General features: G+C 37.9%; 5 protein-coding genes across 12 annotated transcripts; 2 read left to right on the plus strand and 3 right to left on the minus strand.

The window, feature by feature from the left end:
* The first annotated feature begins 34,905 nt into the window (after positions 1-34,905).
* mIF3 (mitochondrial translation initiation factor 3) lies at positions 34,906-36,610 on the plus strand. Its single transcript, XM_067777506.1, has 3 exons — positions 34,906-35,304; positions 35,364-35,429; positions 35,493-36,610. The coding sequence occupies exons 1-3, from the start codon at positions 35,000-35,002 to the stop codon at positions 35,800-35,802; spliced, it is 681 nt and encodes a 226-aa protein (XP_067633607.1). The 5' UTR covers positions 34,906-34,999; the 3' UTR covers positions 35,803-36,610.
* A 1,088-nt stretch (positions 36,611-37,698) lies between these two features.
* Positions 37,699-47,441, minus strand: LOC137243839 (spondin-1). Its single transcript, XM_067772021.1, has 5 exons — positions 47,232-47,441; positions 40,084-40,475; positions 39,557-40,024; positions 39,326-39,497; positions 37,699-39,256 (listed from the first exon to the last, which is right to left on the minus strand). The coding sequence occupies exons 1-5, from the start codon at positions 47,407-47,409 to the stop codon at positions 37,839-37,841; spliced, it is 2,628 nt and encodes an 875-aa protein (XP_067628122.1). The 5' UTR covers positions 47,410-47,441; the 3' UTR covers positions 37,699-37,838.
* A 6,995-nt stretch (positions 47,442-54,436) lies between these two features.
* On the minus strand, positions 54,437-61,428 carry LOC137246412 (spondin-1). The gene is made up of 7 exons (XM_067777507.1): positions 60,978-61,428; positions 58,455-58,834; positions 58,114-58,314; positions 56,525-56,782; positions 56,303-56,468; positions 55,669-56,006; positions 54,437-55,599 (listed from the first exon to the last, which is right to left on the minus strand). The coding sequence occupies exons 1-7, from the start codon at positions 61,147-61,149 to the stop codon at positions 54,610-54,612; spliced, it is 2,505 nt and encodes an 834-aa protein (XP_067633608.1). The 5' UTR covers positions 61,150-61,428; the 3' UTR covers positions 54,437-54,609.
* Positions 61,429-65,667: 4,239 nt separating this feature from the next.
* On the plus strand, positions 65,668-160,168 carry salto. Of its 6 annotated transcripts, none has more exons than XM_067772025.1 (16): positions 65,668-65,808; positions 83,065-83,181; positions 83,319-83,545; positions 83,691-83,741; positions 83,890-84,127; positions 84,330-84,677; positions 84,749-84,909; positions 91,866-91,967; positions 92,025-92,168; positions 92,338-92,474; positions 98,073-98,355; positions 98,417-98,475; positions 98,589-98,655; positions 98,721-98,966; positions 99,037-99,254; positions 159,656-160,168. In XM_067772025.1, the coding sequence occupies exons 2-16, from the start codon at positions 83,133-83,135 to the stop codon at positions 159,816-159,818; spliced, it is 2,493 nt and encodes an 830-aa protein (XP_067628126.1). In that variant the 5' UTR covers positions 65,668-65,808; positions 83,065-83,132; the 3' UTR covers positions 159,819-160,168. The 6 variants fall into 6 exon arrangements, with proteins under 6 accessions (XP_067628126.1, XP_067628128.1, XP_067628127.1 ...); XM_067772027.1 differs by having other exon boundaries at positions 99,037-99,239; XM_067772026.1 differs by having other exon boundaries at positions 98,721-98,960.
* Positions 68,233-207,420, minus strand: LOC137243840 (spondin-1). 3 transcript variants are annotated; one of them, XM_067772023.1, is made up of 8 exons: positions 207,363-207,420; positions 73,293-73,579; positions 72,837-73,228; positions 72,560-72,766; positions 70,392-70,646; positions 70,164-70,335; positions 69,736-70,100; positions 68,233-69,668 (listed from the first exon to the last, which is right to left on the minus strand). In XM_067772023.1, exons 2-8 carry the CDS (start codon positions 73,459-73,461, stop codon positions 68,457-68,459), a joined length of 2,772 nt encoding a protein of 923 aa, XP_067628124.1. In that variant the 5' UTR covers positions 73,462-73,579; positions 207,363-207,420; the 3' UTR covers positions 68,233-68,456. The 3 variants fall into 3 exon arrangements, with proteins under 3 accessions (XP_067628124.1, XP_067628123.1, XP_067628125.1); XM_067772022.1 differs by lacking the exon at positions 207,363-207,420 and adding an exon at positions 80,425-80,558; XM_067772024.1 differs by lacking the exon at positions 207,363-207,420 and adding an exon at positions 80,489-80,536.
* Positions 207,421-207,872: the final 452 nt, after the last annotated feature.

A 207,872-nucleotide genomic window follows, 5' to 3' on the forward strand; every position in this document is an offset into this window, starting at 1 on the left:
ATGTATATGCATATATAAACATGAAGCATGTGGCGGTCGATCAGCTGTTGAGCATTGTATCATTGAATATATGTGTATGAAAATACAAACCAAAGTCACCAAAGCAAAAAGTACAAATGTACATACATATAATACTCCAAGTAAAGGCACACATGCATAAAAACTTTGGTCGCTTTGATACTGTGGCAGCGTCTTAAGATATTAATAAAACAACTTGCCACTTTCCGCGTTATGAAGCGACCAAATAATTTATGTAAATTCGCGTATACGGATGTGTATATGTAAATATCAATGCTCGTAGCAATTAGCCGACGAAATACAATATGCACGAGCCAAATTATGTGTCGTCGGTGGTTAAAAGTGTTGCCGTTTGTACCTTTAACAACTCACAGCTAACAGGGGAATTTATTATTAATACTAAAATAAACGAATTTATTGCTCTTTTGCGAAATAATGTTATATTTCTTCGCAAAATTACTTTAATTCATTTCGCCGCTCCCATTTATTAATTTTTATCTATGAAAATAATGTAAAATTCTTACTTTGTACTGACATGTGATAAACAAGTCAGCATATACAGTATGACGTCACAATGCGAATTCAGGGCCAGAAACGGGTAAAACACCACTCTTATGTAGCAACTGCAACACAGTTGCTGCAAATTTGGCTGCGTGACTGCGCGAACAATTTTTCGGCAGAATATGATAGGGGGTTTCAAATAGCAAATAAAAATGTCCATAAGCTGTGACAACTCGGCAATTCAGGATATGAGAAAATTATTTGCAATAATTTATATGAACAATGGATGGAAATTTTTAGATTATATTGCTAATATGTTAGTGGACATTTACTAGGCAATATCTGTGCATGTTTATTTGCATTTTTTACTACCATATTAGTACTTTCATACCGGCTTATAAATAGTTTGGTATTATTTCAAAGGAAAAGTGCGGGGTTATGAAAGTAGTTATGCTCGTCATAATGAATACCCCCAATATGCATCGAAGTTGGAATTTATAAAATCGCAAAAATTTGTCTTTTGACGATTTTATCAAATGCCATGTTGCCGAATTGCAAAATTCTATCATCAATTTGGACAACTTAAGAAGAAGCATTTATGAATGAAAAATCAAAAGGAAGCTAGTTTTCAGGATTTTGCGATTTACATACAAAACATGAGCATACATATGTACATATGTATGTGTGCTTGTGCGTATGGTTGGATGGTTGAAGTCAATTTTGTTTTGTTTGTCAACATGCGAATATAAAAATATTTCTTAGCTTACATATGAACATAGATTTGTACATATGCTTGTGCGTAAGAATAGTTTTTGTTGGAAGTGGTTGATTGCAACAGTTTGTCTTTTATTTGAAAATGTGAATGTACAAACATTTGTTAGCTTATGCATGGATATATTGGTATCAATTAAGTGGGTGGGAAATGGGGGTGTAGGCTGATCTTTAGTTTAGGAATATATGTGTGTACATATATACCAATCTAGGTTTGTTTATACCCACTCACCATTTAGGTGATTCAATTTTCAATTTCCCTACATATCAATATAATTTGATTACTCTTTCTGGCAAAATGAAAGATGTTAATGTGAATTATAAAAGGCATGGGCTTAGTTCTATAGGTGGACGCCTTTTCGAGATATCAGGAACCTACATAGGAAATTCCATTAAGATACCTCGAAATTTACTCAAGTTATCGTGTTAACGGACGGACGGACGGACATGGCTCAATCAACTCAGCTCTTCATCCTGATTATTCCGGTATACTTAATGGTGGGTCTATCTATTTTCCTTTGAGGACTTACAATTTTGGGTTTCGCGACGAAATTAATATACCATTTCATTTTCATTAAAGGGATAAAAATTTTAGCACTCCCATATGCCCTCACATATAATTTCGAATCGTGAAAATGCTTGAATTTCTTATGAGAGTGCCAAGAAAAAGCACTCCCGTATGAAGCTCAGGAACTTGTGTATGATAAAAAAATTACACTAATAATTTGACAACTATGTTGTATATTGTATATAGTTAGGAACTAGGAAAAAGTTAAAGCAGCGGGGACAATTTCCACCGCCTAGGGCAGCGCCATGTTAAATTCGCCAGTTGAGAACATGTAAAAGAGATAGACGGCGAACTATCAGTGGTTCAGAATGCAGTAGAAATACACTAATTTTGAACTAGAGGCTCTCCTTACGGGGTAGTTCTTTTGCTAATACATATATGTATTTAAATTTGAACATTTAAGTACTTCAAAAGTTTTCAAATTCAATTTCCAATGCAAAATTCGCGGAAATGTCTACATTCGCTTTTAGTATGATTATTGAAACCCAAATTCCGACGATATATGTACCTATATATAATATGTTCCCACAAAACTTGAGGCTAGAGGTCAATGTAATTTTTCGCTACTTTCAGAATTAAATTCTTGGCTGTTTTATGTTGGTGATATAACTATTGACATAATATTTTAAGCAAATATTTTGTAACATGAAACCAAATATTCTACTTTTTCCGACCTCAAACAATTAAAATTTTTTAAATACAAAAAAAGTTTCAGTGAACATACAATTTTGTACATGTATTGTGATTCGCACTTTCATATAAAAAATTTTGAGCAGCACTACTTTTCATTGAAAATCTTATTTTTTTTCACATACACATTTAGAAAAAATATATAAAAATTTTAATATTTATACAAAGATATTCTTCAAGACAAGAAATAATGTAAATTTCCCCAACCATTTTTCCACCTACGGCTTTCCAGAAAATTCATAATGGTTGGACAATACCTACAAAAGTTGTGCGCTATTTGAACCCCATTTGAACAGGTGTATATTGGTCAAGTTTGTTTGCGAATTACCTGTGGTTCATCAAATAGTTCACTTCCGCATGCTTTCTTTCCCTGATAAAATAACATTATTATGTAGTATCTTATTTTCAATGAGATATGAAAAACAAATGCATGATAATCGCATTCAAAAATGACTCAAAATTATCAACCAAAACGATTGAAATATGTTCATGAATATGATCATAAAATGCAGGCATGCTTAACCAACGAACCGATATCATTTCGTTACGATAATTAACGTTAATAAACGAAACAAAGTCATTTCGTTTCGTTTATTAACGTTAAGAACGACAAATTAACGAAATGATTTCGTTTCGTTTTCTGCCATATCAAAACGGAATCAAATCGTTTATGTTGATTATTAATTTCAAACTATGCTGGCAAAGCTGATTGATGGCGGAGTCATTAAAGGTGAAAGCAATAGCCAAGCTGATTGCAACTTTTCTCATGAATTTTGACAGTACGAACATTTCTCAGAGTGTTTTTGACATTACCACCAACGAATTACACAAACAAATTATATGGAGTTTGTGTGTGTATGTGCGCTTGTTGTTACCACCTTACGGCTTCACCATGGCTATAGCATTGCCAGCACAATTCAAACATAAAGTATCACGTTTTTGTTAACGTTAACGAAAGCTTTTCGTTTCGGTTAAAAACGAGATACAATTTATCTTGATAATTTCTTTATCGATAATATTTCGAAGTGTTTCAACGGAAACGGTGGAAATTTTTTGATAAACGATTAGCTTAACGTTAAGGTGCATCCCTGATAAAATGACTGAAAAGCAATCAAACATCACTCTAAAATGATAACAAATATTTCACTCTGAATGCTTTAACATTTTGCAGAAGTTGCAGTCACACTCAACTTCCACTCAGTCAATTTTTATTTCCCCACACCTGGCTGTCAAATTGAGGACAAGATGTGAAGGCAACTGGCCGACTATCTCTCGGTTAACATCGAGTAAAATTTCTTTCAGCGATCAAAAATTTCTGAAAAGAAACGAATAGCCGATTGACGTCTCTTATTATATCTATCCTCTTGGCTCTAACTATCAAAAAGTGTCATAAATGATAGTTTACTGTAGATATCAGGTTTGACTGTTATACCAAAGAGGATAGATATAATAAGAGACGTCAATCGGCTATTCGTTTCTTTTCAGAAATTTTTGATCGCTGAAAGAAATTTTACTCGATGTTAACCGAGAGATAGTCGGCCAGTTGCCTTCACATCTTGTCCTCAATTTGACAGCCAGGTGTGGGGAAATAAAAATTGACTGAGTGGAAGTTGAGTGTGACTGCAACTTCTGCAAAATGTCAAAGCATTCAGAGTGAAATATTTGTTATCATTTTAGAGTGATGTTTGATTGCTTTTCAGTCATTTTATGATCATATTCATGAACATATTTCAATCGTTTTGGTTGATAATTTTGAGTCATTTTTGAATGCGATTATCATGCATTTGTTTTTCATATCTCATTGAAAATAAGATACTACATAATAATGTTATTTTATCAGGGAAAGAAAGCATGCGGAAGTGAACTATTTGATGAACCACAGGTAATTCGCAAACAAACTTGACCGATATACACCTGTTCAAATGGGGTTCAAATAGCGCACAACTTTTGTAGGTATTGTCCAACCATTATGAATTTTCTGGAAAGCCGTAGGTGGAAAAATGGTTGGGGAAATTTACATTATTTCTTGTCTTGAAGAATATCTTTGTATAAATATTAAAATTTTTATATATTTTTTCTAAATGTGTATGTGAAAAAAAATAAGATTTTCAATGAAAAGTAGTGCTGCTCAAAATTTTTTATATGAAAGTGCGAATCACAATACATGTACAAAATTGTATGTTCACTGAAACTTTTTTTGTATTTAAAAAATTTTAATTGTTTGAGGTCGGAAAAAGTAGAATATTTGGTTTCATGTTACAAAATATTTGCTTAAAATATTATGTCAATAGTTATATCACCAACATAAAACAGCCAAAAATTTAATTCTGAAAGTAGCGAAAATTACATTGACCTCTAGCCTTAAGTTTTGTGGGAACATATTATATATAGGTACATATATCGTCGGAATTTGGGTTTCAATAATCATACTAAAAGCGACTGTAGACATTTCCGCGAATTTTGCATTGGAAATTGAATTTGAAAACTTTTGAAGTACTTAAATGTTCAAATTTAAATACATATATGTATTAGCAAAAGAACTACCCCGTAAGGAGAGCCTCTAGTTCAAAGTTAGTGTATTTCTACTGCATTCTGAACCACTGATAGTTCGCCGTCTATCTCTTTTACATGTTCTCAACTGGCGAATTTAACATGGCGCAGCCCTAGGCGGTGGAAATTGTCCCCGCTGCTTTAACTTTTTCCTAGTTCCTAACTATATACAATATACAACATAGTTGTCAAATTATTAGTGTAATTTTTTTATCATACACAAGTTCCTGAGCTTCATACGGGAGTGCTTTTTCTTGGCACTCTCATAAGAAATTCAAGCATTTTCACGATTCGAAATTATATGTGAGGGCATATGGGAGTGCTAAAATTTGTATCCCTTTAATGAAAATGAAATGGTATATTAATTTCGTCGCGAAACCCAAAATTGTAAGTCCTCAAAGGAAAATAGATAGATCCACCATTAAGTATACCGGAATAATCAGGATGAAGAGCTGAGTTGATTGAGCCATGTCCGTCCGTCCGTCCGTTAACACGATAACTTGAGTAAATTTTGAGGTATCTTAATGGAATTTCCTATGTAGGTTCCTGATATCTCGAAAAGGCGTCCACCTATAGAACTAAGCCCATGCCTTTTATAATTCACATTAACATCTTTCATTTTGCCAGAAAGATTAATCAAATTATATTGATATGTAGGGAAATTGAAAATTGAATCACCTAAATGGTGAGTGGGTATAAACAAACCTAGATTGGTATATATGTACACACATATATTCCTAAACTAAAGATCAGCCCACACCCCCATTTCCCACCCACTTAATTGATACCAATATATCCATGCATAAGCTAACAAATGTTTGTACATTCACATTTTCAAATAAAAGACAAACTGTTTCAATCAACCACTTCCAACAAAAACTATTCTTACGCACAAGCATATGTACAAATCTATGTTCATATGTAAGCTAAGAAATATTTTTATATTCGCATGTTGACAAACAAAACAAAATTGACTTCAACCATCCAACCATACGCACAAGCACACATACATATGTACATATGTATGCTCATGTTTTGTATGTAAATCGCAAAATCCTGAAAACTAGCTTCCTTTTGATTTTTCATTCATAAATGCTTCTTCTTAAGTTGTCCAAATTGATGATAGAATTTTGCAATTCGGCAACATGGCATTTGATAAAATCGTCAAAAGACAAATTTTTGCGATTTTATAAATTCCAACTTCGATGCATATTGGGGGTATTCATTATGACGAGCATAACTACTTTCATAACCCCGCACTTTTCCTTTGAAATAATACCAAACTATTTATAAGCCGGTATGAAAGTACTAATATGGTAGTAAAAAATGCAAATAAACATGCACAGATATTGCCTAGTAAATGTCCACTAACATATTAGCAATATAATCTAAAAATTTCCATCCATTGTTCATATAAATTATTGCAAATAATTTTCTCATATCCTGAATTGCCGAGTTGTCACAGCTTATGGACATTTTTATTTGCTATTTGAAACCCCCTATCATATTCTGCCGAAAAATTGTTCGCGCAGTCACGCAGCCAAATTTGCAGCAACTGTGTTGCAGTTGCTACATAAGAGTGGTGTTTTACCCGTTTCTGGCCCTGAATTCGCATTGTGACGTCATACTGTATATGCTGACTTGTTTATCACATGTCAGTACAAAGTAAGAATTTTACATTATTTTCATAGATAAAAATTAATAAATGGGAGCGGCGAAATGAATTAAAGTAATTTTGCGAAGAAATATAACATTATTTCGCAAAAGAGCAATAAATTCGTTTATTTTAGTATTAATAATAAATTCCCCTGTTAGCTGTGAGTTGTTAAAGGTACAAACGGCAACACTTTTAACCACCGACGACACATAATTTGGCTCGTGCATATTGTATTTCGTCGGCTAATTGCTACGAGCATTGATATTTACATATACACATCCGTATACGCGAATTTACATAAATTATTTGGTCGCTTCATAACGCGGAAAGTGGCAAGTTGTTTTATTAATATCTTAAGACGCTGCCACAGTATCAAAGCGACCAAAGTTTTTATGCATGTGTGCCTTTACTTGGAGTATTATATGTATGTACATTTGTACTTTTTGCTTTGGTGACTTTGGTTTGTATTTTCATACACATATATTCAATGATACAATGCTCAACAGCTGATCGACCGCCACATGCTTCATGTTTATATATGCATATACATACATATTTAAGGGTGGAATTGGTGCTGGTCAAGTGCATTTATCTTTCGACTTGGCTGATGAAACCAGGCTTTGAGTAATACTTACCCAACAACCATCCCACCCATAGTCCAGATAAAAACCCAATAAATCTTTAATTTCATTGAGAATTGGGCATATGCGTTTGCCGTCGGCAAAACGTTGTTAATATAAATACATTTTTACCAACAACCTTTAATAAATTCCAATTCAATCAATTGCCACTATGTGGCTCTTTGCTATGTGCCTATATATTTATAACTAATTCCTAACATTTTAATTATCTTCAAACATAAAAGTTTTTAATATACATAGATTTCTAGTGTGTATATGCCGTCGGCAAAACAGTACTTACATGCATTTTTGTACTTTTTAAATTATTAATACAAAGGGATGAGATAATTCATAAATGTATCATGGAAGTTATACATTTAGGCATATTAATTGGTTTTTGTTCGTACAGAAATTGCTCAGCAGAAATAAACAAAAATTTCTGCAATTTGCTGCAACTTCACAAACACTCAACTCTGCAAAGAGCTCATTTAATTTTGGCATATTTCCCCACATTCATAATGGCGCGAGGAGAATACACCACAAATGGGTAAAATAAATGCGAATATCAATGGGCAACAACTGGCCGACTATGTCTCAGTCAACATTCGTTACTTCGTTCCAGCGAGCAAATTCGCTACTTTTTGACGATTGACGTCTCTTAATATATCTATCCTCTTTGCCACAGCTGGAATATTGATATGCCCACATCGTCAAATCGAATTACCTAGAATGAAAAAGAAACGAATATCAGTAAGGATAGATAATAAGTTTTTAATATAACCGGAAGTGCTTAATAAATACAAGATACTCAAGGGTATTTCAGATAACCAGAATCAGGGCCTGTAAAGTAAATTCAAGTGAACCTCCACCATGCCAAGGCATCTTCCGGTAGCGGGGGTACCCGAAGATTATAAAAAGGGATAATTGATAGATGTTGGGGTAATAGATAGTAAATTAGGCGTGCTACAAAAACAAAAACGAATAAATGCACATGACTGTTTAATCGATTATGCGAAGTTCTTTGAATGGATGTGCAAACTGAAACGGGCAAAGTACTGCTAAAACTGCTTTCCCCGAGTAACCCGAGAACGAATTGATATGACTACGTCTATTCTTCTTTAGCAGCAGTGCCGAGCACCAATTTCCTTTTGGACAGGAAAGTAAACGTTTGGTTGTCTGCAAGTTTATCATATGCCAGTACAGAACATACTCGTTTGCTGGATCTGAGCAGTACATCTAATTTTCCCAGATTTTCTGGGCTCAGCGAGGGTATCCTCCTGAATGGTGCATGTGTACCCTGCTGCCTGGCCTGGCCGCTCACCCAACAACACCAGGCACGACGGAACTTGCCTTGCGACACCCAAAGTGCACTCACGCTTCTCATGGCTCCAGCGGGTTAGTGGGCTTAGAGTATACCCGTGGTAGCTATGCCTGTCGTAAGAGGCGACTAAAATACCAAATTGATTCAATGGGTTTTGTAGCGCAACCCTTTCAATGGGTTGCCAGCGCAATATATAGCCTCTCCAACCCAATTGTGAACTTCACCTACCCGTGGCGAATCCTGTTTCTTTAACAGCAGAGGCTCTGGCGACCTCATGTTCCTTATGGATCTACATTTGAAGGCGCTTAATTAGCTGACATCGCTTACTTAACCAGTAGATTCTAAAGTAAAAACCAAAACACAAAATATAGGTTAGGTTGAAGTGGCCGGTTCATGAGGATCTCACATAGACTGAATGAGTCCGTAGTGTTACCAGAAGTTTGTTTTAACGACCAAGCTTAAAACTCTTTCAAGAACCAGGACCTATGTTATAAAAAAACTCCGTCCTCTTGACAAATACTAGAAGCTTCCTAGGACTTAAGCCACTTGCTGCTTCTAGATCTGACAGCTTTATCACTCCTAATAGCTGGAGCCTTAGCCTGGCAAGCGCAGGGCACGATATTTCTCAGGGGGCCCGGTATTTCTCGGGGGGCCCGCGATTTAGAGGTACTAAGACATTTTTTTAATTCAGGAGAGTCTTTAGTTGTTCCATGTGGAAATTTTAAGCCGAATTTCAAAAGCAACGAATATTGATAATGATTTTTTACCTGGTCCCTCGAACAGTGATAAGACAATAAAAACATCAAACAAGAATATATGTTTACATGAATCCGAAATCGTAAAGTTTTCGTGGTAACACTGATGAAGGTTCATCTTCAAAAAGCCTTCCAACAATACCACCAACTCTGTATCAAAGTCTAGATTATTTAAACGACTTCGATATCGGTACCGTGAATAATGAGTTTTTGCGATCTGAAGAAGTCAACGAAATAATTCGTCGAGGTCATTATAGTGTTAACTACTTTGTATTCTTTACTTTAATTTTTAAAATAATTTTTAATTGAGTTTTCATGTTAACTTAAAATTTTTGAATAACTTAAAAAAAAAAGGAAATTCTAATTAGTTTGAAAATATTTAAACTCACAAGTAAATAAAATAATATTTCTAAAAATAAATATTTAAATATTTGGTTAACCACCAAATATATTGGCGATCTTGCGCGAATCTTTTATTGACAGCGCCAACGAACAACAATAACTTGAATCGGTCAATTAATTGTTAAGAATTTTACCATAAATTGAACACAAAAGAACTTTATCTATTTGTTATTCAAACTCACTAAAGATATACACCATTTAAGTGTGAACTTGTAAAATAAAATACATAATTAAACTTTGAAAACAAAACATCTACTTAACTTAATAACTGTGGCGAAATGTGAAATATCTGCGAAATAAAGTGAACAACAAAGAAATAAACTGAATTAGCAGATAGACGACAAATAGTCGAACAACATCAAACACCAGCGGCAACTATAAAATCATTGACGCATATTCAATGATAATACATAGAAGTTTTGATAGAAAATATATCATAAATTTACAAATTCATCCTATTTTAAAATTTGATTAGAATTACAATCTAATTAAGTGAAATTTTGTGTCCAAAATAGAAGACAAGAAATATCTACCAAAACTTAAACGTCAAATATCTAATTGAATGATTGCATATATGTACATATTTCATTATGTTCAGACATACATATAACATTTTTAAGTGCACGACTTGATTTGCAAAAGCAACAAAATTTACTGAAGAAAAATGATTTCAATTAAATAACATAGATTGCATTGAAAGAAATGGATTTGTAGATTAGGAGATTTTGACTTTCACTACAAACTTAATTAATATTCTGATCGCAGTTAAAGTCATATTGAGATTTTGTATAATTTGTGCATTCTACATGTATGAAAGCTATTTGCTCATCAGGGAAATCAATATACATAACTCAATAGACCTTCTCATCACCAGACTGGCCAGACTTCCAACTACAATCAAAACGAAAATATTTAACAATATCAACAATCAAAATTTCTCGAATAACGTAAATGCCATTGCAAATCATCAATCCATATTTCAACAATAAAAATTTCAATAAATATATATATATTTTTTTTAACTTTTTATGTTAATATATTCATGTGAATATATATATATATATATATATATATTTAAAATAATTATTTTATTAAAGAATTTATAATATAAAATTAATTAAATTTAATTATTATTTATTTTTTTTTTAATATTATTGATTTAAATATAAATATATATACAATTGTTAATATTATCTATCAACTATTATCTTATTAGTATCTTTTTGTTGTTAACTCCCTTTCCAAAAGAAAATTCTTAAATATTTTCTAATTTTCAAATTATTCATTTAATTTTTTTTTTTTTATATGGTTCTACGTTCACCAATACGAACCCGTAAGTTTACAAATTCGGAAAATCAAAACAACAATTATACAAATAACACAATGACTCACAATACAACTCAAAATTCTAACATTAATACAAAACAAAACAACATCTCTAATATAACACAAGATACTTCAACACAAGATAACTTTACAAATTTTCCTTCTACTAAATCTATTAAATTACCACAATTTTGGCAAGATTGTCCTGATGCCTGGTTTTTACTTATTGAAGGACAATTTGAAATTAATAATATCACTGATGATAATTTAAAATTTCAAAATGTTCTAGTTACCCTTCAACGCGATACTATTTCTAAAATTTTAGATGTTATTAACCCTCCTCCTCTTTTTAATAAATATGATACAATCAAAAAAATTCTATGTGAAAGATTTTCTCTTAGCGAAGAAAAACGATTAGAACAATTATTTTCAAAAGCTGAACTTGGTGATCGTTCACCATCTGAATTATTCAGATTTATGAAATCACTTATAGGTTCTGACTCCATAGTTAGCCAAGAATTACTCTTTAAATTGCGGATTCGTAAATTACCACAAGAAATACAAATTCATTTGACTTCCAATAATAATCAAAACAGAGACGAAATTATTATTTTAGCTGACAAACTTTTTGATTTAATCAATAATCCTCATTTTTCCAAATCTCCTGTAGTCTCAAGTATAAATAATAATATTTTAGAACAATGCGTTAAAAATTTAACTGAATTAACCACGGCTATTTTTCAAAATTTAAATAAAATTTCTAATGATATTAATCAATTACAAATCCGTTCAAGATCTAAAGATAGAAATAGATCTAAATCTCGAAATTTTTCAGGATCAAGAAATTTTTCAAACAATCGTAATTTTAATTCACAAACAACTATTTGTTGGTATCACAAAAAATTTAAGAATAACGCTCTCAAATGTATACCCCCATGCAATTTTAATCAAAATCATAATTCAAATTACGAACAAAATTTAAACTGAAACGATCCATTATGACGGTGACGGATAACGGAACTATTATTAAACCTACTCGTCGCCTATTCATATTTGATAAATTCAATAAACTTAATTTTCTCATCGATACCGGTGCAGTTGTATCAGTTATTCCCTTTTCTAAATTTAAAATTTATAAAAGAAATTCGGATCTTACTTTGACTGCAGCAAACGGTTCTTCAATTGAAACTTTCGGTACAAATATACTTAAAATTGATTTAGGTATAAGAAGAGATTTTGAATTTCCATTCATTATTGCGAATATTGATACACCAATTTTAGGAGCAAACTTTTTAGAAAAATTCGGAATTATTGTCAATATTAAGATGGATGTAGTCAGAGCGATATTTGAACAATCCAGTGTTGATATCATTTGTGTTTCCGAGACTTGGTTTAAACCTGAAATACTTGATGACCATTTTGGCATACGTACTCTATAGGATGGATAGAAAGGTAAAGAAAGGTGGTGGTGTTGCTATGTATTGTAAAAAACATCTCAAGTCGAGAATCATATCAAGTATAGCTGTTGGCGTCACTGAGAACTTGCTAGTTGAAGTGTCTAGTTCAATGTCCAAAGACCTTTTTTCGTGCGTCTATAACCCTAATAAATTGTGCAACGTGAAGGAATATTTTACAATGTTGTCCTCGGTCGCAGTTGATTACACTGATATAATTATCTGCGGAGATTTTACTGTTAATATCTTATGTAGTGACCCGTATACCTGCCGTTTGTTAGACGATGTTCAAGTCTTGGTCTTGAAGTGGTTAATGTGTGCGTACCAACAAGGTATGGACAGAACTGCTGCCCAGCCTTCTTGACTATTTCATTGTGTCCGATACGTCTAAAGTCTTAAAGTTTGATCAATTATCCTTTATCTCAGACCATGATCTAATTTTCTGTTCATTTGATGTAGTGCTCGATAACCACAGTGCAGTAGCTAGACCATCCATTTCACCAGATTATCGACGACTGGACGTAAATAACCTTCTTGGAGACATCTCCAGCATAAATTGGCCTGCTTGTTGGAGCTTGAGTTCGGTGCATGAAAAGCTGAGATTTTTAAATGAAATTATTTTATGCCTCTATACAACTCACGTTCCATCTCGGGTATATGGCAACAGATCTTCCTCTTGCCCTTGGTTTAATAGATCCGTCCGTGCTATGATTATCAAGCGCAATAAGCTTTATTCCCTTTGGAAGAAAAACCGAAGCGACGCAAATTGGCGTGCATACAAACTTACACGAAATGAGACCACAGCCTATATTAGGAGAGAAAAATGCAGATACTACAGTAAAATATTGAATATATCGTTGCCTAATCATATTTTGTGGCGTAATCTGAAAAAACTTCGTGTACATGTGAGTGAGAGTTCTGACTGTTCCCTTAATCCTGAAGATCTTAATGCAGCTTTTGTGAGCCAAGCTAACCCGTCTTGTCTTAATACCAGTCTCTCAACCCCTCCCTTATATGTGGTTCCTGTTTGTAAAGTATTTGAGTTTACAGCTGTTTCGGAACTTGATGTGGCGAGATGCATAAATAAAATAAGGTCCAACGCAATCGGTCAGGACAATATACCGCTCAAATTTGTTAAAATAATTGCCCCGTACATTCTTCCTACATTGACGCATATTATCAACCACAGTATTACTACCTCCTGCTTCCCTGATATGTGGAAGATTGCCACGGTTATACCCATTGCAAAAACTAAGTTTGCAGATTGTCCTAGTGACTTTCGGCCTATCAGCATTTTGCCAGCACTCTCGAAAGTCTTTGAGATATTGTTGTCGGAACAAATTCAAGACCATGTTTGCAAACATAGTCTGCTATCACCATTCCAGTCAGGCTTCCGATCAAAGCACAGTTGCTCCACGGCTATCATAAAAATTTAAGACGACATCAGGGCACCCTTTGACAAAAACCAGTTGCCTTTATTATGCCTGCTTGACTTCTCAAAAGCCTTCGACTCTGTGAACCATGACCTGCTGTGCTTAAAATTAAAAAATTATTTTGGTTTTGATGACTCCGCAGTGCGGCTCATGCGAAGTTATCTGACGGGTAGATCCCAGCTTGTCAAAGTCGGCTCCGAAACTTCAGGTCTAAAACCACTATTGGCAGGGGTACCCCAAGGCTCTATCTTGGGTCCACTACTTTTTAGTATTTTTATTAATGACATATTTAATGCATGCCAGCATGCTCATATGCATGCATATGCTGATGATGTCCAACTATATTTGTCGGGAAATCATGAGGGGACAAACGATTTATGCTCAAGATTGAATAATGACTTAATATCCATATTTGAATGGGCTAGGAAAAATGACTTATGCATGATCTCACTGTTCATACGTGTTGCCTATATCTAAAAAACGATTAAGTTTCTCAAGTATTCCGCCCATGCGTGTTGCCAGTAAATGTCTCAAACTCGTTTCAAAAGTGACTAATCTTGGTTTTGTTAACACGCCGCTGTCCTGTGATGATCATGTAAATTCGGTGGTTAAGAAAGTATACTATATCTTAAGAAACTTACGAATGTCTGCTATTTATACTCCGGTCAATGTTAGAAGAAAACTTGCAATTCAATTGATTATGCCGATCATTTGCTACTCTGAGCTAGTGTACAGTAAACTGAGCTCCCAGTCTGCTCATAAAGTTGATGTAGCATTTAATCATGTTACACGTTATGTATTCGGCTTAGCCAGATTTGATCATATATCCAGCTGGAGAGCGCGTCTACTGGGCTGTGAAATCTTCGAATATCTGAAAGCTAGGAACAGCATTTTCTTTGTCAACTTATCATGTATAAGGAGTCTAGTTACCTATATGATAAGCTAATATTCACCAGGTCTGCTCGAATCAACGACCTAATAGTACTAACTTATAATTATCTAACATCTGGACGGCTATTCTTTGTCAATGCCATTCGCCTATGGAACTCTATTCCAGTATCCGTACGTAGTAGTCTAAATAAAAGCAACTTTAAAAATGTTCTTTATGCTCATTTTAGTTGAAACCATTATACTTCTTGAGTTTTCGCCATCAATATGTATGAGTGTATACAATGTTTTGTTATTGAATTTAATTATTTGTTTATTTTAGATACTAGTAAATTACGATAATTCTCTATGTTTGATGTGATTATTTAACCTACATAACCCTCTGTTATGACTTTTGTTCTTTTTTACATTGCGATTTATCTTTTTGTTGTACTATAAAAGATCCTAGATCTTATTGTACTAATACTATTTTTGCAATAAATGATGAAATGATTAAAAATAAAGAAATAATGGATTCTACTACAAAAATTAAAGTTGCTGGATCTTCTGGATTTTCTGATATTTTCTCACTGAAAATTCCTATTGTCGAAAATAAGTTTTCAAAATTACTTAATGAATTTCTATCTATTACCTGCGAACCAGATTATACTAAAAAGTTAAACACCATACGGTTCACAGGATAGAAACAAAAGGTATTTTACAATTTTCGAAACCCAGACGTCTTGATCCAATCAAACTTAAAATTGCTAAAACTGAATTTGAATTTTTAATTAAAACTGGTATATGCAGACCCTCAAATTCTCCTATTGCATCTCCACTTCATCTCGTTCCTAAAAAAGAACCAAATGATTGGAGACCTTGCGGAGACTATCGAAGACTTAATTTTATTACTACACCAGATCGGTATCCTTTACCACATATTCACGATTTAACAATTGATTTAAAAAACAAACAATTTTTTTTCCAAAATTGATCTTGTGCGTGCCTACCACCAAATTCCAATGGCAGAAGAAGACATTCATAAAACTGCAATAACTACCCCTTTTGGAATGTTTGAATTCGTAGGAATGCCCTTCGGTTTACGGAACAGTGCTCAAACTTTCCAACGCTTTATTAATGAAGTATTTTCTGATTTCGATTTTGTATTTACATACATTGATGACATTCTTAATGCCAGTGATAATGAAGATCAACATATAAATCATTTAAAATCAGTTTTCAAAAGACTTGAAGAATATAATTTAAATATTAAACCTTCAAAATGTACTCTCGGTGTAAATAAATTAAATTTCTTAAGTTACGAAATTTCAGGCGAAGGTATTAAACCATCTTTAGATAGAATTGAAATCATAACAAATTTTGAAAAACCAATTTCTATAAATAAATTACAAAAATTTTTAGGTATGATAAATTACTATCACAGATATATTAAAATGTTAGCAACAGAACTTAGTCCTCTTCATGAAATGTTAACACATGCAATTAAAAACAAACTCAAACAATTAAATTGGACAAATGAAACCACAACAGCTTTCGAAAATGTTAAAAAACTTTTTGCTAAAAATACTTTACTTAGAAATTTCGACAAAAATGGTACTTTATCATTAGCAGTAGATGCATCAAATGTTGCTATTGGAGCAGTTCTTCAACAAACTAGCAATAATATACTAGAACCCTTAGCTTATTTTTCAAGAAAATTAACTACAACAGAAACTAAATATTCAACATTTGATCGTGAACTTTTGGCAATTTATAATTCAATTAAACATTTTAAACATTTTCTTGAAGGTAGAACTTTTACAATTTATACTGATCATAAACCTTTAATTCATGTTCTAAATTCTAAAGTAGATAGATCTCCTCGTCACTACGTCATCTTGAATATATTGCTCAATTTACAAATGATATTCAATATATACGTGGAAAAGACAACATAGTTGCCGACATACTTTCCCGTATTCCAGAAATAAATGCAATTTCAACTTAAGATATAAATTTAGAAACTTTATATAAAGAACAGCAAACTGATACATTTTTACAAAAAACCATTTCTGATCCAAATTCTAAAAATAATTTAAAAGAAATTCATATTCCAATTATTAATTTAAACATATGGTGTGATGTTTCTCTACAACCTTTTCGACCTTATGTTCCACATTCTATGAGAAGAATTATATTTGACAAAATTCACTCATTATCTCATCCAAGTATAAGAACAACTAGAAAATTAATTCAAAATAAATATTATTGGCCTAACATGCGTAAAGAAATTAACGATTTGACTTCATCTTGCATCAATTGTCAAAAATCCAAAATTTCAAGACATACTAAATCTCCTATCCAAAAAATTCAAATACCATCAGGCCGTTTTGAACATATTCATATGGATATTGTTGGACCTCTTCCAGTTTCAAATGAAAATTCTTATATTTTAACAATTATTGATAGATTTTCACGTTGGCCTGAAGATTATCCACTTAAAGATATTTCAACAAATACTAAGTAAAAACTTTTATTCAAAATTATATACCACGATTTGGTATACCATTGAATATTACAGTAGATCAAGGTTCACAATTCACCTCAAAATTTTTTACGGAATCAACTAAACTTTTAGGTTCTCATAAAATTCATACATCTCCTTACCATCCCCAAGCAAATGGCATGATAGAGAGATTTCATCGAACTTTAAAAGCAGCAATTATAGCATCAAACGACTCGGTTCATTGGTCTGACATTTTACCATTCATTCTACTTGGTTTACGAACTTCTATTAAAGAAGATTTAAAATGTTCATCTGCTGAACTTGTTTATGACCAAACACTTAGAATACCTGGTGAATTAATTATTTCAAATAGTAATAAAGAACATGATTTTTCTAATGACGCTCTTCATAAAAAAAGAGAATATTTTTCACTTGTTCGTTCTAAAGTTTTTCATCATAAGAAAATTTTTTCGTTCCTAAACAATTAGAAAATTGTGGTATATTTTTGTTAAAGTTCTTCGTAAATCTAATTTAGAATCACCTTATGAAGGACCTTTTAAAGTTATCTCTAAGAAACATAAAACATTTACAATTAAATACAAAAATACTATTAAATTTCAATTGATTTACTTAAACCAGCAAACATACTTATTAACACTAATTTAAATGCAAACATGCATTAAACAACAAAAAACAAAAAAAGGTTACATTTAATATTAATTAATAATTCGTTTGTTTCAAATTTTCTTGGAGGGAGAGTAAATATAGTGTTAACTACTTTGTATTCTTTACTTTAATTTTTAAAATAATTTTTAATTGAGTTTTCATGTTAACTTAAAATTTTTGAATAACTTCAAAAAAAGAAAATTCTAATTAGTTTGAAAATATTTAAACTCAAAAGTAAATAAAATAATATTTTTAAAAATAAATATTTAAATATTTGGTTAACCACCAAAGTCATCAAAAGTGCCCTGTTATTTTTCCACGTGATGGTCATGACGAGGCATCTCCAACCTCGTGTTAAACAGAATCTTGCCAAATGGAGAGAAAGTGGAGCGTCACTGGTTGGTGTGGAGTGCCATTAGCAATGCTTTTTATTGCCTACCATGTCGTCTGTTAAGCACCAATACTTTAAATCGACCTAAAATTTGTTGTCCTGGCGAATATTCGAAATTCCAGGTATGGAAGAAGCTATACGCTAAACTGCCATTATTTCGAAAAGCAACAAATTTACAATTCCAGAACAGATTTTGGCTTTCGTGAATTGTAACCAAAAAACTGCTCAGAAAATCTGATCTAATTTGCCATACATGATTGAAGATTGTCGTCCATAAGGGTACGATAACGGCGCCAATATGAAAGGAGCTTACAACGGAGCACTACGTCACATTCTCGACAAAAACTCGAATGCTGATTACTCGCCTTGTTCAACCCGCAGCTATGATAGCGTTTTCTTTTCTGGATAAAGTGGTACGCAAGCGTTGTTGTTCTATTCTAAAAACCAGGCAACGCCTTTACGGGGTATTTAGTTCTTTTGTGAAAATTCTTGCCTGCTCGCAACGCAAAAGCGTTACACTTTTACCCTGTATAAAATGGCGGTGTGGCAGTGCAACTTTGTGAAACTCTCAATTCGCTCTTAAGTTCCACATATACTCTGTTAATATGAGTGAATTTGGTGAGTTGAAATGTTCTTTGTATGCACTATAAATGTTGACCATTTTCTGGGGTAGGAGTAACTCTATTGTTGTTGTTGTTGTTGTAGCGATAAGGTTGCTCCCCGAAGGCTTTGAGGAGTATTATCGATGTGATGGTCCTTTGCCGGATACAGATCCGATACGCTCCGGTACCACAGCACCATTAAGGTGCTAGCCCGACCATCTCGGGAACGACTTATGTGACCACATTAAACCTTCAGGCCATCCCCTCCCTCCCCATCCCAAGTTCCATGAGGAGCTTGGGGTCGCCAGAGCCTCGTCTGTTAGTGAAACAGGATTCGCCGCGGATAGGTGAGGTTGACAATTAGGTTTGGGGAAGCTATATATTGCGCTGGCAACCTGCAGGGTTGCGCTACACAGCCCCTGGAATCTGATATTTTAGTCCCCTCTTACGCATACGACAGGCATACCTACCGCGGGTATATTCTGACCCCCTGACCCCCCCCCTACCATTTACTTAGGCAACAATTTATTTCAGAAAAGAAAACGCTATCAATTTATGTGGTGTTGATGCTGCAGAATGTTGTACGGCTGCAATTATTTTCTTCGGCAGCACTCCACAACGATGTGACATCCTCAAAAAAAATGTACCTAGCTCTCTTCATAGTCTTCCAGCCAAAAGCCAAATTTGACTGCGCAAGCATACGGCGATGTTACCGGCATTCTCAAGTACATCAACAAGTTCGAATGTATCTTGCTGTCCTCAATTTGGTTCAAAACCCTACCATTAATGAAAGAAGCGTGGTCCTCCAAGCGAGAGACGCCACCACAGATGTTGAGGTCCGACATCTAGATGCCTTATTAGCTGATTTGAAGTTGATCAGGAACCAATGAGAAACAATTTTAAACGAATGCAAAACAGTTGCTATTCAATTGAACATCTCGCCAAAGTTTCCGGACATTCGAAAGGGAAAACCCAAAAGGCGTTCTGAAGATAATTTAAATGAGATGATTACGGATGATTCAGAGTCTGATTTGAAAAACAATACATTCTTGGTGATCGTTGATTCGGTAATCACTGGCATTACTGAACGATTTGCAGCTATGAGAAATTTGAACAAAAAGTTTTCCTTTTTGTGGCAATTTAAGACATGGATGAAACTACGGTTCGGGCGAGCGCAGCAAAATTTGTCGCAAAATACAAGTCGGATATTTCTCAAAGCTTAGAATATGAAATAGTACACTTGAAACACATTTACGAAGCAAATTTTGATAAAGGTCTGTCACCATTGGAATTGCTAAATGCCGTCTATTTTCAAAATATGTATACAATTTTCCCCCAACTTTTGTATTGGTTTAAGTACCTTTTGCACTTTACCTATCACTGTATCTAGTGCAGAACGTTCCTTCAGCGTCCTTTCAAGAATGAAAGACTTTCATAGATCGTGTTCATCTAAAGAGCGAGTTTTAGGACTTGCCACGCTTTGTGTTGCATCCGTTTTGGCAAGACAGTTAAATTTTGATATTATTATAAAAAATTTTGCAGCGAAAAAGCAAGTAAAGCCAATCTTTGATATCCGAACATTCTATATTGAATAATTAAAATTTATAATCATCATTAAATTTATCAGAAATGTATGAAAATGTTACCAAATAACTAGAAAAGATTTATTGGATATAATATGTGGCTGTTAAAAGAGAATTTTATTTCTACGTTACATTAAAATAAAACAAATAGTACATATTCTGTGTTAATTTTATTGTCAGCTCTTAGCCAAAAATCATTTAGTTGATGTGGCAAAATTTTTTTTTGATGTAATCCATCAATAATGATTTATGAATGAAACGTCATTAATTCACGTTAATCAAATGTATTAGTGGATTTTTTATAGGGGGCCCGTAAATTTTTTTAGTCCCGGGCCCCGATTTTCTCTCTACGGCCCTGGTTCGAAGACGCCAGAGGGGATTGAAGCCAGAGTCTCCGGACCCAGAGCCAAAATATCAGTACCTCTAAAAGCACATACGAGCAGCTTTCGACCGGAAGTATTCGCCATATGTTGGTGCGCTAAGCTGAACCTTCAGCGCTGATACTCCAATGAAACAATTGCCATACTCAGTCAGACAGTCACACCCCACTAAAGGCAATTGTGGCGTTCGAAATAAAGTCAGCACTGGTCCTTGGGTGCACAACGTAGTACTGTTGCACTGGGTCCCAGGCCACAGGGGAGTACAGGGTAATGAGCAGGCGGACTCTAGTGTTTAGTTTGTTGCGTCCCTCCCACAAATTATCATCCTCCCAGCAGATCCATGCAGCGGGTCTGCGCCATACTCTCCTCCTCCGGGAAGGTATCGAACCCAGTCCGTGTTCTTCTCCTGACCCCGGTAATGAGAAATGGTTTTGCTGCGTTTGCCGGAAAAGAATCTTTTTAGGACAGTCATACTCTTGTCAGTGTGTCACGTGCAAGGGATTGTTGCATCGGACAGGTTGCTCTGGGCTTGATCCCAAACACCGACGTCTCGTAACTTTTACAAATCTTTTGTGGCTTCTTGTTGTTCACGCCCTCATTACATTATGAGAAAATACGGCACCTGAGAACACAGCCGTATGAAGCTGAAAAACACAAGCAGGTCCTGAGTGAACTCCAAAAACAGGTCTCGGACCTCTATGCCAGGAATTGCCCGGTGAATCCTGTACTCAAAGAAAAAAACTAGCAGAGTAGGAACGCACTCTCCCTAAGGAAACGGGAGTCACTCTAGCCCAACTTCGATCTGGATACTGTAACAGGTTAAACTCTTACCTATCCAGAATCAACCCCGACATACAAAACATATGTCCTGCTTATAATGTGTCCCCACATGACACCAACCATCTCTTTAGCTGTATTGTGGAATCAACGCCTCTAACACTCCTCTCATTATGGTCCACCCCTGTTGAAACTTTCTGTTTCCTTGAAATTGCACTGTTCTTATTTTCACTTGTTTGTAAAATTGTAGCTTTTTAATTTTTGACGTTAATTTAATAATCTACAAACATATTTTGTGAATAAATTTTCGATGTTTGCTTCGTTCAATTCTGATATGCAGATATTCAACTTATATATTCCAGTATCCGGACATACGGATATCCGGATTTTCCGTTTACGTATCCGGATAGCCAAACAGCGGATATCCGGATTTCCCATTTATGAATCCGGATATCCGGATAGCCGGATTTTTTGCTTAGCTATCCGGTTATTCGAATATCCGGTTTATCCGGATAGTTGAAAAATCCGGATGCATTTCACAGCCCTAATACATAGATTGATTGCTAAATAGCGAGGGAGATGACGAACCCGATATCACAATCAAAACGTTCCGTTACCAGACTACGAGTAAGTTGGATAGTAATATTTCGTTCTCAAAAATAAAATATTGTTGTTGTTGTTGTTGTTGTATTAATGACAAAGACACTCCCCGAAGATTTTGGGGAGTGTTATCGATGTTGATGATCCTTTGACTGATATATATAGATCCGGTACGTTCCGGTAAAAAAGCACCATTAAGGTACTAGCCCTACCATTTCGAGAACGATTAATATGACCACATTAAATCTTCTATGTCATCCCGCCCCGTCTCCTAGTTCCATGAGGAACTTGGGGTCGCCAGAGCCTCGCCTACTGTATAATACTGTAACGAATTTAGTGCAATTCGTCTTATTTGCAACCTTCTACTAACGTTCAAATCACTAAACTGTTGAATAAATAACTCCACTATTCAGTAAAGCAAAATGGCCTTTATTCAAGTACTACTTCTTCTCGACAGATAGCGTGCTTAAATCAAAATCATTCTGATTCTCGGCTTTACCTCCTTTTATATTCTGTGATTTCTCGTTCGCATACTTCTAGGCATTTCCATTTCTAGAAGTTACTTCTCGTTTACAATCTATAAATTTCTCAGCTATAACTACAGATACATGATTATATAGCTTCTCGCATAGCCCATGCGCGTGTATATGTGAGGGATACTTGCACAAATGATTGCATACTTTAGGGATTACCTCAGATATATGCATGTGTTTGTGCGTTACTCTCCGCTGCTTTTATGGACATATGGGTAGACATAATGATTGATTTGTTTATGTGCATACAAGTTACTGCTTAGTATCAGCTTAGAGATGATAGTATCCCTCAGTGTTGCTAATATTCGTCACACTGTCCTCCACCTAAGTCTGATCGTCCCGATCAGACAAATCTCTCGATCTAAACGCTGCCAGCCTTTCCAAATGAACCACTTTCATTTTGGTTCGTGGTTTGCCAATGGTTTGCATGCGGTACACTACATCGTTCATCCATTTATGAACTTTGTATGGGCCTTCCCAATTACACTGCAATTTCGGGGACTAACCTTTTTTTCGTTGTGGGTTGTATAACAGCATCAAATCTCCTTCCTAAAAACCTTCCGAATTATTGCTTTATCGCATCTGGCGTTCATCTTGTCATAGTCTTGTCATAATCTTTGTTCGTTGCCTTACAAGATGGTGTATCTCTCTCAGCTCTTCTTCCAAAACACCAGTGGATGTCTTGACGTTTCTCTCCGCATCGGCATCTATTCCATACTTCATACCAGCTGGCAGACGAAGGTCATTGCCAAAAATTACCTTTGCGGGAGTTTGGCCCGTTGTCTCATGCACTGCCGATCGGTAAGCCATCAAGAATAATGATATGTGTGTATCCCACTCCTTATGGTACTTGTCTACTACTCTCCTTAAATGCTCCTCCACGGTTCTATTAAAACGTTCGACAATACCATCGGACTGAGGATGCAATGCAGTTGTCCTTGTTTTTCGAATGCCCAACTTCTTACACATTTCTTGGAACACAGCTGATTCAAAATTCCTGCCTTGGTCAGAATGTAACTGCATTGGTACACCATACCTTGCAACCCAATCGTTTGTAACCACTTCTGCTAATAGGAAATGGACCTACGACATCCATGGTGATCTTTTCAAATGGTGCACCTGAGTTATATTGCTTCATCTGGCCATGACTTCGGGTTTAGGGCCCTTCCGCTCTGCTGCAAACCTCGCAGTTGGCAATCCAGTCGGTGACCGACTGTCGGCAACCAACCCAATAGAATCTCTGCTTAATTTTCTCGAGCGTCTTCGTGATTCCAAGATGACCCCTACTTGGACCGTTATGTAGTTCACTGAGAACATCGGGAATCCTTTTCCTTGGAACAACTAACAGTTTTCTTTTACTTTGACCATCCTCACTCTCCCATACTCGATGTAAGCAACCGGATATCAACTCTAATATGTTCCACTGTGCCCAATATGGCCTCGCAATGGGACTATCTGCTAACATCTCTCTATTTGGTCTTTCGTTTCTTTCGAGCCCTTGCATAACATGTGAAAGATCTGTATCTTGTAGCTGACACTTCCTTAGTTGTTCCTTGTTCCATTCATCCGTACACGTTATAGTCATTAGCCGGACATATATAATGTCTTCTTTAGCCTCGGCCTTTGAACAGTGCCTGCATTCCAAACTACATGGTCTTCGTCACATTGCATCAGCATTCCCATGGGTACTATCTTTCCGATGCTCAATGGAAAAGCCATAGCTTTGTAGCCGCTCGATCCACCGTGCCAATTGTCCTTCTGGATTGCGGAACTGCAGAAGCCATTTCAACGCTGCGTGATCTGTCCTGACGCGGAATCGCTGGCCCTAGAGGTATTTGTGAAAATGTTTAATGCACTCTACCCATGCCAACAGCTCTCTCCGTGTAACGCAATAGATCCTCTCTGGTTTTCCAATTGAACGGCTGTAATATGCAACTACCTTCTCCTGTCCATCGACCAGTTGTGATAAAACGCCTCCTATAGCATATCCACTCGCATCTGTATCTTGAATAAATGTTGCTCCTGGAATCGGATATGCCAACATTGGGGCAGTGCACAAACGCCCCTTCAATGTTTGGATGTTCTTGCTCCTTCTTCCATTCAAAAGATTTATGTTTTTCTTGTAAGCTCATGGAGACTATGGGCTACGCTGGAAAAGTTTGGTACAAATCGGCGGTAATATGTGCACAGCCCAAGGAAACTTCTCAATTCATGCAGGTTCTGTGGTCTTGGCCAATCCTTTACAGCCTCTATCTTTTCGTTCGCAGTGCAGATGCCCTCTGTCGTTATTTTCTGACCCAAATAATTTACTTCCTTTTTAAACAGCGCACACTTTTTGGGACTTAACTTCACACCAGCGCCAGCTATTCTCTGGAAAACTTCCTCCAAGTTCTTAAGATGTTCATCAAAGTTCTTGCCCAATACGGTGATGTCGTCCAGGTACACGAAGCATTTTTCCAATGTTGGCCTTTCAATACCTGATCCATGAGTCTCTCGAAAGTAGGTGGTGCATTACATAGTCCAAAGGGCATTACTGTAAATTGCCAAAGACCATCTCCGACGCTGAAGGCTGTTTTCTCGTTCTCTTCCTCCTTCACCTCCACTTGCCAGTAGCCACTTTTCAAGTCAAGTGTGGAAAACCATTTCGTACCAGAGAGCGAGTCCAGAGTGTCGTCAATTCTTGGCAATGGGTAGCTATCCTCTTTCGTAACGTCATTCAACTTCCGGTAGTCCACGCAAAACCTCCTTTTTTCAATCCAAGTACCACAGGTGAGCTCCATGGACTAGCTGATGGTTCGATGACGCCGCTGTCGCTCATTTCTTGTACGATTTGACTCACAACTTCCCGCCTAGCCAGTGGAACACTACGAGGAGCTTGACGTAACGGCCTCGCGTCTCCAGTGTCAACTTGATGTTTCACAACATTGGTGCGACCTGGTTTGGAACCATCCTGGTCAAATATGTTTACGTACTTTAGGAGCAGTTGCTTTGACTCACTCTGATAATCTTCCTCCAGCCCCTCCGTCCATGCCGTGATGTCATTTGAAAGATCAGTCTTGTTAGTTGAAACGTGTTTTTGGAGCTGTTCAAAGTTAATAACTACTTCAGCCTCTCGGCATCTTCCGAAAATAGCTCCTTTGGTCAGTTTGAGTGGTGACTTGAACTCATTGAGTACTCTTTCCGGAATACGTCCATCTTGTTTTGTCATAGCCAGGGTTTTTCCTACAAGTATGTTGGGTATTGATTTGTTTGCTGCTTCGACAACCCACAATTTGTTTGTTCCACAATCTCCATTAACCTTTGCTTCTGATTTTGGTGGTATTTGCTGACTCTCTTCCACCAGCACTCGCTTAGTGCTGTAGCCTCTCTCGTAGCCGTTAGAGGACATTGATGACAATTTGTGATCTGTCGCACCTACTGGATGGGGCGAAGCACTGCTACAACAAGAGCAGGCGGACAACCCGGAAAGAGAGGCAGGAACTGCATGACCCATCGATCCCGAGCCGTTCCTGTCAGTTGGGTCACAGGGGCATTTATTAGGAGAAGGAGGGGGGGGGGGGGGGGGGGAGAGAGAGAAGAACACTGGAGCAATACGCCAGGTTTGAGACAATCTAAGTTACTGTTAGGAAGTTATAGAACAAGTCGCTACAGGGCAATAATAGACCTATCGAAAGATAACCGAAGAATCCCAAGAGCTTTCTTACAGAGCATTATAGACTGAGCAGCCGTATGCAGAAAGTGGGCATATTATCGAATAACACATGCCGATTTTGTGATCGATCAGCAGACGGCGGACCATATCCTCCAAGAATACGAAGCAATCTTAAAACGTAGGACTAAGTTTATGGGCTGTTGTTGTTGTAGTAGCGATTAGGTTACTCCCCGAAGGCTTTGGGGAGTGTTATCGATGTGATGGTCCTTTGTCGGATACAGATCCGATACGCTCCGGTAACACAGCACCATTAAGGTGCTGGCCCGACCATCTTGGGAACGATTTATATGGCCACATTGAACCTTTAGGCCATCCCTCCCTCCCCACCCCCAAGTTCCATGAGGAGCTTGGGGTTGTTGTTGTTGTTGTAGCAATGCTCGCCCCACCTAATAGCCGCGACCGATCACAAATTGTCATCAATATCCTCTAACGGGAGTACAAGGAAACTTGCCGTTTCAACAGGGGTGGACCATAAGGAAAGGGGTGTTAGAGGCGTTGGTTCCACATTACAATTAAAGAGATGGTTGGTGTCATGTGGGGACACATTGCAAGCAGGGCATACATTTTGTATGTCGGGGTTGATTCTGGATAGGTAAGAGTTTAACCTGTTACAGTATCCAGAACGAAGTTGACCAAGAGTGACACGCGTTTCCCTGGGAAGTATGCGTTCCTCTTCTGCGAGTTCTGGATATTTTTCTTCAAGTACTGGATTCACCGGGCAATTCCCGACATAAAGGTCCGACGCCTGTCTATGGAGTTCACCAAGGACCTGTTTGTGTTTTTCCGCTTCATACGGCTGGGGTCGCCAGAGCCTCTTCTGTTAGTGAAACGGGATTCGCCGCTCGAAGGTGAGGTTGACAATTGGGTTGGAGAAGCTATGTATTGCGCTACACAACCCCTTGAATCCCAAGTTTATGGGCTCACCATGGCCAGTGCATTCCCACATTTAATCCCTCAAGTCAAGAACTCTGCTAGGGTTCATCAAAGAAGTCGGCTACGATGAGGTGCTGTGAAGTAGATGTGCAAGTCACTGTGCCATCCTCAATAAATTATCTATCTACGTTCCGGTAACAAGCACCATTGAGGTACTAACCCGACCATCTCCGGACCTATTGATATGACTACATTGAACCTTCTAGGGATTGAATATTAATAATGACCGACATGCGAAAGTCTGCTAAAATTTACCATTCTCCATGGAATGCTACATATATAACTTCCCACGTTTTGAATCAGTAATGAAAAGAGCAAAATTTACTAAAATTTTAACTGGTTGTGGGTAAGGTGTTGATGTCCTCTCTTAACGCAATGTAATGGCAACGGCGACGCAGGGAAAATAATAAAAATCCTATAAATCTACTGATCATTTTTATTTGTATTAATTAATCCCTCCCTTTCTATGCAGTTGTGTGCATACATACATATGGATTTTGTTCTCCAAACGCTGTTTAAAGAAATCAATTGGTATTTACATGAACTTCGAACTCTTTGGTATTTGCTTTCTTCAGTTGATTATCAACAAAAGCATGACAAATTATCACTAACAAATTCATACATGTTGTTTATATATGTAATATGGTAGGCAATTTACTTACCCTTTCTGGTGCGATGATCCTGGACAATCGGGTCTGACTACACGAGATTTATTTTGCTTTAACATAGCGTGCTTAACGCGAACCATATCATGTTAGGGCACAATTTCGATTATGCAACCAATCAAAGAAATGTCGTGCTTGTAATACTGCTATGATAGCAGCAGCAGCTCCCGGTGGCGGCACATAAACAACAGTTGCATGCGGATCAGTTGCATTTTTTGCTTCGGCTACCTATTCAATTTTAATTCACATTACATTATCTACTATTGCAATTTTTATTCAATACAAATCAATATAAATTACCGAAGCAAATACTGGCAAACCAAGATACGTAGTTCCACCCTTTTTTGGGAAAATACATCCAACCAATTTTGTACCGTATTCCAAAGCATGTTGGTTGTGGAAAGTACCTTGTTTACCAGTAAATCCTTGGCAAATGACACGTGAATATGCATTTAATTGTAGGTTTCTTATTGTTTTGGCATATCCTGAGCTGAATCGCACCCCGGCAGAGATGATATATATTAGAATATAAAATTTTTTTTATTATTTAAAAATACACATACGTATGACTGAAAAGCAGAGAGTAAATAATGTTGCTTTGGTTGTAGCGATAAGGACACTCCCCGGGAGCGATTTAGTATGACCACCTGAAAACTTCTAGGTCATCCCGTCGATTCTATAAAACTTTCAGATTCTAAAAACGGATCTCGACACGCGGGTTTTGATACCACCTTTATTTAGGTTGTGCACTGTCTTGAAATCGTTACCTTTTTTGGTTTTGGAAATCGAATCTTCCAATTCCAATTGGTGGCAAGAGGACTTGGCTGCCTCTAGTTGATGCGCCAGGTTAATTTAGAAGTGCCTAAACAGCTACACACGTCACACCTAAAAGCCCGTAGCCATTGTTTACTATATAGTTTGGCAGCTTAATTCGAGGTTATGTTGCGAATAGAGTGGAAGGCACCATAGATTAGATTGATACGAATCTTGTGTTTACGCTCTCATATTTTCGCTCTCACGAGGGATTTATCTTCTAGTTGATGCTGGCAACAATCACAGATAAATCCCTCGCGCCAGCTGAAGCGGGTGCCAGAACAAAAAATGTGCCAGCCAAAACGAAAAACGTGCCAAAAATTTTGGTAAACTTTAGTTTGACCTACAACTGTAGAATAGCGTTCAAAAATTATGGAAAAAAGGATTAAAATACTTGTTTTAGTGTAAGTATTATTAGTTCGAAGGCGGAGGGTAAATATTATTTTCCATTCAAAAGTTATCTCTAAAAATAGGTTTTGTAAATATGAACTTCCGATGCAACCAGTCCATTTTGATCACAGAACCTGGAACGCCAGACATGTAGGATAAGCCCTATCCATTAAATAATGTTAACTATTATATTATAGGTCCGATTTACTGCAATTTCAAAAGAATATATGGTTTTACTGCGAGTTAAATGCGTTACAATATTTGACTAATTAATTTAATCGAAATGTAAATTTTACTTAGATTTGTTTATATTTAAGGTAATAGTCTAGTTGAGGGGTCGACTGCTAATACGCTACCAAAACTATCGAGAGAGGTGTCAAACGACGCGTCTTGACATCAGTATTAATAATCCGAAGGCGGAAAAAAAAATTTTAACGCATTCAAAAGATATTAGCGAAAAACCGAAAAATGACCCGCGGGTACCTCCGAAACCGGGGGTCGGATCCATAGTATTTTTGTGCAGAACACTTTTTTGCGTTGGCGGCCTTCGGCCGCGATTATAAAAAATAACCCTGGGCTACGCCATGCCAAGTCCGGGTGTGTGGTATAACCGTGGCTACCGCCACGGTGATGCGCAATTTTTTTGGGGGTACAAACACAACAACAACCACATGGAAATCGCCAACTTTAAATGCAAATATCTCCGGACAGAGATAAAATTTTTCTTTTCCGCCATCGGATTATTGTTCTCGAGATTAATACGCGTCGTTTGACACCTCTCTCGATGTTTTTGGTAGCGTATTAGCAGTCGACCCCTCAACTAGACTATTACCATATTTAACTCTAACTAGTCGTATTATTGTAAAATAACTTTAAGGAAATAAATATTTTACAGCTATCATTTTATTAAATGATTGAAACTATAATCGCCGAAATGTATGTCAAAAATCCCATTTTCAGATCTATTAATTTTTGTTTGGAGTGGCATCATTGATAAATGTTATAAAAAATGTGCATTTTGACAGCGCTCTCTCGAAACAAAGAGTTGCAAATCCATTCATCTATGGAAGGCACTCGCAGGCCGTAAACAATGGTGTGGGTGAACTAGTTACCTCCGTCTTGTAGGGTTGTAATATTTATACCATTGCCGTCTTCCAGTGAGTTTTACAGCTCCGGCTCACGCTCAATTCTCACGGGAATGCTCTGGATCATTGAGAGTCTTGAGAAGCAGATGTCGTGATATTTTCGCACACGTGAAATGTGATAGGCAGATGTCGCCGCTGTTTTTCATTTAACTCATACGGCGAAAGGCTAAGCAGCGACATCAATTTTTGAAAAAGTAGGTTTATTTGTAATCCATCAGAAATGAAGGTACTGACACTCGTCGTTAGTAATAATTGTGTGCCAGCCCTAATAGTCACTGGATGGATTGCAGCCAACGCCATCTAACAGTCAGATCGGTTGTACGAGCAGAAGGTGTAATGTGAAAAATATAAGTATGGCAGCGCTGTCTTTTAGGCAAGAATTTGGCAATAAGCCAATCAGGTGCTCGCTTTGATTCTTGCTTAGCTGACGCAGCCCTCTGTAGGAAAACATCGGTAGCTTATTATAAGAAAGATGTTTAAAGAAAATGTGAAAATATGGCAATTAGGTAGACACGAGAAAAAAAAAAGAAGATTGATTGGGAATAGAGCACTGAATGCGAACGGATATACATAAAAAAACCCAACCTTGGCATTATTATTACAAATAAACCGGAGTTATAGCTCAGGTGTGAAAAAAGAACTTACGTACCACAGAAATAATTGAAAAATGAACATTCGTGAGGAAATGGCCAATATCTTGGCTGATGCTGGGGTGGAATTTCCACAAACAGCTACAACAACGCAGTTGCGGAAATTGTTAAAAAACGTGGTTGGGACTGGCCAAATCCCTTCCACCAATATTGCAGTACGCGTTCCTTCAGCTAATAATACAAATGATTCATTTGCCGCGGATAACCAAAACATTACCAATGATGTTATTATTTCTGGTGCTTCCGGCACTGCTGATGCTGCCGTAACCGATGCCGCTGTCACCGATGTCCCTGTCACTACAGACGCCATCACCACCGCCGCTGTCATCGCCATTCCCGACGCTGAAACCGCCGCCATTACTACCACCGCTGCCACTGCTACTACCACCGCTGCCACTGCCACTACCGACGCCATCACCACCGCCGCTGTCATTGCCAATAACGACGCCATCACCACCGCTGCCACTATGGCCAATACCACAACCGAGTTCACTGAAGAAGCTGCAGGCATATTATACGGGGAAATGCCTAACAGTCCACAACATATAAAAGATGAACTGAACAAAAGGATAGAAATCCTAAGAAAGGAAAAAGAAATCCTGACGTTGGAAAAATCCGTTGCGGACTTAAAACGTGAATTCCAAAACGCACGAAACGACACTCCCATTGGTAACGGTAGGCTACAAATCCCAAATCGTTTAACTTTTCGGGACATCGAAAATACCAACACAAAATTTGACGGTGAAAATAAAGCATATAGCGTGCACGACTTTCTTCGCAATTTTGATAGAGTCATGCAGATGGTAAATGCAAACGACATTTTTAAGCACACTTGCTTGTGCAATTCTCTTTGCGGTGACGCTAAACTTTTACTGTATAGAGACGTTCTAAATTACGAAGATTTAAAATCGCTTTTGGTTAGAGAATTTGGTCGGGTGGTTAGCCGTCACGAAGTATACAAAGCGTTGGCCACTCATAAATGGGATAAAAAAAGCAGCATTCGCCGATATGTGTTGGAAATGGAAAACATCGCTGCTCGTTGTGACTATGTCGACGAATTTGAACTGATCAACTTTATAGTTGATAGCCTCCAAGACAGGTCCCCGGAAATATATATTCTAATAAACGCAAGGACGATGAAAGAATTCAAACAATCGCTTGACCTATACGAGCGTCGTCGCTCATCTCGCCCATCTATATACGACAACGTTCAAAAACCGAAACCATCAAAATCAAATACGCCAAAGAACGAGAAACTGATGCAGCAGAAATACGCTGCTTCAATTGCACCCACATGGGACACTTTCAGAGCAAATGTCCATACGAAAAAAGGCCGGTGGGAAGTTGTTTCCGTTGCTGGAAGATGGGCCATGACCACCGCAGTTGTACTAACTCAAAAAAGGTACTAAACTTGAAGAAAACCGTTGCTGCAGTCGGGACCGACACTGAAGATGGGGATGAAGAACGTTGCTACCGAATGTTAGGATCTATGAATATGGTAAATGTCGCCTATGTAACAAAACAAGTTAAGTGCAAAAGATTTATGGATTGTTTATCTCTCTTTGATACTGGCAGTCCAACTAGCTTCGTTCGCCATTTGATGTGAGCGGAGTCGCCAAGCAGTCAAAATATCGGGGATTGGGAAATAACAAATTAATGATTTTTGGAAAAATTAAATGCGAAATAAAATTTAAAAATAAAATAGATGAATTTGTTTTAAATGTGGTGCCTGATGACACTATGGAGATTCCTTAGGCAGATATTTTTTAAAAAGATTTCATATTTGCTTATGCTTATTAGGTGATGCGACAATTAAACATACAAAACAAGAAAATAATAATATGCCAGATAACACTTCTTATTTCTGTGCGCTTAACTTGAATAATATACCTAGTCTTTAGGGTGAAAAGAGGCATTCAGAATTACAAATCTCTGTACCAAATAGCAGTATACGGGTAGAAGATGTTGAGCTCGAAGAAATAAACGTAGTGTCTCATGAGGCTTGCAGCGATGGGTTATGCCCACTTGATCAAAATTTTAGTGATAATATTTTTAATAAACAGGCCGCCTGCATATCTGAAATTAATATAAATCAAGAATTAGAAGAAAATAGTACTGATGTATTGAGAAAGACCTTAGAAGATAACTATTTGAGGCCAAGAAATATCGAATCTAAACCGTATGATTACGAGATGAAAATAAGGTTAGTTGAGGATAAACCATTCCATGCGTTGCCAAGGCGACTTTCTCATTATGAAAAAGCTGAACTTAGAAAGATAACGGATTAATTATTGGAAAATAGTATCATTAGGCCAAGCGATTCACCATATGCCTCTGCGGTTGTATTAGTAAAAAAAAAGAATGGCGAAATTCGTAAATGTGTTGATTACCGACCGCTGAATAAATTAACAGTTCGGGACAATTTCCCGCTCCCCTTGATCGAAGACTGCCTCGACTATCTAGGCGGAAAAAAATTTTTCTCAACACTAGACCTAAAAAACGGGTTCTTCCATGTTAAAATGGCCCCAGATTCCATTAAATATACATCTTTTGTAACGCCTTACGGTCAATTTGAATATATGCGTATGCCGCTTGGGTTAAAAAACGCCCCCGCTGTATTCCAGCGATATGTCCACAACATTTTCAAAGATTTGGTTGACGATGGATCGATAATGATATATATGGATGATTTAATTGTAGCCACGGTAGAATTCCAAACCCACGTTAAGATCCTCGGCAAAGTAAATTTTATAACATTTTTTGTCTGTTTAAAAATTTAACTTCAATTTGCCTAAGATTTCCGTAATATGGCCATTAGTGATGTTTGTGTGTGTGTGCAAATTTCGAGCGATCAGCTGTTAGTTGCGCTACTTGGTAAAGTTTACAATGATAACCTCGAATTAAGCTGCCAAACTATAGGGGGACTCATGAAAGCATAAACACTTAAAAGGTGTAAAATTATATCCATTTACACACGCTGTTATATGAACGCACTCTTGATAAACTTGATTGTTTATCAGATGTATTATTGCCAAACAAAAATTTTTAAATTGTTATACAAATTAAAAAATGCCAAGATTAAGTGAAAAATCAAAACTAAAACGTCTTTACTAAGACATTCTTGTAAATAACTTGCTAATGTTGGAGATTTCTGATGAAAATGCCTGCTGTAATGTCTGCAAGGTTGCATTCCTTTGAGTTTACCGCGTTTACACAATGAAATGTGCTCGTAAATTTATACAAATTGTGTAAATGATTTTTCATACAAAATTTGATAGTTCGTTTACGCACTAGATAAATTTATACGTTTACACACTTTATAAGGCATTTATACGGTTACATGAGTCCCCCTTATATAGTAAACAATGATTGATTGGGAATAGAGCACTGAATGCGAACGGATATACATAAAAAACCCAACCTTGGCATTATTATTACAAATAAAGCGGAATCATATATTAAAGGCAGCGTTGCCAAACTAAAAGCAAGTAAATAACAAATTTTCTGACTCACAAATTGACCAAACTTCTATCTGGATTTATCTGGCTCAAATCGTTGTTGTTGCATTTACATGCAAAATTATTTATCTGGCTCAGGCTTTTGCCACCGGATGATGGCTCATGGCTATAACAGCTGTTCGTTCCACCTAAACAGCTGTTAAAAGAAAAAAAAAAACGGTGATAACTTGAATAATTTACTTCTCTTGGTTTGTGCAACAGGATGAATTTACTTTTACAAAGAGCCTCCAGAACTGTGCTGTATTCCATTCTTCAAAACAGTGGGCTGGTATCAGCATGTGCACGTTCAAAGACTACCGACGTATGGGATACATCTTCTCCACAAGTGCCTACAAGTAAAGGTGGTGCTACGCGCATAGCTCAGTTTCCCAAAATAACGCTCATTCAACCAAATCAATCTATAACAGTGGTAACATTAAAGGAAGCACAGAAGATGGCGAAACGTCGTGAACTTCGTTTGGTTAAGCAACAGGATTTTGATACAAAAACACAGCGACCTGTTTACAGGTATGTACTTAAAGGCAAATAAAACGAAATTAAATAATTAAAACTAATTCTAATTGCAGACTAGTGACCGCCGCAGAAATGCTTTCCGAAGACGTTGATGAAAGCGCCAGAGATAATAAGAAAAGGTAGGCTATTTTTCACCTTACTCTTACTACGATCGAAATTATCTTGAATTCCGTTCTTGCTAGCGCTGAAAAGAAAAGTGAAAAATCACTATCCATTGGCTGTAGAATTAGCGATCATGATTTGTCATCACGTTTGAAACACATTTCCAAATGGTTAGCGAAAAATCATCATGTTTCCGTACTTATACAAGGAAATCCAGATGAAATGGGCAAATGTGACCGCATTACAAAAACTATTGAGCAGAGCATACGTGAACCAGCAGTTATTGGACGTATTATGCAAAAGCGTGTTAAAGGTTCTCATATCAAATTTAATATTGTACCCGCGCAGCAAGAGGAGCAAAACGAAACTGAGTCGAATCAGCAAACCTGACAAGACGCGCCCTTGCCTCGGAGTCAGAATAACTTAACCGGTGCTGTGAGACATTATTCAACACAGTTACTTACGCCAGCACCAGCACTAGATGAAGTTTATTGTAAAAAACTAAGCTCATATTTTAATGGGAACGATCGTAAACCAGCTATTGTGTTCGGTATAGTTGCTGTTATAATTTTAGTTTCCAAATATATCTACTGGTTTAAAGTAAGAAGAAGCAAAAAATAAGAATATATATTATATATACACAATTGCGAAACTGAATATCGAAACGCAATAAGTATATTCGAATTTTGGTCGCGTTTTGATGTCATCATATATTGCTCTTCTATACCTAATGCCCGGTTTTTCAGTGCGAGTTTAAAGTCCAGTTAAAGCCTTCTATAGTTTAACGCTGAACAAAGTGGCAAGGTTTAGCTATAGTTAACTTTAACTGAAGTTAAACTCGCACTGAAAAACCGGACATAAGTGATAGCTCTCAAAACCTTGTTAAAACTTTTAATAAAAATTTGGAAAATTTTAATCCGAATGCGCTCATGCGCTCTGACATGAAGCTGCACAGTTTACGTATCTAGGTCGCTTGCAAACGACATTTATGTAGGTTCAATACCTACCTTAATATAAAGAGCAGGTAACACATATAGTTTCCTTTTTTCCTATTGAAATTGCATATATACATAAATTTGTAAGCAAAAGCATAATATATATTTATTATTTAGCTTGTAGTGTTTAACTTATTGTTTAAATGAAGAAGATTAAATAAATTAGAAGTTACAATGTTGTGGGTATTACCATTTCAAACAAACTACTTATCCAAATTTAAGAAGAAGCAATTGAGATGTAATCAGACATCTGATTGATGAGCCAACGCCGCCTAGGGGCTTAAGGAGTCATCTCCGTAAGCATTATGAGGAAATACGGCACCTGAGAACTCAGCCGTATGAAGCCAAAAAACACAAGCAGGTCCTCAGTGAACTCTACAAACAGGCGTCGGATCTCTATGTCGGGAATTGACCTGTGAATTCTGTACTCAAAGAACAGTACCCAAAACTTGCGGAAGAGGAACGCATGCTACCCCAGCGGGTTAGGGGATCAGAATATACCCGCGGTAGGTATGCCTGTCGTGAGAGGCGACTAAAATACCAGATTCAAAGGGCTGTGTAGCGCAACCTTTTAGGTTGCCAGCGCAATATATAGCTTCTCCAAACCCAATTGTCAACCTCACCTATCCGCGGCGAATCCTGTTTCACTAACAGACGAGGCTCTGGCGACCCCAAGCTCCTCATGGAACTTGGGGGTAGGGAGGGAGGGAATGGCCTGAAGGTTCAATGTGGCCACATAAATCGTTCCCGAGATGGTCGGGCTAGCACCTTAATGGTGCTATGGTACCGGAGCGTACCGGATTTGTATCCGGCAAAGGACCATCACATCGATAACACTCCCCAAAGCCTTCGGGGAGCAACCTTATCGGTACAACAACAACAACAACAACAGGAACGCATGCTCCCCAGGGAAACGTGAGTCACTCTAGCTCAACTTCGATCTGGTAACAGGTTAAACTCTTACCTATCCAGAATCAACCTCGACATACAAAATGTACGCCCCGCTTGCAATGTGCCCCAACATGACACCAACCATCTCTTTAATTGTAATGTGGAACCAACGCCCCTAACCCCTGTCATTATGGTCCACCCCTGTTGAAACAGCAAGTTTCCTTGGACCCCCGTTAGAGGATATTGATGACAATTTGTGATCGGTCGCACCTATTAGGTGGGGCGAAGCACTGCTACAACAACAACAGCGAATTGAGATGTAAGGTCCCCTCTCGGCGGACAAAGATAAAGTGATTTAAGAAGCGACTGAAACGTTGTAAAGTAAATTATAAACTATAAAAGCTTTTTAAATTCTATTTAATTTTAAGAAATAAGCTCTTAACAATTAATAAAACAATAAATTACAACAAAACAAACAATACAAAACTAATCTCCTTAATAACCCTATTCGCATATACCAACTAAAGCCAGGATACATTATTAAATCCTTGAATACTTTCTACGTTGTTTCCTTCGATCCGTAGTTTTAAAACAGCCTCTCCCTTGTTTCCTTTGCAGCAACTCCTCGTACGCAGGTGGCCGACATGTCTCTTCGCACGTTTCCAGTGATGTGAATTTATTTTTATTTTTATCACAGCTATTGGCCGTGAAGAGCATACATTGATCTTCACAATAATTATAGAACCAGTAATTTCTTACCTCCCTTGCCTTAGAACACGTATAGCGCTTTGGAGTTTCAAAGCAGCATGCTGGAGTCTCTATCGGCTCACTACCAGTCTGCTCATCCTCCTTTACATCCATGCGAGAGTGCGGACGTCGATTTCCGTCACGCATATGTGGCGTGCGGAAGTCGTCTTCCTCCATCTCGTTATTACGCTTATCAGTACCAGGATATCGCTGGCTATTGTAACCAAATCCATCTGGCGAACGGTTACCGTAGACATTTTCATGGCGCGTTTCAAATTCATCATCCTCAAAGTTTTGTCTACCTGTTATATCGAAACGGTTGTTATAGCCATATCGATTCCGTAGATTGTTGTTGTCCTCATTGTCCTCATTGTTATCATCTTCTTCCCCTTCATTTTCATTTTCTTCAATTTCTGCTTCCGCCTCTTCTCCCTCTCCGTTTCTCTCCCGGCTTCGCTCGCGAAAACCGTTGGCTCCTATATAGCTATTATGATTTCTGCTATGACTTTGCTGCCAACTATTTAATCCAGGTAGCGTTGAGTTCTCCTGCGCAACATCTTCTTCATTTTCATTTGCATCTGCATTTTCGTCTTCGTTGTTTCCAATTTCTCCTTTTCTTCCATTTTCACTGGCATTATCGGCCACTTTTTCTTCTACATCAGTCTCCTCTTCCTCCTCCATCCCATCTGTTCGATTTTCATCATCTCCCACTGCTTGATTCTTGCGACTGCCTCGCGGGCCTTCCAAACATTCACGTCCCATACATCTTTGGTATTCTATAAGGCGCTCAAACTTCATGAGCTTACAACGTTCTTCCAAGCGTGGATTTAAATATTGACGTCTACGCATCATTCTTCCCTCGCCGCAAGTACGACTACAAGGAGACCAAGAGCTCCAACCGGTCAACTGACAATCTGCGAGCGATATTGATCTGCCTAGACCGTCTCTTTCCTCTACTTCTAGAAAATCATCTGCATCGTTCCTATTGCGATCTTGCTTGCTGCCAAACCGTCGCTCATCCCGTCCGCACTCCTCGCCCATACAGGCACGATCTTGTCTGGTATCAACCACACAATTAAATATGTTAGCCACATCCGGCTGCTTATAAACGCGAGTGCGGAATTGGCGTCCTTCACCGCACTGTGTGCTACACTCGCTCCAGGCTGACCAAGGGTGGGTAAAGCACTCCCGTGGTATGTCCACATTGTTGGCTTTAAGGATTATAAAAGATGTTATTAATATAAATTTGTGCATTCTGTTCAATTCATCCATAAGCTTACATTCTTCATCCTCGCACAGTCGCTCATAAAGCCTTTGACGTCTTATCTTAAGTATTGCTAAAGGTTTCATTGGAGCTCCACTCTCATCGAAAAATGGCGAGCGTGGATCGTTGGGAAAGTCGGAACGCATTCGCCGTATGACATCAGCTGGAATTTGTGGTTGATCTGGTGACTATATAAACCATGTACAACACGACACGTGATATATATAAAATGAAAAAAAAAACCTACCGTATAAGAAGGGCCCGCATCCGTACCAATGTCCCACGGATATAAAGTGATAGTTTTCCCATCGAGCCATGTGCAGTTGGGCATGCAAAGTTCCAAACCAGATACGCCTACAATCCAATCAGGTGATGGATCTATTTTTGAAGCTAGAGACAGCAAATGATGTTTTGGATCCACACGTATGGAAGCCAACGATTGTCCATTCAAATTGGGGAAAGCTGGGCCACGCGCCTTAATAATAGTGCGTATTTTGCCTTCTTGGAAATTATAATTGAATTCTCTTTCAAGACTGCGTGCCGAACCATGCTCCGCGAACTCTTTCATACCTTCGGTAGCCAATTGCCCATACTCCCAAAAGCGATAGTCTTCGCTATGCGATGCACCAATAATATCGCTGAAACGTGTTATCCAACCCTTTGCGGGGAAATCTTTGGGATGAAGATTGCGTGACCAAGTTCCCTCGAAAATGAGCTAAATTTGTAAAAATTAGCTACAACCGAGAGCTCAAGACGTAATCTTTGAATACATACCTCATAGCGCGCCTCATCACAAGCACAGCAACTATTTCTTTCCACTCCAGGGGATATACTTTCCACTTCATCGACGCTCTCTTCACAAATGCGCCGCGTTAATCCTCCATCGTCCATAAACCATACATCACGATGTTGCAGCAGCGTTGTTCGTATGAGCACACAACCGTTACCAGGTTCTTGTGGTGCTACCCAAATGACATCGATCCGTGTTTTGGGATTGGTATTTGTGCTTTCCACCATATTAATACATTTTGGACTGTAGCGCGTCTCTATGGGATCGAGTATTTCAAAATGTCCAAGATCCTCATTTAGGCTCGGATCTCCATTATCATTTTCTAGTGCTAGTTTGAAGCTAATAAAGCGAAGACCGTTGTATGCTTGAATTGTTACTGTAAGAGAAAGAGGGAGGGGTATGAGAGGAAATAGATTGAAGTGGGTGTTTTAGAGTTCAAAAACGGTTCAGGGTTTATATTTTTCAAATACTTCGAAGGGAGTAGACCATAACATTATATTTGCAGATTTGTTGTCGTAAAGTCTTCATCTTTTTAGGAAGTCTTAATGTAAGCCACAGTGGTAGTGAGCTAGCACGCTTGCCTACCACACTGAGGGTCTTAGATGAAAGACCCTCGCTGAGTAACATAACAAATACTTCAAAAATATATTTTTTAAACGAAGTTGTGTATCGGCATTGGTAAGCCTACGAGTGTATTTCTGCTAAGAAAAAAGAAAAAAACATATTTGCTTTGCAGATGCCGTTCGGAGACAGCATAAAATACACGTCTCCCTGATGGTGAGCTTCCCTACGGATTAAGTAAGTAATTGAATACGTGATCTATGGAAGAGGACTTAATTCGACGTAGAGGATCGTGCTCATAATTGTTCTGCTAGCCTCAGAGTAACTTACACTAGGACGACAAATGGAACAAGAGTTGTTGTTTGAAGGGAAGGTACGGGCAGATTCATGTGTTTGTAAAACTTTATGTCATAATCTTAAGTTAGGGCTAAACCTTCTGGACTATTTTCGCCGTCTCACATCAAAGCGTGCCAGTAATTTCTTCTCAGCGATAACTGAAGCGGCCGCCGTAGTGTGGCGTTAGCGTGCTCTGCCTACTGAAAATGCCATTCGAAGTCGGCGTAAAATATGTACGTCCATCCCGCCAAATTGTAGGAAAAATTAAAAGAAGCACGACGCAAATTGGAAGAGAAGCTCAGCCTAAATTCTCATTGGAGGTATGTCACGCCTAGCATTTTTTATAACTGAAACCATTTGTAAGCACCAATGGAGATCATTTCTTCCTCCACCGCTTAAGGTTAAGTCAATAACTCCACACATCACTTCATCCTGCAGTGCAAACCTGTGTTGGAGAGAATTCGCCTAGAGCGTACATCTATACTGGGCTAACGGACAAAAGAGGAGATAAGGTAACGAAAAGGCCGATGAATTGGCGCGGGAGGGTTCAGCACCCTATAAATACACGGTAACAGTCCCAAAGGCAGAAGAATTGAAAGAAAACAGGAGTTGCATAATCACGCAAAAAAGCATGGATTTAAGCGCGGAGCAGCAAAATCCCCGAGAACATGCGTAAATCTTAAGATATTGATCGACCAAAGTTGCTCCTATCTCTAAAGAAAGAACTTGAGATTTATGATTAGGGTACTGTCAGAGCACTGTCTTCTGGTGCACATGCTTATAAATTAGACTTCGTCAGTAACAGCTGTCTCGCCTGCTAGGGGCGGCAGAGTTGTCAGATCTCGATGCAGCAATTAAGCCCGTCAAAACAAATTCCGGTAACACTATGGGCACATTTAGTCTACGTGGTGTCTTTGTTGACTTACTCAACGTCAAGCCTTTGGCCGTCTTAGCGCGGAGGTAGTCCCGAAAAAAACAATATCAAAATACTTTAGAAACAAGTTTTTTTCGCGGTTACACCTCCTTAAGATTTATGGTGGTGGCAAGAGGTGTAATGATGTGCTGAATAAGTTTTACGCAGTTATAAAGATAGAGCAACAAATAAAAGACGAAGACGTAAAGAAAGTATACCCATCTACACCCATCTTTGGAAGCAGAGGGAGAAGAGGGGACCTCCACTGAGTTGGAGGCGGGTGGAAGAACACTTAATCTCAATTGGTGCTGCCAATTGGCATCAGTTATCGCGAAACAGGCATAGCGTTCGTGACTTGACACGAAACGGCCAAAATCACCTAGGCGGTTAAGATACGGTATTGGGGTCTCGAAAAATCTAAGATGTTGTAATTACGGCAACCGCTGACTCCCCACCGTTAAAGTCACCACTAGAACAATCTGGCTGTGGGAAACAAAAAAGCAGACCTATAATTGCTCAGTGATGGGCAGAATCCTCCTGCCTTTACAATGAAGAAGATTTCACACAAAGTGTTTTATGCCCAACCCTCCACAGAATTTCAATTGAACTTATTTTTGCTTAAGCCTTCGTTTAGAAATTTCTGTCAATATTTGGTATTGTTTGTGAATTACTTTGTAATCAATTAACACTGATTAAATTGATTGCCGAAGTGACTCAGAAACAACATAAACAATTATTTAATAGCTTCTAGTAAAGCGGTGGTCAGCTAAAGAGCGGGCTATGCCGCAGCAAATTTAATTTTAGAAAATGGTATTTACATACTTGCAAAATTTGTTTTGTGATTTAATCTTGCATCACTCGCTTCTAGTTTCCTATTCTCCTCCTTTTACTTCTACTTTCTCTGCTTGCTATCCCTTTCTTTATCCTCACACCCCCCGTTCTTCCTCGACCCTACTATCTTGCTCTGGCTTTCATTTTCCTTTTTATTCTTCCTTTCCATTTCCACTTCATACCATTGTTCTCCTCTATTTACCTCTATTTCTCCCTATCCCTACAGCTCTCCCTTCGATCTGGCATTTCTTCTGCCTCAGGCCTTTCCTGGCTCCTCTCTCGTACATTTCATTTTCTTTTTTTCAGTCCCCGTCCTGCTTCCTAAATCACTCCCTATTTTTATACTCAGTTGAGCAGAGCTCACAGAGTATAATAACTTTGATTGGATAACGGTTGGTTGTACAGGTATAAAGGAATCGAGATAGATATAGACTTCTATATATCAAAATCATCAGTATCGAAAAAAAATTTGATTGAGCCATGTCCGTCCGTCCGTCTGTCGGTTACACGATAATTTGAGTAAATTTTGAGATATCTTCATGAAATTTGGTATGTAGGTTCCTGGGCACTCATCTCAGATAGCTATTAAAAATTAACGATATCGGACTATAACCAAAAAAAAATTTCGAAATATCGAAAAAGTGCGATAATTCATTACCAAAGTGGGATAAACCAATGAAACTTGGTAGGTGGGTTGACTTATGACACAGAATCGAAAATTAGTAAAATTTTGGATAATGGGCGTGGCACCGCCCACTTTTAAAAGAAGGTAATTTCAAAGTTTTGCAAGCTGTAATTTGGCAGTTGTTGCAGATATCATGATGAAATTTGGCACAAACATTACTCCTATCACTATATGTATGCCTAATAAAAATTACCACAATCGGACGAAGAACACGCCCACTAGAAACATTTTTTTTTTTTTTAAGTCAAATTTTAAGAAAAAATTCAAAATCTTTACAGTATATAAGTAAATTATGTCAACATTCAACTCCAGTAATGATATAGTGCAACAAAATACAAAAATAAAAGAAAATTTCAAAATGGGCGTGTCTCCGCCCTTTTTCATTTAATTTGTCTAGAATAATTTTAATGCCATAAGTCGAACATGAATTCACCAATCCTTACGACATTTGGTAAGGGCAAAGCTTCTATGACGATAACAGTTTTCTGTGAAAATGGGCGAAATCGGTTGAAGCCACACCCAGTTTTTATACACAGTCGACCGTCTGTCCTTCCGCTCGGCCGTTAACACGATAACTTGAGCAAAAATCGATATATCTTTACTAAACTTAGTTCACGTACTTATCTGAGCTCACTTTATCTTGGTCTTAAAAGTGGGCGAAATCAAACTATAACCACGCCCACTTTTTCGATATCGAAAATTTCGAAAAATGAAAAAAATATCATAATTCTATACCAAATACGAAAAAAGGGTTGAAACATGGTATTTGGATTAGTTTATTGACGCCTTCAATATACAACTAAGGGCCACTCCCCTTCAAACCCTTCATTAATACCTTTAGTTTGATACCCATATCGTACAAACACATTCTACAGTCCGCCCTGGTCCACCTTTTGGGCGATATCCCGAAAAGGCATCCACCTAGTGAACTAAGGCCCACTCCCTTTTAAAATACTCCTTAATACCTTTCATTGATATCCTTATCGTACAAACAAATTGTAGTCACTTCTGGTCCACCTTTATGGCGATATCTCGAAAAGGCGTCCATCTGTAGAACTAAGGCCTACTTCCTTTTAAAATATTCATTAACAGCTTTCATTTGATTCCCATATCGTACAAACACATTCTAGAGCCACCCCTGGTACACCTTTATGGCGATATCTCGAAAAGGCGTCCACCTATAGAACTAAGGCCCACTCCCTTTTAAAATACTCATTAACACCTTTCATTTGATACCCATATTGTACAAACACATTCTAGAGTCGCCCCCGGTCGACCTTTATGGCGATATCTCGAAAAGGCGTCCACCTATAGAACTAAGGCACACTCCCTTTTAAAATGCTCATTAACACATTTCATTTGATTCCCATATCGTAAAAACACATTCTAGAGTCACCCCTGGTTTACCTTTATGGCGATATCCCAAATTGGCTTCCACCTATAGATCTATGGCCCACTCCCTTTTAAAATACTCGTTAATACCTTCCATTTGATACCCATGTCATTAAAACACATTCCAGGGTTACCTTAGGTTCATTTTCCTATATGGTGATTTTCCCTTATTTTGTCTCCAAAGCCCTCAGCTGAGTATGTAATGTTCGGTTACACCCGAACTTAACTTTCCTTACTTGTTCTTCCTTAATTTCACCCTTTTTAACCATAAATACAGCTTTGCGAATAGACTGGGCCTTTGCTTATTTCATTGAAATTAATAATATAATATTGTGATCCTAGAAGAATACGAATTCCCACAAACGGGCTTATATGTTTAATACCATCTCCGAACAGCATCTGCGAAGACATGAGTTTTGCTGAGAAGCTTTTCATGGTACAAATACAAGTCTTGCACAAACCCTTGCAAGGGGCGAACACGTTTTGGAAAAATTGTCTAAAGTTTTTTTGATTTAAATTTTCCCATCACTTGAGTCGGGATTCTGTGGTTAGTTCGGAAAGCACACTACTTCTGCAGCACGGTGGTGCTGCACTTCTCCTTTCCCCTCGGCTCTTCATCTCCCAATACTTGTTCGTTAATCTTATGTTTTTCGCTTCCTATCTTTCCCTCATTATCGAACCTTGTCTTAAAACATCTCGTTCTGCTTACTCTTAACCTCTCCTCCACCTCTCTATAGTAGGTGCCGGGTGGAGGCACATTCGTCCAAACAGATTACTACCTAGTGGTCTTTATGGAGCCACTTGCTTTCTCTGATGAACTTAAGCGAGAGTGCTGCCGGACTGTCGAAAAACTGTGCACACAGAAATCGGAGTCGTCTAGTTTACAGTCTTGAATATCGGCAGAGCTTGTTGGCATGCGCCACCGTCGGAGCATTAGCGCAATGACATGTGATAACACTCGCAATTACACTCACTTATATTCCTCTTTTTTCGCCAGGAGGTAAGTCGGAGATTTCCGCAACATTTCTGTCCATTTCCGAACCTTTCCTGGCCATCTCATCTGCAAATTCATTCCCTTCATTATACTTGTGCCGGATGCCAGCGAAGCTCGACACCTCCGCACGATATCCGACTTTATCATGTCGGATTCTTTAGCATGGCGTGGCTGTCGACAAGGGCCGTATAGTTGTTGTATTAGTGATAGAGACACTCCCGAAGGTTTTGGGGAGTGTTATTGATGTTGATGGTCCTTTACCGGATATGATTTCGGTACGTTTCGGCAACAAGCACCATTAAGGTATTAGCCCGACCATCTCGGCAACGACGATTAATAACCACATTAAACCTTCTAGGTCATATCGCCCCCCACCCCGTTACATTAATAACTGGGCCATACTATCCTAAAGCAGTCTGGCGGCTCTTTTTGTGGCAGAGACCTCCACCTGGAAGACACTGCATGAGTTAGAATATCAGTACGATTGATTTACCGTAGAAGTCTGACTACATTCCAACTCGTATTCCCTTTTCTACTGCTGTCTAGGCCTTCCTCCCATTCCCTCCTTGAGGGACAGCTTATGTTCTGCAGCAGGAAGTAATAACCGTCGTATCGACAGTTATGATTCCGTTTAATAGTCCCGTGTATATAATCGGTTGATTTCCACATGTTGGATTCTCTTAGTCGTAAAACCCCTTTCGCGGCCAACTCCTGAACAGAGTGTTTAGAGGTCTTGGCATTTAACATTGGACATCATATAAGTTCAAGGGACCGAGTCCCAGTTGAAGAAACGAATTAGTTGTAAATACCGTATAAACGTAAAAATGTGCTATAATTAGGTGACCATTACTGTATTCCACCGAATATTAAAATATTAACGCATACTGTAACCATGAATACGTTTATTGCAAAACCTTCTACCACACACATACATACGTATTATGAAATACACATCGTCCACATTGATAATCGTAAGCTTTTTGATAGGACAAGTTTCAAATATTTGTTATTCGCGCTTTCGTTCAAGTTCAATGTCTCAAAATGCCAAATTAATAACGTCGGGAAGATGTACGTGAGTAGGCAGTGCTAATCGCCATGCGAATAGTTTTGTGTATGTATCAAACTTGTCTGTGTGTTGGTGTCACACATCCATACGCATTGCGTTTTCTTAAATTTTCAAAACTTGGAAATCTTCTCTTCATGGCTCAATTATAAGGTTGGCTAATCTTATCAGCTGATGACAATCTGATCAGAGGTATGTTGTTGTTGTAGAGATGAGCCAACCATATAGTTTTGAACCATGCTTCTCTTCTTTAGAATTTTCCGGTTTTCAAGAACACTAAACACTGTGCTTTTAATTGAAGTACCCCACATGAATCGAGTAACCCTTTGTGCATAAATTCACTTCCCATATACTCACCGTTATATGCCTGTCCTAAAACATAAGTTTGTGGATTTCCATGAATGGTGACTATGAAGTTCTCATCTACCGGCGATTTCGGCATATTCGTATTTGTTGGATATCGGCTACATATTAGCGCATCTACTTGCTTCGATGCCAAAAGAAAAATTATGAAAACTATTTCGAGTAAAATCATTATTTAAATACAAAGCCAGTGTTTACGCTTTCAAATTGTCAAACGAACTAATCATTGAATGTTGCTAGGATGCTTGAATTGAGATTGCGAGTTACGGCAGCAGTTTGTATATTTGATGTACAGTGGTGAGCAAAAAACTGTGTACAGCGTTAAGTCTAAGCTGAGTTGAGCTCTGAGATTGAATGAGCTAACTGCCACAACAGAAAGCACAAAAAGTCACATACGTTGACGACTTAAGGCTCTTTTGGTAGAACGAAGATTGACGAAAAAATCGATACATGTAAACGAACTCTCAGTTAAACTGATCAGTAACTCCTTTCAACGGCGTGGGAGCTCATGGAAACGGCACTTTGGGGGAATAAGTGACTTGTCCTGTTCCCTAGAAAAACCAAAAGTCACTCCTTTAATTCCCCTAAACTGAATGGCACAACGATAAATCTATCTTTAGAAGCCAAACATCCCTTCAGAAAATGGTGTGCATTGTCCTAAAAGGGAAATAGAACTGGTTAAACAGTCCCACTACTAGAACGCCCCCTTGTGATGCATAAGGTGTGAATTGCCACTCCCGACATAACCAAGAGTCGTCCTAGTAGTGGGTTCGTATTCATCAGTTCAATTGCACTGAAGGGGGCAATCGTCATAGTTTATGTGAATTCTCGGCTGTCATTGGGTATGTTCTAGCATTCTGCCACCATAGTCTTGTTAAAAGACCAGTTACTTTAGTCCACCATAGACCTACCACTAAAGTGTTGTCAAAGGACCGGTTATAAATAACCCATCACAGGTCTGCTACTGAAGTCTTGTTAAGGAACCAGTTCTTTCAACCCGTCACCGGTCTGCCACTACAGTCTTGGTAAAGGACCAGTCCTCTCAATCCATCACAGCTCTGCCACCATAGTTTCTATACGGTGGCAATTGGTCACCTCCAGTGACAGCTCCATGTTAAAGTTGCCGCAATTTTTTATATCATAGAAACGGAACTGTGATGGGTGGCTTTTAGTTGTGATCGGCATAATTCTAAGCTGCAAAAGGAATGTGGAGTAGATATCAAAGCACGGTGCCAACGGTTGGAAAGGTACAAGGCTAGCATACCTGGGAGTATTGGGTGCAGTGAGCAGCGCTCTTGAAAATGTAGTTAAACTCATCCCGAACTACATTTTCATGTGCTATAACTGCATGTGGTGTTTTAAAGGCAGTAGAATTCAACTTGAATAAACTGGCATGCAGTTGAAATTGTGTCTAAAGTCCAGAGCCGTAACAAAATCCTCAAGTCTTTTGCCAGCAGCACCTGTGGCAAAGATAAAGAAACGCTCATTACCACTTATAAAGCAAATGACAGGCCGCTTGTATGATACGCGTCCCCAATATGGCTGCCGAGCTTAAAGAAGTACACCGGAGGAAACTGCATGTGTTTTCAGAATATCATCTAAACAATGAGTCGAGAATATCCATCATTAAGGAGTGAAATGAAATGATGAACAAACAGTTTCTGCTGAATACCCAGAAACCTGCACATACCAACAAATATTTGATTGAAGAGGCCTCGCCTCCTAGGAACTTAAGTAGTCAATTTCGTTAACGCTATGTAAAAATCCGGCACTTAATAATTGAGCCGCACGAAGAGAGGAGCATGAAAAGGTCGTCAGAAACATCCACAAAGGGTAATCAGACCATTATGTCAGATAGCCTCTAACATCCTTATCTCTTTGATTCAACCCTGTCGAAATAGCAGAGCTCGCTAAACCTTGTGGAAGACTGGACGAAGGACAGTGGTCTCAGAGTCAACCCTTCGAAAACCGAAATGGTTTTATTTACCAGGCGCTACAAAATACCACCTTTTAGACCGCCTTTGTTAAATAAAGTGAGTCTCAAACTTTCAACGGAGGTAAAATACCTCGGCGTCATCTTGGACAGTAAGCTTAACTGAAACAAATGCCGAGGACAGAACCAGGAAGGCGATAACCGCCCTCTATGCTTCTAAGGCAGCCGTGGGGAAGATGTGGGGTCTAAAGCCCAGTATATTACACTGGCTATACACCGCGGTCGTAAGACCTATTTTATTCTACGCCATCACGGTATGGTGGCCGGCACTTGAAAGGAAGTGCTTAATTTCGATGATGTCCATAGTGCAGCGGTCAGCAGCAATGCTCATTTCAGCGCCACTCCCGTCAACACCCACAAATGCCCTAGTAGTAATACTCAACCTCCTTCTGGTAGACCTATATGGCAAGCTCTAAGCTAGCTGCAACGCAGTGCGGCTGAACGCTATTCTACCCTGGAGGGACAGCAGATTAGGCCATGTCAGCATTTTGGGAACCATCCTCGAAAAATTACGTCAACTAGATTACACCACATCGATCCTCTCTATGGACAACAAGTTCCCAATCAGAATCCCAGAGAGGCACGTGTGGGATAGCACCACTAACCTAGACCCAGAGTGCACGACCATCTTCACGGATGACTCCAAGCTAAATGGTAACGTGGGCAGTGGAATTTATTCAGAGGATCTTTCACTTTCACTAAGCATAGGGCTGCCAAGCCAGTGTAGCGTCTTCGAGGTGGAATTAACTGCAATAATGGAGGCCGCCCATTGGCTGCTATCTAAGAACCCTAGATCAGTAACAATTTACTCTGACAGTTAAGCGGCAATAAAAGCCCTCCAAGGCAAGCACACTTCATCCAAATTAGCAGTAGAATGTAGACAGACCCTAAGCGAACTTGCATCGCGGTGCGAGACAGCTGTTTTGTGGGTCCCAGGTCATAGCGGTGTACCCGGGAACTGTGCTGCCGATGAAATAGCGAGGAAGGCTACTGAACAGACAGAGATAAGCCAGCTAAAGGACATTGTTCCCCCTCTTACTGCGTGCAAATACTGGCTCACGTCATTTTTCACCAAGAAGGCGAATTCCAGATGGACGCTGGAACCCACATGCGAGGTGTCCAAACAAACCAGGCCTCGCACAAATGAGAATCGAACTAGGTTCCTCATTAACTTCAACTGTCTCACCTTACGTTCACTGATCGGGATACTACACGGCGAAGGCATGGGAATTCCAACCAACGATTTCTGTCGGAGCTGCAGGGATGAAGAGGAGATAGAAAGCGTCGAGCACTTCATTGTAGATGCCTTGCTCTGGCCAGTATACGTATGGAATATCTGAATAACTATTTCATCGAGTGCTTAGCAGAACTTGACCTTGCGGAAATCGAAAATATTCTACGCTACATCAGAAGGTCAAATTCGTCAACTTCCTACACATCTAAAGGACGAAGGGCTATAGCCCACATAGTGGTATCACAATGGGCCAGCCGGCCTAAGTGTGCCCCTCACATTTCTGGGAGGCAGTCACTTTAACCTAACCTAACCTAACATCAAGGTTGGTTTGGCTTCCTATTAATGAAGGACACACTACACAACTTTTGTCCGTAAATAAATAAGGATATAACTCCTAGAAAGGGATCTCACACGCCTCTGTTTGATAGGCATTGGTTCCAGGTAAATTGTTGTGTCATTGTTCTGCTATAAGTAGAAACCGGTTACCTACTCTCTGTCAATCGTTTCGCAATAATTTTACTAAGGTATCCAAACTCGAAATATTTAGGGGCGTAAGCTAAATTTATCAACTCCTCGAGCAAGGGCTAGAGACCGTTTAGGCGATAACAATGGGCTATAAGTATCCAGCTGGAAAAGTCATCGCACAGTCGTTTCAACCTAACCAAACTTGTGTAAATAAAGCTCGTACATCTCTCACGGATAGGGCCACAAATCATGAGTAGAACATATCTCACGAATGGTAGGTCAGGTTGACCTGGCCGGTCTATGAGGACCGCCCTCTTGGCAAATATTATACGTTTTCTGGTCCTAGTTTAATTGCTGCCTTGATATCTGGCGACTCTGCCGCTCCCAGGTAGCTGGAGCATTGACTTCGCGCCCGTAGGATACGAACACTGAACGTACTCAACTGTTTCTTCATTAAGCTCGCACTTTCCACATACGGTGTTAATAACGAGGCCTAACTTATTAGCATGTGATCCAAAAGCCAGTGTCCAGTTTTTATGCACATCGTGAGCCTTAAGTCTTCTCTCTTCAGAGAAATGATCAATTTTGTGAGTCTAATGTCGTAGGTTTTGCACATAATCTTAGAAAATGTGCAACCTCGCGCTTCTGTCCGCGCCTTCCTGTTTGATGGATCATATGAAACTCCTTTTAATTCCTTCCAAATGGATTGGGCGTCTACCGTCGATTCAGCGAGTGCTGCACCCGCCCTTGCCAACTCACGGGCCTTTTCGTCACCTTCTATCCCTTTGTGACAGAGAACACAGTATAGATGTATGGTCCGGCCTGAGCGAAAGTCTCTTACGCATGGTAATGGGAAGCACAAATTATGTTGAGTTTGAAGTTTGAGCGTAGGTTTAGGCCATTAATTGATTATTTTGATATCGGTACGCTTTTTTAAGTATCACTGTCTTACGCTTACAGGCTGTTAATTTCGAAAAGAGAGCGACCAAATTGAACACAATAAGACAAAGGTCGAAATCTCGATGAAATTGTCAATAGGCAATTGAGATGTGAGTGAGTTTTTTATTTAAAAAAAAAACTCAATATTTATGTTGTGTTCGTGTAGATTTTTTTTCGCGAAAATGCTTATCAGGAAGTAAATAAAAAATAAACAAGAAAATAGGAATAAAAAACCAATGTTTTTTTATACTCAGTTGATTGGATAACGGTTGGTTGTACAGATATAAAGGAATCGAGATTGATATAGACTTCCATATATCAAAATCATCAGTATCGAAAAAAAAATTGATTGAGCCATCCGTTAACACGATAACTTGAGTAAATTTTGAGGTATCTTGATGAAATTTGGTATGTAGGTTCCTGAGCACTCATCTCAGATCGCTATTTAAAATGAACGAAATCGGACTATTTCGATATCGAAAATTTCGAAAAACACAAAAAAAGCGATAATTTATTACCAAAGACGGATAAAGCGATGAAACTTGGTAGGTGAGTTGAACTTATGACGCAGAATAGAAAATTAGTAAAATTTTGGACAATGGGCGTGGCACCGCCCACTTTTAAAAGAAGGTAATTAAAAAGTTTTGCAAGCTGTAATTTGGCAGTCGTTGAAGATATCATGATGAAATTTGGCAGGAACGCTACTCCTATTACTATATGTATGCCTAATAAAAATTAGTGTAATCGGAGAACGACCACGCCCACTTAAAAAAAATATTTTTAAGTCAAATTTTAACAAAAAATTTAATATCTTTACAGTATATAAGTAAATTATGTCAACATTCAACCCCAGTAATGATATGGTGCAACAAAATACAAAAATAAAAGAAAATTTCAAAATGGGCGTGGTTCCGCCCTTTTTCATTTAATTTGCCAAAGATACTTTTAATGCCATAAGTCGAACAAAAATTTACCAACCCTTGTGAAATTTGGTAAAGGTTTAGATTATAGGACGATAACTGTTTTCTGTGAAAAAGGGCGGAATCGGTCGAAGCTACGCCCAGTTTTTATACACAGTCGACCGTCTGTCCTTCCGCTCGGCCGTTAACACGATAACTTGAGCAAAACTCGATATATATTTACTAAACTCAGTTCACGTACTTATCTGAACTCACTTTGTATTGGTGTAAAAAATGGCCGAAATCCGACTATGACCACGCCAACTTTTTCGATTTCGAAAATTAGGGAAAATTAAAAAAATGCCATAATTCTATACCAAATAGGAAAAAAGGGATGAAACATGGTAATTGGATTGGATTATTGACGCAAAATATAACTTTAGAAAAAAACTTTGTGGGTGTGACACCTACCATATTAAGTAGAAGAAAATGAAAATGTTCTGCAGGGCGAAATCAAAAGCTCTTGGAATCGTGGTATTACATATATATAAATAAATTGGCGGTACCCGACAGATGATGTTCTGGGTCACCCTGGTCCACATTTTGGTCGATATCTCGAAAACGCCTTCACATATACAACTAAGGGCCACTCCCTTTTAAAACCCTCATTAATACCTTTAATTTGATACCCATATCGTACAATCACATTATAGAGTCACCCCTGGTCCACCTTTATGGCGATATCTGGAAAAGGCGTCCACCTATAGAACTAAGGCCCATTCCCTTTTAAAATACTCATTAACACCTTTCATTTGATACCCATATCGTACAAACAAATTCTAGAGTCACCCCTGGTCCACCTTTATGGCTATATCTCGAAAAGGCGTCCACCCATAGAACTAAGGCCCACTCCCTTTTAAAATACTCATTAGCAGCTTTAAGGCGATATCTCGAAAAGGCGTCCACCTATAGAACTAACGCCCGCTGCATTTTAAAATACTCATTAACACCTTTCATTTGATACCCATATCGTACAAACAAATTATAGAGTCACCCCTGGTCCACCTTTATGGCGATATCTCGAAAAGTCGTCCACCTATAGAAATAAGGCCCACGCGCTTTTAAAATACTCATTAACACCTTTCATTTGATACCCATATAGTACAAACAAATTCTAGAGTCACCCCTGGTCCACCTTTATGGCGATATCTCGAAAAGTCGTCCACCTATAGAACTAAGGCCCACGCGCTTTTAAAATACTCATTAGCACCTTTCATTTGATACCCATATAGTACAATCAAATTCTAGAGTCACCCCTGGTCCACCTTTATGGCGATATCTCGAAAAGCGTCCACCTATAGAACTAAGCCCACGCCTTTTAAAATTCTCATTAACATCTTTCATTTGATATCCATATCGTACAAACAAATTCTAAAGTCAGTCCTGGTCCACCTTTATGGCGATATCCCTAAATGGCGTCCACCTATAGAACTATGGCCCACTCCCTCTTAAAATACTCTTTAATACCTTCCATTTGATACACATGTCATAAACACACATTCCAGTGTTGCCCTAGGTTCATTTTCCTACATGGTGATTTTCCCTTATTTTGTCTCCATAGCTCTCAGCTGAGTATGTAATGTTCGGTTACACCCGAACTTAGCCTTCCTTACTTGTTATAAATTCGTTTTATTGTTTATTTCTTATTAAAATAAATTGATATGAAAAAGTATGTTTAAATCTACGGGAGAGACATACAGCACAAAAAACAGTAGCACTCTAGTTTTTAGTTTTATTCAAAATCGTATTTCTTTGTCGAAGCTATGAGAGAGAAGCAGATTCCTATGTGTAACTCCAAATATTACCAGAAATTGGTTCATTTGGCCTTTGTCTATGTTTCTTCGGCTTTTGCTGCCTTCTCTTCGGTTTCCTTACCAGTGATTCTGGTTGTCCAAATTGTCGACTCCACTGGTTAGCCTCACCTTCATCATCGCCATCATCAATGCCTTCTTGATTATTCAATGGCAGTAGGCAAGTACCCTCACACGCCTCCAATGAGCGAAATTTATTTTTATTATCATCACAATCATCGGTGGTAAATAATTTACATTGATGATCCTCTGCATCGTAGAACCAATAATTGCGCACACCCAAAATCCGACGATCACAACGAGATCTACGCATATATGGTTTCTTAAAGCAATAGTCCTGTACCACATTATAGTTGCTTGGATCGGTACCTTCGACAAATATCGCTCCATGTACATCCTCGTCGTATTCCTCACGCGACCCAACATCAGGATCTTCATTATTGTTGTTGTCAGGAAAATTATTGAATGCTGGTCGGTTGTAGGTACCATAGGGGGTTGCTCCACCACGATTGCGATTGCTGCTTGATTCACGTTCACGTCCGCGTCCAATGCCACGATTACCAAAAGGTCGATTATTGGTATTACGATTTAGCTCATCCTCATCCTCATTTTCTTCAACTTCTTGCTCTGGTAGCTCGTGGATAAGATCAGTTTGCACATTTCCGGTATCCTCTTGTTCATCTGGTTGCCGTTCACGATAACCGGTATAAGGTCGTCTATTAGACAGATCTGGCCGCTGACTTCCAAAACGTTCAGGTTGTGGCAGGTGATTCAAACCGTTCTTTTCATTTGCTTCTTCTTCATTTGGCTCAACATTTTCTTCAGTCGCACCAAACTCTACTATACCCAACTGTTCGTTAATGTTTTCATCTTCCTCCTCATCGCGATTTAGCGCTTGCATACCACCGCAATCTCTACCTTCACAATTTTTGCGCTGTTCTAGCTCAACCGGGTTATCGTTCTGCCAAAAATTATTATTGTATCAAGTAAAACCGAGAGATATATATTTATTCGTAAGAGCCAAACTCACCAAACACTTTTCGCGCTCGTAAGGATTCGTATAGTCACGCGTACGTGTCGCACTACCACGCCCACATTTGCGCGAGCATGGTGTCCATGCACTCCAAGTTGTTAGTTCGCATGTTTCAGCACCTTTGCCATCTTGGCCATACTCAACTTTGGCTGCTCCGCATTGTTTACCCACACATTTTTGCATTTGTTTCAGCTTAGCTTGACAATTAAAGCTCGATGCCAATACGGGATCTTTGTAGGCGCGTGTTCGATATTGCGTACCTGGCCCACAACGGGCTGTACACTCACTCCAAGTATTCCAGGGGTGTGTAGCACATTCCAATGGTATGATCTCGGCTTTAAATAATAAAGAGCGTTGAAAAAGCTTATAGTAACTAATAGCGTTTTATTTTCTGTAAAAAATGTTGCCCTCATGTTGCACTCTTAAATTCTAACTTTTGATCTAGTCACCTGCCGCGATGCAAAATGGCTCTTCTTCTTAGTTACTGAGACCCTTTTTTTATTCGGTGAAAATATTTTGTGAAAAGAACAAACAAACGCAAATGAGAGCTGGGGAAAACAAACAGGGCGACACTATTTTCAGAAAAGAAAACGCCATAAGTGCATGTTCTACAATGAGACAAAAATCCTACCCGATTCACACTCACGCGCATACAACTTCTTCCTCTTTACATAGAGTGTCGCCATTGGTTTCATCGGTGCTCCATTTTCTTCATAGAATGGCGAACGTTGATCATTTGGCGAGGTGGAGGTTATGCGTCGCACGACATCTGGCGGTTTTTGCGGTTGATCTGGAGACTGTAAACAAATTCAATTTGAATGTTTTTCTTGCGACAACCGAAGCTTCAACTTACCATATAAGATGGACCGGCATCAGTACCAATATCCCAAGGATAGAGGCTTAATACTTTCTCACTTATCCAAGTGCAGTTTTCCAGACACAGCTCCAAGCCGGCTACGCCCAATATCCAATCAGGTGAAGGTTCAATTTTTGACACCAACGAAATTACATGATGCTGTGGGTCGACGCGCACATTAGCCAAAGTGGAACTAACAATATTCTTGCGAAACATTATACCAGGTGCTTTGATGATGGTGCGAATATTTCCAGACTGTAAAATGGATTGAGAAAAAGAACTATTGTAGAGGATACTTTTGAAATGTTTCAATTGGTCGATTTACTTTTACAGTACAGCGGCGACTAAAGGCCGTCAAGGTAGGAATACTTCATCACAGTTAGAAATGGAAGCCAGTGATTAAAGGAATTCTGCTCACTGCACGACATAGGAACGATACGCGTCACAAGTCAGCGCAGTGTGCCTGGGAACTGTGCTTCCGCCTCCCTGAAGAGAAAGCGCGCTGAGCAGATGAAGCGGTGAACAAGTCGAAGAGCATTGTTCTTCTTCTTGCAACATGAAAGTACTGGTCTTGGTTGGAGTTCACGGAAGAAGTTTAATGAAGATGGAACCTGGAGCCCTCATGTGAGATGTCAAAGCAAAATTGCCTGTGCTTAATTGATATTGGATTAACTTTAATTGTCTCTCCTTAGGTGATTGGACTATTAATGGGTAAAGTCTGATGGTAATACATGGGAAATTCATGATAATCCTAAAGAATGACTTCTATGAGAGCTGTAGGCACGATGATACCACATCCTCCAAGTCTTGACGACTTGTTCGCAAATTCTATGCTCTGTTCATGCCAAGTACGGAAGGTTTTGTATGCCGAAGCTGGGATTAGCTTCTTGCGCATCTAAAGAGGAAGGACACTTTTCGAGACTGTGAAGGATTTCGTCTATCTAAGAACTACATTAACAGTGAAAGAAAATAAAAAGTAAAGACCTATCTCTACGAATGACGTAAAATCGCGCTCAATAAATCTCTCATCATACCGGTCCTGATTATGAACGGCGTAGAGAGACCCTGGGACAGCCCTTGAAGTGTTGGGGAGAAAAGTTCTCCTTAAGATTTATGGCCCTATCCGTAATGCCAAAGGCGAGTACCTAGGAGGTATAGCCCAAAAATGATGCACTGGTCAAGTAGTTAGAATGGAGAAAGGCGATCCAGCTCGAAAAGTATTCCTGTCGGCATCAGTAGGGAGGCATGGCCTCCACTCAGTTGGGAGGTGCAGGTGGAGCAAGGTTTAAATTTCTTTCGCGTCAGCTGTCGTGACAAGGCATAACTGGCATAACTGTAAACCATTTAAAGATCATGATGATGCTGATAACGTTATTAAACCTTGTGCAGTTGCTTTATTGTCAAAAAACGGACTATGCTGATTCTTACAAGAATCTTGAAGATCGAAAAAAGCTTCTTGAGCCTGGTAGAAGTATAGCTCTCCAGGAGTTAAAGATAGTCTGTAGTATGTGACTCTGACACAAGTGATTTTCTTAGAGTCTTAGCCCTTTAAACCCGGTACACTGTACCAACTTACAGATGCTTACCTTTATTTCCATTTCTAAAAGCTTTGATGCACCATGCTCTGCCATCTCTTGCAAGCCACGACTAGCCAATGAGCCATAACTCCAAAATCGATAATCTTGCGTATGTGATGCTCCAATTATTTGACCAAGCTGTGTACGCCATTTCTCAGCTGGAAAATCATGTGGATGTGTGTTTGGACCCCATTTACGCTCTACAATCAGCTATGAATAGACAAGAGATAATGAAGAGATAAATAATGTCAAGACAAATTTTGTTTACACTAATCGAATCTCAGAGATCGCAACGCATTATCTCCTTTATCCACCGGCTTATTTCTCTCCCTCTTCTTGCTTTGGCTCACCTCATACTTCGCTTCATCACAAGCACAGCACGGATCTACCGGCCTTGTTTGGCTATTCATTTCGTCGATTTCTTCCGGGCAAAAACGCTTTGTGAGAAATCCATCATCAATAAACCAAACACTGCGATGTTGCAGCACCGCTGCTCTGATTAACACACAACCGCCATCGGGCGCTACCCAACCAACACTTATTCGAATCTTTGTATTTGCATTTGTGCTTTCAATCATATTTTGACATTGTGAACTGAAACGCGTCTCAGCGGTATCGATGAGCTCGAAATTACCAATAGCTTCGGGATTCGAAACGGTACTATCATCTTCATTCTCCACGACGAGCGTAAAACCGATAAATTTAAGAGCGGCATCACAGCTGAGAGAGACTGAAATTGTGAATAAGAAAAATAGAGAGTAATCAGCAAGTCCAACGAAAAAAGTAACATTATTTATAACGGTTATTTGACCGATTTTAAGCTACGGAGCACGCGTGTGACGTGAGACAGTGCCGGTGAACAGCCTGCAGGTCGATCACAGGGGCGATCGAACCACTTATCAAGGACATGGTATCGCAAAGTGATCTAAGGATTCGGATGTTGGGAGTCTGAAAATAACTACGTTTTCTCTATGCCAGGTTTCGATACAAACTATAGGAGTTTCCTCCCTACAGACCAGTTTTGGACCGACAACTCTCAACTTCTCAACAACTTTCAGCACATTCCTATCAATGCGTATTTCGTACCCACTGCGCTTGTTTCAATCCGAGATCAGGTACAAAATTGGTTAGCCTGTCTAGAGGGTAGCTAAAAAACCTGTCGAATCCGCATAGCGGTTTTCTCTAATTTGGGCTTAATAACATACAGGAAAACGAGATTGGGCGACGACGGAGGCCTTGACACACCTAGAACTCAATGTATGGGAATGATACGGAACACATGAAGTTAGTGCTGCAATCCCTCGGATATGAAGGAAACTGTTAAGCACCTACTACGCGACTGTTCAGCGTACTTTTAAAGTAAAATGCAGATTCTTGGAAAATATTTTATGGAGAGCGTCCCAGAACTCAAGGATGCTAAGTTTGAAGGGCTTCCCAAATATTTAAACTCAGCGCTATGGATATAGCGGCACATGATTCCTACCTGCGCTTTCAAACGGTGTGGAGCCACAACAGAGCATTGTTGCTGATTGCAGTCAGAGGAGACTCGCTTCAGCAACCAACCAAAATTTAGTCTGACCTTCTTCTGATTTACGTACGGTTACTTTAAAATTGGTGGGCGCGACCTACTCGAAGTGTTTGCCAAACTTCTGTTGAGGAGGGACCGCACTTTTGCTTTATTAATCCAACTTTTTCCAAGTTTCCCATTATGCTTGAACCAAGGCAGAGCACCACCACACTACGGCGGCCGCCTCTGTTGGGGAAAGTTGGTTGTAAAAGCGTTATTCAGCTGTTCGATTCCATAACACAATGGCCTGTAATGACAACTATAAGTACCCTCGCTGAAGATTTGTTTAGTTAGAGACTCTAGCTTGTTCTTTTCCTATATAAGTTTGTTGTGAAGGAATCCGTTTATATGATATCAGCATTAGACGCAAAACCAATGTCAGCCTAGAAAGGAGAACAGGAAAGAGATAAACCCTTGTCAAAATATGCTACTTTGGACTGTGAAGACAATTAAAAAATAAGTAAGGTTGAACCGACCGGTCCGTGAGGACCTGCCATAGACTGTATGAGTTCGTAGCGTTACCAGAAGTTTGGTTAAGGACCAAACTGAGAAAACCCTAACAAAAACAAGGGCCTATGTTGTAAAATAACTCCGTCCTCTAAGGTTGTAAGACCGGCACTTGATATTCGACAACTTGCAGCCTCGCGCTTGAGTCCACGCTTGGTTGATGATAAGCACTTCTCGTCTTCTCCTCATGTTAAGCATTGACAGTCTGCATAACCCCTCTAATTTTTTGAGGTAGACTCTTTTTTGTATGTCTCTCCATCAAAAAAAGACTCCATGGTAGAGGATCGGCTTTACAAACGCTGTAAATAAAGATAGAGTGGGCAATAAACCCAACGTATACCGCAGTATCCTTTTTAGTGCTTAAGGTGCCGTCAAGACCTTCTTCACTATCTCCTCCACGTTAAACTTCAGTGAAAATTTACTGTCTACAATGATTCCCAGATATTTTGTGCAAATTTTCTCCTGCAGGTTCACACCTCCTAGGCCTTGCCCAATTTTAAAAAGTAAAGCCAAAAAAACCATGCTCTTTACGTCTCAAATGTGTATGGGTTAAGCCTTGGAATATTGGAGGTAGTAGTTCACCAGAATATTTATGGTCCTACGGCCAAAGTCTCCTAGGCCATTAGACGCCGATTATTCATCATGTATATGAGCATCGGCTGTCATTATGCGATTTGCTGAAGACTCGCGGACATTGTGAAACATTATTTCTTATCACACAATAATCACTTGATCTAGTAACTTAGAAACAGAAACTACATACGACATACTCTGAGACACTTCACACTTTTCTACTCACTATTATAGCGCTGTTTCGGTATGTAAGTCGTTGGATTGCCTTCGATTAACACTTGAAAACTTTCGTCGACCGGCGAGGGATCATCAACAGCGCCTAGCGGTCTACGGTTACAGATCTGCCAAGATCCGTGTATAATAATTAGAACTAAAAATAGATGTAACCACTTCAACATTTCACGCACAACACACTGTAACCCACGATGCACCGCCAATTAAATCGAAATCGAATATGTAATAGAGACACCGAAACATCCAGAAACGGAAGTAAATTATTCACGACGCACGCTTTTTTCAATTTCTTGGTCCGCTTGTTGTGATCGCTACACAATAAATGCTTAACTGAAATCTTCAGCTCGGCCCAAATTGTGTCTGTGATGCGATACTCTTAAGTCCGCATCACCATATCACGGCTACTCAGATCTTAGTTGGTTTTGTATATTGTCAAAATGCTTCTTTTTTTTGAAATTCAATTTGTTCGGTATGCCGAAATCGTGTCACCAGCTTATCATTAGCCATATGTAGAGCTGTGGGATTTTTGATGCCATAATGTTTACTTACAAAGATCTCTCTATCAGCCATTTATAACGAAAAATACGTATAAAAGCTGAGAAGCTGCAGATGCATGATGGTAATAAGAATATGCGCATATTTTGTTGTCTTGCGCTGTGTGTGAGGGTGCAGCTACTTGATGCTATGGCCCGTTGCGGGATATACGAAGGGGCGGCGGTGAAATTAGCTCTTACCAGTGGCAACGCAATGAGTCATCCCACCTTAGTGTGTATCGTTGTCTTAATGGGAAATAGCTATCCTACAGTAACCTAATGTGTTCGACATGATTTAGAAGTGCTGGTCAATGAAACCGGAACTTCAAAACGTTGGCACTTCTAACTTATGTCGAACACATTAGGTTACTGGTAGCATGACTCATTGCGATACCACTGGTAAGAGCTGTTCTAACTTTCCTTAAAGGTCCATGCAACTGAACCAGCATGTTAGTTTTGTATATATAAGAATGACATTACGAATCAAGGATATGACTCTGAAATCTGTAGACATGTGGTAAAAGAACTGTTCGACATCCACTATTCCGTCTTCAAAACATTCCTTCCCGTTTATCGGTATAAATGCCCCTTGTTGTTGTAGCGATAAAGACCTATCCCGAAGGTTTTGGGGAGTTTTATCGATGTTGATGGTCCTTTGACAGATATAAATCCGGAACATTCCGGTAACAAACACCATTAAGATACAACTCCGATCAACCCTAGAACAATCCAACATGACTACATTGAAACTTCTAGACGAGTTTTTATCATTAAAGCTGATCAAATATACGTTTTTACTCTTTATTTGAATTTAGCTGTGCAATGAAGTTCAATACGAGGCAAACAAAACACAGAAAAAAGTTTGAGGACCTTCTGGATTTACCGGCACAGTTGCCAGTTTTAGGCCTTGAACTCAGACGCGGTCGACCCCATGAATAAATATTTTTCCCTGCCATGCCCTTCATAAGAGGCGGATAAAACTCACGGGGGTCAAACAGATCATTCCCATTCATATCCGGAAAGGCTAGCCTCAGTGTTTTTGTGATTAAAACAATAAAAAATATTTTAAACAAAACTTATAGATAATATTGTAATGAATCTTGGGGAATTCCTGACTACTTTGCAGCTTCTGTTAACGTTCGATTCTTTATTTAGACTAGTTTGGGAGTAGTAAGTCACAATTATCGCGTACTTCACTGTTGTTTAAATCAAACTGATTACTGATTTCTCTGATTGCGCTGCTTTTATACTCTCTGTTGGCTCGTTCGCATATTTCTCCTAAGGTCTAGACTTTTCACGAACATGCCTTCTGGAACAGTTGTATCTCATACTTGGTTATTTAGCTATATGCGTGTGTATGTGTGGGTAAGCTCATGATAACGTGATGTGTGATTGTTTCTATTTCTTCTTCGCTCTTATCTGCTGACTACATATGTGCATGTGAAATAATCTCTCTGCTTCAAGCTGCTGGTTATGTTTGTGTGTAGCTGTTTGCTTTGATGTGTTCATGTACATAAGAGCGGCTGCTTGCTTTAATGCTTACATGTACATAAGTGTGGCTGCTTGCTTTATTGTTGTTGTTGATTTATTTAGTAGCAGCATAGTTATGTATAAAAAAAAATGTGAGGCGCGACAACCTCTGAAGAGATCTAAGGCCGAGCCTCTCTTCCAATTTGCGTCATGCTCCTCTTGATTTTCCCTACAAATTGCCGACTCTGAACGGCATCTGCAAGGCAGATGAGTTTTCACTGAGAGCTTTTCATGGCAGAAATACACTCGGAGCGCTTGCCAAACACTGCCGAGGGGCGACCCCGCTTAGAAAAATTGTCTTCTAATTGAAAAACCTCATTTCTAATATATTGATGTTGCTTTGCCCGTGGTGCGAACCCAGGGCATACGGTGTGGCAGGTGGAGCACGCTACCATCACACCACGGTGGCCGCCATAGTGATGTATATAACTGCTGATATTCGCCACAATATCTTAGCGTAAAATTGGCAATAGACGAAAGACGCGATACCAGTAAGTAGTGCTACAATAACAAACTCCAAAAAAACGTCATCTCTGCCTTCATGGGGAGGTTTCACTGAGTTGGAAGGACCAGGTGGAAAGCGATTTGTGCTCCCTTGGTGTTTCCAATTGTCGATTATTGTAAGGTCTTATTGACTATACGATAACATACAGGGTGTGAAGTGGCCGATGAGCAATTGCGGTAGAGATTGAGCCTAGCGGACGAAGATGCGTTCATAGGAGGTACGGTTTTTTGGGAAAATAGCACCTCAGTACGCCACGAGGATGATTTTTCTTTAAAGGTAACACCACTCAAAAGTGATTAAATCGGGCTAATTGCAGCTTTGTATGCTGGACTCTTTTTTTGTGCACTCAGTCGTTAGACGCAGCATTTCAGAACACCTAAGCGGCTAGTTCGACTCTAGGTATCACAATCAATGAGAAGGATACCAGACCATAGTAGGAATCAGACACATAGAGAGTCGCCTTTTTTGGAAGTTGTAGGCGAACCTTGATGTTACCCCTTAAGAATAAGAAGAAGAATGTTCATGCCTATTACTATGTAGAGAAATATGAAGTCTTGAAAATAATCTGTAGACCTATTTAGGATGTAATAGTTTCGAGTTTTCTAAAACTTCAAGACGACGGGAATTCATGCAAAGCAAGAAAATGAGCTATGTTTTCTTGAAATTATAAGGCTTGGTCTTTTATCTCCAAGCCGGAACGTACCGGATCTATAACCGGGAATGACCATCAACATCGATAACACTTCCCAAAACCATCGGGAAGTGTATTTATCATTAATATAACAACAACAACAGGAAAAGGTATATATCTATGCCCCTGCCATAATAGTTGAAACATTACCGACTATAGAATCACTGTCATTTGTAAGAATATGCATTAAAATTTAGTGATGTTTGGCCGCTGAAACCTCATATCGAATGCCTAATGGGCGTGAATACCCTCAGTGAGTGCCGGGTGGCGGAACATTTGTTCAACTAGATTACTTCTTAGTGGTCATCAATGAAGAACTTGCTTTCTCGGATAAACTTAAGTAGGAGCGAAAGATCCACCTTCCCTGCTAAACTGTCGGGAAACCGTGCGCCCAGAAATCTGAGTCGCCTTGTTTTCAGTCGTGCACACCGGCAGAGGAAGTGATGAATCGCCTCCTCTTTCTCTTCCTTTTGAGAGTTTCTGCAGAGGTAGCTGGTTGGTCGCCAGCGTTGAAGCATTGGTGCAATAGCGCAGCGACATGTGATGACACCCGTAAGTACTCTCACTGCAGATTTGTTTAGCTAGAAAAGGAAACTAGTTCTCTTCCTATCCAAAAGTGGCCATGAGGACTTTCAGGCCTCGAAATTATCGCGTTTGGTGCAAAGCAAGTCCGTTGTCCTAATATTTTTTTCCTCAGTTTTACTCTTGTGTCAATTTCGGAACCTTTCCTGGCCATATCATCTGGGACCCACCAAAGTGTGACATTTAGGTGACTTATGGAGGCTAGCGACGCTCGACACCTCCGCACAATATTCGATTTGGTCACGTTGGATTCTAAAACTTTTAAGGCGGCCTGGCTGTGGACAAAGATACTTTTATTGATGTTTGGAACCGCACAATGCTTTAGCAATTTGACTGCTCTCTTACATAGATCTTCGCCCCTGGAGGACACTGCATGGGTCAGGAGATCGGTGCGATTAATTTGCCCGCAGATGCTTTGAGTAAATTCCAGCTCCATGTCCTTTTTCCATTTTCCAGCCGTCTGTGTAGATTGTAGTGTCCCTACCACAGTTTAGGCTTACTCCCATTCCTTCCTTGAAGGATGTCTTATGTTATGCACCTGGTCTTATGTTCTATTAGGTCAGTTGTAATTCTACTTAATCGTGCCCTTGTCATGTAATATCATCGCGTACCTCTATCTATTTTATTTCCACATGTTGGATTCTCATAGTGGTAAGGCCCCTTTCGCGCTCAGTCCCTATCTATATAAAGCACCCAAACATTTACTATACTAAATACGCTCCTGATTGCTAGCCGATTAAGATTATTAATTCTCTCGGCTAGCTTTGTGTAGGAAATTATTTTGCGGCGCTTATTTTCAATTGAGGCGTTCGTTAATATTCAATTAATGTTCATGTAAACATTTGCTTTCTTCAAGTGATGGTTGTGTGTACAAATATTGTGACATCAAAGCTCCGACTCGTGTCTATATAAAAGTGACCAAAGTCGAATTAATGGTATTGAAATAAGTGAAAAAGGAGAAGAAATAGTGAAATTTTGAGAGGTGACTAAATTATTTGATTAAATTTTTACTATTTGAGTGAAAAATTAAATTTAAGAAAAGGAAGGTCATTATCTTATCACGGCTTCGCAAATTCCCACTTTGCAGGCCGGGCATCGTTTCGCCACATCTTTCTGCTTTTTATCGCGGAAAATAGAGATTAAAATTTTTGATGTTTAAACATCTTTGCTCTCGGTTTATGGTTATCCCAAATGTAAGGGTAAGGTGTAAAGTGTAAGAGTAAGCGTAAGCGTGGTCTTCGTTAGTGGTATGAAATATGGGGGATATATGTAAAATGGAAATGTATGCGTAGCGAGTGGGATTGATTGGTGTGTTGTATGGGAGAGTAGAGAATGTAAGCGTAAGTGTAGTCACTTCAATGTAACGTAATCTACGTGGTAAAGTTGATATGAGCGAAAAATACCGTAAGTCAAGGCAAGGCAAGTCACGGCAAAGGAAAGAAAGGAAAGGCAAGGAAATGAAAGGAACGGGACGGAACGGAAGGAAAAGGAAAGAAAAGAAACGAAAAGGAGAGGAATGGAAAGGAAAGAAAATAAAATAAAAGAAAGGAAACGAAAGTATAGGAAACGAAAAGATAGGAAAGGAAATAAAGGAAAGCATGGGAAAGGAAACACATGCGTGTTATCTATTTCATATCGAAGAGTTATCGAGTTTTTATTAGTGTGTTATCGACGAGTTATCGAATTGTTATTAGTGTGTTATCGGTGAGTTATCGAATTGTTAGTAGTATGTTATCGGCGAGGTATAGAGGAGCTGTCAATTTGTGTCAAATCGTTGTAAAATTTCCTTTTTATCCCATTTCTTGCGACAATTTATCGGTTTGTTATCGATTTACTATTGTAAAGTTGTTGCTTATGTATCGAAAATGTTATTAATATGTTATCAAGAAGTTATCGATTTGTTATCGGAGTGTTATTAGTTTGTTATCTGCGTATTATCGATTTTTTTAAAAATACTTTAGAGCTGTGATCGGAGAATTATCCACTTGATTTCGAAAGTTACCGATAAGTTATCGAAAAATACCGATAACCTGTCGAACAGTCACTATTTATCGAACAGTTATCGACGTGTGATCAAAAACTATCGTTTTCTATGGAAAATTTAACGATTTGTTTCATAAAAGTTGTCAATTTGTTAGAAATTTATCGATGTTTTCTCAAAAAGTTATCGCTTTTTTGTTAAAAACTTATCGTTTTGCTTACAGAGTGTTCCCAAACTGTTTAAGGCCACACTGGTGCTATGCCTGCCTTAGATCATGAAGTGATCAATTTGGTTTAATGTACTTTCACCAGGGGGCAGGCAAGTACATTCATATATCTTTTTGTGTTGAATTTTGTTATGACAGATTATCATTTCAAGCCACAGGGACTGTGTTCCCACACCTTACTTGCGCACCTTATCCTTAAAGTCGTCAAGCATGATTTTAATTACGAAGCTCACTTCGCCTCCTGAAGGAGTGACCATTGTATCCTACGCCGATGACTGCACGATAATGGCAACAGGTCTCGGCCCACCTAATGATGAGATATGCAATATAATAAACGACTAGCTCCCTAGTCTTTCTAGTTTCTTCATTGTCGCCAAACAAATCGTCGATGGATTTAGTCTACCGACTGTATTACATCCAAAAATACTAAGTGTGACGTTCGATCAGGATCTATAGTGTGGCTAGTATGCATCCGCAATTGTACCTGAAATCCAGAGCCGCAACAAAATCCTCAAATCCCTTGCGGGCAGCACTTGGGGTTAAGATAAAAACACTCATTACCACTTACGCGTCCCCAATATGGGGATACACTCTGGGAGAAACTACAGGCCTGTCAAAACACCGTTCCGAGCACTGCTACGGGTTGTCCTCTTATGTTTCCAGTACACTATATACACAGTTCGGCGGGAGTACTCCCCATTAGGGAGTAAAATGCCGAAGAAACAGTTTCTGCTGAGCACCCAGAAACCTGGGATCCCAACAGACAGCTGATTGAAGAGGCCCCACATCTCAAGGTCTAAAGAAGTAATCTCGGCATGTATTATGAGGAAATACGGAACTTTAGAGTTCAGGCGTTTGTAGAAGGAAAGCATAAAAATGTCCTCAATGTTAGCCATAAAAGGACGTCGGACCTCTATGCCAGGAATTGCGCGGTAAGCCCCGTTCTTAAAGTAAAATACCCTGAACTCGCAGTAGAGGAAAGCAACCTCTCCAGGGAGACGCACGTCACACAAGCTCAACTTCGATCTTGATACTGCAATAGTTTCAACTCCTACTTATACGGAATCAACCCCGACATACATATTCTCTGTCCTGCTTGTAATGTGTGCCAAACCTTTGGAGAATGTTTTTTGCGGCTATAAAAACAACAACTACAAACTTCCGTGGGCAAACCCCCACCCAAAGATGATCAATGTATATAATTTGTATCTAAATTTTTTATTCATTGATTGGATATATGGTTTTTATATTCGATTTGCGTCCTTTCTACGTGCATACATTTATCTAATACGTTTCACATACTACATACAAATATAAATAGCTGTAATACATATATTTGTCTAAATCATATATTTGTGAGTCCTACTGCAATAAAATATTTGGATAAAAAGTTTCAGTTGGGATCGTTGGCTGAAAATATACGTCACCACTGACTATCCTGATCGTTACTTTCCAAGAGGCATGGCATGGCAATGCATTTCTCCACACGCACACGATCCTTACACTTATAGCTCATGTCCGTATTGAGCAATGTTCTTGTCTGCTGTCGCATCGAGTTATCACCGCAGGTAGCCGTACATGGTGTCCAAGCCGACCACTCAGAGTAATGACACTCATCCTTCTTTGTTATCTGACGTGCGCTCACATAGCTGCCGCGTATACGATTGGCGGAGTCATAGTCGTCAACGCCATCACCAGTGCTGCCAGCAAAACTTATACCGCCAACTTCATCGTCGTCGTCAGCACCATCACCACCCCCACCACCACCACTTATGGTATACATTTCATCACAACTCTGATAGCATTTCTCCAAGCGTACCAAATGTCGCGGACAAGGGTTACCGCCGTATTTAGCGCGTCGCAGCACACGTCGCGTTTTTATTTGCATACCCTCACCACAAGTGACATTACATGGACGCGCCTCCCATTCAGAAACCATACAATCGACGGGTTGATGTTCCATGCGCAAGCTTTCACTTTGTAAATCGACCTTTTGACGTGGACGACGACATGTCTGCTCACACTCCTCTTTCGAACTGAATTTATTACGATTCTTATCGCATTTATCCGCCCAAAAGATCGCGCATTGATCGGTGGGATAATCGTAATACCAATAATTGGTTACATCGCCATCACGACACGGACTGGGTTGAAGACTGGCATAACAATAATTTGGTACAATGGTATCGCATGCTGGGTTGGTGCAATTAACCACCTCCTCACGCTTAACATGACGACATGGATCGCTACCATCTGATTTTGGGTTGCGCACGCCATAGACTTCATCGTTATTCCATATTTTGCGTTGTCTTTGACGATAGCCCACACTACCGCATTGGCCTATGCATGGCGAGAAGTCAGACCATGGCGACACGCCACATTCTGGTGGTATGTAGTCATCGCGTTTGTGACTGTAGCTCTGGAATTGGCGGAAACCATTATTGTTGTCGCCGTAGTAAGCGCGCGTGCTGTCGCCCAACTCACTGCCACCAACTGCGTTGTCTTCTTCACCTGCTGCTTCTTCATCTCCTTCAGCGGCATTAGCATCGGCGCCTTCAGCACCTTTCGCCAAATCACCGCCACATTCGGGACCTTCACATTTGCGTGTCTCCTGTAAACGTACTCTGCTAACTTTCTGTATGAGAGATGGTTGCGTTAGTGTTTTGATTTTCTACATTTTTACTCCTTACACTTCTACTAACCTGACATTTTTTCTTCGCTCTTGGATTAAGATAATGTCGCGTGCGTACTATGACACCCGCACCACATGTGGCCGAACACGAAGACCATTCACCAAATTCGGAAATTGCACATTCGGGATTTTCTTGTGTACCACCTTCAGAGTCTTGCGGATTTTCACCTTCTTCGCCTTGGTCTTCGTTTGCAGGTCCACATCTACGTCCATTGCATGGTCGTTCTTCGCGCATTGTGTTATGACATTTGGAACGACGCGCAACTTGCGGTTGTTTATAGTCGCGTGAACGTTGTTGTGTTCCGGGACCACATTTAGCGCTACATTCACTCCAACGACCCCAAGGATTGGTGGCGCAGCCAACGGACTCATCTTCTGTGGGGTTAGGGAGGGCTGCTTTGGTTCATAATTCTTTGTTATATCTGGATACAACCTCACCTTCTACTTTCTGACAAGTTTTCTCATATAATCTGCGCCGATTTATGTGCAGCGTCGCAAGCGGCTTCATTGGCGCGCCAGTCGGATCGTAGAATGGTGAGCGTGGGTCATTTGGAAAATTTGACTTAATGCGTCTTATAACATCTGGCGGTACTTGTGGCTGATCGGGGGACTGTAAGTTGCAAAGAGTTAATTTTGTTTGAAATGTCCTATACACTAGAAGTTTACCATATAGGAGGGCCCATTATCCGTGCCTACGTCCCACGGATAGAGATTGTGTACCTTGTTTTCAACCCATGAACAATTTGATAAACAAAGATCCAATGCAGAAACGCCCACAATCCAGTCCGGCGAGGGATCAATCTTCGACACCAGCGAAATAACATGATGCTTTGAGTCCACGCGGAACACCGCAAATGTTTTTCCCGTTACGTTGGGATAGGCTATGCCACGCGCTTTAATTATTGTTCTTATCTGATCACTCTGTCAAGAGAAAGTAGAGTAAAATTGCTTAAGAAATGTTGGCTTTCGGTAGTTAAATGGGCTTCTCGGGCAGACTTAAATTTGCTCTACGACCCTATTATTGCGAGCGACAGTAGAATATGTGTTGAATAAAACATTAAAGAGCAGCAAGATCATGATGGCAAGTTCCACAAAGAAAGTTACAATATCTCTCATATCAGAAATATTTTTGTGAGTTTATAATCGCAGTAGGTCTTGCAGAGTTTGGCTGATACAGACTGATACAGACAGGGTTCAAAATCTAGGGTCCCACACTCTAGATTTTTCAAGGGCGGCATTGAAGAGGATTTCGTGGTAGGCCCTGTTGCCTATATTGTAGGTATTGAAGAGATCGGGAATTTAGGCTGGCCTGAGTAGCATCTAATATTGTTATAAGATAACGGCGACTCTGGCTCCCAGGCAAATTGCTGTGTTGCATATTTATAGATCGAGACAAGGCATAAATAGGTCCTGATTAATTCCTACCGGGATACGATTTCGTCCATACTGTAGTATTTTCATTCTGGACATGCTGGGCTGCTGGGCTGACTTCGCTACCTTCCATAAAGCTAACACACTGACAGACTACCAACAGAGTTTGAAAGTCTCTATTTAAATCACGTCAGGTTCGCTTGCTGGGGGCCAAGAGAGCCAAGATAGCTAGCAGAGATATCGCAATCCAAGGTAATTCCTGACAAACCTTACATTTCAGGCCAAAGAAGAGATCAAAAACTCTGATTCATAGCAGAAAATAAGTTTCCTAATCATGTTGGTAACCTCATATCATCCACCGCCTCATACCAGCCACAGTTATTCTTCGTTCTGCTGTGCCAATTCCGTCATTCATTAGCTTATGAATGAAACATTGGCCGGAAAGAATGCTTTTCCGATGCTTAGAAAGGCGACCAACTTAAATTATTTGCGCTCGAGTCAAACCCCTATCGATTTTACATTCCAATGTGGAGCTCTTGCGAAGTATATGGTATATGAAGTGATCGTTCTTTTCCCGTTACCAGAACTGATACAGCACACAAAATGATCCCACAGAAAGTACACCACAGAAGTCGTCTTTCGTAGTTTCTGTGTCCTCTTGCCTTTCGAGGCAGTAAGTCTGCATAAAAAGTATTATATTTTACGATGGTGAGGATTCCAACAACAATTCCCAAGGCAACCGGTTCTATGTACCGGAATGACTAGGGATTTTTCCCCAGCAAGGGCTGTTATTTCAGTGTAACCCCATTTAATTTGTTGCGTCACACCCCCACGAGGGCTCCAGAATTTGTCTGACCCTACTAAGATCGCTGAATTGCTCTTATACATAGAGCTATTAAGAGTCGGAAGGCATTCCAAGTAGCAAAGGAATAAAAACAAACCAAAGATTTCAAGTCCATGAATCGTAACGTTTTCAAAATACACCTCATGCTAATCAAAGAATCAAACCTAATTTCCGATTGTTAGTCGGTAAAGACTCATACAGCACATTCTCGAGAAATTTAGATGAATGCAGCACGTCTCGTAGCAAAATATTCAGTTATTCTTTCATAGTGATAACGGCGCCATATAGGCGTACCAAGTCGGAACAAGTATTATTTCACCTGCTTCTCCCGAGGTCTTTCACTTTCTTTGCACTCAAATACGGGTGACTATGAGCCACCTGAGAGTCTTCGCTACTGAGAATGAATGAGGTAACTTCCGGACAGAAAATTTATAGAAAAATACCTTCCTGAGCTTATTAACTCTAGATGCTAGACAGCTAGGTCAGTGCTTGGTGGACTATCTAAAATGAGCACATTCAGCATGAGGGAAGACACGACATCGAGAAATTTCGCTACGCCAAAGAGCCGACACTACTAAACAATATTCTTTCAAAGTTTTCGCTTAAAATTTCACATTACCTTTTCTTTCAATTCACTTTCCAGCGTTCTAGTCGATCCATGCTCCGCCAGTTCACGCAATCCTTCACTCGCTAACTCGCCATAACTCCAAAAGCGATAATCGATGGTGTGTGAAGCGCCAATAATATCACTAAATCTAGTGCGCCAACTATTTGCAGGAAAGTCTTTAGGGTGCGTATGACGAGACCACTTGCCTTCAAAAGTGAGCTTGATTTTTTTGTACAAATATGAAATGGAGCGTCTCAAACAAAAAAAAGGCCTCTTTAAATTAACTCACCTCATATTTTGCTTCATCACATGCACAGCAAGGATCCGCAACAGGAGGTTGTGAGTCCACATCATCAACTTCTTCCTCGCATATGCGTTTCGTTAAAAAACCATCATCCATAAACCAAACATCACGATGTTGTATCACCGTAGCCTTAATTAGCACACAACCGCTGCCCGTCATTGGCGGTGCGACCCAAGTTACATCAACTCGTGTTTTTGCATTCGTATTCGTATTCTCAACAAGATTCGGGCAACGTGGACTGAAGCGTGTATTAGCAAAGTCAGAAATCTCGAAATAACCAAGTGCACCAAATTCTGCACGACCATCATTGTCTTCGACGCTCTCCAAAGCTAATAGAAAACCGATGAACGATAGATCATTGTAAGCGGTGAGTGAGACTGTAATGTGGATCAAAAGTATTATTGGAACAAATGTCTATATTAATTCGATATTGCTACTGACCATTGTACTTTTGTCCTGGTATGTATGTTTGCGGATTTCCGGCTATTGAAACCATATAACTTTCGTCCACTGGTGATTTGGGGCTCGTTGTGCCGGGTGGTATGCGATTGCAAGCGAGTGCAATATTTATTGTTGCTGCTATAGAAATTATTAGCGCTAGCCAATTCATTATTCCTCAATGTTTTTGCTGTAACTGAGTTGAAATGAGACTCGGATTTCAATTAAACTGCGTATGCTTCGTTGGATCTGTTTTGCTGCCTTCGATATTGCGGAACTTTGAGCTTTGTCTAGAATACAAGAAAAAAAAATGTGATGAAAGGTAGGTCATTTGAAAGTTTTCCGTATGCACAACTAATTTCATAATAGGGCTCTATTTTTTTCTGGATCATTTCCTCAAATCCTGAGAGTCGCAATGAGACGCGACTCCTTGAAAAATCGAGCTAAAAAAAAATTAATGCAAGGCGCGATAACATCCGAAAGGCTTTAGGGCGAGATTCTCTTCCAATTCGCGGTCCTTTTTTAATTTTTCCTACAAATTGGCGGAACGGGACCTACATGTTTTTACGCCGACTCCGAACGGCATTTTCACAGATAAGCTTTTCAAGGCAGAAATACACTCGCAGTCTCTGCCAAACACTTCCGAGGGGCGACCACCCCGATTAGAAAAAACTTTTTCTACTTGAAACAACTGTTTTCTAAATTTTTGATTTAACTTTGCCCAGAAGTTGAACCCAGAACCCTCGGTTTTGGCGGAACACGCTATCACCATACCAGAGCGACCGCCAATCGAGTTTTAGGGTTTCTTTTATATTTCGCAGCTTAGCGAAACTTATACTAAGGCTCTTATGCTAGGGTTCTTATGTTTATGATTATCTTATGATTATGGCTCTTATGTTTACGGTTATTGAACAGTTTACAGAGCACAGCTTAATGAGAGCCTATGCCTTGCAGCTATATGGACAATGACTAGGTGCAATCGTCAAGTCACTTCATGATCTGCTGCCACAAATTTCATGAGGATAAGACGTAAATATCATGGTCGGAAGGGTTCGATATCTCAAGTGGGCTGCGTCTTAACTGAAGCAGCGTTCACCCGAAGCAGCAATCACAATGATTTCTGTGAGGTTGGAAATTACATACGGAGAACGAAGCTCTCTCCAATGTTCCTACCCCCTTGGATTAGAAAAAGCGCACCATAAATATCAAATGGGATGATGATGGCACAATACGCTAACTAGAAAAAACGAAAGATGGCGGACTAAATGACGTCTTCCACTGAATCGAAGGCAGCGTAGAGCTAAAGTTTGCATTGTAGATGACGGCTGCCTTCCGAATGTTGTAGGGTTGAAGAGAAGTAAGTGGATCCCATGAAAACATTGCGAGCAGAGTCGACTGAATTGTATTGTAATTTGTAATTGCTTTGAGGCCTTTTGCAATAGGACGGGAAGTTGTATTGGTTAGGAAGGTCTTTGTCGTTTTATGGTGTCAATCGGAAGGATATGAGGTTTCTCGTCAAAGGTCGTATACCAGCTTTATGATATGGTAGTCAAGTCAATAATTTTATAACGGGTGCTTATCTAACGAAACGCGCTTAACATGCCGAGCAGATTCAAAATTCTGACATCACCGAACAGCGAAGTTTCAGGTTTCGGGTAATGCGTCAATCTTAACATCTTCGACTTTCCCCAGGGTAAGATGAATTACGGCGGCCGTGGTGTGGTGGCGGCGTGCTCCGCCTATCACACCCAATATCCAGGGTTCATGCCCCGGTCGAAGCAGCAACGAAAATTAAGAAGAAAGTCTTTTCAAATAGAAACAAGTTTTTTAAGCGAGGTCGCCCCTCTGCAGTGATTAGGCATACACTCCGAGTGGATTTCTGTCATGAAAAGCTTCTCAGTGAGTATCCAAATGCGTTGCAGATGCCATTCGGAGTCGGCATAAAACAGGACCTACATGTCTCACCAATTTATAGGAATACGGAGCACGATGCAAATTGGTAGAGAAGGTCGGCCCAAAGTCACTTCGGAGGTTATCGCGCCTTGCATTTATTTTCATTTATAAGATGTATTACTTTCTCCTGACTTTTTTGCTATCTGTGGTTAATGTACTGGTGAACTGGTTCACGGATAGATGGCAGGGAAGGCTGTAGGCCGATTCAGTTTTCTGAAATCGCCGAAATTAATGCGACGGTAGATGGGATGCTGTTGTTGTTGTGGCGATAAGGTTGCTCCCCGAAGGCTTTGGGGAGTGTTACCGATGTGATGGTCCTTTGCCGGATATAGATCCGGTACGCTCCGGCACACAGCACAGGTGCTAGCCCGACCATGTCGGGACCGATTTATGTGGCCACATTAAACCTTCAGGCCATTCCCTCCCTCCCCACCCCCAAGTCCCATGAGGAGCTTGGGGTCGCCAGAGCCTCGTCTGTTAGTGAAACAGGATTCGCCGCGGATAGGTGAGGTTGACAATTGGGTTTGGAGAAGCTATATATTGCGCTGGCAACCTGAAGGGTTGCGCTACACAGCCCCTTGAATCTGGTATTTTAGTCGCCTCTTACGACAGGCATACCTACTGCGGGTATATTCTGATCCCCTAACCCGCTGGGGTACGGTAGATGGGATGCCATCCGGTGTTGTTACATGATCTTCATCACTAATTGGCGCTTAACCGACTAAGCGGTTTATGCCATTTCGCAACAAGTAGCGCCAGCTAACCCTGTTTTGCGAAAACTGACGCAAATTGGAAGCACCAACGCAGGTCCAGTCTTTCTTTATTGCTTTCTACTGCTTTTCCAACTCAGTGGAGGTCACCTCTTTCTTTCCCTTTTAAATTGTGGTCTCGATTGAAGTACTTTCGGAGCGTCTTCATCTATTCGCATAGAACGACGTAGTGAAATCTTTGGGCTTTTATGACCATGGCTCTGCGGGTTATGCGTACCTAAATTATACTCCCGATAGGTATGCATGTCGTAAAAGGCGACTAAAATCCAAATCCCCTTCCTTGGTTCTGCGCTAGGCTTAGAATCTGTCACGTTACAACGCCAATGAATAATTAAAATAACAAGCCAGTGCCCTTAAATTTAGGGAATTTAACATTGACTCTGGTAGTCTGAACTCAGCACTGCTACGTTCGAGGAGAATCGCAGAATGTCAATATCCCGCAAAATTGCTGACCTCTAGGCCCGAATGGATGCTTGTGAGCAGCTCATTGTAGACTAAAGGAAATTCAAAGTTTCGCTCTTCATCTGTAGTCTGTTCTTTTAGAGATGGCTCTCGAGTCAGCCCCTCAAACTTTGCACAGTCATTACCACTTGCAGGATAGCACTATATTTCTGGTTCGAAGTGGTTGGCAGACACTATACCCAACTCATTTGGTTCATTTAGTATCGTTTATCACTGTTAATTTGTGTTTTGATGGGACACTGTTCATTGGGGATCCGAGCCTTCACGCAGTCCAAGGGAACTTTTAAATGACATAGCTGCCACTCGATATCACCTTATACAAGGGTTTTCCAACAACTGTTTATTCTTCTTGTGCCGTTGATAGTTGAGTTAAGCTAAGTGGGTCCTTGCCCTTCTTGCTGTCCAACTATCGTAATTGTATAAGACATTTATTTGATAGTTGATTTTACGAATTTTTATTCTCTGACCGATTTTGAAAATTTTATATATGTGAAATATCCACAATCAACCACCCTATGTACGTTATCAATTGGCTCGTCTTTAATTAAATACCGTCAATTAATTCGGATGCAGTTTGAAAACGTGCAACATTCCAAAATGAGCTTTTGGCGCAAATTTACTCCTTACATACATATATGTATGTATATATATGGTCCCGTGCCAAGAGATCTTGGGGCTACAATTGAGCCGTAGGGTCGGTGCCAGGGTGAAGAACATACTATGCACGTGTATACCGATGGTTCTCAATTAACGGAAGGGGTCGGATCTGCTTTTACTGTGTCGATCCAAGAATAAATAGATCTTACAGGCTGCGAGATTACTGCAGGATCTTTCAGGCGGAAGTTATAGTCGTGGAGAAAGCAGCAGAAATTCTGGAGGAAGCGTGCTTAACTGCAGTCGCGGCGATTAAGACAATAATCTCACATAGTACTTTATCAAGAAGTGTGCTGGAATGCAAAGAAGCATTGGAAAAACTTCGCTCACACCCGCCCATACATCTGTACTGGGTTCCCTGTCATAAAAGAATAAAAGGTAACGAAAAGGCCGATGAATTGGCAAAGGAAGGTGCAACACTCGCTGAATCGACGATAGACGTCCCAATCCGTTTGAAATGGAGGCAGGAGTTGCATATGATCCATCAAGCAGAAAAGGCGCGGAAAGAAGCGCGGAGCTTATTTCCCTCCATACCCCTATGAGCCGTATCACAGCTTATGGATATTTATTGAATATACGTTAGAGGAGTTAAGAAAAGATTGCTTACACCTACCAACTTTGAGGTAGTGTGCGGCTCATCTGATGTTTTTGAAGCTGACTTGCAGAATATTATGTTCCTGTTCACAGGCAAGCGTGCTAGTCAGCGAAGACTTCTGCTTGAAAAAACTTTGCAATATGAGGGAAGTTTAAACAGGTATATAGCAGATTCCCGGCCTCAGATCTGAGCTCATATTGGAGCTGCGATGCAGGTTTTTTCGTTGTTATCAACTGCCTATGTGACCGCTGGGGGCCTCATATCTACGCCAACTGCTTAAAGTTGAGATATGTTCCCACAACTTGGAATATGGCCAAAGCCACCTTCAATCCGAATCCTGGGAGGAGCTATCATGTATCTCTCAACGATTTTAGACTGATTAGTATGTTCTCATATCTGTTTAAAGTGCTGGAGCGACTGATTGATCTGTAGCTACGTAGTAAAATTCCTCGAGAGCGATTGTTGTCATCGCAACATGCTGATTGTAAAGGCTGAATAACTGCAACACCCTGAGTTCATTAGTGGTGTCTTTTTCGGCATCGAAGGGGATTTCATAATATTCAGCCGACTGCTATCGAGAAGGTTACAACAGGATTGGAAGTTGAATGTCTCTGATCCTTTTTATTAACAGGCTTTTAGAGAGCAGGATTGTCACAGCGGAGTGGCAAAGTCTAGTGACCCAGAGCAGTATAAGAAGAGGTATGGTATAGAAGAGTGTTCTGTCTCTCCTCCTCTGGGTCGTGGTCATAAACGAACTACTCCAAGATATCAACTGTAGATGGTGCCATCGTGAGGGACCTTCTAAAAGGATACTTGGGTATGGTGCCTTCGTGGTCTTTGTCCTGCGGGCTAGCTTTAAGCCACAATAAAACTTAACCTACTCTATTTACTTTGAGGTACATTAACCTTGCTTTCCGACCATCCACCATTGGCGGAGTGTCAGTGGTACTATCTAATAGAGTTAAATATATTGGTATTATACATGACAGCAATCTGTATTGGTATCTTAATATTGAAAATAAAGCTAGGGAAGCCTCAGTAGCCTTGTATTGTTGTCGTGGAGCCATTGGAAAACACTGGGGCTATCTCCAAAGGTCCTACACCGGTTATATGATGTGGTGGCTAACCCGGTCCTCATCCTGCATCCAAATTCAAAAGTTTATAAGGGCTAGGAAACCTTAGCACAACATCATTCGATGCAATGCTTTATATGTATAAAACCGGTGGACACTGTTCGCAGGGTCGCCGCAGCCCAGGTCGTAATTAGGCTTCGAGACGTAGAATTTAGATAAAGTACCAATGGTCACTCCAGCATTCTTCCTAACTTCGAATTCATTCCTGGTAAAACACTTGGGGCAGGAGTCTGGCGAACTTGTTTTCGGATGGGTCAAAGCTGAACGTATCGAAGATGCGGTTGACGGGATGCTGTCCAGTTCGTCATGTTTAGGGGAATTGACATCTACTCAGCCATTCAGGCGGCTAACAACGCGATGAACTATATATATATGGTCACCCAACCTTATAGGAAGTCGATTCCGCACATTGCAATGCTCTTGCTGCACTCTGACTTCTTGAGTCTCATGGTAGTTTCTGGCGATGTATGTAAAGTGCTAAAAAAAAGCCATCGGTAGCATGTTTCAAATAAGATCTAAAACTATCGTGGGGCACGTGAGACAAGCGCAGGTGGTATCAAATAATGCACTGTGCCGAAATTTCCGTTGGCTGGTAATAATGCAGTTCTTCGAAAAGCTTCAGACCATAGAGCCATATATCAGCACTAATGGCACTACTGCCTAGTATAACCACATCACCATCTTCGGCTTGAGAACAAACATCCCTAACATCCATTTACAAGCATAGAAGGCGATGCAGGCTTTCTGTATGCACTCATCGACACACGCTTTATAGTTCAGTTTGCAATCGTTTACTAGCCCCAGATACTATTGGATAAGACTGACTGCTGGCCAATCAGTCATGTCATTTCGAAGGTATCTACGTTACATGTGAGTCAACAAATCTCTCGAGTGTTTTTAAGACGAAAAATTCGAGACTCGGAGGTTTTGGGGAGTGTTATCGATGTTGATGGCCCTTTGCCGAATATAAATCCAATACGTTCTGGTAACAAAGCACCATTAAGGTACTAACCAGTGTTCTACTTCTCTTGTTTAGTGCATTCTCTTGAACTTAAATGCATTTTCAATTCGAACATTATAATTTCAACAAATTTTTTTCTAATGCATTTCTGAATCTGACTTTCGTGTTGTGCACGGAAGCAACGCCGCTGCAGAGAGAGATACACGTCAAAATTACTTGGCTGCTACAATTTTTCACACAAGAAATACGAAATTTTTCTTGAGCGTTTTCTGGGAAGAACGAAAACAATTATGTTTATAAAAAAAGGGACACCCTAATGTATATATGTGTGCTCATATGCATGTATGAGTGTTTGCTTATATGGCAAATGCAATACGCTTGTTGTTAGTACATTTGAATTGATTAAAAGTAATTCAATTTAATTTATAACGAAACAATTCACACACAAAGTTTTTTCACTCATTCACATGGACAACTTTTGGTGTCATTTCTATGCGCTTGACGCACCCTAACACTTTTACGGCTTCCTAGTATACTATTTTACGCATATAACCAAATTATTTAATTATTAGAATGCAGCCACTTTCCATACAAATTTAATACGCACATTTTATAAATTTAAATTAAGAACCAAATTATTATTAATTAAATCGGGATCTTAAAGTTGACACCTTTCGCTTTTCACCCTTCTTTAAATTTAAAAATTTCTCGCTTTTCCAACTCGTCTATTCACCAGTTGAACCGCAACTGAGGTGTTATTGCACTGTCAATGGGCTGTATTGCTTGCATTCCAGAACAGGGCGCACAGTGGGCGATTTAGAAAATGTTTGTTACAAAATAAAATGTCAGGTTAGGTTGGGCGGCCACCGTGGTGTGATGGTAGCGTGCTCCGCCTGCCACACCGTATGCCTTGGGTTCGCACCCCGGGTAAAGCAACATCAAAATTTTAGAAATAATGTTTTTCAATTAGAAGAGAATTTTTCTAAGCGGGGTCGCCCCCCGGCAGTGTTTGGCAAGCGCTTCGAGTGTATTTCTACCATGAAAAGCTCTCAGTGAAAACTCATCTGCCTTGCAGATGCCGGTCGGAGTCGGCATAAAATCATGTAGGTCCCGTCCGGCCAATTTTTAGGGAAAATCAAGAGGAGCACGACGCAAATTGGAAGAGAAGCTCGGCCTTAGATCTCTTCGGAGGTTATCGCGCCTTACATTTATTTTTAGTTTAGGTTGAACTGGCCGGTCAATAAAGACCTCACGTAGGCTGAGTATGTCCATAGTGTTACCAGAATTTGTGTGGCGACCAAACGGTTAAAATTGACTTAAAATTTAGTTTTAAGGAGAACTTCAGGGCAGTGGTAGAGAAAGCCTCTAGAGTTAGTGGAGACCTAGCGCAAATAATGCCCAACATCAGCGTCCCAAAAAGATATACTAACATAAACAAAAAATAAAATAAAAGTAAAGGGCGATAACCTCCAAGAGATTTTAGGCCGAGCTTCTCTTCCAATTCACGCCGTGCTCCTTTTAGTTTTTCCTACAAATTGGCGGGACGGGACCTACTGGTTTAATGCCGACTTCGAACGACATCTGCAAGGCAGATGAGTTTTCAAAGAAAAACTTTTCATGGAAAAAATACACTTGGAGAGCTTGCCAAACACTATCGAGGAGCGACCCCGCTTAGAGATTTTTCTTCTAATTGAAAAACCTTATTTCTAAAATTTTGATGTTGTTTTACCAGGGATCTTAGGTGTGGTAGGCGGAGCGACAATACCATCACACCACGGCGGTTGATATATACTAACTCTCAGTATTCATACAATATTACTGCTAAACGAATAGCATGCGCTTATTGGACGGTGTCCGACAACACTATCCTTGTTTTATCTCAAAAAGTCCCAGTAGATCTACTGTCGTGGGAGGTGTCAAAAGACGCGTATTAATCTGGAGAACAATAATCCGAAGGCGGGAAAGAAAAATTTTACCTCCGTCCGGAGATATTTGCAGTTGAAATTGGCGATTTTCATGTGGTTGTTGTTGTGTTGGATACCCACAAAAAAATTTTGAATATAAGTGTTTTGTGCGGATATAGTTTTGGTCTCCAAACCGGTGTTGGACCCACCCAGGGTAATTTTTTATAAGCGCGGCCGAAGGCCCCCAATGCAGAAAGGTGTTCTGCGCAAAAATACTATGGATCCCACCACCGATTTCGGAGGTACCCGCGGGTCTTTTTCGGTTTTTCGTTAATATCTCTTGAACGAGTTAAAATTTTTATTTTCCGCCTTCGGATTATTAATACTGATGTCAAGACGCGTCGTTTGATACCTCTCTCGATATTTTTGGACGTGTATTAGCAGTCGACCCCTCAACTAGATTATTACCAAAGCTTTTATTCTCTTCGGGGAGATAACATTGGAAGTGAAAGCTTCTATTGGGGTAAAAGCTGCTGATGTTAAGACTCCTAGTGTAGAACATTGTGTGCTTAATGCTTCTAAAATTGGTAAAAGTCTAGTTGAGGGGTCGACTGCTAATACGCTACCAAAAATATCGAGAGAGGTGTCAAAAGACGCGTATTAATCTCGAGAACAATAATACGAAGGCGGAAAAGAAAAATTGTATCTCTGCCCGGAGATATTTGCAGTTGAAGTTGGCGATTTTCATGTGGTTGTTGTTGTGTTGGTACCCACAAAAAAAATTGTGCATCACCGTGGCGGAAGCCACGGTTATACCACACACCCGGATTTGGCATGGCGTAGCCCAGGGTTATTTTTTATAAGCGCGGCCGAAGGCCACCAATGCAGAAAGGTGTTCTGCGCAAAAATACTATGGATCCCACCCCCAGTTTCGGAGGTACCCGCGGGTCTTTTTTCGGTTTTTCGTTAATATCTTTTGAACGAGTTAAATTTTTTATTTTCCGCCTTCGGATTATTAATACTGATGTCAAGACGCGTCGTTTGACACCTCTCTCGATATTTTTAGTAGCGTATTAGCAGTCGACCCCTCAACTAGACTATTACCCTAAAATTACCGCTAATATTGGATATCGTCATTTGTGTTATGTAACTTAAGTCTTTAAAATCACTTGCAATCTTTTATAAAAACATTCATATTTCATCTTCATACATAATTTTTAAGTTCAAGCATTCTTTTGAATAAAATTCACTTGAATGTCAGTGAAAAATTTTAATTATATTTTTTACAAAAAATTTTTTTCTTGCCAAGCGTTTATTTATTTTTAAATTAATTTCATCTCAAGCTAAATTGAAAGCAAAACTTAATTGAAAACGTAGAAAGTCTCAATAACACAAAATAAAATTTCCCAAAATGGATGTTTCGCCAAGCAGAAAAAGCGCTGGCAGTGGCACCAAACTCGGTAAGTACAAAGCAAGCACGGAGAATGCATGCAAGTAAGGGGCACGTGTGGGGATACTGTGGGGGCCCAAGAACATAAATTGGCGAGAGCGTTGCAGGTTTCGCAAAATGTTTGTGTATTGTGTTTTTTTTTTTTAGTATCTAGCTCATTATCCCCATCTCGAAAGGAGCAGTCCAAATCTGTGTCTAAATTAAATGGTGAACAAATTTTCAAACAAAAGATTGAGTCGAAACCACCAACCCAAGTGGAAACTGTAGTCGAGAGTGCCACTGTCACTAATCTAGCCATCCAACAAGTCGTTGTAGCGCCTACCAACATTAGCAATACTGTAGAAGCCAAACCGAACTTGACGCGTTCGAAAACTGTGAGTGCAACAAAAAAATTGATAAAACTGCTTTAACAAAGAATAATTTGTTATTTAAGTCAATCAAAGTAAAAATCAATTTTATTGGCTTTTAAAATTTGGGCTTGATAATTTTTTTTATCACTTTTTTCCCCACCACTTTTAGTTGGCGCCAACGCAAAATAACGCGCAAACAAAAATCCCAATGAAACGCACTGTGAGTATGAACGAAACAAACCAATCATACTGAGTCCAAACTACACGCATCCAACTAGATAAATCGAATTGCACCAAACCACACCCAAAAAATCCGTTGCGTGTCGCATGGAACTTAACTAAATTACCACTTACATTTTTCTTTTCAGCCGGCTACGAACGCAAACGCGAAAGCGCCCTCTACGCCACGTCAGAATCAACGTCAACAGATGCGTTCTGCCTCGAAGATTAGTTTAACCATTAAAGAGTTGGGCGCTTGCAAGAAACTTGAACCGAATGCATCTAGAATGAGTTTCAAAGCGAATACATCCGCGAATCTAAAGGTACCGCATATAAAATCGCAAACGATGCGTAGCGGCGCAGGAACGGGAATTTCAAAACGAAGCGGTAAGCGTAAACTAGAACTAGGGAGCTTTTGAGTCGAATAGGCTGTTCATGCTCAGCTTGCATTTCGGATTAGCCATACAAATTTTGATAGCCAAATGCGACTTATTGCGGCCGCATTTTAACATTTGCATAACAAATGCGGACAGCAATCACGAATTCATTCTTCGAAAAAACTGACGATAAGAAACTTCTCTACTTTCAGCCAGCACTATGTCATGCAGGAGCAATGCCAGTCGTACAAAGGGGGGTGACGACTCACTGCCACAACTCAGTAAAATCGGTTCTGCCGCTGGTGATCACGAGAGCAGCGGCGGTCAGGTATTGAGCGCACGCGAACGTGTCGCTGAAAATAATAAGCTGAAAGTGTTCGAAAGTTTACAGCGCAAGCTACAAGATATGCAAACAGATTTTATGCAAAAGTTCGAAACTTTGAAAATAACCTCACCCGATAAGTTAAAGCAAGATTTTAAATTTATTACTTTGGTCAAAAATGATGAATGTAAGTTGGTGCTAAAAGAGGATCATATGATGAGGATGCCAAAGAAGTTACGTAAGTATGGCATTTTGAGATGAAATGTGCAAGTGGTGTAATTTAAAATTTCCTTACTTGCGTATCCAAAGCTATGGATTCTGTTAACGATTTCAAGGAGAAAGTGCGTGCAACAGTCGAAAGCTGCCTCGTGTGCTTGATTGACAATTTAAAAGAAATACAATCGTCCAAGAATGAGGCGGATCGTATGCTGAATTTGGAAGAAACTCATAACAAGTTGGAAAAAGAACAGGTAAAAGTAAAAAGGAAGCTTGTGTGTGGGAAAACCTTTATGTTAGCTGCAAGCTTCTAGAGAGAGTACCTCTAGGTTAAACGGTTTTATTAGGTAATGTTGTAATCGTTGTAAAGTTTTATGTCGCATATTTCTTTAATGGTTTCCAATATACAGCTTTACTATTACTCCTATTCTATTCTATTTTGTGAATTCCAAGAAGTTTCTTTGTAATGAAAATTTCCGGCATGACCTCTTTTGTGAAAGTCCGAAAAATCCTGTTATGAATATGTGATAGCTGAACGTTTTTGTATGAAGTTTAATTTTTTTTGAAAGCTCCAAGTCGGAAAACGTCATACGAAAATGTCGCGGCTCATGATTCAATCACAGGAGGTTTGCTCGGCAGACAAATTTTTTGACAATTGCGGCCATTTTGCTCCCAAGTCGAATTGACATCGGTTAACTGTGTTGTTTATTTGCGAATTTTCGAAAAATATTAGTAGTAGAAATAGGAAGCAATCAGTTTACAAATACCGGATAAGTACTAAACTGAACAATTCCTTAGAACATTTTTTAAATTTTATAGTGAATTTATTAACTATGCCTCGATCTATTAGTTTGGCTGAACATTGAATATAGGTAATTTTATGAAAAGTTTGGACACCAAGAAATCGTGCACTTACGTAAACCTATGAATATACGAAACCTAAACAAATTCAAAATTCATCGTTCAATGTCAAAACTTCGACTATTAAATCGATTCACGTAAAAATGTCATTAGTAAATAATGGAGATGTCATAACGAAATGTACTCATTGGGCATGTTAACTCCGGGCTCTAAAACTGTGCAATCATTTGAAATTTTAAATCATTGATTTAAGAATGCTTGCTCTTCATTCATTCATTCCTTGTTAAGGAATGTGGCTTAAAAGTTAACCCATTCTTCATTCAGTAATGGAAGAAAACGAATGCATTCCCGAACTCATCGAAGAAAGAATGAAGTTATTGAATGAAACACAAACATTTTTCAACACAGAATAAGCATTCAAATGAATGCAGCCTTTGCACACACTTTTCTAGTACCAATCAGTTATGAAAAATGTCGTACATGCACAAAACTCGCTCAAATATCACATGGTTGCATTTAATTAAAGCCACTTCAAAATATCTGCACAAAAATTTAATTATTGCCCGTAATTACCAGTTTTTTCGATATTTAAATGGTAATAAAGCACAAAGAAGTTAACTGCAAAATTATTATTGAAATTTTCCTAAAAATTTAATAATAATAAAAGCAAGTGACAGATTTCAACATCCCTGTTCCGAAAATTGTCATCGTTCCAAATAAGTGTTGCCAATGTGCCATATAAATGCATGAAAAAGTACTAATCTACATTTCAACGTCCTCAATTGTTGATTAAACAATTGAAAGTTATATATTATAAAAGCTCTTAAGTTCCTTCATATATTCTTCCTAGCGGTTTATGGTCAAATACTGTATAGATAATGGTTTGTGAGTTTGCAAGTTGCTATAGCAATATACTATTTTTCTCTATTTTCTAAGAAAAATATTCTTCTAAACAATAGTTTCTAATTACAGTCATTTAAAGTAGGCTCTATAGGTAGTTGTAGCTTTTTTGATAGCAAAGAAAATAAACTTTGAATAAAAATGTGCTCAAGTAAGATAGAATTCAACATACAAATGTCATGCAAATAGACAGAGAGACTAAGGGTCCTTCTCAATCACTCGGGTCCTATATTTATATTCCGTCAAATACTGTCAAAACATCAGCTGTAAAAAACTTTAGTCCGATGGAGCCAGTCAATCTCTTTGTATGTATTTATTTTTAAATGGCTAAAATTCCAGTATCTGTTTTTGTTATATTATCGACAAAAAATATCCATAATTTACTCTCTTTGGCCAATGCACAATGTGTTCATTTACAAAATCCATTTTACTACAATAGCAAAATAAGTAGGACATATAGAACCATTTTGACATATAGCGGAAAGCAATAGATTGTCTTTGCGAAGTTTAAGAGAAACTGAAAAGAAAGAAACAGTTACTGGCATATTGCGATGATTTAAGGCAACTGTAGTTTCACCGTGTGATTCGCGGTTCGAATCTCGATGAAACCTTTGATAACATTCGAAATTGACTGATATGATTATGTGGCGGTTTTCGAAATGTTAAAATCGCAGTATGCCGGTAATTGTTTCTTTCTTTTCAAAAATAATGTTGAATATTCAATTATTATAAGCCGGTGTTAAGCTCATGAATTCTTAAAGACTAAACTACTTGAATAATTAGGAGGGGCTATTATTTCTGTAGATAAATTTTACGCCTTTTTTGCACCCAACTCCTAAATTGATTTAACATATCTGATGGCAATGAAAGTATACCAAAAAATAACCTTGGTGAAAAAGTATTTAGTACTGACTGGAAAAAAAAAATGTGCATTCATTAAAGATTGGGAATTGTTCCTACATTGACACCATTCAGGAATAGAGATTTATAATATGCAACCAAAAAATCATAATTTTTTAAAAGAATGCTGAGAGAATGTACACTCAATTGATTCAATCTTTTTACAGCTCTGGTTAACTTATTCGGTAAAAGTCTAGAACAGGAGTCTACTTCTAATACGCGCCCAAAAATATCGAGAGAGGTGACCTCGACAACAATAATCCGAAGGCGGAAAAGAAAAATTGTATCTCTGTCCGGAAATATTTGCAGTTGAAGTTGGCAATTTTCATGTGATTTTTGTAATATTTTTGTGCATTGAAAAAGATTTTGTGTACAGTCGATAAGTGCTTACAGAAGTTCCTGTCTTCGTAGACCTACCTCCGGTGTAAAACACAGATCAATGTCCGTTGATCTTCGGCCCAACAAGTTGGTACCAATCGGTGAGCTGGGGTCTTCAAGTCAATCAGCCTTGGTTTGGCCGAGGAGGACTAACCATCCTCCCCTTCCGTTTTCGGGTAATGGCACCCGGTTGCACGGCAACTCCACCGCGAGTTCCGTGCTTGCCTCAGAATCTCTCTTTCATTGATTTTGATATCTCGATATCTGATTAACATGTTAATCAGATTGAGATATTGTGTTATGTCACAATTTAGGAATGTGACCAACCTTTCCTGTCCTGCAGTGTGACAACAATGTAAAACATTGTTAACGACGGAGCTTGGTTTTGCTTAGATATTGCTTGAGGGCCGCACTACGTTGACAAACGAGCTTGCTCCGTTTTAAACTCCACATCACAATTAAAATCAAGGGATGTGACCAACCTTTTCCGCACACAGACTTGTGAGTGCCGAGTGCCCGCCTCAGCAATGTCTCTCGACATCGCTTATGGCCACACTACGTTGACAAACATTGCGCGCCATATTGTGCTACATTTGGCTTCCATTTTTGCTACTAATTTCTCTCCAATTTTCACTCAAATTACGCAACAATTGTGCTCCATTTTGCTTCCGAATACACTCCTACGACAATTAAAGGGATGTGTCCAACCTTTTCCGCTCACAGACCTGTAAGTACCGAGTACCTGCCCCAGCAACATCCTCGCATTGCAGTCCGCCACACTGCAGTGATTTGACAGCATCAAATCTTGCCACATTTAGGATGTGGCCATTCATTCCGCGAACGCCTCCTATTCGCTTACGCAGTCTAAAGCAGCCTCAAACATCTCAAAAGACGAGATGATCACTGGCCCACTCGTACAATTATCGATTGTTTTTCGGCTGACGATAGACATGCGTTTCTTCACCATCTTTCGTCACCATTTTTCTTCGGTTGCCACAATTATGGGATGTGACCAACTTTTTCATCTGCCCCTCAGGGGCAGTTTCTCAATGAAATTGGGATTGCTGTGGCAAGCATGAGACCGAATTCCCTTGGGCTTCTGTCCCCAAGGCCCAAGGGAAAACAAGTCTACTCAGAGCGTGTGTCATAAGCGAACTCTATTTGAAACCACAACCCCCGCGATGCTCCCACAAGGAGGCCATCCCAGGACAGGAGGGAGACCTGAGTACGAAGCATCGTTCGATGCCGTGCATCAGATCACACTGGCTTCTCCTGCTCCCGCGGTAGCAGTTTTTATAAGGACCATGCGCAGGGTCCCACAGGGTGTCCACCCTCTACCTTTCGAGTAAAACACCTTACTCATGGATTGGGTACCCATGGTATTATGGTCGCCTTTTACGACCGGTATACCTACCGTGGGTATATTCTTTCCCCTAGCCCACAGGGGTAAAATTTTGTGTACAAATGGATTTTGCACGCATTTAATTTTGATCCCACCTCATTGGTGGACTGGCCAGGGTTATTTTTTATAACCTCGGCTGAAGGCCGCCAACGCAACCCGGGGCCATTTTTCGGGTTTTCGTCAATATCTTTGAACGAGCTAAACTTTTTATTTCCGCTTTCGTATTATTGTTATCGAGGTCAATAGGCGTCTTTTGACACTTCTCTCGATATTTTTAGGTGCGTATTAAAAGCCGACCTTCTGTTCTGTTAATTCCGTATGTTCGGAATATTCGTCTCCATTTAAGAATTTGGTAAATCAGTTTATATTTGGAATATTTTGTATATACTTATTTGATATATTCGGATCTCGTGAGGTAGTATCAAATGAACGTATTCCGTAAATTAACAGTTTATCCGGAACGCTTCCATGAATACTTAACGGAAAGGAGCTTTCCGAAATTTCAAATAAAAAGGTGAATACTTCCTGTGTAGCAGGACCGCACAAGAGCTTAAATCGGCTGTCAAAGTCAAGGTAGGAATATAAAGTTCTAAGACAATAAGCCATTTTCTTTTATTTTTGTTTTTGTCAGTTCATTGCGGTTGCTGAGTAGCGTAACACCCCATGTCAGCTGCCTATTTAAAATCGTGCTATCTCAAAATATTTTTCAAAAAATTCCCAATTCAGGATTTGTCACAAAACCGCCCTATATTAGAGTTAGATTGAAGAACGCTTCATCTCAGAATGCTTTTCATTAACTGCCTCTTATGACAAAATGCATTGAACTTATGCTCATATAGGGAGTATTTGAAAACAATTTTGAGATAGTGCATTTTTAATTAAAATTCTAACGTACGACATTCTTCAAACTATTTCTAAAAGAATGACCAAACCAACATAACTTTATCACTTCACGAAATATTTAGTAGAAAATGAATTATTTCCCCAAAAACTAATATACTATCAAAGATACTTTTCTACTACAATTTTCACTGAAGAGAATTGAATCATTCCCCGTTTTCCTTACTTCGTAAATGCAACCCGTCCAGATTTTTCAATTTGGGAGTGTTAAAGATCTGTCATCATTGGAGAACAAACCTCTAGTAATTGAATCATGGTCGCGGGTGAAATTTTTTGTATGAAGTTGCTTATAGTGTATAGTGTAGAAGCAACTGGGTAGAGAATTTTTGAAAAATAAAATTTTGTGGTAAAAGTTGTGTGGGTAAAGCGTTTCAAAATACTTGTATGGTTATAGCTTCCATGATGAGTGCACAAGTGTAAGAATCTAATGATAATAATAAGAACGCTTTCAGCATTAGATCATAATGTGTGAAGTGTTTAAGGTCGGAAGCTTTTAGAATGAACCGTTCTGCTAAAAAAGTATAATTAAACTTTTCAGATAATAAGCTTTAAGTTATCTGATTCTGTTACAAAGATTTGTACCATAAGTCTATTTTATCATACAGGTTACATTGAAAAGCTCCATTCTAATTTTTTGGGGAAAGCCTTTAGTCTAAAAATTGCCGGCTTGAATGTTTGTAGGTGAAAGCTTTATGTAGATATGTAAGGACGCTTTTGAAATAAATACTTCTGGCATGAAAGATTTTAGCATGGAACAAAAACATGTTAGTAATTTTAAATAAAAACCGCAAGTATAAAATACCTAGCGAAAGCTTCGAAAGAAATCGCCGAAGGTGAAAGCTTACAGTTACAGCTTCTGGTATTATAAAATCAAACAGATGCTGAGGATAGTTTTTTTGTTAAAAACTTTAAAGGACGAAAGCAGTTTGTTAAAAGCATCATAGAAGAAGTTTATAGGATTTTTGGACAAAAGCGGGTTAAGGAAAGCTTTTTTGAACTGAAAGCGCCTTACCATAAAAAATCTTTTAAAAAAAATTAATATTAAGCAGAATTCTAAAATACTTTTTGTATGTTTTTTGTTTGAGAGCTTTAGGCACCACACTTTTCAAGTGAAAAACTTCTTGTCTGAATTTTTTTTTAAGGAAAACCTAAACCGGAAGCAATCCTCAACGAAATCGTTTTAAAAGTAAAAGCTTTTTTAATTTTATTCTAACGAAATTCTGTATTTTTTTGGTGGTTAAAGCTTTACGCTTGAAATCTTCTGATACAAAAATCGATACGGTAAAAAGTTCTGGTGTGAGGGAGTGAATGCATAAATCCTTTCAGGATATACAATTTTTTAGCAAATGCTTTTAGAGTAAAATCGCCATATATTGAAAGCTCTGGTGAAACATTTTATGGTGAAAGCTCTTAGATTTAAAGGTGATATTTAAAGATACTAAAATCAAATGTGCTAACTAGTATCATAAGGCGAAAATGAGATTTCATAGGATGAAAGCTTTTCGTCGTACACGAGAACTTTTTCGGTTAGAAGCACTCCACAGCAGTTTTTTAAGGAAACATTTTTCCAATGGAATTACCTCACTTTTTTCAAGTATTCAGCTTGCCATTATAGTTAAGTTTGTATTTGGGAGATCTTTTCAGTCGAGAAGTTTCTACATAAGTTCGCCTACTATATTATATTGGATATGTATATTATGAACAGGATATATTCAGTGTATAGCAAAGCCAGTTAAAGTTTTACTGCTAGCTTTTAGGCTTATATAAAATTAATAAAGTTTTAACTTCAAACTTTGTTAGTAAAAAAGCTCAATACTCTAAAACTTAAAGCGTGAATTACTAACTATTATAATTAAACCTCTCTTACAGCATAAAAAATTGCAAGACCTCTTTGATTGTGTTAATGGGCTAGCAAATGCCCGGGATCCTGAGATGGATGCGCAAATTGTTAAAATGCAAAAGGAAATTCAGGTGAATATATAAATATATATTTACGGCGGAGAAAGCTAACTTTTATCCCATGCATAGGAGGGTAGAAAATCTCTTTCGTTGTCTGAGAAGAAATTAGCGGAGCTGAAGGCTATACACGCTAATGAGTTGGAGGCTTTGGAAAAAGAGTTAAAAGAAAAGACTGATGCTGATGTAGGAAAGCGGGAATCACAGATCGCTGAGGTAATTTTCCTTTGAAAGTTGGGAGCTTTACCGCTTGAAAGCTTTCGGTGCTTTTGAGTTTCAAATCTGTAGTGAAACCCGTTTTGAAGCTTTAAAGATGCGAAAGCTAAAAAAATGTGGTAACTGTAGCTTTTAATAACTTTATTTACCAACGAAATGTAATATGTAGATGAATCGTAAGCTGCGTAATTTGGAGAAACAACATGAAAAACTTAAGGCCACATTGCAACAGAATACGGAGGAATGTACACACGAGCAAACGGAGAAGGCAAAGCTTTTGGATGAGTTGAAAAGCTGTAAGGAAAAGTAAGTTTGTTCGTAAAATTTTAATTAATAACTTAATGGTTTTTGGATCAGAATTGCATTCTATTCTATAATATTAATAATTGAGGAGATAAAGACCGACTCCAACATCAGTTAAGGCTAATGTATTTATCCACAAATGTCTTTCACGACAAAGATTAACTCATAGGGCTCTCCAAACCACTGCTTGGGTGGGCCGGTCAATTAAGGGTCTCTAAGGTATTTTCAATGTAACTAAGCATATGCCTTGACCTTGGAATCTCTGGTTTTTCAAAACACTACCCCCTATATCACAACTGCCGCCTGTCGCCCGAGCAGACACCAAAGTTTAGTGACAAAAGCTTTAAGCATCAGAAGGTGCATACACAGGAATCATATCCGATAAAGAGTTGCTCATATGCGCAATATTCCTTTGGGGAACATTTATGTAGTCACAACAACTACAACAATGGCACCCTGTACCTCTTGCTACCAACCTCCTATCTTTCTTCTCTTGTGAGTATCGTTGTTAACTTCAAGCACTTATTGTAATACGATGCTGCTATATAAATCATATCCACTGTATTGTATAAGAGGTTGGCTGCTTTAGGCCAACCATTTTTAAATGATTCGTGGAGGGTTTCAAGTTCGAAATAAGAGCGACAGTTAAATTTATTGGCTACAGGAAGTGCAAATCTGCAAGAGATAGGTTACTGGGAGGCACCAAGATCAAATTTTCTTTGGAAGCAAAATACCTAGAGGTTAAACAGAATTCTCAAGTGGAATGCGCATCTAACAAAGCAACAAGAACTTTGTTCGCCTGCACTCGAATCTGTGACAAAACATAGAGACTACCTCCCAAAATGGTATACTGGGCATTTAATACAGTTTTGAAGCCAATAGTCACCTATGCTTCGTTAGTTTGATGGCTGAAGACCACACACACCTTGCTGATGCACTTAGTGCTTTAGTGGAAATGCCTCTTCCCTATTCTAATACTGAAAGACGCAACACTCGCTGCATAAGACTTCAATATCTGTGCTTAACAGCGGCAACAAGACAGGCCACATAACAGGAATGAGAAAGTTCATAAAAAATCCAGTATTGCAACCACATGATGCAGTGACTCCGATGCTCAGAAGATCAATAAGTTTTGAGGTGTCCATTGTTGACAGAACTTTTTGGAAAACAGGGAGCTCAACTCTCCCTGACTCAGAGGTCTGCTTTACGAAGGGATCACAAATGAGCAATAACTGGAGCTGGCAACTATGGGCCGAGCTTCACCACCAATTTTCGGCAGAAATTCATGCAATAGAAGTTGCAGTAGAAAATGTCTGCAAAGAGGCTTATATTCGAGGAGTATCCTCATTATGTCATACAGCCAGGCAGCTTTACGTGCCTTGCAGTCTTACACATTTATTTTTAAGTGGATGAGTGCATTGGAGCCGTAACGATCTGGTAGCAAAAAACAAAGTTTTTTTAGGACGGGTTCCAGAAGGAATAAGGCACATGAAGTTAATGAGCTGGCAGGCTACCTAGCTAAGCAGAGTGTTATAGCAGCAGGTTCAGAAGCCTTTTGTGTACTCACAAAGGCACACAGTAAGGAATTCATAAGTAACTGGGAAACCAAGCAGTTCAGACAAAAGAGGATTGAATTGCCAGGGCAAAGACAGGCTAAATTATTTATGTTGCCGGCATCGACAGTATCAGCCAATCTCAATATTCTAAGCAGAGAGGACCTTCGAGCTCTCAATGTGTACTATACGGTACACTGTAGTCTACGATATTAACTAAGTAATTTATATCTATCCGATACACGAATCTGTCGTTTTTGTGAGCTAGAGGATGAAACGCCGACTCCTATTCTCTGCATATACGTCATTCTGTCAAGGTGACGTGACACATAATCCCTTTGTGATAAAGTAAAAAAACCTGAAGAGGTACTTATGTACATTAGAAGCCTTCACATACAGTAATAAGCTGAAAGGTCAAGCAAAATAGATCTAACGGCATCACGATGTATTGAGAACGATAGGTCAGACGAATGAATTATCTCTTAGCGATTTCGCCTATCAGTGGTATTATCTATGTTGTTGTTACTGTTGTAGCAGTGCTTCGAACAATCCAATAGGGGTACAATCACTCACAAATTTTCATCAACATCCTCCAACGGGAGTCAGAGGAAACTTGCTGTTTCAATAGGGTTGGACCAAAGCGATCAGGTTGTTCGAGTCTTTGGTTCCAAATTGCAATTGAAAAGATGGTTGGTATCATGTGGGGACACGTTACAAGCGGGACATATTTTGGGTAATTCGGGTTTGGATAAGAAAGAATTTAACCTATTACAATATCTTAATGGGAGTTGAGATAGAGTGACGCACGTCTCCCTTTGGAGGTTGCTTTCCTCAGCTGCGAGTTCATGGTATTTGACTTTGAGAACGTGGTTCACCAGACACTTGTTGGGATAATACTTTGGTATTACAATGATAATAATAATCGATATTAGAGAAAATTAATAAGAATCTGAATAATAGGAGTTACTTTGCCGTTAAGGGCATCATAATGGGCCTATTGTTAGCCTAAATGCCGGGCTGGGATGCAACTTATCGGACTGGTCCTTTTAAGTTAACCTAACCCAACCTTTATGTAGTTATGCCATCCTCCAATTTCTATCTGTTGAATTAGGTCACGCAGCCCTCTTTTTCACTCAAAGAGAAACACTTTGTGAAAGGAACACACAAGATTACCAGAGAGCAGAGAAGAACCAACAGGCTGAGAACTCCAATAGATATACATGTGCCTGGTTTCTCAAGCATTCGTACTCAGAGTCGAAGCCCTATTCAATATTTAATTAGTGGGTGCCATTCTCTTTCTCTTATTAATCCCATATCTTCACACTCGTAGTAGATTTGTTGTTGCAATTTTTATACTCAGCTGAGCAGGGCTCACAGAGTATATTAACTTTGTTCGCATAACGGCAATCCGTAACGGCATAAACTAATCGAGATAGATATAGACTTCTATATATCAAAATGATCTGGGCGAAAAAAGAAATTTATTTAGCCATGTCCGGCCGTCCGTCCGTCCGTCCGTAAACACGATAATTTGAGTAAATTTTGAGGTATCTTGATGGAATTTGGTATGTAGGTTCCTGGGCACTCATCTCAGATCGCTATTTAAATTGAACGAAATCGGACTATAACCACGCCCACTTTTTCGATATCGAAAATTTCGAAAAATCCAAAAAGTGCGATAATTCATTACCACAGACAGATAAAGCGATGAAACTTGGTAGGTGGGTTAACCTTATGACGTAGAATGGAAAATTAGTAAAGTTTTGGACAACGGGCATGGCACCGCCCACTTTTGAAAGAAGGTAATTTGAAAGTTTTGCAAGCCGTAATTCCACAGTCGTTGAAGATAACATGATGAAATTTGGCAGGAACGTTACTACTATTACTATATATGTTTCAAACAAAAAATTAGCTAAATCGGATGAAGAAAAAAATGTTTTTTAAGTAAAATTTTAACAAAAAATTGATTATCTTTACAGTATATAAATAAATTATGTCAACATTCAACTCCAGTAATTATATGGTGCAACAAAATACAAAAATAAAATAAAGTTTCAGAATGGGCGTGGTTCCGCCCTTTTTCATTTAATTTGTCTAGAATACCAACTAGAATTAACCAATCCTTATGAAATTTGGTAGGAGCATAGATTCTATGACGATAACTTGAGAAAAAATCGATAGGTATATCTTTACTAAACTTAGTTCACATACTTATCTGAACTCACTTTATCTTGGCACTAAAAATGGCCGAAATCCGACTATGACCACGCCCACTTCTTCGATATCGAAAATTAAGAAACATGAAAAAAATTCCATAATTCTATACCAAATACGAAACAAGGGATGAAACATTGTAATTAGATTGGTTTATTGACGCAAAATATAACTTTAGAAAAAACTTTGAAAAATGGATGTGACCCTCCCATATTAAGTAGAATAAAATGAAAAAGTTCTGCAGGGCGAAATCAAAAGCCCTTGGAATCTTGGCAGGAATATTTTGTTTTTTTGTTTTTTTTTTCTCGGACTTTGTGGCAGCGAACTGCCCTCAAGTGGTCCGATGAAACCAGGCTAATCCTGTTTTTGTTTTTTTTTTAATTCATAAATTTTTTTTATTTTTTTTTTTCAATTATTCTCGAGTGAGAGTTATAATCTTCACACAAAGATAGAAAAGGTTCATGTAGTTGGAAATTGCTTCTGCATTGTTTAAGAATTATAGGTTTATAATGCCTTGAAACTCGGCATGGAACATTCAAGTTTACTTCGTTCAAAAGAAATGGGCGTGAAATCGATGCATTTAAAAGTCTAGCCATAAATAGTACACCTAGCATTTCTCTACGACTTCCAAGGGTAGGAAGATTTATTAGTTTTAATCGATTAGTGTAAGGAGGAAGATTATACGGAGAGTCCCATTGAAGATTTCTCAAGGCGAAAAGTAAAAACTGTTTTTGAATTGATTCTAGTCTATCCACATGAACTTGATAACGCGGATTACAAATTATCGTTCCATATTCTAATATCGGCCTCACCAATGATGTAAAAAGGGTTTTTGTAACGTAAGGATAACTAAACTCTTTTGCCCATCTTTTCACAAATGCTAAAACTCCTCTAGCTTTATTGACTGTGGCATTAATATGAGGGTTGAAACTAAGTTTGCAATTCATTGTAACTCCAAAGTCGACAAAAACATCAACGCTTTCCAGAGATTGGCCATTAATTGTGTAGGAAGCTGGCTGTATGTTCCCACGTGAAAAACACATGGATTTACATTTTTCTATGTTGAGAGGCATAAAATTCGCATTACACCAAGTAACTAAACGATTTAAATCCGCCTGGATTACAGAACGTTCTTTGTTCGTGGTATTGCATATATAAATAAATTAGCGGTACTCGACAGATGATGTTCTGGGTCACCCTGGTCCACATTTTAGTTGATATCTCGAAAACGCCTTCACATGTACAACTAAGGCCCACTCCCATTTAAAATACTCATTAACACCTTTCGTTTGATACCCATATCGTACAAACACATTCTAGAGTCACCCCTGGTCCACCTTTATGGCGATATCTCGAAAAGGCGTCCACCTATAAAACTAAGGCCCACTCCCATTAAAAATACTCATTAACAACTTTCATTTGATACCCATATCGTACAAACAAATTCTAGAGTCATCCCTGGTCCACCTTTATGGCGATATCTCAAAAAGGCGTCGACCTATAGAACTAAGGCCCACTACCTTTTAAAGTACTCATTAACGCCTTTCATTTAATTCCCATATCGTAAAAGCCATTCTAGAGTCACCCTTGTTCCACCTTTATGGCGATATCCCGAAATGGCGTCCACCTATAGAACTATGGCCCACTCCCTTTTAAAATACTCTTTAATACCTTCCAGTTGATTCATACAAACACATTCCAGGGTTACCCTAGGTTCATTTCCCTACATGGTGATGTTCCCTTATTTTGTCTCCAAAGCTCTCAGCTGAGTATGTAATGTTCGTTTACACCCGAACTTAGCCTTCCTTACTTGTTTACTCGTAATTTCTTTTAGTATACAAACCCTCACTAAGAAATTACAACAAGCTGAGAACCAGCTAAATCACGATAAGAAAGAAAAACACGATAAAAATGAAATCATACAAAAACTCGAAGCCGAGCTCGAAAAGACTAAAAAAGAAATGGAAGAAGTAATCCAAGCAAAACCACAACCTGACGAAAAACATATAATTCATGAGAAGGAGCTGAAAAAGGAGATACACAAATTGAAAGCAAAAATAGAGACACTAGAAAAGGAGAAACAAGAATTTGTGGTGCAGGTTGATAAGCTGCAAGAGGTAAGAATTAATGCGAATAAGAAAGAAAAAAGAAATATAAAAGTCTACGAAAACTTCACAGGAAATCAGAGTTATGGATAAATTGAGGAATCATATTGCTGAGCTTGAAGAACGTAATCGGTAAGTTTTAAGAAAGTGATGATAGGGACTTCAAAAATAAAACCAGCAGCACTTCATGCACAGTCCTAACCTAAAAATATGTTTTTAATATTTTATTTATGCGCTCATCTTAGAGAATTATTGGAACGTGAGAAGAATATGGAGGAAGTTGTGGTAGAAAGTCCTAGAGAGTCAGCCGAGGTGAGTGTTTTTCGGAATAATTTGTAAATTTTTTACTAACTCCCCTTAAACATCTTTTGCGCCAGCTTATCAAATTGCGCCAATCCGAGAGCGAAAAACGTCGTGAAATCGATAAACTCAAAATTGAATTAACCAAAGCACATTTCAATATCGAACAATTAGAGGAACAGATTCGTCGTGATCAACAGCTGCTTGAAGTGCGTAGCGAGCTAATTAATTCGCTGCAAACGAACGATAATAGTCAGCGTATGCACTTGGAACAAATGTTTGTTGAAGTGGGCGAGAAAAATAATGCTATCAATGAGGTATGGGTGAGTCTACCGACTTTAAAATCATGATCAGCACTAATTTTAGGTTTGTTCTCTCTCCTCTTTCAATTAGCTAAATAATGAACTGCGCACTAAGTCAGAGGAATTTCATAATCTCTTCACCACATTGAGTCATAAACAAATGGAGGTGTCACGTCAGGAGCATATGATCAAGTTATTGGAGGAGAGTAATGAGCGTAGTCAAATGTTGCGTGTAAAGCAGGAAGAGAAGATCGGACGTATGGAGGAAGAGATTGCACATTTGAAGCAAACAATGTACGGCTTTAGCTGGTATTTTCATTTTATTCTTAAAAATTTTTAACGGAGTACATTCTCATACGTTGAGCGAGTGTCATGAGGTGTGGGTGGGGTATGACGAAAACTACGAAAGTAGTCGAGTAGAAATAAGAACTTTTGTTGTAGTCGTAATGATAAAAAACACTTTTCAAAGACTATGCCGGATATAAATCCGGTATATTACAGTCCATCTCGGGAGCGATTAGTTGCAGAAACGTTGAAACTTCTAGGTGTATGTTAGGAATTAGAGCTTGTGGTAACTGACGTACAGAATGTGCTTAAGATGATTGCTACCTACAGAGGGAGAAGACAAATCCGGTACCCTAATCGCCGATAATGGAAACCACGTTCCGACAATCGACTATGACAAAGTGGGAAAGGCAATATCCCAGCTAAAAAATCACAAGGCGATAGGGAATGACGAACTACCCGCCGAGCTGTTCAAGCACGGCGCCGAAAAGTTGGTAAAGAGAATGTATCAACTCTTATTCAAAATATAATCGGATGTGCGCAAGCCTCCAGATTGGTATTTAAGTGTGCTCTGCCCAATCCACAAGGCGATCCCACAAACGGCGCCAATTACCGCGGAATCAGCCTGCATAATATCGCGTATAAGGTTTTATCTAACGTACCGTGTGAAAGACTGAAACACCAATTGGCGCCATCTGGCAGAGAAAAGAAGCGACCATATCCGGTAAAACGGTTAAGCGCCAATTAAGTAAGTAATTAACAATATATTTCATAATGAAACTAAATAAGGTTTGAACTCCAGCTTTGAAGGTTTAAGATTAAAATAAGTAAGGGTGTCTTAAGTTCGGGTGTAACCGAACAGCGTGAGCTTCAATTGTACACTTCATTTCAGATAAATCAATTTTCTACCCCTTTTAAATTTCTTTTATATGAAAGTGTGCGTGGTCTTTAACCGATCCCATCCTTTTTTACCACAAATATTTCGTGCTATAAGAAAAATATATTTACTCAATTTTATTACGATATGTAAATTTTTGTTCGAATTCTGGCTACCGAAACATAGAAAATTTCTGAGTCATAAAAGGGGCGTTGCCACGCAAATTTTCAAAACTTTTAATTTTTTCCTGTTTCTTGTTATAATTGCACTTTGGAAAAGAAATAATTAATAAAAAGCTGTTTTTTGCAAACATATAACTTAATTTATTCGTCCACGAACCCTTTTTTTTTGGTTTTAGTTGACACCGCATACGGAAGCGTCGGTTGGCAAGGTGCTTTACAGAGTCTTTATACTGCCAGGTTATCATAACGACCCCTTTAAAAATCTTCATTAACCGATTTCGTTAATTTTTCTTCGAAGCTTTCCTCATAGTAAAGGCAAGCTCTGCGCCAAAATAAGTTATGATAGGTTTAACGGTTTTTGATTTATGATTAGTAATATTTGTAAAATTTTATCACAAGTGGTCGGCGCCACGCCTATATTCCAGAATTTTTCGGAAGTTTTGTTTCGCGTCATAAAACAAATCCAGCTACCAAATTTCATTAGCTTAACGATATTCGTATTTGAATTATCAAATTTTTCCCATTTTTCAAATTTTTCGATATCAAAAAGTGGGCGTGGTTATCGTCCGATTTCGCACATTTTCAATACTAATCTATTCTGGGTCCAGATAAGCCCGTACACGTATTAGGCGAAGATATCTCAATATTGACGGATGGACAGACATGGTTTAATCAATTTTATTTTTCGTGTGTGCAATGCACGCTGAGTATAAAATTTACACACTTTTAATATCAATTCACAAAATCAATGCATTTTCAAAACCCAACTGAAAACACTCTTTTTCATGAAAGATTTTACAGTTTGATTTTAAACCAATTTTGGTTTGGTCATAAATGTAGTCCAAACAAGTTTTGAATTTCTGTAAGTAGGCTCGTGCGGGCTGAACATTTTCGTGTTATATTTTCTCCCAGACCAGGGCCCATATCGTGTTATACGATCACGGATGAAAAACCAATTTCACTCAAACGATATATATGAATCTGTCAGGCTTTTTGTAAAAATCATAATGCATAATGCATCGAATCAGTACTTGTAGCCACTATTTCACGTATTATCTCAACCCCAATTACCATTTCTGTACTATTTTTGATTCGAAAAATTGAATTCGATAACAGATCGTATAACATGATACGGGCCCAGCTGAGTAGTTTTGTTTATTTGATCAAGTCGGCTGTTGAATACGTATTATTAATATCAATGCTATATGTGACTTGGAATCATGACACGACCCTATTGTTCGAAAACAAGTTTTCGAGAAAAACGCGTTTAAAGTTTGTGTTTAGCTTGACTCTATGTAGCGGCTGGCCGTTGTGAACGCATTTTGTAATTAAAATTTAATTAACTTCCCGATAAGCTACAACCTTGAAACTTGGAATATAGTTCAGAACCCGACGACAATGCAATAATAAGAAAAAAAGCTCCGATAGGTGGCGCATGAATCGAAAAATTTAAAAAACTCGCATTTGTGGTCCGATTTGTCTTTAAAAGCGATTTGTGAAAAAACGAAGAAAGATAGAAAACTGCGGTTTGTTCCATTGGAAAGAGCGTTAAATTTCGTATAAGAGTCACTCAAAAAGTGAAGAACGGTATTTTCGCACAATAGGGTCGTTTCATGATTCCAGGTCACATATAGTTTTATAAGGAAAATCAGAAGGGATCCTGGCATGTATTTTTTTACAGAATAAAATTACCCACGAAAAACTCCAAGAGAAAATATCGTTGCCACAAATGCAATAAAATTAAGTGTAGTATCGCTACATACGATCATTGGTTGCCATCCATACGAAAGCAAATTATGTGACAAGGCAGTCCTATAGGATAAATAATTTATTTGGAATTGATATTGCTTTTTAGGACAAAACATAGATTGTATGGTCTTTTAAGGTTAGGTTAGGTTATGTTAGGTTGAGGTGGCTGCCCGGGGGCACACTTAGGCCCATTGTGATACCACGAAAATGAACCGCTACCTTTCTTCTTCGAATCATTTTGAGGACATGATGAAAGCTACCAGGTCCTTGACGTCATGCTCCACAACCTGGCTCAGATTATCTAGAAATGGAGCACCCAAAAAGCGGTGCCGTGCTCCGCTTAGTGCCGGGCAGTTGCAGATGCCGATAAGGCGCTCCTAATCTTTCTGCATTCCTACCTATGTGGCAATGACCAGTTAGTACCGACATAAGTGTGGAAATTGTATCCCTTTTTAGGTTGTACACGTGACGGCATCTTTTAGGCTCCCATTTAGGCCAGGTTTCTTTCGATGTTCGACACCCCGGTGTTTGTAGCCATCTTTCGTCGGCTTGACGGTGGATGTGCTCCTTTAGCATTAGCTTGCATGTGGACAGGAGCATACCTAAGCGTTCTTGGCCAGGAAGAACCTGCCTGGTTGTATCCTGCGTTGCGAGTTCATCTGCAATGCAGTTTCCCTCGATGTCCCTATGTCCAGGGACCCATGTGAGGTGTACACGGTTCTGTTGAGCCATCTCTTGAAGGCAGTTTCGTGCTAGTACAGAAATGAACGGGTAGGAGCCAAAATATTTTATGGCAGCTTGGCTGTCGCTGAAAATAAATAAATACATTTTTTTGCCGACGGTGTTTGTCCCTATTCTAGTTGCGGCTTCCATTATGGCTGCAACTTCTGCCTAGAATACACTGCAGTGGTCGGGTAGTCTTAACGAGAGCTGGAGGTCAAGGTCCCTTGCCTATACTCCACCTCCAACTCTACCGTTTAGCTTGGAGCCGTCCGTGTATTTGGAAATGCTGCTGTCAATAGCAAGGCAGTTATCCGACTCCGTCCAGTCATCCCTGGTGGAGATGTTTATTTTAAAGTTGGTTTCCGCAACTGTTGTGGTCGCACAGCGACCCGTGCTAGGAGGAAGAAAACTATATTTGTTTTGTATACTTGAGTGTCCGGTGGTCTTGTTGTTCCAACACGACAACTCCCCTAGACGCAGGACTGACGTTGCCGCCGCTCGATAACCAGCTTTTTTTGTCACGAATGTGGTCATGCTGCAGACAGAAAAGGATTTTTATAAATGATAAAAATGAAGCCCTTAAAGGAGAAGAGATAGACCAACCAATAAGTATACCGAAATGATCAGGATGAAGAGCTACCCCAGCGGGTTAGGGGGTTAGAATATACCCGAGGTAGGTATGCCTGTCGTAAGAGGCGACTAAAATACCGAATGTATTCAAGGAGTTGTGTAGCGCAACCCTTTCAAGGACTGCTAGCGCAATATATAGCTTCTCAAACCCAGTTGTCAATCTCACCTATCCGTGGCGAATCCTGTTTCATTAACAACCGAGGCTCTGGGGACCCCTAACTCCCCAAGGATCTAGGGGGTGGGAGGGCGGTATGGCTTAGAAGGTCGCATGTGGTCATAACAAATGATTACCGAAATGGTCGGGCTTGGTACCGGAACGTACCGGATTGCATCCGGCGAAAGTCCATCAACATCGATAACACTCCCCAAGGCCTTCGGGGAGTGTCCTTATCACTACAACAACAAGAGCTGAGTTGATTTACTATGTCCGTCTGTCTGCTTGTATGCAAACTAGTCTCTCAATTTTTAAGATACCGTGATAAAATTTGGTGAGCGGGTATATTTGGGTGTCCGATTAGACATTTGTCGGACCACTATAGCATATATCTCCGATACAAACGATTTTTCAGAAAAGAGGAATTTTGTCATATCTTCCTCAATTTATCAGATTGAAGCTTCAAATTTCATCAAATACTTACGTTTACGGCATATATTGTTGAGATACATATCTGGTAACCTTGCCGTGCGCGGACGTGTTTTTGATCGCTCTTCGAATTGTTATTCTTTGTACTTTGTAAACAAGTTTTATCATTTATAAATATTTATTCATATTGTTACGAATATTAGCAAAACTAAGGAGTGCTGCCAGCTCTAAGCCGATCTAAGCAGTGACGTGAATGCACATCAATAATTCAATCATTATGTATCTACATAAACGAATCAATAATTGCGTCTACACATATGTACACATTCCGACGAGCAACATTTACATACAAGGCAGCGAGAGATGAGATGTCACACACCGATGAATTTACTTATACGCTTATGTGTGTGCGGGAGACTGTAAACTACAAACACATGCATATACCTTATCTGAGTTGTCACAAGAGAGAGCAATAATTTGTGCACGTAGTTGTGGCTGGCGATTTTGTAGCCGAAACAACTAGTAACTTCTGGAAATCGAAGAGCCTAGAAGTATGCAGCGTAAACTATAAAAGCGATGCAGGCGAGTAAGAAGTAATTCAGTTTGATTTGAATTGTCAAGCAGTTACGAGTAAGACGATATCTAGCGAGCAATAGCACTATTATTTTGAAAGTCAGTTTCCTTTAAGCTATCAGTTTGGTTATTAAGCTATTCGTTGTACAGTTGGAGTGTTATTGTGAAGTACTTTAATAAAGGCCATTTTGCATTACTACAAATTGGAGTTATTTATTCAACAGTTTAGTGATTCGAACTTAGCAGAGGATTGCAAATAAGAGGATTTGCAAGTAAATTCGTAACAATTGGTGTCAGAAGAGGAATTGTTGAATAAATTCCGGAGGACAACAAGGACATGGCAAAGTTCAGTGAATTGAAGATCCAGCAACTAAAGAAGGAGTTGGAGAGCCGTGGATTGAATACAAGCGGCGTTAAACTTGAACTTCAGGCACGGCTACGAGAGGCAATGGAAGCGGAAGGAATTGATGTGGAAGAGTATGACTTTCATCTTGATGGCGAGGAAGTAACAAAAATTGAAGAGAAAAACGAAACATCGCAGACGGTTACCAGCACAGACTTGAACATGATATTGGCTGCAATATCTGCACAAACATCGACTGTAGCATCAATGTCGTCACAAATGTCATCACAACTGGAAGAGCAGAAGACATATATGGCATCACAACTGGAAGAACAAAAAACGTATATGTCATCTCAACTGGAAGAACAGAAAACGTATATGTCATCTCAACTGGAATCACAGGAGACACGTATTACATCCAAGATGGAAACTCAACTGGCAGAGCAGAAGACATATATGGCATCCCAACTGGAATCACAGGAGGCACGTATTTCAGAAATGACGTCGCAAGTGTCATCTCAACTGGAAGACCAAAAGACATATATGGCATCTCAATTGGAAGCGCAAGAGGCACGTATGTCTGAAATTTCGGCAGAAATTTTGGAACAGGTATCATCAAAACTGGAAGCGCAGGATGCAAAAATGGCTCAATTTCAGGCAGAAGTAGATGATTTAAAAGGTCGTATGGAGCAGTTACAACTAAATCGCCCAGCTGTTTCAGCGAGTAATCCAAAGGTAAAGACACCATCCTTTGACGGTTCTGTTCCTTTTCAGATCTTTAAGCTACAGTTTGAGAAGACCGCAGCAGTGAACCAATGGAATGCTGAAGATAAAGTTGCAGCTCTGTTCGTGGCACTGAAAGGGCCTGCCGCGGAAATCTTACAGACCATCCCAGAGTACGAGCGGAACCATTACGAAACATTGATGAGCGCTTTAGAGAGACGTTACGGAAGCGAGCATAGGAAACAGATATTCCAAATTGAGTTGCAAAACCGCTACCAAAAAGCAAATGAGACATTGCAGGAGTTTGCTTCAGATATTGAAAGATTGGCTCATCTTGCAAATGCGGACGCACCCGTGGAATACACTGAAAGGGTAAAGATTCAGAGCTTTATAAATGGCATACGGGACGTCGAAACAAAGCGAGCTACATACGCAAACCCAAAGCCAACATTCGCAGAAACGGTGTCACAAGCTCTGATTCAGGAAACAGCGTCGCTTCTGTGTAAGCCAGTTTTCAAAGCACGCCGTGTGGAAGTAGAAAGGCCAGAGTGGGTAGAAACAATTTTGGAAGCACTGAAGGGATCTCAACAGAAGAATGCCGGAGTTATTAAATGTCTCAAGTGCGGCAACCCAGGTCACATTGCACGTCATTGCGATCTTGGTCCTAATAGTTCCAACAATGTGGGTGGCCGTAAACGCAAAGCTGGCGGAAATGAGCAAGAGCGTGTCGAAAGTAAAGAACGAAAACTTGCCCCGGCTGTTGAATGTCCTGTGATATCTGTGTCGCAGATTGGAAGGAAATCAAGCAGTCTTACCATCAGAGGGAATGTGGATGGTAAAGAGCGTGTACTGACTGTAGATACGGGGGCATCTCATTCCTTGATTCGATCTGATTTGGTCTACAGGGGAATAAAGTCATTACCTGGAGCGAGGTTGCGTACGGTCACAGGCGAATATAACCAAGTTCAGGGAGAAGTAATATGTGAAGTCCTAATTGGGAAGGTCATGGTTCTACACAAATTCGTTGTGGCGGAGATCGTTGATGAAGTTATATTGGGAGTGGATTTCTTGGTTGACCATGACACCAAGATCGATATGCAGAGAAGGGTGATGCATTATGAGAACCAAGATGTGCCACTTAACTTCAGTTTGGAAAAAGGGTTCAGCAGTAAGCGAGTGCTGGTCGAGGAGATTCGACAGAGACCACGAAAGTCAAGGAAAGTAGATCGAGCAAAGGTTGATGGATCGAATGTGCCAAATAAAGCGAAATTAAAAGTACCTGCGAGGAAAAGACCGGCATCAACAAACCCTAATGGACGCACTAAATTCACTGAAAGAATTTTTCAGAAAGAATGCAAGGATGATTTCAAGCCAGCGCGCACTTTTGTTGGGAAACGTCGGAACGATACTGAGTATGTGAAGCCAATCCGTCAAGAACAAGCTCTACAAAGTAGTTCTTCATTGGCCAAGCAACAGAGTGCGAGAGAACGATCCAGAATAATGAGTAGTAAGATGGAACACAGGTACGACAGGGAAAATAATTCGGAAGGTTTCCGGAATGGAGATTTGGTACTGTTAAACAACCCTCACCGGCGGAAAGGTGTCCCAGCCCAATTTCGGTGCAGTTGGGAAGGCCCGTACAAGATTGTGAAGAAGCTCAGTGATACCATCTACCGCATACAAAGCATTGAGAAACCACGGAGTAGAAGAGTGGTACATTTGGCGATGCTAGCAGCGTTTAGATCGAGAGATTTGTCTGATCGGGACGATCAGACTTAGGTGGAGGGCAGTGTTACGAATATTAGCAAAACTAAGGAGTGCTGCCAGCTCTAAGCCGATCTAAGCAGTGACGTGAATGCACATCAATAATTCAATCATTATGTATCTACATAAACGAATCAATAATTGCGTCTACACATATGTACACATTCCGACGAGCAACATTTACATACAAGGCAGCGAGAGATGAGATGTCACACACCGATGAATTTACTTATACGCTTATGTGTGTGCGGGAGACTGTAAACTACAAACACATGCATATACCTTATCTGAGTTGTCACAAGAGAGAGCAATAATTTGTGCACGTAGTTGTGGCTGGCGATTTTGTAGCCGAAACAACTAGTAACTTCTGGAAATCGAAGAGCCTAGAAGTATGCAGCGTAAACTATAAAAGCGATGCAGGCGAGAAAGAAGTAATTCAGTTTGATTTGAATTGTCAAGCAGTTACGAGTAAGACGATATCTAGCGAGCAATAGCACTATTATTTTGAAAGTCAGTTTCCTTTAAGCTATCAGTTTGGTTATTAAGCTATTCGTTGTACAGTTGGAGTGTTATTGTGAAGTACTTTAATAAAGGCCATTTTGCATTACTACAAATTGGAGTTATTTATTCAACAGTTTAGTGATTCGAACTTAGCAGAGGATTGCAAATAAGAGGATTTGCAAGTAAATTCGTAACAATATAATAGAAAACAGTTTATAAGTTTAATTTGGTATTAAATCTTTACACAGTGCAATATACATAGTGGCTTTTTGTGCAATTTAAACATTCAGTCTGTGTGTTCATATATCATAGATTTTCACAAAAATTTGTGATAACTGCATACCTTTTTGTTGGTAGCTGCTATTAGCAAGTCATTGTGTGCCCTTTTTGCTTTGTGTTGTGTTCGCTGCTAGCTATACGCTGTCTTACGATTTGCATCCAGTGCTCCAAAATAACTCTCGCCCATAATTTTTGAACATCTGTTCAATTTATCCTATACTCATAGTTTCTTTTGCCTATTTTTCTTTTGGGTTTGTTTAACTTTGCAATTATGTTGGATTGCTGTGTCAAGAAGTGCACCAATCAAAAGAAAATTTCCCGTGGTGATACTTATGTTTGTTGTTGGCTCTGTGATAATATGGCTCATGTTATCTGTGCCGGTTTCTCTCACATAGGTGGTCGGGTGGTTGACCTAATATCCAGCAAAATTGGACTGAACTGGACATGTCATGATTGTCGTTCCGTAGAAAATGACGAAATGATGACATTAAATATGAGAGACATCTCCTCATTTAAAATATCCCTTTCAGATGAATATTTCGATAAGGTACTTGATCCCTCTTTTTGGCCCAAGCATACTGTGGTTCACTAGTTCACGAGAAAGGTGAGGGCCGAACCTGTTTTATTACAGCCAAAAAACGGTATGACGAACACAGTAATAACAACACAAAGGTAATTGCTGATCTGTCCCGTCTTCTCATTAATTACCAAAATGTTCGTGGTTTACGATCAAAACTTGTCCAATTCTTCCTTAAATCTTTCAACTTTTCTGCACAAGTTGTAGCTTTTACGGAGACCTGGCTAAAGCCTGATAATTACAATTCTGAGGTTTTTTCAAATAAATATGCTGTTTATCGGCGTGATCGCATCTCTAGAGCGGGAGGTGTCCTTATTGCTGTTGAATCTAACCTATCGTCTGAGTTGATTTCGCTGGACAATATCTCTCATATCGAATTCATAGCAGTTAGGCTTTCATTCGGTAGCTATAGCGTAATTGTTTGCTGTTCGTATATACCACCTCGTTCGGATATGGTTGTTTATGCTAGTCATAGCTCGGCCATCTGCGATTTGCATTCGCAGTTGGGAGATAACGATCGGCTTGTTGTTGTTGGTGACTTTAACTTGCCAACAGTTAAGGCTCCATTACTGATACTTAGCATAGACTTGACTTGACTTGGCGTAAACTTGGCAACTTAGCCACGATTATACTCCACTTGGCGCATAAAATCTGGCATCATAATCAGCGTTGAAATTTATTTTTAAATAAATGTCAATTTGTATGACAAAATGTCAAAATGAAATGGAAACAAACAAATGGCATCTCAAAATGTAAACGTCACTTAGAACTTACATAGGAAATCAAAATTCAACAGACTTCTAAGTCAAGTAAAGTCTTGAGTAATCAGAAACATGCAATGTTAATTTAACAGAACTGTAAGTGACAGTTCGCAAGCCAAGTCAAGTCTATGCTAAGTATCAGTAATGGAGCCTTTAGTTGGTTTAGTATAAGTGATTCAAACTTTTTAACTCTCACTGCTCAACATGAGTTTCTCAATTGCTTGTTAGACTCATCTCTTTTACAGATTAACAATGTTCCAAATAGTGGAAATAAAATGCTGGATTTAGTATTTGTGGATGGCTCGGTGGGTACTGCCCTTACGCGAATACCACCTTTATCCCTTCCAGAAGACCCTCTTCACCCTACGCTAGAGATATCACTTGATATCAGCCTACCCCGTAGGATTCAAGTACAGTCTCGTCCCCGATCTAGATGCTTCTACAAAATGAATTTCATTATGCTCAATGATCTGTTGGCTTCCCATGATTGGTCGGATCTCTATGCTTGCACTGATGTCGATTCGGCTATCTCTATATTTTACAGTACGCTTGATGGCTTCTTTGATACCTGCATTCCTACTCGCTATACCCTATGTTCGAATAAGCCCCCTTGGGGCTTTATAAGAGGTTCAAGAAATCTGGAGCATCTGCAGACCTCTCTAAATATCTAATAGCTCGTTCTAAATTTCACCGTCTTAATCAGCTTTGTTATAAAAATTACTTGAGTTGTTGTAAAGCCCAATTTTTTAGAAATCCAAAAAAGTTTTACAGTTTCGTAAATTCAAAGCGGAAAACTTCTGGGTATCCTTCCTCATTAACCTTTGGAGGTAAAAAAGCTTGCACTGATGACGACGTTGGTGAACTATTTTCTGAGTTCTTTAAGTCCACGTATTCATCCAGTGGTTTTCATTCCGGTCAATATCCCTATCACTTAGATAGCTCAAATTACATTAGGAATCCTGCTATTGATGGTAATATTGTTCTTCAGAGTCTTCAATCTTTGAAGCCCACCTTTTCTCCGGGACCGGACGGTGTTCCTAGTTGCGTGCTTAGGTACTGCGCCGAAAACATGTATGAACCTATTTTAAAATTATTTGAGCTATCTCTGAGATCTGCGTCATTCCCGGCACTTTGGAAACAGTCTTTTATTATACCCCTGCATAAAAAAGGTAGTCGGTCAAAAGTTGAAAACTACAGGGGTATTGCTAAACTTTCAGTCATTCCTAAAGTCTTTGAACAGATTGTCACCAGTCAACTGCAATATTAGTGTTCTAGTCTTTTATCTGCATGCCAACACCGTTTTATTCGTCAAAGGTCAACCACTACAAATTTGCTTGTATTCACCTCTATAGTTATGGAAGGATTTTTAGCGAACAAGCAAACGGATGTCATCTACACGGACTTCAGCAAAGCATTTGATACCGTCAACCATGAGTTGCTTATTCATAAGCTTGATTTACTGGGCTTTCCGTTTCACCTATTAATGTGGCTGAAAAGCTATCTTTCTAACCGGACTCAAAAAGTCCTGTTCAAGTGCAATCTGTCGGAATCGTTCGGAGTTTCCTCCGGCGTACCCCAGGGAAGTCATCTAGGCCCTTTGCTCTTTGCTCTTTTCATTAATGACTTGCCACAGACAATATTATATTCCCATACTATAATGTATGCGGATGATGTACAACTTTGCTACACTTACTGTCCTACCGATTTGAGTTCCTTGGATCTTCTTCAGGCCGACTTGGACTCGTTCCAATGTTGGTGCACAACAAATTTACTAGCTTTAAATTGCTCTAAATGTAAGCATATGACATTTCACCGAGTGAAGCCAGCATTGAAATCTTATGTAATAGATGGTACGCCTTTGGAGCGTATATCTATTGCAAATGATCTAGGTGTCCTTTTTGATCCGAAATTGAATTTTAACATGCATATTTCATCTATAGCCAACAAAGCGTTGGGTTTACTTGGATTTGTTAAAAGATGGGCTAAAGAGTTCGATGATCCGTACCTCACTAAAGTTCTTTACACATCCCTGGTTCGTCCAATAAACGAGTATTGCTCATGCGTTTGGTCCCCTGTTTCTCAAAAGCATATAAAGCGTCTTGAGTCAGTTCAAAAGCAATTTTTGATATTTGCATTGCGCGGCCTTAATTGGGACTCAAGTCTCCACCTTCCTCCATACAGAAGTAGACTTCTTCTTATTAACTTACCCACTCTGGAAAATCGGAGAATATTACTGGGGGTATTGTTCATCCATAAGCTCATTATTGGAGAAACTGATTCCGCGGACCTCCTCAGCCGCTTGTTTTTTGCGGTTCCCCCTAGAGTATCCAGACACTACGTTCCTTTCTATTTACCCCTTTGTCGACGAAACTTTGCTAAAAATAATCCTCTTCTTATCTGGTGCGCGCACTACAATGACTTGTATAGCTGCATCAGTCTTGAATGTACTTTTGCCACTATACGTAATGCAATACTTGCCTATCTAATTTAAGAGATACAAGCTAATTTAATTTGCCGGCATTCTATTCCTTCGATAAAAAACAGGAACTATCTCGCTTAAGGATGGAGGAACATTTATCAACATGTATCATTAAGAAGGAACAAGACAGTACTGTGTTGATTGGAATCTGGTGCATTCCAACAACGTAAAAAATATGCTTTTTCATGAGTCACTGACCGGAATCGTATGCATTCCGGCAGTATAATCTTATGGGTCAGGCATCGAGCTGATTGGAATCCGGTGCATTCCAACAACACAGGTCATGTTACTTTTTTATGCCTTGTGATGGCGTATCCTCATTACACTACTCTTAGCACTGCCGGATTCCCATGACATGCTGATTGGAATCTTGTTGCATTCCAACAGGGAGATTGGAATCCACTGCATTCCGATATCATGCTGAGCGGAATCTGATGCATTCCGCCAGTATAAGATTTCGGCATAAGATCTTATTTCTACTCATATTTCTTATTATTATTATATTTTGAAATTAAATAGTAATGTTCATTAATATTTCTTTGTTTGTAATATAACATTGTTGAAATCTCGATATATCTTAAATTTTATCTTTTGAGTTGTATATTTATATATCTTTTATATTATGCAGTCGACCATAGTTTGTCGTCGACTTTAAATAATAAATAAATAAATAAATAAATAAGTAATTCATGGTCAAAGCTACTTTATGCCGACCACAAAAAACGTGAAACTTTGCATCCTTACACAAACTACCTACCGATTTTTATACCCAGCTGTACTTGTATACACTTGATTGAATAACGGTTGGTTGTACACTGTACAGGTATAAAGGAATCGAGATAGATATAGACTTCGATATATCAAAATCATCAGTATCGAAAAAAAAAATTTATTGAGTCATTTCCGTCCGTCCGTCCGTCTGCCCGTTAACACGAAAACTAGAGTAAATATTGAGATATCTTCACCAAAATTTTGGTACACGAGCTTATCTGGACCCAGAATAGATTGGTATTGAAAATGAGCGAAATCGGATGATAACCACGCCCACTTTTTATATATATAACATTTTGGAAAACACAAAAAACCCGATTATTTAGTAAATAATACACCTAGAATGTTGAAATTTGACGTGTGGACTGATATTGAGACTTTTGATCAAAATTAGAAAAAATTGTTTAAAATGGGAGTGGCACCGCCCACTTGTGATAAAATCAAGTTTACAAATATTATTAATCATAAATCAAAAATCGTTAAACCTATCGTAACAAAATTCGGCAGAGAGGTTGCCCTTACTATAAGGAATGCTTTGAAGAAAAATAAACGAAATCGGTTAAGGACCACGCTCACTTTTATATAAAAGATTTTTGAAAGGGTCGTGGACGAATAAAATAAGCTATATCTTTGCAAAAAAGATCTTTATATCAATGGTATTTCATTTCCCAAGTGGATTTATAACAATAAATAGGAAAAACTTCAAATTTAAAAAAATGGGCGTGGCACCGCACCTTTTATGACTAAGCAATTTTCTATGTTTCGGCAGCCTTAACTCGAAGAAAAATTAGTTCAGAGTAGAACCATATGTAGATGTATTATTGCGCAGCCTTGTAACACTACAGCCTTGCTTGTAGCACACGCGAACTTAGACTGCCTTACTTGTTTATTTTAAATTTATCTGAAAAATCGCTTAGGTATGTACATCTGTTCACAATATATTTCATATCTTATACAGCCGATTATTTGGATAGTACGAATGGGATTAGATTATTGTTCAGCCCCATTCATGAAAGCTATGAAGTCTGAAGACAGTTTCGTCCTTACTTGTTTATTATTAATAAATCAGCAAGGTCTCTAATATACGACGATTTTTATATTTCTTTGTCTTTATTTGTCTTTTTTTATATATCTCAACAAATTGTAGAGCTTTTTTAAAAGATCAGTGTGTGTCATTTAAAACTTTTAAGATGGAAGGCTGCAAAACACTGGAATTTTAAACAATTCCATTCATTGGAATGAAAAGCCATTTCAGTTGGTTTATAATGATGTTCAATACTCGATTAAATATGTTCACTTTGAACAAGCACATCTTCACAAAGCTCATCAAATTGCGTTTTACCATGCTCCGGCGAGCTCTGGGCTTCAATGCGCCGAAATTTTAAAGCAAACAAAGTTGAAGTTACCCTCTCTTTATTAGATATAAAACTTGATAAAACATTCTATCTTTTGATACTATGCCCAAAAAAATTATAAAATTGTTGAATTGTTTCAAACAAATTTTGCATATCAATACCCTCTCTCACGTGTAACATGTACATATCAAAAAATTAGGGCTGGGACTATCCGCATATTCGAAGATCCGGATATACATACATCCGTTGAAATATATAAAATCCGGACGGCATGGACATCCGGTTAATATTCCTTTGTGAAACTATCCGGATATACGGATTTATGAAATTGATGTACCATATATGTCTATTTAACATTAATAACATTAAATTAGTGGGGCATTTAAATCAATTAACAGTGGATACAAAAAAGGCTCGTATTGAGAAATATGTAATATGATGTTAAACTATTTTCTTCTTATTCTGCACTGAAAGAAAAAGACTGTTAAAATAAGCCGAAATACGGATCAATTCAACCGAAATTTGTGACAATTTTTATCCATCGCAACAAGATGTTGAATCAAGTGCGCACAAATCGTTGATTCGCAATTTACCGTTTTAGTAGTCAAATGAACAAAAATAGTTGTTGCGACAGCTTTGTACGAAAATACCTATGTTGCGGCATTTGCAAAGCAGATGAGTTTTCACTGAGATCTTTTCATGGCAGAAATACACTCGGAGTGCTTGCCGAACAGTGCCGAGTGGCGACCCCGCTTAGGAAAATTTTCATCTAATTGAAAAACCTTATTTCTAAAATTTTTATGTTGCTTTGCCCGGGGTGTGAACCAAGGGTCTTCGGTGTGGTAGGCGGAGCACGCTACCATCACACCAAGGCCGCCGCCATGTTCATACGTAAATATGTGCATACATATAGTACTCAGCATGCATAAGTACAAAGTAGAGAGCGCAGTGAGCGTAAAATTCTCTTTGAAATTTGCTCATGTATTGTTGATCGCTGTTGAAATGACCAGTGAGATCAGTTGTGTTAACAAAAAAATTAGTTAAATTGATTGGGAATATGTCAATTTTACAGAATTTTGTTAACTTAAGAGCGACAATTTCTCTTCTGCTGAAATGACTAAACTAATTTGTTCGCATGACAAAGAACTCGGTCGAATTGACCATAATTCGATCATTTTCGCCGAATCTCCGTTAAGTCAAGAACAACAGAACCGATTTGTTGATTTTACTAGCACCATTTCTTTCAGTGTGGTGTAAGAAAACAAGTGAAGATATCATTTCCCGACTCAAACAATTTCGTGTGGGACGAACTACATTTCCAGCACTTGAAAATACCCTTTCAGAAGCTGTTGAAGTGGCAGGTACCGCAAGATATCTTTTGGCGATTTTTGACAGATTGGCATATATATTTTTTCACGGTTTTGCCACCAATTTCTGGCACTGAGATTGTGGTTTACTTGCTTTTCGAATAAGTAGCGCTGAAACTCGTCTTCCCTTGTGTCACTGTCATTATCATTTAGGAGTATATCCATGGCCCTGAGATCACTGTTTTCCGGAGCTTCTTCATGGGCATTCATATCAGCAGTATCCATTTTATTGCCATTTTTTCTACATGCTTTTTTATTTTGTTACGAAAAGCATCGGTCTCAACGTGCTTCAACTGTTTGAACCTCGGATCAAGACAACTCCCGAAATGTGCCATACTGATATTTTCCAGAGATGGATCTTCAATGTCTGCAAAAGAAAAACGTCTTCTCAAGTCTGCAGCTTCTTTTTCTTTGAATGTTTATGCCATCCTCGTATCAGTGTTTTTAAATTTCCGATGCTTATTGATAATTTTATGAATGATGAGTTTCACTTTATATGTAAATTGTAATCTCGCTGTCACTGCTAATCACATTAGTGGCAATTTCGAAAGGGATGAGTAAATCCATTAGAACATCAACCGCATCCCAGTCACTGTCTGAAATTGCGATATTTTGAGCGCTTTGTTGTTGAAAATTGAACGACCAGCAATTACTGCAGCAATAGAAGATCTAAGCTCTTTAACTATTTCCAACATAAAAGGAACTGAATTCCATATATTTGGACTTTGGATTAGTTTTTTAACTATCTTTTCAGTTTGTATTAAATGTTTCTCGAGAGCAGGCATGCTTAACCAACGAAACGATATCATTTCGTTACGATAATCAACGTTAATAAACGAAACGAAGTCATTTCGTTTCGTTTATTAACGTTAAGATCGTCAAATTAACGAAATGATTTCGTTTCGTTTTCTGCCATATCAAAACGAAATCAAATCGTTTATGTTGATTATTAATTTCAAACTATGCTGGCAAAGCTGATTGATGGCGGAGTCATTAAAGGTGAAAGCATTATCCAAGCTGATTGCAACTTTTCTCATGAATTTTGACAGTACGAACATTTCTCAGAGTATTTTTGACATTACCACCAACGAATTACACAAACAAATTACATAGAGTTTGTGTGTGTATGTGCGCTCGTTGTTGCCACCTTACGGCTTCACCATGGCTATAGCATTGCCAGCACAATTCAAACATAAAGTATCACGTTTTCGTTAACGTTTTTAACGTTAACGAAAGCTTTTCGTTTCGGTTAAAAACGAGATACAATTTATCTTGATAATTTCTTTATCGATAATATTTCGAAGTGTTTCAACGGAAACGGTGGAAATTTTTTGATAAACGATTAGCTTAACGTTAAGGTGCATCCCTGCTCGAGAGCATATGTACGTTTACTCGAATGGCTGAAACTCATAACCAGTTTTAAAACCTTTTGGATGACTCCACAACATGCCGGTAGTTTCATTCCTAAATTAACACTCAATTGAAGCGTATGTGCACTGCATAGATTACTCGTTATGTGAGCGCTCAAACCCCGAACAGCATTTGCGTCCATACCATTATCTTGAAGATGGAAAAACCGATAGTGGCTCCATAGACTTGATGTCGATCCTTTGTTTTGTAGCGTTTTTTCATAATATAAACAAATGGCACTGTTCTTATTTTCACTTCATTGTAAAATTGTAACTCTTTAATTTTTGACGTTAATTTAATAATCTACAAACATATTTTGTGAATAATTTTTCGATGTTTGCTTCGTTCAATTCTGATATGCAGATATTCAACTTTTATATTCCAGTATCCGTACATATGGATATCCGGATATCCGAACAGCGGATTTTCCATTTATGAATCCGGATATCCAGATAGCCGGATTTTTTGCTTAGCTATCCGGTTATTCGGATATTTATCCAGATAGTTGAAAAATCCGGATGCAGTTCACAGCTCTACTAAAAATGAATCTACATCTTTTTGTTTAGTTTTCTTGAAATGCTAAACGATTAACTTGAAATAGTATTATAGTCTTTAGTTTTCTAACTTTCGATTTCAAGCAGAACTTAAAAAAATATACTTTTCAAATAAAGTAAAAAAACTTAGGTACAATGTAAAAAAATATTTTTGAGATCGCGGCCTCTAGGCCCGGGGCCTTCTGGGGTCGGGCACGTGGTATTTTGCCAGCCATTCCACCCTATTGCTACGCCACTGTAGGCTAGGCTCAGCTATGTAGGTACTTCAACCAAAAACAAATTGTTTAGCTACGGTATGGTTATCACTAAAGCGTTATGCTACGGCGTCAGAATACATCAGACTACAGTTTGCCAGGGCCTTATATTACTTTTTCTGCAATTTTCTTTTTATCCCATGTTCTATTCATTAAAGAGAGAACTTTAAAGCTAAGAAAGTTTGATCTCACAACCTAAGGCCTTTGCATATATATAAAAAATGTTTTTTTTTTTTTTTGAAATCGCAATTATAAACATTTATTTACATTTATTTACAAAAAGAAATATTGTCATTTCGACAGCTGATTGAAATATCACCATATCTTTTATATGTTTTGACGTGCGCTGCAGCGTTTATGAAAACAGAGTTCTGAAATGTGGCGTTCAGCCGAACTAGGGTGATCTTCCACTCAGGAGTCGATTTATAAAAACGCCCTGGAATTATAATTTCATTGCATATATTAAAAATTTGTCAACTCTTGGATTAGTTATACATATTTGTAAAAACACTCGGATAGTAGGGGTCCGAACAATCCAGATCATGTGATGCCACCGCACAAAGTTCCCCATTTACAACGCCTGGTCCCCCAAAATCTTCATTGCACACATCAGATCTATCTTTCGCAGCAGCACAAATCATTGATGCTGTTATTTTTCTCTGTGCCTTCTGATAATGACGCAATCATGTGGTCCTTGAAATTGTAGTCAAGACAGTAGATTGGAGTCTATTCGAAGTCTGCCCATTTTTTGGAGTTTTCCAACCCCATCCACTAATTCGCATTTCCATGCCCGCTTTTAACTTAGTTCTGCAAAATGGTATTGTTTGTACTGCATCACTCTCTTTAAACGTTGCTTGCAATATCATCAAAGCTATATCCATATCTTTGGTTACGGGATCATAATTCCATGGAACATGTATCCTGTCCACACGGCTAATTTGTCCAACAGAGGGTATTTCACATAAATCCGTTACACCAGCTGCAACAATAAATTCGCTCTTATGTATATTTGCCACGCAACTCGCAGCTGTAACGACCTTCTTCAAAGTGACCAATGAACCGACGCAACGATTTCTGCCGTTGTGGCGTATTGACACCAAATGTGGGGCTAACTCTATGGGCCAAGGAAGGCCGCCTACAATGCGAAATTCTGAACTCGAGTACGTCGAAATGCAGCTAAATATCAAAAACAAGACCGCGAAGTAATGGCGTAAATTCATTTTATTTGAAGACTATTTCCACCGCTTTTTAAGTATAAACTACACCGATATCAATTTTGTGGGCGCTATTTATACATAAATGGGTCGTGTGAATAAACAATAAGCAAAAACGTTTCCTTCTAGATTTCAGGAATTTGAACAATTGTTAATTTTTTATGTTAAAGCAATTTATACAAAGGAAATTTTTTTTGTACTCGACCTATTATGGCTTGAGTAAATTTTTGGTTTGAAGTGCCTAATTAAAATTTCAATGGCCTTAATTATGACAAATACAAAATATTTACACAGCTTTATAACATAACATTTCTATAGAAATTTCTTATTATATTAGCTTTATATTTTTATGAAAAGAACAAAGTATAAACTTAATTAGTTTTACTTGTTTCCAAACTGCTATTATATTCGCACGCTTTTAAACCTGCACTGAAAGAAAAAGACTGGTAAAATAAGCCGAAATACGGGTCAATTCAACCGAAATTTCTGTCAATTTTTATCCATGGCAACAAGATGTTGAATCAACTGCGCACAAATCGTTGATTCGTAATTGACCGTTTTAGTAGTCAAATAAACAAAAACAAGTTGGTGCGACAGCTTTGTACGAAAATACCTATGTTGCGGAATTTGCAAGGCAGATGAGTTTTCACTGAGATCTTTTCATGGCAGAAATACCATCGGAGTTCTTGCCGATGGCCGACTCCGCTTAGGAAAATTTTCTTCTAATTGAAAAGCCTTATTTCTAAAATTTTTATGTTGCTTTGCCCGGGGTGTGAACCCAGGGTCTTCGGTGTGGTAGGCGGAGCACGCTAACATCATACCACGACGGCCGCCATATACATACGTAAATATGTGCATACATATAGTACACAGCATACATAAGTACAAAGTAGAGAGCGCAGTGAAGGTAAAATTCTCTTTGAAATTTTCTCATCTAGTGACTGTTGATCGCTGTTGAAATCACCAGTGAGATCAGTTGAGTTAACAAAAAAAAATCAGTTAGATTGATTAGGAATCTGTCAATTTTACAGAATTTTGTTAACTTAAGAGCGAAAATGTATCTTCTGTTGAAATTACTAAACTAATTTCTTCGCTTACCAAAGAACTCGGTCGAATTATCCATAATTCGATCAATTTCACCGAATCTCCGTTAAGTCAAGAACAAAAGAGCCGATTTGTTGATTTTACTAGCACCACTTCTTTCAGTGTGCATAAAAGGAAACATGAGAAGCAAACTGAGCGAATATTAGTAGCGTTCCATTGTTTCATCGAACTCTGAGTCACGATCAAATCTCATTACAATGATCAGCATCAGTACTGTGAGAGTTAGTAGCACCAGGACCGTAGAGAGAAAATCCGGGCCCGGGACTAAACAATTTACGGGCCCCCTATAAAAAATCCACTAATACATTTGATTAATTTGAATTAATGACGTCTCATTCATGAATCATTATTGATGGATTACATCAAAAAAAATTTTTGCCACATCAACTAAATGATTTTTGGACTAAGAGCTGAAAATTAAATTAACACAGAATATTTTGTTTTATTGTAACGTAGAAATAAAATTCCCTTTTAGCAGCCACATATTGGTTCAAATAATCTTTTCTAGTTATTTGGTAACATTTTAATACATTTCTGATAAATTTATTGATGATTATAAATTTTAATTATTCAATATAGAAGTTTCGGATACCGTTTACAACTCACCCTCTGTTTCAGTTGAAATTTTGCAATTTGGTATTACAGATTACAACTCAACCTGTCAAAAAAAATGTCGGTTGAAGTTTCTAGTTGTAGATTCTGTTTAACAACGAGTTAGGAAATGCCACGACAATCACGTGGAAAAATAACGGGACACTTTTGATGACCTCGACGAATTATTTCGTTGACTTCTTCAGATCGCAAAAACTAATTATTCACGGTACCGATATCGAAGTCGTTTAAATAATCTGTCTTTGATACAGAGTTGGTGGTATTGTTGGAAGAATTTTTGAAGATGAACATTCATCAGTGTCACTACGAAACCTTTACGATTTCGGATTCATGTAAGCATACATTTTTGTTTGATGTTTTTATTGTCTCCTCAGGCCCAGGCAAAAAATCATTATGAATATTCGTTGCTTTTGAAATTCGTCTTAAAATTTGCACAGAGAACAACTAAAGACTCTCCTCAATTAAAAAAAAAATGTCTTAGTACCTCCAAATCGGGGGCCCCCCTGAGAAACCCCGGGCCCGGGGGGAATCATCCCAGTTAACAAAGGGATCGGCAGTTAAAATAAGTACAAAAATATCGGTAGAGGTACCAAAAGAAATGTTTTAAGTTACATAACTTTCGTGCCAAGGCTGATATTAAAAATTTTACTTTTGTCAAGATGTTTGTGCAAAAAGCAATTGTACATTATGTATTTAACAAATAAAAAATTTATAGTTTTTTACCATGATTTGAAGTGAATATAATGTAATCTTATGGTATATGTCTGTGCTGCCAAGTACTGAGAGGGTGTGATGTCAACAAATTTTCACAAAAAAAAAAAAAATAAACCAACAGAGCCACCCTGCTGATACGAAGCTGATCCGGATAGATATAACGATCACAGCTTTGTTGTTGCATTTGCATGTTAAATATTGTAACGAATCTGCCGCAAATCCTCTTATTTGCAATCCTCTGCTAAGTTCGAATCACAAAACTGTTGAATAAATAACTCCAATATTGAATAATGGAAAAATGGCCTTTATTAAAATGCTTCACAATAACACTCAAACTGTGCAACGAATAGCTTAATAACCAAACTGATAGCTCAAATGAAACTCCACTATTCAAAATAATACTGCTATTGCTCGCTAGATATCGTGTTAATCAAACTGCTTGACAACTCAAATCAAACTGAATTACTTCTTACTCGCCTGCACCGCTTTTATAGTTTATGCTGCATACTTCTAGGCTCTTCGATTTCCAGAAGTTACTAGTTGTTTCGGCTACAAAATCGCCAGCCACAACTACGTGCACAAATTATTGCCCTCTCTTGTGGCCACTGAGATAAGATATATGCATGTGTTTGTGCATTGCCGCTCCGCTGCGCGTATACGTACATATGTGTAGACGCAATTATTTATTCGTTTATGTAAACACATAAAGATTGAATTATTGATGTGAATGTTTCTAGTTTACAGTCTCTCGCGCGCACATAGCCGTATAAGTAAATGCATCGGTGTGTGACATCTCTCTGGGCTGCCTTATATATGTGTATACTTGATTTGATTATTAACGTAAATACTGCTTGGCATGGCCTTAGCATCGCCTTAGTGATGGGATAACTTAGGGGTGGTAATATCCGTGACACTGCCCTCCACCTAAGTCTGATCGTCCCGATCAGACAAATCTCTCGATCTAAACGTTGCCAGCCTTTCCAAATGGACCACTTTCATTTTGGTTCGTGGTTTACCGATGGTTTGTATGCGGTACACTACATCGTTGATCCGTTTTACAACTTTGTATGGGCCTTCCCAGTTACACTGCAATTTCGGGGACAAACCTTTTTTACGTTGTGGGTTGTATAACAGCACCAAATCTCCTTGCTGAAAACCTTCTGAATTAATTGCTTTATCGTATCTGGCTTTCATCTTGTCACTCATAATCTTTGTTCGTTGCCTTATCAGATCATGTATTTCTCTTAGCTCTTCTTCCAAATCACTAGTGGATTTCCTAACATTTCTCTCCGCATTGGCATCTATCCCAAACTTCAAATCAGCTGGCAGTCTAAGGTCATTGCCAAAAATTACTTTTGCAGGGGTTTGACCCGTTGTCTCATGCACTGCTCATCGGTAAGCCATCAAGAATAATGGTATGCGGATATCCCATTCTTTATGGTACTTGTCTACTACTTTCCTTAAGTGCTCCTCCAATGTTCTATTGAATCGTTCTACCATACCATCGGATTGAGGATGCAATGCAGTTGTCCGTGTTTTTCGAATGCCAAATGACTTACACATTTCCTGGAACACAGCTGATTCGAAATTCCTGCCTTGGTCAGAATGTAACTCCATTGGTACACCATACCTTGCAACCCATTCGTTTTTAACCACTTCTGCTACTGTTTCTGCTTCTTGGTTTGGGATTGGGTATACCTCTGGCCATTTACTGAAATAACCCATAACCACCAGTACGTATTTGTTTCCGCGGTTACTAGTAGGAAATGGACCTGCGACATCCATGGCGATCCTTTCAAATGGCGCACCTGAGTTATATTGCTTCATCTGGCCATGACTTCGTGTTCTGGGCCCTTTCGCTCTGCTGCAAACCTCGCAGTTCGCAATCCACTCAGTGACCGACTGACGGCAACCAACCCAATAGAATCTCTGTTTAATCTTCTCGAGCGTCTTCGTGATTCCAAGATGACCTCCGCTTGGACCATTATGCAGCTCGCTGAGCACGTCAGGAATCCTCTTTCTGGGAACAACTATCAGTTTATTCTTGTATTTACCATCCTCACTCTCCCATACTCGATGAAGGCAACCGGATATCAATTCTAAACTGTTCCACTGTGCCCAATATGACTTCGCAATGGGACTCTCTGCTGACATCTCTTCTCTGTTTGGTCTTTCATTTCGTTCGAGCCCTTGCATAACACGTGACAGATCTGCATCTTCTAGCTGGCACTTTCTTAGCTGTTCCTTGTCCCATTCATCTGTACATGTTATATTCATTAGCCGGACATCTATAATGTCTTCTTTAGCCTCGGCTTTTGAACAGTGCTTGCATTCCAAACTACATGGTCTTCGTGACATTGCATCAGCATTTCCATGTGTACTACCTTTTCGATGCTCAATGGAAAAGTCGTAGCTTTGTAGTCGCTCGATCCACCGTGCCAATTGTCCTTCCGGATTACGGAACTGCAGAAGCCATTTCAACGCTGCGTGATCTGTCCTGACACGGAATCGCTGGCCGTAGAGGTATTTGTGAAAATGTTTAATGCAATCTACCAATGCCAACAGCTCTCTCCGCGTAACACAGTAGTTCCTCTCTGGTTTTCCAATCGAACGGCTGTAATATGCAACTACCTTCTCCTGTCCGTCGACCAGTTGTGATAAAACGCCTCCTATAGCATATCCACTCGCATCTGTATCCAGAATAAATGTTGCTCCTGGAATCGGATGTGCTAACATTGGGGCAGTGCACAAACGCTCCTTCAATGTTTGGAAAGCCACTTCTTGCTCCTTCTTCCATTCAAAAGCTTTGTTTTTTCTTGTAAGCTCATGAAGGCTATGGGCTACGCTGGAAAAATTTGGTACAAATCGGCGGTAATATGTGCACAGCCCAAGAAAACTTCTCAATTCATGTAGGTTCTGTGGTCTTGGCCAATCCTTTACAGCCTCTATTTTTTCGTTCGCAGTGCAGATGCCCTCTGTCGCTACCTTGTGACCCAAATAATTGACTTCCTTTTTAAACAGCGCACACTTTTTGGGACTTAACTTCAGACCAGCGCCAGCTATTCTCTGGAAAACTTCCTCCAAGTTCTTAAGATGTTCATCAAAACTCTTGCCCAATACGATGACGTCCAGGTACACCAAGTATGTTTTCCAATGTAGTCCTTTCAGTACCTGGTCCATGAGTCTCTCAAAAGTAGCTGGTGCATTACAAAGTCCAAAAGGCATCACTGTAAATTGCCAAAGACCATCACCGACACTGAAGGCTGTTTTCTCTTTATCTTCCTCCTTCACCTCAACTTGCCAGTAGCCGCTTTTCAAGTCCAGTGTGGAAAACCATTTCGTACCAGATAGCGAGTCCAGAGTGTCGTCAATTCTTGGCAACGGGTAGCTATCCTTTTTAGTAACGTCATTCAACTTCCGGTAGTCCACGCAAAACCTCATTTTTCCATCCTTCTTCTTTACAAGTACTACCGGTGAGCTCCATGGACTAGCTGATGGTTCGATGACGCCGCTGTCACTCATTTCTTGTATGATTTGACTCACAACTTCCCGCTTCGCTAGGGGAACACTACGTGGAGCTTGACGGATCGGCCTCGCATCTCCAGTGTCAATTTGATATTTCACAACATTGGTGCGGCCTGGTTTGGAACCATCCTGGTCAAATATGTTCGCGTATTTTATGAGCAGTTGTTTTGCCTTACTCTGATAGGCTTCCTCTAGCCCATGCGTCCATGCCGTGATATCATTTGAAAGATTAGTATTACTAGATGAAACGTGTTCCTGGAGCTGTTCACAGTTAATAACTACTTCGGCCTCTTGGCATCTTCCCAAAATAGCTCCTTTGGTCAAATTGAATGGTGACTTGAACTCATTTAGTACTCTTACCGGAATACGTCCATATTGTTTTGTCATAGCCAGGGTTTTTCCTACAAGTATGTTCAGTGCTGATTTATTTGCTGCTTCGACAACCCACAATTTGTTTGTCCCACAATCTCCATCAACCTTTGCCCAGATGACTGCTTCTGATTTTGGTGGTATTTGCTGACTCTCTTCCACCAGCACTCGTTTACTACTGTAGCCTCTCTCGTAGCCGAAACTAAGTGGCACATCCATGTTCTTATATCGCATCGTCTTGCTTTGCATATCGATTTTGATGCCTTGGTTGATTAAGAAGTCCACTCCAATTATGATTTCATCAACAATATCTGCCACTATAAAATTGTGTAGTACCGTGACGTTCCCAATTGCTACTTCACATTCTACTTCTCCAATTACCTGGGTGTCTTCTCCAGTGGCTGTACGCAATATTGCTCCATGCAATGGTCTTATCTTCTTGTTGACTAAATCCGCTCGAATGATGGAATGAGATGCACCCGTATCTACAGTCAGTAAACGTTCCTTTCCATCCACATTTCCTCCGACAGTAAGATTGCTCGACCTTCTTCCAATTTGTGAGATAGAGATTATGGGGCATTCAATTGAGGTAGTCAGCTGTCGCCCCTTGCTGCTGACTCGCTTTAGTTTAACGATTGATTTGTCTTGGAGATTTGCTCATCTCCTTCTGCTCTGCGTTTACGACCACCCACATTGTTGGAACTGTTAGGGTTGGTGTTGCAATAACGCGCAATATGCCCTGGCTTTCCACACTTAAAGCATTTGACTGCATCATTATTCTTCTGCTGCGTACCCTTCAATGCTTCCAAAATTGCGTCTACCCAGTCTGGCTTTTCCACTTCCACGCGATGAGCTTTGTACGCTGGCTTACTCAAAAGTGAGGCTGTTTCCTGAGTCAGTGCATGCGATACCGTTTCAGCAAACGTTAGTTTTGGATTCGCATATGTAGCCCGCTTCGTTTCCACATCTCGTATGCCATTTATGAAGCTCTGGATTTTTACCCTTTCAGTGTATTCCACGGGTGCGTCTGCATTTGCAAGATGAGCCAATCTTTCAATATCTGAAGCAAACTCCTGCAATGTCTCATTTGCTTTTTGGTAGCGGTTTTGCAACTCAATTTGGAATATCTGTTTCCTATGCTCGCTTCCGTAACGTCTCTCTAAAGCGCTCATCAATGTTTCGTAGTGGTTCCGCTCGTACTCTGGGATGGTCTGTAAGATTTCCGCGGCAGGCCCTTTCAGTGCCACGAACAGAGCTGCAACTTTATCTTCAGCATTCCATTGGTTCACTGCTGCGGTCTTCTCAAACTGTAGCTTAAAGACCTGAAAAGGAACAGAACCGTCAAAGGATGCTGTCTTTACCTTTGGATTACTCGCTGAAACAGCTGGGCGGTTTAGTTGTAACTGCTCCATACGACCTTTTAACGCTTCTATTTCGGCATCAATTTTGTCCTCGAGTTGTAAAATTTTTGCATCCTGTTCTTCCAGTTTCACAAAGAGCTGCGATGATACCTGTTCCGAAATTTGTGCCGACATTTCAGATATACGTGCCTCTTGCGCTTCCAGTTGAGATGCCAAATGTGTCTTCTGTTCTTCCAATTGTGATGTTATACGGGTTTCCTGCGATTCCAGTTGGGATACCATATACGTCTTCTGTTCGTCAAGTTGTGAAGAAATTTGTGTTTCCTGTGCTTCAATCTTCGATGTTATTCGTTTCTCTTTGGATTCCATCTGTGATGACATATACGTTTTCTGTTCTTCTAGTTGAGATGCCAGTTGCGACGACATTGATGCTATTGTCGATGTTTGTGCAGATATTGCAGCCAATATCATGTTGAAGTCTGTGCTTGTAACTGTCTGCGATGTTTCGTTTTTCTCTTCAATTTTTGTTGTTGTTTCGTCCCCATCAGGATAAAAGACAAACTCGTCCACATCAATTCCTTGCGACTCTATTACCTCTCGTAGCCGTGCTTGAAGTTCGATTTTATTGCCGGTTGTATTTAATCCACGGTTCTCCAACTCCTTTTTCAGTTGCTGGATCTTCAATTCACTGAACTTTGCCATGTCCAAGTTGTATTCCCAATCTTCGGAATTTATTCAACAATTCCTCTTCTGACACCAATTGTAACGAATCTGCCGCAAATCCTCTTATTTGCAATCCTCTGCTAAGTTCGAATCACAAAACTGTTGAATAAATAACTCCAATATTGAATAATGGAAAAATGGCCTTTATTAAAATGCTTCACAATAACACTCAAACTGTGCAACGAATAGCTTAATAACCAAACTGATAGCTCAAATGAAACTCCGCTATTCAAAATAATACTGCTATTGCTCGCTAGATATCGTGTTAATCAAACTGCTTGACAACTCAAATCAAACTGAATTACTTCTTACTCGCCTGCACCGCTTTTATAGTTTATGCTGCATACTTCTAGGCTCTTCGATTTCCAGAAGTTACTAGTTGTTTCGGCTACAAAATCGCCAGCCACAACTACGTGTACAAATTATTGCCCTCTCGTGGCCACTGAGATAAGATATATGCATGTGTTTGTGCATTGCCGCTCCGCTGCGCGTATACGTACATATGTGTAGACGCAATTATTTATTCGTTTATGTAAACACATAAAGATTGAATTATTGATGTGAATGTTTCTAGTTTACAGTCTCTCGCGCGCACATAGCCGTATAAGTAAATGCATCGGTGTGTGACATCTCTCTGGGCTGCCTTATATATGTGTATACTTGATTTGATTATTAACGTAAATACTGCTTGGCATGGCCTTAGCATCGCCTTAGTGATGGGATAACTTAGGGGTGGTAATATCCGTGACAATATCTATTCGTATCTGGAACACGCTCCATTAGAACGCAACTAATATACTATTTGGTGCTTCATCCTTGTCAAAATATACATAATTGGGTGGTGTGACTAAAGTATAAGCAAACACGTTTCCTTCGAGATTTCAGGAATTTAACAATAAACAATACTTTTACATTTAAGTTAAAGCAATTTATACAAAGAATTTTTTTTGTTTACTCGATCTTAAGCAAATTTTTGGTTTGCAGTGCCTAATTAAAATTTCAATGGCCTTAATGATGAAAAATACAAAATATTTACACAGCTTTTTAACATAACATTTCTATAGAAATTTCCTATTATATTAGCTTTATATTTTTACTAGCAGACCCGTCAGACGTTGTTCTGCCCTAAATTTGGCCTATCTGCATACATTTTAATAAAATTTTTCCGTCTAGCTCTGCCCTCCACCCCTATTCACATTTTCTTAATCCTTTTATTCACTCCTCCCTCCGTCTTTTTCGCTTCATCCATCTCTGTCTTCGTCTCACTCTATCTCCTTCTCAGTGTCCTTCTCCTTCCCTCTTCTCTTCTCTCAAGTTCTTCCCATTCTTCTTCATCTATTATTGCCAGCCCCAGAGGGTGGTATGTATTTTGTTCCAGTCCCGTTCCGAGTCCCAGTCCTAGTCCTAGTCCCATTTCCAGCCCGTTTCTGGTCTACTTCCCAGAAAAAAGGATCGCAAACTTATATACAAAATTTCAGGCAAATCTAATAGGACGTATGTAAATAGGTATGTGGGTATTATTAATTCATGTCTTTATTTCGGCTTCGCATGCATATTTATCAGTTTTTCCAGGTTGATGCGACTAAATCGAATATCTCAATGAAAATTACTTTAAAGCTCTCAGCAACAGCTTCCATTTGATATGCATAATACACACACATTCTAGGGATATCCGGGCCATGTTTTAGCCTATATCTCGAGACTCTAGTCACCCAACGGTGTAAAACTTACTCTGTACTAAAGCACACATCAAAAGCTTCAATTTGATACCCATAATGTAAAAACACATCCTAGTGTTACCCTGGTCCACGTTTTGGCCTATATCTCGAGATCCTAGTCACGAATAGGTATGAAAACTACCCTGTACTAAAGCACTAATCAACAGGTTCAATGTGATACCCATATAATGTAAAAGCACATCCTATTGTAACAGCAGCCTTAACAAATTATAAAAATGTCACCCTGTTTCCAAATTGCTGCAACACCCGTTGTCTACTGTGAACGAACAACAGGTGTTGGAACAACTTGGAAACAGAGCAATTCGGCTCGGTAGAAAAAAGACCGGCCATTATAAATTTTGGACGTAACGAGGCAGTGCGAAAAACTAAAAAGGAAAATTATTAAAAAGAAATTAAATAATAAATTAATCAACCTAAAGTTAAAAAGACAAAAGAACTGAGTGTAACTAAAGTTGAATAAATCAAACGATACGTTCACATTTAAATTAAATAAGTTTTTGTTTTAATAATAAAGAGACAGTAGACAAAAACATAGAAGAAAAGTGCATGTGCCAGCTAAAAGAACATTTTAGAAGTTCCAAAAAGGGAACTTTACATGGCGACCGTGAGGCTGGAGCCTGGTCAAAAAAAGTGGTGCAGTGGCAGTGGGTATACCAAGCGTGGAGAAAAAGGGGAAAGAAGACATTTTTAATTAAAACGCAAATAAAGTTTTTAAACGGAATTCTTCCTTAATTATGGAAAATTCCAATCGAATCATCCATTACATAAATATGGTAAAAATTGAGCGCTGCTGTACCATTACACGACACAACGGTGTATTTTGTCACACCATAAAAATATAACGCGCATAACGGCACACAAATACCCACTCCACGCACTCAGCAACAACATCAGCGGCATAACGCAAACAGTATCAGCGACTTCGGCAGCAGAAGCAGCTCCGGCATCAACAGCATTGGCGACGACAGCGGCAGCATTTACGGTTGGGGCAGCAGCAGTCATAAGTATATTATATATATATGTATTTAACATTTTTTCTTTAAACGTATATATGTATGTATATTACAAAAAATAAAATTTTTTTTATTAAATTCGGTGCCTTCGCACGTCAATTAAAATAATTTCCCATTTCATATAAATTTTGGATTTTTGACATAACGGTGGTTTGTGAAAAACCAATTGATTTTTTTTTTATATAAACGGTGGTTTGTTAAAAAAACCAATTAATTTTTTGATATAAAGGGTGGGTGTTAAAAACCAATTAACTTTTTGAAATATGCGATGGTTCTGTTAAAAACCAAGTAAATTCTTTCGAAATATGCGGTGGTTCCGTTAAAAACCAATTAAAATTTTTTTGAAATATGCGGTGGTTCCGTTAAAAACCAAGAACATTTTTTTTGAAATATGCGGTGGTTTCGTTAAAAATCAAGTCAGATTTTTATATAAAGCGGTGCGTCCGTGAAAATAAACGAATTTTTTTTACAAAGCGGTGCGTCTGTGAATATAAATGGATTTTTTTGAACAAGTTACATCAATTTTGAAATTTTTACCAACTAATACCTATATACTTTTGGGCAAAGTTTAAATTCAATTACTTAAAGATTTTTCTATACAAATATAATGCAGTTTTCATTAATTCTTCAAATAAATTGTTAAATATTTCTTTAGCGACTATTCACCTGTAAATCAGTTCAATTTTACAATTTTTTTTTTTCTTTTTCCACAATATTTCAGCTTAAATATAAATTCAGACATTCAAATAAGTACTTCATTAATTTCACAGTTTGAACTGAATTATCTGTGCTATTCTGATAATTTCATATGTACAACCTTAGAAGTGGTAAGCAAGTGCAAAAAACTTCAGATTCAGAATCCGATTCCGATAAATCAGCCTCAAGCTACGAAAGTTTAACTTCATCTTCGACCGATTAAGTCACCAAACAGGAAAATAAATTATCGTTGTCAGCAGATTTCCCAGGCTTCGAAGATTCTTCCAGTAAAAATTTAACTTCTAATTTAGTATCAAATCTTAACGATTCAAATAGTGAAATATTAACTTCAACTTCTTCTACTTTAAAATCAGATCTTAACGATCCAAATAGTACAAAAGTGGCCTCACCTTCTGCTAATTCAGCTCCAGATCTTAACGATCAAATCATGGCAACACCTGAGGAAAAGAGAATTTTCATTAACACATGTGCTAATTCTATTAGAGAAAACTACAGTGGTGATCCTCTAACACTTGATTCTTTTATAGACAAAATTGCATTACTTGAACAATTCGCTACTGCAGATTTAAATGATACTTTTATAGCGTTCTTAAAATCAAAATTAGAGGGTAAAGCCCGTGAAGCAATACCAACACAAGTAACTTCAGTCAATGAAATAAAAACAGCTCTACGTAATAGGATCACACCAGACAACTCGAAAGTTGTAGCAGGGAGAATTGCAGCGTTGCACGTTAACGGTAACAATTATACAGATTTTGCCAAAAAAGTTGAAGATTTAGCTGACTCACTTGAGCGGTCTCTTATTATTGAAGGGATCACTCAGGCGAAAGCTCATGAAATGGCAGTCGAACAATGTTAACGTGTGTCGTTTAAACGCAAAATCTAATTTAGTAAAAACCATTTAACGAGTCACAAAAATTTTGTTCTTTCCTAGTAGACACTCAAGCGGACATTTCTTAAATAAAGATATCATGTTTAGACAGAGATATTGCCTTAAATATCAACGACATTATTAACATTACCGGTGTCACTTCAAATTCAGTTTCGTCTTTAGGTAAAATTACCGTAAATTTAAATTTTTCAAACTTTTCCATTAAACATACTTTACATGTAGTAAATGAAGACTTTAATATTCCATCCGATGGCATACTGGGTAAAGATTTTCTGAAAATTAACAAATGCATTATTAATTATGAAAGAAATAGTATTTGCTTTTGTGTAGGTAATGAAAAAGTTGCGATACCAATCCTACACGGAACAGAAAGCGACAGTTGTATCATTCCACCAAGATGTGAAATATTCAGACTTTTTGATTTAGTAGATTCACCCGAGCCACTTTTCGTGGACTCGCAGGAAATTCAAAAAGACGTTTTCACAGCTAGGTGCATTGTTAATTCCAGTAACCCAATACTTAAAGTCATAAATACCACGGATGATATAAAGTATGTCAAAAGAAAAAGTATTCGGACAGAAAAACTTTCAAATTATAATGTTTATACAATTAACAAGACAGAAACAGAAGACAAACGTACGAAAAAACTAATTTCGATTTTAAAAGATCAAATATCTCAACATGCTCCAAGTAAATTACTTGACCTTTGCATAGATTATGCCAACATTTTCGCTCTTGACACGGACAAAATGACTTTAAATAACTTCTACGAGCAAAAATTAAGATTGACAGACAACGAACCGGTATATGTTAAAAACTATAGATTGCCATACTCGCAACGTGAAGAAATAAATCGCCAAGTAAATATATTGCTAGACAACGATTTGATTGAACCCAGTTATTCGAATTACAATAGTCCTTTGATTGTAGTCCCAAAGAAAGATACTAATGGTCAAAAAGCTTATCGTATGTGCGTAGATTTTCGCGCAGTAAACAAAAAACTCATTGCTGATAAATTTCCACTAGCTAGAGTTGACGATATTTTAGACAATCTCGGTAGAGCAAAGTATTTTTCCACATTAGATCTTTTTTCAGGATTTCATCAAATCCCCTTGCATCCTGACTCACGTTGTTGTTGTTGTTATTGTAGCGATAAGGTTGCTCCCCGAAGGCTTTGGGGAGTGTTATCGATGTGATGGTCCTTTGCCGGATACAGATCCGGTACGCTCCGGTAACACAGCATCATTAAAGTGCTAGCCCGACCATCTTGGGAACGATTTATGTGGCCACGTTAAACCTTCAGGCTATCCCTCCCTCCCCACCCCAAGTTCCTTGAGGAGCTTGGGGTCGCCAGAGCCTCGTCTGTTAGTGAAACAGGATTCGCCGCGGATAGGTGAGATTGACAATTGGGTTTGGAGAAGCTATATATTGCGCTGGCAACCTGAAGGGTTGCGCTACACAGCCCCTTGAATCTGGCATTTTAGTCGCCTCTTACGACAGGCATACCTACCGCGGGTATATTCTGACCCCCTAACCCGCTGGGGGGGCTGACTCACGTGCCATTACTTCTTTCAGTACCTCGGTCGGCGCATTTAGATGGAAAGTGCTTCCATTCGGCTTAAATATAGCACCTAATTCATTCTCGCGAATGATGACAATAACTTTTTCGAGTATACCACCCAATGTCGTATTTTTGTACGTCGACGATATTATCGTCATAGGTTGTAGTGAAGCACACCACATTAAAAATCTTTCAAAAGTTTTCGATACTTGTAGGTCTTTCAATCTCAAACTTAACCCAAATAAATGCAACTTTTTACGACCAGAAGTTACATTTTTAGGTCACAAATGTTCAACCAATGGCTTGTTGCCAGACGACTCTAAAATAAACGCAGTTAAAAAGTATACAAAACCGACTGATAAAGACGCGGTACGACGATTCGTCGCGTTTGCAAACTATTACAGAGGGTTTATACCAAATTTTGCGTCTCTAGCAGCACCTCTAAACCGATTAAGCAGAAAAAAAGTTGAATTTGTAAGGGATGTAGAGTGCGAAAGAGCGTTTTTATCTTTGAAAGCAGCGTTACTTTCACCAAAATTACTTCAATATCCAGATTTTACTAAACAATTCATTATTACCGTTGATGCTTCCACAACTGGATATGGCGCTATTTTGAGTCAAGAACAACAGGGTAGTGATTTACCAATTTGTTTCGCTTCTAAAACATTTAATAACGCCGAACAGAAAAAACCCATTATAGAATTAGAGCTTTTAGCTATTTAGCAAATTTCGACCATACGTTTATGGAACCCATTTCATTGTAAAATCAGACCATAGACTTCTAGTATACTTATTCAATATGAAAGACCCATCTTCAAAACTTTAACGAATAAGATTAGAATTAGCGGAATATAACTTTACTATAGTTTACATAAAGGGCAAATCAAACGTTGGTGCTGATGCACTATCGCGTATTACAATCGATGAGATCAAGGAATCGAACAAACAAATTTTGGCAATGCAGACAAGGGCAATGACAAAAAAGGCAAACGACAAAAATTTACGTAGGAAACAGACAAAAACGACGAAAGACAACTTACTTTACATGTCTACGACAAATTTTCATTTAATTTTTCGAATAAAGTTCCACGGATAAGATCTGCAATTACGTACGATAGAAATAATAAAACAACAAATTTAAGAATTTTTGCGCATATTAAACATAAGAAACTCGAGTTACTTAGTTTTGAGCTTGTTAACGAAATAATGACTTTAGAGAAATTACTTTCGAGGCTTGAATCAGAAGCCGGCAAACGCAAAATTAAGCAAATTGAATGGCCTAAAAATTATATTTTGTTCGAACATTATACTATTACAAATTTCAAAAATATTGGAAATAAGATTTTAAAATCATTAGAAATTATATTAACAGATCCAGTGGAGACAGTAACAGATGAAGATAAAAAATTAAAACTAATGAAAATTTACCATAATGATCCCATTTCTGGTGGACATTGCGGAATGAAAAGATTTTACGCAAAACTACGAAAATATCAAAAATTGTAAAGATTGTCTCTTAAACAAGGTTAAGCCTAAAACAAAAGAAAAACTTGTTTTAACACCAACTCCTTGTAAACCATTTGACATACTAGTAATTGACACAATAGGACCCCTACCTGAGGCCAAATATGGTAACAAGTTCGCACTTACCATGATTTGCGACATGACTAAATACCTGGTAACAGTCGCTATGCCAGAAAAATCGGCAAAAACAATAGCTTCAGCAATTTTTGAAGGATTCATTTTAACTTACGGCACAATGAATGCCATAAAATCAGATTTAGGTACTGAATTTAAAAATGAATTATTTGAAGAATTAGCTAAACTTCTAAATATTGAACATAATTTTTCAACTGCATACCATCATGAAACTGTTGGCACGATTGAACGTAATCATAGAGTTTTTAATGAATACTTACGTGCATATTTAAAAGACACTTTTTCTGATTGGGATGTTTATTTAAAATATTTTACTTTCCTACACAACACTACGAGTAGCACAGTTTTCGACAATCAATTTTCTCCTTTCGAGTTAGTTTTTGGGAAAAAGGCAACTTTGCCTAATGCATTGACAAAAGAAAACAATTGACCCAATTTATAACGTCGAAAACTATGCTAAAGAAGTCAAGTTTAGGATGCAGAAAACGCACAAAATGGCACAAAATCTGATTAATAAAAATAAATTAAAAAGCAAAAATCTGTACGATAAAACGGCACGACCTTTAGTTGTCAAAATCGGAGATAAAGTACTTTTACAGAAAGAACCACATCATAAACACGAAAATATTTATCAAGGTCCGTTTACAATAACTAAAATTAGCGAACCTAACGTAACTGTTTTCGATGAAGCTAAAAACAAAGAAAAAGTAGTACATAAAAACCGCCTAAGTAAAGTAAATTAACATTACTTTAATACTTCGATAAAACTTTAAATTTAATTGAAAAATAAATCCAAATTTTTTTTTAGTATGTACTACCATTCAAGCAGCCACGAAGGCTCAAAAAATTGTTAAAAAAAAAAATAGCACAAAAATTGTGTACATTCAAATGAAAAATGTAACCTATCAAAATTATAGTACAAGCAAAAAAAAAAACGTTTAACAAAAGCTTAGCCTATTATCGAACAAATTGTATTTACCAAGCTACAAACAAAAACATATTCTACATGTAACAAATTAATACTTTATAAACAAAAAAAAAAACCTTAAGTTGATATTAAAATATACATATTGTACAAAGAAAAATTCAAACAAAAAAAAAAAAACACAAACAACAGAATATTTTAAACAAAAATGTAACTTAAATTCAAGTCTTTTAGTTCTAAGTTCTTTTTTTCAATTAATAATAAAAATGGTTCCGAACCAACGAATTAAAAAGGGGAGGTACACCCTAATATATATTCGTTTGTTCGCAACAATTTTCATAAGTTTATGGCCAAAGAAGAATGTGACAAAACTGATCTCTTTGTCAATTCTTCTTTTCCCCAAAAAGGATGATGTAACAGCAGCCTTAACAAATTATAAAAATGTCACCCTGTTTCCAAATTGCTGCAACACCCGTTGTCTACTGTGAACGAACAACAGGTGTTGAAACAACTTGGAAACAGAGCAATTCGGCTCGGTAGAAAAAAGACCGGCCATTATAAATTTTGGACGTAACGAGGCAGTGCGAAAAACTAAAAAGGAAAATTATTAAAAAGTAAATTAAGTAATAAATTAATCAACCTAAAGTTAAAAAGACAAAAGAACTGAGTGTAATTAAAGTTGAATAAATCAAACGATACGTTCACATTTAAATTAAATACGTTTTTGTTTTAATAATAAAGACAGTAGACAGAAACATAGAAGAAAAGTGCATGTGCCAGCTGTGCGTGTGTGGGCACAAAAAGAACATTTTAGAAGTTCCAAAAAGGGAACTTCACACTAGTGTTACCCTGATCCACGTTTTGGCCTAAATATCGAGATCCTAGTCACAAATAGGTATGAAAATTACCCTGTACTAAAGCACTCATCAACAGCTTTCATTTGTTATCCATATTGGACAAACGCTTTCTAGGGGTGCCCGGGTTCACGTTTTGGCCTCAATCTCGAGACCCCAGTCACCAATAGGAATGAAAACTACCCTGTACTAAAGCACTCATCAACAGCTTTCATTTGTATCCATATTCTATAAACACATTCTAGGGGTACCCGTGTCCACGTTTTCGCCTATATCTCAAGACCCTAGTCACCCACGGGTATGAAAAATACCCCGTAACAAAGTACTCATAAACAGCTTCCATTTGATGCCCATATAGTACAAACATATCCCAGGATTACCCAGGTCCACGTTTTGATCTCAAGACCCTATCCAGAACGGGATAAAAAGTATCCTATGTCTGTCCTCTGGTTCTAAGCTACCCCTCCACCAGATTTCAGCCAAATCTATTCATCCGTTCTTGAGTTATAAATAGTGTAACTAACACCAATTTCTTTTATATATGTATATACATCACATTATATCAATACCAAAAAAAAATCTTTTGTTTAAGAATTTTAAGGAAATGTTCAATATTTTTAACGAAGAGTATTTTTCAAGATATGTATGTTGAATTAACCATTAACCATTTATGTTGCATAAATATGTATGTACATACATATGTCAAGCTGATATGATATGAAAATGCAAACTTATTTACTTCCATACATGCCTATAAACCTAAGCCCGAAGTTAAATAACGCAAGGAATGCTATGTATGTACGTATGTGTCGCATTGCCTCACTCAAAAGCAATTAGCGCGCGCAGTTGACAGCGAACAACCACATACACTCATTTTTTGGTAAAAATGTTATATTTGTTTAAACAATTTGGCTGATATAAGAAAGGAATCAATTATTTTTTTGGTGCAGATTGAAGGTAAATATTTCATAGTTTTACTGAAAAGTAGAATTTTTTAAATCCGTCCATCCGTTTATGATTTATAGCTGTGTAAACAAAAATTTTATGATTTTTTACTACATTTTGGCAATTTGCCACGCCCGTATAATATATACCTTCAAGTTGTATTAACTGTACCATCTCACGTAGCTAAGCTTTCAAATGCAAAAATCCGTTTTAAAATCGGAGTATTCTGTGTGAAGTTATGTGCATACATGGCATTTAGCGACTTTATTTTATAAGATTTATAGATAGATATATATATATATATATCTAAATATATAAAAATGAAATGATGTTCGTTCATGTCCATGTTTTTGGGCCGATACGAGGCCAATTTTATTCGTTCTTTTTCTTCTGATAAGTACTTTAATATGGGGTACTTTTCGTACCCCTAGCTGACTAGGGTCTCGAGACATAGGCCAAAGTGTGGACCCGGGTATCGCAAGAATGTGTTTATACAATATGGATAACAAATGAAAGCTGTTGATGAGTGCTTTAGTACGTGATAGTGTTTCGTACCCCTGGGTCTCGAGATATAGGTCAAAACGTAGACCCAAATATCCCTTGAATGTGTTTATACATTATGGATATCAAATGAAAGCTGTTGATGAGTTCTTTAGCAGAGGGTAATTTTCATACATCTGGATGAGTAGGGTCTCCAGATATTGCCCAAGACGTGGATCAGAATAACCTTAGGATGTGTTTTTACATTATGGGTACTATATGAAATTCAACCAGACTAAGTTACGGTCCGAGGAATACATTCACTTACGGGATGCAGTGAATAACGATGGAAATGTGAATGACATCGGTAGAATTATCATATTACCAGCAACATATACTGGTAGCCCGCGACACATACATGAATATGCACACGATGCCATGGCGTATGTTCGCGCTTATGGGTGGCCGGATCTGTTTATTGCTTTTACATGCAATCCGCAAAGACCATTTGTTTCCTGGCCAATCCCCAATTGATCGACACGACATAACTGCACGTATTTTCAAACTAAAACTAAAATCACTTATGGACTCCATTGGCGAATATAGAGTGTTTGGAGACGTGCGTTGTTATATGTATTCCGTTGCAAAAGCGGGGATTACCGCACGCTCACATTTTGATTTGGTTGGTTGATAAAATTACACCGGATCAAATTGATAGTGTGATATCAACTGAAATACCGGATCAGACGATTGATCCAGATTTGTTCGAAGTCATCACAAAAACTATGATACATGGACCTTGCGGTGCATTGCATGTGAACTTTCCGTGCATGATTGATGGAAAATGTTCGAAGCGATAGCCACGAGCATTAATTTCGTATACGGTCACAGGTGACAATGGATATCCGGCATATCGTCGTCGATTCACTGATGACAATGGTAAATCAACGATAATTAAGATGGGAAATCAAACTGTTGAAATTGACAATCGTTGGATTGTTCCATATTGTCTATTGTTGTCCAAAACATTCAAGGCGCATATTAACGTGGAATACTGTAATTCCGTTAAATCAATTAACCCTCCGATGAGTGACAGTTCTGAACTTCACGGCCGTGTGAAAAGGTCCCTACGGACCTTTTTTTGTAAATCATGTTTTTTTCACATAAAAATTTTGTTTTTGATTTTTTTTTTGTTTTTATTGTTTATAAATAAATTCTACATACAAAAATAATTTTTTCAATTAAAAAAAAATTAATTTTTTTGCTTGAATTTTCTTAAGACTATTATAAACAAGTAAGGAAGGCTAAGTTCGGGTGTAACCGAACATAACATACTCAGTTGAGAGCTGTGGAGACAAAGTAAGGGAAATCACCATGTTGTAAAAGGAACCTAGGGTAACCCTGGAATGTGTTTCTATGACATGTGTATCAAATGGAAGGTATTAAAGAGTATTTTAAGAGGAAGTGGGCCATAGATCTATAGATGGACGCCATTTAGGGATATCGCCATAAAGGTGGACCAGGCCTGACTCGGGAATTTGTTTGTACGATATGGGTATCAAATGAAAGGTGTTACTGAGCATTTTAAGAGGCAGTGGGCCTTAGGTCTATCGGTGGACGCCTTTTCGAGATGTCCCCATTAAGGTGGACCAGGGGGGATTCTATAATGTGTTTGTACGATATGGGTATCAAATGAAAGCTGTTAATGAGTATTTTGAAAAGGAGTGATCCTTAGTTCCATAGGTGGACGCCGTTTCGAGATATCGCCATAAAGGTGGACCAGGGGTGTCTCTAGAATGTGTTTGTACGATATGGGAATCAAATGAAAGGTGTTACTGAGGATTTTAAGAGGGAGTGGGCATTAGGTCTATAGGTGGACGTCTTTTCGAGATATCGCCATTTGGGTGGGCCAGGGGTGACTCTAGAATGTTTGTACGGTATGGGTATCAAACGAAAGGTGTTACTGAGCATTTTAAGAGGGAGTGGGCATTAGGTCTATAGGTGGGCGCCTTTTCGAGATATCGCCATTAGGGTGGGCCAGGGGTGACTCTAGAATGTGTTTGTACGATATGTGCATCAAACGAAAGGTGTTACTGAGCATTTTAAGAGGGAGTGGGCATTAGGTCTATAGGTGGACGCCCTTTCGAGATATCGCCATTAGGGTGGGCCAGGGGTGACTCTAGAATGTTTGTACGATATGGGTATCAAACGAAAAGTGTTACTGAGCATTTTAAGAGGGAGTGGGCATTAGGTCTATAGGTGGACGCCTTTTCGAGATATCGCCATTAGGGTGGGCCAGGGGTGACTCTAGAATGTGTTTGTACGATATGGGTATCAAATGAAAGGTGGTAAGGAGTATTTTAAAAGGGAGTAATCCTTAGTTCTATAGGTGGACGCCTTTTCGAGATATCGCCATAAAGGTGGACCAAGGGTGACTCTAGAATGTTTGTACGATATGGGTATCAAACGAAAGGTGTTACTGAGCATTTTAAGAGGCAGTGGGCCTTAGGTCTATCGGTGGACGCCTTTTCGAGATGTCCCCATTAAGGTGGACCAGGGGTGATTCTATAATGTGTTTGTACGATATGGGTATCAAATGAAAGCTGTTAATGAGTATTTTGAAAAGGAGTGATCCTTAGTTCCATAGGTGGACGCCGTTTCGAGATATCGCCATAAAGGTGGACCAGGGGTGTCTCTAGAATGTGTTTGTACGATATGGGAATCAAATGAAAGGTGTTACTGAGGATTTTAAGAGGGAGTGGGCATTAGGTCTATAGGTGGACGTCTTTTCGAGATATCGCCATTTGGGTGGGCCAGGGGTGACTCTAGAATGTTTGTACGGTATGGGTATCAAACGAAAGGTGTTACTGAGCATTTTAAGAGGGAGTGGGCATTAGGTCTATAGGTGGGCGCCTTTTCGAGATATCGCCATTAGGGTGGGCCAGGGGTGACTCTAGAATGTGTTTGTACGATATGTGCATCAAACGAAAGGTGTTACTGAGCATTTTAAGAGGGAGTGGGCATTAGGTCTATAGGTGGACGCCCTTTCGAGATATCGCCATTAGGGTGGGCCAGGGGTGACTCTAGAATGTTTGTACGATATGGGTATCAAACGAAAGGTGTTACTGAGCATTTTAAGAGGGAGTGGGCATTAGGTCTATAGGTGGACGCCTTTTCGAGATATCGCCATTAGGGTGGGCCAGGGGTGACTCTAGAATGTGTTTGTACGATATGGGTATCAAATGAAAGGTGGTAAGGAGTATTTTAAAAGGGAGTAATCCTTAGTTCTATAGGTGGACGCCTTTTCGAGATATCGCCATAAAGGTGGACCAAGGGTGACTCTAGAATGTTTGTACGATATGGGTATCAAACGAAAGGTGTTACTGAGCATTTTAAGAGGGAGTGGGCATTAGGTCTATAGGTGGACGCCTTTTCGAGATATCGCCATTAGGGTGGGCCAGGGTGACTCTAGAATGTGTTTGTACTATATGGGTATCAAATGAAAGGTGGTAATGAGTATTTTAAAAGGGAGTAATCCTTAGTTCTATAGGTGGACGCCTTTTCGAGATATCGCCATAAAGCTGGACCAAGGGTGACTCTAGAATGTTTGTACGGTATGGGTATCAAACGAAAGGTGTTACTGAGCATTTTAAGAGGGAGTGGGCATTAGGTCTATAGGTGGACGCCTTTTCGAGATATCGCCATTAGGGTGGGCCAGGGTGACTCTAGAATGTGTTTGTAAGATATGGGTATCAAATGAAAGGTGGTAATGAGTATTTTAAAAGGGAGTAATCCTTAGTTCTATAGGTGGACGCCTTTTCGAGATATCGCCATTAGGGTGGGACAGGGGTGACTCTGGTATGTTTTTGTACGATATGGATATCAAATTAAAGGTATTAATGAGGGGTTTAAAAGCGAGTGGCCCTTAGATGTATATGTGAAGGCGTTCTCGTGATATCCACCAAAATGTGGACCAGGTGATCCAGAAAATTATCTGTCGGGTACTGCTAATTTATTTATATATGCAATACCACTAACAGTATTCCTGCCAAGATTCCAAGGGCTGTTGATTTCGCCTTGTAGAACTTTTTCATTTTCTTCTACTTAATATGGTAGGTGTCACACCCATTTTACAAAGATTTTTCCAAAGTTATATTTTGCGTCAACAAACCAATACAGTTACCATGTTTCATCCCTTTTTTCGTATTTGGTATAGAATTATGGCATTTTTTTCATTTTTCGTAATTTTCGATATCGATAAAGTGGGCGTGGTTATGGTCAGATTTCGCCCATTTTTTATACCAAGAAAAAGTGAGCTCAGGTAAGTACGTGGGCTAAGCTTAGTAAAGATATATCGGATTTTGCTCAAGTTATTGTGTTAATGGCCGAGCGGAAGGACAGACGGTGGACTGTGTATAAAAACTGGGCGTGGCTTCCACCGATTTCGCCCATTTTCACAGAGAACAGTTACCGTCATAGAATCTATGCTCCTACCAAATTTGAGAAGGATTGGTAAATTTTTGTTCGACTTATGGCAATAAAAGTATTCTAGACAAACTAAATGAAAATGGGCGGAGCCACGCCCATTTTGAAATTTTCTTTTATTTTTGTATTTTGTTGCATCATATCATTACTGGAGTTGAATTTTGACTTAATTTACTTATATACAGTAAAGATATTAAATTTTTTGTTAAAATTTGAATTAAAAAAAAATTTTTTTTAAAAAGTGGGCGTGTTCTTAATCCAATTTTGCTAATTTTTATTTAGCACATATAGAGTAATAGTAGTAACGTTCCTGCCAAATTTCATCATGATATCTTCAACGACTGCCAAATTACAGCTTGCAAAACTTTTAAATTACCTTCTTGTAAAAGTGGGCGGGGCCACGCCCATTGTCCAAAATCTTACTAATTTTCTATTCTGCGTCATAACATCAACCCATCTACCAAGTTTCGTCGCTTTATCTGTCTTTTGTAATGAGTTATCGCACTTTTTCGGTTTTTCGAAATTTTCGATATCGAAAAAGTGGGCGTGGTTATAGTCCGATATCGTTCATTTTAAATAGCGATCTGAGATGAGTGCTCAGGAACCTACATACCAAATTTCATCAAGATACCTCAAAATTTACTCAAGTTATCGTGTTAACGGACGGAAGAATGTAGACGCCAGCATTCCCATTCTAATTACAAGTTTATTCAGATATCATTATTACTAAAGTATGTATGCTATGAAAGAAATATTTAAAGCTATACCTATATTTATGTCACCTCCTTTTTTTTTTTTTGACAAGGGTTATAAGCGCTTGGTGCAAAAAAAAATTCTAAATAAATGTGCTTATGAATAGTAGATAGATTACATACAAAGTAGAAATTTGGTTAAATGCCCTTTCTCTTTTCATTCACAAACCTATCTTAGGGCTGTACAGTTTGGATACAACTTCCGATAATTGGGGCCCGCTTACAAAATTAATATGTTGTTGTAGTAGACTTATTTTGAGTTTAACAAAACATCAATTCGGTATAACACATAGTATAATGACACTAATATGTACTATGTACTAAGAAAATTGTTATAAACGCAACTAAGACTAAATTTGGGGTAAATCATACTCCTCGAAGAAATTGTTTCACATGTTCAAGCAAAAAGTGAACTTTTAAATTTATAGTGAAATTAATGAAATCGTTTTACTTGTTCAGGTGAAACGTAAACTGTTTTGCCTGTATCAGTCAGTGCTGGTATTGTTTTGTGTTTAGTTCAACTCAGTCAAAAAAAATAAAATTAAAATAATAAAATGAAAGAACAAAGAAAATAATTCAGATTTGAAAGGTTTCACGTATGTATATAATAATATTAATTTAATATGTATAAATTTATTTTTGACATATATTCATGTAGAATGAAACAATTTAAGTTGCACTGCAAATTTTATGATTTGTAAGTTAAACTCGACAATGCATTCACTTCTTGAGTTGAGGTTGATAATGAAAAAAAGCAATAAAGTAGATGCCATATTGATTATTCACAATTTACACGGGCATGCTGCAGTTAGTAAGACGGCAGTAAGCAATAAAAATTTGCATGTACTGTAACTTACATTATCACTAAATTTAACAGTTTACTGATAAAGATTATAGAAAATAGTATATATTTTGTTTTTGTTGATAATGTAAGTTAATTTGCATTACTCGTTAATTGCATCCCTTAATATAAATTTAATGCGTTTTAACTGATAATGCAATTGAACTTGAATTACCAATAAAACTTTATTCCTTACAGAAACAATATCAATACCTTTTGCTCATTTCCAAAAACATATCCGCAACAATTGCATTAATTAAAAAGTAATAGTAAAATTTTACTGTAACGCAAAGCAACTTTTAATACCTGAAACTTTTTTTTTGTTTCACGGGCAGTACAAATTGCCTACCTATGACCATTAAGATATGTTTTGTTTTTTTCTTTCTTTATGCTTCTAAGGTAATTAAACCTCCTTACTTCACTTTACGTTACGTCTACTTTTTTTTTTGCATGGTATAATAAGTTAACTTTACTACAAGTGGATGCAGCTTGCTAAAGAACAAGGTTGAGGCTACACATACGTATATTTAGTTCAGTATTGGAACGAACTCACCGCTTTAACCGCTGATATTCGTTGTCGCAATTGGCCTGGCCGCAGGCCTATGTTCGCTGCCCTGTGGTTGTCATTGTAGCTGGTATATTGTAGCCCGTATGGTCGTAGCTGATAAAGATGCGGCTTGTATTGTTGTAGCCGTTATGGTCGTAGCTGATAGGGTTGCGCTAGTATTGTTATAGCCGGTATGGACGTAGCTGATAAAGATGCGGCTAGTATTGTTATAGCCGGTATGGACGTAGCTGATAAAGATGCGGCTAGTATTGTTGTAGCCGTTATGGTCGTAGCTGATAAAGATGCGGCTAGTATTGTTGTCGGTGGTACCGCCTGTTGTAGGTGTTAACATTAGTGGCCGCAGGCCTATGTTCGCGGCCCCGCTGTGTGCGTTGTAGCTGGTGGTGGCGGTACGTCTGGTGGTTGTTGCGCTCGTGGTTGGCGCTAATGGAAGGGTTGGGGGAGGTACTACTGATGGTGATGCCCGTGATAATAGTAGGCGCCGTTGGTGGTGGTGGGCGTTTTGGGTCGAAGTAACCGGGTGGCGATAAAGCTTCGCGCTACGCTGTACGAGCCGGATGACTTGGCTCTTTGACGTTGATTGTATTACGCGGCAGCGTACTGCTGGCCCTGGAGGCGGAGGTGGTGTCGGACGCTTTTCCGCAGGTGGTAGTGTTCTTCGTAAACGTAGAGGAAGAGGTTTATCTCACTAAGTGTGACTGCGAACGCCGACCTACTTCAACTGGACCTTGTGTCCACACAACAACCGGTGCAGAGTTTATTACCACCCAAAATAGACGCGTAGAAACGAGATTTGTCGGAAAGAACGGTTTCGGTGCTTTGCGCTATGGACTCTTTCCTAGTTTTTGGACAATTACCTGCGTATGTACACAGCCGGCGAGGATGTTTTGTGATCACCAAATTTTTCCACCCTTCCACTTTTTTATCTTTCCGGAAACTCATGGCAATTTTCGCTAGTGATGGCCCGTCTGTTTTTTCACTTGTTTTTCGATACTTTTTATCGCAACTTTCGCCCCATCACTAGGTGTGTTCGCGCGAACACGCCCCCAAGTGGATCGTAGCCGTAGACCGTAGCAGCAGACCGTAACAATACTACGAATATTCTTATGTTATTTAGCATTTGCGTGAATAAAGAAACTAATATTTCTCTATACATACTATAGTATGTATATATAAAACCGTGCGCTGTTGCATTTTATCAGAGTTGCCAAAGTAAAATTTTATTATTAGTTATTTGCATGCAATATTTTACTTTTGGCAACTCTGTTCGATCGTCATCGTGTCGTGATCACTGTCGTTAAAAACGAGCAATGATCGGCTGATGGTGGTCCGCAAACGCAATTCAAAGGAGTATTGTTAGAGTACTCCAACATGAAGAAAATGGAACACGTAATCCAACAATTTTTGCAGGGATACTATAGTATAGAGAAATATTAGTTTCTTTATTCACGCAAATGCTAAATAACATAAGAATATTCGTAGTAAAAAATATAAAAGTTGTATTGCCCCTCTTCATTTACTTTCATTTTAAATTAAATTCGCTCCGATAATTCTGTCCGACACAATTCCTCTTTAGTACTTTGGCATATGATCCTCTGTGGGTGCTCCATGGATTACTACAGTGAAAGTACTTTGGAAAGTACTCTCATGTATGTACTCTATGGAATACTCACAAACAAAGCGAGAGTGGGATCACCTACTCCTCTTCTAGGACATCGCAATGTTAATTGGAGCACATTTTTTGTATGAATACAGATTAGTTTTGGAACACTCATATACTCCCAAAGGATTATTCCTTACATTATTTATGGAGTACTCGCGTTTTTTGAAGGGAAGATACGCTTGACGTTTCAGCTGTAATAGCCAGTCCACATCAAACACGAACATTATTTTCGATAATAATCGCAATGTGCTCCCCATCTAATCCATTGGAATTGTGAAATAATTTCAAAGATTATATGGCAGATGATATTTTAAACCAAATGCGTCGAAATACTGCAAATTATGAGTTGGAATTCACATTGGAAATTTACAATGAAGCATTGATAAGGATTGACGAAATTTGTTTGTCCAATGCATGATATGTTCAATCGATAACTGGAGCGTGAATACCATTATGATTGTAATGAACTAAACACATTTGTAACATCAAATTTAACGAAATTGAATGACCAACAGCAACATGTTTGTGATACAATCATGAATAATGTTAGCCATGGAACTGGTGGATTGTTTTCTTGGATGCTACTGGGGGAACAGGCAAGACCTTTTTGATTTCATTGATATTAGCAACAATTCGATCAGATAATAACGTTGTATTGGCACTCGCTTCTTCCGGAATTACTGGAAGGCGGTCGCACTTCACATTCTGCATTGAAGTAGCCTTTGAATATGCAGGTAAATGAAACACCAACATGTAATATTTCGTAAACATCTGGAATGGCAAAAGTTCTTAAAGTATGTAAGCTCATCGTATGGGACGGGTGTACTATGACACACAAGAAATCATTGGAAGCACTTGATAGAACTTTGAAAGATACGAGGAAGCCAAACAGTCTTCGGAGGTGCCATGATTTTATTGGCTGGAGATTTTAGGCAAACATTACCTGTGATCCCAAAATCCACGGCTGCAGATGAAATCAAAGCATGTTTAAAATCATCGTATTTATGGAGACATGTAAACACGCTTACACTTACAACAAACGTACGTGTTCACTACAAAACGATCCGTCAGCAGCTGAATTTTCACAGCAATTACTGAAAATCGGAAATGGCCAAATGACCCAACACGAATGGTTACATTGCCTAACAATTTCTGCACTTTTGCACAGTCTAAAGAGGCATTGATACAGAGTGTATTTCCAAACATAGTTCAACATTACAAAAGCTATGACTGGCTCAGCGAAAGAGCAATTTTAGCTGGGAAAAATAAGGACGTCAATGATATAAATGCAGCTATTCTGGATCAAATACCTGGTGGCATAGTTGCAAATAAGTCAATGGACACTATTACTGTCGTAAATTATCCAACTGAATTCTTAAACTCACTCGATTTTCCAGGCCAACCACCTCATAATTTACGATTAAAAATTGGAGCACCGATGATTATGCTGCGCAACATTAATGTGCCACCACTTTGCAACGGTGCCAGACTTGCTGTGAAGAAGCTAATGGGTAACGTTATCAAAGCAACGATTTTGAAAGGGAAGTACAAAGGAGAAGACGTTTTTATACCCAGAATTCTACTGATTCCGACGGATTTACCATTCGATTTCAAACGTTTCCAGTTCCCTATTCGCCTTGCCTTCGCTATGACAATTAATAAGGCGCAACGACAGTCTCTACAAATGTGCGGTATTAATTAAGAATACCCAATTTTTTCTCATGGACAATTATATGTAGCTTGCTCACGAGTAGGCAAACCATCGTCATTATTCATTTACGCGAAAGATGGAAATACCTAAAACGTTGTCTACCAAAAAGTGTTACAATAAAGTTCGAATGAAATTGTATCAAAGAATTGTCTTTGTTTCGTATTAACCCAGATATGCCGAGCGTACTACATGTAGAACACCTGTTATTTTCAAAATATTTCGTAAACAGTAATTTAAACTAAATAACCAACCTGTGGCTGTGCTACTGTACAAAACAGGCATCATAGTTGGCTTTGAAAAAAATTTCTGTTGCAATTCCTTGATTGCCTTTTTTTATATCAAAAATGCGAGTTTTGTGCAATTGTCTAAAGTGTGAAGATCTCGCGTAATCGGTAAGAAAAAAATATTTAAGCCTATTTTTTTTTGTTCTGTTTTTTGTATATTTTTATTAAAAATAGTTGTAGAAATTGAGGTACGCCAGTAGTGGAAGTGTAAAACCCAATTATATGTGATTTTTGTTGATTTATTTGCTGGCGTACTACATGTAGTACGCTCGGCATTAGAGTACAAAAAAAAAAAATTAAAAAAAGCAACAAATTTTTTGTTTTCAGTTTTAACTTTAAATGAAATAATAAGTACTCTAGACAAATAAAAGCGATTTTTCCTATATAACCAAAAATTACTACTTTTTCCTTGTGTATGTGCCTAGCGTACTACATGTAGTACACCCTACAAAATCGTTTAAAATTTTTTTTTAAATTTATCTTAATTTCTGTAATATTTTATTTTAAAAGAACGGTATTAAAAAAATTGTGGAAATTGCTTCACCAGGAGGTCCGTCGGCATATCTGGGTTAATTTTATTCTCTTTCAGCAAATCATTGAATTTATCGCCTAGCGAAGCGGGCGAGGGTACGCTAGTATATATATATATATATATATATGATGAAAAGAACAAAGCGTAGACTTAATTAGTTTTATTTGTTTCCAAACTGCTATTATGTTCGCACGCATTTAAACCTGCATAAAAGGAAACATGAGCAGAAGACTGAGCGAATATTAGTAGCGTTCCATTGAGTCATCGAACTCTGAGTCACGATCAAATCTCATTAGAACGATCAGGATCAGTACTCTGAGAGTTAGTAGCACTCAACAGATATGTACACATGATAGGGTGTATGTTATATTCAACCTTTTTTCCCGAATCGCTCCATAAAATTTTACTAAAAAAGTAAAAACAAATTATCAAACTCATAAACTAGTATTATAAGTTCTTTTCCAGGCCTACCACCTCATAATTTACGATTAAAAATTGGAGCACCGATGAGCCACCACTTTGCAACGGTGTCAGACTCGCTGTGAAGAAGCTAATGGGTAACGTTATCAAAGCCACGATTTTGAAAGGGAAGTACAAAGGAGAAGACGTTTTTATACCCAGAATTCTACTGATTCCGACGGATTTACCATTCGATTTCAAACGTTTCCAGTTCCCTATTCGCCTTGCCTTCGCTATGACAATTAATAAGGCGCAACGACAGTCTCTACAAATGTGCGGTATTAATTAAGAATACCCAATTTTTTCTCATGGACAATTATATGTAGCTTGCTCACGAGTAGGCAAACCATCGTCATTATTCATTTACGCGAAAGATGGAAATACCTAAAACGTTGTATACCAAAAAGTGTTACAATAAAGTTCGAATGAAATTGTATCAAAGAATTGTCTTTGTTTCGTATTAACCCAGATATGCCGAGCGTACTACATGTAGAACACCTGTTATTTTCAAAATATTTCGTAAACAGTAATTTAAACTAAATAACCAACCTGTGGCTGTGCTACTGTACAAAACAGGCATCATAGTTGGCTTTGAAAAAAATTTCTGTTGCAATTCCTTGATTGCCTTTTTTTATATCAAAAATGCGAGTTTTGTGAAATTGTCTAAAGTGTGAAGATCTCGCGTAATCGGTAAGAAAAAAATATTTAAGCCTATTTTTTTTTGTTCTGTTTTTTGTATATTTTTATTAAAAATAGTTGTAGAAATTGAGGTACGCCAGTAGTGGAAGTGTAAAACCCATTTATATGTGATTTTTGTTGATTTATTTGCTGGCGTACTACATGTAGTACGCTCGGCATTAGAGTACAAAAAAAAAATTAAAAAAAGCAACAAATTTTTTGTTTTCAGTTTTAACTTTAAATGAAATAATAAGTACTCTAGAAGAATAAAAGCGATTTTTCCTATATAACCAAAAATTACTACTTTTTCCTTGTGTATGTGCACCCTACAAAATCGTTAAAAAAATTTTTTTTTTTAATTTATCTTAATTTCTGTAATATTTTATTTTAAAAGAACGGTATTAAAAAAATTGTGGAAATTGCTTCACCAGGAGGTCCGTCGGCATATCTGGGTTAATTTTATTCTCTTTCAGCAAATCATTGAATTTATCGCCTAGCGAAGCGGGCGAGGGTACGCTAGTATATATATACCCTCGGGGTCATTTGGGGGTCATTCCGGAATGGTTTTGGGGACTCCCTCGGGGTCATCTGGTGTACATTCTGGGATGGTTTTGGGGACTACATCGGTTCGTCCCGGCGTCATTTATTGGTAGTTCCGGGATGTTTTTCGGGGTCATTTGGAGGACAAGCCAGGATAGTTTTGGGACCTCCATCGGGGTCATTTGGGGGTTATTCCGGGATGTTTTTGGGGACTCTCGGGGTCATTTGGGAGACATTCCGGGATGGTTTTGTGGACTCCATCGAGGGACATTACGGGATGGTTTTGGGGACTCCATCGGGTCGTCCCGGCGTTATTTATTGGTAGTTCCGGGATGTTTTTGGGGACTCCCTCGGGTTCATTTGAGGTTATTCCGGGATGGAAATGGGAACACCCTCGGGGTCATTTGGGGGTTTTTCCGGGATGGTTTTGGGGACTCCCTCGGGGACATTTGGGGGTTATTCCGGGATGATTTTGGGGACTCTCGGGGTCATTTGGGGGACATTCCGGGATGGTTTTGTGGACTGCATCGGAGGACATTCCGGTACGGTTTTGGGGACTCCATCGGGTCGTCCCGGCGTTATTTATTGGTAGTTCCCGGATGTTTTTGGGGACTCGGGGTCATTTGGGGTCATTCCGGGATCGTTTTGGGGACTCCATCGGGTCGTCCCGGCGTCATTTAGTGGTAATCCCAACCATCCCACAATGTCCCCCAAATGACCCCGAGGGAGTCCCCAAAACCATCCCGGAATGTCCCCCAAATGACCCCGAGAGAGTCCCCAAAAAGATCCCGGAACGACCCCTAAATGACCCCGGGAGGACCCGATGGAGTCCCCAAAACTATCCAGGAGTGAGCAAAAAATAATGAACAATGTTTAATTCTTACGTTTATTCCATTTCGCGATTGTTGCACTAAACAGCTGATTTCCGTTTACTTTATTTAGGTCACCACAGTATGGTGAAAAGCACAGGTCGTAGAGCTTTTTAGAGTTGACACGTTATGCACAGAATAGAAATATTTGTCAACTTGATAAAATCTTGATTACTTGTCAACTTATTGACAATTTGTCAAGTGTACAGAATAGGGCCGCTAGTCACATTTTATTTCGATTATGAATATGCCCAATATATTCGTATCATGATATAAAAAATCGTGTACTCATACTCAGTCAGGGTTATTTAAACGGAGTGATTCGTATCAATAATTTGGTTGAGAGTCTTTTTCATCCTGACACCGCGTTAGCATTGAACGCGAAAGATCTAATAACCGAAGATGCTGATATCCGAAGTGAAGCCACTTTTGGCAAACACATACGATACGAACACGTGAACATGTGTATGCACATATATACAAATTCATTTGAATGAGCTGAACAAAGCATGGGGCGCATTCCAAAAGCACAACTGCTGGCGAAGTGGATTAGTGATAACTTCGTCGAACGCACAGTTTGAACTTTACGACAAATTAGTGAGCATAAAAATTTTCCGCTCTATTCACTCAATGTTTTTATCGATTGGTTGTTGACAGTTGGCTCAACGTATCGTTTCAAAAGCACAATTTCTTTCACTCAGCTATCAGTTATCTGATTATTAGCAAGATCAATTAATTGATGGAACAAAAAACAATGATCAGATTGATGTTAATAATATAATACACTCAGACATTAACAAAACAGGAGGTCTTCCAAAAGGACTAGAAATATTTGTTGGTGCTAAAGTTATGTTGAGATCAAACGTTGACGTTGCAAAGGGACTTGTAAATGGAGCAATAGGTCACATCACTGAAATTATATGGCTATATTACAGACGTGCTCAACTATACCATAACGATGTACCATCGGTTCGCGTAGACTTTGGTAACGATGGCGTTGACATAATACAGCCTAAATCAGTTCAAAAACTTCTAAATTTTATCACGGCACAGCTGAAAGAAGAATGCCCCCGATTGTCTTGTCGTGGGCTTCAACTGTACATAAAATGCAGGGAACTACTGTAGATCATGCTGTTATTTATATAGGCTGCAAATTATTTGCTGCTGGTCAAGCTTATGTGGTTTTAAGCCGAGTTAAGTCTTTAGCAGGTCTTCGAGTCGAAGAACTTGACTGTTCAAAGTTGACTTCGAAGAAACCTTGTAATGTTGATGCATTGAAAGAAATGGATAGGATGAGAAACGTTAAAAATAACTAAGTAAAGATTACATAACTAATTTAAACAATATTTTATCCTACTAAAAATTAAAAAAAAATTGATATTAAATTAAATTTAAGAAAAAAGCTTTTCTAAGAACAAGCTTTTATTACTTGTTAATAAAACGAACTAAAAAGTAAAAAAAAAGAATTTTTTTTAAATAAGCCTATTATTGGTTAATAAAACTAACTTAAAAGTAAAAAATAAATTGACTGTAAAGAAATTTAACACTTTATAAGTTCATTGTAACCTTTAACGATAATTAGGCTTCTTCGTCTGCAACAAAAAAATTCCATATTGTACATACATAGTTATATATTTTTAACATTAAAACTTTGCACCTAAATTAATAAATCTTACAGTTTACTAGAAGACCCGGCAGACGTTGTCCTGTGCTGCCCTAAATTTGGCCTATCTGCATAAATTTTAATAAGCTTTTTCCGTCTGACTCTGCCCTCCCCCCCCTTCAATTTTTCCTAATCCTTTTATTCACTCCTCCCTCCGTCTTTTTCGCTTCATCTATCTCCATCTTCGTCTCATTCTATCTCTTTCTCAATCTCCTCTCTTTTCTCTTCTCTCAATTTCCTCTCATTCTTCTGCATCCCTTATTGCCTGTCCCAGAGGGTGCTATGTATTTTATTCCAGTCCCAGTCCCACTCCGAGTCTCAGTCCCAGTCCTAGTCCTAATCCCAGTCCCAGTCCTTCTCTGGATAATATATCACTCTGTACTAAAGCACTCATCAACAGCTTTCATTTGATATCCATATTGTATAAACACTGTCTAGGTATTCACTGGCCCACGTTTTGGAATATATCTCGAGACCCTAGCCACCCAGGGGTATGGAAATTACCCTCTACACAACTAAAGACTCCTGAATTAAAAAAATGTCATAGTACCTTTAAATCGCGTGCCCGCTCAGAAATCCCCCACCCTCTCGGGGGGCCTGGTGATGTGCTAAACTTGATATCATTCGCTATAGTATTTTTTATTGATAAGCAGGTTGTTTAATTAAGCACCAAGCAATTACACGGAAGTATATCCGCACCACCTGAAAATATGGGTGCCCCTGCGTGTACGTAACATTTTATTATTACGTATAAACAAATAAAAAAATTACAATAAAATAATATTGCGACTATAAACTGAGATATAGCCTATCCTATCTCTCAAGTTAGATCAAACTACACACGGGGTGCAAAACAAATTCAAAATCGGTTCAGTAGTTTAGGAGTCCATCGCGCCCAAAAAGTTTGTGACACGAGTTTTTTATATATTAATATATCAAAGTCCTAATTGTTCTAATAAAAGCGTGTTACATTTTGATAGCAAGAAAAGGAGGTCCTAAATGTTCTTAATTATACCATCAAAATTTAACACGCTTTTTCTTAGAACAATTAGGACTGTGATATAAACTGTAAGATTTAATAATTTAGGTGTAAAGTTTTAATGTTAAAAATATATAATTATGTACAATATGGAATTTGTTTTTCGCAGACAAAGAAGACTAATTATCGTTAAAGGTTACAATGAACTTATAAAGTGTTATATTTCTTTACAGTCAATTTTTTTTTTAATTTTTAGTTATGTTATTAACCAATTATAAAAGCTTTTTTTAAAAAAGGTTTTTTCTTTAATTTTATTTTTTACTTTTTAGTTAGTTTTATTAACAAATAATAAAAGCTTATTTTTAAAAAAGTTTTTTTTTCTTTAATTTTATTTTTCATATAAATTTGTATGGGATTTTGCACTTAAAAAAAGCTTGAGTACTAACAGGTAATAAAGGCTGATATTAAAAATTTTGCTTTTGTCAGGATGTTTGTGCAAAAACCAATTGCACAATATGTATTTAACAAATAAAAAATGTATAGTTTTTTATCATGATTTGAAGTGAATATAATATAATATTATGGCTTTAATAACTTGTTTTCACACACAAAGCTAAAATAAATGGATTGTAGAGTGGAAAAAATATATTAAATATGGGATGCCCTAGTGCACATGTCTGTGCTGCCAAGTACTGAGGGTGTGATGTCAACAATTTTCCACAAAAAAAACAAACGAAGCTAATCCGGATAGATATAACGATCACAGCGTTGTTGTTGAATTTGCATGTTAAATATCTATTCGCGTCTGGATCACGCTCCATTAGGACGCAACTATTATAATATTTGGTGGCGTTACCAGAATGCTTCATTCCATACAAATTTTGGTTACCTGAAACATTTAAGTACTTGTGGCTGTAGGGTGACCAGATCTTTCGGACGCCAATCCGAGACGCCTTGTCAAAATATACATAATTGGGTGGTGTGATTAAAGTATAAGCAAACACGTTTCCTTCTAGATTTCAGGAATTTGAACAATAGTTAACAATACTTCTATATTTAAGTTATAGCAATTTATACAAAAGATTTTTTTTTTGTTTACTCGATCTTAAGCAAATTTTTGTTTTGAAGTGCCTAATTAAAATTTCAATGGCCTTAATGATGAAAAATACAAAATATTTACACAGCTTTTTAACATAACATTTCTATAGAAAATTCTTATTATATTAGCTTTATTTTTTAATGAAAAGATAAAGCAAATTTTTGTTTTGAAGTGCCTAATTAAAATTTCAATGGCCATAATGATGAAAAATACAAAATATTTACACAGCTTTTTAACATAACATTTCTATAGAAAATTCTTATTATATTAGCTTTATTTTTTTATGAAAAGAACACATGAACACACTTAATTAGTTTTATTTGTTTCCAAACTGCTTTTATGTTCGCACGCTTTTAAACCTGCATAGAAGGAAACATAAGCAGCAGACTGAGCGAATATTAACATCATCACGAAATAAGCCTGAAGTGATCCCCAAATCACGCGCAAATGATCAAGAAATGATCCAGTAAGGACTTCGAAATACGACCCCAAAATAGCTCATAGCAGAAATTTTAAGCCGACGGCTTTCGTGAAATTTGTTTGTTGTATATCATTTATATTAGCCAGGTTCAACTAAATTCATGAATTCTCATAGGCCATCGGATCAAACAAAAGAGATTCGTAGCATGTTCCTCTAAAATTTTATAAAATTCTATTCTTACGGCTTTGGATTAAGTTTTCAAAAAGGAAACCGTTTCAAGCAGTTGAAATTATTTTTCGGTTCCAAACAGTTCTGGTTTTGATTTTGAAAAATTAAATGATTTCAGTCGGTTGTGGTTAAGACATTGATTTCCATCCGCATATCGACCGCATAGCATCTTTTCTAGGCTGCCGTTTCGAAGACGTCCTAACTCAGAAAACTTATGAAACATGCCCTATTTCGGAATTCGGTTGAGAAACGCTCTACCCAGGCGCGGATCTACGGTGGGGAAATAGGGGGTCGAGAAATTTTATTTTTCAAATACTTTACAGAACAAAAATTAAATATCCAAAGAAAACAAATATTCAAATGTTCAATACTTAATTTTGGCATTTCACGATGCACGGCAATTTATCCATGAATACCGCTTATAAAAAATTACCATGGGTGGGTCCAACACCGGTTTGGAGACCAAAACTATACCCGCGCAAAACACTTCTGTTCACAATTTTTTTTGTGGGTACCCCACCATTACAACAACCACATGAAAATCACCAACTTCAACTGCGAATATCTCCGAACAGAGATACAATTTTCTTTTCCGCCTTCAGATTATTGTTATCGAGGTCAATAGGCATCTTTTGACACCCCTCTCGATATTTTTGGTAGCGTATTAGCAGTCGACCCCTCAACTAAACTTTTACCCAAAACCTTTCCATATTATTATGTTTTTAAATTGAAAAATCAAGCTTTTTAAAGTCAGAACACTGGCGCGTCGCCCACGCCGCCACCGCCGATCGGCGTAAACCTCTAATCCGGATAGTTATAACGATCACAGCGTTGTTGTTGCATTTGCATGTTAAATATCTATTCGTATCTGGATCATGCTCCATTAGAACGCAACTATTATAATGTTTGGAGACGTTACCAGAATGCCTCATTCCATACAAATTTGAGTTACCTCAAACATTTAAGTACTTGTAGGTGTAGGGTGACCAGATCTTTCGGATGCCAATACGAGACGCCTTGTCAAAATATACATAATTGGGTGGTGTGATTAAAGGCCGCGGTACAATGGCATTTTTCATATAGATGCGTTTAACACAAGCTTATGCATTCCAATAACATCGCCACAATCAACCAAGATGTTGCGTTTGTAAATATGAAGGAACTTCAGCCTTGGCAATTGTAGTTTATTACGCTGTTGTTTAGCACTGTTGTAAACACTCTCCCTATACAACAAAAATACTTGCTAACATATTTTGTGTCGTATTCTATTGTTATATTGCGGTTTTTAATTACGAAAAATGTTAGAAATTTTTCCAACCAGTGGGAAAAATAATTTCACTTGCAAAGTGTGCCAACACCCTTAGCCAAAGCAAATGTCAAATTCTTCTTCTTATGATTTGCTCGGCACAAAATTGGGGAGTTGGCTACTTTTCAATATCAGATGGCGCCAGTGTCGCTCATTCTACCATTCTCCATAAAAATACGTGCAATCTACTCATAATGCATAAGCATGTGTTAAACTCATCTATATGAAAAACTGCTTATGGGTCGGACCTATAAAGTATAAGCAAACACGTTTCCTTCTAGATTTCAGGAATTTGAACAATAGTTAACAATACTTCTACATTTAAGTTATAGCGATTTATACAAAAGATTTTTTTTTTGTTTACTCGATCTTAAGCAAATTTTTGGTTTGAAGTGCCTAATTAAAATTTCAATGGCCTTAATGATGAAAAATACAAAATATTTACACAGCTTTTTAACATAACATTTCTATAGAAATTTCTAACTATACTAGATTTATATTTTTATAAAAAGAACAAAGCGTAAACTTAATTAGTTTTATTTGTTTCCAAACTGCTTTTATGTTCGCACGCGTTTAAACCTGCATAGAAGGAAATATGAGCAGAAGACTGAGAGAATATTAGTAGCGTTCCATTGAGTCATCGAACTCGTGAGCCACGATCAAATCTCATTAGAATGGTCAGGATCAGTACTCTGAGAGTTGGCAGCACTCAACCGATGAGTACACATGTTAAGTTGCCTGTTGTGTCTCAAAAATCATCACGAAATAAGCCTGAAGTGATCCCCAAATCACGCGCAAATGATCAAGAAATGACCCAGTAAGGACTTCGAAATACGACCCCAAAATAGCTTTTGCAGAAATTTTAAGCCGACGGCTTTCGTGAAATTTTTTTGAATTCGGCCATCGGATCAAACAAAAGAGATTCGTAGCATGTTCCTGGAAAATTTTTCAAAATTCTATGATTACGGCTTTGGATTAAGTTTTCGAAAAGGAAACCGTTTCAAGCAGGTGAAATTATTTTTCGGTTCCAAACAGTTCTGGTTTTGATTTTGAAAAATTAAATGATTTCAGTCGGTTGTGGTTAAGCCATTGATTTCCGTCCGCATATCGACCGCATAGCACCTTTTCTAAGCTGCGGTTTCGAAGACGTTCTAACTTAGAAAACGTTTGAAACACGCCTTATTTCGGAATTCGGTTGAGAAACGCTCTACCTCAGATTTTGTTTCAAAAACGACCTACCTGAGCTAAGGTTAGGTTAACAAGGTGTGCGTGGTTATTGCCGACACTTCCACGCGTAGAAATTTTTGTCCATTGTGGGTGCCCTCCGTATGTGCCTGGTGGCGGCACATTCGTCCAAGCGAGTTAGATCCTCGTGGACCTCAACGAATAACTTGCTCTTCCTGATGAAGTTAAGTAGAAGTGAAAGATCCACCCTCCCAGCCAGACTGTCAAAAACCGTGCACTTCGAAATATCAGGTCTTGTTTGCAGTACTGGACATCGGCAGAGAAAGTGCTGAGTCGACTTCTCTTCCTTTTGATCCTGATAGCTTCAGCACAGGGAGCTTGTTGATATGCGCCACCGTCGGAGCACTGGTGCAATGACCTTTTATGACATCCGTTAATACTTTCAATGCAGAGACCTTTTTCTGCAACTCGATTTGTCGGCGTATGCGTATAAAGCGGTTTCGAAATGGCAGCCGAAATGGCGTGATATTATATTCAGACACCGATATGCAATACGCGAATTTTAGCTAGGATGCTCGAGTAACCGGTTTAAACGGCAAGTTGAAATTGCCAACTTTAAAATCCCTTTGCCATATATATAGAGAAGGATGTATGTTTGTAGGCAGCCTATGGACTCCGAAGCCACTCCGCCGATTTTATTCTAATGTCCAGGATAGCTGCACCACAACATGTAGGGTTTTCCTGTGAAGTTTACGGGAAGTGTACCAGGGACCGATCTACTCGAATAAAATCCTCTTCATGGTTCGATTTGCCTGAAATTTGGTATATAAGTAGCCCTTTGTCTAGATTAGTATTTATAACAAGTTTTTTCGGGAAATGAACCAGGGAACGACTGGGACTGGGACTGGAACGTGGACTGTGACTGGAACTCATTCTGGGAATGGGACTGGAACTGGGACTGGGAAAATAGGGAAGGGGAAGGAGAAAGAGACTGAGAAAGAGAAGGAAAAGGAGTTAGATGAAGATAGGGATAGGTGGAGCGGAAATGAAGTGGGGGAAAGGACAGAAAGGGAGAAGGAGATGCCGAGAAAGAGAAAGGCAGAGGAAGAAATGAATTAAAGGACAATGAAAAGTGGTGAGAGGAGGAGGGAGAGTAAGAGGTAAAAACTTGTTAAAAGCTATGCAGATAGACCAAAGTGTGGGCAGAACAACGTCTGTCGGGTCCGCTAGTACTTATATATATATCACTAATGCACGTACATATAAACACATTTCATGTTTCTCCTCTCTTACCTCTTAGTGCTATTTACCAACACAACGTACTTGGCAATGCCGGCTGTAAAAATCTCATATACCAACCTATGACGGGGTCGGATGATTACAATGAAAATCTTTATTATTATACCAGTGAGAGGCGAAGAAAGCGGCACGTCGACATCAATGTGAAAAAATATGAAACCTAATACTGAAGAGAGCGTGAAAGGACTTGGATGGATCTGCTGATCAAAAGCTTTGTCTAAGTCATCTGTTAAAAAGGATGTTTCGGGAAATGATGTTATTATTGTTGCTGTGAAAGTGTGTCAAAATGCGTACTGTACTTTTTGGTTATGAGTTTCGATATGTGTATAGATGTGTGTATTATCTACTTACGGTTGTTTCTGTTAATTTGAATGTAAAAATGTATGAAAAAGAACCTGCGCAAGGAAGCTAGGCAAAACTTTTGGCTATGTAGAGAAGCTGTGCCAAAAGTTCACGTAAATATCAAAATTAATTTAATAAACGCGTAAAATAAATCTAGTGAAAAACGAAAAAATGTTGGTGTTTTTAGTTTATTTTTTCATTTTTATTTAAAAAGTAAAAGCAAAATGCAAGATAAACTAGCAACAACTGGTATGAACCACCAGTTTTTCAGTACAAGTTCAACTCAGTTTGTCAGTTAAACTAAGCTTAAACTTGTTCTGCATTTTTTCAGTCTACCTTAACTGAAGTTCAACTGTGTGCCGGGGGAGCTTGGGCGCAGACCATACGGCTATAGTAGTGCAGCGTAATCAATTACAGGACAAACAGTACCCGATTCCGTATCTGTGCGTCGAAGGGGCTCTTAGAGCCGCAATAGAGGGTAATGTTTGGTGCAAGGGTGCCCAAATGGCGGACGAGGCGATGCACGTGTACACCGATGGTTCCAAAGTAGTGCATGGAGTAGAGCCTGCGGTATACTGTGCTAATCTGGAAATATATCCTACAAGACGCCAGATCACTGTAGCGTTCAGGCAGAAGAAGTAGCCGTAACCAAAGCAGTCGAAATACTAGAAGACAATTGCTTAAACTGCAGCCGCGTCATCTTTTATATTGACAGCCAAGCAGGAATTTGGGCAATAATTTAGCATAGCATAGCATCTAAAAGTGTGAATCGGGATATGAAGAAGCATACATTTATGTTGGGTCTGAGGGCATATAGGAATCTATTGGAATGAAGAAGCAGATGAACTAGCTAAAAATGGCGCATCCCTCGAAGCTTGCTCCGTTGACGTCCGAATAAAATTGGACGAGATTACTACGTATATTGTGACTTGTGAAGCGAATATATTTGGCGAGTCGAACAGGTTAGCGAACACACCTAAAATTTGCATTGTGAGTGGCGAATGAACTTTTGCGCCTGCTTTGTGATGTTGCCATTCAAACAAATTGAAGAAGTTCATCAGAATTTGACGTTTCTGTCACTTACTACATATGTTTTGATGTGTTTACAATATATCTATTTATATGTGCATAACCAAAAGTGTAATAAATTAATATAAAGATAAATAAAATAAATAAAGCGATGATTTCCAACATTGATCTTTTTTTCGAAGAAAGTTACAATGTCGAACAGCGAGCTAGCCTTCTTCGCCAGAGGCGTTTTATAAGGGATTACTCCAATCCAATGGAGCTTCCGCCAACAGTGTAAGTTTAGTGCAGTTTGGTTCTTGAAGTATATATGGAAAATTATATTTCAATGTAAATGTGTTTATAGATTCATTGCGAATTTTCAGCTTAGAAAGGATGCATTCAAGTATGTCCTGGACAAAATTAAGGACAATTTTCACTGCCGCCTGTCGTCGTCTGTAACCCCTATGCTAAAACTTTGTTGCGCACTTCGTTTTTTTGCCCTTGGCAGTTATCAGCAAGCCATAGGAAATGAGTTCCAGTTGGGACTTGCTCAACCCACAGTTTCCCTCGTTTTAAAGGAGATGCTGCTCTTCGACACTTTACAGCCCCGCGCTTGAACCCACGCCTTTCCTACTTGGTCGATCATGTGCACCTCTCGCCTTCGCTTAATCTCGCCCAATCTAATTGGGACGTCTACGGAGCAAGCTTCAAGGGATGCGCCCTTTTTAGCTAATTCGTCCGCTTTTTCATTCTCATCTATTCCCATATGCCCTGGGACCCAATATAGATGTATGCTTCTCCCTGTCCCGATTCTCTCCAGAGACTGCTTACACTCTAACACGCATTTAGATGCTGTGCTATGTGAGATTATTGCCTTAATTGCTGCTTGACTGTCAATATAAAAGTTAACACGGTTGCAGCTTAAGCTATTCTCTTCCAGGGTTTCTACTGCTTTGGTTACGGCTAATATTTCCGCTTGGAAAACGCTACAGTAATCCGGCAGGCTGTAGGATCTGCTTATTTCCGGATCAGCGCAGTATACCGCAGACCCTACTCCTTCCACTATTTTGGAACCATCGGTGTACACATGTATCGCCTCGTCCGCCATTTGCGCACACTTGCGCCAACCGTCCACCTCTATTGTGGCCTTAAGATCTCCCTCAAAGTGCAGGTAGGGAATCATATAGTCTGTTCGTCTTGTGACTGATGACGCTATACTACTATGGCCATATGGTCGGCGCTCAAGCTGCCCCGAAGCATCGAGCCTGGTTGCGGTCGTTAACGCTGTCCTGGTCCAATTTGGGACCTTGTACCTCTTTGTAAACAAGACCATATCCGTCTTCTCCGCATTGACTTTCAGCCCGACATTAGATGCCCAGGTATGAATATCCCGAAGCGCCCGATCCATCAAAGAACTAATCGTTGGAAGGCATTTTCCACTTATGACAATTGCAACGTCATCTGCGTAAGCCGTAAGTTTTACGGGTCCCTCATCGAATTGCCTGAGCAGTTGGTTGATGACCAGTGTCCACAGCAGATGTGTTAGCACCCCTCCCTGCGGCGTGCCCCTGTCCACTGATTTCGTGGCCTCGTACAATCCCCATTGTGATGTAATCTTTCTGCAATTTAGCATGCAACCGATCCATCTGATTAAGGCAGGATGTACTTTAATGTAATTAAGACCATCCATAATCGCCCATTTTGCAACATTATTGAAAGCCCCGGCAATGTCCAAGAAGACTCTTAGAGCATACTCCTTATATTCCAGGGATTTCTCTATGCTTATTACCACCCTATGCAATGCGGTGTCTGCCGACTTGCCTTTGGTGTACGCATGCTGTGTTGTGGAGAGCAGCTTTTCATCCACGTTGGACTTTATGTACACATCTATCAGCCTCTCAAAGGTTTTGAGAAGAAATGATGTTAAGCTAATGGGTCTATAGTCTTTGGGATACACGTGACCGATCTTCCCCGCCTTTGGTAGAAAAGCTACACGAGCAGTTCTCCAAGAGTGCGGTACATGATTCAGTCTTATGCACCCATCGAATATTATTTTAAGCCATTCCACGACCGCCCTACTTGAGACTTGTAGCATGGCCGGGAATATACCATCTGGGCCCGGCGATTTAAACTTAGAAAACGTCTTCACTGCCCACTCGATCTTGGTATCGGTCACCAAGCCCGGCACCACTAGCTCCGTGATCGTAGTGTGAGTGATGTCTGCTGGTTCTTCTAAACCGTCTCCCGGTGGGAAATGTGTATCGAGAAGCACCTCAAGGGATTCCTCACTATCACGTGACCATTCCCCGTTCTCTTTCTTTATTAGTCCCTGGACTATGTTTCCCTTTGCTAGGACTTTTTTCAACCGTGCTATTTCACTGGAGCACTCTATGTCCGTACAGAAACTTTTCCATGAGTTTCTCTTCGCCCTGGTAATTTCACGCTTGTAGATCCCTGTACTCGTCAAGCTCCTAGCCAAATGTCTGTAGTTTTTGTGTCCTCTTGGGCTTGTGGCTCATATTTTATCAATTTGTTGTCAACTATTTCCTCTTCAGAGGTTTCTTTACCGAATTAATTATCTTTCTGAGAAATGAACTAAGTTTAATTTTTAATAAAATTTTGATTTTACTATTTGTCCTATGTTTTTATTAGGTTTATTAGCGTAATATATTTTATAAAAAAATTTTAAAATTAATTTTAATTTTCAGAGAAAAAAAAATTATTAGGTGCTACAATAGCTTAACATTTAGCATTTTCGGGAAACACTCTCCTAATCATTCTCATTATTTCTTCTTCCTTGGTTATGGGATTTATTATATCTTCTATTGTGGGTTCCCTTTCCATTCCTATTATTTTCCACCATTTCTTTAACCCTTCTAATTCCTTTTTTAGGTCCCTAGTATGTAATGTATTTTCGTCCCACCATTGGAGGGGAAAATCTGGAAAGTCCCTTTCCATTGAAAAAAAAAATTTATAAAATGACCTATGGGCTTTTTCCATAGGGATAGATGAAACTATCGGAAGTTAACTGACTGTTTTTAAAAAAAAATGTCCAAAACATTCCATTTTACTTGTTATCTAGTTAACTTTATTAACGTATAAGAAACTTTTTATTCTTAACTGGAAAAATTTGTTTAACTTAAAAAAAAAATTTTAGCATTTGATTATTTTTTTTTTTTCAATTTACAAAATATTAATTTCTATGTCATTTTCATCTATAGTGTTAAACATTTTCTTTAGCTTTTAATATCTAAAATTTTCTTTCAAATAATACATTTTAATTTTATTCCTACTTAGATAGATGAAGAAAAAAAATCCTAAGCAAAAACTTTCGTTTTTTGCCAATGGCTTAGCGTCCATAAAGGCCGCCCAATTTATGTCTAAATATATTTATTAGTACTGCTTTCATCCAGTTATGCCACCAATTGGTCCTTCAGAATATTGCTGTTTAAAATGTTTCCTTTCAATCCGTTTATTCCGCTTCGCCTTATGCTTTATTCATCCTTGGTTGACTTTTCTAAAATGTGTCCTTTAAATCCGTTTATTCCACTTCGCCTTATGCTTTATTCATCCTTGGTCACTGCTGTTGCTTAATTTTGTTCCTCAATGTTATTTGCCTTCTGCATTTGTTTCTTCGTTATTTTGTTGATAACATTACCCCCATGCTGGTATTTGCTTTGGTTTTATTGCATTTGTGCTGCAATAGCAGTTGTAATCCTTTGTATTTGCTTATTATTTCAGGATCCTTTTAAATTCAACTTTTGCCCGGATGGTAAAATTATTAACTTTTATACTTTGTTTTTAAAATTTCCTGGGCATGATCTCTGAGCAGCTAAATCTTATAAGCGATATTTGCTTGGGCAGCAAATCTTATACTTATTGCAGATAAAATTGGCAGGATCTTTTTCCTCCAGCCAGATCTTTTAGCAGGTTTACTGATTTCTGAACAAGCTGGCAGGATCGCCATGAAAAGTTAAAATTAATGAGACGAAAGCTTTCAGCTTCAATGTCTGACAATAAGGTAAGTGTACCTATTTACGTACTATTAAGACATGCCCACGTTTAAAGTGATATCTTGGCCCAGCAAAAAGCAGTTGAAATCCATTCTTTATTTCTGTGGGTTCAGAGATCTGTTGCGGACTTTACGATGTTTATTAAGAAAAAATTTTTTTTCAACTTTACGCTTTATACGCATATTTCGACAAACGTATTTTGTTCCCAAATCCGTGCGAAAATTTGGGCCGGTTCCTAACTGCGTGCAAAAGCGTTCCTATTTCCGTTATAAATTTAAAAAAATGGGTTTGCGGTTATATTTTAAATATTTTTGGATAAAGACAATCCATTTGGGTACAAAGTACATTCCTATGTACTTTATTTATTTATTCAAAACATAAAAACAAATTTTATCGATACAGCAATAAAAAAAAAACAGAAAAATTCATTAGTTTCTAGTGTTTACTAGAGAAAAGGTAATTTAAAAAGTAAAATCATTGCTAACTACGTATTATTTAGATTACGTACTTAAGATTTCATATATGTACGTAGTAAATTAACATATTTTGAATAATTTGAACATTTTTAGAAGTTGTGTGCCGTTAAAGTCATGAAAGAAAAAGTAATTAAAACTTACTTTAAGTATTCAAATCGTTTTACTATAATTATATAAAAAAATTAAAAGTTGTATATTGAAATTACAAATTATATGATAAAACTGAACATTATACATGCAAATAGCTTATAAAACAAAGAAAATTTTTTTTAAAATAAGTTATGTGAATTAATTTAAGTCGTTTATTGAAAATATTCCTCTTTTATTTATTGGCTGAGGCGGATTATTTTTTTTTAATATTTAATATTTCGTCTGCTTCATAGTCAAGAATATCGTCTTTTTCTGGCCAATGCCAATTAAATCCGCTCATAGACATAGTTTTTATTTTAAATTTTAAAGGATCTCCACTGATAACTTTTAATACTTTTCCGGAAAACTTTTCTCCTTCATACTGGATAACAACAAAGTCTCCTTCATTATAGTATTTTTCAGGAAGTAAAGATTTTTCCAGATTTACTTTTTACGTGGCTCCTTTTCTTTTGATGCTTTTTACAGGGCTGTTTTCCGAAGTTTTTCCTTTGATTTCTTTTCTTTTGTTTCTCTCTTTAAAGCCATTTTCTGAAGTTTTTCCTGTTTTTCCTCAACCAAGCGTCGTTGATATTCCATATAGTCTGAAGCTATTACCACAGTTGGAGTGAGCTTCTTCTTCACTTGTTTCTTCTTCTGATCGGTTGAAGAAGGTTCAGGCCAGAAAAGAGCGTTTTTGAAGGGTGTTGGAAATTCCTCCTTTTTGGAGGTTAAGCTATCCACAGGCAAATCGTTATTAAGTGGCACGAGGTTATCAATCAACCTGTTATTGTAATTTTGATTGTCCTTTAAAGCATCATTAGCACCATTTTCAACGGCTAAATTAGAAGCGTTTATTTCTTTGTGCACATAAGATTGAGTATCCATTACGTTGCAAGTTGGAGTTGAACATCTCATAGGGACATTTTGAGTAGAATCTAAGTCAATTACTTTCCCACATAAATCAAGGAAGTCAATACTCATGTCAACTATATCGATTGAGCCACACCCGCCCGCCAATATACTAGTAAACCCGCTTAAAGGCGCAACCCCATTGCCTTCGGGACTCAGTTCCTTCTTCAAATGTTTCCAAAAGTAGTACAAATTTTCGTCTTTAATATCACCAGTCCATATTCCATCGCACTCGTTAAATAACTTTATTTTCTCATTTTCTAATCGCTCTTCAAATAATTTCATCAGGTCACATTGATGTGGTTGTTGTTCTTCACTATTAATCACATCTTCAACATTCTCGGCAATGATGGGATTTTGCATGCCCGTTTTTTAAATTTTATGGTAAGCAACTGCATCTGCATTGAATGGATACAAACCACAAGCTCTGAAAGCACTCTGTATCACATCAGTAGTAATCGACGATGTTATACATTTATCTATAGCTGGACCGAAATCTTCACGTTTCATTCTCTGTCCATTATTTGTAATTCTCCAATCTTGTACTTCCTTTTTCCAAACGCTTTTCAAGCAGTGAAAAATTCCAACGTCCATGGGCTGTAACAAGTGCGTTGAATTTGGAAGAAGTGCAATTAGGTTAATGCCATGTTTCTTGCAAAATTCGCTGAGAGGTAGAGATATATGGGATACGTGCCCATCCAAAAATAAAACTACAGGAAGTTTTACCTTCATTTCCAACAGAAAATTAAAAAATACGTTTGCGATATATTCAAAAAAGGTTTCTCCGGTCATCCAGCCTGAGTCAGATTTGCCAATGGCCCAGCTTTTAGGATATTTCGCCATAATATTTGGTGGGAAGCGTTTATAGGGGAAAAGGGCAAACGACGGCATCATTTTTCTATCTGCGGATGCTCCTATAGACAACGTTAGACATTCTTTTTCATCATTACCTGATCTGAAGTAAACGTGCTTAGCACCGCGTTTAGTTAACACGGCTTGACCTTTTGGGCACAGGAAAAATGCTGATTCATCACAGTTAAAGATCCTTGATGGATCTTCCAGTACATCTAGACAGTTATTGTCTTTCATATAAGTCTCGACTCTCTCAAACCAATTCCTTATGGAAGATTCCGTTACTGAAGCTCGGGAAGCTGTTAAGCATTGAGACATTCGTGGGCTCAAGGACGGGTTTCTTTTTAAAAAACCTTTGAATCATTTTCTTCCTGGAATACCATTTGTAAAAGTGTTTGGCCGTTTGAGTTCCTTAACCAAATTTCCCACGGAGTTTGTAAGCTGATCTTTATTTATAGGAAAGCCCAACTCCGCCAAATGATGAATCCATTTAACGATAATATTTTCTTCTTCTGTCGACAGAACTGGAAGGGGTCCTGAGGTTGGCTTTTTGGTATACTTCTTCTTGATTTTGTCCAATAACGTCTGTCTGGGAATTGCATATATTTTTTATGCTCTGTAGCAGGTCATATGGCCCTTTTCCACAGCCTCAATAGCTAACTGTAAACAAGTAGGTTAATACTTCGGCATATTATGATACTAGTTGCGTCCTGTTCTATTATTATATCACTAAAAATATCCGGTGCTGTGAAAAAATGTTACGAAAGAACAACCCATTAATATTTCCTAATTACTGCCTATAGTATAACGTAATTAGGAACATGCACAAAATTAATGAGCCTAATTCCGGGCTATGCGTTTTATCTTCAGCAGGTACCAAAAAGAAATTTCTTCTAAATTATTATATTGAGACAATATTTTATATGATTATAATCCGTATATATGCACAAAATATGTATATTTAGACAAAATTTTTAATATTTTCTTTATTAACTTTTTGTATAATTTTCCCAAATATTAGCTGTTCGACCATAACTTTCGGCTTTGTAAACTCCCGTAGTTTTGAAAAAATTGTTGCACGGAAATAGGCCATGATAATGTGTATGAAATTAGTTACTTATTATAATTTGCAAATCTTTTAAAAATATACATCTTATTATAAAAAATTAACAAAACCATAAGATCTAAATGGTCCTAATTCCGTTCTAAGCACGTAGATAGGTGCACCTCAAAAAAATAATGCTCCTAATTACGTGCTATTTTAAAATTAAAATTCTTAATAATTTTTTTTTATACACGGGCTTTAATACATGAATTCATATCGAAAACACTTAAAACTTTTAATTTCTGAAGGAAATTATATATTAATACTTACCAATTAAAGGTAAAACTCTTAAGAATTTGTCACAACACTCTTAGCAATTCCACTAACGATATACACTGACGCATGCCTTCTGAACAAAAGTTTATAGTCAACTGATAATTGAATGCAAATCTTATTTAAAAAATGTATCTTTGAGACTGACAAGTAGGAATTTTCAAATGTTAACAGTTTTGATCTATTCTTAAATTTTTTTTTATTAGAAAAATTGTTTAATTTCCTTATTTTTCTGCTTCAAACTTTTTTACCAAAAATAGCACGGAGTTTGGGGGCTAGCACGGGAATAGGTGCACTTACCTTAATTGATTTTATTGAAAAAATTCTTTCTTTTATAGATAATTTCTTAACCTACACATTCATAATTATCCTAATACTAACAAACTAAAAATATGTACATTAGTAATAGTGGTATGCATACATGTAGATTTGTATTAATACTATGCATACATGTAGATTTGTATTAATACTATGTATACATGTAGATTTGTATGCAAAGTCAGAAGATTTGTATTCATGTAAAATGTTTGTATGTGAATATTTGGTTAATTCACATTATTGGTTGTATGTAAATATTTTGGTGACAAACTAACATTGACGATCGGCAGTGTATTGACCGGAATGTGTGACTAAGCAGAATTTGTCATGTGTGAACTGACAAGGGTTTCATATTCGGAATTCCATTGATGTTAGCTAACCGCTGTGTTAGTTCAATGTAATTTATGTCGCATAATATTATAATATGACTATGCTATTACTAAAATGTATTGGCACAGAAGTTCATGGTGCGTTATGCCGCAAATGTAATGCATAGGTGGGCATGACGCATAATGCTACAACCCGGTCATTTGTTCCACTGTTTCGAGAAAGCTTTTGCTTCACCACTTTCAGATCGTTTTCTTTTCTGAAATAAATTGTTGCCTAAGTAAATGGTAAAGCCTTAATAGAGTTACTCCTACCCCAGAAAATTTTCAACATTTATAGTGCATGCAAAGAACATTTCAACTCACCATATTCACTCACATTAACGGAGTATATGTGGAACTTAAGAGCGAATTGAGAGTTGCACAGAGTTGCACTGCCACACCGCCATTTTATACAGAATAAAAGTGTAACGCTTTTGCGTTGCAAGCAGTCAACAATTTTCACAAAAGAACGAAATGCCCCGTAAAGGCGTTGCCTGTTTTTTAGAATAGAACAAAAACCCTTGCGCCGCGTATAAAAAGCGTAACACTATAGCCAGAAAAGAAAACGTTTTAAGTGTTCTTGTGAAGGGCAAAGCCTAACCTGGTTAAAAAATGTGCCCAACTATTCACATTTGTAACAGAAGCCGTCACGTGTTGGTCATATTTAAACATGATTGATAGGCCATATCCAATGTGATTCACTCCAAGGGACTAGTTGGGGATAGGGCCGCCAACTTTTGGAAATGTCAAACCGAGAGGCTTGGGTGTTGAATGATGAAGTGTTTAGTTCAGCAAATAAAGTTATTTTTCAAACCCTTCTCATACGTGTTGAAGATATTTACATATATGCAACTTAAGTATGAGCTGAGAATCATTTCAAAGGAGAATTTAAACCACTGGAGCCTACTGAAAGATTTTGCATCACTGATTTCGCTTATTCTTTCAGCCAATCGGGATATAAATTTCGGCACCTTTTTCAGGTAACTTGCATTTTTAGCAACTTGAGGACAATTTGAAAATATGTTCGACTTGGGACACTTTATTTAAATTCATTGTACTTTAATAAATTTTTGAAAAAATATTTAAATTTATTATATAATCTTTTTTAATAAAGAATTAAAATTTAAACTCCTTATAGTCGTTTATATATATATATATATGTGTTTGCTTTATTTGGCAAAACAATTGTTTCGACACTCGCGACGTGTCATCATCAGTTGCTAGTTATCAACTAACCATTGTCTACAAATATAAACAAAGTATGCCTATGCAAATCAAACATTCAAAATTTTTGTAAAAGCTAATGCAATGCGAAAATAATAAAAAGAGAGTTTAAACAACAACAACAAAATACAAAAGTAATTATATACATATGTATGTAATATGTAATAACAATATATGGAACAATCTAAGTTTACTGGAATGATGTGAAGACTCGAGTACAGTGGGCCTGTATCACTATTTACAGAATCATTTTTGTTTACATATATATGTAGAGATTCTAAAATGTTTAATTTTTTAATATTACATTCCGACTTAATTAACTGGCAATCGTCCTCACTTATTGAATGCTCATTCGCTAAAGCATGTTCAGCGATTCCACTTCTCGGATCAATATTCTGAATATATTTTAGGTGCTCATGTAATCTGATTCGTACAGTGCGGGTCGATTGGCCGATGTACTTTGCGCCGCATACATTCCCGTTGTCGTTTTTCTGGGAGCAAGTGATTGAATAAACGCCAGGTTTGTCCAAATTTTCGCATTTGTCTTTTGTGGATGTAAGTAATGATTTTAATTTTGTTGTTGTTTTAGGAGCCAAATTCACATTTATTTGTCTGTAGCATTTTTGTAAATCGTTAAAATAATTAGAGTCGTAGGTCATGCTACACCAAGTCTTTTTGTTTTCAACGTCCAACGTATCAAAAAATGAGCTACTCTCCCTTCGCTCTTTTTTGTTGTGGTGCTTTTTAATTATCTGCTCTATACTATATCTATATCCACTATATAGCTATATATATACTACTATAGCTATATCCATTTGTTTCTGCAATGCTCACAATTTTATCTCTTTCTTTTTTGTATGCCGCATAACTGAGTGGAACGTTTACTAGCCGATGAGCCATGGAATTGAAGGCAGCTAGTTTGTGGGAGTAATGATGATTGGACTCAATTGGAATAAATCGATCAGTTGAAGTCGGCTTCCGATATATATCGAATTCGATAGCTCCATCGACATTGTGTTTGATTTTTAGGTCCATAAATGGAAGCTCGTTATTTGATTCGTATTCACACGTAAACTGGATAGCGTTATTTTTTGAACTAAATAGATTGAGAGTTTGCTCGATTTTGTCTCTCTCAATAATAACAAAACAATCGTCAACATATCGGCAATAAAAACGTGGGAATAGAGAGCTATGAATTAGTTGTTCTCCAACTGTGTTCATGAACAAATTGCATAGAAAGGGACTTATACTTAAACCCATTGGTAAGCCCTCGGTTTGTTCATAAAAATCGCCTCTGAACTGGAAAAATGTCCACTGGTCAATTGTCCATCTAACCAAATTTTTAAAGAGTCCAACGCACCATTTCTCGGTACATTCGAAAAGTACGATGTTATATCGAACGATGCGAAGCATTCATTCATATTCAACTGCATATTTTTGATCTTATCAGCTAATTGAAGAGAATTCGTTTTTGATACGTTGGACGTTGAAAACAAAAAGACTTGGTGTAGCATGACCTACGACTCTAATTATTTTAATGATTTACAAAAATGCTACAGACAAATAAATGTGAATTTCGCTCCTAAAACAACAACAAAATTAAAATCATTACTTACATCCACAAAAGACAAATGCGAAAATTTGGACAAACCTGGCGTTTATTCAATCACTTGCTCCCAGAAAAACGACAACGGGAATGTATGCGGCGCAAAGTACATCGGCCAATCGACCCGCACTGTACGAATCAGATTACATGAGCACCTAAAATATATTCAGAATATTGATCCGAGAAGTGGAATCGCTGAACATGCTTTAGCGAATGAGCATTCAATAAGTGAGGACGATTGCCAGTTAATTAAGTCGGAATGTAATATTAAAAAATTAAACATTTTAGAATCTCTACATATATATGTAAACAAAAATGATTCTGTAAATCGTGATACAGGCCCACTGTACTCGAGTCTTTTCACAGCATTTCAGTAAACTTAGATTGTTCCATAAATTGTTATTACATATTACATACATATGTACATAATTACTTTTGTATTTTGTTGTTGTTGTTTAAACTCTCTTTTTATTATTTTCGCATTGCATTAGCTTTTACAAAAATTTTGAATGTTTGATTTGCATAGGCATAATTTGTTTATATTTGTAGACAATGGTTAGTTGATAACTAGCAACTGATGATGACACGTCGCGAGTGTCGAAACAATTGTTTTGCCAAATAAAGCAAACATATATATATATATGTATATATATAAACGACTATAAGGAGTTTCAATTTTAATTCTTTATTGTGTGAGTCGTTTACCGCTCTATATTAATTATTTAGTAATCTTTTTTAAGTGTTTTGTTTTAATAACTTGGTGAATTCGGTGATGCGAAACCCGTATTAAGCCGGCATTGAAAGCGCCTGTTTTCTCAAATAACTTATGAACGGTTAGAAAGTGTTATATTTCGCAATTTGATTTTTATAATTGGCAGTGATGCGCATCCCTTGATACCCCTTTCCATCATATCGGACCAATTTTCGAGATGAACAATAAATGGCCTAGACAGTTTTAAAAGACTAGAAAATATATTAACGCGCCGAACGCCGCCGCCGCCGCCGCGCCGATATTTTTGATATTCGGCAGCGGCGACGTTTATCGACGGCGTATATCTCTAATACGGATATCTGGATTTTTTGTTTACGCTGTTGGGATATCCGGATTTTCCATTTATGAATCCGGATATCAAGATAGTTGGATTTTTTGCTTAGCTATCCAGTTATTCGGATATTTATCCGGATAGTTAGAAAATCCGGGGACAGTTCACAGCCCTACTAAAAATGAATCTACATCTTTTTGTTTAGTTTGCTTGAAATGCTAAACTTGAAATTGTATTATAGTCTTTAGTTGTCTAACTTTGGATTTCGAGCAGAACTTAAAAAAATATACTTTTCAAATAAAATAAAAGACTTAGGTACAATGTAAAAAAATATTTTTGAGATCGCAGCCTCTTGGCCCGGGGCCTTCTTGGGTCGGGGCCCGTGGCATTTTGCCAGCCAATCCATCCTATTTTTACGCCACTGTAGGCTAGGCTCAGCTATGTACTTCAACCAAAAACAAATTGCTTAGCCACGGTATGGTTATCACTAAAGCGTTATGCTACGGCGTCAGAATACATCAGACTACAGTTTGCCAGGGCCTTATATTACTTATTCTGCAATTTTCCTTTTATCCCATGTTCTATTCATAAAAGAGAGGACTTTAAAGCTAAGAAAGTTTAATCTCACAACCTAAGGCCTTTGCATGTGTCACACTTTCATTGCATAAAATAAAAATTTTTTTTTTTTTTGAAATCGCAATTATAAACATTTATTTACAGAAAACACAAAAAGAAATATTGTCATTTCGACTGCTGATTGAAATATCACCATATCTTCTATATGTTTTGACGTGGGCTGCAGCTTCCTATGAAAACAGAGTTCTGAAATGTGGCGTTCAGCCGAGTTAGGGCGATCTTCCACTCAGGAGTCGATTTATAAAAACGCCCTGGAATTAAAATATCATTGCATATTTTAAAAACTTGTCAACTCTTGGATTCGTTATATTTGTAAAAACACTCGGATAGTAGGGATACGAACAATGCAGATTATGTGATGCCACCGCACAAAGTTCCCCATTTACAACGCCTGGTCCCCCAAAATCTTCATTGCACACATCAGATCCATCTTTCGCAGCAGCACAAATCATTGATGTTGTTATTTTTCTCTGTGCCTCCTTATAACGACGCACACATGTGGACAATGAAATGGTAGTTAAGACAGTAGATTGGAGTCTATTCGAAGTCTGCCCATTTTTTGGAGTTTTCCAACCCCATCCACTAATTCGCATTTCCATGCCCGCTTTTAACTTAGTTTCGCAAAATGGTATTGTTTGTACTGTTTCACTCTCTTCAAACGTTGCTGTCAATATCATCAAAGCTATATCCATATCTTTTGTTACGGGATCATAATTCCATGCAACATGTATCCTCTCCACACGTCTAATTTGTCCAACAGAGGGTATTTCACATAAATCCGTTACACCAGCTGCAACAATAAATTCGCTCTTATGTATATTTGCCACGCAACTCGCAGCTGTAACGACCTTCTTCAAAGTGACCAATGAACCGACGCAACGATTTCTGCCATTGTGGTGAATTGACACCAAATGTGGGGCTAACTCTATGGGCCAAGGAAGGCCGCCTACAATGCGAAATTCTGAACTCGTGTACGTCGAAATGCAGCTAAATATCAAAAACAAGACCGCGAAGTAATGGCGTAAATTCATTTTATTTGAAGACTATTTCCACCGCTTTTTAAGTATAAACTACACCGATATCAATTTTGTGGGCGCTATTTATACATAAATGGGTCGTGTGAATAAACAATAAGCAAAAACGTTTCCTTCTAGATTTCAGGAATTTGAACAATAGTTAATTTTTTAAGTTAAAGCAATTTATACAAAGGAAATTTTTTTTGTACTCGACCTATTATGGCTTGAGTAAATTTTTGGTTTGAAGTGCCTAATTAAAATTTCAATGGCATTAATGATGAAAAATACAAAATATTTACACAGCTTTTTAACATAACATTTCTATAGAAATTTCTTATTATATTAGCTTTATATTTTTACTAGCAGACCCGGCAGACGTTGTTCTGCCCTAAATTTGGCCTATCTGCATACATTTTAATAAACTTTTTCCGTCTAACTCTGCCCGACCCCTCTGCACTTTTTCCTAATCTTTTTACCACTCTTCCCTCCGTCTTTATCGCTTCATCTCCATCTTCGTCTCATTCTATCCCTTTCTCAGTCTCCTTCTTTCTTTTCTCTTCTCTCAAGTTTTTCTCCTTCCTCAGCTCTTATTGCCAGTCACAGGGGGTGGTATGTATTTTGTTCCAGTCCCATTCCGAGTCTCAGTCTCAGTCCCAATGCTAGTCCTAATCCCAGTTCCAGTCCGTCTCTAGTATACTTCCCGGAAAAAAGCATCGTAAATACTAATATAGGCAAATTTATATACGAAATTTCAGGCAAATCGAATAGGACGTATGTAAATAGGTATGTAGGTATTATTAATTCATGTCTTTATTTCGGCTTCGCATGCATATTTATCAGTTTAGCCAGGTTGATGCGACTAAATCGAATATCACAATGAACTTTAGAGCTCTCAGCACGAGCTTTCATTTGATATCCATAATACACACACATTCTAGGGGTATCCGGGTCCATGTTTTGGCCTATATCTGGAGACCCTAGTCACTCAGCGGTGTAAAACTTACTCTGTATTATAGCACACATCAACAACTTCAATTTGATGCCCATAATTTAAAAACAAATTCTAGGTGTATCCGGGTCCACGTTTTGGCCTATATCTCGAGACCCTATTCACTAATAGGTATGAAAACTGCCCTGTACTAAAGCACTCATCAACAGCTTCAATTTGATATCCACAATGTAAAAATATTGTTTAGGCGTTCACGGGCCCACGTTTGGCCTATATCTCCAGACCCTAGTCACCCAGGGGTATGAAAATTATCCTCTACTAAATCACTCATCAACAGCTTTCATTTGTTATCCATATTGTATAAACACATTCTAGGGGTACCCGGGTGCACGTTTTGGGCTATATCCCGAGACCCTAGCCTCCCAGTTGTATAAAAGTTATCCTGTACTATAGCACTCATCAACAGTTTTCATTTGATATCCATATTGTATAAAAACATTCTAGGGGTACCCGGGTCGACGTTTTGGGGCTATATCCCGAGACCCTAGCCTCCCAGTTGTATGAATGTTATCCTGTACTATAGCACTCATCAACAGTTTTCATTTGATATCCATATTGTATAAACACATTCTAGGGGTACTCGGGTCCACGTTTTGGACTATATCTCGAGACCCTAGCCTCCCAGTTGTATGAAAATTATCCTGTACTATAGCACTCATCAACAGCTTTCATTTGATATCCATATTGTATAAAAACATTCTAGGGGTACCCGGGTCCACGTTTTGGCCTATATCTCGAGACCCTAGTCACCCAGTGGTATGAAAATCATCCTGTACTACATCACTCATCAACAGCTTTCATTTGATATTCATAATGTATAAACACATTCTAAGGGTACCCGTGTCCACGTTTTGATCCCAAGACCCTAGGCACGTAGCGAAAAAAAAAGGTAGACGTTGGCCGATTTTCAGACCTACCCAATATGCTCACAAAATCGGTTCAGCCGTTTCGGAGGAGTTAAGCCTCTAACACCGTGACGGAAGAATTTTATATCTTAGACTAGTAGACCCGGCAGACGTTGTTCTGCCCTAAATTTGGCCTATCTGCATACATTTTAATAACCTTTTTCCGTCTAACTCTGCCCTACTCCTCTACACTTTTTCCTAATCTTTTTACTCACTCCTCCCTCCGTCTTTTTCGCTTCATCTACATCTTCGTCTCATTCTATCTCTTTCTCAGTCTCCTTCTCTCTTTTCTCTTCTCTCAAATTTTTCTCCTTCTTCTTCATCTGTTATTGCCAGTCCCAGAGGGTGGTATGTATTTTGTTCCAGTTCTATTCCGAGTCTCAGTCCCAGTCCGACTCTGAGTCTCAGTCTCAGTCCAGTCCTAGTCCTAATCCCAGTCCAAGTCCGTCTCTGGTATACTTCCCGGAAAAAAAGCAAAGTAAATACTAATATAGGCAAATTTATATACCAAATGTCAGCCAAATCGAATAGGACGTATGTAAATAGGTATGTGGGCATTATTAATTCATGTCTTTATTTCGGCTTCGCATGCATATTTATCAGTATTGCCAGGTCGATGCGACTAAATCGAATATCACAATGAAACTTACTTTAAAGCTCTCAGCAACAGCTTTCATTTGATATCCATAATACTCACACATTCTAGGGGTATCCGGGTCCACGTTTTGGCCTTTATCTCGAGACCCTAGTCACTCAGCGGTGTAAAATTTACTCTGTATTATAGCACACATCAACAGCTTCAATTTGATACCCATAATATAAAAACACATTCTAGGTGTACCCGGGTCCATGTTTTGGCCTATATCTCGAGACCGTAGTCACCAAGCGGTGTAAAACTTACTCTGTACTAAAGCATACATCAACAGCTTCAATTTGATACCCATAATGTAAAAATACATTCTATGTGTATCCGGTCCACGTTTTGGGCTATATCTCGAGACCCTAGCCTCCCAGTTGTATGAAAATTATCCTGTACTATAGCACTCATCAACAGCTTTCATTTGATTTGCATATTGTATAAACACATTCTAGGGGTACCCGGGTCCACGTTTTGATCTCAAGACCTTAGGCACGTAGCGAAAAAAAGGTAGACGTTGGCCGATTCTCAGACCTATCCAATATTCTCAGAAAATTTCATGAGAATCGGTTCAGCCGTTTCGGAGGAGTTAAGCCTCTAAAACCGTGACAGAAGAATTTTATATATTAGATATGGGATGCCCTAGTGCATATGTCTGTGCTGCCAAGTACTGCGGGTGTAATGTCAACAATTTTCCACAAAAAAACAAACCAACAGAGCCACCCTGTTGATCCGAAGCTGATCCGGATTAGAGATATACGACGCCGATAAACACCGCCGCCGCCGCCGATTTTAGTCGTTTTTCGCACGCCGCCGCCGAATGTCAAAAATATCGGCGGCGGCGGCGACGTCCGGCGCGTTACTATATTTTCTACTCGTTTAAGACTGTTTAGGCCATTTATTGTTCATGTCGAAAATTGGTCGGATATGGTCGAAAGTGGTATCAACGGATGCGCATCACTGCCAGTTATAAGAAACTTATTGCGAAATTTAACTCTTTCTAACTGTTCAAAAGTTATTTAAAACAAGTAAAGGTGTCTAAGTTCGGGTGTAACCGAGCGTGAACTTCAATTGTACATTTCATTTCAGATAAATTACTTTTCTACATAACACGTGGCACTGCCCATTTAAAAAAAATGTCGGCCACATTTTCTCTTACAATAAAACTTGATAAGTGAAATATCATTGATTCAAAACTATTTTTTGCTAAGTTATAGCTTATTATCCTAGTCTACGACCCTTTTAAACTTGTTTTATATCTAAGATGCCGTGGTCTTTAACCGATCCCGTCCATTTTTACTAGAAATATTTTCTGTTATAAGGAAAATATGTGTACAAAACTTCATTACGATTAATTTTTCTTCGAGTTATGGCTCCCGAAACATAGAAAATTGCTTAGTTATAAAAGGGACGGTGCCATGCCCATTTTTTTTAAATTTGAAGTTTTTCCTATTTATTGTTATAAATACACTTGGGAAATGAAATACTATTGATATAAAGCTCTTTTTTGCAAAGCTATAGCTTATTTTATTCGTCCACGACCCTTTTAAAAATCTTTTATATAAAAGTGGGCGTGGTCCTTAACCGATTTCTTTAATTTTTCTTCAAAGAATTCCCTATAGTAAAGGCAACCTCTCTGCCGAATTTTATTACGAGAGGTTAAACGATTTTTGATTTATGATTAATAATATTTGTAAAATTGATTTTATCACAAAATAAAAAATTTTTTTTCAAATTTTTATCAAGAGTCTCAATATCAGTCCACACGTCAAATTTCAACATTCTAGGTGCATTATTTACTAAATAATCAGGTTTTTTGTGTTTTTCAAAATGTTATATATATAAAAAGTGGGCGTAGTTATCATCCATTTTGCCCATTTTCAATACGAATGTATCCTGGGCCCAGATAAGCTCGTGTACCAAATTTGGTGAAGATATCTCAATATTTACTCAAGTTATCGTGTTAACGCGCAGACGATACTGATGATTTTGATATATGGAAGTCTATATCTATCACGATTCCTTTATACCTGTACAACCAACCGTTACCAAATCAATCTGTGCAAAGCACTCTGAGTATAAAAACAGGCGCTTTCGATGTCAGCTTAACACGGACTTTCCATCACCCAATAACCACCAAGTTATTAAAACAAAACGCTAAAAGAAAAGTTATATAATAAATTTATATGCTCACTTTGCATATTTAAAAAAAAAAAATTAATAATGAACAATGAATTCAAATAAAATGACCCAAGGTGAACATGTTTTCAAATTGGCCTCAAGTTGTTAAAAAAAAAGCAAGTTACCCAAAAAAGGAGCCGATTTTTTAAAGAGTTTTAGATTGCTATTGGCTGAAAGAATAAGTGAAATCAGTGATGCAAAATCCTTTAGTGGGTTCTAGGGGCTCCTTTGAAATGTTTCTTACCTCATACTTAAGTTGAGGATATATATACGTATGAGAAGGGTTTGAAAAATAATTGAGCTTACATTGAAACGTTTTTTGTTTATATACGAAACTATACAATAGCGTCTGAAATGTTAATTTTGATTTTCACACTTCATCCTTCAACGCCCAAGTCTCCCGATTTGACATTTCCTAAAGTTGGCGGCCCTATCCAAAACTAGTCCCTTGGAGTGAATCACATTGATTATAGCCTATCAACCAAGTTTAAATATCACCTAAACGTTACGGCTCCTTTTACAAATGTGAATACGTAGGCACATATATTTACCAGATGAGGCTTTGTCCTTCGCAAGAACACTCAAAATGGTGAAGTAAAAGCTTTTCCACTATCTTTCCAACTAATGACTGTATGTGCTACTACCCTAACGTAGTGGACAGTCGAACTAGTCTGAAAACTGAAGCTACGCGGTCATCCATAATGAGTACTTATATCATCAGGCCGGAAAACAGCAGTTAACATCTTTCAACTTAAAATCTGTGGACTTTCATTCTAAAATATCGTTTTGATTTAACGAAGACTATTGAAATCAATGTTGTGAACACAAACGTCTTCAAAATTTGGTCTACATTTCAAAAATTGTATCCAGGGTCCGTGTAAAATTTTAATTATGTAGAAGCGCCGAGGATTATACGATTTTCACCCTTGAGTTACGCAATGACATCCACTTTGACTGCTAATGATTTCGAGGACGGCATCCATGGCCGCATAGTCACTCCCTAACGTTTCAAGGTATTTCTCTGGTGTAGCTCGGCAGCATAGCGCGACAAAAACATCCGTTAGAAAGTCTTCGGAGCTACACCTAGGGTTTCTAGGAAAGTAACGCCGACGAAGGTAGGTTAGGTTAAAGTGGCTGCCGCCGCTCTCCGAGCGGAGACTCACGTAGGCCGTTGTGGCCCGTTGTGCTACCACGCGGGGGCACCCAATTTCCTGTTTCCCTACTTAAGGAGAAGCAGAAAATTTAGACCCCAGTGAGGCTAAACCAGCGCGTTTGCCTGATGAAACGGAAGATGTCGTTTATGTTTGTAGATTCAGGCTCCGCAAGGCACCCAAAGGAGTGTCTGTGGAGGCATCGGTACCTGGTTTTTGACAGTGCGGGACAGTGGCACAGATAGTGCTCTACACTTTCTATCTCCTCCTCGTCCCTACAGCTGCGGCAGAAGTCATTTGTCTGTAGGCCCATATAGGTACTGTGAGTGCCCATGAGACAGTGACCTGTGAGAAGGCTCGCTGGTGGGCTTATAGAGAGACGGTTTAACAATATCACCGATTGCGATTTCTTTTCATCCAGCTTAGGCCAGATTTGCTTGGATATACTACATGTAGGTACCTTGGCCCATCTGGCGTTTGCTTGATCCGTGAAAAGAGATCGTAGGCAGTGTTTGCAAGTATTTAGAGGAGGGCTGGCCCAACCAGCGGAGGTTATTGTTTGCAGGTTGGCGCCTTCCCTAGCTAGCTCATCCGCGGCGCAGTTTGCTGAGATGTCACAGTGGCCAGGAACCCATATTATCCTTAGGTCGACGAAGGTATGAGTTCGAAGTCGCAGTCCTAAAGCTTCTGTGCTGGCATATGATATGAGGTTCAGGAGGCGTGGTAGCGACTGGTGGTTGGGATTGCTACTGTTCACACATGATTTAAAGAAATTGTGTTCGCGACGATTGTTAGGAGTTAACCCCAGGTGAAAATACGCTTCGCACGAGCTATACAGACAAAAGTGTGACCATTTTATGTATTTCTATTTCTTTGCAGCAAACGCAGCAGTAACAATTCCAAAGACCGGGGTTAGGTTCGAAGCGTCTCTGAGTAAGCGAACGAGACACAATCCCTCCGCAAGGAGCTACTCCTGAAAACTATTAACTGATCTATGAGATTTTGAGGCAAAAACCCCGGATCTTTCCGAAATGGCCAAAACGTCGATTTCCCTAAATACATACAAACAAAACCTGGTAAAAGTTTAGCTGAGGGGTCGACTGCTAATACGCTACCAAAAATATCGAGAGAGGTGTCAAACGACTCGTTCAAAAGATTTAACGAAAAACCGAAAAATGACCCGCGGGTCCCTCCGAAACCGGGGGTGGGATTCATAGTATTTTTGTGCAGAAAACCTTCGGCCCTTCGGCCGCGCTTATAAAAAATTACCCTGGGTGGGTCCAACACCGGTTTGGAGACCAAAACTATACCCGCGCAAAACACTTCTATTCACAATTTTTTTTTGTGGGTACACCAACATTACAACAACCACATGAAAATCGCCAACTTCAACTGCAAATATCTCCGAACACAGATACAATTTTTCTTTTCCGCCTTCAGATTATTGTTGTCGAGGTCAATAGGCTTCTTTTGACACCCCTCTTGATATTTCTGGTAGCGTATTTGCAGTCGACCCCTCAACTAGACTTTTACCCAAAACCTTTCCTAAATATTATTTTTTTGAATTGAAAAATCAAGCTTTTTAAAGTCAGAACACCGGCGCGCCGCCCACGCCGCCGCCGCCGGTATATAATAGAGCCTGCGCCGCCGCCGCCGATAAAGTGATCGGCGTAAACCTCTAATCCGGATATTTATAACGATCACAGCGTTGTTGTTGCATTTGCATGTTAAATATCTATTCGTATCTGGATCACGCTCCATTAGAACGCAACTAGTATAATGTTTGGAGGCGTTACCAGAATGCTTCATTCCATTAAACAGTTGATAGACTGGAATTGTTGAATGTTTTGTTCAAAACTGGTGTCAGAGGTAAGACTTTGGAATGGTTCCGAAGTTATCTCAGTGACAGAAAGCAAAGGACGGTAATTGGAAACGCAGTCTCATCGGTTGTGGATGTAGATATCGGATTGCCACAAGGTTCAGTACTTGCACCGATACTATTTACATTGTACATAAATGATATAAAAAAAATGCTTAAAATATTGCAATATACGTCTATTTGCGGATGATGCACTGCTCACCATCAGTGAGAAATATGCCAACTGTGCAATGCAGAAAGCACAAGAAGATCTTGACTCTCTATACAACTGGTTGTGCCTTAAAAAATTGAAGTTAAATATAGATAAGACTAAGTTCATGGTATTTTGCACAAACCAGAACATCATACGTAATGACGATTTAAACAAAATAACCCTGAAGATAAAAAACAACTTAATTCAAAGAGTAAATGAAATGAAGTACTTAGGAGTTTTAATTGATGAAAACCTGAACTTTGGAGAACATATAAATTATCTTGAAAGAAAAATTGCCCAGAAAATAGGATTCATGTACAGAACATGTAAACATATTAGTCAGCGTCATAAAATAATGGTGTATCGTTCAATTATTGAGCCGCACTTTATATACTGTCCTACAATTCTGCTGATAGCGAGTGATATGCAAATTAAAAGACTACAAATACAACAAAACAAGGCAATGCGATTTATATTAAAATGTCCCCCAAGAACATCAAAAACTATAATGCTGAATCGGTTAAACTGGCTTAGTATAAAACAGTCAATAAGTTACTTCACTTTGAAATTTATACATCATGTAAAATTAGGAATGCTACCGAGTTACCTGAGCAATACAATATTAAATAATCACGAGATCCATAGTTATGGAACTAGATACTGCAATAATATAAGAGTTCGCAAAGAAGACTTTAGAATACACAGGGTACAAAATGTACAATGAACTACCTACTGAGATAAAAGATTGTGAAAATATTAATAAGTTTAAAGTAAAATTATTTTTATATTGTAAAACACTTGATGTTTAATGAAGCAAATGTTTACTTAACATCAACTAGGTCTTGAAGACCGTAATAAATAAATATAATAATAATAATAATACACATTTTGGTTACCTCAAACATTTAAGTACATACTTGTAGCTGTAGAGTGACCAGATCTTTCGGACGCCAATACGAGACGCCTTGTCAAAATATACATAATTGGGTGATATGATTAAAGGCCGCGGTACAACGACATTTTTCATATAGATGTGTTTAACACAAGCTTATGCATTCCAATAACATCGCCACAATCAACCAAGATGTTGCGTTTGTAAATATGACGGAACTTCAGACTTGGCAAATATAGTTTATTACGCCTTGCCAAAACAAAAGACAAAATTCGCGAACACTGTTGTAAACACTCTCCCTATACAACAAAAATACTTGCTAACATATTTTGTGTCGTATTCTATTGTTATATTGCAGTTTTCAATTGCGAAAACTGTTAGAAATTTTACCAACCAGTGGGAAAAATAATTTCACTTGCAAAGTGTGCCAACACCCTTAGCCAAAGCAAATGTCAAATTCTTCTTCTTATGATTTGCTCGGCACAAAATTGGGGAGTTGGCTACTTTTCAATATCAGATGGCGCCAGTGTTGCTCATTCTACCATTCTCCATAAAAATACGTGCAATCTACTCAAAATGCATAAGCATGTGTTAAACTCATCTATATGAAAAACTGCTTATGGCTCGAACCTATAAAGTATAAGCAAACACGTTTCCTTCTAGATTTCAGGAATTTGAACAATAGTTAACAATACTTCTACATTTAAGTTATAGCAATTTATACAAAAGATTTTTTTTTTGTTTACTCGATCTTAAGCAAATTTTTGGTTTGAATTGCCTAATTAAAATTTCAATGGCTTTAATGATAAAAAATACAAAATATTTATACAGCTTTTTAACACAATAATTCTATAGAAATTTCTTACTATATTAGATTTATATTTTTATGAAAAGAACAAAGCGCGAACTTAATTAGTTTTATTTGTTTCCAAACTGCTTTTATGTTCGCACGCGTTTAAACCTGAATAGAAGGAAACATGAGCAGAACACTGAGAGAATATTAGTAGCGTTCCATTGAGTCATCGAACTCGTGAGCCACGATCAAATTTCATTAGAATGGTCAGGATCAGTACTCTGAGAGTTGGCAGCACTCAACCGATGTGTACACATGTTAGGTTGCCTGTTATGTCTCAAAAATCATCACGAAATAAGCCTGAGTGATCCCCAAATCACGCGCAAATGATCAAGAAATTACCCAGTAAGGACTTCGGAATAAGACCCCAAAATAGCTCATAGCAGAAATTTTAAGCCGACGGCTTTCGTGAAATTTTTTTGTTGTATATCATTTATATTAGCCAGGTTCAACTAAATTTTTGAATTCTCATAGGCCATCGGATCAAACAAAAGAGATTCGTAGCATGTTCCTGGAAAATTTTTCAAAATTCTATGATTACGACTTTGGATTAAGTTTTCGAAAAGGAAACCGTTTCAAGCAGTTGAAATTGTTTTTCGGTTCCAAACAGTTCTGGTTTTGATTTTGAAAAATTAAATGATTTCGGTCGGTTGTGGTTAAGCCATTGATTTCCGTCCGCATATCGACCGCATAGCACCTTTTCTAGGCTGCCGTTTCGAAGAGGTCCTAACTTAGAAAACTTTTGAAACACGCCCTATTTCGGAATTCGGTTGAGAAACGCTCTACCTCAGATTTTGTTTCAAAAACGACCTACCTGAGCTAAGGTTAGGTTAACAAGGTGTGCGTGGTTATTGCCGACACTTCCACGCGTAGAAATTGTTGTCCATTGTGAGTTCCCTCTGTGTGTGCCTGGTGGCGGCACATTCGTCCAAATGAAATGAACCAGGGACCGACTGGGACTGGGACGGGAACGCGGACTGTGACTGGAACTCATTATGGGAATCGGACTGGGACTAGGACTGGAACTGTAACTGGGGCTGAAACTGGGAAAATAGGTAAGGGTAGAAAGGGACTGAGAAAGAGTTAGACGAAGATTGAGAGATAGGGATAGATGGAGCGGAAATGCAGTGAGGGAAAGGACAGAAAGGGAGAAAGAGATGCCGAGAAAGAGAAAGGCAGGGGAAGAAATGAATTAAAGGACAAGGAAAAGGGGAGAGAGCAGGAGGGAGAGTAAGAGGTAAAAACTTGTTAAAAGCTATGCAGATAGACCAAAGTGTGGGCAAAACAACGTCTGTCGGGTCTGCTAGTACTTATATACATATATATCACTAGTTCACGTACATATAAACATATTTCATGTTTCTCCTCTCTTACCTCTTAGTGCTATTTACCAACACAACGTACTTGGCAATGCCGGCTGTAAAAATCTCATATACCAACCTATGACGGAGTCGGATGATTACAATGAAAATCTTTATTATTATACCAGTGAGAGGCGAAGAAAGCGGCACGTCGACATCAATGTGAAAAATATGAAACCTCATACTGAAGAGAGCGCGAAAAGACTTGGATGGATCTGCTGATCAAAAGCTTTGTCTAAGTCACTCTGTTAAAAAGGATGTTTCGGGAAATGATGTTATTATTGTTGCTGTGAAAATGTGTTAAAATGCGTTCTGTACTTTTTGATTATGAGTTTCGATATGTGCATAGATGTGTGTATTACATACGATAAAAATGTATGAAAAAGAACACACTGCGATGCTTAGTCCCAGTTTTTCAGTACAAGTTCAACTCAGTTTGTCAGTTAAACTACGCTTAAACTTGTTCCGTATTTTATCAGTCTACCTTAACTGAAGTTCAACTGTGTGCTATTCTGCCTATTCCACCTGTAGACCTCGTAGCAAAGAACATAGCGTTAACAACTGCAACGAGGCTCTGTGCTTCGAGGCAGCTTCGGCGCAGATCATACGGCTATAGTAGTACAGCGCCATCAATTACAGGACGAACAGTACACGATTCCGTATGTGTGCGTCGAAGGGGCTCTTAGAGCCGCAATAGAGGGTAATGTTTCGCGCAAGGGTGCCCAAATGGCGGACGGGGAGATACACGTGTACACCGATGGTTCCAAAGTAGTGCATGGAGTAGAGCCTGCGGTATACTGTGCTAATCTGGAAATAGATCCTACAATACGACAGATCACTGTAGCGTTCAGGCTGAAGAAGTAGCCGTAATCAAAGCAGTCGAAATACTAGAAGAAAATTGCTTAAACTGCAGCCGCGTCACCTTTTATATTGACAGCCAAGCAGGAATTAGGGCAATAATTTAGCATAGCATAGCATCTAAAAGTGTGAATCGGGATAGGAAGAAGCATACATTTATTTTGGCTCTCAGTGCATATGGGAATCTATTGGAATGAAGAAGCAGATGAACTAGCTAAATATGGCGCATCCCTCGGTGCTTGCTCCGTAGACGTCCGAATAAAATTGGACGAGAATACGAGAAGTCAAGAGTTGCACATGATCGACCAAGTGCGGGTCTGTAAAGTGTCGAAGCTCATGACGGATATTCTTACTGGACACTGCCTTCCGGTGGCACATGCCTTTAAATTAGACTTTGAGCAGATGAATGAAGTGCGGTTTGGAAAAGGAAACGATCGGGCACGTTTTGCACTCGTGCCCTGCGCTTGCGAAACTAAGAATGGAGCTATTAGGAGTGATACAGCTGTCAGATCTAGAAGCAGCAAGTGGCATAGGTCCTGAAAGCTTCTTGTATATGCCAAGAGAACTGAGTTTTTTTTTAACCTAGGCCCTGGTTTTTGATAGGCGTGTTCAGTTTGGTTATTAAATACGAACTCTGGTAGCACTATGGACTCATTCAGAAATTGAGGCTAAACAGCCGATCTGGTTAAAACATAACGCAATAAAACCAGACAGGTGAAGTCAGTAGGACAACAACAATCATTTGACGGTCATGAGCTTAAAAGTAGGGAACATTTTTAGAACTATTTTGCTACTTTTATAAAACCTTAGTAATGCAATCAATATAACTCCTCATTGCAAAAGGGGTTATGAAAGAAAAGTGTAGAGGAAACAGAGGAAATGGAAGAACATATAAAGGAAATTGGAGAGACGTGTGGTAGGCAGAGCACGCTACCATCACACCACGGTGGCTGCAAGTAAGTAGAACACCCGGTCATTTGTTCCACTGTCTTGAGAAAGCTTTTGCTTCACCACTTTAATAGCGTTTCCTTTTCTGAAATAAATTGTTGCCTAAGTAAATGGTAAAGCCTTAATAGAGTTACTCCTACCCCAGAAAATTTTCAACATTTATAGTGCATACAAAGAACATTTCAACTCATCATATTCACTCATATTAACCGAGTATATGTGGAACTTAAGAGCGAATTGAGAGTTGCACAGAGTTGCACTGCCACACCGCCATTTTATACAGAGTAAAAGTGTAACGCTTTTGCGTTGCAAGCAGTCAACAATTTTCACAAAACACCCCGTAAAGGCGTTGCCTGTTTTTTAGAATAGAACAAAAACCCTTGCGCCGCGTATAAAAAGCGTAACACTATAGCCAGAAAAGAAAACGTTTTAAGTGTTCTTGTGAAGGGCAAAGCCTAACCTTGTTAAAAAATGTGCAAAACTATTCACATTTGTAACAGAAGCCGTCACCTGTTGGTCATATTTAAACATGATTGATAGGCCATATCCAAGGAGATTCACTCCAAGGGACTAGTTGGGGATAGGGCCGCCAAGTTTTGGAAATGTCAAACCGAGAGACTTGGGTGTTGAATGATGAAGTGTTTAGTTCAGCAAATAAAGTGATTTTTCAAACCCTTCTCATACGTGTTGAAGATATGTATATGCAACTTAAGTATGAGCTGAGAATCATTTCAAAGGAGAATTTAAACCACTGGAGCCTACTGAAGGATTTTGCATCACTGATTTCGCTTATTCTTTCAGCCAATCGGGATATAAAATTCGCAATCTTTTTCGGGTAACTTGCTTTTTTAACAACTTGAGGACAATTTAAAAACATGTTCGACTTGGGACACTTTATTTAAATTCATTGTACTTTATTAATTTTTTGAAAAAATATTTAAATTTATTATATAATTTTTTTAAGTGTTTTGTTTCAATAACTTGGTGAATTCGGTGATGCGAAATCCGTGTTAGGCCGGCATTGAAAGCGCCTCTTTTCTCAAATAACTTTTAACGGTTAGAAAGAGTTAAATTTCGCAATTAGTTTCTTATAACTGGCAGTGATGCGCATCCCTTGATACCCCTTTCAATCATATCGGACCAGTTTTCGAGATGAACAATAAATGGCCTAGACAGTTTTAAAAGAGTAGAAAATATAGTAACGCGCCGAACGCCGCCACCGCCGCGCCGATATTTCTCTAATACGGATCTCTGGATTTTCTGTTTACGTTTACGCTGTTCGGATATCCGGATTTTCCATTTATGAATCTGGATATCTAGATAGTCGGATATTTTGCTTAGCTATCCGGTTTTTCGGATATTTATCCGGATAGTTGAAAAATCCGGATGCAGTTCACAGCCCCACTAAAATTGAATCTACATCTTTTTCTTTAGTTTGCTTGAAATGCTAAACGATTAATTTGAAATTGTATTATATTCTTTAATTTTCTAACTTTGGATTTCAGCAGAACTTAAAAAAATATACTTTTCAAAGAAAATAAAAAACTTAGGTACAATGTAAAAAATATTTTTGAGCTCGCGGCCTCTTGGCCCGGGGCGTTCTTGGGTCGGGGCCCGCGGCATTTTGCCAATCATCCCACACTATTGTTACGCCACTGTAGGCTAGGCTCAGCTATGTAGTTCAACCAAAAACAAATTGCTTAGCTACGGTATGGTTATCACTAAAGCGTTATGCTACGGCGTCAGAATACATCAGACTACAGTTTGCCAGGGCCTTATATTACTTATTCCGCAATTTTCTTTTTATCCCATGTTCTTTCCATTAAAGAGAGAACTTTAAAGCTAAGAAAGTTTGATCTCATAACCTAATACTGTTTTCACACAGACGGCTTATTGAATAATAAAGGCAGTTTTCTACATTAAGACGCTTATTGAGCTCAATCTTCCCTACAAAATTCGAATCTATAATTATTTCATTAGTAGCTAATCGAATGCCTAATGAAGTCAAAAGCACAATGCAACTCTGTTGGCAGCGTTCCGCTTCCGTTTCCGCTTCTTAATTTTTGGTGTGTTCAGTGCTTAAAAATGTCATTTGTCAAAGTAAATGTCATTGTCTACACGGCGGAACGATACAGCTGATTATAACCTTTTTTATTTGATTTGATACATCAACTACCGGCGCAGTACGATTTTGACATTTGTCCATCGAATTTATAAGTACATAGAATTTTTTTATGTTTGTAGGTATGTCACAATGCTGCCACCTTGTATCGTTCCGCCATGATTGTCTGTCATATAGCATTGTCATTTTATTCGCTTGACATTTCATCCTTCATACTAATCGAGCAGTTACTTCTGTGTGAAAGCAAAAAATTTACGATTTGATTAGAAGGTGAAATGAGATCATTAAGTTTCTGTGTGAAAACAGTATAAGGCCTTTGCATGTGTCACACTTTCTTTGCATAAAATAAAATTTTTTTTTTTTTTTTTTTTTTGAAATCGCAATTATAAACATTTATTTACAGATAACACAAAAAGAAATATTGTCATTTCGACTGCTGATTGAAATATCACCATATCTTCTATATGTTTTGACGTGCGCTGCAGCTTCCTATGAAAACAGAGTTCTGAAATGGGGCGTTCAGCCGAGTTAGGGTGATTTTCCACTCAGGAGTCGATTTATAAAAACGCCCTGGAATTAAAATATCATTGCATATTTTAAAAATTTGTCAACTCTTGGATTAGTTATATTTGTAAAAACACTCGGATAGTAGGGGTCCGAACAATCCAGATTATGTGATGCCACCGCACAAAGTTCCCCATTTACAACGCCTGGTCCCCCAAAATCTTCATTGCACACATCAGATCCATCTTTCGCAGCACAAATCATTGATGTTGTTATTTTTCTCTGTGCCTTCTTATAATGACGCACACATATGGACCTTGGAATTGTAGTTAAGACAGTAGATTGGAGTCTATCCGAAGTCTGCCCATTTTTTGGAGTTTTCCAACCCCATCCACTAATTCGCATTTCCATGCCCGCTTTTAACTTAGTTCCGCAAAATGGTATTGTTTGTACTGTTTCACTCTCTTCAAACGTTGCTGTCAATATCATCAAAGCTATATCCATATCTTTTGTTACGGGATCATAATTCCATGCAACATGTATCCTCTCCACACGTCTAATTTGTCCAACAGAGGGTATTTCACATAAATCCGTTACACCAGCTGCAACAATAAATTCGCTCTTATGTATATTTGCCACGCAACTCGCAGCTGTAACGACCTTCTTCAAAGTGACCAATGAACCGACGCAACGATTTCTGCCATTGCACAGTGTTTCGTGTAGAACAAGCTAGCTGGACAAAATTATTTTATGAGATTTTCCGTTTCATATGCAGTCATTTATTACCACTACGTCATTTTTTTCAGCCATATGTTCTTTTTTTTTTTTCAAAATTTTACTTCATATGCATACATTTGCTGATTTCATATACAGTAACTCATGTGAATAACTGACATAGATCCAAAAAAAATTTAAAGGACTTAAGAATATTACTTTATTGTACTTAAATTGAATGGACTACAAATCTCAATACTCTAAAAAATTCTAAAAATTCGGAAAAAAATTAAAATTTTTTATGAAAATTCGTTGAATTTTTCAAACATTTTTTAAATATAATTTAGTTTTTGTTATAGATCGTGACACATTTTCTTATGGGAAATTAGTTAAAATAAATTTGCGAAAGCGAAAATTGTAAGAATTGTCCAAAAAGGGGTGTCTACTTATTTATGTGAGTGACTGTACATATGTACATACATATTTTTATACTCAGTTTAGCAGAGCTCACAGAGTATATTAAGTTTGATTGGATAACGGTTGGTTGTACATATATAAAGGAATCGATATAGATATAGACTTCCATATATCAAAATAATCAGGATCGAAAAAAAATTTGATTGAGCCATGTCCGTCCGTCCGTCCGTCCGTTAACACGATAACTTGAGTAAATTTTGAGGTATCTTGATGAAATTTTGTATGTAGGTTCCTGAGTACTCATCTCAGATCGCTATTTAAAATGAACGATATCGGACTATAACCACGCCCACTTTTTCGATATCGAAAATTTCGAAAAATCGAAAAAGTGCGATAATTCATTACAAAAGACAGCTAAAGCGACGAAACTTGGTAGGTGAGTTGAACTTATGACGCAGAATAGAAAATTAGTAAAATTTTGGACAATGGGCGTGGCACCGCCCACTTTTTAAAGAAGGTAATTTAAAATTTTTGCAAGCTGTAATTTGGCATTCGTTGAAGATATTATGATGAAATTTGGCAGGAACGTTACTCCTAGTACTGTATGTACGCTTAATAAAAATCAGCAAAATCGGAGAAGGACCACGCCCCCTTTTAAAAAAAATTTTTTTTTAAAGTAAAATTTTAACAAAAATATAATATCTTTACAGTATATAAGTAAATTATGTCAACATTCAACCCCAGCAATGATATAGTGCAACAAAATACAAAAATAAAAGAAAATTTCAAAATGGGCGTGGCTCCGCCCTTTTTCATTTAATTTGTCTAGGATACTTTTAACGCCATATGTCGAACAAAAATTAACCAATCCTTTTGAAATTTTGTAGGGACATAGATTTTATGACATTAAATGTTTTCTGTGAAAATGGGCGAAATCGGTTGATGCCACGCCCAGTTTTTATACACAGTCGTCCGTCTGTCCTTCCGCATGGCCGTTAACACGATAACTTGAGCAAAAATCGACATATCTTTAATGAACTTAGTTCACGTGCTTACTTGAACTCACTTTATCTTGGTATGAAAAATGAACGAAATCCGACTATGATCACGCTCACTTTTTCGATATCGAAAATTACGAAAAATGAAAAAATGCCATAATTCTATACCAAATACGAAAAAAGGGTTGAAACATGGTAAGGTAATTGGATTGTTTTATTGACGCGAAATATAACTTTAGAAAAAACTTTATAAAATGGTTGTGACACCTACCATATTAAGTAGAAGAAAATGAAAAAGTTCTGCAGGGCGAAATAAAAAACCCTTAAAATCTTGGCAGGTATTACATATATAAATAAATTAGCGGTATCCAACAGATGATGTTCTGGGTCACCCTGGTCCACTTTTGGTCGATATCTGGAAAACGCCTTCACACCACTCCCTTTTAAAACTCGCATTAATACCTTTAATTGGATACCCATATCGTACAAACTCATTCTAGAGTCACCCCTGGTCCACCTTTATGGCGATATCTCGAAAGTCCACCTATAGAACCAAGCCCCACTCCCTTTTAAAATGCTCATTAACCCATTTCATTTGATACCCATATCGTGCAAACAAATTCTAGGGTCACCCCAGCTCCACCTTTATGGCGATATCTCGAAACGGCGTCCACCTATGGAACTAAGGATTACTCCCTTTTAAAATACTCATTAACAACTTTCTTTTGATACCCATATTGTACAAAAATTCTAGGGTGACCCCTGCTCCACCTTTATGCCGATATCTCGAAACGGCGTCCACCTATGGAACTGAGGATTACTCCCTTTTAAAATACTCATTATCACCTTTCTTTTGATACCCATATTGTACACACAAATTCTAAGGTCACCCCTGGTCCACCTTTATGGCGATATCTCGAAACGGCGTCCACCTATGGAACTAAGGATTACTCCCTTTTAAAATACTCATTAACAACTTTCTTTTGATACCCATATTGTACACACAAATTCTAGGGTCACCCCTGGTCCACCTTTATTGCGATATCTCGAAACGGCGTCCACCTATGGAACTAAGGATTACTCCGTTTTAAAATACTCATTAACAACTTTCTTTTGATACCCATATTGTACACACAAATTCTAGGGTGACCCCTGCTCCACCTTTATGCCGATATCTCGAAACGGCGTCCACCTATGGAACTAAGGATTACTCCCTTTTAAAATACTCATTAACACCTTTCTTTTGATACCCATATTGTACACACAAATTCTAGGGTCACCCCTGGTCCACCTTTATGGCGATATCTCGAAACGGCGTCCACCTATGGAACTAAGGATTACTCCCTTTTAAAATACTCATTAACAACTTTCTTTTGATACCCATATTGTACAAAAATTCTAGGGTGACCCCTGCTCCACCTTTATGCCGATATCTCGAAACGGCGTCCACCTATGGAACTGAGGATTACTCCCTTTTAAAATACTCATTATCACCTTTCTTTTGATACCCATATTGTACAAACAAATTCTAGGGTCACCCCTGGTCCACCTTTATGGCGATATCTCGAAAATGCGACCACCTATACAACAACCACCACTCCCTTTTAAACCCCTCATTAATACCTTTAATTTGATACCCATATCGTACAAACATATTCTAGAGTCACCCTTGGTCCACCTTTATGGCGATATTTCGAAACGGCGTCCACCTATAAAACTAAGACCCACTCCCTTTTAAAATACGCATTAACACATTTCATTTGATGCCCATATTGTACAAACAAATTCTAGGGTCACCCCTGGTCCACCTTTATGGCGATATCTCGAAACGGCGTCCACCTCTGGAACTAAGGATTACTCCCTTTTAAAATACTCATTAACACCTTTCTTTTGATACCCATATTGTAAAAACAAATTCTAGGGTCACCCCTGGTCCACCTTTATGGCGCTATCTCGAAACGGCGTCCACCTATGGAACTAAGGATTACTCCCTTTTAAAATACTCATTAACACCTTTCATTTGATACCCATATCGTACAAACGCATTCTAGAGTCACCCCTGGTCCACCTTTATGGCGATATCTCGAAAAGGCGACCGCCTATACAACAACCACCACTCCCTTTTAAAACCCTCATTAATACCTTTAATTTGATACCCATATCGTACAAACACATTCTAGAGTCACCCCTGGTCCACCTTTATGGCGATATTTCGAAACGGCGTCCACCTATAGAACTAAGGCCCACTCCCTTTTAAAATACTCATTAACACCATTCGTTTGATGCCCATATTGTACAAACAAATTCTGGGATGACCCCTGGTCCACCTTTGTGGCGATATCTCGAAACGGCGTCCACCTATGGAACTAAGGATTACTCCCTTTTAAAATACTCATTAACACCTTTCATTTGATACCCATGTCGTACAAACGCATTCTAGAGTCAACCCTGATCCACCTTTATAGCTATATCCCTAAATGGCGTCCACCTATAGAACTATAGCCCACTCCCTCATAAAATACTCTTTAATGCCTTTCATTTGATATACATTCCAGGGTTTCCCTCGGTTCGTTTTCCTACATGGTTATTTTCCCTTATGTTGTCACCATAGCTCTCAACTGAGTATGTAATGTTCGGTTACACCCGAACTTAACCTTCCTTACTTGTTTATTTATTTGAGTATTTTTTTTTTTATTTATCCTGGCACTACAATTTTTACAAAATTATTTTATAGTACCAGTCAGGAATGTAAAAGTGAATTACAATAATAATAATAACAATGTAAATAATTAAATTAATTATGTGAAAATTACTTATTACAAAAACTTAAAAGTAAAGTATCATACAAAGTAGAAAAGACAATAGATTTAAATTAAATAAAACCTGATCCAACAAAAAGTTATAGGGTAGGTTATCTTTTATAATTATGTTATTATTCGCTATCAACACTTTCATTGGATGAGTCACTTGTGGAATAGTCATGAACATCAGCAACACTACTGTGAAAGCTTGAAACAACTAGGGTATTTATTGACTCCTCAACATTATCGGGGGACAGTAAATTTAAGACTTCTGAAGTCAGACTTTTAAATTTTTTCTTAGGTATCTCCCTAAAACTGTTAACTAAAGGATCCGATGTTATAAGCAACATATTCATAAGATCTCTATTCGTGGCTTCACGCGACTGCTTTTGTGTGTCTCAAATCTTTTTTACGGGCTTCCTGTGCTTCCTCGGAAACTTGACCAATAGGTAAAATTGCTAATTTTATAATATCAGTAATATGTACTAAGAATTTATGAACTGTAACAGGCATATTAAATCATGGATAGAGATCTATGTATAGTTTTTTAGTCTCGACCGCAAATTCTTAAAATTTTTGGATATTTATATTGTACCCAGATGCTAATACGCGAAGGAGAGTGTCGAATCTTTTGATGAGCGTTACATCCAATCCCGTAATCTCAGCACTAGCCTCAGAATTTTCATTGGTATTGCCGAAACCTGGTTTTGGTTTATCTTCATCAATCCATTGTATGTACCTGTTTTTATGCCTTGGTGACTGGTGCGGTAGGTTGTGGCAGGTTGAAGTCAATGATCTTCGCCTTTTTGCTTTTGGTGTGAACTTGTTGACCTTGCGCGTTTATTTTTGTATGTTTTATGGCTACGGGTTTGTTCCTGTACCAGGGAATTGGTTTTGCCGTTTGTAGATCAGCTTTAAAGGTTCAAATATCTCGTCGGAGCTGGTACGTACTATAGTGTTAACTACTTTGTACTCTTTACTTTAATTATACTCAGTTGAGCAGAGCTCACAGAGTATATTAAGTTTGATTGGATAATGGTTGGTTGTACATATATAAAGGAATCGAGATAGATATAGACTTCCATATATCAAAATAATCAGAATCGAAAAAAAATTTGATTGAGCCATGTCCGTTCGTCCGTCCGTCCGTCCGTCCGTTAACACGATAACTTGAGTAAATTTTGAGGTATCTTGATGAAATTTGGTACGTAGGTTCCTGAGCACTCATCTCAGATCGCTATTTAAAATGAACGATATCGGACTATAACCACGCCCACTTTCGATATCGAAAATTTCGAAAAACCGAAAAAGTGCGATAATTCATTACAAAAGACCGATAAAGCGACAAAACTTGGTAGATGAGTTGAACTCATGACGCAAAATAGAAAATTAGTAAAATTTTGGACAATGGGCGTGGCACCGCCCACTTTTAAAAGAAGGTAATTTAAAATTTTGCAAGCTGTAATTTGGCAGTAGTTGAAGATATCATGATGAAATTTGGCAGGAACGTTACACTTATTACTATATGTACGCTTAATAAAAATTAGCAAAATCGGAGAAGGACCACGCGCACTTTTAAAAAAAAATTTTTTTTAAAGTAAAATTTTAACAAAAAATTTAATATCTTTACAGTATATAAGTAAATTATGTCAAGATTCAACTCCAGTAATGATATGGTGCAACAAAATACAAAAATAAAAGAAAATTTAAAAATGGGCGTGGCTCCGCCCTTTTTCATTTAATTTGTCTAGGATACTTTTAACGCCATAAGTCGAACAAAAATTAACCAATCCTTTTGAAATTTGGTAGAGGCATAGATTTTATGGCGTTAACTGTTTTCTGTGAAAATGGGCGAAATCGGTTAATGCCACGCCCAGTTTTTATACACAGCCGTCCGTCTGTCCTTCCGCATGGCCGTTAACACGATAACTTCAGCAAAAATCGATATATCTTTATTAAACTCAGTTCACGTACTTATCTGAACTCACTTTATCTTGGTATGAAAAATGAACGAAATCCGACTATGACCACGCCCACTTTTTCGATATCGAAAATTACGACAATTGAAAAAAATGCCATAATTCTATACCAAATACGAAAAAAGGAATGAAACATGGTAATTGTATTGGTCTATTGACGCAAGATATAACTTTAGAAAAAACTTGGTAAAATGGGTGTGACACCTACCATATTAAGTAGAAGAAAATGAAAAAGTTCTGCAGGGCGAAATAAAAAACTCTTAAAATCTTGGCAGGTATTACATATATAAATAAATTAGCGGTATCCAACAGATGATGTTCTGGGTCACCCTGGTCCACATTTTAGTCGATATCTGGAAAACGCCTTCACATATACAACTACCACCACTCCCTTTTAAAACTCTCATTAATACCTTTAATTTGATACCCATATCGTACAAACTCATTCTAGAGTCACCCCTGGTCCACCTTTATGGCGATATTTCGAAAAGGCGAACACCTATACAACGAAGGCCCACTCCCTTTTAAAAATACTCACTAACACCTTTCATTTGATACCATATCGTACAAACGCATTCTAGAGTCACACCTGGTCCATCTTTATGGCGATATCTCGAAAAGGCGTCCACCTATAGAACTAAGGCCCACTCCCTCTTAAAATACTCATTAACACCTTTCATTTGATACCCATATCCTGCAAACAAAGTCTAGAGTCACCCCTGGTCCACCTTTATTGCGATACCTCGAAAAGGTCTCCACCTATAGAACTAAGGCCCACTCCCTTTTAAAATACTCATTAACTCCTTTCGTTTGATACCCATATTGCACAAACGAATTCTAGAGTCACCCCTGGCCCACCTTTATGGCGATATCTCGAAACGGCGTCCACCTATGGAACTAAGGATTACTCCCTTTTAAAATACTCATTAACACCTTTCATTTGATACCATATCGTACAAACGCATTCTAGAGTCACCCCTGGTCCAGAAAGGCCCACTCCCAATTAAAATACTCATTAACTCCTTTCGTTTGATACCCATATTGCACAAACGAATTCTAGAGTCACCCCTGGCCCACCTTTTTGGCGATATCTCGAAACGGCGTCCACCTATGGAACTAAGGATTACTCCCTTTTAAAATACTCATTAACACCTTTCATTTGATACCATATCGTACAAACGCATTCTAGAGTCACACCTGGTCCATCTTTATGGCGATATCTCGAAAAAGCGTCCACCTATAGAACTAAGGCCAACTCCCTCTTAAAATACTCATTAACACCTTTCATTTGATACCCATATCCTGCAAACAAAGTCTAGAGTCACCCCTGGTCCACCTTTATTGCGATACCTCGAAAAGGTCTCCACCTATAGAACTAAGGCCCACTCCCTTTTAAAATACTCATTAACTCCTTTCGTTTGATACCCATATTGCACAAACGAATTCTAGAGTCACCCCTGGCCCACCTTTATGGCGATATCTCGAAACGGCGTCCACCTATAGAACTAAGGCCCACTCCCTTTTAAAATGCTCATTAACACCTTTCATTTGATAGCCATATCGTACAAACGCATTCTAGAGTCACCCCTGGTCCATCTTTACGGCGATATCTCGAAAAGGCGTCCATCTATAGAACTTAGGTCCACGCCCTTTTAAAATACTCATTAATACCTTTCATTTGATACCATATCGTACAAACGCATTCTAGAGTCACACCTGGTCCATCTTTATGGCGATATCTCGAAAAGGCGTCCACCTATAGAACTAAGGCCCACTCCCTCTTAAAATACTCATTAACACCTTTCATTTGATACCCATATCCTGCAAACAAAGTCTAGAGTCACCCCTGGTCCACCTTTATTGCGATACCTCGAAAAGGTCTCCACCTATAGAACTAAGGCCCACTCCCTTTTAAAATACTCATTAATTCCTTTCGTTTGATACCCATATTGCACAAACGAATTCTAGAGTCACCCCTGGCCCACCTTTATGGCGATATCTCGAAACGGCGTCCACCTATAGAACTAAGGCCCACTCCCTTTTAAAATGCTCATTAACACCTTTCATTTGATTCCCATATCGTACAAACGCATTCTAGAGTCAACCCTGATCCACCTTTATGGCTATATCCCTAAATGGAGTCCACCTATAGAACTATGGCCCACTCCCTCATAAAATACTCTTTAATGCCTTTCATTTGATACACATGTCATACAACCAGATTCCAGGGTTTCCCTCGGTTCATTTTTGTACATGGTTATTTTCCCTTATGTTGTCACCATAGCTCTCAACTGAGTATGTAATGTTCGGTTACACCCGAACTTAACCTTCCTTACTTGTTTTTAAAATAATTTTAATTGAGTTTTCGTGTTAACTTAAAATTTTGAATAACTTCAAAAAAAGAAAATTTTAATTAGTTGGAAAATATTTAAACTCAAAGCAAAACAAAAATAAATTGTATATTGCAAACCAAAATAAAAGAGTTTTTTAAAATATCAACTTGAATGTTGGTATATTGGCGATCCTCAATCGAACCAATTAAATAGCAATAATTTCATGAACAATATATTTTATCTTTTTTGACAAAAGTGGTGTAATTCTTCCGCGCAACCAATTTTTCCCATCTAACTGAAAGTAGCTTCTAAAAGAAACTAATAAGAAGTTTCAATATATCTTCATCAGTCGCCTTGTCAATATTAAATGCAAAACTAAAATATAAAAGACATATTTGGTTCAAGTCATTATGAATTGCTAAACAGAATTTAAAAATATATTAAGAAAAATGAAGACAACCCAGTGTAGTTTGTGAACTACAACATTTAATGAGCGAAATGAATAATTAAACCGAACTTTCGCACTTAATTATATATATATATATACGAAAGCTCATAACAAAAGTTTAAAAAACCTGTTAAATTAATTGTGGTAAAACATTAGAAGACAACCAACAAAGGATGTACCATTGTCGCAGAGTGTTTAACAGTACACCTAATTTTGTTAAAACAACAGCCGCTGGAACTAAACAAAAATAACTTTATTAATTGTTAAAACTTTGATAGAAATAATAAAATAGTTAAAAATGCAACAAAAAAATTGTGAAATAATTAAAAAATTAAATTTTTGAGTGATTTTTCGCAACACATTGCAACATATCTTTAAGTTACGCAATATAAAACACTTAAAACGAGAAGTGTAAATACGCCAAAACTCATTTTTAAAAATAAATGCCAGATCAAAACAATACTGCCACTGTTTCAAATACTACCACAGCTGTCGAAAATTGATCCAGCATTACTCAGGAAGTTTCATCTACAAAATAGTGTCACAAACCTCTCCCTACATTTCATTCGTATATCCAAGTATTTTAACATTCAACAAGCAACATCGTCATATAGTGTACCGTTTATTGGAACCATTCATGATCTTTAACGTCCTCTACACAAATAAGAGCATCATTATATTTTAAAGCCATTGCATATTTAAATTTATCAATCAACTCTTCCATAGTAATAAATCGTAAATATAAATTTTAAATAATTTTAACTTTTTCTAAATACAATTTTTATTTTAATATTAAATTAAAATTTCAAATTTATTTTAAGATTATTTTTATATCTTAAAAATTTTAATATAAGTTATTAAAATTTACTTATTTTTTATATAAAATTAAATATTGTAAGATCGCGAGTTTGAATCGAGCTCAAGGCCTAACAATAATTATTTTATCATTATTATTTTTATAATATATTTTTTCTTAATTGAAAAAATTTTTTTTAAAATATGACACTATGGCATCATCGCCATAAACAAAGTCCAATTTTTACAACTATTCTGTAACAGATGTCGCAGTGCTGTGAATATCAATTGGCAAGAACCAGAATTGAAGTAGGAATAATGAAGACAAACAAGAAACCGCTGTGGTGGCTGAATGGTTATAGCAGCGGCGCCTAAACGTTGCCGATGAAGGAATTTAGCAGTTCCCGAAATGGATCTATACAACGAGCTTTGGCAGTTGTCTAAATTTTTTCTTTCTTCTATTCTAATTTAAAAAAAAATGTTTTCAATTAAGAAAAAATATATTATAACAATAATAATGATAAAATAATTATTGTTAGGCCTTGAGCTCGATTCAAACTCGCGATCTTACAAATCAGTAGGCCGATATAACAACAAAAATTGTTAATACATCCCAGAGCACGGGGAAAAAGTGTCAATAAAATATGACACTATGGCATCATCGCCATAAACAAAGTCCAATTTTCACAACTATTCTGTAACAGATGTCGCAGTGCTGTGAATATCAATTGGCAAGAACCAGAATTGAAGTAGGAATAATGAAGACAAACAAGAAACCGCGCTGTGGTGGCTGAATGGTTATAGCAGCGGCGCCTAAACGTTGCCGATGAAGGAATTTAGCAGTTCCCGAAATGGATCTATACAACGAGCTTTGGCAGTTGTCTAAATTTTTTCTTTCTTCTATTCTAATTTAAAAAAAAATTTTTCAATTAAGAAAAAATATATTATAACAATAATAATGATAAAAATAATTATTGTTAGGCCTTGAGCTCGATTCAAACTCGCGATCTTACAAATCAGTAGGCCGATATAACAACAAAAATTGTTAATACATCCCAGAGCACGGGGAAAAAGTGTCAATAAAATATGACACTATGGCATCATCGCCATAAACAAAGTCCAATTTTCACAACTATTCTGTAACAGATGTCGCAGTGCTGTGAATATCAATTGGCAAGAACCAGAATTGAAGTAGGAATAATGAAGACAAACAAGAAACCGCTGTGGTGGCTGAATGGTTATAGCAGCGGCGCCTAAACGTTGCCGATGAAGGAATTTGGCAGTTCCCGAAATGGATCTATACAACGAGCTTTGGCAGTTGTCTAAATTTTTTCTTTCTGCTATTCTAATTTAAAAAAAATTTTTCAATTAAGAAAAAATATATTATAACAATAATAATGATAAAATAATTATTGTTAGGCCTTGAGCTCGATTCAAACTCGCGATCTTACAAATCAGTAGGCCGATATAACAACAAAAATTGTTATTAAATATTGTATTTAAATTGCTAACTCCCTTTCCAAAAAATTCTTAAATATTTTCTTATTTTCAAATATTTCCTTTAAATTTCTATTCATATGGTTCTACATTCACCAATACGAACTCGTAATTTTACAAATTCAGAAAATCAAAATATCAACCATACAAATAACATCATGACTCACAATACAACTCAAAACTCTAACATTAATACAACACAAAACAACATCTCTAATACAACACAAAATACTTCAACACAAGATAACTTTACAAATTTTCCTTCTACTAAATCTATTAAATTACCACAATTTTGGCAAGATTGTCCTGATGCCTGGTTTTTGCTTGTTGAAGGACAATTTGAAATTAACAATATCAATGATGATAATTTAAAATTTCAAAATGTTCTAATTACTCTTCAACGAGATACTATATCTAAAATTTTAGATGTTATTAACCCTCCTCCTCTTTTTAATAAATATGATACAATCAAAAAAATTCTATGTGAAAGATTTTCTCTTAGCGAAGAAAAACGATTAGAACAATTATTTTCAAAAACTGAACTTGGTGATCGTTCACCATCTGAACTATTCAGATTTATGAAATCACTTATAGGTTCTGACTCCATAGTTAGCCAAGAATTACTCTTTAAATTGTGTATTCGTAAATTACCACAAGAAATACAAATTCATTTGACTTCCAATAATAATCAAAACAGAGACGAAATTATTATTTTAGCTGACAAACTTTTTGATTTAATCAATATCCTCATTTTTCCAAATCTCCTGTAGTCTCAAGTATAAATAATAATATTTTAGAACAATGCGTTAAAAATTTAACTGAATTAACCACGGCTATTTTTCAAAATTTAAATAAAATTTCTAATGATATTAATCAATTAAAAATCCGTTCAAGATCTAAAGATTAAAATAGATCTAAATCTCGAAATTTTTCAAGATCAAGAAATTTTTCAAACAATCGTAAATTTAATTCACAAACAACTATTTGTTGGTATCACAAAAAATTTAAAAATAACGCTCTTAAATATATACCCCCATGCAATTTTAATTAAAATCATAATTCAAATTGCGAACAAAATTTAAACTGAAACGATCCATTATGACGGTGACGGATAATGGAACTATTATTAAACCTACTCGTCGCCTATTCATATTTGATAAATTCAATAAACTTAATTTTCTTATCGATACCGGCGCAGTTGTATCAGTTATTCCTTTTTCTAAATTTAAAATTTATAAAAGAAATTCGGATCTTACTTTGACCGCAGCAAACGGTTCTTCAATTGAAACTTTCGGTACAAAACTACTTAAAATTGATTTAGGTTTAAGAAGAGATTTTGAATTTTCATTCATTATTGCGAACATTGATACACCAATTTTAGGAGCAAACTTTTTAGAAAAATTCGGAATTATTGTCAATATTAAAAATAAAGAAATAATGGATTCTACTATAATAATTAAAGTTGCTGGATCTTCTGGATTTTCTGATATTTTCTCACTCAAAATTCCTATTGTCGAAAATAAGTTTTCAAAATTACTTAATGAATTTCCATCTATTACCTGTGAACCAGATTATACTAAAAAAGTTAAACACCATACGGTTCACAGGATAGAAACAAAAGGTATTTTACCATTTTCGAAACCCAAACGTCTTGATCCAATCAAACTTAAAATTGCTAAAGCTGAATTTGAATTTTTAGTTAAAACGGGTATATGCAGACCCTCAAATTCTCCTATTGCATCTCCACTTCATCTCGTTCCTAAAAAAGAACCGAATGATTGGAGACCTTGCGGAGACTATCGAAGACTTAATTTTATTACTACACCAGATCGGTATCCTTTACCACATATTCACGATTTAACAATTGATTTAAAAAACAAACAATTTTTTTTCCAAAATTGATCTTGTGCGTGCCTACCACCAAATTCCAATGGCAGAAGAAGACATTCATAAAACTGCAATAACTACCCCTTTTGGAATGTTTGAATTCGTAGGAATGCCCTTCGGTTTACGGAACAGTGCTCAAACTTTCCAACGCTTTATTAATGAAGTATTTTCTGATTTCGATTTTGTATTTACATACATTGATGACATTCTTATTGCCAGTGATAATGAAGATCAACATATAAATCATTTAAAATCAGTTTTCAAAAGACTTGAAGAATATAATTTAAATATCAAACCTTCAAAATGTACTCTCGGTGTAAATAAATTAAATTTTTTAAGTTACGAAATTTCAGGCGAAGGTATTAAACAATCTTTAGATAGAATTGAAATCATAACACATTTTGAAAAACCAATTTCTATAAATAAATTACAAAAATTTTTAGGTATGATAAATTACTATCACAGATATATTAAAATGTTAGCAACAGAACTTAGTCCTCTGCATGAAATGTTAACACATGCAATTAAAAACAAACTCAAACAATTAAATTGGACAAATGAAACCACAACAGCTTTCGAAAATGTTAAAAAACTTTTTGCTAAAAATACTTTACTTACACATTTCGACAAAAATGGTACTTTATCATTAGCAGTAGATGCATCAAATGTTGCTATTGGAGCAGTTCTTCAACAAACTAGCAATAATATACTAGAACCCTTAGCTTATTTTTCAAGAAAATTAACTACAACAGAAACTAAATATTCAACATTTGATCGTGAACTTTTGGCTATTTATAATTCAATTAAACATTTTAAACATTTTCTTGAAGGATCATAAACCTTTAATTCATGTTCTAAATTCTAAATTAGATAGATCTCCTCGTCAACTACGTCATCTTGAATATATTGTTAAATTTACAAATGATATTCAATATATACGTGGAAAAGACAACATAGTTGCCGACACACTTTCCCGTATTCTAGAAATAAATGCAATTTCAACTCAAGATATAAATTTAGAAACTTTATATAAAGAACAACAAACTGATACATTTTTACAAAAAACCATTTCTGATCAAAATTCTAAAAATAATTTAAAAGAAATTCATATTCCAGTTATTAATTTAAATATATGGTGTGATGTTTCTCTACAACCTTTTCGACCTTATGTTCCACATTCTATGAGAAGAATTATATTTGACAAAATTCAGTCATTATCTCATCCAAGTATAAGAACAACTAGAAAATTAATTCAAAATAAATATTATTGGCCTAACATGCGTAAAGAGATTAACGATTGGTCTTCACCTTGCATCAATTGTCAAAAATTCAAAATTTCAAGACATACTAAATCTCCTATCCAAAAAATTCAAATACCATCAGGCCGTTTTGAACATATTCATATGGATATTGTTGGACCTCTTCCAGTTTCAAATGGGAATTGTTATATTTTAACAATTATTGACAGATTTTCACGTTGGCCTGAAGCTTATCCACTTAAAGATATTTCAACAAATACTATAGTAAAAACTTTTATTCAAAATTATATACCACGATTTGGTATACCATTAAATATTACAGTAGATCAAGGTTCACAATTTACTTCAAAATTTTTTACGGAATTAACTAAACTTTTAGGTTTTCATAAAATTCATACATCTCCTTACCATCCCCAAGCAAATGGCATGATAGAGAGATTTCATCGAACTTTAAAAGCAGCAATTATAGCATCAAACGACTCGGTTCATTCAAAGATATTTCAACAAATACTATAGTAAAAACTTTTATTCAAAATTATATACCACGATTTGGTATACCATTAAATATTACAGTAGATCAAGGTTCACAATTCACTTCAAAATTTTTTACGGAATTAACTAAACTTTTAGGTTCTCATAAAATTCATACATCTCCTTACCATCCCCAAGCAAATGGCATGATAGAGAGATTTCATCGAACTTTAAAAGCAGCAATTATAGGATCAATCGACTCGGTTCATTGGTCTGACATTTTACCATTCATTCTACTTGGTTTACGAACTTCTATTAAAGAAGATTTAAAATGTTCATCTGCTGCACTTGTTTATGGCCAAACACTTAGAATACCTGGTGAATTAATTATTTCAAATAGTAATAAAGAACATGATTTTTCTAATGACGCTCTTCATAAAATAAGAGATCATTTTTCGCTTGTTCGTTCTAAAGTTTTTCATCATAACAAAGAAAATTTTTTCGTTCCTAAACAATTAGAAAATTGTGAGTATGTTTTTGTTAAATTTCTTCGTAAATCTAATTTAGAATCACCTTATGAAGGACCTTTTAAAGTTATCTCTAAGAAACATAAAACATTTACAATTCAATACAAAAATACTATTAAAAATATTTCAATTGATTTACTTAAACCAGCAAACATACTTATTAACACTAATTTAAATACAAATACATTAAACAACAAAAAACAAAAAAAGGTTACATTTAATATTAATTAATAATTTGTTTGTTTCAAATTTTCTTGGAGGGGGAGTAAATATAGTGTTAACTACTTTGTACTCTTTACTTTAATTTTTAAAATAATTTTAATTGAGTTTTCGTGTTAACTTAAAATTTTGAATAACTTCAAAAAAAAAGAAAATTTTAATTAGTTGGAAAATATTTAAACTCAAAAATAAACAAAAATAAATTTTATATTGCAAACCAAAATAAAAGAGTTTTTTAAAATATCAACTTGAATGTTGATATACGTACATACATCCTATTTGATATGTAGAGATAACTAAATCTACAAAAAAAAAAAAATTAAAAATAGATGTGCTAAGAATTCGCAATGGTTTTTTTTCGACTATTAGAGAATATTTGCGACTATAACATATGTAAAATAAAGCCCGGATGTCCGCGGATGTATGTAACTTTTTTGTCCCTAAAGTTAAAAATATAGTGAAAAAATACCTTTTTTTTCTTAATAACGGAATGTTAAATATATTGAAAATACTCTAATTGTGAAAGAATTACTATTAAAAAATTCTACTTACCTTCGAGCTTAGAATCCATCAAAAAAATTATGTAAAAGTGTTCACTTAAAAGAAATATGAATCTTAAGAATTTTGCAAATTAATCAATGTATTTTACGGCCACTCCTGCCTTCTTACTTCAATTACTCAATATATAAAATAAAATAAATGTAAGGCGCGATAACCTCCGAAGAGATCTAAGGCCGAGCGTCTCTTCCAATTTGCGTCGTGCTCCTCTTGATTTTCCCTACAAATTGGCCGGACGGGACCTACATGTTTTATGCCGACTCCGAACAGCATCTGCAAGGCAGATGAGTTTTCACTGAGAGCTTTTCATGGCAGAAATACACCCGGAGCGCTTGCCAAACACTGCCGAGGGGCGACTCCGCTTAGAAAAATTTTCTTCTAATTGAAAAATCTTATTTCTAAAATTTTGATGTTGCTTTGCCCGGGGTTTGAACCCAGGGCATACGGTGTGGTAGGCGGAGCACGCTACCATCGCCAATATATATGAGCAAAAATATAAAAAAA

Source organism: Eurosta solidaginis, chromosome 3 (genome assembly GCF_040869045.1).
Source record: "Eurosta solidaginis isolate ZX-2024a chromosome 3, ASM4086904v1, whole genome shotgun sequence".
Classification (NCBI taxonomy): Eukaryota; Metazoa; Arthropoda; class Insecta; order Diptera; family Tephritidae; genus Eurosta; species Eurosta solidaginis.

Excerpts from the sequence above, each read along its gene's own strand:
- mIF3 (XM_067777506.1), top strand. The coding sequence starts at position 35,000 with ATGAATTTACTTTTACAAAGAGCCTCCAGAACTGTGCTGTATTCCATT. Across the intron at positions 35,305-35,363 it reads ACACAGCGACCTGTTTACAG|ACTAGTGACCGCCGCAGAAA; the intron begins GTATGTACTTAA and ends TTCTAATTGCAG. Across the intron at positions 35,430-35,492 it reads GCCAGAGATAATAAGAAAAG|CGCTGAAAAGAAAAGTGAAA; the intron begins GTAGGCTATTTT and ends CGTTCTTGCTAG.
- LOC137243839 (XM_067772021.1), bottom strand. The coding sequence starts at position 47,409 with ATGATTTTACTCGAAATAGTTTTCATAATTTTTCTTTTGGCATCGAAG. Across the intron at positions 40,025-40,083 it reads GTGATGAGGCGCGCTATGAG|CTCATTTTCGAGGGAACTTG; the intron begins GTATGTATTCAA and ends TTACAAATTTAG. Across the intron at positions 39,257-39,325 it reads ACTGTGCGAGGATGAAGAAT|CCAACAATGTGGACATACCA; the intron begins GTAAGCTTATGG and ends TAATCCTTAAAG.
- LOC137246412 (XM_067777507.1), bottom strand. The coding sequence starts at position 61,149 with ATGTTGAAGTGGTTACATCTATTTTTAGTTCTAATTATTATACACGGA. Across the intron at positions 56,469-56,524 it reads ATGCCGGTCCATCTTATATG|TCTCCAGATCAACCGCAAAA; the intron begins GTAAGTTGAAGC and ends ATTTGTTTACAG. Across the intron at positions 55,600-55,668 it reads ACGAGCGCGAAAAGTGTTTG|AACGATAACCCGGTTGAGCT; the intron begins GTGAGTTTGGCT and ends AATTTTTGGCAG.
- LOC137243840 (XM_067772023.1), bottom strand. The coding sequence starts at position 73,461 with ATGAATTGGCTAGCGCTAATAATTTCTATAGCAGCAACAATAAATATT. Across the intron at positions 70,647-72,559 it reads AAAGTGAATTGAAAGAAAAG|AGTGATCAGATAAGAACAAT; the intron begins GTAATGTGAAAT and ends TTCTCTTGACAG. Across the intron at positions 69,669-69,735 it reads GAGCGAAGAAAAAATGTCAG|AAAGTTAGCAGAGTACGTTT; the intron begins GTTAGTAGAAGT and ends TCTCTCATACAG.
- salto (XM_067772025.1), top strand. The coding sequence starts at position 83,133 with ATGGATGTTTCGCCAAGCAGAAAAAGCGCTGGCAGTGGCACCAAACTC. Across the intron at positions 84,128-84,329 it reads GGGAATTTCAAAACGAAGCG|CCAGCACTATGTCATGCAGG; the intron begins GTAAGCGTAAAC and ends CTCTACTTTCAG. Across the intron at positions 98,356-98,416 it reads AGGTTGATAAGCTGCAAGAG|GAAATCAGAGTTATGGATAA; the intron begins GTAAGAATTAAT and ends AAAACTTCACAG.